This window comes from Triturus cristatus, chromosome 4_1 (genome assembly GCF_964204655.1).
Source record: "Triturus cristatus chromosome 4_1, aTriCri1.1, whole genome shotgun sequence".
Classification (NCBI taxonomy): domain Eukaryota; kingdom Metazoa; phylum Chordata; class Amphibia; order Caudata; family Salamandridae; genus Triturus; species Triturus cristatus.
Window position 1 is genome coordinate 79,711,304 of NC_140585.1, and position 244,430 is coordinate 79,955,733.

At 47.8% G+C, this 244,430-nt stretch overlaps 1 protein-coding gene across 2 annotated transcripts; it reads left to right on the forward strand.

The window, feature by feature from the left end:
* Positions 1 to 111,671: 111,671 nt before the first annotated feature.
* On the forward strand, positions 111,672 to 241,702 carry LOC146839579 (calcium-binding protein 2-like). Of its 2 annotated transcripts, XM_085651647.1 has the most exons (6): positions 111,672 to 112,114; positions 127,008 to 127,038; positions 142,145 to 142,288; positions 154,859 to 154,968; positions 156,710 to 156,857; positions 239,944 to 241,699. In XM_085651647.1, the coding sequence occupies exons 1-6, from the start codon at positions 111,728 to 111,730 to the stop codon at positions 239,970 to 239,972; spliced, it is 849 nt and encodes a 282-aa protein (XP_085507773.1). In that variant the 5' UTR covers positions 111,672 to 111,727; the 3' UTR covers positions 239,973 to 241,699. The 2 variants fall into 2 exon arrangements, with proteins under 2 accessions (XP_085507773.1, XP_085507774.1); XM_085651648.1 differs by lacking the exon at positions 142,145 to 142,288 and having other exon boundaries at positions 239,944 to 241,702.
* The last annotated feature ends 2,728 nt before the right edge of the window (positions 241,703 to 244,430 follow it).

Sequence of the window (244,430 nt, forward strand, 5' to 3'; positions counted from 1 at the left end):
CACGCGCGGTTTAGACATGTGTGCCTCTGTCATACAAACGCAGATAAACAGGCGAGTGAGAGCACAATGTGGAGCATGGTGTCAGGTAGGAAACCGGCGAGAGACAGACCAGCGTGAAAGGGGTCGGGGTGAAGCACACGAGGAAAGTGTATCATGGAGGGGGTTGGGTAGAACCACGCAGGCGAGAGAGAAAGCAACACGGAGCACCGAGGGTAAAAGAGAGGCACACAAGGGAGACAGCTGGAAAACACATGCTCTCTCGTGGAGTGCTTAAGACAAATACAAAAAATTAGTTCCCTGAAAGTAAACAGTGGTAGGACACCAGTAAATTGGCAACCCCTCAGGGGAGGCAGACACAAGGTGGACAGGACAAACCATTGAATAAGAAGCAGACGAATATGAGTAATAGTAAGGCCAACCAATGATAAGCAATGGATGGTCTGCAAGCGCCTCTGAGTTCTTGGTAAGCAGACAATATGCGTTTTGCAACCATAAAGCCAAAGGCAAGATGCAAATCTAGCACATTTCTTCCCCATTTTCCTGATCAGAGATTCCCAATGTGTGGATTGGCAGTTTTTCATCAATTATATGTAAGCCAGTAAGTTGTAAGAGACCCAAGTGTCATAATTTCTCTTTTGGGTGAGTTGCTGTTTTGTCTACCTTATTTTAATACTTGTTTTCATCAAATCCTGTACAGTGCAACCTCTTTTCTTCTGGAGCTTATCTGTTGATCTTTCCCCCTAAGTATGCTCCCCTACTGTGAGAAATTGCCCTCTTTCTGCATGGTTGACCCCACTTTTTGCTGAATTGCTGATGTACTTTGACTGAGTGTGCCCTGGGCTCCTGCTAATGAGGTACCCAAGGCCTATCTTCTTTCCCTAAAACTGCATTGAAGTCTAAACCCAATTGGCATCTCTTGGCACAGGTCAGCCCCTGGTAAATGGTATCACAGGTATCCAGGGCACTGTGATCAGAGAAGGCCTCTAAGGGCTGCAGCACGTACTGTGCCACCCTAAGACATCCTGTACCATTACACTCACACACTTGCCTTTGCAGGCTGCGTGTTTTGGTGCAGACAAAGTGGAGAGTCGACATGGCACACATCTCTGTGTGCCATGCCTGCAACCCACTGCCCTGGCATAGGTCAGTGACCCCTCTAGCTGGGTTCACTCTACCAGCGATTAGGGTATAGGTGCTTGAGCCCTGTACCCCTACAGTGTCTAAGTCCATTTTCAGTAACGTTGCACTAACCCGTCAAGGGTAGTGTCCCTCTTTGAGCACAGCGCTGATGGGTAACAAGGTTACCAAATACTAAATATTGTTACGCCAATGGAGTTTAAATAATGTTGGTTTAATCACAGTTGAGCATACTTTGTGCTTAATTCAATATATCACATGTTGTTTCGAACGATAACAAAGGAAAATCCCCAATGCATTTCGGGTATGACCCTTCGTCAGGAGGAATCCTAAGAAAGAAATAGGAATCAATGTGGCGTACCCCGTAATTAACTGAAAAGCGGTTAGTGGTGTTGTCAATTGGTGTAAAAACGCTAATGAATCGGTGATACGTGAAGGGACAATTAATGTGCGTTAAAAATATAGAACCGAAAAGGTCGTCAAAAATGTCACCAGTGAAAGAAACTAAAACACGTAGCTGTGATACTTTAACTAAATAGTTAAAGATTAAGGATAGACCCAAATGCGCCGATGTGGAATTCTTTTTTTTGTTTTTTTTTTTTTTTTTTGTTTTTGAAACCGTTTATTGCAGTTCGTAAAAGTTACAGGTATGGGCCTACAACCATCCGGCCGGCCGCTAGAATGACAAAAACATATTGCACACATACAGTAAAAGTCTCTAGGCAGTGCAGAGCAGTGAAACAGGAGTAATCAATGGTGCAGGCCACACAGCTCCAAGCCCACAGTACGGTTCCCTTTTCTTGAAACAAAACAACACCAAAAAACCACACCCGCAAGGCAACCCGCGATCCAAAATAACAGCACGTGCTCCATAAGTGGGGGATCCAAACCAGTAGCAGAACTCTGGAGGGGGGAATGGGAATAGATCAGGGACTGGGGGACCGCGCGCCCGCGGCTGAGGGAGGGGGGCCATCTAGGGAGATGGAGCAGGCGAGGCAGCCGGTAGCAGTGGTGGCTCACAAATACCCCCGCGGTAGGCGTTCCAGGGGCCCCAGAGTTTCACCCACGCCCCAGGCTTACCTCTCGCCACATACACCACCTTTTCACGAAACATACACCAATCCATATGCTCTTTCCAGGCCGACACCGCAGGGGGCCTCTGGGATCCCCACAATTGAGCAATGTCGCGCTTGGCTATCATGTATCCCAGAGTCACCCACCGCGTCTGCGGGACCGAATAGTCATTCGGTTCCCATACATTCAGCAAGCATCTCCTCGCTTCAGGCAGCAGCGCAACACGCGTCACCATACGCAGGACCTCATGCACACCACGCCAGAATCGCTCCACCTTCGGGCACTCCCACAGTATATGCATGAAAGTCGCCAACGCACCACAGCCACGCTTACACATTCCGTCACCAGCAAAACCCATACGCAGAAGCCTTGGCCCCGTCACGTAAACCCGGTGAAGGATCTTGAGCTGGACGAAACGAAGGCGAGCCGGGATGGCCACCTCTTTCGGAGAGGCCACCGCGGAAATCCAATCCTCGTCGTCCAGCTCCAGCCCGTCGGCAACCCAAGCCTCGCGGAGATTGGTCAGCAGGCACGATCTATCGTTGATCAGTTTTTTGTATATGAGGGAGATCGTGCTGTCCGGGACATGGCCATCTAAGACTCTGTCCTCCAGGGGGGAAGACTCCGGAATGGATGCGACATCCGGGAAGACGGAGCCCAGCGCATGCCGGACCTGTAGGTACCGAAAGTACTCACTGCCCTGCAGCTGGAACTCCGCCTGCAGCGTCTCAAAAGTTTTGAATCCCCCCCTCGTCCAGAGGTCTCCCACCGTGCTGATTCCGATCGTGTCCCACTTCTCGAAGCCCTTCGACGTCCACAGGGAGCCCAACCTCTCAGACGCGTACAGCGGCGACGCCCGGGTCAAACGGTCCTTCCACCCCAAAGCTGCATTAGCCGCGTGCCAGACACGCACCATGACACGCGTCGGTCCCGTCAAACGGGAGTCGGGCGCGCCCGCGTAGAGCGCTCGCTTGTAATCGCCACCGGGCAGGAGCATCTTATCCATCTCAAATGCCGGGTTCAAGGCGGGCCCGTAAAGGCCATGATTAATTGCAGCTAGTTGGGAGGCCCAGTAATACCGTTTAATGTCAGGGAGGGCGACCCCCCCATCGTACCACGGGAGCGTCAATTTAGCCAGAGCAATGCGCGGCCTCCCGTCCCAGAACAGGCGCCGCTGGAGGCTCTCCACCTCACGGAAATAGCGTGCCGGGACCAAGTCCATAGTATTCTGGAGGGCGTAGAGGAAGCGTGGCAGGGACATCATTTTAAACAAGGCCGCTCGGCCGAGCGGCGAGAGCGGCAGACGCCGCCAGCGCACCACGTCCTCCCTCAAACGCCGGAGGGGGGGTAACAAATTCCGCTCATAGCGGGCCTCCGGGTCAAGAGTGATATAGATACCCAGGTACCGAAAACCTTGTGAGGCAATCTGGATCGGACAGTCCCGTGGTAAGGCCGGAGCCTCCCCGGAAAGCACATATACACAGGATTTCGCCCAGTTGATGACCAGGCCTGAGTTGCGACCGAATGAACGCAAAACATCAACCAGGACGATCAGTGATTTACGCGGGGAGGCGAGATACAGAAGGATATCGTCAGCATAGAGGGACACACGGTCCTCATGCTCGGGGGTCCAGCGGAGACCACGGATAGAAGGGTGCCACCGCAGCCACTCCGCCAGGGGCTCCAGGGCCAGAGCAAACAGGAGAGGCGACAGGGGACAGCCCTGTCGCGTACCCCTCCCCAGCGCGAATGGGGCCGAGACGCGCCCATTCACCACCACCTGCGCCAATGGGCCCGAATATAGCAATTTGACCCAGCTAATGAAACCCGGGCCAACCCCGAATTTTGCCAGCATCGCCCAGATGTATGGCCATTCAAGCGTATCGAACGCCATGGTGGCGTCCAAGGACGCCAAGATGGCCGGCTCCCGCACAAATGGGACACGCGCGAGCACCCCGTGCAAGCGCCGCAAATTGAGCGCCGTGTTGCGGTGCGGTATAAAGCCAGATTGGTCTTGGTGGACCAAATCGCCCACCACGCCAACCAACCTGTTGGCCAACACCTTGGCGAGGATTTTGGGCTCCGCGTTCAAAAGCGAAATCGGCCTATAGGATGTGACCCGTTCACGGGGCCTCCCCTCCTTGTGGATCACCACAATTGTGGCTAGACGCTGGTCCGGCGGGAGGGAACCCCGCGAGTGGGCCGCCAGGAACATCGCGCGCAGGTGGGGCGCCAACACATCCGGGCGTAGCTTGTAGAGCTCGATGGGAATACCATTGGGGCCCATGGCCTTGCCGGATGCAACCGAGCGAATAGCCAAGGCAATTTCGTCCGAGGTGGGAGGGGGGTCTAGCGAATCCCTGTCCTCCACCGTTAGGGAGGGCAGTGCGATGTCCCGAAGCAGGGCATGGGAGTCTGCCTCCGAGCAGGGGGAAACCGGGGAGTAGACTTCGCGGAAATAATCCGCGAAGCAGGAGACAATGGCTTCCGGCTCAGTGACACACGCACCATCAACACTCTCAATCAAAGGCACCACACGGCTCGCTCTCTCCCTCTTATCCAACCACGCAATCAATTTGCCAGCCTTATCACCCACATCATACAATCGCCCCTGCTGCTCTCTACTGAGGCCCCTGGCCGCCTCCGTGACGAGGGCCCGATAGGCCGCCTGCTTTAGGTGTAGAACATGCAACTTGTCGTCTGTTACCCCGCTTCCCAGGGCACCCTCCAGTTCTGCAATCTCGGCCTCTACCCGGGTCACCTCCTCCCGCTCGCGCCGCCGGGCATGGGAGATAAAGGAGAGGGCCTCCCCTCTAAGGACTACCTGGAAAGCCTCCCACAGGGAGATGGCCGAAGAGACCGACCCCACATTCTCATCGAAATATCGCTGTAGGGATTTGATCAAATCGGCACGAATGGTGGGGTCGCGCAAATACCATGCATTGATTGGGGCCACCCTGCCATCCCCCCTCGGGAAGACATCGAGGTGCAACAACAATGGGGAGTGGTCTGAGATACCCCGCGCCAGATGGCGCACCTCCCCCACCCTCCCTGCGTGGGCCGCCGGGACAAGGATGTAATCAAGCCGCGATAGGCTACCATGGGCACCCGAGTGGAAGGTGTACTGTCGCAATGCAGGATGCTTTAATCGCCAGCAATCCACCAGGCCAAGCGTGTCCAGAAGGCCGGGCAGCCACGCCTGTGCCTGGGGGAGGTCCCTAGGGGGATGGCGATCCATAGACCCAGAGGCTACCGCATTAAAATCCCCTCCAACCACCAGCAGGCCACTCGGAAGGTCCAGAAGGAGGCGCCCCAGGTCCGCAAATGTGGTAGCTTGTAACCCAGGCGGGACGTACACTGATATAAAGATAAACACTCTACCCTCCATTCTTCCCACCAGAACCGTGTAGCGTCCCCTCTCATCATGGCGCACCTCATCAATCTCCAACGGGAGCGAGTTCTTGATCATAATACCCACATCCCGCGAGCCCGAGGTGAAGCCAGAATGGGCCGCCAAACGATATCCCCGCCGGTTCATTGCATGAAAGGAGTTACCTATAAGGTGCGTCTCCTGCAGGAAGACAACATCTGGTGAAATACGTTTTAAGTACTGCAGGACCACACCACGCTTAATCCTATCCCCCAGGCCGTTAACATTCCATGACAACACAGCCAAATCCCTACCCCCCATCATACGTCGAAACAATCGGTCGTCCCCCATCGAGCATCCTAAAAACAACAACATAGTAGCGGGTTTGCCCTGCGGTGCAAACAAACAACAGACCCCCCCCACCCCCCGGTCCCAACAAAACTCCCCCCTCCCTGCACCCCTGCATGAGCCCAGACAGCCCCCCCAAAGTGCAGTGTGCCTGTCGCCCCCTAGCTAAAATACTAACTAGTCCCCCAGAGGAGGAGGGAAGCCCCCAACAGACCCCGCACGACCTCCATAGGAGGGAAAAATACGCAATCAATAAATGGTGAAGGAACAACGTCCAGAGCAAGGCCTATGAAGTCACCCCTCAATTCTGCTCCGGCGGGCCCTCCTCGCCAGCCGCGCCCCCCCCCGCCCCCCCGGCCCCGATCTCCAGGCAGAGTGTCCAGCCAGTCCCCAGCCGCCTCGGGCCGGTCGAAGAAGTGCGTGCGACCATCCACCTCTACCCTCAGCTTAGCTGGAAAGAGCATTGAGTACTTGAGGTTCAGGTCCCTCAGGCGACGTTTAACACCAAGAAAGCTCTGCCGCTGCTTCTGGACCGCCGGGGTAAAGTCTGGGTAGAAATGTACCTCCATGTTGTCAACCTTGACCGGTCCCTGTTGTCTGGAGGTCTGGAGGATAGCATCTCTGTCCCGGAAATTAAAAATCCGGGCAATGAGGGGCCGCGGCGGGGCACCAGTCTTAGGTCTGCCCCCGGGGACCCGGTGAGCACGCTCCACCGCAAAAAGCTTACTCAGCCCCCGGGGCTGGAGATGGGTCAGGATCAACTCTTCCACGAAAAGATCCGCCGCCTCCGCCTCTCGTCCCTCCGGCACCCCCACAATACGGACATTATTCCTCCGGGCCCGACCCTCGGAGTCCTCCAGTCGCCGGTCCATCAGGGCGCTCGCCTGGCCAAGCCGGCGCACCTCCTTCTGGAGGGCCACCACGTCTGTCGTGAGGCTCGTCGTGGTGTGGGCCAGGGAGTCGACTCGGTCGTTTGTTTTGGACAAGTCTGCCCTCACAAGGCTCACATCCACCAGGACCGAGTCTATTTTTTGCGCTAAGGTGTCGAAACGCTGGTCCACCGAGGCCTTTATCTCTGCGATGGCGCCCATGACGTCCCGGAGGGTCAGATCCACCGGATGAGCGGATGCCTCCGTCGGGCCCACCGGGGATGTACGCGATGTCTCCGGAGAACCCTTCTGGAGCGTGTAGCGGTCCATACTGTTGGCCTGGTGCGCCGTGCCACGGCGGGTCGTCTTCACCTTCGCCAAGTCGCCATCTTGTTTGGTGGACATGCTGGCTCTTCCACCGTCGTACCAAGCACCCCAAACGGGCCGCTATACCCAGTCACGGGTGCCAGGGGGGGGGCAGGGGCGACCACCGAACCGCGGGTCAACCCACCGCCGGCGGGTCAGCCGGGCTCCTGGACAAAGCCACACCACCACACCCCGCTCCGCAGTCCGACCCCGCTTGAGAGCTAGGAGGGCGCAAAAGCGAAAGTGAAAGTGCGGGGTACGCCAGTCGCCCAGCCCCGTTCGCCGCTGTTATTCACTTTGTCCCCGGATCGCCCCACTACTCCAATCCGGGGGGCCGGCGAGGAGAAGGCCACAACCTTCAATCGATGCTCCCACCGGCGTCCGGGGTCCGATTCGAGCCCAAAAAACGGGTGGCGCCTCAGCTCCGGTTCCCCAACACAGTCCCCTCAACAAGGACAGGATATCGCCAGGATTAATTCAGGAGGTCGCGGAGGTCCTCGGGAGCCTCGCACCTACGCGGCCATCTTGGTTGCGTGCTAGGCTCCTCCCCGATGTGGATTTCTTAATGCTTGTAACAACTCTCAGTCGCGAGAAACGCCGAAAGGTGCTCCGAAGAGATTTTGTGAGTTAAATATAAGTATGCACGGGTAGAAAATATAACCTAAAGTTAAGACAGACCCAAGTTCCAAAGTTACGGCCACTCTAATAACTGGTAAAGAAAGTTACCTTGGTTAGACGTTAGACGGGCATCGACCGAGTGCTCAGGAAGATGCGGAAGAGTGCTGTTGTGTTCACTGATAGGTTATAAACAGTAAGAGCGGACCAAATGCGTGGCGGCCATCTTTGAAAGGGTAAAGTGCTTAAATGAAAACGTGACTATATCCAAAATAACTGTATTCAATGTAGTAGTGTTCAAGGAGGAAACGGGAGAAAAAATATGCAAAGAAACAAAGAAACAAGTATGAATACAAGAGTGTCCCAAAGATAATCGTAACATGTAGACAGAATAGACGGAATACAGGATATTTGAGGTTGTTTAAATAAAGTTGTTTGAATAAGGTAGGAGAAAATAAAAAAAGAGAAAATGAAAAAATGACTGTATTTCGGTATAAAAACGAGAAAAAATGTAGCATTTTAGAAAGAGTGAATTTAAAAAGGGTGAATTTGAAAGGGTGATTAGAAAAGTAGGGATAAATTAATGACAGCGTTTTACTGAGATAGATGGAGTGATAAACAAGCAAAATTCAAAGCAAAATTAAAAGGAGTGTTAAGATGTGAAATAACACAGTAACAGAGAGCTAATCATTGGAACAGGTACATATACGTAACTGGTTCAGATAAAACAACTAAATTCAGTACGATCATTAAGTCCAAAGGGTACCAGGGAGTTCACTCTGTATATCCAGGCTGTTTCTCTTTGAATCAAAAATTTCCTGTTGTCACGTCCTTCTTTTAATGGGACAATTTCACACACTAGAAATCGCAGTTGGCTGACGTTATGCTTGTGTTCATTGAAGTGTACAGCAACAGTGGATTTCAGGTTATTGTTGCGAATGTTGCTCTTATGTTCATTCAACCGTGTTTTTATTTTTCTTTCAGTTTTGCCAATATATGGCAGACCACATGGACATTTTAGCATGTACACTAAGTTCATGGAATCGCAGGTCGCTGAAACAAATAATTTGATGTTGTGGCCCTTTGTTGGATGTTGTATCTTATTGCCCAAAATGATGTTATTGCAGTTTCCGCAATTATGACAAGGTATGGTACCCTTGTATTTTGAAAAAACTTGTGGGGAGTATTTGGGTTTCAATAACTCCATGAAGTTTTTGCTCCTTTCGTAGGCAAATAATGGTTGATCCGAGAAAATCTGGTTGAAGTCAGACTCCAGTTGTAGCAAGGGCCAGTGTTTGAGAACAGCTTTCCTGATGTTATGACTTTCAGTGGAATACTTTGTGACCATAACAATTCTTGAGGAAGATTTAAGTGATGTTTGTTGATTATCCAACAGGGCTTTTCTTTGTGTGTGTGAAGATTTGTCAATTGCTTTTGCAAAAATTTGTAGTGGATAACCTCGTTCTGCGAAACGTTGTTCCATGTCATGTGTTTGTTGTATGAGTTGTTGAGGTTCAGACGTGATTCGTTTTATTCTGAGAATTTGTGAGTATGGAAGGTGGCGTTTAAGTGAAGGCTGATGAAAGCTATTCTGTCTACATGTTACGATTATCTTTGGGACACTCTTGTATTCATACTTGTTTCTTTGTTCCTTTGCATATTTTTTCTCCCGTTTCCTCCTTGAACACTACTACATTGAATACAGTTATTTTGGATATAGTCACGTTTTCATTTAAGCACTTTACCCTTTCAAAGATGGCCGCCACGCATTTGGTCCGCTCTTACTGTTTATAACCTATCAGTGAACACAACAGCACTCTTCCGCATCTTCCTGAGCACTCGGTTGATGCCCGTCTAACGTCTAACCAAGGTAACTTTCTTTACCAGTTATTAGAGTGGCCGTAACTTTGGAACTTGGGTCTGTCTTAACTTTAGGTTATATTTTCCACCCGTGCATACTTATATTTAACTCACAAAATCTCTTCGGAGCACCTTTCGGCGTTTCTCGCGACTGAGAGTTGTTACAAGCATTAAGAAATCCACATCGGCGCATTTGGGTCTATCCTTAATCTTTAACTATTTAGTTAAAGTATCACAGCTACGTGTTTTAGTTTCTTTCACTGTGACATTTTTGACGACCTTTTCGGTTCTATATTTTTAACGCACATTAATTGTCCCTTCACGTATCACCGATTCATTAGCGTTTTTACACCAATTGACAACACCACTAACCGCTTTTCAGTTAATTACGGGGTACGCCACATTGATTCCTATTTCTTTCTTAGGATTCCTCCTGACGAAGGGTCATACCCGAAATGCATTGGGGATTTTCCTTTGTTATCGTTCGAAACAACATGTGATATATTGAATTAAGCACAAAGTATGCTCAACTGTGATTAAACCAACATTATTTAAACTCCATTGGCGTAACAATATTTTGTATTTGGTAACCTTGTTACCCATCAGCGCTGTGCTCAAAGAGGGACACTACCCTTGACGGGTTAGTGCAACGTTACTGTTATCTATCCACCTTGGTTTAGAGGTCGCTCCTCTTCCAGCACGCCATTACCTGTTTGAGAACTGATTACATTTTGGAACAAATCGGAGTGCGTGGTATTCTAATTCATTGATTTTCTACTTCGCTAAACCACTACCACAGCACCCATGGCTTACCAAGACATTACCAATCTAACAGACAAACGAGCCGAGACATTTGCTTTCGGCAATGAAGAAGCTCAAAGGATTTACTCGTTAATAGGAGAAATTGAAGCTACCCCTTCTGGCACAGGTACTATACAAAGTAACATCAAGCAACTTCTTTACCTAATGAAACGTGAAACTAATCAACGCCTTCATGCAAGCACCATGATACAATACCACCGAGCTCAACGCATTCCGAGAGGCCTAAGGATCTCTCTTAAACCGTCACTTTGTAAGAATGATCCAAAATTTGTAGACAGATGGTATGGCATCCTGAACAAGTGTTCTTTGGACCTCATATTGTTGATTATTGAGGAATTATCCAATATTCTTGAAGATCTCAATACGGAAATCACTCAACTCAAAAGTGAATTGTCAACTAAGATGTCTTCAGACGAATTAACCCAGACTCTCATTGACATCAATGAACAACTCGACAAACACAAGCAAGAAGTTAATGAGAGAAAACTCAGAAAGTTTCGACGGGATACCATCGACTACAAACTGGGAGAAGTATATAACTGGGCAGAGGTATACGCTCGGAGACGCCAATTTAAACCACCTTTTAAAACATCTGACACCGACACTTCACCAGTCACTAGCGATTCTGACACCTCCCGTAGCAAACCGAGAAACGTTTCTCGTAAAGAACAACCTCAATCTGATGTAACCACAGATACTGAGATCCCATCTACTTCAGCTTCCACTTCCTTACCTTCTGCGGTTCCTTTTTTAGGGATAAGCCGACCAGATCACGGAGACCCAGGAGGGGCAAGAAAAACCGCAACTACAGTTCCACCATTGGACAAAAGAATGACAAGGAGTCAACGCTAAGAGCTCAAGATAATTTGGTCATTGACATCTCCACAACCACTCTCAATAAAGCTCAGCTACATTTATTACAAAAAGGGTCATCATTTGTTCCAACGTATTCCAGTAACCTCATGGAAGCAGAAGTTAGCTTTTACAAATTCATGCGGAAGCTTAGACTGAGGCATTTTTTTGACAATGTTCTCACGGAACCTACGACTCAACCTGTCAACACCTTAAAAGGTCTTACATCCAAGAGCACTTTTTCAGCTCCTGTGAGTCATAAAATTCTGGACACGTTCGAGACTCTGGTCAAACAAGATTTACAGTCAGCATTCAAATACCGCAAACCCAGACAGCCAAACTTAACATCCAAGGATAAATCTTTGCTCAAACAACTGGCAGATAATCCCAATATCACCTTCCTCAATGCCGACAAAGGGGGTGCACTTGTTGTGATGGACACCAAACATTATACACATAAACTTGATGAACATGTTTTGGACATTAACACTTATTCTAAGCTTGACTACAATCCTACAATGGACATTCTCAAAGTATTGCAGAACATCGTTGATAAAGCGGTCCTATCAGGTACCATTGGAGACACAGAAAGAAAATTCTTAATTTCTAAATTTCCCAAAAGTCCGTCCTTACGGATGTTACCTAAAATACACAAAAATTTATTGGATCCTCCAATGCGACCCATTGTTTCAACCAGAGGTTCTCTTCATGAACCCGTTGGTAAATATTTGGATAGGCACCTTCAACCTCTAGTTCAGTCCATGTCTACTTTTGTTAAAGACACTACTGATTTTCTGAATATCCTGCTCAACTTCTACACCCTATGGGAAACAGACATGTACCTTTGTACGATAGATGTCACTTCCTTGTACACTTCAATTCCCCACGATTTGGGGTTAGAGGCCACGGAACATTTTCTGTTACAATCACAGACACCACATGATTTACAGGTTTTTTTGAGTGAGTTATTACATTTCACATTGTATCACAGTTATTTTTGTCACAACAATCAATTTTTTCTTCAACTCAATGGAACATCAATGGGAAATTGGGCAGCTCCTTGCTATGCCAATTTATTCATGCACAAGTTTGAGTTGGATCACATACTTCACACTGCACCTTGGGAAAGTCATTTGTTATTGTTTGTCCGCTACATTGATGATATTTTCTTGATTTGGAGGGGTCCAAAAACCACATTAACTGAAGCCATTGACAATCTCAACACCATTAACGACAGGTTGAAGTTCACTTCTCATATCAGTGACGTACACATAAACTTTCTAGATGTTTTCATCTATATCACTGATCAACGCATCCAAACAACTCTTTACAGGAAGGAGACTGACAGAAACAATTTGTTACATTATCTCAGCTTTCATCAGCCTTCACTTAAACGCCACCTTCCATACTCACAAATTCTCAGAATAAAACGAATCACGTCTGAACCTCAACAACTCATACAACAAACACATGACATGGAACGACGTTTCGCAGAACGAGGTTATCCACTACAAATTTTTGCAAAAGCAATTGACAAATCTTCACACACACAAAGAAAAGCCCTGTTGGATAATCAACAAACATCACTTAAATCTTCCTCAAGAATTGTTATGGTCACAAAGTATTCCACTGAAAGTCATAACATCAGGAAAGCTGTTCTCAAACACTGGCCCTTGCTACAACTGGAGTCTGACTTCAACCAGATTTTCTCGGATCAACCATTATTTGCCTACGAAAGGAGCAAAAACTTCATGGAGTTATTGAAACCCAAATACTCCCCACAAGTTTTTTCAAAATACAAGGGTACCATACCTTGTCATAATTGCGGAAACTGCAATAACATCATTTTGGGCAATAAGATACAACATCCAACAAAGGGCCACAACATCAAATTATTTGTTTCAGCGACCTACGATTCCATGAACTTAGTGTACATGCTAAAATGTCCATGTGGTCTGCCATATATTGGCAAAACTGAAAGAAAAATAAAAACACGGTTGAATGAACATAAGAGCAACATTCGCAACAATAACCTGAAATCCACTGTTGCTGTACACTTCAATGAACACAAGCATAACGTCAACCAACTGCGATTTCTAGTGTGTGAAATTGTCCCATTAAAAGAAGGACGTGACAACAGGAAATTTTTGATTCAAAGAGAAACAGCCTGGATATACAGAGTGAACTCCCTGGTACCCTTTGGACTTAATGATCGTACTGAATTTAGTTGTTTTATCTGAACCAGTTACGTATATGTACCTGTTCCAATGATTAGCTCTCTGTTACTGTGTTATTTCACATCTTAACACTCCTTTTAATTTTGCTTTGAATTTTGCTTGTTTATCACTCCATCTATCTCAGTAAAACGCTGTCATTAATTTATCCCTACTTTTCTAATCACCCTTTCAAATTCACCCTTTTTAAATTCACTCTTTCTAAAATGCTACATTTTTTCTCGTTTTTATACCGAAATACAGTCATTTTTTCATTTTCTCTTTTTTTATTTTCTCCTACCTTATTCAAACAACTTTATTTAAACAACCTCAACTATCCTGGATTCCGTCTATTCTGTCTACATGTTACGATTATCTTTGGGACACTCTTGTATTCATACTTGTTTCTTTGTTTCTTTGCATATTTTTTCTCCCGTTTCCTCCTTGAACACTACTACATTGAATACAGTTATTTTGGATATAGTCACGTTTTCATTTAAGCACTTTACCCTTTCAAAGATGGCCGCCACGCATTTGGTCCGCTCTTACTGTTTATAACCTATCAGTGAACACAACAGCACTCTTCCGCATCTTCCTGAGCACTCGGTCGATGCCCGTCTAACGTCTAACCAAGGTAACTTTCTTTACCAGTTATTAGAGTGGCCGTAACTTTGGAACTTGGGTCTGTCTTAACTTTAGGTTATATTTTCAACCCGTGCATACTTATATTTAACTCACAAAATCTCTTCGGAGCACCTTTCGGCGTTTCTCGCGACTGAGAGTTGTTACAAGCATTAAGAAATCCACATCGGCGCATTTGGGTCTATCCTTAATCTTTAACTATTTAGTTAAAGTATCACAGCTACGTGTTTTAGTTTCTTTCACTGGTGACATTTTTGACGACCTTTTCGGTTCTATATTTTTAACGCACATTAATTGTCCCTTCACGTATCACGGATTCATTAGCGTTTTTACACCAATTGACAACACCACTAACCGCTTTTCAGTTAATTACGGGGTACGCCACATTGATTCCTATTTCTTTCTTAGGATTCCTCCTGACGAAGGGTCATACCCGAAATGCATTGGGGATTTTCCTTTGTTATCATTCGAAACAACATGTGATATATTGAATTAAGCACAAAGTATGCTCAACTGTGATTAAACCAACATTATTTAAACTCCATTGGCGTAACAATATTTTGTATTTGGTAACCTTGTTACCTATCAGCGCTGTGCTCAAAGAGGGACACTACCCTTGACGGGTTAGTGCAACGTTACTGTTATCTATCCACCTTGGTTTAGAGGTCGCTCCTCTTCCAGCACGCCATTACCTGTTTGAGAACTGATTACATTTTGGAACAAATCGGAGTGCGTGGTATTCTAATTCATTAAGTCCATTTTCAGACATTGTAAGTGCAGTGCTGCCATTAAGAGTATTTAGTGCTGGAAGTTTGTCATTACGAACTCCAAAGCCCCATAATGGTTACACTGAAAACTGAGAAGTTTGGTATCAAACTTCTCAGCATATTAAACCCATACTGATGCCAGTGTGCCAGTAGAGATGCCCCCTGAAAACGAACCCACCCCTAGTGTCAAGGCTGAGTGGTTGCTTTCAGCTGCCACCGCCAGACATGTTTTTGGACCCCTGGGTCGAGGGCCTGGGCTCTCTGGGGCCTGAAACAATGCACATCCTGGGACGAGGTGCCAAGCCTCCTCCCCCAGAATGGGCAGGGTTCACGAAGGGGAAGCTTCAAAGGCTTGCTGCCTTTGTGAGCTTCCCCAGGTCCCTTGCTGCTCTCAGCAACTGGTCCCCACTGGTTCTGACCCCCCACTTTGGACGGGTGAACCGTCGGGAAAAACAAGTGAGGAAAAGAGGTGTGCCCACCTCTGCCAACTCCACCCCTCAGTTGGGGGAGATGAGGTGAAGCACAACACTCAGTCTACGCCATCTTGAAGATGGGGGGACTCAGCCAACCAGGGACAGGCTCATTCCCCCTCCCACTGGAGGGTGACATAATAGGGGGTGTACCCACCCCAGGGAATGTATCAATTGAACCCTGCCTTTTACCTACCTGTAACTTCCCTAAATCTAGTATTTAGGGGCACCCCTAAACCTTTCTTCCTCAGACAAGAAGAAACTACAAGAAGAAGAAGAAGGATCGAACAGCCGTGCAGCAGCTTACAAGAGGAAGACGCCCACTGACTTGGCCCCAGTCCTAACGGCCTGCCTCCCCCTCAAACCTACTCTCGCGAATTCCCGATGTGTCCTGCAGCCAGCAACCTCGAAAACCCTGGAAGATCTGCCTGCCTTCAAGCACAAAGACTTTGTCTCCTGTGAACACCGGATTTGTTCATCTGCAACCTCTGGCTACGGCCGGACAGGCGAATCCGCCCCTCTCTGCACCCGCCGTCCACGGCCCGAAGTCGAGTGGGCAAGCACCGAGAGGAGGTCACCCCGGCGATCCTGAGCCGAGATCCGCCGACACCTGACCTGCCTCAAGCCTTCAACTGATGCCTGCAGCCTAAATCCAGAAGGTCCCCCCAACCGCAACCAGAAGCTGGTAAGAGAATCTGACCCCAAAAGGCACCCTTGCACCCGACGCCCAACGGCCTTGTGTGCCTAACCAACCCCTAACTTCCCAACTTACCTTTCGAAGTGGTGGTCACACCCAGAAGTCCTTCGTCTCCAAGTCTGCAGTGCCTTTGCAAACGGTAGGTTCCTCATTGAAAACAACAGTGCGCCCGACGTCGAAACAGCACGCTGCACCTGGCCGCCCATTTGCCCTGAGCTAAAGTCCAGGAGCTTTTCTCCCACAACCAAGTGGCCTGCTTGCCAGCAGCCACCAACCAGAGGCTCCCTATTCCCCATTGGATAACATTGGGCCTCAGCACTCTGCACCCGGTCGCACTAGTGCCGCTGAGGGTGTAACTAGAGGGCTTCCTTGACCCTGTGGGACCCCTGAGTCTACCCCCAGAACCTCAAATCCCACTACCAAATACTTACCTCAAACCCGATAACACTATTTTCCTCCATAGGATAACATTGACAGTTTTTCTGCGAAAAGTTTCTAAGTGTGGACTTTGAGAAACTTAAGAAATTCTTTAAAATTGCATAATCTAACAAAAATGATTTTACTTACCTGTTTTCAGGAAATGTCCCAGAGTAGTACCTAGGTATACTACTCTGTGTAAGCCTAGTAATCTCAAAAGTTACTTACCTGCTACTTTACTAAAAAGCCTATTTAAGTCTATGTACTACATTTACTAAGTATTGCATTTCTCTGCATCCGTACTGTAAATCAAACCAAAGTCCATATACAAGTATCACTCCAACTGTATTTCAATTGCATTACTACTGTAAAGTATTTATTGCTTACCTGTGCCAGGCTTTCTTGGTTCTAGAAAATAAAATAACTAAAAGAATATTTTTATACAAAAACAATTGGTCTGAAGTTCAGTCTTTAAGTGTGTGAATTCATTTGCTGACTGAGAATGTACAACAAATTCTTAACACTGTCCTTTGATACTGCCTTACTGCTCGCCCACGCTACCACAAATAGAGAGTAAGGTGCTATCTAACTTTACCTCTGCCTACCTTTGGGCTTCCACTGGACTCTGTGCACACTATACCTCACTTTGGTATAGTATATACAGAGCCAGCTTCCTACACTTACCGCATGCATTATCACCCTGTTTGTATCTTCCGCTCTCTCTCTGCACCTCTTGGTTTACTCCTGCAGAGTAATGAGCAACCCTCTGTCAGTCAAACTGCGGACGAGCTTTGTGGTGGCTATTGAGGACATAAACTTACCTTAGCAACTGTCCACGCTTCGGAACCTGATTGCTGCACCAGGTTTCTTTACAAATTGGTGAATTTGTGATCAGAAACCTTCCAATGGCACTGCAAGAGGAAGTAAACTGTTTCCGGACCGAAAAAAAACAAGGATCTTCCTTAAATGAAAATGTCAAACAGTAAATGCTTTGCACTGCATGCTACTACAATGGTGCATCATAGGTCTGGTAACCAGAACTGTCCTTTGCTGGTGCTTAATCCAGGAAGAATTCAGACAAGACATCAACACATTATAGAGACTAAATGTCAGTATTCAGACATTTACAAAAAGAAGATGATCAGAAATGCAGCAAAGGAATAGGAAAGAGAGCTACAGAGAGGATTGAGACCCTCTGGTAAGAGAAAGAAGGCTCGCCTTCGCAGGAATGATGTGTGCAAAAGATCATAAGAGAGAACACAGAAGCAGATTTCAGTACATACAGGGGTGCAGAAGCTAAAGTTCCTAGGAAGATAGTGTGGGCCTTTGGAATTTATGTGGGGCGGACCGGACGGAGGGTTTGAACGGGATGCCATTCTCATTTAGGAGTAACTGGATCCTGAGAAGACGGTAACACAGAGTTTCTTTTAGTGAACCCAAGACTGAGATAAGACACAATATTCTAGACTATTTGAAGTCAGTCAGTCAGTCAAATCACTTTATTCGATGCTTATTTGATAAGATCATAAATGTACAAATGTACAGAATAAAAACATCCATCGTTATACAAAATATTAAAATAAATGGTTAAAATCATCCATTATATACAGAATAAGAGCGTAAAATCATTCTAGGATATTTTGCAATCGCCTGATCTTCCAAGAGAGGGATAAAAAAAGGGATAAAAAAAGACGCAACACAGTAACAGACAAGGTTATCGGGCAATGATGGTAAAAAGAACATTCCTGGGCGACATTGGCTGAAATTATATTTGCGCATGATTGGTAGTATAAATCTTTTACGATGTTCCACATACAATTTACAAAAGAAGAAAAGATACTAACTCGATTGAGTGGACACCCCATAACATGGGCAGGGTGGGAGCTCAGGTAGGGAAAAAATTCCTGATGGATAAGCCAACATACAATCAATCAATCAATCAGAACATTTGTAGAGCACACTACTCACCCGTGAGGGTCTTAAGGCGCTGAGGGGGGGAGGGGTGCTGCTACTGCTCGAATAGCCAGGTCTTGAGAAGCCTCCTGAAGGTTAGTAGGTCCAGGGTCTGCCGTAGGAGGATGGGGAGGGTATTCCAGGTCTTGACGGCGAGGTGGGAGAACGATCTGCCACCGGTGGTTGCTCTTCGGATGCGGAGGATGGTGGCGAGGGCGAGGTCGGCGGAGCGGAGCTGTCGGTTCGGGGTGTAGAAGGTGAGTCGTCTGTTGAGGTATGCCGGTCCGGTGTTGTGGAGCGCCTTGTGTGTGTGGGTGAGGAGCTTGAAGGTGATCCTCTTGTTGACGGGGAGCCAGTGCAGGTTTCTCAGGTGGGCAGTGATGTGGCTGTGATGGAGCAGGGTTTTTCCTTTAAAACTGAATACCTGTTTCATTTTCGCATGTTATAATTAAAAGTACTACTGATTAATTACTAATTATTAAAAGTTTGTCGAGTCTTGTCTAACCAACCTTATTAACAAGAGAATCACACGTGGGAATGCTATTGCATGGCTAAAATAATAAGTGAACTAAGTTGGTGAGCAAACTGACAGAAATAGATGTTGCTTATGTAATGTTATTGTGTTTTGCGCTTATAAATAATATGTGAATTAATGGCTTCTGATGTCGCAAATGGCTAGATAAATACATACACATAAGGGTATTAGCTGGGGAATAACACTGTATAATCATTTCTGTGCAGTAATTCTGTTTTATGTCTATTTTCACTTAAGTTGACTAATGTGGCCTACCAGAAAATGGCTACCACCCGCAGCCTGCATTCGAGTAGATGGAAATTTTGCAAAGAGGCTTCGCGCTGCCTGTGACCTTGCACTTCTGATGGATGTATGTCGTTACAACGCACACTTTTACAATGCATGCACTTACAACGCATTTTTTACAACGCAACATCCACTACAACGCATTCCACTACATCGCATGACACTGCAACGCATTTTTAAAAACTACCTTTACAATGCATTCCATTACATCGCATACTACCTTTACAACGCATACCATTACAACGCATAATATTACATTGCATTTAAGGTAAGTATTGGATAGTATAGGGGTAAAAATTACTATTCTTACTCCAGGGGGTGCAACAGTAGGGTAAGTGTTGGATAGTATAGGGGTAAAAATTACTATTCTTACTCCAGGGGGTGCAACAGTAGGGTAAGTGTTGGATACTATAGGGGTAAAAATTACTATTCTTACTCCAGGGGGTGCAACAGTAGGGTAAGTGTTGGATAGTATAGGGGTAAAAATTATTATTCTTACTCCAGGGGGTGCAACAGTAGGGTAAGTGTTGGATAGTATGGGTGTAAAATTACTATTCTAACTCCAGGGGGTGCAACAGTAGGGTAAGTGTTGGATAGTGTAGGGGTAAAAATTACTATTCTAACTCCAGGGGGTGCAACAGTAGGGTAAGTGTTGGATAGTGTAGGGGTTTTAATGTAATATTATGCGTTGTAATGGTATGCGTTGTAAAGGTAGTATGCGATGTAATGGAATGCGTTGTAAAGGTAGTTTTTAAAAATGCGTTGTAGTGTCATGCGATGTAATGGAATGCGTTGTAGTGGATGTTGCGTTGTAAAAATTGCGTTGTAAGTGTAGTGCGTTGTAATAGTTGTGTTGTAAAGTTGTTCCCCACTTCTGATGAACTGAAAAGCCATGATCATGACGACAAATCCAGGACGGATGCCAAGAGCCCCTGAACATAAAATTTGTTTCGAATACGAATGCTGAACTTATGAACTGATGATCCCACCACTGGGATACAAATTATCTTAAAAAGACATCCGTAGAAGTATCGAATTAGTCATGGACATTCAATTTTTCTTACAAACGAGCTAGATTTTATGACCGTGACCATCTCCTCAAATCAAAAGATACCATTGAAAAAACACAACTGGTATGTATCATGAGACACTCTACCCTGGACCATAAAGTAAAACAAATCATCAATGCTAATTGGCATATTCTTAACAGCAATCCTGAACAGCAAAAATTAGTAAAACCTCTGTTTGCTCATAGACGCAATAAAAATATCAAAGATCTTATTGTCCATTCTAGGTTTGATAAAAAATTATTAAACCCTGCGTTTATTCAGAAATCTATTGATGGTAATGTGCCAATTAAAGGAACAGTTAAATGTTCCTCTTGCAAATCTTGTGATTCTATTCTAAGTGTCAAGTCAAGTCAAGTCATAAAATTTGTATAGCGCACTACATACCCAGAGGGTTTCAAGGCGCTTAGGAAGGGGAGGAGGATTATTTGTCAAATATCCACGTTTTAAGCTGCTTTCTGAACGCTAGGTGGTTCTGGGTGAGGCGAAGGTAAGCGGGGAGTGAGTTCCATGTTTTAGCAGCCAGGTATGAAAAGGATCTGCCTCCCATGGTGGTCTTGTTGATGCGAGGTACAGTGGCGAGGGCTTGGCTGGAAGACCGTAGTTGGCGGGAGGGGGTGTAGAAGGACAGTCGAGAGTTGAGGCAATCTGGTCCGATGTCGTAGAGTGATTTGTGTGCGTGGGTAAGCAGTCGGAAAGTGATCCTCTTATTGACGGGTAGCCAGTGGAGGTCTTTAAGGTGACCAGAGATGTGTTCGTTGCGTGGGATGTCTAATATGAGCCTGGCTGATGCGTTTTGGATTCGTTGGAGTTTCTTCTGGAGTTTTGCGGTAGTACCCGCATAGAGGGTGTTTCCGTAGTCCAGTCGGCTCGTGACCAGAGCGTGGGTGACTGTTTTCCTGGTTTCGGAGGGGATCCAGCGAAATGTTTTCCTGAGCATGCGAAGAATGTTGAAGCAGGAAGAGGATACGGCGCTGACTTGTCTGTTCATTGAGAGTGAAGAATCCAGGATGACGCCAAGGTTCCGTGCGTGGTCTGTCGGGATGGGTGCTTTTCCGAGGGCTTCCGGCCACCAGGAGTCGTCCCATGCAGAGGGGGAAGTACCTAAGATGAGGACTTCTGTTTTGTCTGAGTTCAGTTTCAGACGGCTTTGTTTCATCCATTCGGCAACTTCTTTCATTCCATCGTGTAGGTTAGTTTTGGCGGTGCTGGGGTCATTGGTGAGAGAGAGGATTAGTTGAGTGTCGTCCGCGTAGGAGATGATGTTGAGGTTGTGTTGGCGTGCGATGGCCGCGAGGGGGCTCATGTATACGTTGAAGAGGGTGGGACTGAGTGAGGATCCTTGAGGTACGCCGCAGATGACTTCAGAGGCCTCGGACTTGAATGGAGGAAGGCGGACTCTCTGGGTTCTTCCGGTGAGGAACGAGGTGATCCATTCAAGTGCTTTTCCTTGGATTCCGATGTTATTGAGGCGTTGTAGAAGGGTGCTGTGGCAGACTGTATCGAATGCTGCAGAGAGGTCGAGGAGGATGAGGGCGACTGTGTCTCCATTGTCCAGTAGAGTTCGAATGTCGTCTGTTGCTGCGATGAGGGCGGTCTCAGTGCTGTGTTTTGCTCGGAAGCCAGATTGTGAGGGGTCGAGGGATTTGTTGGCTTCGAGGAAAGCGGCGAGCTGGTTGTTGACGGCTTTCTCGATGACTTTGGCCGGGAATGGAAGAAGCGAGATGGGGCGGTAATTTTTGAGTTCGGTGGGGTCCGCTGTTGGTTTTTTCAGGAGGGCGGTGAGTTCAGCGTGTTTCCAGTCTTCTGGGAAGGTAGCAGAGTTGAAGGAGCAGTTGATGGCGTTTCGGAGGTGCGGTGCTATGACGGAGTCTGCTTTGTTGAAGATGTGGTGAGGGCATGGGTCTGTGGGGGATCCTGAGTGGATGGAATTCATCAGGCGGATGGTGTCATCAGTGGAGATTGGGTTCCAAGCGTTGAGGGTGTTCACGGGGGGAAGATGGTCAGCAGATGGTAGGGTGGGTTGGTTTCCGGGTTGGTTGTCAAAGCTGTTGTGGATGTCTGCAATCTTGTTGTGGAAAAAAGAGGCTAGGGAGTCGCAGAGGGTTTGAGAGGGGGTGATGTCGTTGGAGTTGGCCGAGGGATTGGAAAATTCCTTGACGATGTTGAAAAGTTCCTTGCTGTTGTGGGCGTTGTTGTCAAGTCGATCCTTGAATGCTGTTTTCTTGGCTTTTCGGATCAGTTGGTGGTGAGTGCGGGTGGCGCTTTTGAAGGCGTCCTTGGTGCTGGTGGTTGGGTCTTTTTTCCAGGCCTTTTCAAGGGAGCGGCAGAGTTTCTTGGACTTCTTGAGATCATCGTTGAACCATGAGGCTTTCTTGCTGCCAAGTTTGCTTTGACGTTTTTTCAGTGGAGCTAAGGTGTCGGCGGTGTTGGATAACCATAGGGTGAGGTTGGCGGCGGCTTCGTTGGCGTTAGAAGAGAGGGCTGGGGAGTTTCGAAGGAGCGATGCGGAGATTTGGTCTGTGGTGATTTTGTTCCAGTTTCTTTGCCGGGTAGGTTGGGAGTGGTTGAAGGGTTTCGGCTTGTTGTAGATGAAGTGAACGCAGCTGTGGTCGGTCCAGAGGAGATCCGTAGTGTGGCTGAAGGAGACATGATTGCTGGATGTGAAGATGGGGTCGAGTGTGTGACCTGCGATGTGGGTGGGGGAAGTGACTAGTTGTTTAAGTCCGAGGTTGGCGAGGTTGTCCAAGAGGGTGGTGGTGTTGCGGTCGTTGGTCTTTTCAAGGTGAAAGTTGAGGTCTCCCAGAAGGATGTAATCTTTGGAGGGGAGCGCGTGTGGGGTGATGAAGTCCGTGATGTCTTCACTGAATTTTGCGCGAGGTCCTGGAGGTCTGTAGAGGAGAGTGCCTCTGAGTGTTGTTTTGGGGTCGATGTGGATCTGGAAGTGAAGATGTTCGGAGTTGGCGAGATTGACGTCAGAGCTGGTTGAGATGCGGATAGATTTCTTGTGGACGATAGCGATTCCTCCTCCTGTGTGGCTGGTACGGTCTTTGCGGGTGATCTTATAGTCTTCAGGGATGGCAATGGTGATGTCTGGTGCGGAGGAAGCATTCATCCATGTTTCCGTAAGGAAGGCGATGTCCGGAGAAATGGTGTCTAGTAGATTCCAAAGGTCAATGGCATGCCTGTGGACCGATCGGGTGTTGAGAAGGATGCATTGTAGGTGGTTGGGGTCGGGAATCTGTGGTGTGGTCGTAGCAGAGATGTTGTCGGTACCGATGAATTTGCAGGAGTGGCATGAGAAAGGGCCATGGGTGTGTCCAGGAGCGGCTTGGACGCAGTTGGGGGCGCGACCGGGGTTAAGGGCTAGGAGGGTGGTGGCATCGTAGGTAATGCGGGAGGGCTGGGTAGCGCGAGGGGCAGGGGGTCTGGCGCTGGGCGCGGTCCAGGCGCGGACGGGCGTAGACGGGCTTACCTTTGGCGCACCTTCGGCGTGTACGTAGCGCGTGGACGCTGCGCGTGGGGGCATTGGCCATAAATGGAAACATTTACCCACAATGGGTTCACCATACTGTGGTAAATATTTCGTTACCGGTACTATTTTTTATGCGGTAAAGTCTGTCTAAGAATAACTCAGTAAAATGAGAGGCAGAATCCGTGGTATTAGAGGGTTTAAAAAGGCTTTATTCCTATACAAAGGAACACAATTCGAATTGTGGGCCTTCTATTCCATCACCACGAAAGTTCAGGAAGGAAGGAACATATATTATTGACAGTTAAGCGGTTTTATAGAAAATGCATTACAGTAAAACAGATGCAAGAGGCGTGACAGCTGATAACTCAGATAAACTGTACATACGTAACTAAACATGGGTGTAACTAAAATACGTCATTTAAACATGATGTTACAAGTGGGTGGATCCATAAAAGAATCCTGCAATGTCAGCAGAAATATGTGGCAGAGATGCGCGCGCAGCTGCATGACGTGTGATTGACGTGCAACTAGAGGGTGAAGGAGACTTGACATTTAGCTCTACATGTGGAGACAGAAGTCTGGGGTTATGTCAACCTAATTCCAAATCATATCTAATATCCTATGTTTAAAGAACTGTGTTATCCAAAAGGAAAGGTCTCTTAGGATAGAATCTTATTCTATACTGACTATACTGACTATTAGTGCGTGTACAAGCGTCTAAGTGTCTACACTAGATGCGAGGGGGTAGGAATATTCCATGGTAACGGAGCTATGAATTACTTGCATGAGGACAGCGAGGCCTGGCCCTTTGCACGGGAGCTGGAAATATGTTTACCTAAACTACTAGACAGGAGGAGATAATCTTGAAGGTGAAATACAGTTTTTGGCATGCGACAGGCTGGATCAGGCACCGTTAGCCGCGCAGGGAGTAGGACAAAGTTCATGGTCACGGATGCAGGCTCAGACTGGAGCTTTCAGAGGCAGAAGGCAGGAAAAGGCTTGATGACAGAATTCGGGCCTACTTGCCTGAATCTGTGAAATGTGGAAAGTGAACCACATAAAGTCGGTGGCCTTTCATACTTAGGAATGGAATATCTGACCCATTCATGGCGGATCTGAAAAAGGACATGTTGACGATGGACACACATATATTTGCGTCTTCAGAACTGGAGCAGGAGGGAACATACATGTACTTATAGCATGCACATGGAGCCGTTGGGGTCTACGATAGGGGACATAACTGATCACAAAATTCATATTTCCTCATTCCCTCCTTGTCCCCTTCGGACCCTTAGGAGATATCGATCTTCATCAATCCATCGATCTGTTCATATAGCATCATTTGTTCTTCTTTCTTCTTCCGGGATCTCGAACGAAAACTTGGATGTGGGATACACGAGGTGGCACACAGACCACAAATCGCTGGCCCACATTGTAGACATAAGCAGCAACTGAATAGTATGAGAAAGCCAATACCTAGGAAGGATAGTATTCTCCATCCCCAGGCTGACAGCACGCCCCAGAACCAACCGGACCAAGTCCAGGTGCCTGGACTCTGGTGTATCTGGCTTACAATCTTATGAAGGCGGGTTATGGCTTTATATACTGACGGCGAATTTTCTGGTATGAAAATGCAACAACTTGATCCGATGACCCTACAAGCTCCGCCCCTATCGGCCAGGATGACGTCAAGGACAAGACGATTTTGAAGCACAACAATCCGCATAGCAGACTGCTCTTCTGTTAAATTGCCTAAGGCAGAAATAGTTTCGTTCACTACGGCTTCAAGGGTTCTGGTTAATCTACGTATCAGCTTACTATTTGTGACTGTACCTATATAGGGAAAGAAACCTTTATTGAAATCTGTGTATTTCTCCCATGCTGTTTCAGTGTAATCGACAATTGGGAGATCTCTCTGCCGTCTATTGTGTACTAAATGGGTATTTCTGTGATAATCAGGAGGAGCTAGGAAAACAGGTGGCAGAAGGAATGCTATGTAACAGGTACCATCCCAATCTAAAGGTAGACATATATATGCGGTCTGGCCACATATAAAGTAGGAATGACGAGAAGCTCTAAATGTAGACTTGCCTTGATCACTGAATTTTATTACAGTGGTGCATTTACTATGGCCCATATGTATGGAACCATTCTTTCTTATACATAATTCCCCTTTTACTGGGAATACTGACATGGCGGGCAAGATTGGTGTAGCTTCAGATTCAACGTTCAGGATCATGAGGTTAAGTGTAAAATTACCTAATCCATATACTTCATTTTCTAGATCAGTTCCTGTTCTTTTGGGAAGTCCCTCCTTGTTAGGGTAGCAGACTTTAAGTAAAGCAAGGTTCAGGTTTCCCCATACCCAGTTGTCTTGATAAACTGCGGAATTTGAATCTAGGGTATTAATCAAACTAAACCATGCTCCACAGGAGCCATTGTGTGTGAACGGATAGGGAAAGAGGGGCAAGACTCCCTTATAGTTCTGATAGGGAGGGAGTCGGCCACATATCCAACAATTTGTGGCATTGCTGGTTTGATGGGAATGATGTAACATACTAATAAAAGTGTTGTTGCGCAGCGCAAATCTATAGGACAATTCATGCGGAGGAAATTCGCTAAAAGAATGTTCTGCAGTTATATTATAAGCATGCTTAGGAATAGGGTAATACATGTGCAATAGGATGCTGACAATGATGATTAAAAGACTTAGAAAAAACAAAATTAATAATGTTACTGTACAATGACTACGAAATGATTTACAATACGCTTGCTTCTTGAGCAGCATTTGATTATTTCTTTCTCTATTCCGGTCCAGAGGATACATGTCAGAGACAAATTCAACCGATTCACCTTGGAGAGGACTTAAACAATCAAATTGTCTGACTTACTGGACCTCAATTTTAGTTTATATAGTTCTGAGTTCGATTGCTCAACCAAGGGGAGCTTTGAGTCTGTTTTTGAGGAAATACAGGGTTTAGTCTCTATATTGGATGGTAGTCCATAAAATTTCTTGATATGACTCGAGTGCAACCATCCTTTTCTTCCCTCGATTTTCACGGCTGTCCTGGTGGTAAGTAAAACTAACTTCGGTGACTTCCACCTAGGGTCCAGTTGGGTCTTCCGGTCAAAGTTCCTGACCAGCACCAAGTCCCCAGGAACCACGTCATGGGGCTTCACCTCAGTATTGTCGGGAAAAGCTGCGGATACCTGTGAACGACAAGATTGTAGTGCAGACATCAAGGAAGCCAGGTAATCTGTCAGCATATTACAGTCAACGTCAGTGATTTTACGAGGTATAGGCGTCCCCCACATATTTGGTGGTCTACCGAAGATCACCTCATACGGGGATAGCCCTGTTCGAGAATGTGCTACCATTCTCATGTAAAAGAGCGCAACTGGTAAGGCTACTATCCAATCAACTCCTTTTTCTCTACATATTTTGGACAATCTAATTTTCAGAGTTTGATTATGACGTTCTACGAGACCTGCTGCCTCGGGATGTCGGACACAGTGAAATTTCCATTGATACCCTAACAAAAGGGAAACGTGTTTCATTAGTTCGGATGAGAACGGCTGGCCGTTATCTGAATAGACAACACGTGGTAAACCGTACCGTGGGAAGAATTCTCGAACTAACTGTTTGGCAGTAGTCGGGGCAGTGTAATCTGAAACCGGGTATGCTTCTGTCCAACGGGAAAGAGCACAGACAACTACGAGAACATATTTGAATCCTCGACATCGTTCCATCTGGATATAATCCATCTGGAGGACTTCAAAAGCATGATTAGGAGGTTGAAATCCACCCTGTTCTACGGGGATGCTTTTACCTGGATTAAACTGACAACATATCATACAGGTACGAACTTTTTGTTTAGCTGCGGCTCGCAAGTGTTTGTTAAACCAAATGTGTTGAATGCTGTCTAGCATAGGTTTTTCTCCTAGGTGCGCTGGACTATGTATAGTGTTAATAATGACTTGGACCATTGAGTCGGGAAGAAACCATATAGATTTTTCCTTCGTCATCCATCCCTGATCTGTTTGGATCCCTCCTAATTCAGTCCATTTCTTTATTTCTTCTGGTGTAGCGTGTGTCTGTATGTCAATTACATCAAGGGCGGGATCCTTAACTGTCATGCAATGTGTTGGTGTCGGAACTATTGTCTTTGTCATGTCAGTTGTGTGAGTCTGATTCTGAGCAGTCTGTTTAGCTGTTCTGTCAGCTAGGTCATTACCCTGAGAAATGATATCGGTAACTTTTGTGTGGGCTTTGCATTTCATAATCGATATTGCAGTAGGTAGATGAATCGCGTCTAATAGGGCTTGAATAAGGGGTCCGTGCTGGATGTGGGCACCGTGAGAAGTTAAATAACCTCTCTCTCGCCACAGTACGCCGAAGTCATGGACGACTCCGAAGGCATAACGTGAATCTGTATATATGTTGACCTTTTTGTTTGTGGCTTGAATACAGGCTTGTGTCAGAGCGGTGAGCTCTGCTGCTTGAGCTGACAAAGTGTTAATACAATTTGTTTCAATGACTTCAGTGTCTGTTGTGACTGCGTAAGCGGCCACTAGCTCTCCTGTACTTGTTCTCATACATGACCCATCTACATACAATGTCAAGTCCGGATCTGATAAAGGGATGTCTGTCAAGTCTTGTCTGGGTTTCGTCGTGATAGTAATAACTTCAACACAATCATGTGCCAATGGGTCTGTTCCGCTCACTGGTAACAGTGTGGCAGGATTTAACGTATTACAACGTCTGATTTCTATATGTGGCTGAAACAATGTCAGTTCGTAACCAGTGAGTCTCGCTATAGTCAAGTGTTGTGTCTGTGTGCGGTTCAAGAGAACCTCTACTGCGTGTGGTACTTGTACTGTCAGTTGGTGTCCTAACACTATGGCATCGCTTTGTCTGATTGCTAAAGCTGTTGCTGCCACTGATTTCAGGCATGCAGGAAGAGCCTGAGCTACTGGATCTAATGTACTAGAGAAATAAGCACATGGTTTGTGTGATCCTGCTTGTTCCTGAGTGAGTACTGACAAGGCAGTACCTTCGCGTTCTGTAACGAAGAGTGTAAACTGTTTACTGTAACATGGTGTTGCTAGGACAGGTGCTTGGCATAAAGCTTTCTTTAAGCTTTCAAAGGCGTGTGTATGTTCTTGAGTCCAAGGGAGGACAGTCGATGTGGCTGCCTCCTGTGTTGTCAACTGGATGAGTGATTTTGCTAGAAATGCATATTGAGGGATCCACTGCCTACAGTATGAAGTGAGGCCTATAAAAGCCCGTACCTCCTTTTGTGTCTTGGGTGGTGGCATGTTAGCGATTAACTGGATGCGGTCGGATGTAAGCTGCCTTCCCTCCTTGGACAGCGAGTGCCCAAGGTAAACAACTCGCTGGACACAGAATTGCAGCTTAGAAGGGGACACCTTGTGCCCCTTGTCGGCCAGAAATTTTAGAACCGTAAGTGACGCTGTTTCACATTCATGTTCGCTTCGAGCGGTGATCAGCAGATCATCGACATATTGAAGCAAGGCAGTGTTAACTGGCATATGGATACTGTCAAGTTCTCGTTTCAGGGCTTGGCTATAGATGCTGGGGCTTTCTGTAAATCCTTGAGGTGCGCGTGTGAATTTAAAACTTCGTCCATTTAAACTAAATCCGAATAAATATTGACTTTCCGGATCAATTGGGACACTAAAGAAAGCATTCTTGAGATCAATTACAGTGAAGAACGTTGCTTCTGAGTCAATAGCTGTGAGTAATGAAGAGATATCTGGGACCACGGGGAATTGTGGCACAATACATTTATTTAATTCGCGCAGATCAATAACTAATCGATATACTGGTGGAGCTTTTGGATCCGTTCTTTTAAGAATCGGAATTATCGGAGAATTACATACATTGGAGTCTGTTTCGACAATCACTCCTTGTGTAATGAGCTCGTCAATGATTTGCAGTAAAGCCACTACAGCATCTGGTGGTAACTTGTATTGTCGTATTCGTGGTAGTACTATTCCTGATTTCAGTGTAACTCGATATGGTGTAATGTTCATGCAACCAACATCAGTGGGGCCTTGTGCCCATAAGTGTGTAGGTAAATTCTGCAGTCGGTGATCCATGTCTCTGGATACGTAGTGACCTTTAAAGTCACGTAAAAATAGTCGTACTCCTTCCGGAGAACAACATATTATGGCTCCTAGAGCTTTCAATGTTTTTATACCTAACAAGTTTTCTGGACATGATTTAGTAAGCAATAAATCTGTAGTACGTGTCAATGGACCAATCGTAAGTGGAAGAGGTTGTGTTACATCCTTAATTATAGGTTTTCCTGAGAATCCAAGGGAAATATTCTGTGAGCCTGAGAGGGGTGCCCCTGGAACTTCACTGTGTCTTATAGTTGTTCTGCTTGCCCCTGTATCAAGTAAAAACTTTCTGTCTTCCCCTAATAGTTCACTATGTACATAAGGTCCCTCTTGGTCTACAGGAACCTCAATAAGGGGTAAGCCAACTTCCCTCTCTAGGCTATTTCATGTGTATCGCTGATAATCGGGATAATCTGTTTGTGCATACTGATACATTTGTTGTGTTGTTGCTTGAGTTGTAGCAATAGGCTGCGCTTGTGGTGGTACTACAATCTGTTGTGGAGCTGCCTGTCGCGGAGCTGACCTAGGTTGTGCCTGCTGAGGCGTCTGTTGTTGATTCTGATCCTGTCTAGATGGACGTGGTCTCTCATGTGTTCTACCTGTAGCAATATTATGTTTCAGGACTGGACAATCGTGTATATAATGACCTGGTTGTTTACAATAGTTGCATGTCCCTTTCGCAGGGCCTGCGGAATCACCCTTTTGATGACTATCAGCTGGAACTGACTGTGCAACAAGCATTTTCATTTTCGTATCTTTCATACGTCTTTGTTCGTGTTCTTGTTCTTCTCTAATTCTATTGTGATGATATTGTAACATCTGTAGCATCTGTGATGGGGTATTACCTTGCCAGGTACTTTCGAATTTCAATACTCTATTCTTGACTTGTAGCAGAGAATTTTCAACTAATTTTGTCACAAACAGATGTGGATATGACTCACTACTGGCTTTTATGCCACTATTTATACTAAAACATTTTTCAAATCTGGAATAGAAATCACTAGTGTCTTCATCTGGTTTTTGTTTACAGGCTGAGATTGCACCCCAGTCTTCCTTTTTCGTAGTTAATAAACGTGGCAATACCTGTATTAGTAATCCTGCTAGTGCTGTAGTCTTATCCCCAAGCCCTGCTCCTGCAGCTCGGGCCTTTTCTTCGTTTTCTAATGCTGTCCAATCTATCTTTTGGTCTCCTACCTCCCATTCTTTTTCTTTGAGTTTTTCATAAACACCTGCGGGTAATAGGACTTTTAATATTTTCATAATATCGGGGTAGGTATACTCTCCCATGAGTAACATGTCTTTTATCTCACGGTGGAAACCTGCTGGATCTTTGTCATGACTGGGTACTACTTTCTTCATTTCTAATAATTCCAGTTTAGTTATAGGCGTGTATACAAACACACGTGTGAAATTATCGTCGGCACCTCTGATCGGGTGCACTTCGCGTAACGGGTTCTGTCTATCTATGTGATACATTTTTCTTCCCATTATGGGAACTGAGACGTGTTCTGGGCATACGAAATTTAAATATTGGTTTCGGGATTCTAGTATTTCCTTAATCAAATCAGTACCTGACCCTCTCCATATGTTCGTGAGTAGTTCTGTCAATATGTCAGGTAAGGGTCCTGGATCGGAGTGTTGGCCTTTATATAATATAAGGAGGTGTTGAATCATGTATATACTAGCTAAACGCTGTTCATATGGGTCTAGATTCAGAAACGTGTGTGCAAGTACATCATCATTGTATTCGCCGGGACTGTCAGCCCACTGTACTGCTGACCTGGCTAATTCTTGTTCGTCCATGGAATCTAGCACGTGGTACCCCCTTCGATCTCGGAGTAATTTATCAGCGGCTTGGAATAAGTGTTCAGGGGATTTTGTATTTAGCATAGGGTTTGGAAGATGTCTATTATATTCTGGACGTATTGGACGTATTGGGTCGTTAAAACCTCTGGTATTATTATGGGGTCTTCCTTTACTTACATAAGCTATCGTGTCTACTTGCTCTGATTCTTGCTCCTCCTCCTCTCTGTTTAGATCAGCGGCGTCTACCTCTAATCTTTCTTCGTGTATTCGTTCTACCTCTTTGCGGATCTTTCGGTACATAGCTACTATACATAACTGTTTATCATGTCTTCCTTCTGATATATTCCGACCCCAAGTGACAAGTGTTTGCATTTCTTCCGGATTTACCCCAGGCCGGTCTTGATTTCTAATTACACAGTTTATGAGGAAACGTAACAGTTGTCCCTGTACCTCCGCTTTCTGGTACTCCATGGCTCTGCTAATACTTTCAGGGCCTCGCCCTGACTGGACAAAGTGATATATATTTTCTAAATGTGTATTCATTCCTGGTAACTTCGTTAAATATATTGCAGCTCGTCTAATACGTAATGATGACATCAGCATTTCGTCCCGTTTACCGGGCACAGGATCATATCTACAATCTACTAGAAGTTCCTTAAGCATGTCGGGAGTGGCTAGTTTGGGCGTACGTTGGAGGGCTAAATCTCTAAGGGAAAATTTATTTCCTCTGGGTGGCGTAGAAAAAATGTCTGTCGTACCTCCTGTAGCACCGTCTGGGGTGCTGGACGTGAAAGGATTTGTTGAGGGTGAGACAGCAACCGTCGTTGTGGGAAAAGCTGTAGAAACAGATGTGTTTGTCGGAATGTGTGTCGAAGCGCGTTGTTGCGGAGGTACAGACGAATGTTCTTGGCGATGAGCGTCATCGGCAAGCGGTCTATGTGGTGCGGTATTAGCATACTCGGGAGCTGCGTCATCTAAATAGCGGGAGAGGAAAACATCTTCTGCGGTTCTGGGATGCCCCTTGGGGTGCGCTTTTATCGGAAACAATGGGGGTGGCAAGTCTTTTGGTATTTCCGGAGTAGCCTTAGGTAACCCTTCGGCCAGAAGTGGATACATACCATTCATAAGAGCGTTTCTTTGTCTATCTACTTGTTCTGATTTTACTCGGGTACCTTCCTCAAGTAATAGATTTTCTCGGACTTTATTTGAATTCTCCTTACCTTTCTCTTCCTGTCGGTGTGCTTTTTCTGTACGTCTATATGATTCTTTACGCCATAATTCAATGGCATCTTTCTGTGACTGTCTGGCTTTCTTTTTCCATAATTCTTCTTCTACTCTCGTGATGCAATCTGCATCCCAGGTCCCCGCTGCGGGCCATCTCTGACTCTCTGGTAATTCTTTGGTGTAATCTACCCATAAATCAAGAAATAATACAGCATCTAGGCCATGCTTATGATACATAAAGTATCCTGGAGTATCCCTAGGTGGAATGGGAACAGCTTCTTCGAGTACACCTTTTCTAGTTTTGATCTGTCTTAGTTTCGAAAAGAGCGGCATTTTTAGATCTTGTTTCTAGAACACACTTTATACGAGAAGACACAATAATGAACAGTCATTCATACCACAATATATAGAACGTATTTAAAACATTTAACGCTTAACAGTTTTACGAACAATGATAACTAATAAGAAACTAGTTACTGACATTATACTGACACTGGATAATATTTATTTATATGCACAACATACTATATATACTGCTAAACAGTACAGATACACTGCTAAAACAGTGCAGACCGGATTTGTGTACCCAAACCCGTCTTGACCGGCACAGACTATGTGCACGTTAAATGCCTCCCCGGTAATGGTACTCACCGGGTAGCTCGGAACGGAAGGCCTCGGAACGGAACTTGAAACTGGACCGGACTGGATTCAACTCGACTGGACTCGGAACTTCGGAACCTGGCGGGTCTCTGTATACCTCGGATCTTGCTCTCTCAGCTAGGCTCTGGTCGGGATACTTCGCACTTCTCACCGCCTCGTCTGGGTGTTGATCGCAGCCTCAGTCGTCCCCGCTTGGCCGGAAGGAGACACAGGAAATCCTGCAGATACGCGTTTTTTTTGTCCGTTCAGCTGTGGCAGGAGACCGGGCCTGCAACGCACCGCCGGCGCGTGAGATGAGAAAGTGTCCCTGGTCGGGCGCCAATTTATGTGGTAAATATTTCGTTACCGGTACTATTTTTTATGCGGTAAAGTCTGTCTAAGAATAACTCAGTAAAATGAGAGGCAGAATCCGTGGTATTAGAGGGTTTAAAAAGGCTTTATTCCTATACAAAGGAACACAATTCGAATTGTGGGCCTTCTATTCCATCACCACGAAAGTTCAGGAAGGAAGGAACATATATTATTGACAGTTAAGCGGTTTTATAGAAAATGCATTACAGTAAAACAGATGCAAGAGGCGTGACAGCTGATAACTCAGATAAACTGTACATACGTAACTAAACATGGGTGTAACTAAAATACGTCATTTAAACATGATGTTACAAGTGGGTGGATCCATAAAAGAATCCTGCAATGTCAGCAGAAATATGTGGCAGAGATGCGCGCGCAGCTGCATGACGTGTGATTGACGTGCAACTAGAGGGTGAAGGAGACTTGACATTTAGCTCTACATGTGGAGACAGAAGTCTGGGGTTATGTCAACCTAATTCCAAATCATATCTAATATCCTATGTTTAAAGAACTGTGTTATCCAAAAGGAAAGGTCTCTTAGGATAGAATCTTATTCTATACTGACTATACTGACTATTAGTGCGTGTACAAGCGTCTAAGTGTCTACACTAGATGCGAGGGGGTAGGAATATTCCATGGTAACGGAGCTATGAATTACTTGCATGAGGACAGCGAGGCCTGGCCCTTTGCACGGGAGCTGGAAATATGTTTACCTAAACTACTAGACAGGAGGAGATAATCTTGAAGGTGAAATACAGTTTTTGGCATGCGACAGGCTGGATCAGGCACCGTTAGCCGCGCAGGGAGTAGGACAAAGTTCATGGTCACGGATGCAGGCTCAGACTGGAGCTTTCAGAGGCAGAAGGCAGGAAAAGGCTTGATGACAGAATTCGGGCCTACTTGCCTGAATCTGTGAAATGTGGAAAGTGAACCACATAAAGTCGGTGGCCTTTCATACTTAGGAATGGAATATCTGACCCATTCATGGCGGATCTGAAAAAGGACATGTTGACGATGGACACACATATATTTGCGTCTTCAGAACTGGAGCAGGAGGGAACATACATGTACTTATAGCATGCACATGGAGCCGTTGGGGTCTACGATAGGGGACATAACTGATCACAAAATTCATATTTCCTCAATACAAGCATCAGAAATGTGGAATTGCAGAACTCAAAATATAATTTATTTTATTCTCTGTCCATGTCAACTAGGATATGTTGGCGAAACATCTCGAGCCATTCATACCAGGATTACCGAACATCGTTCTGCTATTAGGACTGCTAAACTCATTGCGCCTTTAGTTAAACATTTCATTGAAATGAATCACAAACCGGAAGATCTCCGTTGGAGAATTCTGGAAAAAATCAGAACCCCCAACAATAAAGGTGGTGAGAAAATACGAAAAAAACGTGAGGTCTTTTGGATTTTTTCACTTAACACTTTTAAAAAGGGATTAAACAATGAAATTCCGTGGGAAAATGCTATTGTATGACGGATTCAGCATTTACCTTGTATGTTAAGATTCAAGGTATAAATATCTTGTTTTACCTTTATTCCTCTTCGTATTTATAAAAATTCATGTATGGACTCCTAAACTGAACTGATCTTGAAGTTAAGGCTTTTACGAGCCATAGCCTTATTCGTAGGTATCTAAAAAGTTGAGTCAATACGGACGCATTGAGTCGAAGAGTCTGTTTTTACATTTGCCTGCTTTTTTGCACCACAACAAAGCAACGAACTATACGTGACCTGTCACTTGATTTGGTTACTAATAAAGTAGGGATAGACAAAGAGAAAAAAAGAAAAAAATAGCTGTCACATGACTTGCCACATGATCAACCAACGAGTATTTAGGAGTGTGGTTAGTTTGTATCTCTCGCTATCTCATTTTCTTCTGTGAGCACGCGAGACGCCGGAGGCCATTTTTCAGCCCCGCGAAAACTAAAATAAGGTAAATTTAGCCCGCTTAAGTTACTCTCTATATTAGATCTAGCATATATAAATAGTAGATTGATTCTATACTTAAAATATGTTTTCTTTAAGTTCCAGAAAAATCATTCGTGGAACCTACCCTTTAAATAGATGACATCGCGATGTGTGCGAAGGTTAGTCAAGTATTCCTTCTAGCTAACTGTTATTCACATGAAGGTTTACTAGTTTGCCTTTTTTGATAATCCCTTTGTTTTTTTCTTTAGAATCCGTTTTTATATCAATTCTCTTTAGGCAATTAAATCACGTGAATCAGCAGATTAATGCTCCGTTGGGACTAATAATTTCCTCTTAACTAGAAGAGTAACAAAAGGTAGTGTTTCTACGCATCCTTTTATGATTTGTATCATCACTATAATTATGATTGATATGAAAGTAAAATATGGTGTTTCCATTCTAGATTCTGTATCAAAGCCTACATAAAAATAAGATTTATCCTTAGACGTATTTGCCAATCCTCTTACCTGTTGAAAGTAAGTTTCATCGGACTAATACAGAATAATATTTAAATTCTTGAATACAATATGGAACACTCTGTTCCATCTATGCTAACATCAGGTGAATCTATATACGGTCAGATATAATATGTTGCATTTTTGTGATTGGTGTATTTTCAGCAATCCTCCATACCAGATACACAACATCGGTTAATGCAAATTTTACTCCAAAAAAGATCGATTTTTGATATTTTAAGTAAGTCCATTTTCACTATACAGTCTGTCTGGTTCTATCTTTCTGTTTTTCATCTCTCTCTTTTGGCTATTTACATTTCTTAAAAGAGAAGAAAACTGCTCTAAATATGTGTAAAGTAGTTTGTTCTAGCATTCTATTATCACAGTACCTATATCATAATATGAATTTTACTGTTTATGTTGGGATCTTGAGAATGTATTCACAATAATGATTTAGAAAAGATATGGATGTAAATATAAACATTAGGCTGTTTTTTGATCATACGTCTTTTATTATTGTAGATACTTTTGTGGCTACTCCTGATGAAGGCTGTCAGGAATCCCCTCCCGCACATGGATTCCCTCCCACGATGCCTCTTCCGTGAACCTGGTGCGCTTGGAGGAGAGCGGACTACAACTCCCAGAATGCCCTCCGGCAACAATTGCCTCATGGAACTCAAGATTTCTGGTTACATAACACCAAGGGTAACGCCTAGTTTTCATGTTATGCAACTCAAGAGTTCTGGTTGCATAACACCAAGGGTAACGCCTAGTTTGCATGTTATGCAACTCAAGAGTTCTGGTTACATAACACCAAGGGTAACGCCTAGTTTTCATGTTATACAACGCCGAGAGTACTACTTAAGGAGAAGATCACTGGGACTCGGCGTCGGATATTCTGATCTTTGCCGGAGTACCTGGTTGAGGTACACGGACCCGTTGGAGAGTGGAGCGGCGGAAGGAACATTCTAAGGAGCGGAGAAGAGGTGCTGGCGTGTGCTTCCTGCCCGTGTCCTGTCCCGTTCTGAGAGCCGTATTCAACGTCATTGGGCACAAGTACCGTTGGTAGAGCCGAAGCTCCCAACGGCCTGACAATTTGGAGAAATCGAGGTTGGTGCGAGCCGAAGCTCCCAACCCTCGTTACTTGGGTGAACACACGCTTAGAGCTAAGACGCTATCCAGGAGGTGTTTCCGCGTCTTAGCCATCGACACTCGTAGGAGAACTGGGATAGGTAGAGCGGCTGCTCCCATCCATTCTCTGCACCACCTTGGGTATCATCACTTAAACCCGGATACAAGAGACGCACACTAGGAGGTGTTCCCAGCGTCTTTGTGTTGTGGCAGTACTCTGTGGGAAACTGGTAGAGCGGCTGTTCCCAGGTGGTAGAGAGCCCGGCCGGGTGACTCCCACGTGCCCCCCGTATATTCCACAACCTTGGAACTACCCTTCACAGCGGTCGAGTGGCATTGTCGGCCACTGCTTAGCACTGTGCCCTCCGTTGGAGCATAACGGGACCGGTGTGCATGCGGAGGACGGTTAGAAGAGCTGTGAATGGGTATCGTACTTTAACTGGTGATTCCAGTACCGGTATTCTTTGTTATCTGTAGTTGTTTATCTGTTTATTAAATCCTCCTTAACCTCCCTTTCTCTGGTCCGTTGTCTGTTTGTCCCAACCCCGAGAAAGCCAGGACGTTACAAAGGCGTTGTGAACGCCGAAACGCGCGCCGATTACGATTATTCATTACAAGCTGCCACTTATTTTATATTGTATTGTATTGTATATTTTTTATTGCTGTTGATCTATTTTTTAATTTATATCGTATGTATTAAATGATATGAAATTCTTTTTTCTTTTTGAAAAAATGAAGAAATGAATAAGATGAAAAAATAAAATTTATTATCTTTGAAACTAAATTGATGTTTTTAGCATTCCTCTCGTTTCCCAACAACAATATTGATAGATGGTCTTGTTAGTACATAGAGACTGCCTAGGAATTTATTTTTACTATACATTCAATTTTTCTATTCATTATTTGGGACAATCAAAGTGTGAGAAAATCTTGCACTGTATTGCAAATGTACCAAGATGACATTATTTCCGCCATTTCATCCGTTCTGAATATTAAAATGTAACATTACAGAATGTAAATTTAGTATAAATATTAGTAGACTAGAGAGGTCTAGCGCCACTTCTTCCCGAACTGATGATCCGAGGTCCCTATGCTGACGGAGAGGACGGAGACTCTACATGACGGCAAGACACTCTGTTTCTTCTACTGAGGACCGGTTCTGACTTAGGATCTGACATTTAGACAGAATAGGTAAATATGAGAGAAATGAATTTGCATTTAATTGGCTTTTCTTACAATTTTAGATAAACAAATAATTCTGTTTGAATCTCTGAGTCGGGTGGTTATTTCTTGTCATGTTTATTGAATTTATTTGTATATTCTTTGAAATGTTTTCGCTAGATTTATCAGCAACTAGTTGATGCCATTGACCTCAAAGTACATGCAGATTGGTTAGGTATCTTGAAAGTGTTTGCCCTTATACATGGCACGGATAAGAGTGGTAGGATGAATGTTGGTGTAATGGGCCCCACCAGCGTGTGATGTGTGTGTGCGTGTGCGACTGTGAGATCACTCCGTCCGTGGAAGTAGAGGGGATTCGGAAACTCCGATCTGCACCAGTTTCTTGGTAGCAGAATGATGGTTAACTATTGTCTTGGTCTGGCGAAATTGCGTGTATATAGGCTTGTTGATTATTGATTGATATTTGTACTAACACTGTATGTTGAAGTCGTGTTGAGTTATATGTATTGTGAACGGCTTCTGGGACGTAGGAAGTCGGTGACAGTTCCGTAGTAGGGCAGAGGGAGTGCTGCTCTCGGAAAAAGGCGGGATTGTTGGCCCTGTATGCAGACAGGGGAAAACGTGTGACAATTGAAGTTGCGCGTCGCATTGTCTGGGTTCGATGAGGTAGCATCGCCGTGTGTTGCCATTAGAAACGTATCTTCTGTGTGAGAGAAGTGTATATGATAGCGAAGGTTATCTGTGAAGTTCTGGTCTTAGGTCTCAGGGATCCGTATGGCATTCCGTTAAAGTTTATCACTAGAAAGGTAATAGGTATTCTCTGAGCTTGTTAGAAGGACAGAGCAGAGGTAAGCACTGCTTTGTTAACGCGTGATATAATTCTGTAGTAGGACGGACTGTTCGCTGTTCTCGGGAAAGACAGAATTCTGTGTGAATGAACTACATTTTCTGTTGTGAAAGTGCGTGAATGAGAAGGCATTCTGGTTAATTGTGAAACTCTTAGGAGCATTCCGGAGAAAACAGTTAATTGGTGCTTGTTAGAAGGGTAAAGTAGAGGGATATGCTACTTTATCAACGGAAGTAATGATTCTGTAGTAAGGCAGAGGTAAGCGCTGCTCTCGGGAAAGGCAGAATTCTCGTGGGAAAGGTCTTTTGCTGTTCTGTGGATAGCGAAGCAGACAATGGAGATGTTTGTATGTTGTAACTAACAGACTCGTAGAAATTGAAACAAAGTCTACCAAGTAGTCTTGTAAAGGAGGGGTAGACGCGAGAGACAGGAGACAGGAGCAGAAGCGACTGCAGCGACTGCTGACGTCAGGGAGACCGCGCTGTGATTGGACAGTGGGTTAGAACAGTGGAAGCACGGTGATTGGTGTGCTAGTGTACGCCGCGCAAGGATTGGAAGACATACAGGGTGACGTAGACGCTCCAGGATTGGTGCGTTGGTGTGAGTCGCGCTGGGATTCGTGAATTGAGTCAGTGACGTAGACACTCCAGGATTGGTGCGTTAGTGTGAGTCGCGCTGCAATTGGACAGGAGATCGTACAGTTGTAGAAAGGACAAACAGCGTGCGGAAAATAAGAAAATGTATTACCACGCTGAGGAAAAGAAAAAGAAATCCTTGTTTAGTAAGGTTAAGACCTGGTTTGACAAGGATAAGGATATTGTGACTAGGGAAGGACAGTTATTGCCCCCGATAAGAACCCCGGCATCCTTGATGGTTGCGAAGTATGGGTATCATACCTGTATTTGGTTAGATAACTGGGTGAAGTATACCAAAGAAGATGGAGTTTTAGCTTTCCCGGTACATGGCTCATTTAATCTGGCCATATTGAGGAACTTACGGGAACGGATGATGAGTCTAGAGCCTCGGCCTAGGCCGACGCAGTTTGAGGCATTGACTGAATGGGAAGATGAAATGCATGAATGAGAAAAGCAGAGGGGTGGGGGTAGTTACAGGTACATGTTTGGGCGAAAGTATGATCGCGAAACCCATCATGACCGGATGAGAAGGTGGCGTGATGCCAGTATGACCGAGGGATTATATCCTGTAAGAACGGCAGAGGAATCAGAAGGGAGAAAGTGTACAGAGAAAGAACATAATATAGAACCCAGGAGATATGGGGCAAATGAGTCTGATGATGATGTCTTAGAGGACATGCTCTATAAAAGACCACCCCCGTATAGACGAGAACCAGAGGTAGGAACAGCAGTGACCCCGATGAGAGACACCCTGCGGATTATTAAGACAGAGGGTATCACCCCTGGGTTGAAAAGCCGTTGTTCTCTGGCGGAAAGAGAAAGAGAGATAGAGAGAGAGAGAGAGAGAGAGATAGAGAGAGAGAAAGAGAGAGAGAGAGAGAGAGAGAGAGAGAAAGAGAGAGAGAGAGAGAGAGAGAGAGAGAGAGAGAGAGAGAGATAGAAAGGGAGAATGAACTTGAGGATGAAAAGACCAGAGAACTAGCAAGAACTACTTTTGAACTGACAGAGAAAATCAGAGAACTGACTAAAAATCTTGAGGCAGTTACAGTGCCTGTGACAATAGGCCCGGTTATGCCGATTTTTGACAAGCAGAGGACGGGTGAAAGTGGTTTGACAGTACCATATGTGGGCAATAGGTTGATTGTTCCTCCGGAGCAGGCAGAAATGAGAGCAGGAGAAACACCGTGGAGAATGGGAGAAAATCAGTGGAGACATACCATATGTGGAGGAGAATTGAGTGTGCAGACTAACTCAAGTTTGAATTCTAGATGTGTGGAATGGAACAGAGGATCAATCTTAGAACCACAAAGAGTGACAGAACCAGGGGGTGCAGAAAAATCTGTAATAACTGCTGAAGATTTGAATGATTGGCTGAAAACTTTGCAGAGGAAAGAAAAAGAATCCCAGGGAATTGATGTAGCTAGGCTGCGTATGGAAATGGAAGAGATGATTGTAGGAACAATCCCTACAGAAACACTGAAAAATTATCAGGAAGGGGAGATCCTCTTCCTGTGCAAAAGCATCACATGGAGAGCAAAGAACATACATGACAAGTTGAAAGGAATAGCCAGTGAATTGGGGATTGACATGGACAAGGTAAAAGCCTTACCGAGTGAATTTTACAGATAAGGACATTGAGAATCTGAACAATGCAGGCCGAACAGGACAGATTAAGGAAATGATTGCTTTGCTGAAGAAATGGGGAGATGTAGAAAGATGGAAAGACAGATGGTACCGAAAGCGAGAGGATGGGGCAGATAGAACTTACTCGACATTTCCTCTGAAAGAAAAGGAGAAAGCAGTGACAGCTTACCCCATGAGGGAGATTCCAGGAGGTGGGTATGTACATGTCCCATGGACCAGACAGGATATATTATCCTTTACAAATGATTTTCCTCGACTAAGGGAGAAGCCCGTCGAGTGGTATAGACAGGTCGACAGATTTGTGAAATTGTCAAAAGTGCTGTAGATTGACCTGAATAGTCTGTTTGATATAATTGTACCAGCAGACTTGTGGGCAGAATGTAAAATAGTCATAGACTGGCCCACTAAGGAATACCCGAGAGATCCAAAGACAGGAGCTCCAGACCCGGAGGTCATGAAGAAGTATGAGCAGGTTATGGCCTTCTTGAAAAATAAGGTACCCCCCAAGGAAACCGATTGGGTTAAAATAGATCGAACACATCAAGAATTGAAAGAATCAGTCCATGCATATTATGAAAGACTAATATTAGCTTTCAAACAGTTTAGTGGAGATGAACATCTGGGTGACAAGGACCTGAGTCATTTTGTATATAGATTTGTGTATGGTTTGTGGCCGGAAATCAGTGAAATGATAAGGCAGCATACCGTAGACTGGCAGAGCAAAAAGATTAATGAGATTCTGAGACATGCAAAATACTTCAGTGATGAGATTGAGGCAAAGCAGAGGAAGCTAAAAGAAAAGGCAATGTGGGCACAGGTGAAAGTTGCAGAAAGACAGGAAGCTCAGTTGGTTAAACAGGCAAATAACCCAGGAAATAAACCCAGGTTTGGTTCAGGAAAAGGCAAAGGAAACATTGAAGAAGCGAAGAAGAAGTTCCCATGCCACAACTGTGGAAAATTAGGGCACTGGAAATCCGAGTGTAAGAATCCACCGTCTACTAATGATGACAATCCATCATTGAATTCACAGGTGCAGAGTGAGGGGTGTGGTCAGCATCGGCAACAGCAGAAGGCTGATAAGCAGCAGAATCAGGTGCCAAAACCACCCTTGCCACAGAGAAGAGGATCCCAGAAATACAGCCAAGAGTCGGGGTTCTACGATGAAGAGCAGGTAATCAAGCCAAAACGCGCAAGGGCTGTTTCACAGTACTGGCTGAAAAATGAGGGAAGCGACTCCGAGGGAGACTTCTGACGGTGCCCTATATAAGCCAGTCCCTCAAGTGCGCAGCGGTGACGCGCAGCGGGGCGCCCTCCCTGCGCCTGAGTCGTGCCAGAGTCCTGCCCGTCTGCGCTCGTCCGCGCCGAGTCAGGGTTAGGCAGGGCTCCGTAGCCTTTCTCCCGGTTGATGTAGTTTTTGTACTTTTCCATATCATGCATACTAGATCTGCTCTGCTTAGTTTTCGTAACGCCTTGCCCTGCACGCATATTCCGCTTCATCCTCTCTCTGGCCCTATTAATTGTCCTAAGTGTGATTTTAGACTTCCATCTCCTGTTCCTATCTCTGCATATAGGAAAGTTCCCTTAGGCTGCCCAGCTGCAATTCCGCCTCCGCTGGTAAAATCTCAGGATCCGTCTATTTTTAAGGTCTGCCATCTTAATGTGAGGTCTCTGGTTAGACATCATCAGGATGTGCATAGTCTACTTACGGACGAAGCCCCTGATGTTTTGTTCATGTCAGAGACATGGTTGCATGATGATGCCTCGGCTGCGGTGAACTTGGCTCTCCCCTCTGAGTATGTGATTTTTACTCATAATCGTAACTCGAGAGGAGGTGGCATTGCGGCCGTTATCAAATCCTGCTACTCATGCGTATGGAAAGCTATGGATATAGCCGGCTGCGAAAGTGCATACTTTCGCATCTGGGTTAATCCCCATTTTACTTTCTCTGGCTTACTTATCTATCGGCCTCCGGGCCCGGACGCCGCTTTCAGGTCAGCCCTTCCTGAAGCTGTCAGTACATTAGCTTTAAGGACTGCTAACTTTAGTATCATTGGCGATTTAAATCTTCATTTTGATACTCCCCTTTCCCCTGCTGTTAGTAGTGCTCTTGCCGATCTGGAAGCTCTCCAGCTATTTCAGCTGGTCAACCATTGTACTCATGTTGGTGGACATATTCTGGACCCTATTTTTACCAATCTATCTGCGGCTAAAGTGCTGCTTCCCAGGCCTATGGCCTGGACTGATCACCATCTTATAGAGCTGCACCTTGTAATTAAGGACCTTCCTCACAGAGTAATTTCATCTATGCCTCTTAGGCGTCCATGGAGAAAGCTGAAATTAGCTGACTTTCATCGGCTTCTTGGTCAATATCCTCTGGGCCCTTTCTTGGATGTTGAGTCAGGATATGACCTGTTTTGCAATTGGCTGACTGGAGCCTTGGACTGCCTGATCCCAATTGCGGAGAGTAAACGCCGTCGTGCTGATCCTAGTCCTTGGTATGACGATTCGCTTCGGCTCCTTAGGAAAGCATGCAAACAAGCTGAAAGAGCCTGGCGTAAGTCTTATCTGCCAGGCATGAAAGCGATCTACCGTGCCAGGACGAAGAAATATCATAGAGCGGTTAACAAAGCTCAGGCTGCCTACTTTTCTCGCGAATTCAACACCAGCACCAATCCTACTAAATTAGTATCTAAGGTGCTTAAGGATCTTACAGCCAGTAGAGCTCCAGCCGCTGAGATCTGTTCTGCCTCGCACTGTGAGGACCTGGCTGCCTTTTTTGTGGAAAAGGTTGAGGCCATTTATCGTTCCTTTTCTGTCCCATCCGTCTCTGTGGGGAAGTTGGAACCCTGCCCAATGACCACTATGTCTTTGTGCTCTTTCCCAGAGCTTTCGATGGAGGAGTTTAATAAAATTGTGGCGAAAGTCAAATCTGGCTCTCCTAGTGATCCTCTTCGGCCTGCCCAATTTAGAGATTCAGCGTTACTTTGTCTTCCTCCCCTGCGTGATCTTGTCAATCTATCTTTGACGTCTGGTTCTGTCCCTGCTAGCTGGAAACAGGCTCAGGTGATGCCTATTTTGAAAAAACCTGCCTTGGATCCATTAAAGCTGGAGAACTATCGCCCTATATCTCTGCTCCCATGGGTCGCAAAACTGACTGAGGTTCATGTTAATGCCATTTTATCTAATCATCTTCATTGCGCGCACATTTTGGATCCCTCACAGAATGGCTTTCGACCCGGCCATAGTACTGAGACTGCGTTGCTCTTTATGGTTGAGCACCTGCGTACTCTGGTCGACTCGGGTCAAACGGCGGCACTGGTGCTTCTCGATCTCAGTGCCGCCTTCGACACCGTCTCCCACGCCATTCTAATACAGCGTCTGGGTGAGGCTGGTGTCGATAACGTGGCACTCTAGTGGTTTCGATCGTTTTTATCTGGTCGCACGTTTAGGGTTGTTACTCCTCCTTTTCAGTCTAAACCCTATCCTATCACTCAGGGTGTGCCGCAAGGGTAAGCTCTGAGCCCCACACTTTTCAATCTCTATGTGCAGCCGCTGGCTGCTGTCGCCAAGCGTTGGAACCTGACTATGGTGTCCTATGCTGACGACACGCAGCTGGCGGTTGCATTAAATGGGGCGTCTGACCTCGAGGCTGCTGAGTTCCGCGAGGGACTGAGCTCAGTGGCCCATTGGATGACAGATAATTGCCTGCAATTGAACGCTAAAAAAACCGAAGTGCTCATTGTCAGCAAGCAGAGTCATCTCTGGGGTGATCATTGGTGGCCACCTGAGCTTGGTTCAACTCCTCTTCCTGTCACCGAGGTTAAGAACCTTGGGATCTGGTTGGACTACAAACTCAGTTTTGCCTGTCATACTAAGAAAACCGCTGCCACGTGTTTTGGGATTCTACGTAGGCTCAGACCCATCTTTAAATTCTTTGATGCACCAACCAGACAGCTTATTGTTCAAGCTACGATTTTGTCTAGGTTGGACTATGCGAGTTCTCTTTTGTTGGGGGCTAATTTGGCCGAACTTTCTAGACTTCAACGCGTTCAAAATGCCGCCGCCAGGGCTCTGGTGGGCTTACCGCGATTTTGCTCGGCCAAAAATACCATTGTCAAACTTCATTGGCTCCCTGTCGCTCAGAGGATTAAGTTTAAATCTCTGTGCCTTGTGTTTAAAATTCTGAAGCACTCTTCTCCTCAGATTCTGGAGCACTTCATTCTGCCTTATGTTCCCTCGCGCTCTTTAAGATCCTTGGGTCTTCACTTGGTCACAGTCCCACGCTTTAAGAGAGCTCGGTCCGGCGGCCGCTCCTTTAGAGTACTTGCTGCCGAGCTCTGGAACTCTCTTCCTGTCCATGTCCGTGCAATTAACAAACTTTTTGCCTTTAGGAAGGCTGTTAAAACCTTCCTTTTTCCTCTGGATTCTTAGTGCTGCTGTGCTCTTGTCTTTGGTATTACTTGTGTCCGGTATTTTGTCCTTTATAGCGCCGGGACGCCCCTTTGCTGGGGCAGCTGTGCGCTTTATAAATCCGGATAACATAACATAACATAACAACTTGCTGCCAAAACAGATTTGGCCGTGTAAACTTTTTTGACCATATCAAGGTTTTAGGCACTTGCAGATGAATACCTATTCTATGCAATGATACCAGCTAGCTACAATGATCGATATTACTCAGCGACCAATAGTACCTGTATGTCCGAAGTCTTGTGAGCAGTAAAACTCTGCTGGAGGTAAAAGAGGGATAGCCCGTCCCGTCCTCACTCGTCCTCGGACGGCCTCAGACGGCCCGCCCTTTGCCCGGGCTTAGCCCGGCGCCGCCCGCACGCGTCCCGCGACGCGGAGAGATGGTCCTTCACTTAAGCGCCTCTGGGCGCGAATATTGCGATCAGCTGGGGAAACGCTGAGCCCTCTGGGAGCTGTAGTCTCCCCCTGCGACGGCCGCGCGATGTCAACCAGCGGCTGCAGGGGAGACACACAGCGTCAGGCACCCAGGGGCGAAGTGGCAGGAGAGAGAGTGATCGTCGTGCTTCCTCAGGCAAGAGCAACTGCTGGATAGAAACCCTGAAGTATCAATTTAGTATCACTAAAGAATTGCAATGAATTTTGGGCCTAAACTGTGCCAGGCAGAAGTTTATGACCATTTTCACAGGTGATCACAAGGTCCCTCAGTGTATCAGTCATAGCCCTTTTGAGTGAAGCACCATGCGGAGAGAGGAAGGCACGACTTGAAAGGCTGTGTAATAAGAACAATGGTTCCTTCAGGTACAGTTGTAAGTCCTTTACACCTTAGTTGAGTAAATATGGCTCCTTAAAAATTAATGTATCTTAGTTTGGCCCCTTTAATCTGAAATGCACTGGATACTGAGTATGACGATGTCAGTGTGCGTGTTTCGTTTTCTCGGCACTCGAACTGTTTTATTTTTTTAAAGACCAGAGTTTAAGTGGTTTGCCCACATTCACGGGATTGTGTGGACTTGTGCAGGAACATGGCTGTGTGCCCGTGTACTGCTCACATTTTTTTTTAAATATAAGCCATCCGTGAATTTCTCCTAATGTCAGTTCTCGACTCCATATCAAGGGGTTTTGTTCCTAGCTTATTTTAATATTTAGTATAAAGATAGATGTTTTTATTCTGTACATTTGTGCTTTTATGATCTTATCAAATAAGCATCGAATAAAGTGATTTGAATCCTTGAAGTCTATTAAAAAGATATTTTTATCATAGCCCTAGTACACATGTGAGAAGATGATGGCTTGAATAACCAGATGATATCCTTCTGGCTGAAGAAAAGGAAGAATTTTCAAAAGATTTTTCCAGAGGTGGAGGCAGGTGGAGGCAGGTGGAGGCCACCTTGTTGACTTAAGCAGTAAAACTGACCAAGGTGACATACCTTAGAAGTGGGAGTTGGAAGCAGCCTCAAAGTAGTAGACCACAACGCATTGGTTGAAAAGATTGGGGCTCAAAGAAGAGTCCTGAGAGGCACTGCAGGATGAATGGGAGGAAGGGAGACTGCCCGTCGGACAGACTCTATCCATCTCCGGGCAGGAAAGATGACCGCCATCTGCTGATGCCTGCACGCGCCATCGGATGATCGACAGTTTCAAGAGCTGCCAATAGATCCACAAGCAAGGACACCAGCATCATCCGAGCCTTGGCTACTATGGCCCAGAGCAGTGACAATGACTGTCTCTGTGCCATGAGCTGAACAGAAACCAGACTGGGCTGAGTCAAGGGTTGCCAATTTCTTCTAGAAATGGAAACAGAGGCAAATTCATAGACTTTGCCTGAATGATATATCTTAAGTGCAGATGTGAGATGCAGGTCATGTTTGTGAGATCAGTACAAGAAGTATTCGTCCCTTTCAACAGAGATATGCTGGTGGCTTGTTTATGACAGGTGGGGAGATGTAGGAACCTATGGGAGATTAAGATTACAGCTGCACACGAAGCAACAGACCTTGGACTTTCTTGAGATTGGTAGTAGGTCAGAGGTCATGAAGGTAAGTCCTTTAGTGATCTTTTCATCAGTCAATAGTGTAAAATTGTCAAAGTATGGATCAGAAAGCATTTGGTGAGAATTTGGTGCCATGGTTCAATCTTGGAACAAAAGAAGATAGATTCCCTCGCTCGTCAAGCTTTGGAGAGGAACACGCTTGTTGTTCGGCAACAGGACCACTAAGCTGAGGGCTTTAGAAATGTCAGGGGCAGAGCAGACCCTTTCACATATATGATATTAAAGGCTAATAGCTGAAAATATCAATTTCAGATAGATTGCCACTGTAGATAAGTATGCATATTTGGCTAAGAGATTCAAGTTTTCGCCTAATTCTGGTCCTTCTTTTGGGTGGTCTTGGCACCAACTTAAGAAGAGAACCAAGGAGGACGAGATCTTTAAATTGTAAGTTTTCAAATGCAGCAGGTCATCGATGGCAGTCAAAAGCCATTGATTAGGCTGTGTGATGCTTACAATAGAAGATAGAATTTGTGGAAGATAAATATGGTTACTACGGTGACGAAGATAATCTAGACCACTGGCAAACACTAGAAGCAGAAGACGGTGGGGATGGGAAATGCTTTGAAAAAACATATTTTCAGTAGACCAGTATAGTAATCATTAAGTCGTGGTCATCTATGTGGTATGACGTCAAAGCATGCACTGTATATTTTAAAATGATCATATTATTGAAATGTTGTTTAGTGTCTAGTACAAAATACGAAGAGTTGTACCTTATGTAAGGGAAATACTCACAATGGTATTCTAGTTAAAATGTGTGTAAAGTTTGCAGTGCATTGTTTGAGTAAAGCAATGTCAAGAACAATCTTTTGATGATAAAAATATTAGTACAGAAGAGAAGAGCTGGAATTTAAATCTGATGACAGTGGGTGGGTTAAACATCATGTTGGTGGTTACAGTTTTGAAGTGGAGGTTGTCGAGTCGACAGGATCGACGCACAACGACAGTAGCACATGACGTGTTAACAACGCAGGAGACATTCCATCTCATATAATCTTTGTGATGCCTCCTCACTATGATGACCTCACCCCCAGAAGCTATTGTCAGATCCTGTCTGTGGATTCCAAGAGCAGCCTGACTGGTTTTCATGGCCTGAGGACTAACCGTGTGAGTGACAAGGACATTTCCTTGCATCTCCAGCTCTCTCTCCTGTCTACCAGCTCTCTGATAGATTCTTTCAAGGTGAGATGAAAATGATCTTCCCTGTCATTAAAGGTTCCTTCTCTGCTGTCCAGCCTACAGTGTTTCCCCAAACAGAGAACTGGCAGCGGTCCAGATCGGATTGGTTTCTTTTGGTCCTAAAATTGGTCCCTGATCCTTTACAGTAAATCTGGCGCAAAAATAGATCTCTGGCCGCAGCCACCCTGTGAGCTTAAGCGCCCTCCATTTCTAGCAGGGTGGCTCAGAGGATTAATGACAGTCTAGGGCAGGGTTCTCCAATGTTGATCCTGAAGTGCCAGATCCATGGCAGATTTTTAGCACATCCACATTTAGATAACCGTAGTTATCATAATAATCTGGCGTGGATCCGGCTCTCCAGGACCAACATTGGAGAACCCTAGTCTAGGGCGTGGACTCGTCCCTTACCTTTGGAAAATATGTGCTCTTCCTCTTTCCCTCAAGAGGCTCAGTCTTGAGCCCACTGATGATGCAAGACCTTGCTGCCTGCCTTGGGAGGACCATGGACAAACTGGTGGCTGAACAGTTATCCACTTATCTGGAAGAACAAAAGACACTCTATCGACGGCAGCTGGAGATGCCTCATCTGGACATCCAGGGCTCCGTCTCTGCCGGGTTAGGCTTAAAGGATGGATGACATCCACCAGCGTGCCATTGAGAGACAGCCCTGGTAAAGAGCTCAGATGCCAATGTTAGTGCTACCAGTGGTACAGACCAGTCTAAAGACGAGCTGGGTACCATCAGCATACATCCAGACCTGGAACTCACCTTCATCCTGGAATTTGACACCTAAACCGTCGAACAGCACCCCGTGCAATCTCCAGACAATTGAAAACTATCTTAGATTCTTCAAGACTAGCAAAACCATCTTATCCTGTTAACCTTTTCCGGCACCCTTTTAGCACATATATTTTTCTCTATTCCCTTAACCCTGTTAGCCTTCTCCATTCAGTACTAGGAATCCTTTTAAGTAGCAGTGCACTGAATCAAATACATTCATAAAATATATGCTGACCTCACTGGTCACTCTTTTGTCTGCACAAATGTGTCTTAGACCCTCTTTTAGCACAGATAGTTTCCTCTACTCCCTTCAGTACTAGGAAGCCTTTTAAGGAGCAGTGCACTTAATCAAATAGATTAATAAAATATTTGCTTATCTCACTGGTCACTTCTTTTCACTAATGTGTCCCAGAGATCACAAGAGGAGCAGTGAAACGGCATTCATTATTTCAAGAGGTCGTTGGACCATGGGCCTGTCTGCATAATATTCACAGCTGCGCTGCACTGTGCAACTCTCGGGTGTATGTAAGGGGTATTTCAATTGCATGAACCTAGTAAAATTGCAGTAGAGCGCTGTATATAGTAAAGGGCAAGAATTGAGTCAACGAGTGATAGAAGAGGCAGCTGGGTTGTAGATGGTTGATGCATTGTGGTGTAGTGTTCTTTAAAGAGGTGCGTCTTCAGTTTTTTCTTAAATTGAAGCAGCATCCGGACGGTCCTAACGGATATGGGGATGTTGTTCTAGATCCTGAGAGGATAGTTGGAAAAGGCCTGCTGCCTTGTTTTTAAATTTTTTTTACTTCTTAGTCTGCAGTCGCATGGTGCCCTGGCAGTGGGTGTGCTGACAACCACCAGAGCTGGTTAGCTAGTGGGCAAGATAAGCGGGGTGGTGGTAGGAATAGCTTCCTAAATGATGCATCTGGTTTTGATGATGGTGCAGGACGGCAAGAGGAGCCAATGGAGTTCCATCAGGGTGGGGGTGATATGATCATATTTCTTCGGGCTCAGTGGGATGTTCTGCATGCAGCACGTAGAAAGCCCGTAAGGATTGCCAGTGTAGAGTCTGGAGTCTCATGAGGCACATGCTTTAAGGCTGGCTGCCCCTTGTGTTCCTGTGGTAGAGGACTGGACATCTGCATCGGCATTCACAACATCGACATCTGCATCCCCGACAAAGCACTGGTATGGATCCGCTCCTTCATCACCAGCCAAACACAGTGAGTTAGACTACCATCATCATCTCAATCTTTATTTCGACACATAGTCATAAAAGTACAGACAATTTAGCTAAAAGTACAATAAGTGGTCCACATACACATACATCACAATGCATATAAAAATTATTTACCTAAACTAAATACCTAAAAATTCAAGCTGTAATTACACAAGATCTTCTCTTCCTCCACATAGACACAAGAAATGAAGATACAGCAAAAACTATAGGAGTAGATAGATCTGTTTTGAAGACCCGATAGGCAGGCATGCATAGAATAAACCCCAAATTCCTACAAACAGGCACTATCCAACATTTCCAATTTTTTTGGTAAGCAGGACAGAAAAATAGTACGTGTAAATCAGTTTTAGATTCTGCATCGCAGCCTGGTCAGTTTTTGGGGGAGAGCGGCATCCATTTGCTAGTGAAAGCTGTTATGGGCAGTGTGCCGTACCTCCACTTTATATATAATTTTCTAGCGAGGTGGGGTCTAATCTCACTCATAGCCTCCTCAAAATGATAAGAATCTTTGAAATTTAAAAAAGCATATGTTAAGATAGAAGATTCAGATTTACGAATAAGGGCTGCTAACTTGGCTTCATAATAGGAGTTAATAAGAAGCTTTCGGGGAACAGTAGAGCATGTTATCAACGGGTCCGACCATAATTGTGGTAGGCCTAATAATCCTAGTTCCTTCTTCACATAGCTAAACCAGGGGTGTCTCCCTACATTTGGTAGGCTCAGAATTTCTGTGAGTTCATTTCTATATACCTGAAGCTCTGGAGTAGTCCAGATCCTCCGCCAAAATAATAGTGGTTTGAGACCAAGAACTACATCAATTGGTCGCAAGCCCAGATCGAGTCTCAGTGGAAGTAAAGGAGTACTTGAGGGGAGGGCAAGCAATTGCCTTAGAAACCTGGTTTCTATGGATGTAATCTCTGAGGAGCATTTAGTCCCCCAGAGTTCACCTCCATAGGCCACTCGACCCCTTGCCTGGGCTTTGTAAATTTCAAGGGGCGGGGCAAGCGGTTTTACAGTTGATGTAGTAAAAAATTTCATAATCCCCCCCAATTGCTTGGAGTAATTTCAGGTGGGCCTTAATTTGATGCGGGGCCCACGACATTGTTTCGTTTAAAGTGAGCCCCAAATACTCAAAGGTATGGACCCTTTCCAAAGCAGTTCCACCTATAAGTGGATTTGAGCGAGTCGTAGTGGATGGGTTAAAAATCATAAATTTTGTTTTAAGGGTGTTGATCGAAACCATTCAGGACTCGCTGTAAACCCATCGGGGATTTAGAGAGTAATAGCGTATCATCTGCGAACATTATCGCTGGTACCCTTTTACCGGCAAGTTTGGGGGCATCATTATTTATAACCTTGTTTAGATGTGAGAAAGCTCCGTTGACATATAAACAAAAAAGGGTTGGAGCCAAAACACACCCCTGTCTGACTCCCTTGTCAACGGAGAATCTAGATGTTAATGCCCCATTCTTCCCACACCTGACTTGCGCAAAGTTGCCCGTATGAAGGCGAATAATCATGTTCAGTAAAGATGCAGGGATACCCAACTGAGATAATACGGACCATAGTTTTGATCTAGGGACCAAGTCAAAGGCCGCACGTAAATCCACAAATACGATATACAAAGAGGCACTCACGACCTTTACAGTTTTCCAATATAACATCATGAGGCGGAAGATTTGGTCCAGAGTTGAGACGTTCTTCCTAAACCCTGCCTGGTAAGGACTCAGGATAGAGAACTCCTCTATCCAGTCCACAAGGTGCTCTAAAATCAGTTTTGCAAAGATCTTTTGAGGAACATCAATAAGGCTTATAGGCCTGTAGTTTGCCGGAAGTAGGGGGAGCCCTTCTTAAAAATCTGAACTATTTCAGCTCCCAACCAAGTACTGGGTATTGCCATACACTTTTGAACTGCATTAAATAGCGCCGTTAAATACGGTGTCCAAATCGTTGGTTCATTTTTAAAAAGATCACCAGGGAGTTTGTCCAAGCCGGGCGCTTTACCGGCTTGAAGACTAGAAATTATATCTAAAACTTCCTGTTCCAAAAAGTCGTCCCCATATTGGATTGGGGGAAGTGTGGTCCTTTTTTCAATACCAGTGGTGGAGGGCACGCTACCATAGAGGGAGGAAAAGTGGGCTTCCCACACACTAGCCGCAATGTTAGGAGCTATAGCCGATGCGGGTTCAGACGAGCCCGCATTGACAATTTGCCAAAATTTGCGGGAGTCTTTTTTATGGAGAGCCTCAATTAAGTTATCCCATTTATCACTATCCCACTCAGAATTTGCATGTTCAACTAATTGCTTGTAGTCCCAGCGTTTTTGTCTAACTAGTGCCTTGTTATTGTTAGATTTGACAAGGAGTTCTGTTTTTGATTTTCTACAAGCAGTATTGTACCAAGTAGGTGTATTGCGGCTCCTACGCTCTTTATCCACTATAGGTTTTAAAACACTGGCCAGAATAGTATTTAGCTCCTGATTTAACTCCTCGAGTTTTTTATAGGTTTCAGAGGTAGGGATATGCAATGGTAGAGAGGCAACAACTTCAAGGACCGGGGTTATCTTTCCATATAATTCAGGTAATAAGGCAGGGTGGTTAACTAATTTTTCCCACCTCAGCCTATGCCTGTTGCTGGATAAATCACAGCCTGTATCGGGGTCGCTGTTTCCAATGTTTGAGTCAGTTAGATTCCCCGGGGACAGAAGCTGGAGAATCAGAGGGTTGTGGTCACTATCTTCCCTTGATTCAACCCTGAAGTCCAGAACCTTATCCCAAGCACGTGTATCAACGAATATGTAATGCAACCTAGACTCTTTGCCAGGTTTGTTATAAGTACACTTGGTGGGGACATCAGATTGGAAGCGACCGTTGCACGCCCTAATTGAGTGTTTTAGAGTTAGGGCCGTAATCTGAACAACAAGAGGCGTCCATGATCTGGGTGGCAAACCCACCACTGGCGGTATTGCCCAATAAGCATCCTCCTCCAGGATATCACCATCTATCAAACCCGGTAACGGCTCAAAGTGACAATTAAAGTCTCCCCCTATTAGAGTAATAAAGCCCTGAGGAATAATATTTAAAAATGCGGAGAGCTCATCAATGGTATTAGACTCCGCTGTAATGTTTACCGGTCTAGAGTAGACATTAATCAAAGGGAGCCTAAGATCATTCGGCCATGCCAAGGTCACACATTGCACATCCAAGGATGAAGTATTCACCACCGTCGCCTGGCATCCCAAATGGGTACGAACCCAAATTGTCAGACCTCCGGATGGTCTGCCCCTCCCCGCCCATCTAGCTGGAATCGAGAAAGAGGCAAAACCACTACGGTGATGTTCGTCCCTTGCCCAAGTTTCTTGGAAAAGACATATGTCGTACTTATCTATAAACAGACCCCAATCTGGGCACATTAGTTTGTTGCCAATGCCAGCTAAGTTCCATGATAAGATTGATAGTGATGCAAGAGTAAGTGAAGCTTCCGGGGTTGGGCCTACAATGTTCGCAGTGACTATGAAGTTTGCATGACCCAAGCTGTTATGAATAGATTTGTCCAAGTCACCTAAGGTTATTTTAGCAAGAGGAGCTCTAGTTACTAAATTCTTGGGAACATCAAAGCCCTCAAAACCACCCTTACTGGCTGATGTAACTCTAGAATTGGTGTAAGAAATGTTATCACTGTCCGTAGGGACAAAGGGCGGGGTACTCGGTGGGTTAGTGTTTAGTCAATCTATTTCACTCAAGCATCTATACCTATTATTGTCCCTAAAATACGGGATAGTGCTTGGGAGAGGATAATTGCTCATAACCCCTCTAGAATGACTTCTCCGGCCCACCCGCGTCCACCCTGATTCCAAGACCTCACCGAGATTCCTAACATATGGTGGGTAAAAAAATGCCAATGGGAGTGTTCGAATCAGAGACTCTTCCTCTAGTTGGGGGCAACCAAGAATAAAAGAAACAGCTCCAGAATCCCTTAGGTTTACAACAACACAGTCTCCGGGGATACTTTTCATAGTCGATCCCAGCCCTGAAACCCTTCGAGCCATTAATATTTCACCCAAATATTTTGGGGGAAGAGGTCTATGCTTATTTAGCCAGCTTACTACTTTGTTCTTTAAAGAAACAAATGATTCATCCTTTGTGTTAGTAAGTTTAGGGACTCCAGCTGGGACAACTACCAGAGTCGCTGCTTCTGGAGGGAGATGTAGTATTTGGCCCTTCTCCGGACCATTGATTTCCTGATTGTCTTGCTCTATGTCCAAGATAGGTTTGTCTGTCACCTCAAGAGTAGGAGGGGGGACAACATGGTTTGTTACTTTACGAACAGCCAATAATTGGGGAGGAGGATTTGCCAGACTTGGGACAGCTGTTATAGAAGAGGGGATGGATGAAAACTCTATCGGTTCAGTGACACCCCTGACTCTTTCTGTAATTTGCGTGGTGTGGAGAAGTTCAGGCCTTGGCATAATGAACTCTTCTATATTTGCCAGCCTGAGATCTATTTGGTCCAGTCTGGCAATAAGAGGGTTCAAAAGAGATTTCAAAAGATCTACAGAAACTTGGATTTGAGTATCGACCCTAACCGATGTGTCATCGCTAATATTCGTAGTATGTGGGTGGACTATTGGAGAGCTCAGAGTAAAAAGGGGAGCCGGTGGAATAATTGGATCATTTAGTATAATGGAGACTGTCTTGTCTTTTACCCCTCGAGAGGTGCCTGTATGGGATAGAACATCAGCCACCCTTAGCTTCTTTTTACCACCCCCAACCTGTACTCCCCGCTTTCTTTTAGAGACAGCCCCCTCTCGAATAGCTCGCGATTGCTTGCTATTAATTTTTGGACCACTATAAAGCCGTTGATTAGGTGCAGAAGGGAGGTTAGGACTGTTAGAAGGGGAGAGGATATCGGTGTTTTTATCATTTTGGCACACTGGGGCCAAGGACATATTTGCCTGTAAACAATCACTAGGAGATATAGACTCTAGCTGCATTTCGTGCCTATCAGGTGTTCTTTTAGCATTATCAATACCATGCGAGAGACGCCTTTCCAGGATAGTAATTTCGTTTGAGATCAAAGAGTTGGCTCTCAGTAAAAAGCAATCCAGAGTCACCGATATTGAGGTGCTAGAAGAAAGAGCTTTACTTCTAGTCTCCCTAGTCGACATATTCTAAATAGGGTGAATAGAGTATCTCTGGGGGAACAGGCTACAAACAGGAGGAGATAAAGTACAATAGACAACCAAGAGATGTGGCCCGGTCCGGTCTTGCACGGTCTATAACGGGCTAAAACGGGCCTGCCCTTGGCCCGGGCTTCGCCCGCGCTGCGTCTCGCGCTGCGTGACTATGGGCACGTTGTAATCTACCTGAGAAAACGGGGTGGAGTCCCAGAGGAAGAGGCAGCAGGTGTGTGTTAGCAGGCTGCTGGTCCTCGCAGTCCTGTGGGCTGACTCCCTGTGCGGCAACAAACGAAGATCCCGAGTGGCACCCGCGAAGCGGGGGCCGTGAGGCGTCTTGTAGTGTCCAGAAGGGAGAGGCGGAGCCCCAGAGGAAGAGGCAGCAGGTGTGTGTTAGCAGGCTGCTGGTCCTCGCAGTCCTGTGGGCTGACTCCCTGTGCGGCAACAAACGAAGATCCCGAGCGGCTCCCGCGAAGCGGGGGCCGTGAGGCGTCTTGTAGTGTCCAGAAGGGAGAGGCGGAGCCCCAGAGGAAGAGGCAGCAGGTGTGTGTTAGCAGGCTGCTGGTCCTCGCAGTCCTGTGGGCTGACTCCCTGTGCGGCAACAAACGAAGATCCCGAGTGGCACCCCACTGTTCCACTCCGAACCCACTGAGATCAGCTGCAGAGTGCCTAAGTGATCTCCTCCCTGAGCCCCACCCCCTTGAACATTTACATGGCCCTTCTTTCAGCCATCATCAGAAGCCACAGACTCAACATCGTCTCCTACGCTGCAGACACCCAAATGATTCTCTCCCTCACCAACAAACCCACAGTCACAGAGTCACTTCCACGACGGGATGAAGGCTGTCGCCACCTGGGTGAAGAACCGCTGCCTCAAGCTCAACTCAGAGAAGACCGAAGTCCTCATCATGGACTCCACCCCCTCCGCCTGGGATGACTCCTGATGACCCGCAGCGCTTGGAACCCCCCACGCGCAGAACCTCAGAATCATCCTGGACTCCTCGCTCACCATGAACCGCCAAATCAACGCCGTCTCATCATCCTGCTTCCACATGCTACGCCTGCTCCGAAAGATCTTCAAGTGGATCCCCACTGAGTCCAGAAAGACGGCCACCCACACACTTATGAGCAGCAGAATCGATTACGGCAATGCACTCTACGCCGGCATCACCCAGAAACTCCTCAAGAAACTGAAGAACATCCAGAATACCTCTGCCAGACTCATCCTCAACATCCCGGCTGCAGCCACATCACCGGCCACCTGCGAGACCTCCACTGGCTCCCAGTCAGCCAAAGAGCCACCTTCAAGCTCCTCACACACACCTACAAAGCTCTACACAACGGGGAAACTGCATACCTTAACCACCGCCTTGCATTCCACACACCCACCAGAGACCCCCGCTCTGGCCACCATCCCATGGATCCACAAGACCATTGGCAGATGAAGATCCGTCTCCTACCTTGTAGCAAAGACCTGGAACACCCTCGCTCTCCACCTCGGGCAATCACCGTCACTGCCTCAATTCAGGATGGACCTCAAGACCTGGCTCTTCGAGTGAACCTAAGCACCTTCAACGGACCCGCAGTTCTCCCCCCCAGCACCTTGAGACCCTTATGGGTGAGTAGTCGCACTCTACAAGCCACCTGATTGATTGACAGATCACTTTAATACAAAGCATTTAAGCAGCATTATCAATGCTGTCACTCAAACCAGGAAGCTATCTCTCAGCACCTGTGCTGGTTTCCAGGCCAAGCACACAACTCCTAAATGTTGCATGCAAATCTGCAGCCGGTCCAGCCATTTAAAGCACTTTATGCAGCATAAGCCCACTTCCATGAACGTGAAATATTGTCAGAAATGGGAAATGAGGCACAGAGAGATGAAAACATCTGCCCAGGATCTGCCCAGGTGTTCACTTTGGGATGCCTAGATGAACCCGTATCTTGGGGAACCAGAGCCAGTCCCTAGATCGGGTCTTCTTGGGCACAGCAGTCTACACCAAGAGAGGTTTTGCCTCCCTCTCAAGGGAGCAAGGGGTGCCGCACCCCCAGGTAAGGTTTCAGACAGAGAATAAGCATCTTAAGGCCTGTTCATTTTTTCTCCTTCTCTCAAAGTTTTTTTTGTTGCTTTTTCAAAGAAAGACTTCGTTTGACAAAGTGTGTTTTATTTTCCTCTTTCTGGCTACAAAATGAGGGGATTTTGTAACGTGAACCCAGTCACACCTGCAGTCATGTGTGAATTGAGAAGTGTAGAGTATGTGGAAGGTTTGCTAACAAACTAGTAAATAAAACCATGTGTTAGCTTTATAAAGTGAACTTTACAAGTGTTTCCAAAGCTCTCAGAAGTACGTGAACTACATGTAAAGCACATTGACTCTGTGCCCAATTTAGACAATCATGTGTTCGTGTGTACATTGAACACACACAGAGGGCCCAATGTAAGGTGCTCGTCGGAGGTCTAGTGCTTCCCAAACTCTACACTCTTTTAGGTGCTAGAAATAAAGCACATTATTGCCTCAGGATAATCTTTGGCTATGGAAATCTGTCTGACACCACTTCTGTCATTTCACATATTTGATGGACCAATCACTGCTGGAGGCCGAGATGGGGCCCAAAAACCACTTGAAACCGAGGAGAGTTTGTGTGTGTGTGTGAACTGGAGTTTGGCTGATGGTCGTCGTGTACTGACCTTTGGCTGGCATTTTGCTGGTGGTGTGTGTGGGCTTGCACTTGGCTAATGGTATGTGTGGACTCACGCTTGATGACGATGTGTGTAGATTGGCGCTTGCCTGGTGGTTTGTGTGGAGTGGCACTTGGCTGGCAGTGTATGTGGACCGGTACTTGGCTGGCGGTGGCATTGGATGGCGCTTGGCTGGTGGTGTGCGTGGATGGTGGTGTGCTTGTACTGACTCTTGGCTGGCAGTGTGGCTTGCAAGGATCCTGCAGCGTTTTCTTACCCAGAATCCCCTGCAAATCTCCAATTTACTTACAAAGTCACATTTTCCTCACATTTCTGTGTGGGTACGTTGTAGGATCACAACGTAGGCACAAATTTCCTACCACCCAGCGTTCCAGTTGGTCTGTGAGAAAAATGATACCTCACTTGTGTGGGTGCCTACTGTAGCATCAGCCTAAAAACATATAAACAAACTGCCCTTCTGGACTCACCTTGGGCCCCCCTCAATCTTTACACATTTTTGGCCCTTCCATGTCATAGGCACTTGGCCCATCCACACAAGTAAGGTATCATTTTTATCGAGAGACTGAGAGGAACTCTGAATGGTATAAAATGTGTACCGTGCAGTGATCCCACAACGTTCCCACACAGATATTCCATACCTCCATGGACTCCCACTGGTGTCTAGTTTTTAGAAATGTCTGGGTTATTTAAGTTCCCTAAATGTCTGCAAGCCAGGGACCAAAAACACAGGTGTCCACATATCTATCACAAAATGACCAGTTTTTTCAAGGGTCTCACCTGCGACTTTGGTCCCGGGCTCAGCAGCCATCTAGGGAGACCTACCAAACCCAGACTTTTCTGAAAACTAGACACCTACAGGAGTCCAGGGCAGTGCGGCTTGCATGGATCTCCCAACATTTTCCTATCCAGCATCCCCTGTAAACCTTAAATTTAGCTAAAAAAATAAGTTTTCCTCACTTCTCTGTGTGGGAAAGATGGAGGATCATCCGACCGCCACAAATTTCCTACCACCCAGCGTTTTCCCCAGTTTCCCTTTAAAAAGGGAATTCACTCAGGTGGGTAGGCCTAGTGCCCATGACAGGAAACACCCCAAAACGTACTGTGGAGACATCATAATGAACTATCACAAAACGACCTGGTTTTGCAAGGGGGGGGGACCTGGGTTTTTGGCCCCGGGCTCAGAGGCCATCTTGGGAAACTACCAATCGCACACATTTCTGAAAACTAGACACCTGGGGGTGTCCAGCGAGGTATTGCTTGCGTGGACCCCGCAATATTTTCCTACCCAGAATCCCCTGCAAACCTCAAATTTAGCTGCAAAAAACCAAATTTTTCTCAAAAACCCAGGTGACCCCGCATACAAAACCAGGTTGTTTTGTGATAGGTAATTTTGAAGTCTCCTCAATACATTTTGGGGCCTTGCCTGTCGCGGGTACTTGGCCCACCCATGCAAGTGAGTTACCATTTATATCAGGAGATGTGGGGGAACGCTGGGTGGTAGGAAATTTGAGTCGGCCGGTGATCCCAAACTTTCCCACACAGAAATTTGACAAAAATATGCTTTTTTCAGCTAAATTTGAGGTTTGCAGGGGATTCTGGGTAGGAAAACGTTGGGGGGTCCATGCAAGCCATACCTCGTTGGACTCCCCCCGGTGTCTAGCTTTCAGAAATTTGTGGGTTCGGTAGTTTCTTAAGATGGCTGCCGAGCACGGGAGCAAAAACCCAGGTGACCCCCCCCCCTTTCAAAACCAGGTTGTTGGTCTGTGACAGATAATTTGGATGTCCCCGCAATACGTTTTGAGCCCTTGCCTGTCACGGGAACTTGGCCCACCCACGCGAGTGAGGTACCATTTTTATTGGGAGACTTTGGGGAATGCGGGGTGCATGGAAGTTTGAGGTTTGCACGGGATTGAACCTGGTGAGACCCACACAAATCACCCCCTCCTGGATTCCCCTGGGTGTCTAGTTTTCAAAAATGTATAGGTTTGCTAGGTTTTCCTAGGTGCCGTTAGAGCTAGGGTTCAAAATCTACAGCTAGGCACTTTGGAAAAAAAGAGTCAGTTTCCAGAGTAAAAACGTGGTGTGTCCACGTTGGATTTTGGGCCGTTTCCTGTCACAGGCACTAGGCCTACCCACACAAGTGAAGTAGCATTTTTATCGGAAGACTTAGGGCAACGCGGGTTGCATCGAATTTTGTGGATCCACCCAGATTCCAGAACTTTCCATCACAGGAATGTGAGGAAAATTTGTTTTTTTTACAAAGTTTGAGGTTTGCAAGGGATTCTGGGTAACAGAACCCGGTGAGAGCCACTCAAGTCACCCCATCCTGGATTCCTATGGGTGTCTAGTTTTCAAAAATGTATAGGTTTGCTAGGTTTCCCAAGGTGTCGGCTGAGCTAGGGTTCAAAATCCACAGCTAGGCACTGTGCAAAAAAGGGTTTGTTTTCACTGTAAAAATGTGGTATGTCCACTATGTGTTTTGGGCCATTTCCTGTCACAGACACTAGACGTACCCACACAAGTTAGATGCCATTTTTGTCGGAAGACTTAGGGGAACTCATAATTGTAGAGCAACTGTTATTACCTATTGACTTTCTATGCATTTCTGCCTTCCTAATGTAAGACAATGTGTACAAAAGAAGTCACTTTGAAAAATGTCCTACAATTCACGAGCTGGTATGGGTAACCACAATTTTGGAGATGTGCAAATAGCTACTGTTTCTAATCTCTATATTTCGTTCCCATTTTGGAAATACATAGGTGTCTTTGATACCTATTTTTCACTCTTTATATTTTACCAAATTAATTGCTATATACCCGGTACACAATGAAAAACCACTGCAAGACGCTTTTCAGTTATTGGCTCTGGGTTCCTCGGGTTCTTGGTGAACCTACAAGTCCTATATATCCCCACAATTAGAGGAGTCCACCTGATGTTATGGTATATTGCTTTCAAGCATTTGTCATACTTAAAAGAAGTTACAGGTGAAAACATTAACACAAATGGCTGTTTTTTTCATCTCATTTTCAATTTTTCTTATATTCAACTGTTAGTTTCCATAAAAAAACCTTGAAGGATCTATGAAAATGACCACTTGCTGAATTCAAAATTATGTCTAATTTTCAGAAATGTATAGCTTTCCATGATCCATTATTGCTTTCACACCCATTTCTACCACTGAGAAGGAGGTTGAAAGCACAAAAAGTAACAAAAATAGACAAAGTCCCAGTAAAATGCCAAAACTGTGTAAAAAATGTAGGTTTTCTGACAAACGTCTGCTTGTCCCTAAAAATTAGGAAGATGATGATTTAAGCACCGCAAACCCTTCATTGATACCATTTGCAGGGGAAAAACCAGACGCCCTCTTTTCCCATTTAAAACAAAAGAATTAGCTGTATTTTGGCAAATTTCAGGGCCCCCTCCAGGGACATACACAAACCCTGGGTATCTTTAAAATCTCCCTGAAGGTTGTAAGAAAGGGGGTCAAATTTGGCGTGGATATCTTATGTGGACAAAAAGTTACAAGGGCCTTAGTGCAAACTACCCCAAAAAGCCAAAAAAAGATTAAGCACAGGGGAGGAAAAGGCCTAGCAGTGAAAGGGTTAATCGACCAACTTGAGTCAATTGGGATCAAAGACAACGCACTCAAGTTTATTGCTTCCTTTTTTGCTGACCGGATTCAAACAATTTCATTTGGCGACTTCACCTCACCAGCCTTCTCACTGCCTTGTGGGGTGCCTCAGGGCTCAACTCTGAGCCCCACACTATTTAACCTCTATGTCACCCCACTTGCAGCATTGAATAAATCTTTGGTTTTTCGATGGTCTCATATGCTGACGACACACAGGTTGTCTGTAACTGGTAATCCGGGAGCCACGGCACTTCTGTTTCGTGACTGCATGCTCCACATCGGGAAGTGGATGAGCAGCAACTGTTCGAAGCTGAACTCCTCAAAGACTGAGGTCTTGGTGTGCAACATTACAGTCCATTAAACACAGTAGGTTTTGTACAGCCGGTATTTTGAACTCACACATTTGAGGGTACTTTTGTATGTGATAATGAAGAAAAAGAAGCACCTGTAAAATAAAATATTTGTCTAAGATCACACAGTTTGGTTAAAGCTGGGAAGCCACGATTAATCCAGGATTCCTGGTTTCACGTTGAACAAATCAGCCACTAAATGTGTATCTATTCGTCTTTACTTTGAACCCAAATGCTAATGCTTTCTTTTGACTTCTTTATGCGTAAGGGTAGAGCGAGGGGGGCAGGCAGAAGCCACATGAAACCTCGGCTCATAAAGGGCGCGAGGTTCCAAGGGGACCTAGGGCTGAACCAGAGCCAGGCTTCAGGCTCGAGCCTGACTCGAGCTTTCAGTGGCTCGCCCGCCTCTAAGTTAAAGAGCGGGGAATTTAAAGTGACATTGAGTCCTGTTTACCTTCTCTTCCTGCCTTCATGACCCCTAAGACCCGGGTTGTAAGAGCAGTGCCAAGGGGCAAGCCAGGAGCTACGGCTTCTACCTCTGGCTACCCCTTATTAACCTCCAAGTTAAAACACAGGTAGGGTCCCTGAGAATACAGAGCCCAACATGTGAGTGCAGCTGGACTGCCTACTGTTCATGAAACTGATGAAAACCGTGCTTTCCAAACAATCATATGCAGACCTGCCCACTCACACGGTGCCACCGTGTGTCACACGATTTCAGCTCCCTTCACACGGTCCCCGGTGAGAGGCTGAAATCACACAGTGGCAGGGAAAACAAGCAGAAAATCACTGTAAATAGTGGGGGCCGGACTGGGAACCCATAGCAGCCTTGCAACAGCCCTTTAACCCCTTCCCCGCTCATGACGGAACCACTCCGTCATGAGCCACGGGTGCCGCTCCGCCCACGCGGCGCTAATTCCCCGCCTGTGCGGGCGATTAGTGCAGTGGGCGGAGTCGTGACGGAACCACTCCGTCATGAGCACAGCTCAACCGTGACTCATGACGGAGTGGCTCCGTCATGAGCACAGCGCCACCGCACCTGCCCCCAAACCCCCCCCCCAGCGCTGCGGCGGAATTCCTGCCGCAGCCAAGGGGTTAAGGAGGGAGGGGCTGCAAGTTTAAAGCACTGCTGCTTTTGTTACCCGGGTGATATTGTAACTCTGCTACACAACCAGCCCGCAGTAACAAAACCAGCCTCCACCACTGTAAAAAACGCCCCCCATCCTTCCAGCCTCCCGGGAAAAGCCCGATGCCCGCTACGGCCAGTCCAGCTCGCGGCAGATGTCCATTAAAAGGTGTGAAAAACGCACCAAGACATCGGGACAGCCTCAACCGCCCTTTGTCATTATTTCTCTGCGAAAGGCGGGTGGGGGGCTTGGTGAGGGCAGGGTGGTTGGGTAGCTCTTGGAAGGATGTCCCACCTCTTCCAAGGCCCTGCCCCCTCCTCACACATCCATTTGTAAGTTGGCAGCTGTTCATATGACTGAAGCTGAAAGGGACTCTCTCTATCTCATGCACCCGCTCCCTGACCTCCCCCCCAACCCCCCCCCCCACAGATGCTTCCAGTGCTCGACCAACATACGTTGTTCCAAAGTGACCTCACATTCCTCTGTCAACAAACGGTTTGTGTGTTGTCTCGGTTGCGTCTCTGTTATGGCGTTTGTCCTTCGGGTTGTCAGGTGGAACTGCCACCGTAAGTAAGGATAGACACTGAAGAAACACTCTCAACCTCTCTAGTATACACCTGGGGAAGGGCGAAACTCGCACCGGCCGGGATATCCGAGCTCTCTGGCTGTCTCAGGGGAGCCGGGAGTCAGCGCTCAGTCAAAGAATGAGTATCATGAGTGACTGAGTTCCCTCCATGGCCCTAAAGCCTTCTCCTGAGGTGGACCGTAATATCTGCTGAGAAAAACACCCGGGTACAAATAATGTTCGCTCCTGGTTTAGGGTGTTTTTTGCACTTGATAGTTAATTTTGTACTAAAACAAATGAGCTGTAAGATGCGCAGCTCAATGGATTTTGCACAGAATTTTGGGCACATCTGAGGCCTGCCGCACAGTTTTGCATGGACCATTCCCTCCAGGTAAGGAGCTGGTGGTCGGTGACATGGGAAGCAGAAATATCTGGCAACTCTGCGCATCGATTTTAAGTGCAGAATGGTGGCATGATACAACACAGCAAAGTAAATCATTCAAAATGGAGACGAAGGAAGCATCTTCGTTTCCAGCTAACAGCTTCTTTTCCTGCCACTACTTGCTGCCGGAAGATCTAGCGCCTAGAACTGGGACTTCCAAGCTGCTGCGTCTGGATACGGAGGGCCTCATTTATGAGAAGTGACGCATCGCTGCGTGAAAACAGCGATGCGTCATTTTACATTGCGACCTCCTTGCGACATGCTGGATGCGTCATATTTACAGTATGACGCATCATGTCGCAATGAGATACATATACGTCCGCATTTCTGATGTATCTGTAGGCGTAAAAATGACGTATTGCTGGAGTGTGTTCCGAAAGTGACGCGACTCCATCAATGGGTCATTTCACATAGGGCAAGCCCCATTTCAAATGTGCCTGCGTCAGTCTTACGCCTGCTGTGAGGCAGGCGTGAGATAATGACGCATTTGCATCCTAGAAGTGGCGCAGTGAAATCTCATAGATTTCACTGCGTCACTTCTACGAGGCTTACTTGTGTCAGAACCCCCCCTCCTGCATGCATTATGCGCAGGGGTTTACAAAGTGACGCATCTACCTAGATGCGTCACTTTGTAAATATGATGCAACATGGCGCATTTTTTACCCTGCTGGTCAATCACAAAAAGTGACGCACCGGTGGCGCAAAAGTGACGCAAGGGCTCATAAATAAGCCACTGAGCACCTACAGGGCTGTGGCTGCCTCGGGTGGCAGGTGGATGGTATTGTTGGGGACGTGATGGCGGTTCCACTGGTTTCACTGGGAGGTGTGATAGTGTTCGGAGAAATACTGGGGTTTTAGGGAGTGAAAACAGGAGATATTGTGTTCCAGGGAGGTTTGCAGATGATGGGCCCGGTTAGAAATGTGATTTCCCATCCATCCTATTAAAAGTGCCATAAGATATTATTCACTTGTAAAAAGGCGAACTAAGTGTCTGCCATAGTTGTGACGATTAACCTGTCTGCCAAACCCTAAATCACGCCCTATGTTGTCGATTACCGGTAAGGTGTTTGTACTATGTCAGAGATGTGTGTGCTGGGTTGTAGTGTTTGCAGTGCTTAATTTGTAAAAGAAAAAGTGCCAGTGCCCAAAACTCTGCTCAGAAGCCCGCAGCTGGTGGTAATACATGTTGGCTCCTCCAATACCGAAGCTGCGCAGTCTTAAATCCACCTCATACCTTTTAATTCACTACCAGACTCTCCCTGCCCCTTTATCTCACTCATGCCGGTTCCTACTTTCTCCCTTAATAACGTTTTTTTCCGTCTTTCTCTTCCTCCCTCTTTCCATTTTGTTTTTTTTGCTCTCTTTTCTTGGTAAACGTCTAGTGCAGAAAAATGAGTTCCAGTTACCCTTACCGCCAACCACCGCCTCAAATTATACACTGGGGCAGGCACGCAATGCCCATTGGGCTCAAAGGGCTTCAGCCCTCCCCGTCGTGTATTTCAGCCCAGCTTAGACAGCTTCCCTGGCACACACACAGCCGCACCCGAGTACTTCACAGGTCTTTAAAAGACCATTTACTTGCTAACGAGGTTTTATTGTGTTTTCACCCCTTCTTAGAGCCCCTGCATCTCCACTCTGCATATTGCCGGAAGAATCAGCCCCCCCCCCATATTTTTAGTAGCCTCCCCCTCAAAATTTGGCTCTAGTTGCGCCTCTGCACTGGGGGCATGTTTACTAATTTATCACGCAACGAAAGGGAGCCAGCAGAAATGGGCCAGATCTACTAAGATATGGTACATGTCTGCTGCCTCATAGCACTGCTGCACTGAGGGCTGCCTAGCGCCAACACTTCCGCCCTTGTACCATGTTGGAAGGGTGCCTGTGTTGCAGGCAGGATTGTTTTTGTGCAGGAAGGAACACCTTCCTGCACAAAAACAATTTGCAAAGACATTTTTCTCTTTCTATGCATGCTGCAGAATGCAGCACACACAGAGAGAGGAAGCAACAAGTAGAAATAAAAAATATCTCCTCATTATGTCTGGTTCATGGAGGCATAGCACTTTGGTGCAATCCCAGGTGCACTGACCTTAGTAAATCTGGGAAAGCGTCATGGGAAGGACTACGCTCTATCCATGAGACTCCTCTTTAACACAAAGTAACGCAAGGCAGTGCATACATTCATTACTTTTTGGGGGAAATCCAGTGCAAAGCCATGTAAATCTGACGTGCATGGCTTTGCAAATTTCAGCTAACGTTTTGCGTTGTGACTGTGCCAAAAAGAGGCCCGATCACGATGCACAATGTTAGTACATCTGGGCCTGGGTGTTTGAGTGGGCTTTGCATGAGTCTGTCTATGGAACTATGTAATTGTAAGTGGTAGCTGATATTGGATAAGCGCCATCGGCTTGGGAAGGCGGGCAGACAGGCATTGGGCGATGGGCTGGTGCTCAAGGGTCACCTGTGGGCTAGTATTTTTAGGACCTCGGTCAACCGGCCCACAGAGTCTTACGGTCTTACACAGCCCCCGCCACGGCACTGTAATGTGTAATATGCAGTGCAGACCCAGAAGTAGTGCCTTTCACTTGACCCCTCCCCATCCTGGCCTCACATTCAGGTCATGGTGAGCCGGGAGGTTGGGAGGGCAGGGAAGGGCCTCGTTGGGGGCCCAGGTGATTTTATGGCTGTTGTGCCTTCCTCAGCCCCCCCCTCCTCACTTTGCCAGAGCAGCAGATGCTGTGTGCTTTTCTTGACCCCTGCCTGGCCATTGTACTGAGGCTATGATGATCTGAGGAGTGGGTGAATAACAGAAGAGGCCTCCCTGGGGCCAGGTGTTCTCACCTCAGCCCCAGTGTCTTTCAGGCCTTGGTGGAGGTGTGTGTGTGTTTCCACTGACCTCGCTTTGAGGACATCTTTTACAAAGAAAAATGAGAGAGGGTTTGGCATTAGGGTCAAAGCTGCCAACTCTGAAACTGAGAAAGTAGGTTTGAATCCCAATGTTGTCTCAACATCCTGTGATTCTGGGCAACTCAATTAATCTCCGAGCCTAAAATAAATATGGATTTGATCTTGTGTCGCTGATGCTCATATGAATCTCTCCATTGTCCTTAGTAACCCTGGGCAGTGTTCGCGGAGTTCCGAAAAAAATCTCTGCAGCGCTACTCGGAGCTCCGCAAGCGGCGAGTGTGATAGAAAAATGCAGTTTGCAGTGATTTGTGGTGCCGGATGCTTGTCCGCCCTGTACAATCATCGCGAACTGCACCATGCACAGCGCAAGTGGGCGCTGCTTTCCTTTCTGCTGCTCGAGTAGATTTTCACTTGAGCTGCAGCTTTCTCAACACGAATGGACAGTTTCTCAACGCGAGCGGTCGCGAGCATACGCGACCACTCACAATGAGAAATCTGACTCCCCCATGTTGAGAAATCTTGCCGGGAGGTTGATTTGCCACGCTCGCGAACTCGATGTTGACGATCGCGAATGAGGAAAAATCTCGCCGGGAGATGGATTTTCCTCGCTCGCCAACATGATGTTGACAAACGCGAGGAAAAAAACTCTGCTCCGCAATGCAGAGCAGAGTTCTTTGGAACTCCACGATCTCCCCATAACGCGGAGTGCGGAAAACTCTGCAAACTCCGTGAACGGAGCAGAGTTCACGCCCAGGGTTAGTCCTTAGGCCGTTTTCATGCTGTTTAAAGGGGATAAAAATCAACTTTGATTTATACATGTTTTAAGATTCTGCAAAGGCCTAAGCATGATAATTAAAGATGACTCTTCATATGAAATTGTTCATATTCCTTTTTACCATGACTTTTCTGCCTTTGTTCAGTCATCGACAATTAAGGCAGCTTTAGAACAAATTGTAAAGTGTGTTTGCGACATACTGATCAGACAAAAAAAAATACTGGCTTTCGGTGATTTTCTTCTTTTGCATACCAGCCAGGACATTAAAATTTCACTTATGCTGGTGAATAAAACAGACAGGTGGCACCCTCAGCCAGATCGGAATTGTGGCGTTGGGCCATTTTATTTCACCTTGCCTGCTCTGCAAAAATACAGTGTTCCTACTTTTTGGGATAAAAGCTTTAAAATGCTTCATTATCAAACATTTCTCTGAAAATGAGTCAAATGAGACAAACCAAATGGTGTTTCATGAAAGGTCATGATCGGGGCATGGGGGCCATTTTTCTGGTTGTGCCCAAACATAGCTGTGATCCCAATCCGACCCTATGTATGAGCATTCTATTATAAAGTGTGTCGACAAGCCATGCTGCTGACCCGGGATAAGGTAGCTGTCTGAATTTTGCAGCCTTTCTTTACCTCTTCTCAGTTCTCTCTTTTTCCTACTTTAATTCTGTTGCTGTGATTATTTTTAAGTAGTTGCTGCTCGAAAATATTCCACTAGAGGGCGCCAGAAGCTTATCCCAGTTTTATCTAGCCCGAACTCGACCCGAAGGTATTGGAGCGCTTTACACGAGCGCTGTTTACCTTACACAAGCACGCATTCTTGGCACGGGGAGACTTAGGTAGGGTGACCAGACGTCCCGGTTTTGCCCGGATAGTTCCATTTTTTGAAGGACTGTCCCGATACTTCCCTCTAAAACAAAGAAATGTCCCGGTTTTACAGAAACGGTCGAAGGGTGAACCTGCCCATTAATCCTCTTAGAAAGGGGGACAGATGTTCACTATTTTAAACACACCTGCTGTGCGGATTCACTGCATTCAGGCAGCACAGAGGGTTTATTGAGGTGTGATTCCGGGCTGCATGTAATGTCGCGATACTGACGTGACACGCACAGGCGTGCGCGTCAGGTCACGTATTTCTAACGCACCAATAAATATGACGTCATGCGTGCACGTAGGCAGAACGGCCACGGCAGCAGTGACGGAGCAAGCCCACCTCCGTGTCCCGAGCATTATTGACCACGTGTAGGGACCCGGGTGCCAGGAGCCCCACAGCGATAGCACCCCAACAACACCACAAAGTGGCGACGAGGGTGGGCGTGCCCTCGCTTCGTCTCCCGCGTCCCGTAGGTGTGGCGGCCGGTGAGCGGTCCTCGCTCGCGGTGCTCGTGCCCCTGCAGCGACGCGCAGCGGTCTCCGTGCCCCCTCCGGTTTCGTGGTGGAGTGGTGGGGGAGTGCGAGCGCATTGGAGCGCTCCCGACTGGCGGCGGAGACGCGTGGGGACGACTGCTGCCTCGGCGCCCCCAGCGCGCTGCTGAACACATGTGCCCCGCCCCTCCTAACTGCCCGTATTGCGGAGCGCTCTCAATCCCCTGCCTCCAAGCCGAGGCTGACGCCTGGAGTGGCGCTGCCTCGCGGTCGCCTGGAATGCTGGTGGACCCCCCTCCTCTGTGCCAGTAAGTGGTGTGGATGGCCCCGATTGCGTGCTGCCTGAGGGGAGAGGTCACGAGGGAAGAGCCCTGAAGATCATCGCATTCCTGCCATACCCGGGGGAGCACCAGGGGGAAGGTCACACCCAGCCTGTGAGGAAGGCCCCGCCACCCACGTGGGAGAGGGACAGAATATCTGTGAGCCATCAAGGTCAAGGGCAGGAGGAGGTCGCGCCTGGCGCAAGCAGCGCACGTGCAACATGGCAAATATCCCGCCAATCGAGCCGTTCTCCGTAGAGGGGTCCCCATCAGCAGTAGCAGCCCGATGGAGAGACTGGGAAGATAGGGTGCGCATTTTCTTTGAGGCCACGAAGGTTCAAAGAGATCAAAAACGCGCAATGATAATCCACCTTGGAGGAAAGGAGATTCACAACATAGTGAAGACGCTTGCGGAAAACACCCCCAAGACGCACACGACGTTGATAGCGGCGCTCAACGAGTACTTCGAACCAATGGCGAACCGCGACTATGAACGTTTCATATTCCGCCAAGCACGCCAATTGCCTGAGGAGTCGCTCGACAAGTTCTACGCTCGTCTCAAAAACCTAGCGGCCACCTGCGGGTTTCGGGATGAGACGGAGGAGATAAGAGGCCAGATAATACAAGGGTGCGCGTCAGTCAAGCTGAGGGAAAGGATCTTGGAGGAATCTGGCAAGCCCCTAACTGACATATTGACAATGGGTCGGACGAAAGAACTATCAAAAGCGCGCGCTGCGCACATGGAAGCAGCCCTACAGGCGCCTGTGAAGACAGAGCCAGTTAACGCGATGGCAGTCAAACCAAAGCAGAGATGGCCCAGAAGAGGACCAGGCCCGGCCGTTCAAGATCAACCCAAGTCCTGCGGGTATTGTGGTGGCTCGCCCCACGCCTCGGCAGAGTGCCCAGCACGAGGGAGGAAGTGCATGGGATGTGGGCGTTTCAACCACTTCGAGAAAGTGTGCCGGTCAAAGAAATTCCGAAAGCCCCGCCAAGCAGTAAACACGGTTGAAGAAGGAGGCCCGGTGGCCAGCGACATGGATGATGATGAGGAGGAAGAGAAGGTGATACGCCGAGTACACATGATAGGCACGGCGGTACGCAGGACTAGGAGGTTGCCGCAATGCAGCGTCAGAGTAGGGTCGCAAGAAGTCACCACGGTAGTAGATACAGGAGCCAGCATCAATATCATGGCCACTGCGATGCACAGATCCTTGCGCCCACAGCCAACACTACACCCATCGACGATAACGGTGTTCGCATATGGACAGGAGGAACCGCTAAAAGTGCGGGGAAAGTTCAGGACTGTGATATCCCATGGAACGCGGTCAATCACGTCAAATATCTATGTTACCGAAGACGGGCAAGGCATGCTCCTGGGCTGCAGAGCGGCAGAAGATCTGGGAGTGGTAACGTTCGCATTTGGGGTACACCAAGAGTCGATACACCACACCTTGGAGGAGTTTGAGGAAATCTTTCACGGAATAGGAAAGTTCCGAGGCAAAGAAGTCCACTTACACATTGACCCCACTGTTCAGCCGATAGCCCTCCGGCATCGCCGCATAGCGTTTCATCTCAGGCCACTGGTGGAAGCCGAGCTGAAGAAGCTAGAGGCGGCGGGAATCATCGAGAAGGTGTCCGGACCGACCCCGTGGGTGTCCCCGATCGTCGTGGCGAGGAAACCTAAACAACCAGGCGCTGTCAGAATATGTGTGGATATGCGGCTCCCCAACGCTGCAATCAAGAGGGAGCGCCATATCACTCCGACCATCGATGACATCGTCGGGGAAATGGCAGGCGCCAAATGGTTCTCAAAGTTGTACTTACGCTCTGGGTATCACCAACTAGTACTGGACGAAGCGTCCCGGAACATCACCACGTTCTACACGCATGTAGGTCTAAGGCGGTATACGCGGTTAAGCTTTGGAGTGTCGAGCGCTGCTGAGGTGTTCCAGAACGTGATACAAGAGCTCATCGCAAGAATCCCCGGAGCGATTAATGTCAGTGATGACATCATGGTGCACGCCACGACCGTGGCGGAACACAATGAGAGGCTGGTGCAGGTGCTACGACGCATACGAGACGCAGGCCTTACACTGCATCGTGAGAAGTGCGAATTTCTGTGTAAGAAGCTCCAGTTCTTCGGCTACACCTTCTCGGCAGACGGCGTCAATCCGATTCCGGACAAGGTAAAGGACATCAAGGAATCGGCCGCTCCCACAAACATCACGGAGGTACGAAGCTTCTTAGGAATGGTGAACTACTGCGGCAGGTTCATCAAGGACCTGGCGAACCTCACGGCGCCACTAAGAGAGCTCACCAAAGAGTCTACCCCCTGGACATGGAACAGCGACCAAGATCGAGTGTTCGAGGAAATCAAACAAGCGCTTTCAGAAGCCACGACGTTGGCATTCTTCGATCCAGCCAAATTGACACTAATTGCTGTCGAGTCGGATTGGGCGCAGTCCTGCTACAAAGGAAGACAAGCACAGAGGAATGGGCCCCGGTGGCATTTGCCAGCCGATCACTCACAGAGATTGAGCAGAGATACTCACAAATAGAAAAAGAGGCAATCGCCATTCATTGGGGGTGTCACCACTTCCACCTGTACGTATACGGAAAACCATTCGTTGTAGCCACGGACCACAAGCCGCTGGTATCCCTATTTGCGGGCACATCCACTAAGCCGCCGCCAAGAATCGAAAAATGGATGTTGCAACTGCAAAATTATAACTGCAAGATCGAGTACCAACCGGGCGCACGGAACCCGGCAGACTACCTATCTCGCCACCCTCGCAAGGCAACTCCACAAGAGATGAAGGAGGCGGCGGAAACAGAAGAGTACGTCCGATGCATCACGGCGCGATCGTGTCCCAGGCCAGTGTCCATGGCCAGCTTGTCGCGTGCCACCAGTGAAGATGAATGCCTGCAAAGGGCGAGAGTGGCGGTCCAAAACAACAGTTGGAACAGGGCCCGAGAGGAGTGGAAAAGCTTGACACCCCGAGCGAAACAAATAATGGATAGCCTGTACAATGTAAGAGACGAACTGACGGAAGACGACGCCGGATGCTTGTTGAGGGGCCACAGACTGGTCATCCCGACGTCCCTAACCCAGAGAGTGGTGGACTTGGCCCACATTGGTCACCAAGGTATGGTCAAGACTAAGTCAAGGCTCCGCACCAAAGTCTGGTTCCCTCTCATGGACGAGTTAGTAGAAGCCACTGTTCGAGAATGCCATGCCTGTCAGGTAACGGGAGAAGTACCCCGGCCAGCCCCTGTTGTGATGGAGCCTCGGCCCAGAAGGCCCTGGTCCAAGATAAGCGTCGATTTTGGCAGCCTGCCGGACGGAAGGCACACTCTGGTTGCCATAGATGATCATTCGAAGTATCCCGAAGTGGAAATACTAACCCAGGAAGTGATCCCGAAACTAGAGAAAATCATGGCGACACATGGCATAGTCAAGGAAATCAGAACCGACAATGGGTCACCATTCCAGAGTCAGGACTTCGCGGCGTACCTGCAGGCTTTAGGAGTTCATCACCGGCGAATCACCCCCCGATGGCCTCAAGCGAACGGAGAGGCTGAACGCTTCATGAGGACACTCAACAAAGTGATAAGGATTGCTCACGAGAAAAGCCAGTCTGTGGAGCTCGCAATCTTTACATTTCTCCGAAGCTATCGCCAGACGCCCCACTCTACCACGGGAGTGGCACCGGCGCATCTGCTGATGGGGCGGGTTGTCACCGACACCATACCACATCACCCAGAGTGGAGGCCCGAAACTCCTAATGACAGTGCCATTGATGAGCACCGACGTGGAGCTTTTGCTCATGTTGATGCCCGACGGCGTGCTGTGACCCCACACCTGGCCCCAGGTGACAGAGTGCTGATTCGAAATCGGATGCCAGGTGGCAAGTTTCGTTTGAACTTTGAACCGCAACCATGGACAGTGGAGAAGGTCATGGGCACGTGCGTGACAGCCAGGAAAGGTGCCGAGAAGATAACAAGGAACATTTCATACTTCAAGAAAATTCCAGTGCCCCCTGGAACGGATGAAAGGCGTCAAGACATTCCCCCGAGGCACACGCCACGAGAGGAGAGATTCTTAGAACTTGCTGAGCGTACGGACCATGCGAGTGGAGGAGCTGATTCCATGAATCATGAAGTGGTCGCACCGCAGCAAGGCCACCAGCCAGAGGTTACGCTACCTGAGGAGGCTGGCGCGCCAGAGGGTGGAGATGGTGGCGCAGATGGTGACTCTGTGAGTAGGGGCCGGGGTGTCGTGCCGGACTGTGGGGGATCGCGATATGACCTGAGGCCGCACCCTGAGCCCTCCCGTCGTTTACGAGACTACGTCAAATAAGACTGTTTTGTTTTCATTTGAGTTGACTAGAGTTGCAAATGTCTAGCGCAGAGCTGATGACTACTGAGGTACCTGTAGTTCGTGTTTAAGATGCAGTCATATGTTTTGGGTTGTTTGTTGTTGTTTTCGCGTGTTGGGGAGGAATGTAATGTCGCGATACTGACGTGACACGCACAGGCGTGCGCGTCAGGTCACGTATTTCTAACGCACCAATAAATATGACGTCATGCGTGCACGTAGGCAGAACGGCCACGGCAGCAGTGACGGAGCAAGCCCACCTCCGTGTCCCGAGCATTATTGACCACGTGTAGGGACCCGGGTGCCAGGAGCCCCACAGCGATAGCACCCCAACAACACCACAGCTGCAGAGCCCACAGGTCAAGGCCGGGCCCACCAGCAGCCGGACCCTGGAGCTCTTCACAGAACAGGGAGGTAATGTGAAAATACAATAAAAAAAAAAATATATATATATAGTCCTATTTCTATGTCTGTGCCCGTCCCGGTTTTTAGTTCTGGTGATCTGGTCACCCTAGATAGACTGAGGGACATATTTATTCCCCTAGAAGCGCCGGGCAATGCAGCAAGTCACCTTGCTGCGCTGTCCTGTGTCACACGGAAAGGGCACGAATGCGCTGTATGTTTCCAATACGGCACATTCCTTTCCTTGTGCTGGTACCATTTTGGCAGCCGTGCATCAATGCAGGGGCCCTTGCACCATTGTGCAGGGGTGCCTCTGTGGCATGCAGGATTCTTTATATGCACGAAGGGGCACCATCCTGCACAAAAACAATCCTGCAAGGCCTTTTCTTCTGGAGCACACATAGAAAGAGGAAACAAGCATTGGCGTAGCCAATAGGTCTCGCTTTTGGGACCTTCTAAGTATTTAGTTATGCAGCACAATATCCTTGCATGGCTAAACACTTATAAGGTCCCAAAGGCGAGACCTATTGGCTATGCCAATGCTTATTCTAGTGGGGGGCTCAGTCAGGCAGACTGTGCAATCATTTCGTGGTACAGCACAATGCTTTTAGAAGAAAGACTCTGAGGACTCTTTGTATGAAGCTGCTAGGTGGCCCCAATGTATAATTCTTATCTGCGAATCACTATGCTCTTCACTACAGATCGGAGTAATAGTCAACGACACATTAAATGTCCTGCATCCATAGCAGTGGTATACTGTTCATCATGCTGTACAGTAGCTAAGGCATAGTTCACTTTGGCTAACAAATGCAATTTGTGCTTACAATTATTACATGTCTCACAAAAGTAGCATTACACTAAAGTTCTCTCTGTTGTGGGCCAGACAGGGGGAGAGTTCAATGTTGAAGGCTCCCTTATAACAGGAGACAGAATGTTCTTGTTAATAACACTGTTAGTGCCATCTGTTTTAAAATCTTCAGACAAAGAAAACATATATTTAAAACAATCCACAATGCCAGATTATTCCCTTGGAAACTTCGAAACACTCGTTCAATTATAGGGGAAACTAACTCTAACCCACTTTCTGGAGCCTGGCGTTCACCCTCCATCGTTGGAATCAGACACATCAGAGTAATCTATGGTTCCTCTAGCTGCAAGAGTAATATTTTACACTAGGTCTTCCATCTTACAAGCAAATAATATCTTTCTGAGGAGGTGCAGTAGAAGTCGTAGCCAAAGAACTGTGTGGATGCAGGGACAGGTTGGCAAGGACATGTCAAAGTCCAGCAGGATGAACGTGTGTACTTGGAGTGTGAATAAAGACATGCAAAGCCAGAGTCAGGCGTTAAGTAGGGGAGGTGTACAAATTAGATAATTGCGACAAGATAGTACCTGCTCTGGTTCTGGTCGCACCTCTGGGATTAAAACGATGCCCGTGTTTGATAAGCCTTAAATATCCTCAACAGTGACTCATACTGTCCCACGAGGGAATGAACTGTAGTCCAAAGACTCAAATGCAAGAATGAGCTCGAGAATTTGTAGGTCTGAACATTTTTATGTAAGTATAAAAAATATATATATTTGCTGCTCTTTAATTACGTTGGTGTTTAAAGCACCCAGGGCGATTTCAGATTCCATCAAACTTTATCAATTCTTTGGGTAATGCAGCACATATTCTCTCCTAAATATTTATACTATGTCTACACGTATTTTATTAGGCTCCCCACTAAACTCAACTAGTATCTGGCTTAGTGAATGAAACATTTAGAACGTCATGTCCTAGAACACAGTGGCGCTGAATCCCAATACTGTCAGACTGTGGCCAAAGAGTTAATTAACATCAATGTGTTTGCTATGTTCTATGTTCCATTACGCTCACATGCTATTAAACGTTTGTTCAAATTACTTACATTCAAGAAAAACGAAAGGTCACTCTGAATTCTATGATTGGCGTAGAATTGGACACAGTGGAAACAAGCATTTGCAATGCAATAGGTCTCGCACTTGCGAGAGTTTGAGTTCTTGGCATTGTAAATGATAATGCCTTTTTTTATGTGTTTTAAAAGCCTGCAATGAGTGCATAAACACACACTTTGTAGTTATAGTAGTAGTTGCTTAAGAGAAGCAAGGTGGTTAGAAACTGTCTGTTTTACTGGCAGCTGCATATTTTGTAAGCAAGGACTATAAGTACAAAGTGCATATTTATATGTGATTGCAGGTTTTTATAAACATAAATAAAAGTTCTTGGTATTTAGAATGCCAATAGGTCAATGTCTCACAAATGCGAGACCTATTGCATTGGAAATGTTTTTTGTGTGTTGTAGGCATTGGGTATTTTGAGATTAACATATGCAGTGCAATTGTTGGCTTTCATGCAGAATGGAGTGTGAAAGGCTGTAAGGAGAGGGAAATAGGGAGCAATGTAGCGGCATAAAGCATAGACAGTAGCTGCGTACAGCAACATTGGGTTTGATGAGCTTTAGAAAGGGCCGTGATGGAGGGAGAAAAGGAGAGAGCGTGCCGTGAACAGGAAAAGCAAACACCAGTGCGCAAGAGTACGTGAGACTAACATGAAGCCATTTCCTACGTGCAACCTGGTATCAAGTTTCCCCAGGAGTCAATAAACTAATATTGCCCACCTAAAAAATATATTAAAAAAAAAAACACCACAACAAAATGGTAAATTACATTTTAATTGTATTTTCTGTGTTCAAAATATTTTACTGAATTTTTATTCAAATACAACTAATTATAGTTCACGCTTGAGCCTGTGGCTTAATAGGTCTTCTATTCTGAAGGGCGTATATGGGGTTTAAACCGGTGAGCGCGGCTGAGAGGGCGCCTCGTGTGATCGCCACACGGGCTGAGTGCAGGCGGTATGTGTTGTGAGTGCGCTGCTGGCGGGGATGGTGCCGCTAGAGGAGGGGGAGGGGTGATTGCCGCCACAGCCTTTCGCCGCCAGCCCTGTCTCCCGGCGGGAGAGGAGCTGCTGCTGCACAAGGGGCCCCGCCGCCGATGGTCATGTGACCCTTTAACGGAACCGGATGGGAGCGGAGCAGTAGCACCGGCAGTAGCTGCCGCCCGCAGTTAGCCGCAAGCACCGGAGCTACGGCAGTATGGAGACCGGAGGGGCGATACGGCGAACACCCTACGCCCCCCAGGTAAGAAGCGCACGATCCCTGGGGGTAAGGCGGCGGCGCGTGCCGCGGCCCCGGTAACGAGACACCATCCCCCGCGGCCCCGGTAACGAGACACCACCCCCCCCCCCGACGCCTTGTCGTCCGGTGGTGGTATAGGGGCATCGTTACCTGGTGCGGGGAGCGTCCGAAACCTGTGGTAAGGGGAAGTGGGGGCTGTTGAGAGATTTTGCCCCCCCGACGCCTTGTCGTCCGGTGGTGGTATAGGGGCCTCGCTACCTGGTGCGGGGAGCATCTGAAACCTGTGGTAAGGGGAAGTGGGGGCTGTTGAGAGATTTTGGGATGGGGGGGGGGTCCTCAACTTTCACAGGGCCTCGGACCAGGCAGAGACCGGTTAATAGGTGTGTAATTGTTGACGGAGGGCGTGTAGTCTCGTGGTTGGAGTAGACAGGCATATCCGAAAGTGAAAATGCATGCTGGCTTGCGAGGGAAGGGGGACAGGAGATGTGCACGCTGCGTGGCTGTAGGCGCGTACACAAACTCAAATCCGCCAAAAGCCTGCGCGTGCACATCTCCTGTCCCCTCTTCCGAGGCAAGTCAGCAACAATAGATCTCGCTTGCGACAGCAGCGCTTCGCGCTGCGTTCGCAGGTGAGACCTAAAAAACAGCCTCCTTCGTCCAGAAATGCCCTGGATTTTGAGCTCTGAACTGGAAAAGTTTCAGATATGGCTTAAAAAATATATATATATCACACAACACCTAAAAACTTCCAACACAAGCATAAAGACAGGGATAGTCTAATGTTACCTCACTGGCATTTGTGTAGCACACGTTATTACGCTGCTAATTCCTCATTCATAGCACTTAAGTGAATCTCATCCTATACAGTTTAATCGTATAAACAAGTCCCTTAAAATATATACATTTTAATCATAAACCTGAAGAGCCCGAGGCCAAGTGTCAGTGTTCTTTACATTATGGTACGTGCAGTACTGGACGTATGACGAGGGCAGCAAAAACACATCTTTCAGAATACAAATAAAAAGATAACTGCGTGAGAATTGGCATCCTATAATGAGCAATCCGACTAGGTGTAGTTGTAGCAGTTATTACGACATTCTACAATCACAACACATCCGACAACTTAATAACTCATGAGCGCTATCAGCCAAAATCTACCTTGCCTGTCGTAAGAGGGATTAAGGAAGGGCGCCACTTCGGAATAGGGTCCGCAGTACAGTGGCGGGCGATGCATGAAGTATTTTAAGGGCGAGAACCAAACTGGCATAACGGTTCTAGTTTCTTGGCCACTGCTTGGTAACAAATTAATACCGGCTTCTCTATTATATGCATGGACTAACGCCTGGTCGAGAAGTACAATGTCCATCTTGGTTTACCTTAGGTTACATCAATATTGGTGGCTTTATCAAACAGTTTTAACATAAAAATAGAAGATGAAAAGTGTCTACAAATCTGCAGCAATACTGCGGTGTCTGGGCAGCCCATCCTGCCTCCTAAACTCTGAGCCCGGCAAGGTCTAACCTTCAAGCACTGCATAAGTGCAGACTCCCTTACTTACTTAGTGTCCTGAAGTGTGCGCCTGACCCCCTCCTCTGGTTCACCTTCCACAATGTAGACCACGGACCGCAGCCACTAAGAGCCTCCCTGAATGACAGACAACCAGCAGAGCAGTCAGCTGATGCCATCATGTGTCGGAAAGGTGTTGCGTGGTCACGTGACATAATCCCGAAAGAATATAGTTTCATTGTTTGAGATTCCATAGAAAGAGAAAAGGTTTTACTGATAAACTCCGATGCAGCTGTAAGCCTCACATTCAAATGAAAGTGACGCGGCCGTGCGGCCATCAAAGTGTTCTGCTTAGCGAGGAAGAGAGGGGGGGCAGGTTGGCGCGGCCCTGAAAGTGACACGGGAACTGCTTAATGAGGAAGAGAGGGGGGCGGGTTGGCACAGAACTGAAAGTGACACGGGAACTGCTTAATGAGGAAGAGAGGGGGGGCGGGTTGGCGCGCCCTGAAAGTGACGCGGGAAAGCGAAAGTGTTCTGCTTAATGAGGAAGACAGTTGTGTGCGCGCACGCGCTGAACTGAAATGTTTGAAAAAACACGCGAGTTGTGACACGATCTGTGGTGGGGGAGGGAATTGAAGCACTAGCAAAGCGGAGAGAGGCACGCAAGGCTTAATGAGCCATGACACAAACCCACATGGCGGCTGCGCACGCGCACACACGCGTGACCGCAAGCTTGAGGCCGGCAAAAGCCTCTGTTAGCAATTTGAAAACCCCCCTTACTAAATGTCTTGCAGGGCAGCGCAAGCGCTGGCTCAGGCGAGACCTAAAAATGAGGAGACATAAAGATATTTCTCCTCATTACTCCTCACCTAGGGAGGCATATTTTTTGGGCACAGCCTCAGGTTTACCAGGTTTGCAAAATCTGGGAATGCGTCAGAAACCATGGGATTTGCTTTGAAAGACCCACACAACAACCAAGGAATGTCTCCCTTATGCAGAGTAATACAACGCAGCAATGTACGCTGTGCTGCATTACTCCATATTTTTTAGGTCATTCAAAGCCACGTGGAGTGCTTTGCGTGGCTTCAAAAACATTACTTTAGGTTTGCGTCGCTCTTCCACCAACCTGCGTGGTGCAGGAGCAATGCAAGCCGGGTCATAAATATGGCCCTAAGTGATTTGCCCAGAATTACTGGATGTTGAGCTGCTGCGAAAACTCACACCTGGTTAATGAGTTTCAAAATCGGCAGCTCTGGTTGTTACGCCACATCCTCTTGACTTGCACTAAAGGACGGGAGTGGAGGGAGGCAATTTCAGGCATGAGAAAACCAAAATAAAGTCATTTGTGCCCTTAAAAACATGGATGTCTCCGTAGCTGCCAAGTTTTCAGAATGCTTATGTGTGACATTTTTATGGTTCCCGTGAGCGTATGACCATCATTTAGATGCTTCTGTTTTAGGTTTGTTATTGCATCTACAGGTATTTTTATTTTTTATTTTACAGAATTTTATATAGCACGAAGTTGACCCGAATCGGGTATCAGAGCTCTTTACATAGCACCAGTTGCATTGCATGAGGACACATTCATTTTTTGTTAGGCACGGGGAGATTAAGTGATTTGCCCAGAATCACAGGATGTTCAGCGTCATTGCGAGACTTGAACCCAGTTCCCCAGATTCGAGGTCGACCGCCCTAGCCAACTCCACTCCCCATGTATAACGCGACAATGAACATATACCAAATCCAATTCAGGCCTGTTGGTGTTGCAACTGCTAGTTAGCAGTACGAGCCTGTGGTTGCAGCTTCTCACGCATCATTGCATTGCTAGCAGGCTGTGGTTTCTCTCTCGGCCAGTGAAGTCAAGGCCGCCCTCTCCCTCGGAGGAGTCCTGGCAGGTGAGGGCAGGCTGGCAGGCTCTGCCACTTTTAAAGTGTGAGGCTCTCACCTCAGGCAGCTCCGTTCGGCGGCTGCCACGGAAGAGACAGAGGAGGCTGGCAGTAAACTGTCTTAGCTAGCGGTTCCAGAGATGTCAGTGCTGGCAGGGATGCAGCAGGTCGTAGGCCAACACCAGACCTGCCAACTCACACAGTGCCACCACATGACATGATACCGGCTTCCATCACACGGTCACCTTGTGAGGAGCCTATATCACACGGTGGCAGGGAAAAGAAGCTGAAAACCACTGTAAATAGTGGACTTCCAGCTCTTTTTCCGAAGCTTTGAACTGTGGAAGACCATCAATGGGTGTGAAAACACTCCAGGACATCGGCACCAGGCTCAGTAGGTGTTTTTCTGTTTTTTTTGTTTTAGAGGAGGGGTTTGGGGGCGGAGTGGGGGCAAAAGTGACTCTTAGGTACTTCTCAGCATGAGGCCTCGCCCCTCCTGATATGATGAGATTTTTGCTCAAGTTGGCAGATTTCCAACACCCCAATTAGCAGCCCCGTCCGCACCGAAGATCCTGCACCCACAGTGTGTCTCAGAGAGGCCGGTGGGGCCGGCAGAGGGAGCACAACCTCTTTTTGTGCACAGGAAAGATACAATGTCTCCTTGTGTGCCCTGCCGCCATGACAACAAGTCCCCCAGGGCCGTGCCGGCAGGCTAAATTCCTTCCCATGCATAGCGGCAGTGTAGAGATTTAGTGCAGATTTTCAGTGCTGCACACAAGGTAATTTTGGAGTGCCTCATGATCCCCAAAGTGTTTTAGGGAGATATATTTGTGTGACCAATGCATTGTAATGCATTGATGCAGACACCAGTATTAAAAAGCATTATTGTAACTCCTGATGCTTGGTACTTGGCAGGGCTGTGTATCCTACCCGAATCAGGTGTATTCCCACCTTGGCATGTATGGTATCGATACATGCTAATAGACTCAATTCAGGTGGAAGACTTCCGGCCCTCCTGTAAGCCAAATGCATGCAGCGGTTTTGGAGTGTAACGTGCCCGCTGTGTAATCCTGTAGTGAATGATATGTAGTCTACTGCAAGTTTGTGTTCAATAAAATGTCCACATCCCCTCTGCCACCTCCAAACCCCTTTCTTCCTCCCAGCAATGTCTCACCCTGTGAAAGAGACCAAGCGCGTCTTCCATCACTGCACGATAGAGCTTAGAGCTCAATTGTTTGTTTGGGCTGCCGAAAGTCATTTGCCTAGTGCCTGACAAGAGGTAGGAACATTAGGAAAGTCAGGAGTGATAGAGAATCCCCATACGCCATACCTGTCCAGTCCACCCGATCCTTCATTTATAGTGTGCAAGTGAAGCCCGAAACAAGGTTCTAAGTATGGGAGGGCTAGCTGCACCTTTCTCTACAGCTAAGTGTGTAAGGTACTGGGCATGGTAAAACCAAAAGTGCAGTGATCCAGAGCAAAAGAGCTCTGGATCAGGTACCTCGAAGCCACCTCCGGTGGAAGGGCAATGTGAGATAGCAGAGCTCTGGATCAGCCTCACAATGCTATCATCCTGAGTCATCCTAGCTCCGCGTCGGGGCTCAAACTGGAGCCTGGCCCACTGATTGTCTGCTTTTTCCCATGATGTAAGTGAGGTGAACAACAGGCAATAAGGGCTCCACCCAGCAGGGCACACAAAGCCTCAACACGGACATGAGTATTTGCAATGTATTCACCAAGCAGATCTGCGCCCTCCAACCACAATAGTGATTTCCCAGGTGTGGTGCTGACCCTCAGTGGGTGCTGGGTTGAAGGCTTCCCTGGCCTGATTTTCAGTGGGTGGTCATGTGTAGTCTCCCCTTGCCCAGGCCTGGTTCAGATTGTCAGTGGGTGCTCGTGTGGAGGTTACCCTTGCCCAGCCATGGTGTCGATGTTCGGTGAGTGTTCTTGTGGAGGCCTACCTGGTCCAGGGGTGGTGCGTACTCGCTAATGCGGCCTAATCCAGATGTTCTACTGGTGCTTGTGTGGGGACCCCCGGGCCTAGTGCTGATATTCGGCAGCTGCTCACATAGAGCACCCACTGGTCCATGCACTGGTGTGCTGCAGAAGCTCATGTGGAGGTACTCCTGGCCAGTCCCTGGTGCTGATGTTTAGTGGGTATTTGTGTTGAGGATCCCCAGGCATGGTGCTGATGTTCAATGGGTGCGTGTGTGGAACACTCTGAAAGAATTACAATGCTTTGCGTAGTGTACTCCCATGTGTTTGCCTTGATGTTTTTGCTAACTAACCAGAGGTAATGTGCCAGTGCTCCTCCTTTCAACATGGTGAAATTGTCATAGTCCTAAATGATATATGTAACTTATATAAAAGTCCCTAATATATGGTACGAAATGTATTCAGGCCCTATAAGATAAATGTCACTCGTGGGCTGCATCAACTATTGAGCCATCCACTGCAGTGTAAAACATGGCTTCAGGCTTGCTATTGTAGCCTGACTGTGGCAGTTCAAACACTGCAATTCAACCTATCAAAAGAATCAATTTTGACACGTAAAAACCTCCCTTTTAAATAGCAATAAATAAACCCTATATAAGCTTTGTATTCCACAAGGCAGGTTGCATGGTATTTAAAAGTTGAACATGTAGAAGCTTGATGTTAACACCCAAAAGCTATTTTTCATTGCAGCATGCCTCGCTGTCCTATGTAGAAAATCAGAGTATAAATTAAAAATGCTAATACCGTATCTTGGGGATGGGACTGGCTAAAAAAATAATTAAAAAACTATTTGAAGTGGTTTTTATTAAAAGTCCAATTCAATGCTAAAATCCGATTTTTAATTAGTATTAAGAAAAAGTAACTTTTAGAAAGTTAGTATTTCCCTGCCTGGTGTTCCTGGAGTCTACATTTTCATTTGCTCTCCCACTTCTGCTAGCCAGTAATCAGCATTTGAATAGGAGTGAAAATGTGTGATGTGCATCCCAGGAGCAAACAATAGGCTTACCTGAATGGGCAGAGATTACTCTCCTTGACCTGTGAGAATATGCAAGTTAGGGCTTGAGCATCCTTTTTGACAAATTACAAAGCAACCCAATTCAAAGCTAAAAAGGAGTGGGATGATAACCACTGGCACGATCTTCTCCTAGCTAGTAACGAGAAGAGTATGACAAAATGTTGGCAGCTAGTGAAATGGGGGAGTGACGGGACACCACACAAACCAATTAATTATGTTCCGTCGGAAGAGTGGGCCCTGTTCTTCACGGCCCAGTTCTCTACTGCTGCTAATAATCTGGATGTATTTAAAATACCCCCCCGCCAATCCCTACCCTATCATTTAGCAACACCGAGGTTGAGGCAGTACTCTCCCTTATTCCAAGAGTTAGGGCCCCCGGCCCCGATTGTGTGCCAGCAGATTTATTTACCCACGATAAGGACAACTGGGTGGTTTATATAACCTTACTTGCCAATTCCATTGCTAGCGGTGTGAGTATCCCTGACACGTGGGCCGATGCACTAATTATCCCGATATATAAAAAGTGAGATCGAGCACTACCTGGCAACTATAGGCCTATTAGCCTCATAGATTCTGTTCATAAAATAGTTGGCAGGTTAGTTCTAAGCCGAATCCAATCGTGGATAGAGGATTCTAAGATACTATCACCTCTGCAGGCAGGGTTCCGCCCCCATACCAGCACAATCGATCAGGTGCTCAGGTTTGTGATGATTTATTGGAGGGTTGTTATCGTAGGTGGGGGCACATTATATGCGGCCTTCATTGATTTAAAGTCCGCCTTCGATTTGGTTCCCTGAAACAAAATGTGGAGAGCCTTCTTAGAACTGGGGATGCCACTGGAACTGCTAGCCATGTTAGTTAAGCTGCATGATTCCAATTACGCTCAGGTTCGATGGGGTACACATGGAGAGGTAACAGATACATTTCCGGTGTTAAAGGGCGTGCGTCAATGTTGCGTTCTCGCTCCTACCCTGTTTTCCTTATTCATTGACCGGGTAGTGCAATACTATTCTACATGTCCCACTGATGCGCCGACTCTGGGGGGCTTGAAATTCCCCCTACTCATGTTCGCGGACGATACCTTGATTTTATCTAAGACTCAATCCGGGTTACAGGTGGCTCTGTCCCGTTTTGAGGAGTTCTGCCACGATCATGAGTTGGCGGTCAACGTGGACAAGACAAAATTCATGGTTCTCCACAAATTTAAAGCTACTAAGGGCAAAGTTCATATGAATGGTGTTGCTTTAGAGCAGACTGAAGTGTTCACCTACCTGGGGATAACGTTAAACAAGAAGTTGAATTGGAAGCCACAGATCGATATCCTTGCCCTGAAGCACACGCAGTTGGCTGGGGCACTCCTAAAAGAACACAGGCTATCACACACCAAACCTATAGCCCCTGCCATCAAAATTTATAACACTCAAGTTATGAGCTCCATTTTATATGGCGCGGAGCTGTGGGGTCACGAGGACATCAGACCCATGGTTACTGCCCAAAATAAATTTATGAGAGCGTTAACGGGTCTGCCACAAACTACTCCATTGCTGCCTGTAGGAACCTGGGGTCACCAGGCCCTATAGGCGGTAGCGTGGCGCGAGCCGGTCGGGCAACCAGAGGGCTATGTGTTAAGCAACCATACACCACACGCTTCTCATGGACTAGAGTCACACACAATAAGGGACGCCACACCGTTTAAATTATGCAAATACTTCAAGTTTATCCAAGTATAGCTGGTCAGATGCAGTTCAGGAAATAACAAGGTAATACATGAATCATAATACCATTGTGACATTACATTCGACACTCTGGGTGATATCTATGCAGTGCTTAACCTTGTTCTAGTGCCGTGCGCGCTTACGTAAAGTCTTTCCCTGAACCGGCCGTCTAACTAAGCGTAATACCTGAAAGGGGACACATTGGGTTCACTTAACATGGCGCCTGTAGAACTGAGCGCTCCTCGTGATCAAGGGCCCCTAGTACTGTGAAGCAAGGCATATAAACATAGCGCTACGCGCAATCAGTTGCATGTGGATACGTTTGCGTAGAACATTTAATACATCGCGTGACTGGTAATCAGTCGCATGTCATTACCTTTGAGCAGAGCATATAACACAGTGCGCTACTCGCATTCCTGGGCATGTGACTACTTTCGAGCAGAGCATATAACACCATGCGCTACTCTCATTCCTTGGCATGTAATTACTTCCGAGCAGAACATGTAACACAGTGCGCTACTCGCATTCCTTGGCATGTAATTACTTTCGAGCAGAGCATCTAACACAATGCGCTACTCGCATTCCTTGGCATATAGTTACTTTCGAGCAGAACATGTAACACAGTGCGCTACTCGCATTCCTTGGCATGTAATTACTTTCGAGCAGAGCATATAACACAATGAGCTACTCGCATTCCTTGGCATATAGTTACTTTCGAGCAGAGCATATAACACAGTGCGCTACTCGCATTCCTTGGCATGTAATTTCTTTCGAGCCGTGCATATAACACATGGGGTTACTCGCCGTCCCGGTCTCTCCGGCTGAGGAAGCAGAGTCGGTGGCGTGAAGCGCCACACGAGAGTAATGTTAGTCAGTACTTTGAACGGCTTCCAGCGGGGAAGATTACTGGACTTGAGGAGCGAGTCCCTATGCTCCGGTGCAGTTCACAGAGCACCGCGCTCAGTAACACAGGAGGGGGGACACGGACAGGATCCCTCGGCGGGGTCTCTCCGTCGCGCAGGCAGGGGAGGGGATTCCCACGGAGGGGACAACCCGGGCCAAGTGCGGTGTGGTTTCCAGACCAGCAGGGGGCGCACCAGGGGGGATCTCGGCCTCCGGGCTTACCTCCGTCTCGGCGTCAGCAGGCGTCCGTCCTCACGACGTTGGGGGAACTCGGCCCCGACCTTGCGCTTCTCCTCACACGGCTGCGACGGCAGCGACGGGGCCCCGGACTTCGCCTGGGCCTCGCGACACAGCAAAGCACTCTCCCAGGCCTCCAGGCCGCGGCGGTGAGCGCGCTGGCTTCGTCGTCGCAGGGGGGGGCTCAAATTAAGGATGGGGGTAAAGTGCTCAGCGGAGCACGCTGCCGGGGGTCCCAGACCAGGGCAGGGAGCGCGGGGGTCACAGCGCTAGTACCTGGTCGATCCCCGGTGACTTGGCAATCGGCTTAGTATTTTGTTCACTAGGGTAGCTTGGACACGCAGTCTCAGCTCTGGCATTCAAGGCTTACAGCTCGCTCTTGTCATGCAGTCTCAGTTCTTAAAGTTAGGTTTCAGTTCTCAGTTGACAGATGAAGTCTTTTGGCGCAGATGTATCTGGCGCCCTTAAGGGGTTCTGTTACAGGGGTAGGGATGGAGAGGGCGACTAGGTCCTTCCTAGTCAGGCTGGCAGAGAGTCTCTGGGTCCTCCTACTACTGGGCAAGATCAGTGGGATTCATAGGGCACCTCACTCACTTAAGAGGCAGTACCTAAATCCTGTCACTCTCAGAGGCATAAGTCCCTGGCTAGGCCCTACCGCCTACACTCCTGGTGGATTCTTCCAGCTCGGCTTCACCCCAATGGCCAACTCACTACAAAAGTTTCCCTCCCACTCTTAAGTAGCCCTAGGTCAGGTGACCTCTAGCCAAGGCGGCAAAAGTAAAACCCCACCTCCCTTCTAGAAGGTTCCAGCTTCTTCCAGGAGCTTCCCCACTCTAACTATGGGACAAAAAGGCGGGCTGGTATCGCAACATTGTTGTGGGTCCCAGCCAGCTCCTGGCAGCTAGGGTGCTACTATGAAAAACGACCACCCTGCAGTAGCAGGGGTCTGTGGCAGCCATCTTGGGAGAAGTAAGCACCTGCACCTTAACACTGCAAAAACGAAACAAATGAGGGAAAAAGGGCCAAGTCCAACATAACCCCCTTCCAGCCGAAAGCCAGGGTAGACCGATCAATGCCTTGATGGTCTTCCCTGCTTGGGGCGAGAAAAGGTGGACGCAGGCCCGCAACGGCAGGAGCACCCGCAAGTTCTCCTCCACTCTGGAACCCAATGGTTCCCTAACAAACCTCCCTGAACCAACGAAACCACCCCACTGGGGCTCCCTAGCTAGTTGTGGCCAGGACCGGCCCCTGGGCCGTCCAGATGTCTCTGGCCCGGGTGATCTCGCGGAGTGGGGGGCAGTAGCCCCAGGCCTGTAGTGCCTGTTGACCACTCCGGTCCTCCTCCTTGCAGTCCTAAACTGCCTCTGGTCCTTCCACCTGGGGTTCACCCGCTTAGGCTGACCAGCCTTCAGGGGCGAGGCTCTCCTCCCCCTAACTCTCCTTCTGGGGTTCCTCACCCTACCCTGCGAGGCACCCTCAGACCACCACTTCCTCCTCAGTCTAGGGCCTTGACCCCTCAACTGATCCCTCAACCTAGGGTCTAAACCCTTAGGCTGAGTCGGTGCCCGAGGCGAGACCTTCCTCCCTCTGCACCCCCTCCCAGAGTTCCGCACCCTCCCACCGGGAGAGGTACCCCTGGAAGTCAATTTCGGGGGGACCCTGTTAGCAGAGGCCCCACCCGCCAGGTCAGGCAACCCCTGAGCCTTGCACCCCAGCACAGGATCTAAACCCTGAAACTGGGCCAACCCCAGAACCTCAGGCGCGCTGGTTACAGTCGCCCTGGGTCCTCCTGACACTAGGGGCTCCCCTGCACTGGATGGCACATCGGGACATCCTAGGCTCCCAACCTGGGGCTCCCTTGCGGAACTCTCCAGGCCCTGAGACTTCGGTTGGGGCAACTCGGGACACCTCCCCGTCTCACGCCTTCCTACAGATAGGTCGTGAGGCCCTACAACCCTCTCTCCCTGGGACCTAGCTGGGCTATCTGCCACTTCTCCCACCTCGCTGGGTTGGGAGATCCCTGCACCACCCCCTTCAGGTTCACACCCCAATGCCTCCTCAGACACCCTGGTGATGTCATCCTGGGGTAAATAAACTTCTAGCTCCTGTGGAGCTTCCGGTATGCTGCCACCAGTGTCCTCACTGGACACACTCATCTGGAGGGCACGCAGCTCCAACTCCTTCATCCGAAGCTCGTGCGCCATCCTCCTCTCCTCCATTGCCCATTTCTTATTCTCCCTTTCTTGTTCCAATCTGGCCCTTTCCCTTTCTTTTTCCTGCTCTAATTTGGCCAGCTCCCATTTTAATTGCCTCTCTTCCCTCCTGTCCTCGTACTCTTGTGGAGACGCGCTCCTCCTGGACCCTGTCCTACTACTGGCCCCAGAACGTCTTCCTGGGGGCACATTCTCAGACATGTCCACATTCAAGATGTCTAGGACTTCCTGGGCGCTCTCCCCCTGAGGTGCCTCTGGCGCTTCCTGTCCCTCATCCCCTCTCCCGTCTGGGTGGGCTTCTACCCATGCCCTAATGGCGGTACGGAGTTCCGGCCCTTTGGCCCTCCGCATCCCAGGCACCCCCAACTCCTGCGCGAACTCCCTTAGTTCCTTCGCTGTGTACCCCTCGAGGTCAGCTAACCGGGATTCCATTCTGGCAGGTGGGGACCTAGACACTAAGGAGAAAATTCCTAGGGTGTAGGCAACAGTCAATAGCTAACCAGGCTTCTTGCACTCTCTACCTGGACAGTGGAACTAATGATCCAGCAACAATGGTTTCTGAGCATTGGAACAAAAAAAATGTAGGATAGGCGTTTAATTGTGGCGCCCTTCGCCTCACGGAAGGGTGCTGTATGGTCACAAGTCCCAAGGATCCCACCGCTGCCACCAATGTAGGAACCTGGGGTCACCAGGCCCTATAGGCGGTAGCGTGGCGCGAGCCGGTCGGGCAACCAGAGGGCTATGTGCTAAGCAACCATACACCACACGCTTCTCATGGACTAGAGTCACACACAATAAGGGACGCCACACCGTTTAAATTATGCAAATACTTCAAGTTTATCCAAGTATAGCTGGTCAGATGCAGTTCAGGAAATAACAAGGTAATACATGAATCATAATACCATTGTGACATTACATTCGACACTCTGGGTGATATCTATGCAGTGCCTAACCTTGTTCTAGCGCCGTGCGCGCTTACGTAAAGTCTTTCCCTGAACCGGCCGTCTAACTAAGCGTAATACCTGAAAGGGGACACATTGGGTTCACTTAACATGGCGCCTGTAGAACTGAGCGCTCCTCGTGATCAAGGGCCCCTAGTACTGTGAAGCAAGGCATATAAACATAGCGCTACGCGCAATCAGTTGCATGTGGATACGTTTGCGTAGAACATTTAATACATCGCGTGACTCGTAATCAGTCGCATGTCATTACCTTTGAGCAGAGCATATAACACAGTGCGCTACTCGCATTCCTGGGCATGTGACTACTTTCGAGCAGAGCATATAACACCATGCGCTACTCTCATTCCTTGGCATGTAATTACTTCCGAGCAGAACATGTAACACAGTGCGCTACTCGCATTCCTTGGCATGCAATTACTTTCGAGCAGAGCATCTAACACAATGCGCTACTCGCATTCCTTGGCATATAGTTACTTTCGAGCAGAACATGTAACACAGTGCGCTACTCGCATTCCTTGGCATGTAATTACTTTCGAGCAGAGCATATAACACAATGCGCTACTCGCATTCCTTGGCATATAGTTACTTTCGAGCAGAGCATATAACACAGTGCGCTACTCGCATTCCTTGGCATGTAATTTCTTTCGAGCCGTGCATATAACACATGGGGTTACTCGCCGTCCCGGTCTCTCCGGCTGAGGAAGCAGAGTCGGTGGCGTGAAGCGCCACACGAGAGTAATGTTAGTCAGTACTTTGAACGGCTTCCAGCGGGGAAGATTACTGGACTTGAGGAGCGAGTCCCTATGCTCCGGTGCAGTTCACAGAGCACCGCGCTCAGTAACACAGGAGGGGGGACACGGACAGGATCCCTCGGCGGGGTCTCTCCGTCGCGCAGGCAGGGGAGGGGATTCCCACGGAGGGGACAACCCGGGCCAAGTGCGGTGTGGTTTCCAGACCAGCAGGGGGCGCACCAGGGGGGATCTCGGCCTCTGGGCTTACCTCCGTCTCGGCGTCAGCAGGCGTCCGTCCTCACGACGTTGGGGGAACTCGGCCCCGACCTTGCGCTTCTCCTCACATGGCTGCGACGGCAGCGACGGGGCCCCGGACTTCGCCTGGGCCTCGCGACACAGCAGAGCACTCTCCCAGGCCTCCAGGCCGCGGCGGTGAGCGCGCTGGCTTCGTCGTCGCAGGGGGGGGCTCAAATTAAGGATGGGGGTAAAGTGCTCAGAGGAGCACGCTGCCGGGGGTCCCAGACCAGGGCAGGGAGCGCGGGGGTCACAGCGCTAGTACCTGGTCGATCCCCGGTGACTTGGCAATCGGCTTAGTATTTTGTTCACTAGGGTAGCTTGGACACGCAGTCTCAGCTCTGGCATTCAAGGCTTACAGCTCGCTCTTGTCATGCAGTCTCAGTTCTTAAAGTTAGGTTTCAGTTCTCAGTTGACAGATGAAGTCTTTTGGCGCAGATGTATCTGGCGCCCTTAAGGGGTTCTGTTACAGGGGTAGGGATGGAGAGGGCGACTAGGTCCTTCCTAGTCAGGGTGGCAGAGAGTCTCTGGGTCCTCCTACTACTGGGCAAGATCAGTGGGATTCATAGGGCACCTCACTCACTTAAGAGGCAGTACTTAAATCCTGTCACTCTCAGAGGCATAAGTCCCTGGCTAGGCCCTACCGCCTACACTCCTGGTGGATTCTTCCAGCTCTGCTTCACCCCAATGGCCAACTCACTACAAAAGTTTCCCTCCCACTCTTAAGTAGCCCTAGGTCAGGTGACCTCTAGCCAAGGCGGCAAAAGTAAAACCCCACCTCCCTTCTAGAAGGTTCCAGCTTCTTCCAGGAGCTTCCCCACTCTAACTATGGGACAAAAAGGCGGGCTGGTATCGCAACATTGTTGTGGGTCCCAGCCAGCTCCTGGCAGCTAGGGTGCTACTATGAAAAACGACCACCCTGCAGTAGCAGGGGTCTGTGGCAGCCATCTTGGGAGAAGTAAGCACCTGCACCTTAACACTGCAAAAACGAAAAAAATGAGGGAAAAAGGGCCAAGTCCAACAGTGCCCTTATTTTTGGATCTGGGATGTCATCACATTGAGGATCTAGTTTGTTTTAGGCCTATAGCCCTCTGGAGAAGGCTATGGGCCACCCCGAGCTCTTACTATATGCTAAAGCCCTTCTGGATTTGAGGGGGGCGGGGACCCTAAGTAAGATCAGATGGCTCCAGTATATAAAAGAAACCTTAATAGAAATGGGATGGGTAATTTGTGGGAAAATCCAGAATCGACCCCCTTCCCCTTAAAAAAAGAGCTTAAGGTTCTCTATATGGATCCGGTGAAGATGAAGCGCTTTTCTTCCATCAAAGGACCTGCCCTGTCCAGGGACTTTTTATTGATAAAGCACGAGCTTGGGTTTGAACCCTGTTGGGATTTTATTTTAAAACCAATGGACAGGAAGCTCTATCACCAGTTCAGGGCAGGTTCATTGCCAATTAGAGCGTTTACCAGTAGATGGCACAAGCCCACAACAGAATTGTGTCCCTCGTGTTTGGTCCAGTCAGAATCCATCCACCATATACTATTTGTTTGCCCGGCCTATCGATCACCAAGGAGGAAATGGCTCAAACCTATCTGTGCTAATCTTGGCACAAGAGCCGCCATTGAGGCCTTGAGAATTCTACAGACAAGTACCCAGGAATCCATTGTTATTGCTATTGCAAAATTCTTGAGTTGGAGTTGGAGTTGGATTTGTCATAAACTACAAATGGTGCAGCATGCAGCGGCCAGACTAGTGCTAGGATGGAAAAGAAGAACCTCAGCCACAAATGCCATGAACACCCTGCACTGGTTGCCTATACACAAAAGGGTGCTCTTTAAAATCTTGCTAATTACTTTCAGGGCAGTTAACAAAACAAGACCCAAATACATCGAAAGCATGTTCCAACGCTACGTTCCCTCCAGGTGTCTAGGTCCCAAGGTGACAATCTCCTGACTATTCCCAAGTTTAGACTTAAAACCAGAGGAGGTAAAGCCCTGGCTGTCTTGGGGTCCAGAGCATGGAACTCACTGCCACCCCCTTTCTGACAAATCTCTACAGAAACAATTTTTAGAAAAACCCTTAAGACTTGGATTTACACCCTATCCGACACAAAATGCAAAAACATGAATTAGCATTTTAACCAAGGATTTACCACAAGAACAATAAGCCATCATGTTCTCTTACACTCTGAAGCGCTAAGATGCTCCCTGGAGTGTAACCCGCGCTATACAAACACTAATTACATTACATTACATTACATGGGTGATTCGGGCTAACAAACTTAAGGCACACTGACTTCACTTGCTTAAAAATGTCTGTGGGATGTAAGGTAGTTTGATTCTGATATATTTTCTTTTGTATAAAGGGGTAGATGCCGTATGGTTTACCCTATTTTATATCCTGCATCTTTCTACAACAATTATTTTATAACACAAGACTAAGATTAATCATGGTTTAATACTTACTTTAATTGTATCATTGTGTCTGCTACATGAATGCTACTTTGCTACGACTCAATCATTTTAACTAAAGAATTCTTTTTTTAACTGCTAAATTTTAATAGATGCAATGTCTTTTATGGTTTTATAATCAAAATAAAGACTTTATGAATGGTACAAAATGTATTCAGGCCCTATAAGATAAATGTCACTCGTGGGCTGCATCAACTATTGAGCCATCCACTGCAGTGTAAAACATGGCTTCAGGCTTGCTATTGTAGCCTGACTGTGGCAGTTCAAACACTGCAATTCAACCTATCAAAAGAATCAATTTTGACACGTAAAAACCTCCCTTTTAAATAGCAATAAATAAACCCTATATAAGCTTTGTATTCCACAAGGCAGGTTGCATGGTATTTAAAAGTTGAACATGTAGAAGCTTGATGTTAACACCCAAAAGCTATTTTTCATTGCAGCATGCCTAGCTGTCCTATGTAGAAAATCAGAGTATAAATTAAAAATGCTAATACCGTATCTTGGGGATGGGACTGGCTAAAAAAATAATTAAAAAACTATTTGAAGTGGTTTTTATTAAAAGTCCAATTCAATGCTAAAATCCGATTTTTAATTAGTATTAAGAAAAAGTAACTTTTAGAAAGTTAGTATTTCCCTGCCTGGTGTTCCTGGAGTCTACATTTTCATTTGCTCTCCCACTTCTGCTAGCCAGTAATCAGCATTTGAATAGGAGTGAAAATGTGTGATGTGCATCCCAGGAGCAAACAATAGGCTTACCTGAATGGGCAGAGATTACTCTCCTTGACCTGTGAGAATATGCAAGTTAGGGCTTGAGCATCCTTTTTGACATTACAGTGTCAAATCTTGCTTGAATGTTGAACCTGCTTCACATGTCTGCTGGGGTTTTACATATACTACTTGGGCACACTTTAAAGGGGTCGAAACAGGATTTCAAAACAATTCTTGTGTAACACTCTCTGGTTGCTGAATGATCTGTTTTGTCCCACAAGACACCTATCCCTGGGTTTTACATATAACACTCAGGGTGCACTTGAAAGGAAGGGAAACAGGATGACTAAAATATTCTTGTGTTTCCGCTGTCTGGCTGCTGGAAAACCTTGCTTTCATCTACTAGACGTCTGTCTCTGGGTTTATTGGGGGTACCATGGCTGCCTCATACCAGGTTTTACTGATAGGTGTTGGAGAACTCTAGGATTACCATAGTACACTCTCCACACACACCTCTAGCCCTCAGAGTCCATGTTTAGTACGGCAGACGTCTTTCACCATCTTGAAAGAGCCCAAAGTGGGTATGGTTGGCCTTGGGAACTTTTACCCCATTGGTTATGGCATACCCAGGAGTCATTCTGACCCACTAGCTCATGCTAGGCATAAATGTGGCATCTCTAGGTACCCTGTTCTGAACACTCCTAGACCTGAAAAAGATAAGAAGAGAACTGAACCTGCTTTCCGCGACCTGAGAAGAGCCCTGGCAGACTGGACCTGTGATCTCTTGTACCAAGGACAAAGAAATGGACTTAAAGCGTCATAAGGCTGACCTCCTGTTAAAGCTATGGGAAACTACCAGCCATAAGTGAACTTTTCCTACAACTGCCCAGCGGCAACTGGACCTGGGCTGGACCCTACTGTTTGGCCTCTTTCTGACACCTTGTGAGACTTTAAATGCACGGGCGGTCAGACGGATCTTCAGATGGGTACTCTTGTGGTGGATACAAACTTAAAGAACTAAAGTCTGAAGCTAAAATCTTTGAATAGAACAAACCTGGTTGGTGTATCCAACCTACGCTCCATTGCAGTCATCATCCAATTGCGTCTTGGTCCTGGTCTATGGTAACCTTTGACTATCCTTGACACTTTATGCTTCTTATTCCTACTTAAAACTTTAGAAAATCATATCCCTAGTTCTCCTTATTGTTTTTTTCATTTTGGTGTGTGTTTATTCTCTTTTACTCTACTTTTCTAATACGGTTTGGGATTTTTATTGTGTTGTACATCGACTTTATTACTGTTTTGGTATTGCATGAATACTTTACACATTCACCTAAGTTAAGCCTGTTCGCTCTGTGCCTTAGCTAACAGCAGGTAGAGCTCAGGTTAATGAAGTGACTTTAAGGGTCCACCATGACAAGGGCTCCCTTGGCCAAGGTCTGGTGCTGTTGTGTAGTGGGTGCTGGTGTCGAGGGACCAAGACGCAGGCCTAGTGCTGCAGACCCTTGCTAGCGCCTGCTGCCTTGTGCTGATGTTTTGCGGGTGCTTGTATGGAGATTCCTAGGCCTAGTGCTGATGTCTGTGGAGATTTCGCAAGCGTGGTAGTGATGTTCGGTGGGTGCTTATGTGGAGGTCACCCTGACCTAGGCTTGGTGCTGATGTTCTGTGAGTGTTCTTGTGGAAGCTTCCTTGATCCGGACCAGTACTTCTGTCCCATCTTCATGTTGAAACTATTGGCCCAGGCCTGGTTCCGATGTTCTGTGAGTACTCATGTTGAACATACCCTCCCGTAGGCTTTGTGGTGATGTTCTGCCTCTTATGGAGACCTCTCTTATTCAGGCCTGGTGCTTATGTCCCACATTTGATGATGTGACCTAATGCTGATGTTTCGCGGGTGCGCTGCTAGAGCACTCATGGGTCCAGAGCTGGTGCTGGGTGCTAGTGTGAGGGCCTCCCCTGGCCTGGTGCTTTAATGCTGTGGGTGTACATATGGCTGCTCGTGGCCCAGACCTGGCTTTGCAATTCCATAGCTGATCATGTGGATGTTCTCCTCTCCCAGGCCCAGTGCTGATGATGTGCTGGGGCTCTTTGGATGCCCCCCAATAACAGACCCCATGCTTGCTCGTGCAGTCTGGTTTCTATGTTCTGCAGGTGCTTGAGTGGAGCACTACATGGAAGAGGTCGAGTACTGATGTTCTGCAGGTATGCATGTGGAGGTTTCCAAAGCATGGTGCTGATGTACAGTGGAAGCTCGTGTGGAGGTTCCCCTGGCCAAGGCCCAATGCTGGTGTTTCCCAGGGCCTCCTGTGGAGGCACCTCTGGACCAGGCCTGGTGCTAATGATCAGTTGGTACTTGTATGGAAGTTTACCCGGTGCGGTCCTGATGTTCTTTGGGTGCTGGTGTGGAGTCTTCCCAGGTGGTATAGAACTTCCCAGGCCTGTGCTCAAGCTCCTTGGATGCTTATGTGGCTTCTCCCTTGCCCATGCCTGGTTCTGATGTCCCATTGGTGCTTTTATGGATGTTCCCCACCTCATGCCTGGTGCTCGTGTTGTGCTGCGGATCTTGGGAGGCCCCTCCCTTCAGTCCAGGCTAGGTGCTGATGGCCCATGCTTATGTATGCTGTCAGGTTTGGTGGGTTCTTGTGTTGAACACTCCATGTCCGATGTCTGGTTCTGTAGGTACGCATGTGGGGATTTCCAAAGTGTGGTGCTGATGTTCAGTGGGTTATGTAGAGGCTCCCCATGCCTGGTGCTCATGTTCTGTGGGTGCTAGTGTAGAGATTTCCTCAAGTGTGATACTTCCTGGATGCTCGTGTAGAGTCCCCCAGGCCTGATGCTGATGTTCCCCGATACTCATACAGAGTCCCTGTAGGAGGCTGGCTTAGAATATGGTGCACACTTATTTAAGTGATGCCCCTTGCACTAATCCAGGCAACCCTTATGATGATGTTAGTGGTCTTTGATAACCATTGAGAGCTCTCAAAGTGGTAGCTGTGGAGAGCAGCCTTCAGGCTTATCTTGAAGGAGTGTTAAGCAGCTTGTTTTACAATTGTAACCTTGGGATGTAATTTAAATGAAAAAGAACCACACAGTGTATATATAAAAATACTTATTACACAACACTCACTAACACATTCGTATATATTTCCGACCCGGAGATATCAACACATAATACACACTAATGCTTTAAATTGCCATAAGGTAAGTAGCACAAAATACAGTGGGCTCCAGAGGGAGACCAAACCATATATTAAGAAAGTGAAATGCGAACTGCAGAAGAGGATGGGACTTAGATCAGAATACCCAGAGGAGCCGGGGACACAAGGAACCACTTACCGTAATTACCCAGGAACCGACGGAGGCTGTGTGTAGAGTGGGAACACAGTCGCGTGACCAATGGAAGTCAATAGAGAAGTTGCAGTTGCAGTTTTTCAGAATAAGGACTCTTCCCAGAGGACCCCGAAGAATTCCCTTGGAGGACAGAAGGTTGGAGCGCCACCGCACCTGAAACCAGGTTACCTACACCGGGGAAGCCAGGTGCATAGGTGTGAAATACGTTGGAAACCTCAGGTGATGCTGAGGAAGACCAGTATAAGTGCACAAGCTGTCCCACATTGGTTATCGGTGCCTAGGTGGTCGGTGTCTTGTGGGCGCACCAACAAGGCTTGGTAGCCGCAACTGGAGTGTAGCGCAAAGAAGGAGCAACTTTTTGACTAGCAATATCCAAGGGACTCATCAACAGCATGAGAGTTGGGAAGCCCACTGACACAGGAGAAGACCCTCAGAAGAAACCCACAGACCAAAGGCACAGGACCTCAAGCAGTCACCAAGAAGGAAGGTCCTCGGTGCAGAGGATGCGGTGCGGACGCTATACATTGCAGGAAGAGATGCTGGAGGCTGCAGCTTCTTGTAGGCCCAAAAAAGCTCTTACCTGAATCTGGGTAGTGGGAGCAACCCAGTCCATTATGGTATGGATTTTGCTCTCTCTCCAATGGCTGAACTTGGCTTCCACCTACAAGGTGTCCCAAGTACATAACCTTACTCTGGCCTATCTGGCACTGCGTGGCTTTGATAGTGAGGCCTGCCTTCTGCAGGGCCTCAAGTACATTTCTGAAGTGGCCCAGGTGATCTTTCCAGGTAGAGATAAAGACTGCAAAATCATCTAGATATATGGTACTATAGGATTCCAGGACAAATACATGGAGATGATGGACGGAGTGCTGAAACTTTTCAGACACTCGCCCCCAGTCACAGATCTGGGTTGAATCCATCATCGTTCTGTAGCTCAATTCGCCACCCCAGTTTAGACCCAGCTACATGCAAATCAGTCTTAACCATGTGCCTCATGGGAACAGCTCAGCCCGAACTGCCAAGCCAGGTTTTCCCTGGACTGGAAAAAAGCATCCTGGGACCGGTTTCGGGGCAACAGTCCAGGGAAACTTGGCCTGGCAGTTCAGGCTGGACTGTTCCCATGGAGGACAAGGTCAAGAAGGATTTGCATATGGCAGGATTTAAACTGGAACGGCATGGTGAGCAAAAAAACGATGGACGTAGGCCCAGATCTCTGTCCTGGGGTTAATGTTTAATATTGTTCAACGTTCTGTCCATCAATTGTTCTTTTTGCATTTGTCACCCCGAATGATACAGGTATGCCCAGACGTGGTTCCTGTGCTCTAAATTGCCACTGGAGTAAAGCTAGCCTGGCTGATGAGTGGTGAAATCCCGAAACCAGTCTTAGGATGCTTGTTTTCCAGTCCAGGGAGAACCTGCCCTGGCAGTTCGGCCTGGACTGTTCCCATGGGGAAAAGGGTCAAGACTGATTTGCATATAGCTGGGTTTAAACTGGAACGGCATGGGGAGCAAAAACACAATGGGCCAGATTCACAGAACTAACTTAAGACAAAATCCTAAACTTACTACCATTTTGGTATTCACAGAAGGCACTTACTCATTTTGGTATTCACAGAAGGCACTTACTCTTTTCGGTATTCACAGAAGTTAGGAGTCCTAAGTTTAGGACTCCTAAATGCCTTCTGTGAATAACGAAAGTCTTAAAATTAGGATTTTTCGCAGTTTAGTAGTAGTATAGTTAGGACTCCTAACTTTAGGACTCCTAAATGCCTTCTGTGAAAACCAGAAGTCTTAAAATTAGGATTTTTTCTCAATTTAGTAGTAGTAAAGTTAGGACTCCTAACTTTAGGACTCCTAAATGCCTTCTGTGAATACCGAAAGCCTTAAAATTAGGATTTTTCTCAGTTTAGTAGTAGTATAGTTAGGACTCCTAACTTTAGGACTACTAAATGCCTTCTCTGAATACCGAAAGTCTTAAAATTAGGATTTTTCTCAATTTAGTAGTAGTAAACTTACGACTCCTAACTTTAGGACTCCTAAATGCTTTCTGTGAATACCGAAAGGCTTAAAATTAGGATTTTTCTGAATTTAGTAGTAGTAAAGTTTGGAGTCCCAACTTTAGGACTCCTAAACTGAGAAAAATCCTAATATTAAGACTTTCGGTATTCACAGAAGGCATTTAGGAGTCCTAAAGTTAGGACTCCTAATTTTTGTGAATACCGAAGTGAGTAAGTGTCTTCTGTGAATACCAAAATGAGTAAGTGCCTTCTGTGAATACGAAAATGGTAGTAAGTTTAGGATTTTGTCTTAAGTTAGTTCTGTGAATCGGGCCCAATGGATTTAGGCCCAGATCTCTGTACTGGAGTGCATGTTTGACATTATTCAAAATTCTGTCTATCAATTGTTCTTTTAGATTTGTCATCCGCAGTGGGACGGGTATGCCTATACGTGGGTCCCGTGCTCTCCATGGCACTGGAGTCAAACTAGCCTGGCGGATGAGGGGAAAACCCTGCAACCGGTCCCAGGATGCTTGTTTACCATTCCAGGGAGAACCTGGCAGTTCGGGCTGTACTGTTTTCATGGGGAACAGAGTCAAGACTGATTTGCATATGGCTGGGTTTAAACTGGAATGGCATGGTGAGCAAAAAAACGACAGACTTAGGCCCAGATCTCTGTACTGGGGTGAATGTATGACATTGTTCAACATTCTGTCCATCAATTGTTCTTTTTGCATTTGTTACCCTGAGTGGGACGGGTATGCCCAGATGTGGGTCCTGTGCTCTCCATGCCACTGGAGTCAAGGTAGCCAGGCTGATGATCAGTGAAACCCCGAAACCGGTCCCAGGATGCTTGTTTTCCAGTGCAGGGAGAACCTGGCCTGGCAGTTTGGTCTGGACTGTTCCCATGGGGTACAGGGTCAAGACTGATTTGCATATGGCTGGGTTTAAACTGGAATGGCATGGGGAGCAAAAAAACTATGGTTCTGTCCATCAATTGTTCTTTTTGTATTTGTCACCCCGAGTGGGAAGGGTATGCACTGACGTGGGTCCCATGCTCTCCATGCCACTGGAGTCAAGCTAGCCTGGCTGATGTGGGGTGAAACCCCGAAACCGGTCTTAGGATGCTTGTTTTCCAGTGCTGGGGAACCTAGCCTGGCAGTTCAGGCTGAACTGTTTCCATTGGGAACAGGGTCAAGACTGATTTGCATATGGATGGGTTTAAACTGGAATGACATGACAACAAATTATGGATTTAGGCCCAGATCTCTGTACTCGGGTGAATGTTTGACATTGTTCAACATTCTGTCCATCAATTGTTCTTTTTACTATAGGCTTCCAGACCTGTCAAGACTTTGTTCACCAGCCTCTGAAATGTGGCAATTGCATTCTTCAAGCCAAATGACATCACAATAAATTGATAATGCCCACTAGGGGTTGAAAGTGCTGTTTTCGGCTTGGCATCCTCAGAGAGTCTGATTTGCCAGTAGCCAGAAGTCAGGTCAAATGTTTTTAGACACTTGGCAAAGGCCAGAGTATCAATCAACTCATCTGCCCTTGGAATTGGATGGACTGCATTGAGGCCTCTGTAGTAAACACAAAACCTCATCTCTCTCTTACTATCTTGGGTGTGAGGTTTGGCACAAGTACCACATGACTAGCCCAAGGTCTAACTGAAGGCTCAATGGCCCCCAAATTCAGCCTCTTTTGGACCTGAGCCCTGATGCAGTCTCTGATATGGCCAGGCTGTCTGTAGATCTTACTCTTCACAGACAGACTGTCACCTGTGTAAACGTGATGGGTACACCAGGTGCTTTGACTGGGTGTCAGAGAGAACAGTCTAGAAAACTGACTTGAGAACCTGTCTGCAATCAGCTTGCTGCTGACCAGTGAGGCTGTCTGCCAAGACTACTCCTTCCACTGATCCATCAACAGGGTCCTGAGAGATGGTCACTTTCTTCCTCCTGTCCTCATCAGTGGCCATAAGCAAGCTCATGTCAGCCCTGTCAATAAAAGGTTTCAGGCAGTTCACATGAAGCATCCTGTGGGGGCTTCTTGGAGTGCCTAGGTCAACCAACTAGGTGACCTCACCTTTTTCCCCAAGTATAGTGTGGGGACCACTCCACTTGTCCTGGAGAGCTGCTGGGGCCACATGCACCAACACTCACACTTTCTGTCCTGGCTGGTAAACAGTCAATACAGCCTTTTGGCCATATCAAGCTTTCTGAAGCTCCTGGTTGACCTCAAGGATTTTGCTGGCCTTCTTAGTGTACTCAGCAGTATGTGAACGCAGGCCAAGGACTTAGTCCACTATGTCATGCTAAGGGGGTTTGAGAGGCTGCTCCCAGCCCTCCTTAACCAGACACAATGGACCCCTAACTAGATATCCAAACATAAGTTAAAATGGGCTGTAGCCCACCCCCTTCTGAGGAACTACTCTGTAGGCAAAGAGAAGGCAGGGTAATAAGACATCCCATTTTCGCCTCAGCTTTTCAAACAGTCCCATTATCATACCCTTTAGGTTGAACCTTTCATCAAGCCCATTGCACTGGGGATGACAGGGTGTGGTAAACTTATAGTTAACACCACACTCCTTCAACATAGCAGTAATGAAGAAAGACATGATGTTTGTACCTCTGTCTGACAAGAACTCCGTAGGAAATCCCACTCTGGAAAAGATTCTCAGAAAGGCCCTAGCCACCACATGAGCTGTAGTGGTCCTAAGTGGAATAACGTCTGGATACCTAGTGGCAGGGTCCATCACAACTACTATGTAAATATGTTCAGATGCTGTTGGAGGGTTTAAGGGACCTATAATGTCTAGCCCTACCTTTTCAAAGGGAACCCCAACCACTGGAAGTGGAATTAAGGGGGCCTTTGTTGTGCCACCTGACTTACCACTGGCTTGGCAGGTGACTCAGGAGCGACAAAACTCCTTGGTATCTTCAGACATGTTGGGCCATTGAAAGTGAGGGACAAGCCTGTCCCAAGTCCTGCTTTGCCCAACATGTCCTGCAAGCGGGATTCCATGTGCCAGGGTTAACAGAAACCCCCTGAATTTCCGAGGTATGATCGACCTCCTGGTGGCACCAGGCTTGGGGTCCCTACTCTCAGAAAATAGGAGCTCATATTTCCAATAGATCCTAATGGGATCCACTGATATTCCCTGCCTCCTCAGCAGCAGCTTGCTGTCTGAGCTTTTCAGGAGAGGGGAGGGTTTTCTGCTCCAGATTCGAGTCTGCTCTCGAAGGTCCCCCTGCCCCCAAGAACTCTGCTGTGCCAGGCCAAAGTTCCTCTGGGACAGTTCCTCCACAGGGGCTGAGGTCATCTCCTTTAGGAGACTGCTCCTCACTGGGGGCCAGAGAGGAGGATACATCATTACCCTTCCTACTCCTTTTCTTGGGAGCTGGCTGGTCCATTCTTCCAGGATCTAGAGCCCCCGGGTTTGGCCTGAGCCCTAGTAACAGCAAAGGCACTGGCAGAGATTCTCATCATCTCAGCATGTGTCTTGAACTCCACTTCAGACCAGGCTTAAGTTACTAAATCATTGCCCAACAGACAATCCACATGTAGGTCTGGGGAAACCACAACTCTCTTAGGGTCAGTTTCCCCTCCCCAGCTGAGATTAACAACTACCAAGGAATCGTCTGTCCTGACATTGCTTGCATTGGTCACTTGCTAAATCTGACAAAGTATGATCTGTTCAGGAGACACAAGTTTCCCTGTCACTTTATTGACACTGGCCCCTGTGGCCCTGTGTGCCATAGCTTCTTGACCATTAATGATTGGCTGTTGCCTGTACTTGCCCAAGTTAGTGGGACTCACAAGTAAAGTGGCAAGTTCCATATCACTGTCACAGACTAGAACAGCCTGAGTGGGTGTCCTGACTAGGCCAGAAACCACTTCAGAGCCCAAGGTTAACCCTACTAATTCCTTGGGGGCACTACTACTTGTCCTGGTGCTAAGGGCATTAGTTGCTTTAGGAGCAGTAGTAGTAGTGTACGTGGTGCCAGTTTCAGAGCTATTGGCATCCCTTGCTCTATGGCCTTTACCCTTACACAGGTAATACCAAGGTTATTTGTTGGAGGAGGAATAGGTTTGGGACCCACCCCTAGAGGAAGATTTTTGGGGACCTTGTGAAGACTCTTTTTTGTCTTTACCTTTCTCCCCACCCTTCTCGTGGGCCTCAGAAGAATCTTGCTTCTTCTGGTCACTGCCACCCTGAGATGCCTGCTTGACCTCGGTGCGGACCCATATGGTTGCCTTCTTTCCCAATTCTTGGGGAGAGGTCAGATCAGAGTTCACCAGGTACTGATGCAGTTGCTGATTTAACATAACATAACATAACACGTGTATTTGTAAAGCGCACGTTCACCACTACGGGTATCTTGGCGCTGAATAACAGATGTTTATTGTTACCCAACTCAATGGTAACAATTATTAAGGATGTACTCCATCATCAATAACTTGTACAGTCCCTCATCGTCATGTACATTACTCCCATGAAGCCAGTCTTCCAGAGCCTGAATAGCACTGTCTACAAAATCTACCCAGAGTAATTTTCTGCATCTTCCTCCCTAACAGTGAGATGTTTGTCTCTACCTTTGTTAGCAAAGAAGAGCCACGGGATAGCTGCCCACTGCTCTTCCCTTGAGGGACCTTCTGAACTTTACAGGTCCTCTCTAAAGCAGTGATCCATTTATGGATATCATCTCCCTGCTGGTAAGGAGGTGCTATCCTTCCCAGGTTCCTAGTGTCAAAGGAGTGTTCCCTGACCTTCGGTTCGCTAGTGCTGCCACCATGGAACTTCTAGGGTCTCTTTATCAAGGGCCAACTGCTCCTTCCTGATCTAGCTTTCTCAAGCTTCAGCAGATGGTACTCCCTTTCTGAGGAGTCCTCCCTCTGGCTAGAGATCGAGGTCCCTATGGAGTGAATAGAAGAGGTTACTTTGACAGAGGACCTAGAACTCACCTGGACTCTTTTCACCCTCCCAAGAAGAATAAAGGAGGACCTACCACGAGGGACTCCCTCTGTACCTTCTGTACTATTCCCTGGGGGATTAGAGTTCACCAGTGAGGGGTCTTCAGACTCCTACTGGTCCTGCTCAGAAGTGAGGTCACTGGGGTGAGACACCCATGACCCTTCTTCTTGAGCCTCACCTAACCCTTCTGGCCTCTCAGGATTCTGGCGTTCACACTGCAGGAGCATATCTAAGAGTTGCTCTGTGTTAGGGTTGCTACCTGTCTTTATCTTCCTAGATGCAGCCAATGTCCTAAGTTTCTGGAACTTAAGACCACTGTATGTGGAGGGCTGGTACGCACTGGCTTCCCCAACTGAAGACAAATTGTCTAGGTGTAGTGTGGTGTTGAACTTACCTGCCCTAGTGAAAACTAAACTTCCAAAGATTTGAGAAAGGTTTGTGCTAGACCCCTAACTGCCAATCCAAAAAGTTCAGTTGAACTTACTTAAATTACAAAAAAGTATTTATATGTGCCTGAGCTAGTGATGGTTTTTCCTGTAACCAACTCCCAGGTTAAATGGTAAAACATTGCAGGCTTAAATCCTAACCGCTGCACATCAGTGTAGGAGGCTGGCTTAGTATTTGTTGCACAATTATTTAAGTGATGCACTTTGCGCTAATTCAGGCAACCCTTATGGTGATTTTAGTGGTCTTTGATAACCGTGGAAAGTTCTCAAAGTGGTATCTGTGGATATCAGCCTTCAGTCTTATTTGAAGGAGTGTTAAGCAGCTTGTTTTACCAGTTTAACCATATAATGTAAGTTAAATGAAAGAAAACCACACACAGTGTATATAAAAATACTTCTATTTATTACACAAGATTCACTAGCACATTGGTATATCTCCTACCTGGAGATATCAACACAAATACACAATAATACTTCAATTGCAATAAGGTAAGTAGCACAAAATACAGTGGTCTCCAGGGGAAGACCAAACCATATACTGAGAAAGTGGAATGCGAACTGCAGAAGAGGACGGGACTTGGACCAGAAGACTCAGAGGAGCCGGGGACACACGGAACCACCCACGGTAAGTACCCAGGAACCCCACGGAGGCTGTGTGCAGACTGGGACCACAGCGGTGTGACCAATGGAAGTCAATGGAGAACTCGTGGTTGCAGTTTTGCAGAAGAAGGACTCTTCCAGAGGACCCAGAAGAATTCCCTTGAAGGATGGAAGGTTGGAGAGCCGCCCCACCAGTGGATGCCCTGGAGACCAGGTTACCTACACCAGGGAACCCAGGTACATAGGGGTGAAGAGACTTCAGAAATCTCCGTAGACGATAATAGAAAACTTAGAGAAAAGTACAGCTGGAGAAGAAGGTGAAGAAGTCCGTTGGAATTCAAGGGTCGATTCTTGAAGTGAAGAACCTGCAAGCAGATGGGACAGAGTCTATGCCACTCCGAGTGACCAGGGGGCACGGAAGAGCAATGTTCACCGATGTCGGACGGTTTTAAAGGGTTGACGGTGACCTTGTCGCTGAAGCTGTGAGGACCAAGCAACGCTGAGGAAGGCCAGGAGCTGTTCTGGAGCTGTCCCACGTAGGGTTGTCAGTGGCAAGCAGGAGCATCAACAGGCCTTGGTAGCTGCAACTGACGTGGAGAGCGAAGAAGGATCAACGTTGGGACCAGCAAGGTCCAAGAAACTCACCAACAGCAGGAGAGTCAGAGCAGGTCCAAAGCAAGCAGGGGAGCACACTGAAGCAAGAGAAGACCCTCAGGGGACCCACAGGCTGAAGGCACAGGAGTCGTAGGAGGAAAAGTGTCTGCAGACGTACAGAGAGAGACTGGAGGAAGAGGTATGACAGCAGCAAAAAAACCCTGTATATGGCTGCGGTCAAGTCTTATCACCGCGCGGTTTGTAGAACCCGGGCTGAATACTACGCTCTGGAGTTTCGCAATAGTGGGAATCCTGTTAAAACCATCTTTAAGGCCCTTAAAGACCTTGTGGCAAGGAAGCCGGCCGGTAACTCCATCAGCTCCAATACTCATTGTGAAGCGCTGGCGGCTTTCTTCCTGGAGAAGGTCCAGACCATATATAGGGCCTTCCCCTCCTCCACTGCACAAACCAGTATGGGGCCTCCCATCCGGTTGGATCAGGTGGTGCTAGACTCTCTCCCCTCTCTCTCTTTGGAGTCTTACACGGCCTTGGCTCTCCGAGTTAAGTCGGGGTCGCCGGACGACCCGCTCAAGCCACCTATGTTCAGAGACCAGGTTTTTGCTCGCCCGGTTTGCGACTTAATCAACACGTCGCTATCATCAGGCCAAGTGCCTTTGAAATGGAAGCATGCGGTAGTAATGCCCATTTTGAAAAAACCATCTCTCGACCCTACAAAATCGGAGAACTACCGCCCGATTTCACTTCTCCCGTGGCCAGCCAAACTCGCGGAGGCGCATGTCAACACCGCCCTCTCTGGTCATCTGTTGCGTGCCAACATTCTGGACGACACCCAGAATGGTTTTCGGGCTGGCCACAGTACGGAGACAGCACTGTTATCTATGGTCGAGCACCTTCGGGTAGTTCTGGATGCAGGTCAAACGGCGGCGCTTGTTTTGTTAGACCTAAGCGCCGCCTTTGACACGGTCTCCCATGACATTCTCCTGCAACGTCTTGAGGAGATAGGGGTGATCGGCACTGCACACCAGTGGTTCCGTTCGTTTCTCAGGGATCGTTCCTTCTGTGTGGCGTCCCCGCCCTACCAGTCCAAATGTCATCGTCTGTCTCTTGGGGTCCCACAGGGTTCCTCACTGAGCCCCACGTTGTTTAACATCTACGTGAGGCCGCTGGCTGAGGTTGTGAAGCTCTGTGGTATGACCATGGTGTCGTACGCAGATGACACCCAGCTAGCGGTCACGATCAGCGGGGACTCGGGGGTGGATGCCCCAAGATTCAGAGAAGGACTCAGGGCGGTGGCTGGTTGGATGACGTCCAACTGTCTCCAACTAAACGCCAAAAAAACGGAGGTGATGATCTTTGGGAAGCGGACGGACCTATGGGGAGATACTTGGTGGCCCTCTGAGTTGGGGCCGACCCCCACTCCGGTTGCGGAGATCAAAAACCTTGGTGTTTGGCTGGACCCTTCCCTCAACTTCGTTGGCCACACCAAAAGGACGGCGGCTTGCTGCTTCGGCATCCTGCGCAATCTGCGCCCTGCCCTTAAATACTTCGATGCCGCAACTCGTCAATTGGTGGTGCAAGCAACGGTTTTGGCACGGCTGGACTATGCCAGCTCCCTTTTTATAGGATTAAACCAGGCTGAGTTAACCCGACTTCAAAGAGTGCAGAACGCTGCGGCCAGAGCGATCATAGGTCTTCCTAGGTTTTGCTCGGCCGGTCAATCTTTGCGAGCCTTGCATTGGTTACCCGTTAGGCAGCGGATCCACTTTAAAGTTTTGTGCCTTTCCTTCAAAATTCTGAAGGGCCTATCACCTCCCTTACTGCACCAACTCTTGCGCCCTTACATCCCGGGCCGCACTCTGCGCTCGCTAGACCAAGAATTAGCGGTAGCCCCTCGGTTCAAACTCAGTCGGGTGGGGGGTCGCTCTTTTAAGGTGCGGGCAGCCGCACTCTGGAACGCTCTCCCTTTGAAACTCCGGACCTTTGGTGACCTGCTCTCCTTCCGCAAGGCCGCTAAAACTCATTTATTTTCTGAGCTTTGTTAAATCCTGCACTCCCCAATTTCTTAATAATTATTTCTGTTCCCCAGTTGTGTTGTGTTCGCCACCTTGTCGGTGCGCCGGGACGCTCCTTCGCTGGAGCAGCCGTGCGCAATACAAATAGCACTAACATAACATAACATAACATAACCTCGAGCAGCTCACCAAAAAGGAAGGCCCACGGTGCAGAGGATGAGGTGACCTTGGCAACGGCAAGTCAACGCAGTGCACAGGGGTTCGGTTCCGGCGGTTTGACGAGAGATACTTGCCTCAAAATTGCAGAGAGGACATGTCAGGTCTCGAGGGAGCTGAAGAACCACCACCTGTTTGCTGGCCCTCGGGAAGTTCATGGGACCACAGGAGCAACAGACCTGTCGGCTTGGTTGCTGTGCCTGCAGATGCAGGGGAGTGACTCCTTCACTCCAATGAGATTACTTGGGGTGGCCTTGATGCCCACAGGTCTGTCAAAGATCCTGGAAGAAGCACAGACACAGACGGTGAAGAAGACTTGCAGAACAGCAAGATCAGGAGCAGCAGGAGTCTTCCTTGATGCAGTCTCGGTCCAAAGCGAAGTCCAAGTGTCCAGATGGTCAAAGAGTGACGTGGTTTCAGTCAAGAGTCTTGACCCATGACGAATCTGAGGACCCACCCACAGATAAGTCCTTAAGTACCTTAATGGAACAACTCAAGGGTACCTCCGAGAGAAGGGGCTGGACAGAGGGGAGGATACTCAACTCTGGGGTTTGTAGGGGTGTCCTGCTCATGCAGGGGCACCCTCACACTTATTACCAAGCACCCTGCCCTCAGGACTGAAGAGCCTGCCATAGGGATGACTTATAGGTTTTAAGTGTAGTGATCTCTATAGGAGAGAGGATGTAGCCTTATGGCTAGAGCGGTCGACCTTGAAGCTGGGGAACCGGGTTCGAGTCTCGGCAACGATGCTGAACATCCTGTGATTCTGGGCAAATCATTTAATCTGCCCGTGCCTAACAAAAATTAATGTGTCCATTTGTACCGAAACTGGTGCTCATGTAAAGCGCTCTGATACCTGTTGTCTCGGGTCTAGTTCGCGCTATATAAAACTCTAAGAAAAAAAAAATATATCAGATATAAGGAAACATATCTGTCTTGAGAGGTGCAAGGAACAACTCACACAGGTTTTAATGGCAGGCCTGTAATCACAGTTTGAGTGGGCTCCCATCTGTGGCACAATAATGGAAGACCCCTGGTGTATCTATGTCCTGGGCAACTTAGTACCATATACTAGGGACTTACAAGGGTACACCAGTAGCCAATTGTGGATGTACATAAGTACTTACCATGGTCAATTTATGGAGGCAGTACAGGGACTGAGGTCCTGATTAGTAGGATCCCAGTCAGACTGGGTCAAAAACAGACTGATATCAAGCAAGAAGTGGGAGTAACCATGAAAGCAGATCCTACTTTCTTACAGTCCCCAGGCCTGACACTGGTGCTCCCCAGATGCTCGAGTGAAGTCCCACAGGCCTGACGCTGATGCCCCCCAAATGCTAATGTGGAGGCCTCCAGGCCTGGCAGTGATGTTCCCTGGATGCTCGTGTGGAGTCCCCCCAGGCCTGACACTGGTGTTCCCCGGATACTTGTGTGGAGTCCCCCCAGGCCTGATGCTTATTCTCCCCAGATGCTCGTGTGGAGGCCTCCAGGCCTGGCGGTGATGTTCCCTGGATGCTCGTGTGGAGTCCCCCAAGCCTGACACTGGTGTTCCCCGGATACTTGTGTGGAGTCCCCCCAGGCCTGATGCTTATGCTCCCCAGATGCTCGTGTCGAGGCCTCCAGGCCTGGCGGTGATGTTCCCTGGATGCTCGTGTGGAGTCCCCCCAGGCCTGATGCTTATGCTCCCCAGATGCTCGTGTGGAGGCCTCCAGGCCTGGCGGTGATGTTCCCTGGATGCTCGTGTGGAGCCTCCCCTGGCCTGACGCTGGTGTTCCGCGGGCCTGCTAATCCCATAATGCGGCTGATCTGTTCACCTTGGTTGCCTCCCATCAGCAGCAGTTTATGCTAAGTGGATTACAGGTCTGAACTCCTTCCTCCACAGGTGACTCTGTCGCTGAAGCAGACCCTGCAGAAGAGCAGCGCCTCGGGTTGCCACCTTTAGTCCTCGCCATGCCGCGCAGCCAGGCCTCCGAGATGCCAGGCAAGGAACCCCGCAAAGCGGACAAGAAGAAGGAGGACGAGGAGGAGAGCCCTCGCAAGAAAGGGGAGAAGAAGGCAGAAGAACATGAAAGCCCCCACAAGAAAGACAAGAAGAAGGCGGAGGAGGGGGGGAAGGAGAAGCGCAAAGGGTCCAAGGCAGAAGAGGTCAAAGAGCCTTTGGAGGAGGAGGAGCATGAGGGAAAAGAACGAAAGGGCTCCCTAGAGCATCACAGTGGTGGGCACCACCACCACCACCACGGACACCACCGTGGCCACGGACGGGGGAAGAGGCACAGCGACGCGCACTCCATCACCACCAAGATGTACTCGCCGTTCCTCAACGCCTTGTTCAGCAAGGTGAGTGGGCGTCTGTACCCCAAAGAAAGCCGTGGTGTGGGGGGCTGAGAACTGAATAAGCCGTGTCACAGAAAATGGCACAGTAGAACCCGATACCGTTGCCGCTAAGCAACCTAGGAGTGCGTCACATGTTTGTGGCTTCATTCTTTACTTTATGCCACTGACTCTGAGAGTGAGTCACCGAAAGACAAAATGGAGGCCGGTTCATAAAAATGGCCGGTTTAATACCGTGGGCTATATTACAGCCCAAACCTAGCCCAAAGCTGCAAGCAGTCGCTGGACTGCTCCAACTCCCCCGATCCTCCGGCTTCAAACCTCCACATGGTCGGTGCCCCCAAAACCCCAGTCTGAGGGTGAGTACAATCCATTCTTTACTCCGTGTGCTGAGTATGGGACCAGGAACCACGCAGGGGCCTGAAGCAAGGCTGAAGGAAGATGGCGGCCAACCGACGTTCAACCAGGGCCCCTGCGGGAGGAGGTAGGGAAGAGGGGACAGGTAGAAATACGGCACGAACCGAGCCATGGAACGGGGCACCAGGGCACAGGAAAGGGTGAAGGGCTGAAGGAAGAGGGCGCGGCACAAAGTCGTGACATTGGCACTTCGCGGTGGGATGGGAGGGGGGGCTGGTGAGTCTGGCGAGCAAAGTGCAATAATGGTGGATCTACGAGGGAGAACGTGAGGTGTGAGGGTGTAGCCATATCCCAGCCAATCAGGAAGGAGCAAACGGGCTCTGCCCTTCAGTGAGGGCTCTCTCCCACGTGCCTCGCTCACTCAAAAATCCTTTACCCTTTCAATGTTTTGCTTCGACCTCTTTCTTTCCAGGCCGCCTTGACTCTGTTTACCAGTTCTCACTTGGTCGCATGGTCCATTTCCTTCTGTTGTTTTGGCATGGAATCCCACATGCCAAGTCCCTGAAACATAGCTACCTATATTTTTTATTCATGTATATACACATATTTTTAATTGCTTTTATCGTATGAGTATGCAGCTCACCAGGAGACACACAAAACGACTCGTGCATATTATTTTAACGCCACCTATACGAATAATATCCAGGTTCATTTTTCAAAGACGCCTCCAATATCTGGGAGCAATCGTTATTTTTGGATTTATATTACTATATTAGTGAAAAGACGTTTATACAAACAAACACCAATCAACAGAGAGGAATTGGGCTGGTTAAAGCTCCCACGCACAGTCCTGTGGGGGAGAGAGAAGGAATGAAACGGGGGACACAACGTGCTAATGACGTGTACCTTTGCCCCCAGGAAGGCACTTGTTGATGTAAGTGCCTTTTCTGGAGGACGCAGGAGGCGGGGAAGCTAATGCCACACGGTTTTGAGTGGGGTCACCAGATGCCCCTTGTCACTGGGACACGCTTTTCAATCCAGGGATTCATGGAAATCAGTTGAGCTGCAATGAACTGAACTGAAACTACACGTCCCAGAATGCATTTTTTTTGTCAATTGAAAGCGCAGCTAAATGTCATATGAGAGTCATAGATCTGGCGAAGGACAGCTGAGGTTTGGAGTTGTGTTGTTATTCGGGTGCCTCCAAACATCTAGGCGGTCCCAGGCTGGTCGGCCAGTTAAACCTGGCCCCTGATTTGAAGGTGGTGCTCACGCTCTGTGCCTACTCTAAAGACTAAAGGGCATATTTACAAGCCCCTATCGTCACTTTTTACGACGTTCCTGTGGTGATAGGGGCTTCGCCTTTTTTTTACAAGGCAACGTTAAACCACAGTGGCTTAACGCTACCTTGTAAATAGGGCCCCTTTCACGCTGCGCTTAGCGTGAAAGGGGCGGGCAATGGGTTTTGCTGTTGGCGTTCCACCGCAACACCCATTGATTCTGCCCCCGCAGCGCCAGAATTAAGACCAGGGAAAACCTGGTCCTATTCGAGCGCACCGAGGAGAAATGCTTCATTTCTCCTTGGTTTTGCTGTTTTCATGTGTTCTGCATTGTGCAGCGCACATAGAAACAGCAAAAAACCATTGATTGTTTATGTGCAGGAAGGTCCCCCTTCCTGCACATTAACAATCAGGGGTTTATTTATGAGCCCCTATGTCCCTTTTATGCCGCAGTTGCATCACTTTTTGTGACGCAGCAACGGCGTAAATAATGCACCATGGTGCGGCATTTTTATGAAGTGATGCATCTAGGGAGATGCGTCACTGCGTCACTGCGTCACTGCGTCACTGAGCTACATTATACCTGCGTCAGGTATAATGTGTGCAGGGTGGGCATTCCCCCACAAGAAAGGGTCATAGGAGTGGCGCAGTCAAATCTATAAGATTTCACTGCGCCACTTCTAGGACGCCAATGCGTCAAAACCTTACGCTTGCCTCAGGCAGGCATAAGAGTGACACAGGCCCTTCCAGCCCCATGTGAAAGGACACATTGCTGGAGTTGCGTTTGTTTTCAAACACACCCCAGCAATGCACCACTTTTGCGCCGTCAGATACGTCAGTAATACAGACATACCTGTCATTCCTTGCAACATGATGCGTCATACAGTAAATATGATGCATCAAGGGTGTCACAAGGATGGCGCACTGAGAAGTGACGCATGGCGGCTTTCACGCAGCGATGCGACACCTCATAAATGAGGCTCCCAATTTAAAAAAAAAATGCATTTTTGCACTTTCTACGTGCGCTGCATTAAGCAGCACACATAGAGTTACAAAATGGCATCTAAAGAATGTTTATGTGCAGGAAGGTGGACCATCCTGCACATAAACACTCTTCCCCTGCACGCAGACACCCTTGCATAGTGGAAGCTTAATGTAGCGACAGCTCAGGGGGAAACGCAGGGTTGCACCATATTGTTGGAAATATGGTGCAGCCCTGCGTTTCTGAAGTGGCGCAGCGCGGAAGGCTAACGGCTCACGCCGCCACTTCCCTTGTAAATATGCCCCTCAGTGTCGCTCCTGCTGTACCCCTGATTTCCAGTGGCGTTACGATACTTAAGGGGGGACCCCATGCTACGCACATAGACAAGAACTCTCAGCGGCCGCCCGTGTACGGTGCTGGAGGGGGCCCCCCTGGAGCTCAGGGCCCCCCGCACCGCGGGGGCTATTGTTACGCCACATTTGAGGTGCAAGTTTATTTCCTCTTTTGGGTCTGGTGGTTCTGCACCGCCTGCTCTGATTTTGGGGTGGCTCGTGCTCTGCGACAAGTCTGTGGACTCCTGTTTCCCCTGCTCTGTGCTCCCCGATTCGGGGTGTGGGTTGTTTCCCCTTATCCTGGGGGCTCAGGACCGCCCTCTCCAGCCCCCTCTAATTTTGGGGTGTTGGTGCTCTGTATCTATTTCGGGCTCCTAAGGCCTCCACTCTCCTGCGCCCCCTAATCTGGGGGTGAGGTTTATTTTCTTCCATCTAGTTTGGGGGCGCGGTACTGCCACAGTTTTTATTTTTTTTGCATATTATATAGCGCGAACTCGACCCGAAGGTATTGGAACGCTTTACATGAGCACCGTATTTACATTACACAGTCAGGCACGGGGAGATCTGGGGGCATATGTATCAAGTTCCGTTTTTGCAATTCTCAAATAGCGATTTTTAGGGAATCGCTATTTGAGAATTGCAAAACGGGATGTAATAAAAAAAATTGCAAATGTTTTGTGATTCCTTGGCATTCCTTAATTGCGATTAGCAAATTGCTAATCACAATTAAGGAAAACCTTCCCATTCAGTCCTATGGGCTAGGAGGCCCATAGGAATGAATGGGAAGACATTCTCATTTTGCGATTCGCAATTTGAGAATCGCAAAATGAGATTGCAATTCCAAGGTGCTAGGCTGTCAAAAGAACACCCTGTTGCACCCCTGAAATATGTATGTATGCACATGTGGCGCACATACATGCCCTAAGGGCATGTCTGCGCGTCACATGGCACTTTGAAAAATGCCCAAAAGTGCATTTTTCAATGAAATCGCAAATTAACACCAATTTGAAGTTGGTGGTAATTTGCGATTTCTTACTGCCAAATTGCAATTTTTCTAGCCTTCATACATTGCATTTAAGGAATCGCAATTTGCGATTCCTTAAATGCAATCGCAAAATAGAGAATCGCAAATTTTGCGATTCTCTAATTTGCGATGCCTTTTGGGATGATACATCCCAAAAGGCCTTTTCCCGTTCACAAACGGGACGATTCTGAGAATCGGCCCGTTTGCGAACGGGAAAAGGGTTTGATACATATGCCCCTAAGTGATTTGCCTACAATCACAGGATGTGGCCGTGACCTTGAGGCTCGAACTCAAGTTTGCACCAAAGTCGGCAGCGCAGCCGACGGACCACATCCTCGCACCACAGTCTTGCTCCCTCTGATTTTAGGTTGACGTCGATGCCCTGAATCTAGTCTGGGACACGAGATGTCGCGTCCCCTGATTTGGGGGCGGGGGAGAGGTGATTGTTCACTAATTGGGGTGCAGGGCCTCACATGAGCCAGAGTTTCTCTGTCTGAGCTGAGACTCTTCTGGGGGGGTAGAGGGAGCTCCGGCCCATCCATCCGCGATTAGAGGCAGAAATAGACACTCATCCTCCTCTCTGCACGTGCGGGCCATTATCCGCCGATAATCCCGTAAGTATGGGCTGCTGGGGTCAGGGCAGGGGTGTGCAGTCTCAGGCGCTCGAACGCACTTGACGTAATATAACCTTCCTCGCGCACACGCACCCGGATATCATTCACACTTATATGTACACACACTTGAATAATTCACTAAACACAGGTGTAGCTGTGGGTGCCCCAGTGTCATGGGTAAGGCGCCCCTCCAGTTTTGGAACACAATGCATTCTGGGACTTGTAGTACTGCTCGTAAATGTGTGAGTAGAGGGCTCAGAAATCACAGGAGGTAAACGTACGTCCCAACAAGACAGGATTGAAAAGGTAAAAATATAGTGAATGAAGCCACTTTGAACCTATGCACGAAAACAAACTGAAGTACACGCACGCACTCATACAAACACCAAGACCGACACATATACACATTTTTTTTTTTTTTTTTTTATTTTTTAAAACAATTTTTATTAGTTTTTCCCAACGTATAACAACATGAAGTCCACATTACATTCAGTATTCATTTGCATAGCCAATAGGTCTCGCTTTTGGGACCTTATAAGTATTTAGTTATGCAACTGTTGCATGGCTAAACACTTATAAGGTCCCAAAGAGGCCAGTGGGAACAATATCAAAGACAGTAAGCTCGCAAACCGACACATATACACATATGGGCAGATTTACAAGTCCCTTGCGCCACTTTTACGTCACTTTTCCCATGTTAAAAATGACGCAAAAGTGGCGCAAGGGGCTTATAAATCTGCACCATAGTGTTGTAGACACATATATTGTACACAAACACACTGATGTAAATACTGAAAGTATAGTCATTCGTGATGACACACAAACACACTCTCATATACAAATTCAGTAATTTCGCATTTCTTTATTCATGATTCATTAAAATCATTACATGTGGGCGCCTGGGTTTAGGCGGTAACCCATAGGTGCAAATTAGCAGTTTGTTAGCAACATGCAGCCGTGAGGGTGTGTGAATATATTGTTGCTTAAAAACTACGTTGCCATTTAAAAGGTAATATATATATTTATATATATATATATATATATATTTTAAATAAGATTAAAAGTAAATCCGCGAGATGTTACGAACAGGTAAGTTGAAAGTGCGTCATTACGTGCTAAGGGGACAAGAAAAAAAGTACCGGAGCAAGATAGTTTATCCCTGTACTGTTATACTCGTGGTACTTAACAAATTAAGTGATGTAATCATGGCCACTGGAATTATGCGATTATGCGGCCTCAGCGTTTTTCGCATAGTTATGGTTTCGCAGCACTTGTCACATGATTCGTCATCTCCTGTATAATCTGCAGATTTTAAACAAAAAATGTTTTGTTTATAATTCAAATGATTCAAAAGTTACTAAAAACTCAATGACTTGTTGCTGCATAGTGGAAGTTCCTTCGCAAAGGTTGACTGGTCACCTTTATGTTACTTATTGCTATATTTAGGTGTTAAACCAGCGCTGGTGAGGTGCAACTTATGCCCAGACAGTGTTAACAAGTGTAACAAGCATTGGCATAGCCAATAGGTCTCGCTTTTGGGACCTTATAAGTGTTTAGCCATGCAACAGTTGCATAACTAAATACTTATAAGGTCCCAAAAGCAAGACCTATTAGCTATGTCAATGCTTGTTTCTGTTTATTACTGCTCTGTAGTAATAGCGGCGCACAGGTGCCACCATTACTACATAGAAGTAATAAACTGGAAGAAAAAAAAATTGGCTCACGGAGAACATCAAAGCGGCCGTGCGGCTGCGAAAGTGAGTCGCGCGCGCCCGCGCACATGCACTGTAGCTCTAGGCTACAGTGGTAGCACTTTTTTGAGCCCTCACAAAAAATCTCGCCAGACCAGCGCATGCGCTGGGTCAGGCGAGACTTAAAAATGAGAAAATAATTAAACAATATCATACAGAATGTGCTGCATTACACCACATAATTTGTCCCTCCCCTGCCGCATAATTCCAGTGGCCCTGCATGTAATGCACAGTTGGCAGTAACCACTTTGTTATGGTTATGCTTCAATTTCTTAACATTTCTTTTTTACTGTATTTAACTTTTGCGCTGTTTGACGAATCAGCAATCACTTGATGCCTCCACCTTGGTTCCTTCATTTCAATTTTCATGCAGCTCTGTGTATTTGGGGTGATCTGAGGTAGCAGTTCCCATTTAATACCCTCAGGCATGTTTGCTCTCCGCCACACCAAAAACTAGTGAAGCGACCTCAACATGGCATGAGGTAGAACTTTACTCAGAATGGGCACTTTCAATGATGTCTAAGAGGCTGAGACCCCTTTCGGACATCAGACCCGGGACCATGGACACCTTATTTACAACTCACCCAACATTAGATTCCTTTCCGAATGACCTACCTTTCCATCTATCCAGCACGCCGGCCAGACTGGCAGTCTAGAGAGGTGAGGAGGGCACTGGCGCATCAGGATGTGTCCAGCATCAGTTGGGAAGAGGAAACACATAACTACAGATGGCCTCACCCTGACCTAAGCTGAAAGGGGCCATGATTGGCAGAGGAGGCCCTCATATGCAGTTCAGTAGGTTCTCACGCAAGTTTCCACCATTCCTGTGTATCCCACATTGGTTTACAGCGTATTGAGGAGCGGCCGACAGAGTGTTATGCCCCACTCAGCTCATCTTGACCCAAATAAGCCCAAACGGATGTAAGTGATTTAATAGAGAAACAATTTGATGGAAAACCATTGCTTAGAACCAATTTCAATTAAACTCTTTAATGGAAATTTGCAGGATGAATGACTTTTACAATTGATAGAAACAAATTTATAGAAAGTCTTTTTCTTTAAATTGACTTTTGCATGTATATTTTTAAGGCATATATGCAATGGCCGCTGGTCTTACTTTTAGAAACATATCTGTCAGACATATTTATTTCAGTGCTTTACTTCATTGGACATTATTTTGGATCATATTTTTTACATTGTCAAAAATTTCTTCTGACGCTTTTAATTCACCAACCCCTCAACACCCGCAAACACCATCCATTCCTGACCCCTTCACAGCCCTTAAACACCGCCCATCCCTGCCCCCTAAAAACCATTCACCATGCATAAACGCAACCGTTCCCTGACCTCCTAAACTCCACCCATCTCTGAACCCTAAAAGCCATTCCTGCCTCTAAACTCCATCTCTGAATCCTAGACGAAATCCTTACCACCTGTAAACACAACCCATCCCTGGTCTCTAAAACCCCCTCACCACCTCTAAACTCCACTCAACCCTAAACCTAACAAGCATTGGCATAGCCAATAGGTCTCGCCTTTGGGACCTTATAAGTGTTTAGCCATGCAACAGTTGCATAACTAAATACTTATAAGGTCCCAAAAGCGAGACCTATTGGCTATGCAAAGCGGCTGCGCGGCTGCGAAAGTGAAAGTGATCGCGATCACGATCAAACATCAAAGCGGTAAAGCGCGTCGTGCACGCCCGCGCCCATGCACTGTGGCTCTAGGCTGGCCTGGTAGCACTTTTTGGAGCCCTCTCAATAAGTTTCGCCAGACTAGCGCATGCGCTGGGTCAGGCAAGACCTAAAAAGTCCTTTCTCCATTTTAACTCCACCCACCCCTCACCACCTTAAACTCCACCCATTCTTGAACCCTTAAACTTTTTCCGCCCGTAAACTCCGCCTATTTCTGACCACTGAGAGGGACACTATGTGTGAGCTCATAACAGAAGGAGGCTGTCAGAAAAGTATGCTGTGAAGGTAGTCATCAGGGTGGTACTGACTGAAAGTCAGGTGGAGCATCCCTGTGAAGGACAACAGCGGGGGTCCAACCTGTCATATGACGATCATCTGATTGGAGATTTGTCTTGGTTTACAGAATGATAAAGGGAGGATGTCTACAAAAGGGAAATATAATAGCTGACCATGATCTTAACACAACATGAGTATTTTTAAAGTGCATGCTGAGGGCCGGCTCTAGGGCGGTGCGACCGGTGCCACCGCACTGGGTGCTGGCTTCCAGGGGGAGCCGTGTTTGCAAGTTTATTGTTATTTGTAATGATTCTGCGCACTTTTCTCACTGCTGATCAGTGGTAAAGTGCAAGTGCTCTCCTGTAGTAAAATGTTTTCTGGATTGGTGTTTCCATGATTGGCCTATTTGATTTATGTGTCAGTCCCTAGTAAAGTGCACTGCGAGTACCAGGGCCCATAAATCAAATGCTGTTGGTGGGCTGCAGCACTGTATTGTGCCACCCACGCAAACAGCCCGTAAAGTGTAACTCTGGCCTGCTATTGCAGAGCCTGTGTGCAGCCTAGGGCTGCCATGTCGACTTAGCAAGTGCACACACTTGCCAGTCCCTAAACCTTCCCATTTCTATATGTTAGTCACCCCTAAGGTAGGCCCAAGGTACCTCCATGGGCAGGGTGCATTGTATGTGAAAGGTAGGGCATGCCCTGGTGTGTGTGGTGTGTCCTGATAGTGAATTACAGCCAATTTCATTTTACACTATTGCAAGGCTACCTGTCCTCATAGGCCAGAAAGGGCAGTTTGATTATGACACCTTATAATCCTAACTGACCAAGGGAACATGGTAGAAATTCAAATTTAGTAAGCCTGAACTCAGAATGATATGCAATAGTAGGGGGACCCCCTCTGAAAGAGTACTTACAAGGTCAGGGAGAAGAGGGGCAAAACATCAATACAAGAAAAGAGAACTTCCCTCAAGACCTAAATTTCTTTTTATCGATTCAACACAAATTCGGAGATGGGCTAAACAACAGCTTTATAAATACAACTGTAGAAACATCAACATCCTTGTTTGTTTTAGCATTTTATTATTTCATTTCTTTTACCAAAATTATTTTTATCATTTCTTTATCCATTTTACACATAAAATCATTATCAACAACACGTATTCATATTCTCACAAAATAATGACATAATCATATACGAACATTAAAAAAACCCAGGTAGAGAGACAATAAAGAACCTTTCAATCCACTTTCATTCGTATATGATTATGTCATTATTTTGTGAGAATATGAATACATGTTGTTGATAATGATTTTATGTGTAAAACGGATAAAGAAATGATAAAAATAATTTTGATAAAAGAAATGAAATAATAAAATGTTAAAACGAACAAGGATGTTGATGTTTCTACAGACGTGGCCCTGAGAGCTGGACACTGTAATCCGAGGGCAGCCAACAGTGTCCTCCAGGCATGCCCCAGAACTGTACATAATACTGCCAATCACACCGCCACAAATTATGTGGCATGGATGCCTAAATACAAGAGAAGGTCAATTATACAGCATAAGGCTGCATTTTCTGTGACAATATTATTACTCTGTTTTGCCATCTAATACTGTCTGGGCAAATGTTTTTACCGCATTGACCCTGGTTCAACACATGAAAACAGCATTCCGCAACTGATAGGTGACCAGTTAACTTTTGCAAAGGGTCTGTTCCTATGCAGCAACAAGTAGGGCCCTTTAAATTAATTTTTGATCTGTTAGAGGTATACAAATATTTTTTCAGAACATGCAAATTATGCAGCAGATGGTGTAATGTGTGGCAAGTAAGGGAAAGATCTACCGTCAGAAACTGGCACAAATATATGGCCTCCAGAACTAAGAACAGAAGTCTAGAACTGCCCTCCAGAACTGGATGCATTGTTCATATGTGAGTATAGAACTGACCACAGTATTCAGACCTGTCAGGTCATTGTATAGAACTGACCACAGTATTCAGACCTGTCGGCTTATTGAATAGAACTGACCACAGTATTCAGACCTGTCAGGTCATTGTATAGAACTGAACACAGTATTCAGACCTGTCGGGTCGTAGTATAGAACTGAACACAGTATTCAGACCTGTCGGGTCATTGCATAGAACTGACCACAGTATTCAGACATCTCAGGTAATTGTATAAAACTCACCACAGTATTCAGACCTGTCGCATTATTGCATAGAACTCACCACAGTATTCAGACCTGTCTGATCACTGCATAGAACTCAACACAGTATTCAGACATCTCAGGTGATTGTATGGAACTGACCACAGTATTCAGACCTGATGGGACGTTGTATGGAACTGACCACAGTATTCAGACCTGTCGGGTCTTTGAATAGAACTGACCACAATATTCAGACCTGCTGGGTTGTTGTATAGAACTGACCACAGTATTCAGACCTGTTGGGTCGTTGTATAGAACTGACCACAGTATTCAGACCTGTTGGGTCATTGTATAGAAGTGACCACAGTATTCAGACCTCTTTGGTCATTGTCTAGAACTGACCACAGTATTTAGGCCTGTCGGGTCATTGTATAGAACTGACCACAGTATTCAGACCTGTTGGGCTGTTGTATAGAACTGACCAAAGTATTCAGACCTGTTGGGTTGTTGTATAGAACTGACCACAATATTCAGACCTGTCGGGGTACTGTATAGAACTGACTACAGTATTCAGACCTGTCGGGGTACTGTATAGAACTGACCACAGTATTTAGACCTGTTGCGTCATTGCATAGAACTGACCACAGTATTCAGACCTGTTGAGTGATTGTATAGAACTGACCACAGTATTCAGACCTGTTGGGTCGTTGTATAGAACTGACCACAGTATTCAGACCTGTTGGGTCGTTGTGTAGAAATGACCACAGTATTTAGACCTGTTGTATAGAACTGACCACAGTATTTAGACCTGTTGGGTCGTGGTATAGAACTGACCTCAGTATTTAGACCTATTGGGTCGTTGTATAGAACTGACCACAGTATTCAGACCTGTTGGGTCGTTGTATAGAACTGACCACAGTATTCAGACCTGTTGGATCGTTGTATAGAGCTGACCACAGTATTCAGTCCTGTTGGGTCATTGTCTAGAACTGACCACAGTATTCAGACCTGTTGGGCTGTTGTATAGAACTGACCACAGTATTCAGACCTGTTGGGTTGTTGTATAGAACTGACCACAATATTCAGACCTGTCGGGGTACTGTACAGAACTGACTACAGTATTCAGACCTGTCGGGGTACTGTATAGAACTGACCACAGTATTTAGACCTGTTGCGTCATCGCATAGAACTGACCACAGTATTCAGACCTGTTGAGTGATTGTATAGAACTGACCACAGTATTCAGACCTGTTGGGCTGTTGTATAGAACTGACCACAGTATTCAGACCTGTTGGGTTGTTGTATAGAACTGACTACAGTATTCAGACCTGTCGGGGTACTGTATAGAACTGACCACAGTATTTAGACCTGTTGCGTCATTGCATAGAACTGACCACAGTATTCAGACCTGTTGAGTGATTGTATAGAAGTGACCACAGTATTCAGACCTGTTGGGTCGTTGTATAGAACTGACCACAGTCTTCACACCTGTTGGGTCGTTGTATAGAACTGACCACAGTATTCAGACCTGTTGGGTCGTTGTATAGAACTGACCACAGTATTCAGACCTTTTGGGTCGTAGTATAGAACTGACCACAGTATTCAGAACTGTCGGGTCGTAGTATAGAACTGACCACAGTATTCAGACCTGTTGGGTCGTTGTGTAGAACTGACCACAGTATTTAGACCTGTTGTATAGAACTGACCACAGTATTTAGACCTGTTGGGTCGTTGTATAGAACTGACCTCAGTATTTAGACCTATTGGGTCGTTGTATAGAACTGACCACAGTATTCAGACCTGTTGGGTCGTTGTATAGAACTGACCACAGTATTCAGACCTGTTGGGTCGTTGTATAGAGCTGACCACGGTATTGAGTCCTGTTGGGTCATTGTCTAGAACTGACCACAGTATTTAGGCCTGTCGGGTCATTGTATAGAACTGACCATAGTATTCAGACCTGTTGGGCTGTTGTATAGAACTGACCACAGTATTCAGACCTGTTGGGTTGTTGTATAGAACTGACCACAATATTCAGACCTGTCGGGGTACTGTATAGAACTGACCACAGTATTTAGACCTGTTGCGTCATTGCATAGAACTGACCACAGTATTCAGACCTGTTGAGTGATTGTATAGAGCTGACCACAGTATTCAGTCCTGTTGGGTCATTGTCTAGAACTGACCACAGTATTTAGGCCTGTCGGGTCATTGTATAGAACTGACCACAGTATTCAGACCTGTTGGGCTGTTGTATAGAACTGACCACAGTATTCAGACCTGTTGGGTTGTTGTATAGAACTGACCACAATATTCAGACCTGTCGGGGTACTGTATAGAACTGACCACAGTATTTAGACCTGTTGCGTCATTGCATAGAACTGACCACAGTATTCAGACATGTTGAGTGATTGTATAGAGCTGACCACAGTATTCAGTCCTGTTGGGTCATTGTCTAGAACTGACCACAGTATTTAGGCCTGTCGGGTCATTGTATAGAACTGACCACAGTATTCAGACCTGTTGGGCTGTTGTATAGAACTGACCACAGTATTCAGACCTGTCGCGTTTTTGCATAGAACTCACCACAGTATTCAGACCTGTCTGATCACTGCATAGAACTCAACACAGTATTCAGACATCTCAGGTGATTGTATGGAACTGACCACAGTATTCAGACCTGATGGGACGTTGTATGGAACTGACCACAGTATTCAGACCTGTCGGGTCTTTGAATAGAACTGACCACAATATTCAGACCTGCTGGGTTGTTGTATAGAACTGACCACAGTATTCAGACCTGTTGGATCATTGTATAGAAGTGACCACAGTATTCAGACCTGTTGCGTCATTGTATAGAACTGACCACAGTATTCAGACCTGTTGGGTCGTTGTATAGAACTGACCACAGTATTCAGACCTGTTTGGTCGTAGTATAGAACTGACCACAGTATTCAGAACTGTCGGTTCGTAGTATAGAACTGACCACAGTATTCAGACCTGTTGGGTCGTTGTATAGAACTGACCACAGTATTTAGACCTGTTGTATAGAACTGACCACAGTATTTAGACCTGTTGGGTCGTTGTATGGAACTGACCACAGTATTCAGAACTGTCGGGTCGTAGTATAGAACTGACCACAGTATTCAGACCTGTTGGGTCGTTGTATAGAACTGACCACAGTATTTAGACCTGTTGTATAGAACTGACCACAGTATTCAGACCTGTTGGGTCGTTGGATAGAACTGAACACAGTATTCAGACCTATCAGGTGATTGCATAGATCTGAACACAGTATTCAGACCTGCTGGATTGTTGCATAGATCTGAACACAGTATTCAGACCTGTCGGGTCATTGGCAGCTTGGCAGAGCAACGCCCCACCATGAGTCAGTGGTGTTTGAATCCACCAAACTTGCAGATCTGCCAGCCCATTTAGAGGCTGAGAGCCAACTGGGTTTCTGTCGGAACCCTCTGACCTGACTGCGTGTCTGCCGCGGGCTGTCAGGTCACAGTGATGGTTTCCTCACCTTATTTAGGGTGGGCCGACAGATTTCCCTACCAAGACTGGAACAAAACCACAGAGAGCACCCCCAAATACAAAGTTAAGGTAAGGGAAAGGGAGAGGAAAACTAAATACAACAAAATTCCCTTTCTATTGTGTATATATATATATATATATATATAAGGAGTGAGAGATCCATTGTAATATTTGATGAGAAGTTGTATATAATGACGGATTTATGGTGCATTTTCACAGTTTGATCAAATAAATTATGAGAAATGAAAGAAATTTAATTGAATTGAGTGAATGGGGCAAGCTTATATATATGTGATGAACTCCGTCTAGAAGGAATACAGGTGAGCAGGAATTTGTGGTTGTATTTAGTTCCCTGCCAAGACCACCTTGCAAACATGGCAGTCCGGACAGGGATATTACTCAATAGACCCCATGTGCAGAGGGAAAACTCTCTGTGGTCATGGCCAGTGATGGTCTGTTTTGGAAGAGCAGACTCCGACTTTGGAAGTTTATTCTTGAAAAACAAAATAGCCTGCTCAGCAGGTGCAGCAAGCATCTTTTCATAAGAACAACCACCACACTGCTGGTTGTTCGGAAGGCATAGAGGCCTGTAAGGTACAGGAGACCCATGATTGCGGCCGGCAGTCCTTCCGCAGAGGGAAGCTCCGCCCTGGCCTCTGTTGACCTGGCGGCATGGCAAGCTGACCACCAGGGTCAGAATGATGCTGCTAGCCTACAAATGGTACACAGAGATGTCACTCGTTTGGTGTGTCATGCTTCTTCCTCCACACCCCTTTGTGTTTTCCCCAGTCCACGCTCCTTTCCCAGTTGTCGATTTGTCCCCCTCTAGGAGTGTGCCATAATCCTTTATACTCTGAATAAAGCCCACCTTCTCTCTGTCATTTCCTTTCTGCTGCTGTAGGAGCGGGAGTTGGCCCCAGAAGAGATGGACGGTAAGTCTCTGGCACTTGAACTTTCACCCTTTACCCTGACCCTTGGAAATGAGTTATATGGTATTGTATGGCACTGAAACATTCATATAGTGCGTACTGCCCCTATGTGTGGTGATGAAGCACTTGCCTACATGGGTAGCACACTACACTGTGTACAATGCGTGTTTGGAAGTGTGTTGTCTTTGTTTTGGTCCTATGTGTTTCCATGTCATGCATGATGAGTACTGACGTGTGATTAGTGTGTTATGGGGCACAGCGCTTAGCAATGTGACATATGAAGAAGTGTGGGGGAGAGGCCCCCAGGTTGTAGTTTTCAAGAAGCTGGGTTGTCTAGTCGAAGATATTTTGTTTAATGTTTATGGTCCTGTGCATAGGTTGGAGGTAGAAATGGTGGAGAGGTTTGTTGGGATGGGCTTTGTTGAGACCGTCCCATTTCTGATTGTTAATGTGAGATGTCAAGAAGTGGTCATAGTCTGTGGCTCGTTGGGACCTGCAGTCCTAGGCTAAAACAAATTCCTCCATTGCCCAGTGGCACGTGCTTGATCTCGTCAGTAATTCCATGGTGGTTCAGCTGGTGATGGGTGGTTGATTGCTGTGGGGTGGCAGGCTACTGGGTGATGGACATGACCCATAGCAGTTTTGTCTTATGTGAGTGTAGAAGTGTCAAGCATTATAAGTGGATTATGAGGCAGCTTTATAATTAGATTGACTGCCGGATCACTGAATTATGCTGTTATTGTGGCCCAGGATGATCATATACACGCGTGGCCAGTACACAACGCAGAGATCAGAGCGTCGTTCAAAAAGATAGACGTTTAAGAGAGAAAAACGACTGAGAAGTGATACAAAACTTTAATTTTCAGGAATTAAATGCAGCCTTTTGTTCGGGTGACCGAAGGCCTGTTAGAGTGTGTAACATGCAGGATGCATGGCTCTGCCTGAGGGGAGCATTAACAGTGCAACACAAGCGTATACACAAGGGCGAAGCTTCAAGGGGTGGAGTTTGGGGTGTTTCTTGTGATAAATATTTGGGTGCAGGGGTTTTCAGTCGGGTATGGTGAGGTGTCTGTCAGATTTTACCAGCAATTTTAACATACACACAGACAAAAACTCATACACACACTCTCTGTTTTGAAAGTCCTACAACACTTCAGTTATTTTACAAAAAATTATGTTTTCCCTCACTTTGTATTCCTACCAATCCACACACCTCTCCCTTTCCACTACCCCTTAAGCCCCTCTCATGCACCCTGCTTATTGCATAATGTATTTTAACATTATATGACAGCGTGATTGTTGGAAAATCTGAAGCTCAAGGGCCCCTCTCAATCTTATTGAACAACTACGCCCCTGCGCACACAGCAGTCCAAGCACTTCTGTTGCCGGAGGTCTCTAGCAGTGCGGCAGAGCCACGCACATCAATTCAGGGAGTGTGTAGAGGATTTGTGTGGGGAGAGTCTGGGTTCTAAGGATGTAACTTAACTAGATTCACCAATCCATAGGATGTGGATGAGACCCAGTGTCAGACGTCCCGCTTCGCGCAAAGTGGAGTTGGCCGGCGTACCCGCCTCCCGCACGTTTAAGACACTGGACTTCCAATTATCTTTTTTATACACGTTCTATTGACACGTCCCACGGCACATCCGCCTTTTACCAACCAACATCTCTTCTAGATTCTTTTGCTCGCCAGGCTTCAAGTCACCCCCTCAAGTCCAGTCTTCAACCAATTTTGCTTCTCCAATAGTCTATATTTCATGCTCAGCGAGCTCTACTGAGGTTTTACTCGCCCTTGTGCCTCCACCTAAGAGGCCCCCACACCTTCCACTGTATCACTACAGCCGGTTCTTATCCTTTTGTTGGCTGCGTGATTTCACGTCCATTTAAATACTGACTCACAGCCCTGAAGAGTCACAGGATAATTCCCTTGTGTGACGAAACACGTGTCGGCTGGTTGTTTCTTTTTGTTGTTGCTTAAATAAATACTTTTGAAAGACTACTCTGGTGTCGACCACTAGAATTGTGACTATACGAGACATTTCTACCAGTATGACATCCTCATAACGTGTGCCCGGGACTTTGTTCACATTTCTGGTGTTAGTTTCACAACTCACACAATTACGGGGGTTACTGGGTATTTCCCCCGACCTGGTGGCACTGTCCTCACTCTCAACACCACACACACACTCTGCATATCAGCCAGAGCACCATGCTTCCTCTTTAAAAACCCTACATCCATTAGAGCTCCCATATGGTGCCCCCTCTTTGCAGCTTTCCTCTTCCTTGGTCCATTTCTGTAAGACCCAAAGCAACACTTGAACAGCTCGTGCGCCCTTGGCCTGTCACCCCGCTGGGTCCCAGTGCCATCCCCTCTTCAGCACCAATGATACCTACAGCCCTGCCAAGCAGGTTGTCTCCTCTGCCCACTCCACAGGGCCATCACTCCTAGGCCTAGGACCCAAAACAGGCGTTCTGCCCTTTTGCGTAAAAGAATAGCTGCACATCCCACCTCCCTGTTGCTTGGGCCCTGTTTCTTGCCTATTCTGGGCCCGCTCTTTGACACTATCCATTGATTGCCCTCCTTTCTCTTTTCTCCGGGGCCATTACTCAGAAGCCCCAGGGGTCCGTGGGATCAGGGCTCTACATCTAGGTGCAACACAGCTAGCCTCCTCCCTGCCAGCTTCTTGTCTCGCCTGAAAGGACATGTGCATGTAAACGGAGGTCTGAGTGGGCGGAGTCCATAGGGACGAAGGGCCACTTTTATATTTTACCAAAACAGTACTCTTACTTTAAAAAAAATAAGAAAATCCCTAAACAGTTAATGCAAAGGAAGGAGAGCTAAAGAGGAAAAACATCTCCTCACTAGGATGCCCACTCCTGAAAGAAATAAAAAAGTGTGCAATTAGTTAGCCTCCAAGAATAAAGTCTGCTTAAGAGCCAGAACAGGCTTCTATAGATGGAGTCACTTGAAGCTTCATGGGATAAATGTTTATCCTTTTTGAGGGGCAATGTAACCGTGTTATCAGCTGAGTTCTGGAGTGCGTCCTTTTAATGGACACTCATAGAAATGCTTGAATTAGGTACGGTTTGATTACATACTACTTAAATATATATCTTGAAAGCACTCGTTTTATCGTAAACCCTACATTATTTTGCAGCAGCCTATTAAAATAAGGACTTACATATTCAAAGTGCTTTCTTTCACAAGCTGGTACCTCGTAGCACTACAAATAGACACGTCACGATTCCCCGCTGCCCCAGCTAGGATTCAATTCTGTGGCTCATTAACCATCTGAGGTTCCATAACGCGAAGGAGAACATTTCCCATAGTTTAACTTGCATTTATTTTTCATTTTAGGCCTGGGCGTTATTTTCTAAGAAAGTAAAAATATAACAAAATACTTGTTTATGTTGTTCTTTTTAGCCACAGCGTCTCTGACTGCGTCACTGCACTCACTGTCCGAAGGCGCGCGGGATTGCAGTCCCACCCGTCTATGTGCGCTTCCAGTGCTCCTTGTAAATGGAGACAGCCTGGAACTGTGGCAAATAAACAAGGCCCTGCTTCCAGGCCATGTTTAACTACAGGTACTCGCAGAGGCCTTTGGGCCCCCACCAGGAATACAGCCTTCGACCCCCCGTGGAGCGCAGCCCACTGCTTGAAGCCTTCTTGTCAATGGCGTCTGCCTGAGGGGATCTCTAACAGCGTAACACACCTGTGTAAGGGGATCTCTAATAGTGTAAAGCACCTGTGTAAGGGGATCTCTAACAGCGTAACACACCTGTGTAAGGGGATCTCTAACAGTGTAACACACCTGTGTAAGGGGGTCTCTAACAGTGTAACACACCTGTGTAAGGGGATCTCTAACAGTGTAACACACCTGTGTAAGGGGATCTCTAACAGCGTAACACACCTGTGTAAGGTGATCTCTAACAGTGTAACACACCTGTGTAAGGGGATCTCTAACAGCGTAACACACCTGTGTAAGGGGGTCTCTAACAGTGTAACGCACCTGTGTAACAGGATCTCTAACAGTGTAACGCACCTGTGTAAAGGGATCTCTAACAGTGTAACACACCTGTGTAAGGGGCTCTCTAACAGTGTAACACACCTGTGTAAGGGGATTTCTAACAGTGTAACGCACCTGTGTAAGGGGATCTCTAACAGCGTAACACACCTGTGTAAGGGGATCTCTAACAGCGTAACACACCTGTGCAAGGGGGTCTCTAACAGTGTAACACACCTGTGTAAGGGGATCTCTAACAGCGTAACACACCTGTGTAAGGGGATCTCTAACAGTGTAACGCAGCTGTGTAAGTTACGTTGTTATGTTATGTTAGGGTAGCTTATATAGCGCATGGCTACCCCAGCAACGGCGTGTCCCAGCGCTTGCAGACGGGCCAGATACGCAGCGACCAAGCCAGGAGTGAGAAGAACCACAGAGAACCGGGCCTAAAGATTGGCAAATAGCCTAGTCTTAATTCTCTGTTTTTAAGAAGAATGCTTCCACATCTAGACTGACTGAAGGAGATATAGCATCTAGCAGTGGCCTCGAATATTTGAGCAGCGTAACAGTGTAACGCACCTGTGTAAGGGGGTCTCTAACAGTGTAACACACCTGTGTATGGGGCTCTCTAACAGTGTAATGCACCTGTGTAAGGGGATCTGTAACAGTGTAACGCACCTGTGTAAGGGGGTCTCTAACAGTGTAACACACCTGTGTATGGGGCTCTCTAACAGTGTAACGCACCTGTGTAAAGGGATCTCTAACAGTGTAACGCACCTGTGTAAGGGGGTATCTAACAGTGTAACGCACCTGTGTAAGGGGGTCTCTCACAGTGTAACGCAGCTGTGGAAGGGGGTCTCTCACAGTGTAACGCAGCTGTGTAAGGGGGTCTCTCACAGTGTAACGCACCTGTGTAAGGGGGTCTCTAACAGTGTAACGCACCTGTGTAAGGGGGTATCTAACAGTGTAACGCACCTGTGTTAGGGGGTATCTAACAGTGTAACCCACCTGTGTAAGGGGGTCTCTAACAGTGTAACGCACCTGTGTAAGGGGGTCTCTCACAGTGTAACGCACCTGTGTAAGGGGGTCTCTAACAGTGCAATGCATCTGTGTAAGGGGATCACTCTGTGTAACACACCTGTGTAAGGGGATCTCTAACAGTGTAACGCAGCTGTGTAAGGGGATCTCTAACAGTGTAACGCACCTGTGTAAGGGGATCTCTCAGTGTAACACACCTGTGTAAGGGGATCTCTAACAGTGTAACACACCTGTGTAAGGGGCTCCCTAACAGAGTAACGCACCTGTGTAAGGGGTCTCTCACAGTGTAACGCAGCTGTGTAAGGGGGTCTCTCACAGTGTAACGCACCTGTGTAAGGGGGTCTCTAACAGTGTAACGCACTTGTGTAAGGGGGTATCTAACAGTGTAACGCACCTGTGTAAGGGGGTATGTAACAGTGTAACCCACCTGTGTAAGGGGGTCCCTAACAGTGTAACGCACCTGTGTAAGGGTGTATCTAACAGTGTAACGCACCTGTGTATGGGGATCTCTAACAGTGTAACGCACCTGTGTAAGGGGGTCTCTCACAGTGTAACGCACCTGTGTAAGGGGGTCTCTAACAGTGTAACGCACCTGTGTAAGGGGGTCTCTCACAGTGTAACGCACCTGTGTAAGGGGGTCTCTAACAGTGTAACGCACCTGGTTAAGGGGATCTCTAACAGTGTAACGCACCTGTGTAAGGGGCTCTCTAACAGTGTAACGCACCTGTGTAAGGGGATCTCTAACAGTGTAACACACCTGTGTAAGGGGATCTCTAACAGTGTAAAGCACCTGTGTAAGGGGATCTCTAACAGTGTAACACACCTGTGTAAGGGGATCTCTAACAGTGTACAGCACCTGTGTAAGGGGATCTCTAACAGTATAATGCACCTGTGTAAGGAGGTCTCTAACAGTGTAACACACCTTTGTAAGGGGGTCTCTAACAGTGTAACACACCTGTGTAAGGGGATCTCTAAGAGTATAATGCACCTGTGTAAGGGGGTCTCTAACAGTGTAACACACATGTGTAAGGGGGTCTCTAACAGTGTAACACACCTGTGTCAGGGGATCTCTAACAGTGTAACGCACCTGTGTAAGGGGATCTCTAACAGTGTAACACACCTGTGTAAGGGGGTCGCTAACAGTGTATAACACCTGTGTAAGGGAATCCCTAACAGTGTAACGCACCTGTGTAAGGGGATCCCTATCAGTGTAACGCACCTGTGTAAGGGGATCTCTAACAGTGTAAGGCACCTGTGTAATGGGGTCCCTAACAGTGTAACGCACCTGTGTACGGGGGTCTCTAACAGTGTAACACATGTGTAAGGGGGTCCCTAACAGTGTAACGCACCTGTGTAAGGGGGTCTCTAACAGTGTAACGCACCCACATCTCTTCATTGACGGGTTCTCCCTGAGGGGCCCTTTAACAGTAACACACCCGCATCCCTCCATCTATGGGGTGTGCCTAAGGGGATCTCTAACAGTGTAACACATCTGTGTAAGGGGATCTCTCAGTGTAACACACCTGTGTAAGGGGGTCTCTTACAGTGTAACGCACCTGTGTAAGGGGATCTCTAACAGTGTAACGCACCTGTGTAAGGGGATCTCTCAGTGTAACGCACCTGTGTAAGGGGGTCTCTAACAGTGTAACAAACCTTTTTAAGGGGATCTTTCAGTGTAACACACCTGTGTAAGGGGATCTCTAACAGTGTAACACACCTGCTACGATTAACTGAATTCACAATATAAACAATTGTTTTTGGGAACATATATTACTGTACAGTAAAAATCATCTCTTTACCCCGTAGAGGAAAATAATTATTGCCCAATCTCTCACCTGCCAATGCTAGCGAAAAGTCTTGAAAAACACATATACTAACATTTCGTAATTTTTCAATAAAAACAAAACTCTTGATGAAACTCAACATGGTTTAGAACACATGACAGTGCTGGAACGGCGCTGGTTGCTGCCACAGAGGAGATAAGGTCCATGATGGCCAATTGGGGAGAGCTGCGTCATTCCTTTAGATCTGTCCGCAGCTTTCGACACCGTGAGTCGTGTGCTCCCTTTAGAGCGTTTATCCAATATAGGGTTACGCGGCTCTGCATTGAATCTCCTCCAGTCTTTCCTGATGAATCCAGAGCAGCCGTTCTCTCTTGGGGAATTCAGATAAAAACCCTTCTCACACCTTGCGGGGTTCCACCAGGGTCGTCACTGAGCCCCACACTTTTTAATGTTTGTGTAGCCCCATTAGCCAAATTGATTCAATCTTTGGTTTTTCAACAATTTGATACGCTGACGACATTCAGAATATTGTGTCCATTTCTAGCAATGGGCAGGGCCGTTTCTAGGTGTTTTGCCGCCCTAGGTGAGAATTGAAAAATGCCGCCCCCTCCCTTTTACTACCATCACTCGCTCCCCCTGTCATCCAGGCTAGAAGACTTAAGGCATTAGATATTCCCAAACTCATGTTTTTTGACGCCCCCCCCCCCCATTTTGCCGCCCTAGGCGGCCGCCTAGTCTTGCCTAATGGTAGAAACGGCCCTAGCAATGGGCAGGACGTGTCCCACCGCTTCAACAGTTGCGTGGGCGAGGGCAGATGGATGACATGTAAGCGTTCGAAGCTGGGCTCGGGGAAAGCGGAGTCCTTCTATTTGGAAAATACCTCATTTTAGAACCCGTCCTGGCGGCCCCGTCTCTTGGCCCTCGTCCCACTCCGGTCTCCAAAGTGAAGAACCTGGGAGTGGTCTTTGACGTTGATCTTTCATTTAGAGATCAGATCAGATAAATAAACTTACCTCTGCCGGTTCCTTCATCTGAAAACTATGAGAACACGCGGCACTTAAAACACTTCACGGGATAGACCACGAGTATTTGAGGAAACACGATCACCTGGTGCCCCCCAGAGAGAGCTCGGCTGCATTGAAGACAGCTTCCATACCAAGAGGCGAGGGGGTTAGTTTATTCCACATGTAAATAGCAGAATAAACTCCCTCTGGAGCTGGAGAACCAACCGAATCTTACTCGTTTTAGAAAACTGCTCAAGTCCTGGCTTTTCTCAATCCGTCTGACCCCTTGGGTGCTTTATATCCGATGCATGTCAGCGCCTAGAAGCCCTCGGGCATTTGTGCGCTCAATAAATATTATCCATAACAATACAGGTGAACCCTCTTAAGCAGCCTTAGCAGACTGGCGGATTAACTTAATAATGCCCATGTTTCAAAACAAGGGACGGCAGGTGACATGTTGTTATTTGCATAACTCTAAGCTGTTAACCCCTTCAGTGCCACGCCCTTTCCCCCTCCTGTGCAGGGCGTTGCATTAGTGGGTGGGGTTCATGACGAGATAGTCTCGTCATGGGCACAGCGCAACCGTGCTCCATGACGAGACTATCTCGTCATGGGCACTGAAGAGGTTAAGCTGTTCCACCAGGACTTCAGCGTGTGATTTGCACGTTACGCAGAATCTCTGTGACAAACACAGAGCTGTCTTACAAAGAAAACAAAACATTGACCTACACGTGATATGCAATGCTCGACAGTAGGTGCATTAACCCTCTAAGCTGAGTGACCGTAGGTTCCGCATGGATCTCCGCTGCAAGAGCATTAACCACCGAAGTGGCCGGACCGGTGTCCTACCCTGAGATGAGCCGGAAACACAAAGATCTCTGACGCAGGGTCTGAAAGGGAAGTCTGGTGGTGACCAATGGAAGTAACTTCACGAACACATCTCTTGGAGGCAAGAGTTTGTGAAAAGAATAAATATGTGTTGACACACTGAGGGGTGTCTGTCAGTGATTCTACTCCTGAGTCACCCCCTACAGACGCCACCTCTTTCTGCCCCAGAACCACCCCTTCCCCTCCATGTATGTGTCTCTGAATACACACCCCAGACCCAAGCAGAAGCCCTGCCCAGGGACAGCAGCCGAGGGCTTGTCAAGGGTCTTTGCCAAGGGTGGAGTGCGACACTATTTATGAAACCGGTATTAACAAAAGTGGAACACATTTGTAATCAAGCAACTCTAGACTTTTTAAGACATGCTGTCTGGGTGATCACTGAGGGGTAGGAAATCCCACTATGTGAGCTTGAGCAACGTGTGTGGTAAGGTTTGAGAAATCCCAGTGTTCATTCACTATCAAAAAGATAAAAAGTGACACATCCCTTCTCTTCTCTCCACAAAGTGCGATTGGTCCAGCTACGGTGCATGCAATGAGATAACAGCATTCACAGTTTGCCCAGAGCTGCTTGCTACTGCCGCCTAGTTATTGTGTACAGAGCCAACACACAGCCACAAAACCAACCCACACAGAGCCACAATACCAGCCCACACAGAGCCACAAAACCAGCCCACACACTGCCACAAAACCAGCCCACACAGAGCCACAAAACCAGCCCACACAGAGCCACAAAACCAGCCCACACAGAGCCACAAAACCAGCCCACACACTGCCACAAAACCAGCCCATACACTGCCACAAAACCAGCCCACACAGAGTCACAAAACCGGCCCACACAGAGCCAAAAACCAGCCCACACAGAGCCACAAAACCAGCCCACACACTGCCACAAAACCAACCCATACAGAGCCACAAAACCAGCCCATACAGAGCCACAAAACCAGCCCACACAGAGCCACAAAACCAGCCCACACAGAGCCACAAAACCAGCCAATACAGAGCCACAAACCCAGCCCACACACAGCCACAAAACCAGTCCACACACAGCCACAAAACCAGTCCACATGCTGCCACAAAACCAGCCCACGCAAAACCACAAAAGCAGCCCACACAGAGCCACAAAACCAGTCCACACACAGCCACTAAACCAGTCCACACACAGCCACAAAAGCAGCCCACACACAGCCTCAAAACCAGCCCCCACAGAGCCACAAAACCAGCCCACACACAGCCACAAAACCAGCTCTCACACTCACCTGTCAGACTGCCCATCTGGCACTGCCAAATGGTCCTATAGGCCAGTCTGACCATGGGCCTTGCGAGGGGTCCCCAGCTTGCCCAGTGAGAACAGCGCCTGTCCCAGTCCTCATCACCCCACCAGGGCCTTCTACCCTAATATTTCAGGAGCGCAGTGTAAGGAAGTGGGTCTCTGTTGCAGTAACCCCCCCCACTTTTTGCCTGATAACTGATGCACTTTTCCTTGTTGTGCCCTGGGCTCCTGCCAATCAGGTGCCCAGAGCCTGTGTTCCTTCCCTAAAAACTGCCTAACAGCCAAAACCCAATTGGCATCTCGTCACATGTCAGCTCCTGGTAGATGGTACCCTAGGTACCCAGGGCCTTATGACCAGAGAAGGTCTCTAAGGGCAGCAGAACTTATTGTGCCACCCTTAGAGGCCCTGTACCCTGACACACACACACTGCCTTTGCAGGCTGAGTGACCTGGTGCAGAACAAAGCAAAGAGTCAACATGGCACACACCCCTGTGTGCCATGGCCACAACACACACTGCCAGGGCATACCTCAGTCACCCCTCTAGCTGGGTGACCTATGCCAGTGGTGTGGGCACATATGCATGAGCCCTGTGCCCCTACAGTACCCAGGTCCATTCCTGAGCACTGTAAGTGCAGTGCTGCCATTAAGAGTATATGGTGCTGGGAGGTCATCAACACGAACTCCACAGCACCATGATGGCTGCACTGAAGACTGAGAAATTTGGTATCCAACTTCTCAGCACTGTAAACCCACACGGATGCCAGTCTGGGATTTACTGTAAGATGCATGACCGAGGGCATCTTAGAGATGCCCCCTGAACCTAAATTACAATCCACTTCTTGTCTGAGGGGCTGCCTAGGCTGCCACACAGCAGACATGTTGCTGGACCCCTGGGTAGAGAGCCATCCGCTCTCTTGGGCCTGCAACAATGCACATCCTGGGCGAGGTGCTAGATCTCCTCCCCCAAGATGGGCAGGGGAAGCTTCAAAGGTATGCCGCCTTTGTGAGCTTCTCCAGGCCACTTGCTGTACTCAGCAACTGGCTCCCTCCGGTTCTGACCCCCTCTCTGGTGGGAAGATCGGCGGGATAGCTAAGTGAGGAAAGGGGGTGTGCCAACCTCTGCCAACCCCACCCCTCAGGTGGAGGAGGCGAGGTGAAGCACATCCCCGGGCTCTCGCCATCTTGAAGATGGGGAGCCCTGCCCAATCAGGATTAGGCTACTGCCCCCCTCCCACAGGAGAGTGGCAGGATAGGGGGTGTACCTACCCCAGGGCAGGGACCAATTGGTCCCTGTTCTTTACCTACCTGTAACGCCCCTAAATCTAGTATTTAGGGGCACCCTGAACCTTCCTTCCTTAGATCCAGATTCAGAAACAGCAAAGAAGATCGAGAAGAAAGAAGACCTGCCGTGCCGCTGCTAACAAGAGGAAGACACCAACTGCTTTGGCCCCAGCCCTACCGGCCTGTCGACCCTCGAACCTGCTCCTGCTAAATCCCGGCATCTCCCGTTGCCAGCAACCTCACAAACCCCGGAGGACCTGGCTCCCTTGTGACTCTGAGCATCAGGGACTCCCACGAGCAGTGGCTCTGCTCAAAGCAAGTAACTGACCCCTGGCATCAGCCAGGAACCGCAAACTCTGCACACTCTGCACCCGGCAAGCCTGGCCTGTGCTGGAGTGGACCAAGACCACGAGGACGTCCCGCCGGCAACTGTGACCCCGAATCCGGCACCCAAGGACCCACCTCGACGCTCCTGACGACGCCTGCAGCCTCAGAACCAGGGACCCCCCCCCCCCAACCGCGATCAACAGAGGGTAAGATTTCCTGACACCAAAAGGCACCCCTGCACCTGGCGCCCTGCGGCCCCCTGTGCCCTACTCCTGGGTACCTACCTATCCTCCAACTACCCAACTTACCTCTCGAAGTGGTGGTCGCACCGGAAGAATCTTCGTCCTGGAGCTTGCATCCTTTGTTCGTTCTTGAGCTTCTCCATTGCAATCCATTGAGCGCCCGACGGCTCAAAAGCACCCTGCATGCACCCAGACACCCAAGTGCCCTTGGCTGCGCAACCTCTACTCCTACCTACTTCCCCATTTGCCCTGAGCAAGTGACCAGAAGCCCAGCTCCCACAGCCGCGTGGCCTGCTAGTCAGCAGCCACCAACCAAGAGCCCCCTGCCTTCCTTAGGATAACATTGGGCCTAACTCACTCTGCACCCGGCTGCCCCTGTGCCGCTGAGGGTGTAACAACTGTACTTACCTGACCGTGGGAGACCCCTGAGTCTATGCCCAGCACCTTAACTCTGCCAGTCGAGTACTTGCCCAAAAGCCGATAACTCACTTTTCTGCCATAGGGTAACATTGACTAGTTTCACTTGGAAATTCTTCTAAGTGTGGAGTTTATAAACTTTAAAATATTCACCTAAAATCAACCGAGTAACGAAAACGAAAATACTCACCTGCTATCAGGAGAGATTCCAGTGCTGGACCTTGGTGCTCAGCACTGACCCTGAAAAGTAATCACAACCATACTTACCGCTAACTCAATTTTCTTCCATAGGAAACCATTGACTGTTTTTCTGTGAAATTTCTTCTGTGTCGATTTTTGCAAACTACAAATATTCTTTAAAAATCGTACCGACTGTGAAAACGTAATTACTTACCTGTTTTAGATAGATGTCTAGGAGCCCAGCACTGGATTACAAAAGTAACAAGAACATACTTTACCTGCAACTTGAAATTCCTTCCATAGGATAACATTGCCTGGTATTTGCTGAAAAAGTTTCTAATTGTCGATTTTGCAAACTTAGAAATATTCGTTAAAAATCGCCTGTATAACCTAAACGCATTCTCTCAACTGCTTACAGGTGGTATATTAGTGCTGGATCCAGGATCCAACACTGAGCTAGAAAAAGTAACAATAACCCCACTTACTTGCTAAGTGAATTTCCTCCCATAGGAAAACATTGGTGATTTTATTAGAAAAAGTTTCAAAGTGTCAACTTTTAAAATACCAAAATATTGCTTAAAAATCACAACAGTAACTAAAACGTATTTACTCACCTGTTTCGAGGAACTGTCTGAATCCAGGATCCAGTCCTGGAGTTAGAAAAGTAATCCTTAAAGTAACTAATTGCATTTAACTTGAAATTCCCATTGAGCTCAATGTATTATTGTGTTTGAAATTGTGTTGCCTATTGCAACCACTGTAACTATTATATTCAAAAGTCTATTGCCTATTGAAAAGTACTTATCCAAAGCATCTCAATCTGAGAAAGTATATTGTGATACCTATTGTTGGTTCTAAAATAAAACAACTACATATTTTTATACAAAAACCATTGGCCTAGAGTTCAGTTATTGAGTGTGTGAGACCATTTGCTGACTGAGTGTGTGCAACAAATGCTTTACACTGTCCTCTGATACTGCCTTACTGCTCGACCAATCTACCACTTTAGAGAGTAAGGTTAGCTCTAACTCTGCCAAACCTCTGGGGACTGTGGACTCTGTGCACACTGTACCTATTAGGGAACAGTATATACAGAGCCACTTTCCTACAAGCGGTGCATTCAGTCTTTCTTTGTGGTCTAAGGCGCTCTATTCTGACTGGCCGCGTGGCACTGTCTGTGGTTTAAGGCACCCCAGAGTAGTTACATACTTGACATGTTGTGACCAGAAAGAGGTTGAATTTATCAGGATTCAAAACTGCTAATTCGCAAGCCCTTTTTCGAATTAGTTTAGTCTTCACATGCACCCAGCCAGTACCAATAAATTAATCTCTCATTAGGCGCTCCCCTGTTTCCAGAAAGTTAGTCAAGCGATGTGAAACCGAGTCTTTATATCTCTTATAAGTTACCTCATATTAGGGTCTACCAACTTATGAAGGTCTGAGGTGATCAACACTCCCAGGTAGGCAGGAGCTCTGGGCATAAAGTCTTTGTTGACTTTATACTCCAAGATTGAAATCCACCTATTTAGGCCACACCTCTGGGGTGGAGATGCCCAGATCCGCTGTGTGCCCGGTGATGCCATCCTCAGATGAAGGACTGTCCTTGAGCCTTCTCGGGCTACAGATGGAAGGGAAGGACTCCATCGTCTTCTGGCCTCCTCCGCACCAGGGCTCTGGGTACATATCCAAGGATGCAGGATCTGGGGCGACGCGGTCTCGTCCCGCGATGTATGTAGATCTTCTGGTGCCTCATAACCGATGAAACCTCTGGCAGAGAGTTTAAAGTGAAGAACTTTCATGACTCTAATAAATGATGTCCTATCCCAAAGTTTCCTAATCCGGACCATAGCAATAATCCCTTCACCGTGTCCACCCCTGTGCAGCATGCCTTGTTCTTAGGGCCAGTTGTTTTACTCCGCATTGCCACAAACATCAAACCCCTGTTAAACCCTGCGTGAGGTCCATCATATGTCTACCTGAAATACATCCTTTTTGATCTATTTTATTAAAGTTGAAAAGACAGTGCCAAACCTGGTCCGCGCGACTTCAGAGAGAGCCCAACCCCCACAGTCATACGTGAAATCTGACTCCAGTCACTGCACAGGACGGGGTCTTTGCCAGGCTTTGATATGAGCATCTCCAGGGCTTCTCCCCACCTCTGTGGGTGTTGGCATCATGTAGGAGGGAGTTAAGCAAGTCTACAAGAGGATCCAAGGTTACGGTTTGCCAGAAGCACTTCCGGTCCCCAGATCTCACTTTGTTTTAAGGTCCCAGTGGCCTCAGCTGGTTCTGATTGCCTGATGGGTTCTTCCAAAATTACCTACATGTCTGCATCCGATCCAGTTACATTGGACTGGACAGTTTCTAAGTGTAACAACATAACTGCTCCCACCGTTGGTCTTTCATTTCCAGGACAAAATCTTTCTACTCTGCTGATTAGTATATTGAATACATCAGGGGTTGTGACATCACGTGACCTTTAACCTAACAACACCATCACAGCACATGACCCGGCATGAAAGGGGTCCATGCGATCCATGGATGAGCTTTGATCACCAGCCCCCCCTTCGCCCACCCAACAGTTTGAGTGAATGGTACAAGCAGCAGCAGGTGGTCTGTTTTTGGTATTGACTGAACCCTAATGCACGTGCTCTCTCGTCTTCACCCCTCAGAGCTCCTAGAAGCCTTCAAGGAGTTCGACACGGACCGCGACGGATACATCAGCTACAAGGACCTGGGCGAGTGCATGCGGACCATGGGCTACATGCCCACCGAGATGGAACTGATCGAGATCTCCCAGCACATCAAGATGAGGAGTGAGTGTGGGTGCGACGGGGAGTGAGCGTGGGTGCGATGAGCAGTGAGTGTGGGTGCGAAGAGGAGTGAGTGTAGGTGCCATGAGGAGTGAGTGTGGGTGCGATGAGCAGTGAGTGTGGGTGCGACAAGGAGTGAGTGTGGGTGCGATGACGAGTGAGCGTGGGTGCGATGAGCAGTGAGTGTGGGTGCGATGAGCAGTGAGTGTGGGTGCGATGAGGAGTGAGCGTGGGTGCGATGAGGAGTGAGTGTGGGTGCGAAGAGGAGTGAGTGTGGGTGCAATGAGGAGTGAGCATGGGTGCGACGAGGAGTGAGCGTGGGTGCGACAAGGAGTGAGTGTGGGTGCGATGAGGAGTGAGCGTGGGTGCGATGAGGAGTGAGCGTGGGTGCGATGGGGAGTGAGTGTGGGTGCGATGGGGAGTGAGTGTGGGTGCAATGAGGAGTGAGCATGGGTACGACGAGGAGTGAGCGTGGGTGCGACACGGAGTGAGTGTGGGTGCGATGACGAGTGAGTGTGGGTGCGATGAGGAGTGAGCGTGGGTGCGATGGGGAGTGAGCGTGTGTGCAATGAGGAGTGAGCGTGGGTGCGATGAGGAGTGAGCGTGGGTGCGATGAGAAGTGAGCGTGGGTGCGATGGGGAGTGAGCGTGGGTGCGATGGGGAGTGAGCGTGGGTGCGATGGGGAGTGAGCGTGGGTGCGATGACGAGTGAGCGTGGGTGCGATGAGGAGTGAGCGTGGGTGCGATGAGGAGTGAGTGTGGGTGCAACGAGGAGTGAGCGTGGGTGCGACGGGGAGTGAGCGTGGGTGCGATGAGGAGTGAGCGTGGGTGCGATGAGGAGTGAGTGTGGGTGCGATGAGGAGTGAGCGTGGGTGTGATGAGGAGTGAGCGTGGGTGCGATGAGGAGTGAGCATGGGTGCGATGAGGAGTGAGCGTGGGTGCGATGAGGAGTGAGCGTGGGTGCGATGAGGAGTGAGTGTGGGTGCGATGGGGAGTGAGCATGGGTGCGATGGGGAGTGAGCGTGGGTGCGATGAGGAGTGAGCGTGGGTGCGATGAGGAGTGAATGTGGGTGTGACGGGGAGTGAGCGTGGGTGCGATGAGCAGTGAGTATGGGTGCGATGAGGAGTGAGTGTTGGTGCGATGAGGAGTGAGTGTAGGTGCCATGAGGAGTGAGTGTGGGTGCGATGAGCAGTGAGTGTGGGTGCGATGAGGAGTGAGTGTTGGTGCGATGAGGAGTGAGTGTGGGTGCGATGAGGAGTGAGTGTTGGTGCGATGAGGAGTGAGTGTGGGTGCAATGAGGAGTGAGCGTGGGTGCGACAAGGAGTGAGTGTGGGTGCGATGAGGAGTGAGTGTGGGTGCGATGGGGAGTGAGGGTGCGATGGGGAGTGAGTGTGGGTGCGATGAGGAATGAGGGTGCGATGAGGAGTGAGCGTGGGTGCGATGAGGAGTGAGCGTGGGTGCGATGAGGAGTGAGCGTGGGTGCGATGGGGAGTGAGCGTGGGGGTGATGAGGAGTGAGCGTGGGTGCGATGAGCAGTGAGTGTGGGTGCGATGAGGAGTGAGTGTTGGTGCGATGAGGAGTGAGTGTGGGTGCGATGAGCAGTGAGTGTGGGTGCGATGAGGAGTGAGTGTTGGTGCGATGAGGAGTGAGTGTGGGTGCGATGAGGAGTGAGTGTGGGTGCGATGAGTAGTGAGTGTGGATGCGATGAGGAGTGAGCATGGGTGCGATGAGGAGTGAGCGTGGGTGCGATTGGGAGTGAGCGTGGGTGCAATGGGGAGTGAGCGTGGGTGCGATGAGGAGTGAGCGTGGGTGCGATGGGGAGTGAGCGTGGGTGCGATGAGGAGTGAGCGTGGGTGCGATGAGAAGTGAGCGTGGGTGCGATGAGGAGTGAGCGTGGGTGCGATGAGGAGTGAGCGTGGGTGCGATGAGGAGTGAGCGTGGGTGCGATGAGGAGTGAGTGTGGGTGCGATGAGGAGTGAGCGTGGGTGCGATGAGGAGTGAGCGTGGGTGCGATGAGGAGTGAGTGTGGGTGCGATGATGAGTGAGCATGGGTGCGATGAGGAGTGAGCGTGGGTGTGATGGGGAGTGAGCGTGGGTGCGATGAGGAGTGAGCATGGGTGCGATGAGGAGTGAGCGTGGGTGCGATGAGGAGTGAGTGTGGGTGCGATGAGGAGTGAGTGTGGGTGCGACGGGGAGTGAGCGTGGGTGCGATGAGCAGTGAGTGTGGGTGCGATGAGGAGTGAGTGTTGGTGCGATGAGGAGTGAGTGTAGGTGCCATGAGGAGTGAGTGTGGGTGCGATGAGCAGTGAGTGTGGGTGCGATGAGGAGTGAGTGTTGGTGCGATGAGGAGTGAGTGTGAGTGCGATGAGGAGTGAGTGTTGGTGCGATGAGGAGTGAGTGTGGGTGCGACAAGGAGTGAGTGTGGGTGCGATGAGGAGTGAGTGTGGGTGCGATGGGGAGTGAGAGTGCGATGGGGAGTGAGTGTGGGTGCGATGAGGAATGAGGGTGCGATGAGGAGTGAGCGTGGGTGCGATGAGGAGTGAGCGTGGGTGCGATGAGGAGTGAGCATGGGTGCGATGAGGAGTGAGCGTGGGTGCGATGAGGAGTGAGTGTTGGTGCGATGAGGAGTGAGTGTGGGTGCGATGAGGAGTGAGCGTGGGTGCGATGAGGCGTGAGCGTGGGTGCGATGAGGAGTGAGCGTGGGTGCGATAAGGAGTGAGCGTGGGTGCGATGGGGAGGGAGTGTGGGTGCGATGTGGAATGAGGGTGCGATAAGGAGTGAGCGTGGGTGCGATGGGGAGTGAGTGTGGGTGCGATGAGGAATGAGGGCGCGATGAGGAGTGAGCGTGGGGGCGATGAGGAGTGAGCGTGGGGGCAATGAGGAGTGAGTGTGGGTGCGACGAGGAGTGAGTGTGGGTGCAACAAGGAGTGAGTGTGGGTGCGGCGGGGAGTGAGTGTGGGTGCGATGAGGAATGAGGGTGCGATGAGGAGTGAGCGTGGGTGCGATGAGGAGTGAGCGTGGGTGCAATGAGGAGTGAGGGTGGGTTCTGGTGCCAGAGTGGAGCGAATGCTGAGGCTGCCATGGACAGGACCCCTGAGACACAGCTCTATACATGAAATGACATAAACAGGACCCTGAGGCACAGCTCTGTCCATGACAAGGCATTAACAGGACCCCTGATGCACAGCTCTATCCATGACATGGCATAACAAGCATTGGCATAGCCAATAGGTCTCGCCTTTGGGACCTCATAAGTGTTTAGCCATGCAACAGTTGCATAGCTAAATACTTATAAGGTCCCAAAACCGAGACCTATTGGCTATGCAAAGCGGCCGTGAAAGTGAAAGTGATCGCGATCACGATCACACATCAAAGCGGCCGCAAAAGTGAAAGTAATCGCGGTAAAGCGCACATGCACTGTAGCTCTAGGATGGCCTGGTAGCACTTTTTGTAGAGCCCTCTCAATAAGTCTCGCCAGACCAGCGCATGTGCTGGGTCATGCGAGACCTAAAAAGGACCCTTGAGGCGCAGCTCTATCCATCACATGGCATAAACAGGACTCCTGAGGTGCAGCTCTATTCATGACATGGCATAAACAGGGCCCCTGAGGCGTACCTCTATCCATGACATGGCATAAACATGACCCCTGAGGCGCAGCTCTATTCATGACATGGCATCAACAGGACCCCTGAGGCGCAGCTCTATTCATGACATGGTATAAACAGGGCCCCTGAGGTGCAGCTTTATCCATGACATGGCATAAAAAGGATGTGGGAGCCGGCCTCGTGGCGTGGTCCTGTTTCCCCGCGCTAAGCCGCACGAGGTCCCATGCACATCGGGGCTCCTCCATCTTGGATTGCACGTCACTCCACGTGACCACCTGTATGAACCTGCTCTACCCGGCCTCGGTCCCAGCGAGGCCCGACATCGAGACGCCAACCCCTGGCTCGGGGGATACCACGTGAGCCCTTCCCACTCTCGGCGGAGGGCAGTATCGATGGGACCCCCTACCGTCTCTCCACACCTGGGTGTGATCACCCCACAGCTCTCTGGGGCCTGGCGCCTCTCCTGCTGGGCGTCTGGCCGCCCCCTACCCGTCCTCTCCGCCCCCTCCGGGCGCACGGGTCCGGGCATCAAAGGGCTCCCGTCCTATATCTGGGGCGACCCGACAACAGGGCAGTAGTTGTATCCTGGAGTCGAGAGCCCTGCTGATCGGATCGCGGCTGACCCCACGAAGAAGACTCACCCGGAACCACCCCTCGAGCCCTGCTGACGACGTCGCGGCTCCACCGTGCTTAAAGACCTTCACGAACCCTTGGGGCCCTGCTGACGCTGTCGCGGCCCGACCTTGTTGAACCTTACCACCGGAGCCCAGCTGACCTCGTCGCGGCTCGACCGAAGCGGACCTACCACCAGAGCCCTGCTGACCGTGTCGCGGCTCGACTTAAGCGGAACTACCATCCGAGCCCAGCTGACGACGTCGCGGCTCTCCACGTCCGAGCCGCTCTGAGACCAGCATCCAAGGTCTGGCGCAGAGCCCTCCCATGCCTGGCTGGCACTAAGACTGTCCCGCTACCCTATCCTCTTGAACGAACACTGAGACTCTGACAGGATCCCTTGATCCCTCTGTAAATATTGCCCGTATTACTGCTGATAAAGAATCTAATCTCGCAACTACTATTGAGTCCTGTGTGGTGGTGTTACTGGGCCTAGTACGATCATAGGAGAAAGACCTCCCCGAGGAGGCTTCTCAGCGGCGCTCGACTATAACTTTGCGGTAGGAAGGTGCCGGAATAGTCTCCCCGACTATCCGGCGGGCCTCCCTCCAACATTTGGTGGCCAGCGGCGGGATCCGAGCAAACGCAATCGTACAAGCAAGTAACGCAACCACTACCTGACCAGACGAGAAGAGAAAAAGGGAACCATGGATGGCCAAGAAGCAACCATGACCGCAACCTTCCAGTTGCAGAAACTGGAGGAATACACCCACAAGGAACTCAAACAATTCTGCAAAGACAAAGGGATCCCATCCACAGGATTGGGCACCAAGGAGGAAATGCAGAAAGCCCTGAAAGCCTGGGCAGAACCCGAGACCCCTCCACCCCGAGCCGAAGGGACCTCGGCCCGGGACGGAAACCTGCCGACCACGGCCCCGACAAACGGGGAGCGAACCATCCCAGACACCAGCCTTTCCCCCGAAGAGATACGAGAACGGGAAAGGGCCCGGACACACGAACTGGATCTTGCCCGACTCCGGCTGGACGGTGAGCTCCTACTGGCGGAGAAAAAGATAGCCCTGGAGCAACTACGACTACAAGAAGAAATCGAGGAGAAGAAAAGGCATCGGGAGCTAGAGGGGAGACGGCTAACCCTCGAGCACGAGAGGAGCCTTAAAGAACTTGAACTAAAAGCTAAAACCGGGGAGACCAGCAACCCCGGAGCCCGGGACGCTCTGCCCCCGACCGAGCCAAAGGTTCACATCCCCAAGGATGTCATCAAGGAGTACTATAAAAATGACGACATCCAGCAATGGTTCCGAGCGTACGAAGTCGCCATGACCTCCCATCGGGTACCCTGGAAGGATTGGGGCGCCGGCCTATGGGGGAGGTTCCTCAGCGAGGGACGGGATACCCTGCTGCAACTCCCCGACGCAGTGATGACCTCGTACGACCACATGAAGGAAGCCCTACTCACCCGCTACGGACTGTCGGCCGAGATGTACCGGCAACGCTTCCGGGACTGCAAGAAGATCCCCGGTACCACATGGGTCGAATACGTGGACTTCTTCAGCCGAGCGTTGGAGGGATGGATCAAAGGGAGCAAGGTCACCTCATATAACGAACTATTCGACCTCATTGTCTGGGAGCACCTCGCCAACAACTGCTTTGTGGAACTAAGGCAACACCTCCTGGACAGTAAACTGACCGAGCCCCGGAAGCTCGCCGCCGAAGCGGACCGATGGGTCAACACCCGGGTCCCCCGGAACCCCGTGGGGGACTACCAACGGAGCACCACGGGACCTCCCAGCCAGCGAGGCGGAGGAGGGGGGTCCCACCGCAGTCGAGAATTCCCAGCCGGGCCGCCCAGAAGTCCGCCACGAGGGCAAGCAACCAACCCCGCTTCCCCGACCCAGGGCCGAAGAGGGACCCCTATCGCTCGGTCTGGACCACGACCGACAGTAACCTGCTTCGGATGCCAACAGACCGGCCATTATGCAAGTGACCCGGCTTGCCCCATGAACCGACGGAACGGGACCACGGGGCCACCTCCCCGACAAATTGCCGCCGCAGCCCTGGGGGAGGGAGAGGACGAGGAGGAGAACCACGACGACGGGTCCCCCGAGGGGGAACCAGCCGCCATGTCGCTTGTATGCCTAGGCTCCCGAGAAATGGTGCCCCGCGCCACCATCCCAAGCAACACCCAGAAGTACCAACAGTGGGTCACCATCAATGGGCGACGGGCCGAGGCCTTCCGGGACACTGGGGCCAGTGTGACCGCTGTCCGCTGCCATCTGGTGACCCCCGAACAGATCCTACCACATGTCCTCTGCCCTGTCCGGACCGCCGACAACACCGAGAGCATGTGCCGGATGGCCCGAATCCCCTTCGAGTGGGGAGGAGTGTCCGGCACCCTAAAAGTGACTGTCCGCGACGACGCCCCGGTGGACTGCCTCCTGGGGAACGACCTAGAGAGCTCCCCCTGGGCCCAGGTGGAGCGCCGAGAGCATCTGGGGATGCTAGGACTACCCGAGTGGGCCTGCGCCACCACTCGGTCCATGACCGTCCAGCCAGCTGTGGCCCCGGCCCCCGACAAACCGGCGGGCCCCGAACCATCCACCTCCTCCAGCCCGGAGGAACCTGACGAGGAGGCCGGGCCCTCCGAACTTTCTTCCAACGAGGCCGCCCCCCTCAGCGAGATCCCCGAGCTGGCCCAGTGGCGCCACGACGGGGGCCCCACCCATGAACAATTCCAGCAAGAACAGAAGGGCTGCCCGTCCCTCGAGGGGGCCCGACAGCAGGCGGCCACCCAGGCTGCGGGGGACCCCTCGGGAACCCACTGGGTCTATTGGGACAATGACTTATTGTATTGCGAGCAGAAAGTCGCCGAACTAGGGGCCAGCCGGGTGCTGGTGGTCCCCCTCCGATTTCGAGAATTCCTCTTGAACCTGGCACATGACGTGCCCCTCGCCGGACATCTCGGGCGGGACAAGACGTACAGCCGCCTCGTGACCCATTTCTATTGGCCCCGAATGAGACGAGACGTGGACCAGCACTGCCGGTCCTGCCCGACCTGCCAAGCTAGCGGGAAGACTGGGGGACGCGTGAAAGCCCCCCTGCAATCATTTCCAGCCGTCCACACCCCGTTCGAACGAGTGGGGATAGACATCGTGGGGCCCCTCGACCCCCGGACCGCCCTGGGCCACCGCTTCATCCTGGTACTGGTCGACCACGCCACCCGGTACCCAGAAGCTGTTCCCCTCCGGACTGTGACCGCTCCAGTGGTGGGCCGGGCCCTGATGGGCATCTTCTCCAGGGTGGGGTTCCCCCGAGAAGTGGTGAGCGACAGGGGGACGAACTTTATCTCGAAGTACATGAGATCCCTCTGGCAACAATGTGGGGTCACCTATAAATTCACCACCCCTTACCACCCCCAGGGGAACGGACTGGTCGAGCGGTTCAACCGAACCCTGAAGGGGATGATCAAGGGCCTGGAAGAGCCCCTCAGGAGGAGATGGGATGTCCTGTTGCCCTGCCTCCTGTTCGCCTACCGGGAGGTACCTCAGAAGTCCCTGGGCTTCAGCCCCTTCGAACTGTTATATGGGCACCCCGTCCGAGGGCCCCTCAGCCTGGTCAAGGAGGGTTGGGAGGCGAACGTCCAGAGTGCCCCGCCCGACGTCTACCGGTACCTCCTGACCTTGCGGAACCAGACTCGAAAGTTCCGTGCCCTGGCAGAAGCCAACCTTGAAGCCAGCCAAGAAGATATGAAACGCTGGTATGACGAGAATGCCTCAGCCGTCGAGTTTGAGCCGGGCCAGCAAGTCTGGGTCATGTCACCCGTGGACCCCTGCGCCCTGCAGGACAAGTGGACCGGGCCCTTCAAGATAGTTGAAAGGAAGAGCCCCGTCACGTACCTGGTCGATATGGAGTCTCCGAGGAACCCCCTCAGGGTCCTGCACGCCAACCGGCTCAAGCCCCATTTTGCCCGAACTGAACTAAGCTTACTACTGGCTACCGACGATGGGGGTGAAAGTGACTCCGAGCCCCTACCAGACCTCCTGGGGTCCTCGAGCCAAGACGGCTCCTTGGAGGGCGTCCACCTCTCCGCCACCCTGACACCAGAACAGCGCCATGATTGCCAGAAGCTACTGCAACCCTTCGCTGCCCTCTTTTCTCTCACGCCCGGGGTAACCCCCTGGTGCGTCCACGACGTGGACACGGGGGATAGCCCCCCTGTACGACACCGCGCTTATAGAGTGCCTGACAGAGTCAGGGCCTGCATCAAGATCGAGGTCGCCAAGATGCTCGCCCTCGGAGTCATCGAGCCTTCCGACAGCCCGTGGGCCAGCCCGGTAGTCTTGGTGCCAAAGGCTGCCGCCCCCGGCACGGCCCCCGAACTCAGATTCTGTGTCGACTACCGGGGCCTGAACGCAGTTACCAAGACCGATGCCCACCCTTTGCCACGAGCCGATGAGCTGATTGATCGCTTAGGGGCCGCCCGCTACCTAAGCACCTTTGATCTCACTGCTGGGTACTGGAAGATCAAGCTCACTCCCGGCGCACAAGAACGATCAGCTTTCTCTACCCCCGACGGCCACTACCACTTCCGGGTGATGCCCTTCGGCATGAAGAACGCCCCAGCGACCTTTCAGAGGCTGGTAAATAAGGTCCTGGCCGGTCTCGAAGCCTTCAGCGCGGCCTACCTCGATGACATTGCTGTCTTCAGCGACCACTGGGCCGCGCACCTAGGACACCTTGGGGAAGTCCTGGCCGCTCTCCAAAGAGCCGGCCTCACAATTAAGGCCAGCAAGTGCCAGATCGGTCAAGGATCTGTGACCTATCTGGGCCATCAGGTGGGGAGTGGCCAGGTGGCCCCCCTCCGGTTAAAAGTGGACGCCATCCAGGCGTGGGAGCCCCCCGCCACCCAAACCGCTGTCCGGGCATTCCTGGGCCTCACAGGCTACTACCGACGCTTCATAAAGGATTACGGCAGCATTGTGGGCCCCCTTACGGAACTCACTTCAAAGAAACAACCCAAGGCGGTGCACTGGACGCCCCGCTGCCAGACCGCGTTTGATACTCTCAAGGCAGCCATGTGCGCTGCCCCTGTGCTACAGGCCCCCGACTACAGCAAGGAATTTGTAGTCCAGACCGATCCCTCGGAGTACGGGGTCGGGGCAGTCCTCTCCCAGCTGGACGCCAAGGGCCTCGACCGACCGGTGGCCTTTATCAGCCGCCGACTGCTGCCGCGAGAACAGAGGTGGAGCACCATCGAGCGGGAGGCCTTCGCTGTGGTATGGGCTCTCAAGAAGCTCCGGCCCTACCTTTTCGGTACCCACTTCAGGGTCCAGACTGACCACCGGCCCTTGCGGTGGCTCATGCAAATGCGGGGCGAGAACCCCAAGCTGTTACGCTGGTCCATCTCGCTACAAGGGATGGACTTCACTGTTGAACACCGGCCCGGCAACGACCACGCCAATGCTGACGGCCTGTCCCGATTCTCGGCGAGGAGAACCCCCAAGAAGATGGGTGACTCTCCCTGTCTTCAGCTGGGGGGGACGCGTGTGGGAGCCGGCCTCGTGGCGTGGTCCTGTTTCCCCGCGCTAAGCCGCACGAGGTCCCATGCACATCGGGGCTCCTCCATCTTGGATTGCACGTCACTCCACGTGACCACCTGTATGACCCTGCTCTACCCGGCCTCGGTCCCAGCGAGGCCCGACATCGAGACGCCAACCCCTGGCTCGGGGGATACCACGTGAGCCCTTCCCACTCTCGGCGGAGGGCAGTATCGATGGGACCCCCTACCGTCTCTCCACACCTGGGTGTGATCACCCCACAGCTCTCTGGGGCCTGGCGCCTCTCCTGCTGGGCGTCTGGCCGCCCCCTACCCGTCCTCTCCGCCCCCTCCGGGCGCACGGGTCCGGGCATCAAAGGGCTCCCGTCCTATATCTGGGGCGACCCGACAACAGGGCAGTAGTTGTATCCTGGAGTCGAGAGCCCTGCTGATCGGATCGCGGCTGACCCCACGAAGAAGACTCACCCGGAACCACCCCTCGAGCCCTGCTGACGACGTCGCGGCTCCACCGTGCTTAAAGACCTTCACGAACCCTTGGGGCCCTGCTGACGCTGTCGCGGCCCGACCTTGTTGAACCTTACCACCGGAGCCCAGCTGACCTCGTCGCGGCTCGACCGAAGCGGACCTACCACCAGAGCCCTGCTGACCGTGTCGCGGCTCGACCTAAGCGGAACTACCATCCGAGCCCAGCTGATGACGTCGCGGCTCTCCACGTCCGAGCCGCTCTGAGACCAGCATCCAAGGTCTGGTGCAGAGCCCTCCCGTGCCTGGCTGGCACTAAGACTGTCCCGCTACCCTATCCTCTTGAACGAACACTGAGACTCTGACAGGATCCCTCGATCCCTCTGTAAATATTGCCCGTATTACTGCTGATAAAGAATCTAATCTCGCAACTACTATTGAGTCCTGTGTGGTGGTGTTACTGGGCCTAGTACGATCATAGGAGAAAGACCTCCCCGAGGAGGCTTCTCAGCGGCGCTCGGCTATAACTTTGCGGTAGGAAGGTGCCGGAATAGTCTCCCCGACTACCCGGCGGGCCTCCCTCCAACAAAGGACCCCTGAGGCGCAGGTCTATTCATGACATGGCATAAACAGGGCCCCTGAGGCACAGCTCTATCCATGACATGGCATACACAGGACCCCTGAGGCGCAGCTCTATTCATGACATGGCATAAACAGGGCCCCTGAGGCAGAGCTCTATCCAAGACATGGGATAAACAGGACCCCAGAGGCACAGCTCTATCCATGACATGGCATAAACAGGACCCCTGAGGCACAGCTCTATTCATGACATGGCATAAACAGGGCCCCTGAGGCGCAGCTCTATAAATGACATGGCATAAACAGGACCCCTGAGGCGCAGCTCTATCCATGACAAGGCATAAACAGGACCCCTGAGACGCAGCTTTATTCATGACATGGCATAAACCCGACCCCTGAGGAGCAGCTCTATCCATGGCATGGCATAAACAGGACCCCTGAGGCGCAGGTCTATTCATGACATGGTATAAACAGGGCCCCTGAGGCACAGCTCTATCCATGACTTGGCATAAACAAGGTCACTGAGGCACAGCTCTATCCATGACATGGCATAAACAAGGTCTCTGAGGCACAGCTCTATCCATGACATGGCATAAACAGGACCCTCTGGAGCACAGATCTATCCATGACTTGGCATAAACAGGACCCTCTGGAGCACAGCTCTATTGGTGACATGGCATAAATAGGACCCCTGTGGCACAGCTCTATCCATGACATGGCATAAATAGGACTCCTGGGATGCAGCTCTTTCCATGACATGGCATAAACAGGACCCCTGAGGCGCAGCTCTATTCATGACATGGCATAAACAGCGCCCCTGAGGCACAGCTCTATCCATGACATGGCATAAACAGGACCCTCTGGAGCACAGCTCTATCCATGACTTGGCATAAACAGGACCCCTGAGGCACAGCTCTATTTATGACATGGCATAAACAGGACACCTGAGGCACAGCTCTGCCAATGATTGATATATACAGGAGCAGTTGGATCACAGCTCGCACATCCATCAGAGCTCCTTGGTGAAGTTTTTGGCAGCCCACGTGGGAGTCAGAGGTTGAGGTTTGTTTTTCAAGGAATGAATCTGTTGAATGCTTTTGACAGACATGCCTTACATTTCGGAGTGGCCTTTGCCGAGCAGCCCAAGTCTCAGCTGCAAAACTAGAGCTGGCCTCAATAGTTTCCATAGTGCAGTCTTCTCGAGCACAAGCTTGTTATTCTGGGATGTAGCAGCATTTCTGTACCGTGATGTTGAATGGATTCATATAAAAACATAATGTCTAAGGTGGCACTCGCACATTTTATGAGGCCTTGTCTTCTCTCTATGTCTATAATTTTTTATGTCTGAATGTAAAATACACTCCCCACCTGAACTAAACATTGTATATACACCGTTTTTCACTTTAAGTAGCGTTCTCTTGTCTATTGGTCTCTCTAAGGTGCTCTGGCGCCCCCCTGTGGCACATTTTGTGAAAGACAAAACCGCAAAAAATAACAAGCTGTCACGCGCCTCTCCTTCTAACCTTCCTGTTAATAGGGTATGTACAGAGCCGCGGTGCCTGGTTTTGGTGTAGTGTCGTGGTAACTCAAAATATAAAAATAAAGACATTAATAAATGAATATTTCACTTTAGTTTAAGACCTCCATTGACATTTTACACAAACTGAGTCTGGCTCTGCTCATCCTCCTAATGTCAAAGGTTAGTCTTAACTCCCCCTCTGCCTCTCGTGTCCTCCGCAGTGGGCGGCCGCGTGGACTTCGAGGACTTTGTGGAGCTGATAGGACCGAAGATGCTGGCCGAGACGGCGCACATGGTGGGCGTGCGCGAGCTGAAGATTGCCTTCAAGCAGGTACTTACCGCAGCTCGTGGGCGTGTGTGGAGGGGGGAGGGGGTAGTTACATCTGGGGAAGGCAGACCGAGACAGAGAAGGAGAATAGGCAGACTCAGCGGGTGCAGTGATCTGTGCCATCACGCCCAGGGTCACCCCCCATGGAAAAGATGCCACATGTGTAAAGGCAGTATGGCGCCTCCTGCTGGCAGCACGTAAGGCAGCCACTTGGAATTGCCTTGTGCTGGGAGGAGGTGCAGAGTGAGCCGAGGAGCTGGCCTGAGGCTTAGATCTGACGTCCAGCAGACCAACCAGTGCCCGTGTTCACATGCAGACAGGGTTCAAGCGGCTCTGACTAGTGGCCCCACATTGACGTCACTGCAGCGGGTCAGGACTCATCCAGGGCCTGTAAAGAAATGATCACTACACCCCCATCTTGATGGAACTCCATTGGCTCCCACTGCCGGCTGACCACATCTTCAGCTCCAGCAGCATCCTTTGCAAGCTGCCACGACCAGCATCCGCACATATCTGACTGACAAGTTTCTCATCCCAAGTGGCTCTCAGCACACCATCAGAATGGAGGCAAAGAAGTGCAAAAAAGAAGGACAGAAGCCTTCGCCATCAATGCATCCAGGATGCAGAACAACATCTCTGTATCTGTCAGGGCTGCCCACACCTGCTCCATTGCACCTCCTTAAGAACACGACCTCAATGCAGTAACAGCTGCCCTCTCCCCCCAGAACCGAGCTGCCGCTCCAATCACGCGTTAACTGTATCTTTGGCTGTACAGTGCTCCACTGTCTCTTGGCTATGCTTGCGCTGTACAAATACCACATGCACACACATGTAAGCTAAAGAGGCAAATGTTACATAAAAGAGCAAATTCATAAAAGGATAAAAAGAAGGCTGTGAGAAGGAAAAAGAAGGAACGAGGAATCGACAATAGAAATGAATGAGGTGAGAAAGGAAGACAAGCGACATTTATTATAAGATGTAAACTATAATAACCATAACACTTTATAAAACTCACTGAAATTCACAACAAAGAGAAACTGAAAACAGGAACCATAAATATGTCTGACCTATTGTCCTACATTTACAGACTGAGATCGAAAGAAAGGGAGAAACAAGCAGACAGCAAAAGACATTGATAGAGGAGAACTGGAAAAGAGGTTCATGAAAGGGGTGATCGAACAAGGGGTGTCCATTGTAGGTCCAGGAAGGCTAGTTGCATGCCAGATTTACATACCAATCAATGGTTAACAGAATAAGTTCAATTGCTAAATTGTTGAAACTGCTGATAGGGTGGCTCAGTGAGTGAAATGCTGAGTGGTAGCACCTGCTCCATACTGCTAGTCATGAATTTAAATTCTGGCATGGCCAATTCTAACCTCCATCCTTCTAAGGTTCGCAAATTCAGCACCACAAAATGAGGTAATAGTAATACCTATTATTTGGATAATAGGAACAGAAGAAACACTGTTGTTCAGTTATTTATTTAGATGAATTGTATATACATGTATGTAATCTGGATAATCTGAAAGAATTGTCATGGATTTGATTCCCATGGGCCTACACTGGACAATCCCTAAGAAGGTAAAGAGGGAGATGAGGGAGAGAGATGATGGAGAAGGGGATGGAAATGAGAAGATTATTGTGTGGGAGAGAGAGTGATCGGTGGTAAGGATCAGGAAGGGAGGCCGTCCACTCTAGGACTCCAAGCTCTACGTGGGCCGTCATATGTCCGTGTTTCCCGCAGTTCGACATCGATGGTGACGGAGAGATCAGCACGCTGGAGCTGCAGGGCGCCACGCAAGCCTTCCTCGGGGAGCAGCTCAAGCTGAAGGAAGTGGAGGAGATGATCCAGGACGTAGACCTCAATGGAGATGGCCATGTGGACTTCGATGGTGAGAGCACAAGCGCCCAGTGCATAGGCGAAGCCACGGTAACAAACAAGCACGCACTCGCTCTCTGTGGATCCCACGTAAAGATATGGGACCAGGTGTACTAAGCAGGTTTATAGTCGCATATGCTCTGATTCTGCATTTGTGACCATGGAAATACTTTTTCAGATCTACTAATCCCATTTTAGGAGATTACAATGTTTTTCTGACTCCTGAAATGGGGCTGAGAATGCATACCGATTTGGTATTGGAAAGGGTGCTTTGTAGGCGTCCCCTCCAATTACCCAATCAGTAGGCTGTCAATGATTGACGACTGAAATCCAATCGCAAAACATTGAAAAGTTACCGAGATCTCAAAGGAGGTGGCGACCTTTTCCCCTCTGAGAAAGTAGCCAAACGTTTGTTGAAGACTTAGCAGTGGTCTACTGCCTACTTTTCAACAAATGTTCACCAAAAAGAAACCTTTGTAAAAAAAAAAATGCCATCACATACATGGTCAGCTGGCCACAGCAGGCCACCATTCCTGTGTTGGCCTCCAATAAGAGTTAGTGACAATTTACAACCTACCTCGTTAATATCCATGGGGTAGGTCGGATTAAGTCCATCTACGATTCTGATTTTTAAGAAACGATCTATTACTACAAAGGACTGCTCTTAAAGATCTTTATTGGACCCAAGGTATTGGAGGCTGGAATGATCTAAAGGGGTGTTGCAATGCGTCTAATACCAGGATTGTATTTAGTGTATGCATTTGTTTTTAATCTATTTATTAATGCATATGTGTACTTGTCAATTTAAATCTGCAATTTAAATTATTATTTATAACCAATTTATGAAATGGATTGATTAATCAATCCTTTTTTTCTTGAAAATAATGAAATTATTTTTTAAATAAATAAGATATTGGTTGCAATTTGTGACCTCTACTATATGACCAAATGGCCACGCATCTGGCCATAGTCTGCAAAAATATTATTTGGCTTTGCAAAAACATAGAACGACAAAAACGTCAATTTACCAAAATACATCCACACAAAAATTTCATCCAACATTCAGCCAAATGCTCTTGTCACAAATATTAAGACTGAGCAAATGTGCTATTAAAACCCAAGTGCTACCACACTCGGTGGCAAATGCTTTCTTGTGGGATAGGGTGCAGGCTGAATTTTTTCTTGGAAATAAATATGTACGGTTGGGATTTTTCTTTCTTGCTTTTCCTTGAAAGTCTTAAAATTAGGATTTTTCTCAATTTAGTAGTAGTAAAGTTAGGACTCCTAACTTTAGCACTCCTAAATGCCTTCTGTGAATACCGAAAGCCTTAAAATTAGGATTTTTCTCAGTTTAGTAGTAGTAAAGTTAGGACTCCTAGCTTTAGGACTCCTAAATGCCTTCTGTGAATACCGAAAGCCTTAAAATTAGGATTTTTCTCAGTTTAGTAGTAGTAAAGTTAGGAGTCCTAACTTTAGGACTCCTAAACTTAGAAAAATCCTAATTTTAAGACTTTCAGTATTCACAGAAGGTATTTAGGAGTCCAAAAGTTAGGACTCCTAACTTCTGTGAATACCGAAATGAGTAAGTGTCTTCTGTGAATACCAAAATGAGTACGTGCCTTCTGTGAATACCAAAATGGTAGTAAGTTTAGGATTTTGTCCTAAGTTATTTCTGTGAATCGGGCCCCTCATGTGCACAGGAACACCCACCAATCATAACACATCCGGATGGGAACGGGAAATTCTTGTTACCTCGACTGCATGGATTTTAAACAGGGGGGCCCAGTGGACGCCCTCCCCAGCAAGGGTCCAAGGACCTAGGAACTTTCAAGTTCAAATGGAAAGTGTCTGCAAATCATCCATAAATATAATATGCAAACTGTGTCAAGGCCACAGTATTCTGCTGTTGCCTCCCATCAGTTCATACGGCACAAGGTACCAATTTAAAATGTCTTCATATTTCTGCAATACATTTTTGTTAATAATATATGGGTGACAACACATGCGATCACCTCTTAGGTAGATGAGACGACACCTGACAGATTTCAAATGTCCGCAGTCTTTCTCCAAGGTAGGTTTCTACACATAACAAGCTCCATACAGCACAGTCCCACCACCCTCATCTTGAATGTACCTCCTAGAACCTCACATACATAAAATTAAGCCCGCCATCCTTACGATTTTCAAGTTATTGACAGACCTAGGATATAGCGAGACAAAAAACTCAAATATTACGTGGAAAAACCTGAAGAACGGTTGGAGTCCTGGCCCAATGGGATATCCCAAAGGATTTAATAAAGTTCATCTTGAGTGACCCGAATATCAAATGTGAACAAGACGTAGATATACTTTACAAAAGAACAATAGATAAAGCAACAATATTTGAATATGCAATCCACAAGTATTTTATCGCAAATCTATCTACCCTAAAATGTATCTAAATGCAAAACATATTGTTGACATTAAATAAGGTTTTATTTGTAAATCATTTCCTGACTATAAGCTCCATCATCCCTATGAAACTATTATAAAAACATATGTAGCCTTTCTTCGTTGTGCTGGCCACTGGGCATCTCAATCTTAAATCGGTCTTACATTTTGATCTCCTCTTCGTTCGTTCTGATGCTAAGTTAATAAACAAACTGCTCGAAGAAGGGCCTGGTGATGATGCTTTAAAAATGAAAGAGCTACTGCATAATTCACATTTGACCTTTCATGGCTTGGATATGCTTGAAAGCCCATATGTTTAGGGGATTTATCGTACTTCCAATATAGTCAAATTCAAATTAGCTTTATTCGATTTAAAAATAAATAAATCATAAAAGCACAATTAAAATACACAATCAATTATGTTACAGCATAAACTCAATGTATACATAATAAACAAATAAGTGTTACATAGTTTTTATCTTTACATTGTATTCCTTTTCCCTAATTACACTTTTTAAAAATAAGGCGATACCCCTCATAGTCATTCCATTTTCCAGAGATTGTAGCTTCAAGTAAGCTATTCTACATTGTCTTGAACCCATACTTTTCAGGATTGGTATTAAGAACCTTTTCCTGGGTATAGTGTATAAAATTTACAAAATAGGATGGTATGCATAGTAGATTGGTTTGAGATGTCATCACACGGGCAAGGAAGTAGATTTCCTCGACCAATCATTAACTCCTGGAAAGGTAATCAATCTATGGAAGGTCCCAAAACGAGAGCGAGTTAAAAGCATGCGATCGAAGCTTCCCTGCGCTTGAGCCAGATAAGGTTGTGTGCCTGGACATATTAACATCATTTGGTTGTCCATGACAGTTCTTTTTTCTCTTTCTTTGAGACATCTCTTATTCTCTATGTGGGTCAGACATTCTATTTTTAAAGTCTTTCTTGAAGTAGATACCATACTCTCCGGTGCCTCAAAAAATTCAGGGTGACCAATTTCATTAGCCATTTCTTTAATATAACCAAGCCGGGGTATGGTAGCAGCCCTGTCAAGTTTTAAACAATCCATGATGACATCGCGATTAAAACTGGTCTCATTTGAAACCTAGACCTTGTCCCAAAGTAAAATGGGGTTAATTCTAATCATATCAGTAATAAAAGGCAAACCAAGTTCAGAGTGACAGATAAAGTTAGCAGTTGAGCTTGGTACTGCTAACAAGTAATGCATAAATGCATTCTCACAATGTTGTAGATATTGCACATCCGCAAATCCCCATATGCCTGCCCCGTACATAGCTGTTGAAAGGCATTTGGATTTGTAGATAGCTAATAACTCAGGGACAGGTCTGCAACCTCATTTCCTGGCGAAATTGATCACCGCACCTATAGCTCTAGAAAACATTAATTTTCTTTCCTGAATAGCAGCAGACCAAACCCTGTACGATCAAAATTTATCCCCAAATAGGAGAATTTATCAGTGCATTTGATTTTTTTATTATTAATAAAAATATCAATTTTTTTTGTCATTTTTTCCCCACATTTCATTGTATAAGTCTTACTGATATACACATTTAGACCCCTTTCTTGCATACAATTAACAAAGTTAGTAACAGTTGCAACCCTATTTGCGTCCGCGTCATTATGACCGTGTCTTCAGCTAGAGTAAACTTGGAACTGGAGTATTTTTAATAATAGGATAGTCCTGGCGGTGTTCAATCAAATATTGGCCAAGACTATTCATATATCATGAGAAAAGAAATGGAGCAAGTACACAGCCTTGCCTCACTCCTTTTCTCATTGGAAATTTAGCTGAACCCTCCCCCTGCCTCCCAAAACGCACCCTAGCCCCTGCATCCCTATACAATTCCCTTATAAATAAAAGTAAAGGTGGGTCAACTCCCATCCCTGTAAGAACACTCCATAGCTTTTCATGTTTTTCGCAGTCAAATGCAGAACTATGGTGTACGAATGACAAAAAAAGTTTTCCCTCCTTCGCTAGTGTGTATTTGCTTATAATCAGGCTTAAATTCAGTCCTTGCTCGATTGTGCTGAGACCCGCTCGGAACCCATATTGCAGATTGGATAGGACTCCTGTCTCATCCGCCCATAATTGTAACTTGTTTAAAATTACCCTCCCTACCACTTTCAGGAGGGAGTTTAGCAGGGAAATTGGACGATAGCACATTGGTTCATTTCTGTCTCCCTTTTTAAATGTAGGGATCACTATTGTGTCGGACCATGAAGGAATAAAACCGTGTCGGCAGCATCTGACTAAACCATTAGTTAAAAGTGGGGCCCACAGCTCGATGTTGGTTTTGTACACATCCACAGGAACGCCATCCGGCCCGGTTGCTTTACCCGCTGCACTCTCGTTTATTGAAGAAGAGAAACAAGGGAACCCTACTCACTTGGAGCCTGGGCAGTAAATCTAGAAAGAAAACAATGGCTCCTATGGAAAAATCTTTTAACAACTATTTGATACAAACAGGCACAATGGCAATATAAAAGGTTCAGATTGATGTCAGAAAGAAACTTTGCTATACATATCAGACAAAACAATGCATGATAATATTCTTTTATATTTTTAAATAAGCAACAGATAAACAGTGTATAAATACACAATTAATTACAATAACAAACTTAACAATTCATCATATAAAAAAGATCATAAAAAGGTGTCCCAGTGAGAAAGTGATTGAACCTAAACTAAAAGTGACATTTACTGTGACATATATACAAGGTTTCAATTATTAAACATAAGAGCGACCATCTGGAATAAAGCAATATAATTCACAACACTTCTTAGTCATAGGTGTTGTATAATGATTCGCCCTTGTCTATTGTCGACGACGTTTCAACCCTATATGGGATGTAGGGTCTCTTCAGGACCTTAAGATGTAGGGACACCTAAAAGGGGAATGGAATAATACCATCAAAACCAGGTACTTAGTAGAAAGATGGTATGAGCCAAAACTACTAGTTAGGGTGTACCTGAATGGTTGGATGCACCGCCTGATGCGGAAAGATTAGTGACACCGTGAGTCTAGTGAAATAAAAGGAACTCACAGGGTACCCGTCCAGGTGCTGTAAAAAGAATACATATACAGGTATCAATATTGAAAAAAGGGGAAGAAAAGGCTTGCCTGAGTGCCGAGATGATGGTTGCAGAAGCAGAAATAACTTACCCCTTATGAGGGTGATGTCAGGCAGTGAGATCGGGGAACTATTGTGGAGTCTCCGTTGTGTTCATAGATGTAAATAATCGGATGTAGTAAACCAAGGAGCGTGTGGTAGCGCTCTGTTGGCGGGGAAGTTGGAGGACTTTGTATAGTAAAAGTACCCAAAATGCATGATAGTGCCTCTTATTACGCACCTATTTGGTTATACGCTGAAAGAAAATACAACCAAACATTACTATAGGGTATTAAATTATACCTTTATGGAGTGGTGTGTAAGTTATAGGTACGGTCAATACCTGTCATACGGTGATTATGTAGACTCGAGTGCCCGCTGGTGAGTAGAACAGAAGAGCGTCCGTCTCTCTGCGTGGTACGATGACAGTGAGCAATGGCAGGGATGCGGTATTTCAAAGTGAGTCGCTGCCAGAATGCAATGCGACAGACCAAACTAAGGAGCGCAAAACAAGGATCCAATCAACGTATCTGCGTGCCGTAACTAAGCAACCGGATACGTTGCAGAAAGTCTGCGTGTCACCCAGAAGCGGGGATGTAAATTGGAATAGTTATGTGTAGAGTGCCAGTATAATCGCAAATAACCATCGATAGGCACTATGAAGTGTCTACCCATTGGCAATAGTAAGAACATGATGGACCCGTCTTAGTATTCGATTCTGCACTGGGGTTTTCCACCCCCATTGCAAATGGCACTATGTCCTTGGGACTAGTTTCAATCTCGCCTACAAGATCATTAATGTTTTATTAGTGTCCACACCCTCAATTAAATGGTCTAAATTCCAGCTACGGTCTTTTCCAGTGCTAAAGGAAACCCTTTGGCCACAAGTCTGATCTTGTGTGGTATCACTAAGGGATAGAAGGTTTTCCGGTCTACTTTGACCATCCCCTCTCGTATGCTTTACACTCGGTCAATCTATATCTTCAAGTCTGGTTAGCAGATCGAAGCGATTATGCAGCGGGACATTACAAGAGCTCATTGTGTCAGCAGAAAAGTCCCTTACTTGGGTTTTAAAGTGGTTCATAGCTGGTGGTGATAGAAAAAGCCTAGGGGTAAGACATTAATTTCAGTATGATTAATATGTACATTCCCTACCCTTGTAAAAATGGCATGAACTAACCAAGGGTCACTAAGAGTCAAAACAATACAATCGCCCTGAAAGGTTTTACGACCAATTCCCACCCAGGTGACCCGTCTAACCATTTTTAATTTTGCAAAAAGTGCACCTGTAAGACCAGTTTTTTCCGCCTAGCCAAGAAAGAGTTTTATTTCGAAGAGCCCCCCACGTTTCATGCGCTGATGTATGCGGGGAAGGAACATTGGCTGGGATCACTATCTATGGTGCAACAGCAGGTGGTAAATCAAGGTGGTAATATCCTACATTCTATGAGGATTCCGTGCTCCCAGTTGAATGTCCCCCTATTCTACTGTTTACTCCTTTCTTATCTATTATAGACTTGTTAGTGTCAACTTGCGGCTTATTATGGGAGGGTGTTGGTCTATGTGTAGCCGGTTTTGCCGTGCTTAACATGGAGTTTAACACCGGGGTTCTACGCGAGCAGTGCTGAGAGAAGGATTCCCTGCGTGTAGTATTGAAAGCGAACTGAGAGGATGGCTAATATTAGATTGTACATTCTCATCACCAGTGGTAGCCCTGTTATCACCTCTTAGGCGTCCCTCTATAACATCCACTCTTTCTATTATTTTCCCCAGAGCACCAACCACATAATTATACAAATCATCAATTTTCCTTGTAATTTTACCAATTTCGGAAGTTTGGCCCTCAATTCGCATATTCACAGTGGGTCTCCCTAAACCAACAGACCTTCTACCTTCACCCATCTTTAACTGTTTACCAACATTTTTCTTTTTCTTACTTGAGTTCACAGGATGGTTTTGACCTTGTACACCCTCATATGACTCTGGGTTTTTCTAACGTTTCGAGGGCGGTTGAGGATCATACTCTGGGTCACTCAGATATATATGTGCTCTGCTATCTCCTGTATGCGCCCATTCTGAGCGGCCTGAGCAGCTTGCTCATCAACTACTACGATAGAAGATATATTAGGAGAGCTAACTCGGGTATTACTTGCAGCCAGCGGGCCCCTCCTGCCTTGAGTAAGGGTCTCTTCAACTGAGTGTATTTGTTCCTCAATAGCCCCCATAGCACCAGTCTGATAGGTCATCAGGGATTGTTGTGCTCCCGCTCCTGGGATAATGGTAGATATAGTGCCTGCCTTCCTTTTACCCATAGTTATCCTATGTTCCAGCAAACAAAAGAAGACAAAGTCCCGAATACAGAACAGTAAGAAGGAAATGTCAATTCAACCTTAGGGAGGTGGCCCGGCCCGGCCCGGCCTCTTGCGGTCGATGACGGGCTAAGACGGGCCCGGGCACGCCCCACACACGTCCCACACTGCGGGATGCGCAGGCGTCCTTTGTGACTCTTTGACTCTGCTTCCCAGCTGTCGGTGGTCAAACGGCTCTTCCCACTCCGGTCACAGCTCCTCACGCTCCATTCGAGCCAGGGAGTTCAGCAAAGTTCTGCGCAAAATCGCGGCAAGGTTAAGGGCAAGGGAGAACGTGCAGTCAGCTAGAAGCAGGGTTTTCCAAATGAAAGAAACAAACAGACGCGTCCCCAATATAGTCTATTTTTTGCATGGGGGACAAATAAGGACATCTATGACATATTCTGACAGACATTTTAGAAAAGCTAACAGTATTTATGGAACAGCACAAAATATACTCTGCTACTCCAGCAATCCTTTCCTGATGGCCTATGTCTGAAGCGGATGGTTCTTGCAAAGATATCTCGTAAGAAATCTGTGGTGTGTCTCCCAAACCAGATCATGTAATCTGCTGAGCACATTGAAGGAATCTGCGGTGTGTCTCCCAAGCCAGATCATGTAATCTGCTGAGCACATTGAAGGAATCTGCGGTGTGTCTCCCAAGCCAGATCATGTAATCTGCTGAGCACATTGAAGGAATCTGCGGTGTGTCTCCCAAGCCAGATCATGTAATCTGCTGAGCACATTGAAGGAATCTGTGGTGTGTCTCCCAAACCAGATCATTTAATCTGCTGAGCACATTCAAGGAATCTGTGGTTTGTCTCTCAAGCCAGATCGTGTAATCTGCTGAGCACATTGAAGGAATCTGCGGTGTGTCTCCCAAGCCAGATCATGTAATCTGCTGAGCACATTGAAGGAATCTGTGGTGTGTCTCCCAGGCCAGATCATGTAATCTGCTGAGCACACTGAAGGAATCTGTGGTGTGTCTCCCAAGCCCGATCATGTAATCTGCTGAGCACATTCAAGGAATCTGCGGTGTGTCTCCCAAGCCAGATCATTTAATCTGCTGAGCACATAGAAGGAATCTGTGGTGTGTCTCCCAGGCCAGATCATGTAATCTGCTGAGCACACTGAAGGAATCTGCGGTGTGTCTCCCAAGCCAGATCATGTAATCTGCTGAGCACATTGAAGGAATCTGCGGTGTGTCTCCAAGCCAGATCATGTAATCTGCTGAGCACATAGAAGGAATCTGCGGTGTGTCTCCCAAGCCAGATCATGTAATCTGCTGAGCACAGTGAAGGAATCTGCGGTGTGTCTCCCAAGACAGATCATGTAATCTGCTGAGCACATTGAAGGAATCTGCGGTGTGTCTCCCAAGCCAGATCATGTAATCTGCTGAGCACATTGAAGGAATCTGCGGTGTGTCTCCAAGCCAGATCATGTAATCTGCTGAGCACATAGAAGGAATCTGCGGTGTGTCTCCCAAGCCAGATCATGTAATCTGCTGAGCACAGTGAAGGAATCTGCGGTGTGTCTCCCAAGACAGATCATGTAATCTGCTGAGCACATAGAAGGAATCTGCGGTGTGTCTCCCAAGCCAGATCATGTAATCTGCTGAGCACAGTGAAGGAATCTGCGGTGTGTCTCCCAAGCCAGATCATGTAATCTGCTGAGCACATTGAAGGAATCTGTGGTGTGTCTCCCAAACCAGATCATTTAATCTGCTGAGCACATTCAAGGAATCTGTGGTTTGTCTCTCAAGCCAGATCGTGTAATCTGCTGAGCACATTGAAGGAATCTGTGGTTTGTCTCCCAAACCAGATCATGTAATCTGCTGAGCACATTGAAGGAATCTGCGGTGTGTCTCCCAAGCCAGATCATGTAATCTGCTGAGCACATTGAAGGAATCTGTGGTGTGTCTCCCAGGCCAGATCATGTAATCTGCTGAGCACACTGAAGGAATCTGTGGTGTGTCTCCCAAGCCCGATCATGTAATCTGCTGAGCACATTGAAGGAATCTGCGGTGTGTCTCCCAAGCCAGATCATTTAATCTGCTGAGCACATAGAAGGAATCTGTGGTGTGTCTCCCAGGCCAGATCATGTAATCTGCTGAGCACACTGAAGGAATCTGCGGTGTGTCTCCCAAGCCAGATCATGTAATCTGCTGAGCACATTGAAGGAATCTGCGGTGTGTCTCCAAGCCAGATCATGTAATCTGCTGAGCACATAGAAGGAATCTGCGGTGTGTCTCCCAAGCCAGATCATGTAATCTGCTGAGCACAGTGAAGGAATCTGCGGTGTGTCTCCCAAGACAGATCATGTAATCTGCTGAGCACATTGAAGGAATCTGCGGTGTGTCTCCCAAGCCAGATCATGTAATCTGCTGAGCACATTGAAGGAATCTGCGGTGTGTCTCCAAGCCAGATCATGTAATCTGCTGAGCACATAGAAGGAATCTGCGGTGTGTCTCCCAAGCCAGATCATGTAATCTGCTGAGCACAGTGAAGGAATCTGCGGTGTGTCTCCCAAGACAGATCATGTAATCTGCTGAGCACATAGAAGGAATCTGCGGTGTGTCTCCCAAGCCAGATCATGTAATCTGCTGAGCACAGTGAAGGAATCTGCGGTGTGTCTCCCAAGCCAGATCATGTAATCTGCTGAGCACACTGAAGGAATCTGTGGTGTGTCTCCCAAGCCAGATCATGTAATCTGCTGAGCACATTGAAGGAATCTGTGGTGTGTCTCCCAAGCCCGATCATGTAATCTGCTGAGCACATTGAAGGAATCTGCGGTGTGTCTCCCAAACCAGATCATTTAATCTGCTGAGCACATTCAAGGAATCTGTGGTTTGTCTCTCAAGCCAGATCGTGTAATCTGCTGAGCACATTGAAGGAATCTGTGGTGTGTCTCCCAAGCCAGATCATTTAATCTGCTGAGCACATTGAAGGAATCTGCGGTGTGTCTCCCAAGCCAGATCATGTAATCTGCTGAGCACATTGAAGGAATCTGCGGTGTGTCTCCCAAGCCCGATCATTTAATCTGCTGAGCACATTCAAGGAATCTGTGGTTTGTCTCTCAAGCCAGATCGTGTAATCTGCTGAGCACATTGAAGGAATCTGTGGTTTGTCTCCCAAACCAGATCATGTAATCTGCTGAGCACATTGAAGGAATCTGTGGTTTGTCTCCCAAGCCAGATCATGTAATCTGCTGAGCACACTGAAGGAATCTGTGGTGTGTCTCCCAAGCCAGATCATGTAATCTGCTGAGCACATTGAAGGAATCTGCGGTGTGTCTCCCAAGCCAGATCATGTAATCTGCTGAGCACATTGAAGGAATCTGCGGTGTGTCTCCCAAGCCAGATCATGTAATCTGCTGAGCACATTGAAGGAATCTGTGGTTTGTCTCCCAAGCCAGATCATGTAATCTGCTGAGCACATTGAAGGAATCTGCCCTGTGTCTCCCAAGCCAGATCGTGTAATCTGCTGAGCACATTGAAGGAATCTGCGGTGTGTCTCCCAAGCCAGATCGTGTAATCTGCTGAGCACATTGAAGGAATCTGCGGTGTGTCTCCCAAGCCAGATCATGTAATCTGCTGAGCACATTGAAGGAATCTGCGGTGTGTCTCCCAAGCCAGATCATGTAATCTGCTGAGCACATTGAAGGAATCTGTGGTTTGTCTCCCAAGCCAGATCATGTAATCTGCTGAGCACACTGAAGGAATCTGTGGTGTGTCTCCCAAGCCAGATCATGTAATCTGCTGAGCACATTGAAGGAATCTGCGGTGTGTCTCCCAAGCCAGATCATGTAATCTGCTGAGAACATTGAAGGAATCTGTGGTTTGTCTCTCAAGCCAGATCGTGTAATCTGCTGAGCACATTGAAGGAATCTGCGGTGTGTCTCCCAAGCCAGATCATGTAATCTGCTGAGCACATTGAAGGAATCTGCGGTGTGTCTCCCAAGCCAGATCATGTAATCTGCTGAGCACATTGAAGGAATCTGTGGTTTGTCTCCCAAGCCAGATCATGTAATCTGCTGAGCACACTGAAGGAATCTGTGGTGTGTCTCCCAAGCCAGATCATGTAATCTGCTGAGCACATAGAAGGAATCTGCGGTGTGTCTCCCAAGACAGATCATGTAATCTGCTGAGCACACTGAAGGAATCTGTGGTTTGTCTCCCAAGCCAGATCATGTAATCTGCTGAGCACATTGAAGGAATCTGCGGTGTGTCTCCCAAGCCAGATCATGTAATCTGCTGAGCACATTGAAGGAATCTGTGGTGTGTCTCCCAGGCCAGATCATGTAATCTGCTGAGCACACTGAAGGAATCTGTGGTGTGTCTCCCAAGCCCGATCATGTAATCTGCTGAGCACATTGAAGGAATCTGCGGTGTGTCTCCCAAGCCAGATCATTTAATCTGCTGAGCACATTGAAGGAATCTGTGGTGTGTCTCCCAGGCCAGATCATGTAATCTGCTGAGCACACTGAAGGAATCTGTGGTGTGTCTCCCAAGACAGATCATGTAATCTGCTGAGCACATAGAAGGAATCTGCGGTGTGTCTCCCAAGACAGATCATGTAATCTGCTGAGCACATTGAAGGAATCTGCGGTGTGTCTCCCAAGCCAGATCATGTAATCTGTTGAGCACATTGAAGGAATCTGCGGTGTGTCTCCAAGCCAGATCATGTAATCTGCTGAGCACATAGAAGGAATCTGCGGTGTGTCTCCCAAGCCAGATCATGTAATCTGCTGAGCACAGTGAAGGAATCTGCGGTGTGTCTCCCAAGACAGATCATGTAATCTGCTGAGCACATAGAAGGAATCTGCGGTGTGTCTCCCAAGCCAGATCATGTAATCTGCTGAGCACAGTGAAGGAATCTGCGGTGTGTCTCCCAAGCCAGATCATGTAATCTGCTGAGCACACTGAAGGAATCTGTGGTGTGTCTCCCAAGCCAGATCATGTAATCTGCTGAGCACATTGAACGAATCTGTGGTGTGTCTCCCAAGCCCGATCATGTAATCTGCTGAGCACATTGAAGGAATCTGCGGTGTGTCTCCCAAACCAGATCATTTAATCTGCTGAGCACATTCAAGGAATCTGTGGTTTGTCTCTCAAGCCAGATCGTGTAATCTGCTGAGCACATTGAAGGAATCTGTGGTTTGTCTCCCAAGCCAGATCATTTAAGCTGCTGAGCACATTCAAGGAATCTGTGGTTTGTCTCTCAAGCCAGATCGTGTAATCTGCTGAGCACATTGAAGGAATCTGTGGTGTGTCTCCCAAGCCAGATCATTTAATCTGCTGAGCACATTGAAGGAATCTGCGGTGTGTCTCCCAAGCCAGATCATGTAATCTGCTGAGCACATTGAAGGAATCTGCGGTGTGTCTCCCAAGCCCGATCATTTAATCTGCTGAGCACATTCAAGGAATCTGTGGTTTGTCTCTCAAGCCAGATCGTGTAATCTGCTGAGCAAATTGAAGGAATCTGTGGTTTGTCTCCCAAACCAGATCATGTAATCTGCTGAGCACATTGAAGGAATCTGTGGTTTGTCTCCCAAGCCAGATCATGTAATCTGCTGAGCACATTGAAGGAATCTGTGGTGTGTCTCCCAAGCCAGATCATGTAATCTGCTGAGCACATTGAAGGAATATGTGGTGTTTCTCCCAGGCCAGATGATGTAATCTGCTGAGCACATTGAAGGAATCTGTGGTTTGTCTCCCTCGCCAGATCATGTAATCTGCTGAGCACATTGAAGGAATCTGCGGTGTGTCTCCCAAGCCAGATCATTTAATCTGCTGAGCACATTCAAGGAATCTGTGGTTTGTCTCTCAAGCCAGATCGTGTAATCTGCTGAGCACATTGAAGAAATCTGTGGTGTGTCTCCCAAGCCAGATCATGTAATCTGCTGAGCACATTGAAGGAATCTGCGGTGTGTCTCCCAAGACAGATCATGTAATCTGCTGAGCACATTGAAGCAATCTGCGGTGTGTCTCCCAAGCCAGATCATGTAATCTGCTGAGCACATTGAAGGAATCTGCGGTGTGTCTCCCAAACCAGATGATGTAATCTGCTGAGCACATTGAAGGAATCTGTGGTGTGTCTCCCAAGCCAGATCATGTAATCTGCTGAGCACATTGAAGGAATCTGTGGTGTGTCTCCCAAGCCAGATCATTTAATCTGCTGAGCACATTCAAGGAATCTGTGGTTTGTCTCTCAAGCCAGATCGTGTAATCTGCTGAGCACATTGAAGGAATCTGTGGTTTGTCTCCCAAGCCAGATCATGTAATCTGCTGAGCACATTGAAGGAATCTGTGGTTTGTCTCCCAAGCCAGCTCATGTAATCTGCTGAGCACATTGAAGGAATCTGTGGTTTGTCTCCCAAGCCAGATCATGTAATCTGCTGAGCACACTGAAGGAATCTGTGGTGTGTCTCCCAAGCCAGATCATGTAATCTGCTGAGCACATTGAAGGAATCTGCGGTGTGTCTCCCAAGCCAGATCATGTAATCTGCTGAGCACATTGAAGGAATCTGCGGTGTGTCTCCCAAACCAGATCATGTAATCTGCTGAGCACATTGAAGGAATCTGTGGTTTGTCTCCCAAGCCAGATCATGTAATCTGCTGAGCACATTGAAGGAATCTGCGGTGTGTCTCCCAAGCCAGATCATGTAATCTGCTGAGCACATTGAAGGAATCTGCGGTGTGTCTCCCAAGCCAGATCGTGTAATCTGCTGAGCACATTGAAGGAATCTGCGGTGTGTCTCCCAAGCCAGATCATGTAATCTGCTGAGCACATTGAAGGAATCTGCGGTGTGTCTCCCAAGCCAGATCATGTAATCTGCTGAGCACATTGAAGGAATCTGTGGTTTGTCTCCCAAGCCAGATCATGTAATCTGCTGAGCACACTGAAGGAATCTGTGGTGTGTCTCCCAAGCCAGATCATGTAATCTGCTGAGCACATTGAAGGAATCTGCGGTGTGTCTCCCAAGCCAGATCATGTAATCTGCTGAGCACATTGAAGGAATCTGTGGTTTGTCTCTCAAGCCAGATCGTGTAATCTGCTGAGCACATTGAAGGAATCTGCGGTGTGTCTCCCAAGCCAGATCATGTAATCTGCTGAGCACATTGAAGGAATCTGCGGTGTGTCTCCCAAGCCAGATCATGTAATCTGCTGAGCACATTGAAGGAATCTGTGGTTTGTCTCCCAAGCCAGATCATGTAATCTGCTGAGCACACTGAAGGAATCTGTGGTGTGTCTCCCAAGCCAGATCATGTAATCTGCTGAGCACATTGAAGGAATCTGCGGTGTGTCTCCCAAGCCAGATCATGTAATCTGCTGAGCACATTGAAGGAATCTGTGGTGTGTCTCCCAGGCCAGATCATGTAATCTGCTGAGCACACTGAAGGAATCTGCGGTGTGTCTCCCAAGCCAGATCATGTAATCTGCTGAGCACATTGAAGGAATCTGTGGTGTGTCTCCCAAGCCAGATCATGTAATCTGCTGAGCACATTGAAGGAATATGTGGTGTGTCTCCCAGGCCAGATGATGTAATCTGCTGAGCACATTGAAGGAATCTGTGGTTTGTCTCCCTCGCCAGATCATGTAATCTGCTGAGCACATTGAAGGAATCTGCGGTGTGTCTCCCAAGCCAGATCATTTAATCTGCTGAGCACATTCAAGGAATCTGTGGTTTGTCTCTCAAGCCAGATCGTGTAATCTGCTGAGCACATTGAAGAGATCTGTGGTGTGTCTCCCAAGCCAGATCATGTAATCTGCTGAGCACATTGAAGGAATCTGCGGTGTGTCTCCCAAGACAGATCATGTAATCTGCTGAGCACATTGAAGCAATCTGCGGTGTGTCTCCCAAGCCAGATCATGTAATCTGCTGAGCACATTGAAGGAATCTGCGGTGTGTCTCCCAAACCAGATGATGTAATCTGCTGAGCACATTGAAGGAATCTGTGGTGTGTCTCCCAAGCCAGATCATGTAATCTGCTGAGCACATTGAAGGAATCTGTGGTGTGTCTCCCAAGCCAGATCATTTAATCTGCTGAGCACATTCAAGGAATCTGTGGTTTGTCTCTCAAGCCAGATCGTGTAATCTGCTGAGCACATTGAAGGAATCTGTGGTTTGTCTCCCAAGCCAGATCATGTAATCTTCTGAGCACATTGAAGGAATCTGTGGTTTGTCTCCCAAGCCAGCTCATGTAATCTGCTGAGCACATTGAAGGAATCTGTGGTTTGTCTCCCAAGCCAGATCATGTAATCTGCTGAGCAACCTGAAGGAATCTGTGGTGTGTCTCCCAAGCCAGATCATGTAATCTGCTGAGCACATTGAAGGAATCTGCGGTGTGTCTCCCAAGCCAGATCATGTAATCTGCTGAGCACATTGAAGGAATCTGTGGTGTGTCTCCCAAGCCAGATCATGTAATCTGCTGAGCACATTGAAGGAATCTGTGGTTTGTCTCCCAAGCCAGATCATGTAATCTGCTGAGCACATTGAAGGAATCTGCAGTGTGTCTCCCAAGCCAGATCATGTAATCTGCTGAGCACATTGAAGTAATCTGTGGTGTGTCTCCCAAGCCAGATCGTGTAATCTGCTGAGCACATTGAAGGAATCTGCGGTGTGTCTCCCAAGCCAGATCATGTAATCTGCTGAGCACATTGAAGGAATCTGCGGTGTGTCTCCCAAGCCAGATCATGTAATCTGCTGAGCACATTGAAGGAATCTGTGGTTTGTCTCCCAAGCCAGATCATGTAATCTGCTGAGCACACTGAAGGAATCTGTGGTGTGTCTCCCAAGCCAGATCATGTAATCTGCTGAGCACATTGAAGGAATCTGCGGTGTGTCTCCCAAGCCAGATCATGTAATCTGCTGAGCACATTGAAGGAATCTGTGGTTTGTCTCTCAAGCCAGATCGTGTAATCTGCTGAGCACATTGAAGGAATATGCGGTGTGTCTCCCAAGCCAGATCATGTAATCTGCTGAGCACATTGAAGGAATCTGCGGTGTGTCTCCCAAGACAGATCATGTAATCTGCTGAGCACACTGAAGGAATCTGTGGTTTGTCTCCCAAGCCAGATCATGTAATCTGCTGAGCACATTGAAGGAATCTGCGGTGTGTCTCCCAAGCCAGATCATGTAATCTGCTGAGCACATTGAAGGAATCTGTGGTGTGTCTCCCAGGCCAGATCATGTAATCTGCTGAGCACACTGAAGGAATCTGTGGTGTGTCTCCCAAGCCCGATCATGTAATCTGCTGAGCACATTGAAGGAATCTGCGGTGTGTCTCCCAAGCCAGATCATTTAATCTGCTGAGCACATTGAAGGAATCTGTGGTGTGTCTCCCAGGCCAGATCATGTAATCTGCTGAGCACACTGAAGGAATCTGTGGTGTGTCTCCCAAGACAGATCATGTAATCTGCTGAGCACATAGAAGGAATCTGCGGTGTGTCTCCCAAGACAGATCATGTAATCTGCTGAGCACATTGAAGGAATCTGCGGTGTGTCTCCCAAGCCAGATCATGTAATCTGCTGAGCACATTGAAGGAATCTGCGGTGTGTCTCCAAGCCAGATCATGTAATCTGCTGAGCACATAGAAGGAATCTGCGGTGTGTCTCCCAAGCCAGATCATGTAATCTGCTGAGCACAGTGAAGGAATCTGCGGTGTGTCTCCCAAAACAGATCATGTAATCTGCTGAGCACATTGAAGGAATCTGCGGTGTGTCTCCCAAGCCAGATCATGTAATCTGCTGAGCACATTGAAGGAATCTGCGGTGTGTCTCCAAGCCAGATCATGTAATCTGCTGAGCACATAGAAGGAATCTGCGGTGTGTCTCCCAAGCCAGATCATGTAATCTGCTGAGCACAGTGAAGGAATCTGCGGTGTGTCTCCCAAGACAGATCATGTAATCTGCTGAGCACATAGAAGGAATCTGCGGTGTGTCTCCCAAGCCAGATCATGTAATCTGCTGAGCACAGTGAAGGAATCTGCGGTGTGTCTCCCAAGCCAGATCATGTAATCTGCTGAGCACACTGAAGGAATCTGTGGTGTGTCTCCCAAGCCAGATCATGTAATCTGCTGAGCACATTGAAGGAATCTGTGGTGTGTCTCCCAAGCCCGATCATGTAATCTGCTGAGCACATTGAAGGAATCTGCGGTGTGTCTCCCAAGCCAGATCATTTAATCTGCTGAGCACATTCAAGGAATCTGTGGTTTGTCTCTCAAGCCAGATCGTGTAATCTGCTGAGCACATTGAAGGAATCTGTGGTGTGTCTCCCAAGCCAGATCATTTAATCTGCTGAGCACATTGAAGGAATCTGCGGTGTGTCTCCCAAGCCAGATCATGTAATCTGCTGAGCACATTGAAGGAATCTGCGGTGTGTCTCCCAAGCCTGATCATTTAATCTGCTGAGCACATTCAAGGAATCTGTGGTTTGTCTCTCAAGCCAGATCGTGTAATCTGCTGAGCACATTGAAGGAATCTGTGGTTTGTCTCCCAAACCAGATCATGTAATCTGCTGAGCACATTGAAGGAATCTGTGGTTTGTCTCCCAAGCCAGATCATGTAATCTGCTGAGCACACTGAAGGAATCTGTGGTGTGTCTCCCAAGCCAGATCATGTAATCTGCTGAGCACATTGAAGGAATCTGCGGTGTGTCTCCCAAGCCAGATCGTGTAATCTGCTGAGCACATTGAAGGAATCTGCGGTGTGTCTCCCAAGCCAGATCGTGTAATCTGCTGAGCACATTGAAGGAATCTGCGGTGTGTCTCCCAAGCCAGATCATGTAATCTGCTGAGCACATTGAAGGAATCTGTGGTTTGTCTCCCAAGCCAGATCATGTAATCTGCTGAGCACACTGAAGGAATCTGTGGTGTGTCTCCCAAGCCAGATCATGTAATCTGCTGAGCACATAGAAGGAATCTGCGGTGTGTCTCCCAAGACAGATCATGTAATCTGCTGAGCACACTGAAGGAATCTGTGGTTTGTCTCCCAAGCCAGATCATGTAATCTGCTGAGCACATTGAAGGAATCTGCGGTGTGTCTCCCAAGCCAGATCATGTAATCTGCTGAGCACATTGAAGGAATCTGTGGTGTGTCTCCCAGGCCAGATCATGTAATCTGCTGAGCACACTGAAGGAATCTGTGGTGTGTCTCCCAAGCCCGATCATGTAATCTGCTGAGCACATTGAAGGAATCTGCGGTGTGTCTCCCAAGCCAGATCATTTAATCTGCTGAGCACATTGAAGGAATCTGTGGTGTGTCTCCCAGGCCAGATCATGTAATCTGCTGAGCACACTGAAGGAATCTGTGGTGTGTCTCCCAAGACAGATCATGTAATCTGCTGAGCACATTGAAGGAATCTGCGGTGTGTCTCCCAAGCCAGATCATGTAATCTGCTGAGCACATTGAAGGAATCTGTGGTGTGTCTCCCAGGCCAGATCATGTAATCTGCTGAGCACACTGAAGGAATCTGTGGTGTGTCTCCCAAGCCCGATCATGTAATCTGCTGAGCACATTGAAGGAATCTGCGGTGTGTCTCCCAAGCCAGATCATTTAATCTGCTGAGCACATTGAAGGAATCTGTGGTGTGTCTCCCAGGCCAGATCATGTAATCTGCTGAGCACACTGAAGGAATCTGTGGTGTGTCTCCCAAGACAGATCATGTAATCTGCTGAGCACATAGAAGGAATCTGCGGTGTGTCTCCCAAGACAGATCATGTAATCTGCTGAGCACATTGAAGGAATCTGCGGTGTGTCTCCCAAGCCAGATCATGTAATCTGCTGAGCACATTGAAGGAATCTGCGGTGTGTCTCCAAGCCAGATCATGTAATCTGCTGAGCACATAGAAGGAATCTGCGGTGTGTCTCCCAAGCCAGATCATGTAATCTGCTGAGCACAGTGAAGGAATCTGCGGTGTGTCTCCCAAGACAGATCATGTAATCTGCTGAGCACAATAAAGGAATCTGCGGTGTGTCTCCCAAGCCAGATCATGTAATCTGCTGAGCACATTGAAGGAATCTGCGGTGTGTCTCCAAGCCAGATCATGTAATCTGCTGAGCACATAGAAGGAATCTGCGGTGTGTCTCCCAAGCCAGATCATGTAATCTGCTGAGCACTGTGAAGGAATCTGCGGTGTGTCTCCCAAGACAGATCATGTAATCTGCTGAGCACATAGAAGGAATCTGCGGTGTGTCTCCCAAGCCAGATCATGTAATCTGCTGAGCACAGTGAAGGAATCTGCGGTGTGTCTCCCAAGCCAGATCATGTAATCTGCTGAGCACACTGAAGGAATCTGTGGTGTGTCTCCCAAGCCAGATCATGTAATCTGCTGAGCACATTGAAGGAATCTGTGGTGTGTCTCCCAAGCCCGATCATGTAATATGCTGAGCACATTGAAGGAATCTGCGGTGTGTCTCCCAAGCCAGATCATTTAATCTGCTGAGCACATTCAAGGAATCTGTGGTTTGTCTCTCAAGCCAGATCGTGTAATCTGCTGAGCACATTGAAGGAATCTGTGGTGTGTCTCCCAAGCCAGATCATTTAATCTGCTGAGCACATTGAAGGAATCTGCGGTGTGTCTCCCAAGCCAGATCATGTAATCTGCTGAGCACATTGAAGGAATCTGCGGTGTGTCTCCCAAGCCCGATCATTTAATCTGCTGAGCACATTCAAGGAATCTGTGGTTTGTCTCTCAAGCCAGATCGTGTAATCTGCTGAGCACATTGAAGGAATCTGTGGTTTGTCTCCCAAACCAGATCATGTAATCTGCTGAGCACATTGAAGGAATCTGTGGTTTGTCTCCCAAGCCAGATCATGTAATCTGCTGAGCACACTGAAGGAATCTGTGGTGTGTCTCCCAAGCCAGATCATGTAATCTGCTGAGCACATTGAAGGAATCTGCGGTGTGTCTCCCAAGCCAGATCGTGTAATCTGCTGAGCACATTGAAGGAATCTGCGGTGTGTCTCCCAAGCCAGATCGTGTAATCTGCTGAGCACATTGAAGGAATCTGCGGTGTGTCTCCCAAGCCAGATCATGTAATCTGCTGAGCACATTGAAGGAATCTGTGGTTTGTCTCCCAAGCCAGATCATGTAATCTGCTGAGCACACTGAAGGAATCTGTGGTGTGTCTCCCAAGCCAGATCATGTAATCTGCTGAGCACATTGAAGGAATCTGCGGTGTGTCTCCCAAGCCAGATCATGTAATCTGCTGAGAACATTGAAGGAATCTGTGGTTTGTCTCTCAAGCCAGATCGTGTAATCTGCTGAGCACATTGAAGGAATCTGCGGTGTGTCTCCCAAGCCAGATCATGTAATCTGCTGAGCACATTGAAGGAATCTGCGGTGTGTCTCCCAAGCCAGATCATGTAATCTGCTGAGCACATTGAAGGAATCTGTGGTTTGTCTCCCAAGCCAGATCATGTAATCTGCTGAGCACACTGAAGGAATCTGTGGTGTGTCTCCCAAGCCAGATCATGTAATCTGCTGAGCACATAGAAGGAATCTGCGGTGTGTCTCCCAAGACAGATCATGTAATCTGCTGAGCACACTGAAGGAATCTGTGGTTTGTCTCCCAAGCCAGATCATGTAATCTGCTGAGCACATTGAAGGAATCTGCGGTGTGTCTCCCAAGCCAGATCATGTAATCTGCTGAGCACATTGAAGGAATCTGTGGTGTGTCTCCCAGGCCAGATCATGTAATCTGCTGAGCACACTGAAGGAATCTGTGGTGTGTCTCCCAAGCCCGATCATGTAATCTGCTGAGCACATTGAAGGAATCTGCGGTGTGTCTCCCAAGCCAGATCATTTAATCTGCTGAGCACATTGAAGGAATCTGTGGTGTGTCTCCCAGGCCAGATCATGTAATCTGCTGAGCACACTGAAGGAATCTGTGGTGTGTCTCCCAAGACAGATCATGTAATCTGCTGAGCACATAGAAGGAATCTGCGGTGTGTCTCCCAAGACAGATCATGTAATCTGCTGAGCACATTGAAGGAATCTGCGGTGTGTCTCCCAAGCCAGATCATGTAATCTGCTGAGCACATTGAAGGAATCTGCGGTGTGTCTCCAAGCCAGATCATGTAATCTGCTGAGCACATAGAAGGAATCTGCGGTGTGTCTCCCAAGCCAGATCATGTAATCTGCTGAGCACAGTGAAGGAATCTGCGGTGTGTCTCCCAAGACAGATCATGTAATCTGCTGAGCACATAGAAGGAATCTGCGGTGTGTCTCCCAAGCCAGATCATGTAATCTGCTGAGCACAGTGAAGGAATCTGCGGTGTGTCTCCCAAGCCAGATCATGTAATCTGCTGAGCACACTGAAGGAATCTGTGGTGTGTCTCCCAAGCCAGATCATGTAATCTGCTGAGCACATTGAACGAATCTGTGGTGTGTCTCCCAAGCCCGATCATGTAATCTGCTGAGCACATTGAAGGAATCTGCGGTGTGTCTCCCAAACCAGATCATTTAATCTGCTGAGCACATTCAAGGAATCTGTGGTTTGTCTCTCAAGCCAGATCGTGTAATCTGCTGAGCACATTGAAGGAATCTGTGGTTTGTCTCCCAAGCCAGATCATTTAAGCTGCTGAGCACATTCAAGGAATCTGTGGTTTGTCTCTCAAGCCAGATCGTGTAATCTGCTGAGCACATTGAAGGAATCTGTGGTGTGTCTCCCAAGCCAGATCATTTAATCTGCTGAGCACATTCAAGGAATCTGTGGTTTGTCTCTCAAGCCAGATCGTGTAATCTGCTGAGCACATTGAAGGAATCTGTGGTTTGTCTCCCAAGCCAGATCATGTAATCTTCTGAGCACATTGAAGGAATCTGTGGTTTGTCTCCCAAGCCAGCTCATGTAATCTGCTGAGCACATTGAAGGAATCTGTGGTTTGTCTCCCAAGCCAGATCATGTAATCTGCTGAGCAACCTGAAGGAATCTGTGGTGTGTCTCCCAAGCCAGATCATGTAATCTGCTGAGCACATTGAAGGAATCTGCGGTGTGTCTCCCAAGCCAGATCATGTAATCTGCTGAGCACATTGAAGGAATCTGTGGTGTGTCTCCCAAGCCAGATCATGTAATCTGCTGAGCACATTGAAGGAATCTGTGGTTTGTCTCCCAAGCCAGATCATGTAATCTGCTGAGCACATTGAAGGAATCTGCAGTGTGTCTCCCAAGCCAGATCATGTAATCTGCTGAGCACATTGAAGTAATCTGTGGTGTGTCTCCCAAGCCAGATCGTGTAATCTGCTGAGCACATTGAAGGAATCTGCGGTGTGTCTCCCAAGCCAGATCATGTAATCTGCTGAGCACATTGAAGGAATCTGCGGTGTGTCTCCCAAGCCAGATCATGTAATCTGCTGAGCACATTGAAGGAATCTGTGGTTTGTCTCCCAAGCCAGATCATGTAATCTGCTGAGCACACTGAAGGAATCTGTGGTGTGTCTCCCAAGCCAGATCATGTAATCTGCTGAGCACATTGAAGGAATCTGCGGTGTGTCTCCCAAGCCAGATCATGTAATCTGCTGAGCACATTGAAGGAATCTGTGGTTTGTCTCTCAAGCCAGATCGTGTAATCTGCTGAGCACATTGAAGGAATCTGCGGTGTGTCTCCCAAGCCAGATCATGTAATCTGCTGAGCACATTGAAGGAATCTGCGGTGTGTCTCCCAAGACAGATCATGTAATCTGCTGAGCACACTGAAGGAATCTGTGGTTTGTCTCCCAAGCCAGATCATGTAATCTGCTGAGCACATTGAAGGAATCTGCGGTGTGTCTCCCAAGCCAGATCATGTAATCTGCTGAGCACATTGAAGGAATCTGTGGTGTGTCTCCCAGGCCAGATCATGTAATCTGCTGAGCACACTGAAGGAATCTGTGGTGTGTCTCCCAAGCCCGATCATGTAATCTGCTGAGCACATTGAAGGAATCTGCGGTGTGTCTCCCAAGCCAGATCATTTAATCTGCTGAGCACATTGAAGGAATCTGTGGTGTGTCTCCCAGGCCAGATCATGTAATCTGCTGAGCACACTGAAGGAATCTGTGGTGTGTCTCCCAAGACAGATCATGTAATCTGCTGAGCACATAGAAGGAATCTGCGGTGTGTCTCCCAAGACAGATCATGTAATCTGCTGAGCACATTGAAGGAATCTGCGGTGTGTCTCCCAAGCCAGATCATGTAATCTGCTGAGCACATTGAAGGAATCTGCGGTGTGTCTCCAAGCCAGATCATGTAATCTGCTGAGCACATAGAAGGAATCTGCGGTGTGTCTCCCAAGCCAGATCATGTAATCTGCTGAGCACAGTGAAGGAATCTGCGGTGTGTCTCCCAAAACAGATCATGTAATCTGCTGAGCACATTGAAGGAATCTGCGGTGTGTCTCCCAAGCCAGATCATGTAATCTGCTGAGCACATTGAAGGAATCTGCGGTGTGTCTCCAAGCCAGATCATGTAATCTGCTGAGCACATAGAAGGAATCTGCGGTGTGTCTCCCAAGCCAGATCATGTAATCTGCTGAGCACAGTGAAGGAATCTGCGGTGTGTCTCCCAAGACAGATCATGTAATCTGCTGAGCACATAGAAGGAATCTGCGGTGTGTCTCCCAAGCCAGATCATGTAATCTGCTGAGCACAGTGAAGGAATCTGCGGTGTGTCTCCCAAGCCAGATCATGTAATCTGCTGAGCACACTGAAGGAATCTGTGGTGTGTCTCCCAAGCCAGATCATGTAATCTGCTGAGCACATTGAAGGAATCTGTGGTGTGTCTCCCAAGCCCGATCATGTAATCTGCTGAGCACATTGAAGGAATCTGCGGTGTGTCTCCCAAGCCAGATCATTTAATCTGCTGAGCACATTCAAGGAATCTGTGGTTTGTCTCTCAAGCCAGATCGTGTAATCTGCTGAGCACATTGAAGGAATCTGTGGTGTGTCTCCCAAGCCAGATCATTTAATCTGCTGAGCACATTGAAGGAATCTGCGGTGTGTCTCCCAAGCCAGATCATGTAATCTGCTGAGCACATTGAAGGAATCTGCGGTGTGTCTCCCAAGCCCGATCATTTAATCTGCTGAGCACATTCAAGGAATCTGTGGTTTGTCTCTCAAGCCAGATCGTGTAATCTGCTGAGCACATTGAAGGAATCTGTGGTTTGTCTCCCAAACCAGATCATGTAATCTGCTGAGCACATTGAAGGAATCTGTGGTTTGTCTCCCAAGCCAGATCATGTAATCTGCTGAGCACACTGAAGGAATCTGTGGTGTGTCTCCCAAGCCAGATCATGTAATCTGCTGAGCACATTGAAGGAATCTGCGGTGTGTCTCCCAAGCCAGATCGTGTAATCTGCTGAGCACATTGAAGGAATCTGCGGTGTGTCTCCCAAGCCAGATCGTGTAATCTGCTGAGCACATTGAAGGAATCTGCGGTGTGTCTCCCAAGCCAGATCATGTAATCTGCTGAGCACATTGAAGGAATCTGTGGTTTGTCTCCCAAGCCAGATCATGTAATCTGCTGAGCACACTGAAGGAATCTGTGGTGTGTCTCCCAAGCCAGATCATGTAATCTGCTGAGCACATAGAAGGAATCTGCGGTGTGTCTCCCAAGACAGATCATGTAATCTGCTGAGCACACTGAAGGAATCTGTGGTTTGTCTCCCAAGCCAGATCATGTAATCTGCTGAGCACATTGAAGGAATCTGCGGTGTGTCTCCCAAGCCAGATCATGTAATCTGCTGAGCACATTGAAGGAATCTGTGGTGTGTCTCCCAGGCCAGATCATGTAATCTGCTGAGCACACTGAAGGAATCTGTGGTGTGTCTCCCAAGCCCGATCATGTAATCTGCTGAGCACATTGAAGGAATCTGCGGTGTGTCTCCCAAGCCAGATCATTTAATCTGCTGAGCACATTGAAGGAATCTGTGGTGTGTCTCCCAGGCCAGATCATGTAATCTGCTGAGCACACTGAAGGAATCTGTGGTGTGTCTCCCAAGACAGATCATGTAATCTGCTGAGCACATTGAAGGAATCTGCGGTGTGTCTCCCAAGCCAGATCATGTAATCTGCTGAGCACATTGAAGGAATCTGTGGTGTGTCTCCCAGGCCAGATCATGTAATCTGCTGAGCACACTGAAGGAATCTGTGGTGTGTCTCCCAAGCCCGATCATGTAATCTGCTGAGCACATTGAAGGAATCTGCGGTGTGTCTCCCAAGCCAGATCATTTAATCTGCTGAGCACATTGAAGGAATCTGTGGTGTGTCTCCCAGGCCAGATCATGTAATCTGCTGAGCACACTGAAGGAATCTGTGGTGTGTCTCCCAAGACAGATCATGTAATCTGCTGAGCACATAGAAGGAATCTGCGGTGTGTCTCCCAAGACAGATCATGTAATCTGCTGAGCACATTGAAGGAATCTGCGGTGTGTCTCCCAAGCCAGATCATGTAATCTGCTGAGCACATTGAAGGAATCTGCGGTGTGTCTCCAAACCAGATCATGTAATCTGCTGAGCACATAGAAGGAATCTGCGGTGTGTCTCCCAAGCCAGATCATGTAATCTGCTGAGCACAGTGAAGGAATCTGCGGTGTGTCTCCCAAGACAGATCATGTAATCTGCTGAGCACATTGAAGGAATCTGCGGTGTGTCTCCCAAGCCAGATCATGTAATCTGCTGAGCACATTGAAGGAATCTGCGGTGTGTCTCCAAGCCAGATCATGTAATCTGCTGAGCACATAGAAGGAATCTGCGGTGTGTCTCCCAAGCCAGATCATGTAATCTGCTGAGCACAGTGAAGGAATCTGCGGTGTGTCTCCCAAGACAGATCATGTAATCTGCTGAGCACATAGAAGGAATCTGCGGTGTGTCTCCCAAGCCAGATCATGTAATCTGCTGAGCACAGTGAAGGAATCTGCGGTGTGTCTCCCAAGCCAGATCATGTAATCTGCTGAGCACACTGAAGGAATCTGTGGTGTGTCTCCCAAGCCCGATCATGTAATATGCTGAGCACATTGAAGGAATCTGCGGTGTGTCTCCCAAGCCAGATCATTTAATCTGCTGAGCACATTCAAGGAATCTGTGGTTTGTCTCTCAAGCCAGATCGTGTAATCTGCTGAGCACATTGAAGGAATCTGTGGTGTGTCTCCCAAGCCAGATCATTTAATCTGCTGAGCACATTGAAGGAATCTGCGGTGTGTCTCCCAAGCCAGATCATGTAATCTGCTGAGCACATTGAAGGAATCTGCGGTGTGTCTCCCAAGCCCGATCATTTAATCTGCTGAGCACATTCAAGGAATCTGTGGTTTGTCTCTCAAGCCAGATCGTGTAATCTGCTGAGCACATTGAAGGAATCTGTGGTTTGTCTCCCAAACCAGATCATGTAATCTGCTGAGCACATTGAAGGAATCTGTGGTTTGTCTCCCAAGCCAGATCATGTAATCTGCTGAGCACACTGAAGGAATCTGTGGTGTGTCTCCCAAGCCAGATCATGTAATCTGCTGAGCACATTGAAGGAATCTGCGGTGTGTCTCCCAAGCCAGATCGTGTAATCTGCTGAGCACATTGAAGGAATCTGCGGTGTGTCTCCCAAGCCAGATCGTGTAATCTGCTGAGCACATTGAAGGAATCTGCGGTGTGTCTCCCAAGCCAGATCATGTAATCTGCTGAGCACATTGAAGGAATCTGTGGTTTGTCTCCCAAGCCAGATCATGTAATCTGCTGAGCACACTGAAGGAATCTGTGGTGTGTCTCCCAAGCCAGATCATGTAATCTGCTGAGCACATTGAAGGAATCTGCGGTGTGTCTCCCAAGCCAGATCATGTAATCTGCTGAGAACATTGAAGGAATCTGTGGTTTGTCTCTCAAGCCAGATCGTGTAATCTGCTGAGCACATTGAAGGAATCTGCGGTGTGTCTCCCAAGCCAGATCATGTAATCTGCTGAGCACATTGAAGGAATCTGCGGTGTGTCTCCCAAGCCAGATCATGTAATCTGCTGAGCACATTGAAGGAATCTGTGGTTTGTCTCCCAAGCCAGATCATGTAATCTGCTGAGCACACTGAAGGAATCTGTGGTGTGTCTCCCAAGCCAGATCATGTAATCTGCTGAGCACATAGAAGGAATCTGCGGTGTGTCTCCCAAGACAGATCATGTAATCTGCTGAGCACACTGAAGGAATCTGTGGTTTGTCTCCCAAGCCAGATCATGTAATCTGCTGAGCACATTGAAGGAATCTGCGGTGTGTCTCCCAAGCCAGATCATGTAATCTGCTGAGCACATTGAAGGAATCTGTGGTGTGTCTCCCAGGCCAGATCATGTAATCTGCTGAGCACACTGAAGGAATCTGTGGTGTGTCTCCCAAGCCCGATCATGTAATCTGCTGAGCACATTGAAGGAATCTGCGGTGTGTCTCCCAAGCCAGATCATTTAATCTGCTGAGCACATTGAAGGAATCTGTGGTGTGTCTCCCAGGCCAGATCATGTAATCTGCTGAGCACACTGAAGGAATCTGTGGTGTGTCTCCCAAGACAGATCATGTAATCTGCTGAGCACATAGAAGGAATCTGCGGTGTGTCTCCCAAGACAGATCATGTAATCTGCTGAGCACATTGAAGGAATCTGCGGTGTGTCTCCCAAGCCAGATCATGTAATCTGCTGAGCACATTGAAGGAATCTGCGGTGTGTCTCCAAGCCAGATCATGTAATCTGCTGAGCACATAGAAGGAATCTGCGGTGTGTCTCCCAAGCCAGATCATGTAATCTGCTGAGCACAGTGAAGGAATCTGCGGTGTGTCTCCCAAGACAGATCATGTAATCTGCTGAGCACATAGAAGGAATCTGCGGTGTGTCTCCCAAGCCAGATCATGTAATCTGCTGAGCACAGTGAAGGAATCTGCGGTGTGTCTCCCAAGCCAGATCATGTAATCTGCTGAGCACACTGAAGGAATCTGTGGTGTGTCTCCCAAGCCAGATCATGTAATCTGCTGAGCACATTGAACGAATCTGTGGTGTGTCTCCCAAGCCCGATCATGTAATCTGCTGAGCACATTGAAGGAATCTGCGGTGTGTCTCCCAAACCAGATCATTTAATCTGCTGAGCACATTCAAGGAATCTGTGGTTTGTCTCTCAAGCCAGATCGTGTAATCTGCTGAGCACATTGAAGGAATCTGTGGTTTGTCTCCCAAGCCAGATCATTTAAGCTGCTGAGCACATTCAAGGAATCTGTGGTTTGTCTCTCAAGCCAGATCGTGTAATCTGCTGAGCACATTGAAGGAATCTGTGGTGTGTCTCCCAAGCCAGATCATTTAATCTGCTGAGCACATTGAAGGAATCTGCGGTGTGTCTCCCAAGCCAGATCATGTAATCTGCTGAGCACATTGAAGGAATCTGCGGTGTGTCTCCCAAGCCCGATCATTTAATCTGCTGAGCACATTCAAGGAATCTGTGGTTTGTCTCTCAAGCCAGATCGTGTAATCTGCTGAGCACATTGAAGGAATCTGTGGTTTGTCTCCCAAACCAGATCATGTAATCTGCTGAGCACATTGAAGGAATCTGTGGTTTGTCTCCCAAGCCAGATCATGTAATCTGCTGAGCACATTGAAGGAATCTGTGGTGTGTCTCCCAAGCCAGATCATGTAATCTGCTGAGCACATTGAAGGAATATGTGGTGTGTCTCCCAGGCCAGATGATGTAATCTGCTGAGCACATTGAAGGAATCTGCGGTGTGTCTCCCAAGCCAGATCATGTAATCTGCTGAGCACATTGAAGGAATCGGTGGTTTGTCTCCCAAGCCAGATCATGTAATCTGCTGAGCACACTGAAGGAATCTGTGGTGTGTCTCCCAAGCCAGATCATGTAATCTGCTGAGCACATTGAAGGAATCTGCGGTGTGTCTCCCAAGCCAGATCATGTAATCTGCTGAGAACATTGAAGGAATCTGTGGTTTGTCTCTCAAGCCAGATCGTGTAATCTGCTGAGCACATTGAAGGAATCTGCGGTGTGTCTCCCAAGCCAGATCATGTAATCTGCTGAGCACATTGAAGGAATCTGCGGTGTGTCTCCCAAGCCAGATCATGTAATCTGCTGAGCACATTGAAGGAATCTGTGGTTTGTCTCCCAAGCCAGATCATGTAATCTGCTGAGCACACTGAAGGAATCTGTGGTGTGTCTCCCAAGCCAGATCATGTAATCTGCTGAGCACATAGAAGGAATCTGCGGTGTGTCTCCCAAGACAGATCATGTAATCTGCTGAGCACACTGAAGGAATCTGTGGTTTGTCTCCCAAGCCAGATCATGTAATCTGCTGAGCACATTGAAGGAATCTGCGGTGTGTCTCCCAAGCCAGATCATGTAATCTGCTGAGCACATTGAAGGAATCTGTGGTGTGTCTCCCAGGCCAGATCATGTAATCTGCTGAGCACACTGAAGGAATCTGTGGTGTGTCTCCCAAGCCCGATCATGTAATCTGCTGAGCACATTGAAGGAATCTGCGGTGTGTCTCCCAAGCCAGATCATTTAATCTGCTGAGCACATTGAAGGAATCTGTGGTGTGTCTCCCAGGCCAGATCATGTAATCTGCTGAGCACACTGAAGGAATCTGTGGTGTGTCTCCCAAGACAGATCATGTAATCTGCTGAGCACATAGAAGGAATCTGCGGTGTGTCTCCCAAGACAGATCATGTAATCTGCTGAGCACATTGAAGGAATCTGCGGTGTGTCTCCCAAGCCAGATCATGTAATCTGCTGAGCACATTGAAGGAATCTGCGGTGTGTCTCCAAGCCAGATCATGTAATCTGCTGAGCACATAGAAGGAATCTGCGGTGTGTCTCCCAAGCCAGATCATGTAATCTGCTGAGCACAGTGAAGGAATCTGCGGTGTGTCTCCCAAGACAGATCATGTAATCTGCTGAGCACATAGAAGGAATCTGCGGTGTGTCTCCCAAGCCAGATCATGTAATCTGCTGAGCACAGTGAAGGAATCTGCGGTGTGTCTCCCAAGCCAGATCATGTAATCTGCTGAGCACACTGAAGGAATCTGTGGTGTGTCTCCCAAGCCAGATCATGTAATCTGCTGAGCACATTGAACGAATCTGTGGTGTGTCTCCCAAGCCCGATCATGTAATCTGCTGAGCACATTGAAGGAATCTGCGGTGTGTCTCCCAAACCAGATCATTTAATCTGCTGAGCACATTCAAGGAATCTGTGGTTTGTCTCTCAAGCCAGATCGTGTAATCTGCTGAGCACATTGAAGGAATCTGTGGTTTGTCTCCCAAGCCAGATCATTTAAGCTGCTGAGCACATTCAAGGAATCTGTGGTTTGTCTCTCAAGCCAGATCGTGTAATCTGCTGAGCACATTGAAGGAATCTGTGGTGTGTCTCCCAAGCCAGATCATTTAATCTGCTGAGCACATTGAAGGAATCTGCGGTGTGTCTCCCAAGCCAGATCAAGTAATCAGCTGAGCACATTGAAGGAATCTGCGGTGTGTCTCCCAAGCCCGATCATTTAATCTGCTGAGCACATTCAAGGAATCTGTGGTTTGTCTCTCAAGCCAGATCGTGTAATCTGCTGAGCACATTGAAGGAATCTGTGGTTTGTCTCCCAAACCAGATCATGTAATCTGCTGAGCACATTGAAGGAATCTGTGGTTTGTCTCCCAAGCCAGATCATGTAATCTGCTGAGCACATTGAAGGAATCTGTGGTGTGTCTCCCAAGCCAGATCATGTAATCTGCTGAGCACATTGAAGGAATATGTGGTGTGTCTCCCAGGCCAGATGATGTAATCTGCTGAGCACATTGAAGGAATCTGTGGTTTGTCTCCCTCGCCAGATCATGTAATCTGCTGAGCACATTGAAGGAATCTGCGGTGTGTCTCCCAAGCCAGATCATTTAATCTGCTGAGCACATTCAAGGAATCTGTGGTTTGTCTCTCAAGCCAGATCGTGTAATCTGCTGAGCACATTGAAGAAATCTGTGGTGTGTCTCCCAAGCCAGATCATGTAATCTGCTGAGCACATTGAAGGAATCTGCGGTGTGTCTCCCAAGACAGATCATGTAATCTGCTGAGCACATTGAAGCAATCTGCGGTGTGTCTCCCAAGCCAGATCATGTAATCTGCTGAGCACATTGAAGGAATCTGCGGTGTGTCTCCCAAACCAGATGATGTAATCTGCTGAGCACATTGAAGGAATCTGTGGTGTGTCTCCCAAGCCAGATCATGTAATCTGCTGAGCACATTGAAGGAATCTGTGGTGTGTCTCCCAAGCCAGATCATTTAATCTGCTGAGCACATTCAAGAAATCTGTGGTTTGTCTCTCAAGCCAGATCGTGTAATCTGCTGAGCACATTGAAGGAATCTGTGGTTTGTCTCCCAAGCCAGATCATGTAATCTGCTGAGCACATTGAAGGAATCTGTGGTTTGTCTCCCAAGCCAGCTCATGTAATCTGCTGAGCACATTGAAGGAATCTGTGGTTTGTCTCCCAAGCCAGATCATGTAATCTGCTGAGCACACTGAAGGAATCTGTGGTGTGTCTCCCAAGCCAGATCATGTAATCTGCTGAGCACATTGAAGGAATCTGCGGTGTGTCTCCCAAGCCAGATCATGTAATCTGCTGAGCACATTGAAGGAATCTGCGGTGTGTCTCCCAAGCCAGATCATGTAATCTGCTGAGCACATTGAAGGAATCTGTGGTTTGTCTCCCAAGCCAGATCATGTAATCTGCTGAGCACATTGAAGGAATCTGCGGTGTGTCTCCCAAGCCAGATCATGTAATCTGCTGAGCACATTGAAGGAATCTGCGGTGTGTCTCCCAAGCCAGATCGTGTAATCTGCTGAGCACATTGAAGGAATCTGCGGTGTGTCTCCCAAGCCAGATCATGTAATCTGCTGAGCACATTGAAGGAATCTGCGGTGTGTCTCCCAAGCCAGATCATGTAATCTGCTGAGCACATTGAAGGAATCTGTGGTTTGTCTCCCAAGCCAGATCATGTAATCTGCTGAGCACACTGAAGGAATCTGTGGTGTGTCTCCCAAGCCAGATCATGTAATCTGCTGAGCACATTGAAGGAATCTGCGGTGTGTCTCCCAAGCCAGATCATGTAATCTGCTGAGCACATTGAAGGAATCTGTGGTTTGTCTCTCAAGCCAGATCGTGTAATCTGCTGAGCACATTGAAGGAATCTGCGGTGTGTCTCCCAAGCCAGATCATGTAATCTGCTGAGCACATTGAAGGAATCTGCGGTGTGTCTCCCAAGCCAGATCATGTAATCTGCTGAGCACATTGAAGGAATCTGTGGTTTGTCTCCCAAGCCAGATCATGTAATCTGCTGAGCACACTGAAGGAATCTGTGGTGTGTCTCCCAAGCCAGATCATGTAATCTGCTGAGCACATTGAAGGAATCTGCGGTGTGTCTCCCAAGCCAGATCATGTAATCTGCTGAGCACATTGAAGGAATCTGCGGTGTGTCTCCCAGGCCAGATCATGTAATCTGCTGAGCACACTGAAGGAATCTGCGGTGTGTCTCCCAAGCCAGATCATGTAATCTGCTGAGCACATTGAAGGAATCTGTGGTGTGTCTCCCAAGCCAGATCATGTAATCTGCTGAGCACATTGAAGGAATATGTGGTGTGTCTCCCAGGCCAGATGATGTAATCTGCTGAGCACATTGAAGGAATCTGTGGTTTGTCTCCCTCGCCAGATCATGTAATCTGCTGAGCACATTGAAGGAATCTGCGGTGTGTCTCCCAAGCCAGATCATTTAATCTGCTGAGCACATTCAAGGAATCTGTGGTTTGTCTCTCAAGCCAGATCGTGTAATCTGCTGAGCACATTGAAGAAATCTGTGGTGTGTCTCCCAAGCCAGATCATGTAATCTGCTGAGCACATTGAAGGAATCTGCGGTGTGTCTCCCAAGACAGATCATGTAATCTGCTGAGCACATTGAAGCAATCTGCGGTGTGTCTCCCAAGCCAGATCATGTAATCTGCTGAGCACATTGAAGGAATCTGCGGTGTGTCTCCCAAACCAGATGATGTAATCTGCTGAGCACATTGAAGGAATCTGTGGTGTGTCTCCCAAGCCAGATCATGTAATCTGCTGAGCACATTGAAGGAATCTGTGGTGTGTCTCCCAAGACAGATCATTTAATCTGCTGAGCACATTCAAGGAATCTGTGGTTTGTCTCTCAAGCCAGATCGTGTAATCTGCTGAGCACATTGAAGGAATCTGTGGTTTGTCTCCCAAGCCAGATCATGTAATCTTCTGAGCACATTGAAGGAATCTGTGGTTTGTCTCCCAAGCCAGCTCATGTAATCTGCTGAGCACATTGAAGGAATCTGTGGTTTGTCTTCCAAGCCAGATCATGTAATCTGCTGAGCAACATGAAGGAATCTGTGGTGTGTCTCCCAAGCCAGATCATGTAATCTGCTGAGCACATTGAAGGAATCTGCCGTGTGTCTCCCAAGCCAGATCATGTAATCTGCTGAGCACATTGAAGGAATCTGCGGTGTGTCTCCCAAGCCAGATCATGTAATCTGCTGAGCACATTGAAGGAATCTGTGGTTTGTCTCCCAAGCCAGATCATGTAATCTGCTGAGCACATTGAAGGAATCTGCGGTGTGTCTCCCAAGCCAGATCATGTAATCTGCTGAGCACATTGAAGGAATCTGCGGTGTGTCTCCCAAGCCAGATCGTGTAATCTGCTGAGCACATTGAAGGAATCTGCGGTGTGTCTCCCAAGCCAGATCATGTAATCTGCTGAGCACATTGAAGGAATCTGCGGTGTGTCTCCCAAGCCAGATCATGTAATCTGCTGAGCACATTGAAGGAATCTGTGGTTTATCTCCCAAGCCAGATCATGTAATCTGCTGAGCACACTGAAGGAATCTGTGGTGTGTCTCCCAAGCCAGATCATGTAATCTGCTGAGCACATTGAAGGAATCTGCGGTGTGTCTCCCAAGCCAGATCATGTAATCTGCTGAGCACATTGAAGGGATCTGTGGTTTGTCTCTCAAGCCAGATCGTGTAATCTGCTGAGCACATTGAAGGAATCTGCGGTGTGTCTCCCAAGCCAGATCATGTAATCTGCTGAGCACATTGAAGGAATCTGCGGTGTGTCTCCCAAGCCAGATCATGTAATCTGCTGAGCACATTGAAGGAATCTGTGGTTTGTCTCCCAAGCCAGATCATGTAATCTGCTGAGCACACTGAAGGAATCTGTGGTGTGTCTCCCAAGCCAGATCATGTAATCTGCTGAGCACATAGAAGGAATCTGCGGTGTGTCTCCCAAGACAGATCATGTAATCTGCTGAGCACACTGAAGGAATCTGTGGTTTGTCTCCCAAGCCGGATCATGTAATCTGCTGAGCACATTGAAGGAATCTGCGGTGTGTCTCCCAAGCCAGATCATGTAATCTGCTGAGCACATTGAAGGAATCTGTGGTGTGTCTCCCAGGCCAGATCATGTAATCTGCTGAGCACACTGAAGGAATCTGTGGTGTGTCTCCCAAGCCCGATCATGTAATCTGCTGAGCACATTGAAGGAATCTGCGGTGTGTCTCCCAAGCCAGATCATTTAATCTGCTGAGCACATTGAAGGAATCTGTGGTGTGTCTCCCAGGCCAGATCATGTAATCTGCTGAGCACATAGAAGGAATCTGCGGTGTGTCTCCCAAGACAGATCATGTAATCTGCTGAGCACATTGAAGGAATCTGCGGTGTGTCTCCCAAGCCAGATCATGTAATCTGCTGAGCACATTGAAGGAATCTGCGGTGTGTCTCCAAGCCAGATCATGTAATCTGCTGAGCACATAGAAGGAATCTGCGGTGTGTCTCCCAAGCCAGATCATGTAATCTGCTGAGCACAGTGAAGGAATCTGTGGTGTGTCTCCCAAGACAGATCATGTAATCTGCTGAGCACATAGAAGGAATCTGCGGTGTGTCTCCCAAGACAGATCATGTAATCTGCTGAGCACATAGAAGGAATCTGCGGTGTGTCTCCCAAGACAGATCATGTAATCTGCTGAGCACATTGAAGGAATCTGCGGTGTGTCTCCCAAGCCAGATCATGTAATCTGCTGAGCACATTGAAGGAATCTGCGGTGTGTCTCCAAGCCAGATCATGTAATCTGCTGAGCACATAGAAGGAATCTGCGGTGTGTCTCCCAAGCCAGATCATGTAATCTGCTGAGCACAGTGAAGGAATCTGCGGTGTGTCTCCCAAGACAGATCATGTAATCTGCTGAGCACATAGAAGGAATCTGCGGTGTGTCTCCCAAGCCAGATCATGTAATCTGCTGAGCACAGTGAAGGAATCTGCGGTGTGTCTCCCAAGCCAGATCATGTAATCTGCTGAGCACACTGAAGGAATCTGTGGTGTGTCTCCCAAGCCAGATCATGTAATCTGCTGAGCACATTGAACGAATCTGTGGTGTGTCTCCCAAGCCCGATCATGTAATCTGCTGAGCACATTGAAGGAATCTGCGGTGTGTCTCCCAAACCAGATCATTTAATCTGCTGAGCACATTCAAGGAATCTGTGGTTTGTCTCTCAAGCCAGATCGTGTAATCTGCTGAGCACATTGAAGGAATCTGTGGTTTGTCTCCCAAGCCAGATCATTTAAGCTGCTGAGCACATTCAAGGAATCTGTGGTTTGTCTCTCAAGCCAGATCGTGTAATCTGCTGAGCACATTGAAGGAATCTGTGGTGTGTCTCCCAAGCCAGATCATTTAATCTGCTGAGCACATTGAAGGAATCTGTGGTTTGTCTCTCAAGCCAGATCGTGTAATCTGCTGAGCACATTGAAGGAATCTGTGGTTTGTCTCCCAAGCCAGATCATGTAATCTTCTGAGCACATTGAAGGAATCTGTGGTTTGTCTCCCAAGCCAGCTCATGTAATCTGCTGAGCACATTGAAGGAATCTGTGGTTTGTCTCCCAAGCCAGATCATGTAATCTGCTGAGCAACCTGAAGGAATCTGTGGTGTGTCTCCCAAGCCAGATCATGTAATCTGCTGAGCACATTGAAGGAATCTGCGGTGTGTCTCCCAAGCCAGATCATGTAATCTGCTGAGCACATTGAAGGAATCTGTGGTGTGTCTCCCAAGCCAGATCATGTAATCTGCTGAGCACATTGAAGGAATCTGTGGTTTGTCTCCCAAGCCAGATCATGTAATCTGCTGAGCACATTGAAGGAATCTGCAGTGTGTCTCCCAAGCCAGATCATGTAATCTGCTGAGCACATTGAAGGAATCTGTGGTGTGTCTCCCAAGCCAGATCATGTAATCTGCTGAGCACATTGAAGGAATCTGTGGTTTGTCTCCCAAGCCAGATCATGTAATCTGCTGAGCACATTGAAGGAATCTGCAGTGTGTCTCCCAAGCCAGATCATGTAATCTGCTGAGCACATTGAAGTAATCTGTGGTGTGTCTCCCAAGCCAGATCGTGTAATCTGCTGAGCACATTGAAGGAATCTGCGGTGTGTCTCCCAAGCCAGATCATGTAATCTGCTGAGCACATTGAAGGAATCTGCGGTGTGTCTCCCAAGCCAGATCATGTAATCTGCTGAGCACATTGAAGGAATCTGTGGTTTGTCTCCCAAGCCAGATCATGTAATCTGCTGAGCACACTGAAGGAATCTGTGGTGTGTCTCCCAAGCCAGATCATGTAATCTGCTGAGCACATTGAAGGAATCTGCGGTGTGTCTCCCAAGCCAGATCATGTAATCTGCTGAGCACATTGAAGGAATCTGTGGTTTGTCTCTCAAGCCAGATCGTGTAATCTGCTGAGCACATTGAAGGAATCTGCGGTGTGTCTCCCAAGCCAGATCATGTAATCTGCTGAGCACATTGAAGGAATCTGCGGTGTGTCTCCCAAGACAGATCATGTAATCTGCTGAGCACACTGAAGGAATCTGTGGTTTGTCTCCCAAGCCAGATCATGTAATCTGCTGAGCACATTGAAGGAATCTGCGGTGTGTCTCCCAAGCCAGATCATGTAATCTGCTGAGCACATTGAAGGAATCTGTGGTGTGTCTCCCAGGCCAGATCATGTAATCTGCTGAGCACACTGAAGGAATCTGTGGTGTGTCTCCCAAGCCCGATCATGTAATCTGCTGAGCACATTGAAGGAATCTGCGGTGTGTCTCCCAAGCCAGATCATTTAATCTGCTGAGCACATTGAAGGAATCTGTGGTGTGTCTCCCAGGCCAGATCATGTAATCTGCTGAGCACACTGAAGGAATCTGTGGTGTGTCTCCCAAGACAGATCATGTAATCTGCTGAGCACATAGAAGGAATCTGCGGTGTGTCTCCCAAGACAGATCATGTAATCTGCTGAGCACATTGAAGGAATCTGCGGTGTGTCTCCCAAGCCAGATCATGTAATCTGCTGAGCACATTGAAGGAATCTGCGGTGTGTCTCCAAGCCAGATCATGTAATCTGCTGAGCACATAGAAGGAATCTGCGGTGTGTCTCCCAAGCCAGATCATGTAATCTGCTGAGCACAGTGAAGGAATCTGCGGTGTGTCTCCCAAAACAGATCATGTAATCTGCTGAGCACATTGAAGGAATCTGCGGTGTGTCTCCCAAGCCAGATCATGTAATCTGCTGAGCACATTGAAGGAATCTGCGGTGTGTCTCCAAGCCAGATCATGTAATCTGCTGAGCACATAGAAGGAATCTGCGGTGTGTCTCCCAAGCCAGATCATGTAATCTGCTGAGCACAGTGAAGGAATCTGCGGTGTGTCTCCCAAGACAGATCATGTAATCTGCTGAGCACATAGAAGGAATCTGCGGTGTGTCTCCCAAGCCAGATCATGTAATCTGCTGAGCACAGTGAAGGAATCTGCGGTGTGTCTCCCAAGCCAGATCATGTAATCTGCTGAGCACACTGAAGGAATCTGTGGTGTGTCTCCCAAGCCAGATCATGTAATCTGCTGAGCACATTGAAGGAATCTGTGGTGTGTCTCCCAAGCCCGATCATGTAATCTGCTGAGCACATTGAAGGAATCTGCGGTGTGTCTCCCAAGCCAGATCATTTAATCTGCTGAGCACATTCAAGGAATCTGTGGTTTGTCTCTCAAGCCAGATCGTGTAATCTGCTGAGCACATTGAAGGAATCTGTGGTGTGTCTCCCAAGCCAGATCATTTAATCTGCTGAGCACATTGAAGGAATCTGCGGTGTGTCTCCCAAGCCAGATCATGTAATCTGCTGAGCACATTGAAGGAATCTGCGGTGTGTCTCCCAAGCCCGATCATTTAATCTGCTGAGCACATTCAAGGAATCTGTGGTTTGTCTCTCAAGCCAGATCGTGTAATCTGCTGAGCACATTGAAGGAATCTGTGGTTTGTCTCCCAAACCAGATCATGTAATCTGCTGAGCACATTGAAGGAATCTGTGGTTTGTCTCCCAAGCCAGATCATGTAATCTGCTGAGCACACTGAAGGAATCTGTGGTGTGTCTCCCAAGCCAGATCATGTAATCTGCTGAGCACATTGAAGGAATCTGCGGTGTGTCTCCCAAGCCAGATCGTGTAATCTGCTGAGCACATTGAAGGAATCTGCGGTGTGTCTACCAAGCCAGATCGTGTAATCTGCTGAGCACATTGAAGGAATCTGCGGTGTGTCTCCCAAGCCAGATCATGTAATCTGCTGAGCACATTGAAGGAATCTGTGGTTTGTCTCCCAAGCCAGATCATGTAATCTGCTGAGCACACTGAAGGAATCTGTGGTGTGTCTCCCAAGCCAGATCATGTAATCTGCTGAGCACATAGAAGGAATCTGCGGTGTGTCTCCCAAGACAGATCATGTAATCTGCTGAGCACACTGAAGGAATCTGTGGTTTGTCTCCCAAGCCAGATCATGTAATCTGCTGAGCACATTGAAGGAATCTGCGGTGTGTCTCCCAAGCCAGATCATGTAATCTGCTGAGCACATTGAAGGAATCTGTGGTGTGTCTCCCAGGCCAGATCATGTAATCTGCTGAGCACACTGAAGGAATCTGTGGTGTGTCTCCCAAGCCCGATCATGTAATCTGCTGAGCACATTGAAGGAATCTGCGGTGTGTCTCCCAAGCCAGATCATTTAATCTGCTGAGCACATTGAAGGAATCTGTGGTGTGTCTCCCAGGCCAGATCATGTAATCTGCTGAGCACACTGAAGGAATCTGTGGTGTGTCTCCCAAGACAGATCATGTAATCTGCTGAGCACATTGAAGGAATCTGCGGTGTGTCTCCCAAGCCAGATCATGTAATCTGCTGAGCACATTGAAGGAATCTGTGGTGTGTCTCCCAGGCCAGATCATGTAATCTGCTGAGCACACTGAAGGAATCTGTGGTGTGTCTCCCAAGCCCGATCATGTAATCTGCTGAGCACATTGAAGGAATCTGCGGTGTGTCTCCCAAGCCAGATCATTTAATCTGCTGAGCACATTGAAGGAATCTGTGGTGTGTCTCCCAGGCCAGATCATGTAATCTGCTGAGCACACTGAAGGAATCTGTGGTGTGTCTCCCAAGACAGATCATGTAATCTGCTGAGCACATAGAAGGAATCTGCGGTGTGTCTCCCAAGACAGATCATGTAATCTGCTGAGCACATTGAAGGAATCTGCGGTGTGTCTCCCAAGCCAGATCATGTAATCTGCTGAGCACATTGAAGGAATCTGCGGTGTGTCTCCAAGCCAGATCATGTAATCTGCTGAGCACATAGAAGGAATCTGCGGTGTGTCTCCCAAGCCAGATCATGTAATCTGCTGAGCACAGTGAAGGAATCTGCGGTGTGTCTCCCAAGACAGATCATGTAATCTGCTGAGCACATTGAAGGAATCTGCGGTGTGTCTCCCAAGCCAGATCATGTAATCTGCTGAGCACATTGAAGGAATCTGCGGTGTGTCTCCAAGCCAGATCATGTAATCTGCTGAGCACATAGAAGGAATCTGCGGTGTGTCTCCCAAGCCAGATCATGTAATCTGCTGAGCACAGTGAAGGAATCTGCGGTGTGTCTCCCAAGACAGATCATGTAATCTGCTGAGCACATAGAAGGAATCTGCGGTGTGTCTCCCAAGCCAGATCATGTAATCTGCTGAGCACAGTGAAGGAATCTGCGGTGTGTCTCCCAAGCCAGATCATGTAATCTGCTGAGCACACTGAAGGAATCTGTGGTGTGTCTCCCAAGCCAGATCATGTAATCTGCTGAGCACATTGAAGGAATCTGTGGTGTGTCTCCCAAGCCCGATCATGTAATATGCTGAGCACATTGAAGGAATCTGCGGTGTGTCTCCCAAGCCAGATCATTTAATCTGCTGAGCACATTCAAGGAATCTGTGGTTTGTCTCTCAAGCCAGATCGTGTAATCTGCTGAGCACATTGAAGGAATCTGTGGTGTGTCTCCCAAGCCAGATCATTTAATCTGCTGAGCACATTGAAGGAATCTGCGGTGTGTCTCCCAAGCCAGATCATGTAATCTGCTGAGCACATTGAAGGAATCTGCGGTGTGTCTCCCAAGCCCGATCATTTAATCTGCTGAGCACATTCAAGGAATCTGTGGTTTGTCTCTCAAGCCAGATCGTGTAATCTGCTGAGCACATTGAAGGAATCTGTGGTTTGTCTCCCAAACCAGATCATGTAATCTGCTGAGCACATTGAAGGAATCTGTGGTTTGTCTCCCAAGCCAGATCATGTAATCTGCTGAGCACACTGAAGGAATCTGTGGTGTGTCTCCCAAGCCAGATCATGTAATCTGCTGAGCACATTGAAGGAATCTGCGGTGTGTCTCCCAAGCCAGATCGTGTAATCTGCTGAGCACATTGAAGGAATCTGCGGTGTGTCTCCCAAGCCAGATCGTGTAATCTGCTGAGCACATTGAAGGAATCTGCGGTGTGTCTCCCAAGCCAGATCATGTAATCTGCTGAGCACATTGAAGGAATCTGTGGTTTGTCTCCCAAGCCAGATCATGTAATCTGCTGAGCACACTGAAGGAATCTGTGGTGTGTCTCCCAAGCCAGATCATGTAATCTGCTGAGCACATAGAAGGAATCTGCGGTGTGTCTCCCAAGACAGATCATGTAATCTGCTGAGCACACTGAAGGAATCTGTGGTTTGTCTCCCAAGCCAGATCATGTAATCTGCTGAGCACATTGAAGGAATCTGCGGTGTGTCTCCCAAGCCAGATCATGTAATCTGCTGAGCACATTGAAGGAATCTGTGGTGTGTCTCCCAGGCCAGATCATGTAATCTGCTGAGCACACTGAAGGAATCTGTGGTGTGTCTCCCAAGCCCGATCATGTAATCTGCTGAGCACATTGAAGGAATCTGCGGTGTGTCTCCCAAGCCAGATCATTTAATCTGCTGAGCACATTGAAGGAATCTGTGGTGTGTCTCCCAGGCCAGATCATGTAATCTGCTGAGCACACTGAAGGAATCTGTGGTGTGTCTCCCAAGACAGATCATGTAATCTGCTGAGCACATAGAAGGAATCTGCGGTGTGTCTCCCAAGACAGATCATGTAATCTGCTGAGCACATTGAAGGAATCTGCGGTGTGTCTCCCAAGCCAGATCATGTAATCTGCTGAGCACATTGAAGGAATCTGCGGTGTGTCTCCAAGCCAGATCATGTAATCTGCTGAGCACATAGAAGGAATCTGCGGTGTGTCTCCCAAGCCAGATCATGTAATCTGCTGAGCACAGTGAAGGAATCTGCGGTGTGTCTCCCAAGACAGATCATGTAATCTGCTGAGCACATAGAAGGAATCTGCGGTGTGTCTCCCAAGCCAGATCATGTAATCTGCTGAGCACAGTGAAGGAATCTGCGGTGTGTCTCCCAAGCCAGATCATGTAATCTGCTGAGCACACTGAAGGAATCTGTGGTGTGTCTCCCAAGCCAGATCATGTAATCTGCTGAGCACATTGAACGAATCTGTGGTGTGTCTCCCAAGCCCGATCATGTAATCTGCTGAGCACATTGAAGGAATCTGCGGTGTGTCTCCCAAACCAGATCATTTAATCTGCTGAGCACATTCAAGGAATCTGTGGTTTGTCTCTCAAGCCAGATCGTGTAATCTGCTGAGCACATTGAAGGAATCTGTGGTTTGTCTCCCAAGCCAGATCATTTAAGCTGCTGAGCACATTCAAGGAATCTGTGGTTTGTCTCTCAAGCCAGATCGTGTAATCTGCTGAGCACATTGAAGGAATCTGTGGTGTGTCTCCCAAGCCAGATCATTTAATCTGCTGAGCACATTGAAGGAATCTGCGGTGTGTCTCCCAAGCCAGATCATGTAATCTGCTGAGCACATTGAAGGAATCTGCGGTGTGTCTCCCAAGCCCGATCATTTAATCTGCTGAGCACATTCAAGGAATCTGTGGTTTGTCTCTCAAGCCAGATCGTGTAATCTGCTGAGCACATTGAAGGAATCTGTGGTTTGTCTCCCAAACCAGATCATGTAATCTGCTGAGCACATTGAAGGAATCTGTGGTTTGTCTCCCAAGCCAGATCATGTAATCTGCTGAGCACATTGAAGGAATCTGTGGTGTGTCTCCCAAGCCAGATCATGTAATCTGCTGAGCACATTGAAGGAATATGTGGTGTGTCTCCCAGGCCAGATGATGTAATCTGCTGAGCACATTGAAGGAATCTGCGGTGTGTCTCCCAAGCCAGATCATGTAATCTGCTGAGCACATTGAAGGAATCGGTGGTTTGTCTCCCAAGCCAGATCATGTAATCTGCTGAGCACACTGAAGGAATCTGTGGTGTGTCTCCCAAGCCAGATCATGTAATCTGCTGAGCACATTGAAGGAATCTGCGGTGTGTCTCCCAAGCCAGATCATGTAATCTGCTGAGAACATTGAAGGAATCTGTGGTTTGTCTCTCAAGCCAGATCGTGTAATCTGCTGAGCACATTGAAGGAATCTGCGGTGTGTCTCCCAAGCCAGATCATGTAATCTGCTGAGCACATTGAAGGAATCTGCGGTGTGTCTCCCAAGCCAGATCATGTAATCTGCTGAGCACATTGAAGGAATCTGTGGTTTGTCTCCCAAGCCAGATCATGTAATCTGCTGAGCACACTGAAGGAATCTGTGGTGTGTCTCCCAAGCCAGATCATGTAATCTGCTGAGCACATAGAAGGAATCTGCGGTGTGTCTCCCAAGACAGATCATGTAATCTGCTGAGCACACTGAAGGAATCTGTGGTTTGTCTCCCAAGCCAGATCATGTAATCTGCTGAGCACATTGAAGGAATCTGCGGTGTGTCTCCCAAGCCAGATCATGTAATCTGCTGAGCACATTGAAGGAATCTGTGGTGTGTCTCCCAGGCCAGATCATGTAATCTGCTGAGCACACTGAAGGAATCTGTGGTGTGTCTCCCAAGCCCGATCATGTAATCTGCTGAGCACATTGAAGGAATCTGCGGTGTGTCTCCCAAGCCAGATCATTTAATCTGCTGAGCACATTGAAGGAATCTGTGGTGTGTCTCCCAGGCCAGATCATGTAATCTGCTGAGCACACTGAAGGAATCTGTGGTGTGTCTCCCAAGACAGATCATGTAATCTGCTGAGCACATAGAAGGAATCTGCGGTGTGTCTCCCAAGACAGATCATGTAATCTGCTGAGCACATTGAAGGAATCTGCGGTGTGTCTCCCAAGCCAGATCATGTAATCTGCTGAGCACATTGAAGGAATCTGCGGTGTGTCTCCAAGCCAGATCATGTAATCTGCTGAGCACATAGAAGGAATCTGCGGTGTGTCTCCCAAGCCAGATCATGTAATCTGCTGAGCACAGTGAAGGAATCTGCGGTGTGTCTCCCAAGACAGATCATGTAATCTGCTGAGCACATAGAAGGAATCTGCGGTGTGTCTCCCAAGCCAGATCATGTAATCTGCTGAGCACAGTGAAGGAATCTGCGGTGTGTCTCCCAAGCCAGATCATGTAATCTGCTGAGCACACTGAAGGAATCTGTGGTGTGTCTCCCAAGCCAGATCATGTAATCTGCTGAGCACATTGAACGAATCTGTGGTGTGTCTCCCAAGCCCGATCATGTAATCTGCTGAGCACATTGAAGGAATCTGCGGTGTGTCTCCCAAACCAGATCATTTAATCTGCTGAGCACATTCAAGGAATCTGTGGTTTGTCTCTCAAGCCAGATCGTGTAATCTGCTGAGCACATTGAAGGAATCTGTGGTTTGTCTCCCAAGCCAGATCATTTAAGCTGCTGAGCACATTCAAGGAATCTGTGGTTTGTCTCTCAAGCCAGATCGTGTAATCTGCTGAGCACATTGAAGGAATCTGTGGTGTGTCTCCCAAGCCAGATCATTTAATCTGCTGAGCACATTGAAGGAATCTGCGGTGTGTCTCCCAAGCCAGATCAAGTAATCAGCTGAGCACATTGAAGGAATCTGCGGTGTGTCTCCCAAGCCCGATCATTTAATCTGCTGAGCACATTCAAGGAATCTGTGGTTTGTCTCTCAAGCCAGATCGTGTAATCTGCTGAGCACATTGAAGGAATCTGTGGTTTGTCTCCCAAACCAGATCATGTAATCTGCTGAGCACATTGAAGGAATCTGTGGTTTGTCTCCCAAGCCAGATCATGTAATCTGCTGAGCACATTGAAGGAATCTGTGGTGTGTCTCCCAAGCCAGATCATGTAATCTGCTGAGCACATTGAAGGAATATGTGGTGTGTCTCCCAGGCCAGATGATGTAATCTGCTGAGCACATTGAAGGAATCTGTGGTTTGTCTCCCTCGCCAGATCATGTAATCTGCTGAGCACATTGAAGGAATCTGCGGTGTGTCTCCCAAGCCAGATCATTTAATCTGCTGAGCACATTCAAGGAATCTGTGGTTTGTCTCTCAAGCCAGATCGTGTAATCTGCTGAGCACATTAAAGAAATCTGTGGTGTGTCTCCCAAGCCAGATCATGTAATCTGCTGAGCACATTGAAGGAATCTGCGGTGTGTCTCCCAAGACAGATCATGTAATCTGCTGAGCACATTGAAGCAATCTGCGGTGTGTCTCCCAAGCCAGATCATGTAATCTGCTGAGCACATTGAAGGAATCTGCGGTGTGTCTCCCAAACCAGATGATGTAATCTGCTGAGCACATTGAAGGAATCTGTGGTGTGTCTCCCAAGCCAGATCATGTAATCTGCTGAGCACATTGAAGGAATCTGTGGTGTGTCTCCCAAGCCAGATCATTTAATCTGCTGAGCACATTCAAGAAATCTGTGGTTTGTCTCTCAAGCCAGATCGTGTAATCTGCTGAGCACATTGAAGGAATCTGTGGTTTGTCTCCCAAGCCAGATCATGTAATCTGCTGAGCACATTGAAGGAATCTGTGGTTTGTCTCCCAAGCCAGCTCATGTAATCTGCTGAGCACATTGAAGGAATCTGTGGTTTGTCTCCCAAGCCAGATCATGTAATCTGCTGAGCACACTGAAGGAATCTGTGGTGTGTCTCCCAAGCCAGATCATGTAATCTGCTGAGCACATTGAAGGAATCTGCGGTGTGTCTCCCAAGCCAGATCATGTAATCTGCTGAGCACATTGAAGGAATCTGCGGTGTGTCTCCCAAGCCAGATCATGTAATCTGCTGAGCACATTGAAGGAATCTGTGGTTTGTCTCCCAAGCCAGATCATGTAATCTGCTGAGCACATTGAAGGAATCTGCGGTGTGTCTCCCAAGCCAGATCATGTAATCTGCTGAGCAATTTGAAGGAATCTGCGGTGTGTCTCCCAAGCCAGATCGTGTAATCTGCTGAGCACATTGAAGGAATCTGCGGTGTGTCTCCCAAGCCAGATCATGTAATCTGCTGAGCACATTGAAGGAATCTGCGGTGTGTCTCCCAAGCCAGATCATGTAATCTGCTGAGCACATTGAAGGAATCTGTGGTTTGTCTCCCAAGCCAGATCATGTAATCTGCTGAGCACACTGAAGGAATCTGTGGTGTGTCTCCCAAGCCAGATCATGTAATCTGCTGAGCACATTGAAGGAATCTGCGGTGTGTCTCCCAAGCCAGATCATGTAATCTGCTGAGCACATTGAAGGAATCTGTGGTTTGTCTCTCAAGCCAGATCGTGTAATCTGCTGAGCACATTGAAGGAATCTGCGGTGTGTCTCCCAAGCCAGATCATGTAATCTGCTGAGCACATTGAAGGAATCTGCGGTGTGTCTCCCAAGCCAGATCATGTAATCTGCTGAGCACATTGAAGGAATCTGTGGTTTGTCTCCCAAGCCAGATCATGTAATCTGCTGAGCACACTGAAGGAATCTGTGGTGTGTCTCCCAAGCCAGATCATGTAATCTGCTGAGCACATTGAAGGAATCTGCGGTGTGTCTCCCAAGCCAGATCATGTAATCTGCTGAGCACATTGAAGGAATCTGCGGTGTGTCTCCCAGGCCAGATCATGTAATCTGCTGAGCACACTGAAGGAATCTGCGGTGTGTCTCCCAAGCCAGATCATGTAATCTGCTGAGCACATTGAAGGAATCTGTGGTGTGTCTCCCAAGCCAGATCATGTAATCTGCTGAGCACATTGAAGGAATATGTGGTGTGTCTCCCAGGCCAGATGATGTAATCTGCTGAGCACATTGAAGGAATCTGTGGTTTGTCTCCCTCGCCAGATCATGTAATCTGCTGAGCACATTGAAGGAATCTGCGGTGTGTCTCCCAAGCCAGATCATTTAATCTGCTGAGCACATTCAAGGAATCTGTGGTTTGTCTCTCAAGCCAGATCGTGTAATCTGCTGAGCACATTGAAGAAATCTGTGGTGTGTCTCCCAAGCCAGATCATGTAATCTGCTGAGCACATTGAAGGAATCTGCGGTGTGTCTCCCAAGACAGATCATGTAATCTGCTGAGCACATTGAAGCAATCTGCGGTGTGTCTCCCAAGCCAGATCATGTAATCTGCTGAGCACATTGAAGGAATCTGCGGTGTGTCTCCCAAACCAGATGATGTAATCTGCTGAGCACATTGAAGGAATCTGTGGTGTGTCTCCCAAGCCAGATCATGTAATCTGCTGAGCACATTGAAGGAATCTGTGGTGTGTCTCCCAAGACAGATCATTTAATCTGCTGAGCACATTCAAGGAATCTGTGGTTTGTCTCTCAAGCCAGATCGTGTAATCTGCTGAGCACATTGAAGGAATCTGTGGTTTGTCTCCCAAGCCAGATCATGTAATCTTCTGAGCACATTGAAGGAATCTGTGGTTTGTCTCCCAAGCCAGCTCATGTAATCTGCTGAGCACATTGAAGGAATCTGTGGTTTGTCTTCCAAGCCAGATCATGTAATCTGCTGAGCAACATGAAGGAATCTGTGGTGTGTCTCCCAAGCCAGATCATGTAATCTGCTGAGCACATTGAAGGAATCTGCCGTGTGTCTCCCAAGCCAGATCATGTAATCTGCTGAGCACATTGAAGGAATCTGCGGTGTGTCTCCCAAGCCAGATCATGTAATCTGCTGAGCACATTGAAGGAATCTGTGGTTTGTCTCCCAAGCCAGATCATGTAATCTGCTGAGCACATTGAAGGAATCTGCGGTGTGTCTCCCAAGCCAGATCATGTAATCTGCTGAGCACATTGAAGGAATCTGCGGTGTGTCTCCCAAGCCAGATCGTGTAATCTGCTGAGCACATTGAAGGAATCTGCGGTGTGTCTCCCAAGCCAGATCATGTAATCTGCTGAGCACATTGAAGGAATCTGCGGTGTGTCTCCCAAGCCAGATCATGTAATCTGCTGAGCACATTGAAGGAATCTGTGGTTTATCTCCCAAGCCAGATCATGTAATCTGCTGAGCACACTGAAGGAATCTGTGGTGTGTCTCCCAAGCCAGATCATGTAATCTGCTGAGCACATTGAAGGAATCTGCGGTGTGTCTCCCAAGCCAGATCATGTAATCTGCTGAGCACATTGAAGGAATCTGTGGTTTGTCTCTCAAGCCAGATCGTGTAATCTGCTGAGCACATTGAAGGAATCTGCGGTGTGTCTCCCAAGCCAGATCATGTAATCTGCTGAGCACATTGAAGGAATCTGCGGTGTGTCTCCCAAGCCAGATCATGTAATCTGCTGAGCACATTGAAGGAATCTGTGGTTTGTCTCCCAAGCCAGATCATGTAATCTGCTGAGCACACTGAAGGAATCTGTGGTGTGTCTCCCAAGCCAGATCATGTAATCTGCTGAGCACATAGAAGGAATCTGCGGTGTGTCTCCCAAGACAGATCATGTAATCTGCTGAGCACACTGAAGGAATCTGTGGTTTGTCTCCCAAGCCGGATCATGTAATCTGCTGAGCACATTGAAGGAATCTGCGGTGTGTCTCCCAAGCCAGATCATGTAATCTGCTGAGCACATTGAAGGAATCTGTGGTGTGTCTCCCAGGCCAGATCATGTAATCTGCTGAGCACACTGAAGGAATCTGTGGTGTGTCTCCCAAGCCCGATCATGTAATCTGCTGAGCACATTGAAGGAATCTGCGGTGTGTCTCCCAAGCCAGATCATTTAATCTGCTGAGCACATTGAAGGAATCTGTGGTGTGTCTCCCAGGCCAGATCATGTAATCTGCTGAGCACATAGAAGGAATCTGCGGTGTGTCTCCCAAGACAGATCATGTAATCTGCTGAGAACATTGAAGGAATCTGCGGTGTGTCTCCCAAGCCAGATCATGTAATCTGCTGAGCACATTGAAGGAATCTGCGGTGTGTCTCCAAGCCAGATCATGTAATCTGCTGAGCACATAGAAGGAATCTGCGGTGTGTCTCCCAAGCCAGATCATGTAATCTGCTGAGCACAGTGAAGGAATCTGTGGTGTGTCTCCCAAGACAGATCATGTAATCTGCTGAGCACATAGAAGGAATCTGCGGTGTGTCTCCCAAGCCAGATCATGTAATCTGCTGAGCACAGTGAAGGAATCTGCGGTGTGTCTCCCAAGCCAGATCATGTAATCTGCTGAGCACACTGAAGGAATCTGTGGTGTGTCTCCCAAGCCAGATCATGTAATCTGCTGAGCACATTGAAGGAATCTGTGGTGTGTCTCCCAAGCCTGATCATGTAATCTGCTGAGCACATTGAAGGAATCTGCGGTGTGTCTCCCAAACCAGATCATTTAATCTGCTGAGCACATTCAAGGAATCTGTGGTTTGTCTCTCAAGCCAGATCGTGTAATCTGCTGAGCACATTGAAGGAATCTGTGGTTTGTCTCCCAAGCCAGATCATTTAATCTGCTGAGCACATTCAAGTAATCTGTGGTTTGTCTCTCAAGCCAGATCGTGTAATCTGCTGAGCACATTGAAGGAATCTGTGGTGTGTCTCCCAAGCCAGATCATTTAATCTGCTGAGCACATTGAAGGAATCTGCGGTGTGTCTCCCAAGCCAGATCATGTAATCTGCTGAGCACATTGAAGGAATCTGCGGTGTGTCTCCCAAGCCCGATCATTTAATCTGCTGAGCACATTCAAGGAATCTGTGGATTGTCTCTCAAGCCAGATCGTGTAATCTGCTGAGCACATTGAAGGAATCTGTGGTTTGTCTCCCAAGCCAGATCATGTAATCTGCTGAGCACATTGAAGGAATCTGTGGTGTGTCTCCCAAGCCAGATCATGTAATCTGCTGAGCACATTGAAGGAATATGTGGTGTGTCTCCCAGGCCAGATGATGTAATCTGCTGAGCACATTGAAGGAATCTGTGGTTTGTCTCCCTCGCCAGATCATGTAATCTGCTGAGCACATTGAAGGAATCTGCGGTGTGTCTCCCAAGCCAGATCATTTAATCTGCTGAGCACATTCAAGGAATCTGTGGTTTGTCTCTCAAGCCAGATAGTGTAATCTGCTGAGCACATTGAAGAAATCTGTGGTGTGTCTCCCAAGCCAGATCATGTAATCTGCTGAGCACATTGAAGGAATCTGCGGTGTGTCTCCCAAGACAGATCATGTAATCTGCTGAGCACATTGAAGCAATCTGCGGTGTGTCTCCCAAGCCAGATCATGTAATCTGCTGAGCACATTGAAGGAATCTGCGGTGTGTCTCCCAAGCCAGATCATGTAATCTGCTGAGCACATTGAAGGAATCTGTGGTGTGTCTCCCAAGCCAGATCGTGTAATCTGCTGAGCACATTGAAGGAATCTGCGGTGTGTCTCCCAAGCCAGATCATGTAATCTGCTGAGCACATTGAAGGAATCTGCGGTGTGTCTCCCAAGACAGATCATGTAATCTGCTGAGCACATTGAAGCAATCTGCGGTGTGTCTCCCAAGCCAGATCATTTAATCTGCTGAGCACATTCAAGGAATCTGTGGTTTGTCTCTCAAGCCAGATCGTGTAATCTGCTGAGCACATTGAAGAAATCTGTGGTGTGTCTCCCAAGCCAGATCATGTAATCTGCTGAGCACATTGAAGGAATCTGCGGTGTTTCTCCCAAGACAGATCATGTAATCTGCTGAGCACATTGAAGCAATCTGCGGTGTGTCTCCCAAGCCAGATCATGTAATCTGCTGAGCACATTGAAGGAATCTGCGGTGTGTCTCTCAAACCAGATTATGTAATCTGCTGAGCACATTGAAGGAATCTGTGGTGTGTCTCCCAAGCCAGATCATGTAATCTGCTGAGCACATTGAAGGAATCTGCGGTGTGTCTCCCAAGCCAGATCATTTAATCTGCTGAGCACATTCAAGGAATCTGTGGTTTGTCTCTCAAGCCAGATCGTGTAATCTGCTGAGCACATTGAAGGAATCTGCGGTGTGTCTCCCAAGCCAGATCATGTAATCTGCTGAGCACATTGAAGGAATCTGCGGTGTGTCTCCCAAGCCAGATCATGTAATCTGCTGAGCACATTGAAGGAATCTGCGGTGTGTCTCCCAAGCCAGATCATGTAATCTGCTGAGCACACTGAAGGAATCTGTGGTGTGTCTCCCAAGCCAGATCATGTAATCTGCTGAGCACACTGAAGGAATCTGTGGTGTGTCTCCCAAGCCAGATCATTTAATCTGCTGAGCACATTGAAGGAATCTGTGGTGTGTCTCCCAAGCCAGATCATGTAATCTGCTGAGCACATTGAAGGAATCTGCGGTGTGTCTCCCAAACCAGATCATGTAATCTGCTGAGCACATTGAAGGAATCTACAGTGTGTCTCCCAAGCCAGATCATTTAATCTGCTGAGCACATTGAAGGAATCTGTGGTTTGTCTCCCAAGCCAGATCATGTAATCTGCTGAGCACATTGAAGGAATCTGCGGTGTGTCTCCCAAGCCAGATCATGTAATCTGCTGAGCACATTGAAGGAATCTGTGGTGTGTCTCCCAAGCCAGATCGTGTAATCTGCTGAGCACATTGAAGGAATCTGCGGTGTGTCTCCCAAGCCAGATCATGTAATCTGCTGAGCACATTGAAGGAATCTGCGGTGTGTCTCCCAAGACAGATCATGTAATCTGCTGAGCACATTGAAGCAATCTGCAGTGTGTCTCCCAAGCCAGATCATTTAATCTGCTGAGCACATTCAAGGAATCTGTGGTTTGTCTCTCAAGCCAGATCGTGTAATCTGCTGAGCACATTGAAGAAATCTGTGGTGTGTCTCCCAAGCCAGATCATGTAATCTGCTGAGCACATTGAAGGAATCTGCGGTGTGTCTCCCAAGCCAGATCATGTAATCTGCTGAGCACATTGAAGGAATCTGCGGTGTGTCTCCCAAACCAGATGATGTAATCTGCTGAGCACATTGAAGGAATCTGTGGTGTGTCTCCCAAGCCAGATCATGTAATCTGCTGAGCACATTGAAGGAATCTGCGGTGTGTCTCCCAAGCCAGATCATTTAATCTGCTGAGCACATTCAAGGAATCTGTGGTTTGTCTCTCAAGCCAGATCGTGTAATCTGCTGAGCACATTGAAGGAATCTGTGGTTTGTCTCCCAAGCCAGATCATGTAATCTGCTGAGCACATTGAAGGAATCTGTGGTTTGTCTCCCAAGCCAGCTCATGTAATCTGCTGAGCACATTGAAGGAATCTGTGGTTTGTCTCCCAAGCCAGATCATGTAATCTGCTGAGCACACTGAAGGAATCTGTGGTGTGTCTCCCAAGCCAGATCATGTAATCTGCTGAGCACATTGAAGGAATCTGCGGTGTGTCTCCCAAGCCAGATCATGTAATCTGCTGAGCACATTGAAGGAATCTGCGGTGTGTCTCCCAAGCCAGATCATGTAATCTGCTGAGCACATTGAAGGAATCTGTGGTTTGTCTCCCAAGCCAGATCATGTAATCTGCTGAGCACATTGAAGGAATCTGCGGTGTGTCTCACAAGCCAGATCATGTAATCTGCTGAGCACATTGAAGGAATCTGCGGTGTGTCTCCCAAGCCACATCGTGTAATCTGCTGAGCACATTGAAGGAATCTGCGGTGTGTCTCCCAAGCCAGATCATGTAATCTGCTGAGCACATTGAAGGAATCTGCGGCGTGTCTCCCAAGCCAGATCATGTAATCTGCTGAGCACATTGAAGGAATCTGTGGTTTGTCTCCCAAGCCAGATCATGTAATCTGCTGAGCACACTGAAGGAATCTGTGGTGTGTCTCCCAAGCCAGATCATGTAATCTGCTGAGCACATTGAAGGAATCTGCGGTGTGTCTCCCAAGCCAGATCATGTAATCTGCTGAGCACATTGAAGGAATCTGTGGTTTGTCTCTCAAGCCAGATCGTGTAATCTGCTGAGCACATTGAAGGAATCTGCGGTGTGTCTCCCAAGCCAGATCATGTAATCTGCTGAGCACATTGAAGGAATCTGCGGTGTGTCTCCCAAGCCAGATCATGTAATCTGCTGAGCACACTGAAGGAATCTGTGGTTTGTCTCCCAAGCCAGATCATGTAATCTGCTGAGCACACTGAAGGAATCTGTGGTGTGTCTCCCAAGCCAGATCATGTAATCTGCTGAGCACATTGAAGGAATCTGTGGTGTGTCTCCCAGGCCAGATCATGTAATCTGCTGAGCACACTGAAGGAATCTGCGGTGTGTCTCCCAAGCCAGATCATGTAATCTGCTGAGCACATTGAAGGAATCTGTGGTGTGTCTCCCAAGCCAGATCATGTAATCTGCTGAGCACATTGAAGGAATATGTGGTGTGTCTCCCAGGCCAGATGATGTAATCTGCTGAGCACATTGAAGGAATCTGTGGTTTGTCTCCCTCGCCAGATCATGTAATCTGCTGAGCACATTGAAGGAATCTGCGGTGTGTCTCCCAAGCCAGATCATTTAATCTGCTGAGCACATTCAAGGAATCTGTGGTTTGTCTCTCAAGCCAGATCGTGTAATCTGCTGAGCACATTGAAGAAATCTGTGGTGTGTCTCCCAAGCCAGATCATGTAATCTGCTGAGCACATTGAAGGAATCTGCGGTGTGTCTCCCAAGACAGATCATGTAATCTGCTGAGCACATTGAAGCAATCTGCGGTGTGTCTCCCAAGCCAGATCATGTAATCTGCTGAGCACATTGAAGGAATCTGCGGTGTGTCTCCCAAACCAGATGATGTAATCTGCTGAGCACATTGAAGGAATCTGTGGTGTGTCTCCCAAGCCAGATCATGTAATCTGCTGAGCACATTGAAGGAATCTGTGGTGTATCTCCCAAGCCAGATCATTTAATCTGCTGAGCACATTCAAGGAATCTGTGGTTTGTCTCTCAAGCCAGATCGTGTAATCTGCTGAGCACATTGTAGGAATATGTGGTGTGTCTCCCAGGCCAGATGATGTAATCTGCTGAGCACATTGAAGGAATATGTGGTGTGTCTCCCAGGCCAGATGATGTAATCTGCTGAGCACATTGAAGGAATCTGTGGTTTGTCTCCCTCGCCAGATCATGTAATCTGCTGAGCACATTGAAGGAATCTGCGGTGTGTCTCCCAAGCCAGATCATTTAATCTGCTGAGCACATTCAAGGAATCTGTGGTTTGTCTCTCAAGCCAGATCGTGTAATCTGCTGAGCACATTGAAGAAATCTGTGGTGTGTCTCCCAAGCCAGATCATGTAATCTGCTGAGCACATTGAAGGAATCTGCGGTGTGTCTCCCAAGACAGATCATGTAATCTGCTGAGCACATTGAAGCAATCTGCGGTGTGTCTCCCAAGCCAGATCATGTAATCTGCTGAGCACATTGAAGGAATCTGCGGTGTGTCTCCCAAACCAGATGATGTAATCTGCTGAGCACATTGAAGGAATCTGTGGTGTGTCTCCCAAGCCAGATCATGTAATCTGCTGAGCACATTGAAGGAATCTGTGGTGTGTCTCCCAAGCCAGATCATTTAATCTGCTGAGCACATTCAAGGAATCTGTGGTTTGTCTCTCAAGCCAGATCGTGTAATCTGCTGAGCACATTGAAGGAATCTGTGGTTTGTCTCCCAAGCCAGATCATGTAATCTTCTGAGCACATTGAAGGAATCTGTGGTTTGTCTCCCAAGCCAGCTCATGTAATCTGCTGAGCACATTGAAGGAATCTGTGGTTTGCCTCCCAAGCCAGATCATGTAATCTGCTGAGCAACCTGAAGGAATCTGTGGTGTGTCTCCCAAGCCAGATCATGTAATCTGCTGAGCACATTGAAGGAATCTGCGGTGTGTCTCCCAAGCCAGATCATGTAATCTGCTGAGCACATTGAAGGAATCTGCGGTGTGTCTCCCAAGCCAGATCATGTAATCTGCTGAGCACATTGAAGGAATCTGTGGTTTGTCTCCCAAGCCAGATCATGTAATCTGCTGAGCACATTGAAGGAATCTGCGGTGTGTCTCCCAAGCCAGATCATGTAATCTGCTGAGCACATTGAAGGAATCTGCGGTGTGTCTCCCAAGCCAGATCATGTAATCTGCTGAGCACATTGAAGGAATCTGTGGTTTGTCTCTCAAGCCAGATCGTGTAATCTGCTGAGCACATTGAAGGAATCTGCGGTGTGTCTCCCAAGCCAGATCATGTAATCTGCTGAGCACATTGAAGGAATCTGCGGTGTGTCTCCCAAGCCAGATCATGTAATCTGCTGAGCACATTGAAGGAATCTGTGGTTTGTCTCCCAAGCCAGATCATGTAATCTGCTGAGCACACTGAAGGAATCTGTGGTGTGTCTCCCAAGCCAGATCATGTAATCTGCTGAGCACATAGAAGGAATCTGCGGTGTGTCTCCCAAGACAGATCATGTAATCTGCTGAGCACACTGAAGGAATCTGTGGTTTGTCTCCCAAGCCAGATCATGTAATCTGCTGAGCACATTGAAGGAATCTGCGGTGTGTCTCCCAAGCCAGATCATGTAATCTGCTGAGCACATTGAAGGAATCTGTGGTGTGTCTCCCAGGCCAGATCATGTAATCTGCTGAGCACACTGAAGGAATCTGTGGTGTGTCTCCCAAGCCCGATCATGTAATCTGCTGAGCACATTGAAGGAATCTGCGGTGTGTCTCCCAAGCCAGATCATTTAATCTGCTGAGCACATTGAAGGAATCTGTGGTGTGTCTCCCAGGCCAGATCATGTAATCTGCTGAGCACATAGAAGGAATCTGCGGTGTGTCTCCCAAGCCAGATCATTTAATCTGCTGAGCACATTCAAGGAATCTGTGGTTTGTCTCTCAAGCCAGATCGTGTAATCTGCTGAGCACATTGAAGGAATCTGCGGTGTGTCTCCCAAGCCAGATCATGTAATCTGCTGAGCACATTGAAGGAATCTGCGGTGTGTCTCCCAAGCCAGATCATGTAATCTGCTGAGCACATTGAAGGAATCTGCGGTGTGTCTCCCAAGCCAGATCATGTAATCTGCTGAGCACACTGAAGGAATCTGTGGTGTGTCTCCCAAGCCAGATCATGTAATCTGCTGAGCACACTGAAGGAATCTGTGGTGTGTCTCCCAAGCCAGATCATTTAATCTGCTGAGCACATTGAAGGAATCTGTGGTGTGTCTCCCAAACCAGATCATGTAATCTGCTGAGCACATTGAAGGAATCTGCGGTGTGTCTCCCAAACCAGATCATGTAATCTGCTGAGCACATTGAAGGAATCTACAGTGTGTCTCCCAAGCCAGATCATTTAATCTGCTGAGCACATTGAAGGAATCTGTGGTTTGTCTCCCAAGCCAGATCATGTAATCTGCTGAGCACATTGAAGGAATCTGCGGTGTGTCTCCCAAGCCAGATCATGTAATCTGCTGAGCACATTGAAGGAATCTGTGGTGTGTCTCCCAAGCCAGATCGTGTAATCTGCTGAGCACATTGAAGGAATCTGCGGTGTGTCTCCCAAGCCAGATCATGTAATCTGCTGAGCACATTGAAGGAATCTGCGGTGTGTCTCCCAAGACAGATCATGTAATCTGCTGAGCACATTGAAGCAATCTGCAGTGTGTCTCCCAAGCCAGATCATTTAATCTGCTGAGCACATTCAAGGAATCTGTGGTTTGTCTCTCAAGCCAGATCGTGTAATCTGCTGAGCACATTGAAGAAATCTGTGGTGTGTCTCCCAAGCCAGATCATGTAATCTGCTGAGCACATTGAAGGAATCTGCGGTGTGTCTCCCAAACCAGATGATGTAATCTGCTGAGCACATTGAAGGAATCTGTGGTGTGTCTCCCAAGCCAGATCATGTAATCTGCTGAGCACATTGAAGGAATCTGCGGTGTGTCTCCCAAGCCAGATCATTTAATCTGCTGAGCACATTCAAGGAATCTGTGGTTTGTCTCTCAAGCCAGATCGTGTAATCTGCTGAGCACATTGAAGGAATCTGTGGTTTGTCTCCCAAGCCAGATCATGTAATCTGCTGAGCACATTGAAGGAATCTGTGGTTTGTCTCCCAAGCCAGCTCATGTAATCTGCTGAGCACATTGAAGGAATCTGTGGTTTGTCTCCCAAGCCAGATCATGTAATCTGCTGAGCACACTGAAGGAATCTGTGGTGTGTCTCCCAAGCCAGATCATGTAATCTGCTGAGCACATTGAAGGAATCTGCGGTGTGTCTCCCAAGCCAGATCATGTAATCTGCTGAGCACATTGAAGGAATCTGCGGTGTGTCTCCCAAGCCAGATCATGTAATCTGCTGAGCACATTGAAGGAATCTGTGGTTTGTCTCCCAAGCCAGATCATGTAATCTGCTGAGCACATTGAAGGAATCTGCGGTGTGTCTCCCAAGCCAGATCATGTAATCTGCTGAGCACATTGAAGGAATCTGCGGTGTGTCTCCCAAGCCACATCGTGTAATCTGCTGAGCACATTGAAGGAATCTGCGGTGTGTCTCCCAAGCCAGATCATGTAATCTGCTGAGCACATTGAAGGAATCTGCGGCGTGTCTCCCAAGCCAGATCATGTAATCTGCTGAGCACATTGAAGGAATCTGTGGTTTGTCTCCCAAGCCAGATCATGTAATCTGCTGAGCACACTGAAGGAATCTGTGGTGTGTCTCCCAAGCCAGATCATGTAATCTGCTGAGCACATTGAAGGAATCTGCGGTGTGTCTCCCAAGCCAGATCATGTAATCTGCTGAGCACATTGAAGGAATCTGTGGTTTGTCTCTCAAGCCAGATCGTGTAATCTGCTGAGCACATTGAAGGAATCTGCGGTGTGTCTCCCAAGCCAGATCATGTAATCTGCTGAGCACATTGAAGGAATCTGCGGTGTGTCTCCCAAGCCAGATCATGTAATCTGCTGAGCACATTGAAGGAATCTGTGGTTTGTCTCCCAAGCCAGATCATGTAATCTGCTGAGCACACTGAAGGAATCTGTGGTGTGTCTCCCAAGCCAGATCATGTAATCTGCTGAGCACATTGAAGGAATCTGCGGTGTGTCTCCCAAGCCAGATCATGTAATCTGCTGAGCACATTGAAGGAATCTGTGGTGTGTCTCCCAGGCCAGATCATGTAATCTGCTGAGCACACTGAAGGAATCTGCGGTGTGTCTCCCAAGCCAGATCATGTAATCTGCTGAGCACATTGAAGGAATCTGTGGTGTGTCTCCCAAGCCAGATCATGTAATCTGCTGAGCACATTGAAGGAATATGTGGTGTGTCTCCCAGGCCAGATGATGTAATCTGCTGAGCACATTGAAGGAATCTGTGGTTTGTCTCCCTCGCCAGATCATGTAATCTGCTGAGCACATTGAAGGAATCTGCGGTGTGTCTCCCAAGCCAGATCATTTAATCTGCTGAGCACATTCAAGGAATCTGTGGTTTGTCTCTCAAGCCAGATCGTGTAATCTGCTGAGCACATTGAAGAAATCTGTGGTGTGTCTCCCAAGCCAGATCATGTAATCTGCTGAGCACATTGAAGGAATCTGCGGTGTGTCTCCCAAGACAGATCATGTAATCTGCTGAGCACATTGAAGCAATCTGCGGTGTGTCTCCCAAGCCAGATCATGTAATCTGCTGAGCACATTGAAGGAATCTGCGGTGTGTCTCCCAAACCAGATGATGTAATCTGCTGAGCACATTGAAGGAATCTGTGGTGTGTCTCCCAAGCCAGATCATGTAATCTGCTGAGCACATTGAAGGAATCTGTGGTGTGTCTCCCAAGCCAGATCATTTAATCTGCTGAGCACATTCAAGGAATCTGTGGTTTGTCTCTCAAGCCAGATCGTGTAATCTGCTGAGCACATTGAAGGAATCTGTGGTTTGTCTCCCAAGCCAGATCATGTAATCTTCTGAGCACATTGAAGGAATCTGTGGTTTGTCTCCCAAACCAGCTCATGTAATCTGCTGAGCACATTGAAGGAATCTGTGGTTTGTCTCCCAAGCCAGATCATGTAATCTGCTGAGCAACCTGAAGGAATCTGTGGTGTGTCTCCCAAGCCAGATCATGTAATCTGCTGAGCACATTGAAGGAATCTGCGGTGTGTCTCCCAAGCCAGATCATGTAATCTGCTGAGCACATTGAAGGAATCTGCGGTGTGTCTCCCAAGCCAGATCATGTAATCTGCTGAGCACATTGAAGGAATCTGTGGTTTGTCTCCCAAGCCAGATCATGTAATCTGCTGAGCACATTGAAGGAATCTGCGGTGTGTCTCCCAAGCCAGATCATGTAATCTGCTGAGCACATTGAAGGAATCTGCGGTGTGTCTCCAAAGCCAGATCGTGGAATCTGCTGAGCACATTGAAGGAATCTGTGGTGTGTCTCCCAAGCCAGATCATGTAATCTGCTGAGCACATTGAAGGAATCTGCGGTGTGTCTCCCAAGCCAGATCATGTAATCTGCTGAGCACATTGAAGGAATCTGTGGTTTGTCTCCCAAGCCAGATCATGTAATCTGCTGAGCACACTGAAGGAATCTGTGGTGTGTCTCCCAAGCCAGATCATGTAATCTGCTGAGCACATTGAAGGAATCTGCGGTGTGTCTCCCAAGCCAGATCATGTAATCTGCTGAGCACATTGAAGGAATCTGTGGTTTGTCTCTCAAGCCAGATCGTTTAATCTGCTGAGCACATTGAAGGAATCTGCGGTGTGTCTCCCAAGCCAGATCATGTAATCTGCTGAGCACATTGAAGGAATCTGCGGTGTGTCTCCCAAGCCAGATCATGTAATCTGCTGAGCACATTGAAGGAATCTGTGGTTTGTCTCCCAAGCCAGATCATGTAATCTGCTGAGCACATTGAAGGAATCTGCGGTGTGTCTCCCAAGCCAGATCATGTAATCTGCTGAGCACATTGAAGGAATCTGCGGTGTGTCTCCCAAGCCAGATCGTGGAATCTGCTGAGCACATTGAAGGAATCTGCGGTGTGTCTCCCAAGCCAGATCATGTAATCTGCTGAGCACATTGAAGGAATCTGCGGTGTGTCTCCCAAGCCAGATCATGTAATCTGCTGAGCACATTGAAGGAATCTGTGGTTTGTCTCCCAAGCCAGATCATGTAATCTGCTGAGCACACTGAAGGAATCTGTGGTGTGTCTCCCAAGCCAGATCATGTAATCTGCTGAGCACATTGAAGGAATCTGCGGTGTGTCTCCCAAGCCAGATCATGTAATCTGCTGAGCACATTGAAGGAATCTGTGGTTTGTCTCTCAAGCCAGATCGTGTAATCTGCTGAGCACATTGAAGGAATCTGCGGTGTGTCTCCCAAGCCAGATCATGTAATCTGCTGAGCACATTGAAGGAATCTGCGGTGTGTCTCCCAAGCCAGATCATGTAATCTGCTGAGCACATTGAAGGAATCTGTGGTTTGTCTCCCAAGCCAGATCATGTAATCTGCTGAGCACACTGAAGGAATCTGTGGTGTGTCTCCCAAGCCAGATCATGTAATCTGCTGAGCACATAGAAGGAATCTGCGGTGTGTCTCCCAAGACAGATCATGTAATCTGCTGAGCACACTGAAGGAATCTGTGGTTTGTCTCCCAAGCCAGATCATGTAATCTGCTGAGCACATTGAAGGAATCTGTGGTGTGTCTCCCAAGCCAGATCATGTAATCTGCTGAGCACATTGAAGGAATCTGTGGTGTGTCTCCCAGGCCAGATCATGTAATCTGCTGAGCACACTGAAGGAATCTGTGGTGTGTCTCCCAAGCCCGATCATGTAATCTGCTGAGCACATTGAAGGAATCTGCGGTGTGTCTCCCAAGCCAGATCATTTAATCTGCTGAGCACATTGAAGGAATCTGTGGTGTGTCTCCCAGGCCAGATCATGTAATCTGCTGAGCACATAGAAGGAATCTGCGGTGTGTCTCCCAAGACAGATCATGTAATCTGCTGAGCACATTGAAGGAATCTGCGGTGTGTCTCCCAAGCCAGATCATGTAATCTGCTGAGCACATTGAAGGAATCTGGGGTGTGTCTCCAAGCCAGATCATGTAATCTGCTGAGCACATAGAAGGAATCTGCGGTGTGTCTCCCAAGCCAGATCATGTAATCTGCTGAGCACAGTGAAGGAATCTGTGGTGTGTCTCCCAAGACAGATCATGTAATCTGCTGAGCACATAGAAGGAATCTGCGGTGTGTCTCCCAAGCCAGATCATGTAATCTGCTGAGCACAGTGAAGGAATCTGCGGTGTGTCTCCCAAGCCAGATCATGTAATCTGCTGAGCACACTGAAGGAATCTGTGGTGTGTCTCCCAAGCCAGATCATGTAATCTGCTGAGCACATTGAAGGAATCTGTGGTGTGTCTCCCAAGCCTGATCATGTAATCTGCTGAGCACATTGAAGGAATCTGCGGTGTGTCTCCCAAACCAGATCATTTAATCTGCTGAGCACATTGAAGGAATCTGTGGTTTGTCTCTCAAGCCAGATCGTGTAATCTGCTGAGCACATTGGAGGAATCTGTGGTTTGTCTCCCAAGCCAGATCATTTAATCTGCTGAGCACATTCAAGGAATCTGTGGTTTGTCTCTCAAGCCAGATCGTGTAATCTGCTGAGCACATTGAAGGAATCTGTGGTGTGTCTCCCAAGCCAGATCATTTAATCTGCTGAGCACATTGAAGGAATCTGCGGTGTGTCTCCCAAGCCAGATCATGTAATCTGCTGAGCACATTGAAGGAATCTGCGGTGTGTCTCCCAAGCCCGATCATTTAATCTGCTGAGCACATTCAAGGAATCTGTGGTTTGTCTCTCAAGCCAGATCGTGTAATCTGCTGAGCACATTGAAGGAATCTGTGGTTTGTCTCCCAAGCCAGATCATGTAATCTGCTGAGCACATTGAAGGAATCTGTGGTGTGTCTCCCAAGCCAGATCATGTAATCTGCTGAGCACATTGAAGGAATATGTGGTGTGTCTCCCAGGCCAGATGATGTAATCTGCTGAGCACATTGAAGGAATCTGTGGTTTGTCTCCCTCGCCAGATCATGTAATCTGCTGAGCACATTGAAGGAATCTGCGGTGTGTCTCCCAAGCCAGATCATTTAATCTGCTGAGCACATTCAAGGAATCTGTGGTTTGTCTCTCAAGCCAGATCGTGTAATCTGCTGAGCACATTGAAGAAATCTGTGGTGTGTCTCCCAAGCCAGATCATGTAATCTGCTGAGCACATTGAAGGAATCTGCGGTGTGTCTCCCAAGACAGATCATGTAATCTGCTGAGCACATTGAAGCAATCTGCGGTGTGTCTCCCAAGCCAGATCATGTAATCTGCTGAGCACATTGAAGGAATCTGCGGTGTGTCTCCCAAGCCAGATCATGTAATCTGCTGAGCACATTGAAGGAATCTGTGGTGTGTCTCCCAAGACAGATCGTGTAATCTGCTGAGCACATTGAAGGAATCTGCGGTGTGTCTCCCAAGCCAGATCATGTAATCTGCTGAGCACATTGAAGGAATCTGCGGTGTGTCTCCCAAGACAGATCATGTAATCTGCTGAGCACATTGAAGCAATCTGCGGTGTGTCTCCCAAGCCAGATCATTTAATCTGCTGAGCACATTCAAGGAATCTGTGGTTTGTCTCTCAAGCCAGATCGTGTAATCTGCTGAGCACATTGAAGAAATCTGTGGTGTGTCTCCCAAGCCAGATCATGTAATCTGCTGAGCACATTGAAGGAATCTGCGGTGTGTCTCCCAAGACAGATCATGTAATCTGCTGAGCACATTGAAGCAATCTGCGGTGTGTCTCCCAAGCCAGATCATGTAATCTGCTGAGCACATTGAAGGAATCTGCGGTGTGTCTCCCAAACCAGATTATGTAATCTGCTGAGCACATTGAAGGAATCTGTGGTGTGTCTCCCAAGCCAGATCATGTAATCTGCTGAGCACATTGAAGGAATCTGCGGTGTGTCTCCCAAGCCAGATCATTTAATCTGCTGAGCACATTCAAGGAATCTGTGGTTTGTCTCTCAAGCCAGATCGTGTAATCTGCTGAGCACATTGAAGGAATCTGCGGTGTGTCTCCCAAGCCAGATCATGTAATCTGCTGAGCACATTGAAGGAATCTGCGGTGTGTCTCCCAAGCCAGATCATGTAATCTGCTGAGCACATTGAAGGAATCTGCGGTGTGTCTCCCAAGCCAGATCATGTAATCTGCTGAGCACACTGAAGGAATCTGTGGTGTGTCTCCCAAGCCAGATCATGTAATCTGCTGAGCACACTGAAGGAATCTGTGGTGTGTCTCCCAAGCCAGATCATTTAATCTGCTGAGCACATTGAAGGAATCTGTGGTGTGTCTCCCAAGCCAGATCATGTAATCTGCTGAGCACATTGAAGGAATCTGCGGTGTGTCTCCCAAACCAGATCATGTAATCTGCTGAGCACATTGAAGGAATCTACGGTGTGTCTCCCAAGCCAGATCATTTAATCTGCTGAGCACATTGAAGGAATCTGTGGTTTGTCTCCCAAGCCAGATCATGTAATCTGCTGAGCACATTGAAGGAATCTGCGGTGTGTCTCCCAAGCCAGATCATGTAATCTGCTGAGCACATTGAAGGAATCTGTGGTGTGTCTCCCAAGCCAGATCGTGTAATCTGCTGAGCACATTGAAGGAATCTGCGGTGTGTCTCCCAAGCCAGATCATGTAATCTGCTGAGCACATTGAAGGAATCTGCGGTGTGTCTCCCAAGACAGATCATGTAATCTGCTGAGCACATTGAAGCAATCTGCGGTGTGTCTCCCAAGCCAGATCATTTAATCTGCTGAGCACATTCAAGGAATCTGTGGTTTGTCTCTCAAGCCAGATCGTGTAATCTGCTGAGCACATTGAAGAAATCTGTGGTGTGTCTCCCAAGCCAGATCATGTAATCTGCTGAGCACATTGAAGGAATCTGCGGTGTGTCTCCCAAGCCAGATCATGTAATCTGCTAAGCACATTGAAGGAATCTGCGGTGTGTCTCCCAAACCAGATGATGTAATCTGCTGAGCACATTGAAGGAATCTGTGGTGTGTCTCCCAAGCCAGATCATGTAATCTGCTGAGCACATTGAAGGAATCTGCGGTGTGTCTCCCAAGCCAGATCATTTAATCTGCTGAGCACATTCAAGGAATCTGTGGTTTGTCTCTCAAGCCAGATCGTGTAATCTGCTGAGCACATTGAAGGAATCTGCGGTGTGTCTCCCAAGCCAGATCATGTAATCTGCTGAGCACATTGAAGGAATCTGCGGTGTGTCTCCCAAGCCAGATCATGTAATCTGCTGAGCACATTGAAGGAATCTGCGGTGTGTCTCCCAAGCCAGATCATGTAATCTGCTGAGCACACTGAAGGAATCTGTGGTGTGTCTCCCAAGCCAGATCATGTAATCTGCTGAGCACACTGAAGGAATCTGTGGTGTGTCTCCCAAGCCAGATCATTTAATCTGCTGAGCACATTGAAGGAATCTGTGGTGTGTCTCCCAAGCCAGATCATGTAATCTGCTGAGCACATTGAAGGAATCTGCGGTGTGTCTCCCAAACCAGATCATGTAATCTGCTGAGCACATTGAAGGAATCTACAGTGTGTCTCCCAAGCCAGATCATTTAATCTGCTGAGCACATTGAAGGAATCTGTGGTTTGTCTCCCAAGCCAGATCATGTAATCTGCTGAGCACACTGAAGGAATCTGTGGTGTGTCTCCCAAGCCAGATCGTGTAATCTGCTGAGCACATTGAAGGAATCTGCGGTGTGTCTCCCAAGCCAGATCATGTAATCTGCTGAGCACATTGAAGGAATCTGCGGTGTGTCTCCCAAGCCAGATCATTTAATCTGCTGAGCACATTGAAGGAATCTGTGGTGTGTCTCCCAAGCCAGATCATGTAATCTGCTGAGCACATTCAATAGTCCTTATTAGCTAAATTTTATTAAGTCAGCCTAAACTTGGTAAAATTTGTCTTCCGGATGGATAACGGTTGTTGTCGATGATTTACCTGTTTTTAGTAAGAAACAGAGTGTAAGAACCCCAGGAATGTATGTTCACTTGGCAGCATCCTTTGGAAACTATATATCAGGGGTCTGTAATTACTGCAAGAGACCCAAACATTGCCCTTGTCAGTGGATGAGGAGTACTTTGGGGAGAAAATTCTATTTTCCTGGAGAGTTATATGTCAAAGTATTGAGTGCAGAAACAGCGTCTCACCAAAATATCATGAGAATATATTAAAAGCCCAAAAATGGAGAAGGTAAGCGCATACCACCTCAAGCTCTCAAACACCCGGCACTGTACCTGGGGCCAGCAATCAAACTTTACAGATGGCAAAATGAGGAACAAGGGTACAGTGCCAGGGCCTTGTGACTCTACTTGGGAGAGAAAGTGCGCAACTGCAACAGAAAGATACTGACTCTGAGGGGGTGCCAGGAATTTCATGGGGCCTTGGTCCCAAACATCATGCCAAGTCCTACATGTTCCATGGGCCTGTTTATAAGATTATACCAGCATAGGCAAAGCCAATAGGTCTTTGCTGTCAAGGCATCACCAGGCCTCTTGGCTTTGCCTATGCTTTTTGCTGATGCAGTTGTGCATCTGCAAACATAAAAATACTTGTCTGATGTGGTGGAACAGCATCAGTAAAAATAAAATAAAAAGCCACTGCAGGGTTATGTCTTCTGCATACTTATGTATCATTACGTATGTATGCATGCAGCAATCATAACACGATGCCCCTTTTTTAAATTACATTTAATTAACTGTTCCAAATAATGGGCACCAATCGTGGAGCAGTACATTTAAACTATATATATATATATATATATATATGCAGATGTAACGCTCCCAATTGAGGGTCTCACACTTCGTGTTATATTACCGTTTTATTTTTTATATATATATATATATATGTAGTAAGGTGTGGGGAAAGGAGGCAGCAGGCAAATTCAGGGGAGAAAAGCAACAGGGAGAGCATGGGGATGCAGAGGTTTGAGAGGGCAAACAGCAAACGAGGGAGAAAACGGAAAAAACACATCCACTCCCATGGAGTACTAATAAAAAAAGAAAAAAGATAGAAAGTTGATCCCTAAATGTAAGCAGTGGAAGAATACATTCATCCAATCTAAAGGCTGTTGAAGAAGCTATTTTCCAGGAAAGGACAAACACAAGAAGAGGATGGAAAGGAAGCAAAGCCACAGAATAACAAGCAAGCAAGTGAGATTGACAAGAAAGCCACCCAATGACAAGCAATAGGCTGAAGCCAATCCTCAACGCCAAATATGTGGATGAAGCAGAAGACTCTTTTCAGGTATGAAGTTTAATTAAAAAGTGAGAGAAGGAGAAGTGTAGCTCACTGGTTAGAGGAGGCATACCCTGAAGCAGAGATCAGACCCGGGACCTGGGTTCGATTCCCGACGCGGCAGGGTCCAGAGCCCAATCGTCCATGGACTCGATAATTCTCGCTTCGGTGCCCACTCTAAGCACGAGTTCACACTATGCAGCTCTGGGCAACAAGCCTGCTTAATCTCCACAACGGCCCCCCCGCGGCGGGATGCCTGGCTTTCACCTTGGGGATGCCCAGTACGGGTTATCTTACAGGGAAAAACCAGGACGGGTTCCCAATGCAAGCGCCAAGATGCCCGTAGGGTGATAGCTGCGCTCTATAAGTACATCAATCAATCAATCAATCAGAGGCAACTTAACAACCACCCGACAGCTCTGTGCCTCAAGCATGAATGCCTCGAAAACACCCCCCACCATCCTACATCCTATCCTATAAATAGAATGTCCACTCTGCACAATTCTACCAGTTCTACTCGGCCTACCACACAAAGCCCCCCGCTAGTGTTAGTATTGTCCACAATAGGTCTTCGACAACAGGCAGTTACGAAGCTATCTGCAGGCGAGACCTAATGATGCTCTATTCGCCATCAGAATTTGACCACCCCAAGAGAAAGAAGGACATTTCCTAAGGCATGTGACGTACTCAGCACCGTCCTTATTAATTCATTGCCCGACATTAACAACTCTAGTTTTTCAGCATAGTGAGATGAGAAAAGTGGAGCAGTTTTGTGCCAGAAACGCGGTATATCTGCGCAAAACTAACTAAAGGAAAACGCGTGACTGTGTAACGTCCTGGCTTTCTCGGGGTTGGGACAAACAGACGACGGACCAGAGAAATGGAGGTTTAAGGATGATTTAATAAACAGATAAGCAACTACAGACAACAAAGAATACCGGTACTGGAATCACCAGTTAAAGTACGATACCCATTCACAGCTCGTCTAACCGTCCTCCGCATGCACACCGGACCCGGTATGCTCCAACGGAGGGCACAGTGCTAAGCAGTGGCCGACAATGCCACTCGACCGCTGTGAAGGGTAGTTCCAAGGTTGTGGAATCTACGGGGGGCACGTGGGAGTCACCCGGCCGGGCTCTCTACCACCTGGGAACAGCCGCTCTACCAGTATCCCCCAGAGTGCTGCCACAACACAAAGACGCTGGGAACACCTCCTAGTGTGCGTCTCTTGTATCCGGGTTTAAGTGATGATACCCAAGGTGGCGCAGAGAATGGATGGGAGCAGCCGCTCTACCTATCCCAGTTCTCCTACGAGTGTCGATGGCTAAGACGCGGAAACACCTCCTGGATAGCGTCTTAGCTCTAAGCGTGTGTTTACCCAAGGAATAGGGTTGGGAGCTTCGGCTCGCACCAACCTCGTTTTCTCCAAATTGTCAGGCCGTTGGGAGCTTCGGCTCTACCAACGGGACTTGTGCCCAATGACGTTGAATACGGCTCTCAGAACGGGACAGGACACGGGCAGGAAGCACACGCCAGCACCTCTCCTCCGCTCCTTAGAATGTTCCTTCCGCAGCTCAACTCACCAACGGGTCCGTGTACCTCAACCAGGTACTCCGGCAAAGATCAGAATATCCGACGCCGAGTCCCAGTGATCTTCTCCTTAAGTAGTACTCTCGGCGTTGTATAACCATGACTTTTGAGTTGCATAACAGGAAAACTAGGCGTTACCCTTGGTGTTATGTAAACAGAACTCTTGAGTTGCATAACATGAAAACTAGGCGTTCCCCTTGGTGTTATGCAACCAGAACTCTTGAGTTGCATAACATGAAAACTAGGCGTTTCCCTTGGTGTTATGTAACCAGAACTCTTGAGTGGCAAAAGGCAATTGTTGCCGGAGGGAATTCTGGGAGTTGTAGTCCGCTCTCCTCCAAGCGCACCAGGTTCACGGAAGTGGCATCGTGGGAGGGAATCCATGTGCGGGAGGGGATTCCCTTGCTCTACAAAACAACGTAGATATTGTTTGAGCGACTGGTTCAGGCGCTCCGTCTGACCGTCCGTCTGCGGGTGATAACTCGTGGACATGGCAGACTTGACGTGTAACGCCGAACACCAAGTTTTCCAGAAGTGCGACGTGAACTGAGACCCCCTGTCCGACACGATCACGTTGGGTAGGCCATGTAGTCTCACTACATTCTTCAATAACAACGACGCCAGCTCTCCTGCCGAAGGTACCTGTTTGCAAGCGAGGAAGTGCCCCATCTTCGTGAGATAGTCCACCACCACCAGTATGGCCGTCTTTCCTTGATCCTTTGGTAGCCCGACAATGAAGTCTAAGGATATGTTTTCCCAGGGTTTGGTCGGTGTAGGAAGGGGTTGGAGGAGTCCTTGCGATCTTCTGTGGTCCGATTTCATGGATGCGCAAACGGTACATGATGAACACCAATTCCGGACGTCTGTTCTCATGGTAGACCACCAGAACTGCCGTCCTAGGCTCGCTACCGTCTTTTCGACACCCAGATGGCCGGCACAGGGAGACACGTGGCACCAGGTGAAGGCCTGTTTTCGAAGCCTAGGCGTGGGTAACAACATACATCGTCCTTTCACCGGAATCCCGTCCTTCATCTGCCACTCCTTGTGACTGCGAAGCCACCTCCGCCACATGAAGGTATGGGTCCCCTTCTGGACCCCCCTGAGGAACGTCTGTGGTTGAATCACCCCTATCACAACTCCTGGAGGGATGATGGAATGTTCGGCAACCGGCTGCGGATCCCTGCCATTCGATTGCCTCGAAAGCGCGTCCGCTTTCCTGTTCTCCGTACCGGGTCGGTATGTGATGTGGAAATTGAAACCGGAGTAAAAGATCATCCACCTCATTTGACGAGGAGACAAATGCCGCGCCGCCGTCAGAAACTGGAGGTTTCTGTGGTCCGTATACACTGTAACCACGTGTCTGGCCCCCATTAACAAATGCCTCCACTCAGCAAATGCGTCCTTTATTGCGAGTAGTTCCTTCTCCGCAATATGGTAATTGCGTTCTGCGTCGTTCAATTTACGAGACATGTACGCCACAGGATGGAGCAAACCCGACACCTCATTCCTCTGAGATAGAATGGCACCCAGCGCCACATCAGAGGCGTCCGCTTCTACCACATAGGGTAATTCCGGATTCGAGTGAGCTAGCACCGGGGCGGTGCTGAAGGCCTTCTTGAGGGCCACAAATGCTTTTTGTGCTTCCGGTCCCCACACGAACTCCTGAGACTTCCTTAGTAGTTGCGTGATCGGGGCAACCAAGCCAGAAAACCCCTCAATAAAACGCCTATAAAAGTTGGCGAAGCCTATGAAGCTCTGGACTTCCTTTACTCCTCGGGGCACCGGCCACTCCTCCACCACTCTGATCTTGCGTTCCGCCATCTCCTGTCCGTTGGGGCTCAGCATCACCCCAAGGAATTCCACTGTTGTGACGTGGAAGTCACATTTGCTGAGTTTGCAGTATAGCATGTTTTCCCTCAGTTTTTTGAGAACCGCGGATACGTGCTGTACGTGTTCTTCCTCTGAGTTGGAGTAGATGAGTATGTCGTCTATGTAAACGACCACGTAGATATCCAATACCTCCCGGAACACCTCATTGAGGAAGTATTGGAAGGCGGCAGGGGCATTGCATAGTCCGAACGGCATGACGAGGTACTCAAAGAGCCCGAACCTGGTCTTAAAGGCGGTTTTCCATTCGTCGCCGTCCCTCATGCGCACAAGATGGTATGCCCCCTTGAGATCAAGCTTTGTGTATATTTGGGCCTTTTTTACCTGTTCCAGGAGAACGCTTATGAGAGGCAGGGGGTACCGTTTTTTTATGGTTATCGCGTTCAAGGCCCTAAAGTCCACGCAGGCCCTCAATTCGCCATTCGCTTTTGGAATGAAAAAGAGAGGCGATGCGGCAGGGGATTTCGACGGCCTGATGAACCCCAGCCCTAGTAACTTATCCAAATATCCCCGTAGATGTACGTTTTCGGGTTCTGTGAGCGCATACAGTCTGCCGCTGGGAACGCTAGCCCCCGGAACCAGGTCGATTTGGCAGTCGAACGGTCTATGTGGAGGGAGCACCTCCGCTCGGATTTCATCGAAGACGTCCCCGAAACTGTGATACACTCTGGGCAGCTTTACGTCCTTTTCTGCTGCCGTGGCGACCGTGTGACCTTCGCCTACCTCACCTTCGTGGGGGTCCTGCTGCATGCCGCACCATTGTTCACAAAACGGGGAAGTCATCTCAATGTGATGCGTAGGCCAATTCACCGTTGGGTTATGTTTTTGGAGCCAGGGTAGACCCAATATGACCCCGTACTGCGGGGCTCTGATTATGCTAAAATCGATACGTTCATTATGCAGTTTTCCGAACCTCACCGGTATTTCTCCTGTGTGCTGTCCGATAGGTCCGGTCACCAGACTTCTCCCATCCACTGCATACACCTCCTCTGGTATCTGTTTGGGAAGGAGAGTGAGACCCAGTCTCCGTGCTTCATTGTAGTCCATGAACATGCCCGTGGCTCCTGAATCAATCATGGCTACCACAGGTATCCACTGGTCCTGCACTCCTACGTGTAAGGTAATAAACAAATGTCTTCGCCCTTTTTGATTCGGGCTCAACATGGAAGGGATGTGGGTGTGACTCCAAGATGCCCCTTCCCTAGACCCGGAGTCCCTCAGTTTTCCGCCGGTGCGTCCACCACTGCTGTCACCGTTTTGTTCGCTCGGTATCGTGAGGTTTTTGACTTGGCTGGACACTCGCGTACATAGTGCCCCTTTTTCCCGCAGTAAAGGCAAAGGCCTTGCTTGCGGCGTGATTCTTTTTCAGTGGCTGTAAGGCTCGCCCTTATAGCTCCTATGTCCATGGGTTCCGTCCTGGTGGAGGAGTTGGTCTCAGGGCCAACCATCGAAACATACGATGGCAGCGCTTTCCCTTTCCTCTTGTGATCGCCCTTTCTTTCGTTCAATCTATGGTCCAGCCGTAGCACCAGGTTGATCAAGCCTTCACATGTCTTGGGTTGGGGGTCGATTTGTGCTACCACATCTTTGAGCTCTTCGCTCAAGCCCTGGTGAAACAGCGCGGTTTGTTTGGCTATGGGCCACTTGGTTTCGGCCACTAACCTTCGAAAAGCATTAAGGTACTGCACCAGATCATTGTTGCCTTGCCTCAGCTCCAACATCTCTCGATCGGCAGTATACGAGTCCGCCCTTCGATCAAACACCTTCAAGAATTCCTCGCGGAAGGCTCCCCAATCACATAGGATAGGGTCGTCCCTGCTCACCAGTGGGACTGCCCATTGCGCCGCGTTCCCAGCAAGATACGAGATCAGAAAGGCCACTCTGGCTTGGCTGGTAGGAAAGGCCTTTGGTTTGCAGGACAGATGCAGTGCTACTTGAGTGAGGAATACCTGCACTGTGTTGGGGTCTCCGCTGTACCTCTCTGGTGTCGCCAAAGGAATGGCTACGGGCATCTCTACCACAACCGCAGGAGCCGTGGCCGTGTGAGAGGCACCTGCCTGTAGCGGATCGTTCTGCCGAGCGTCCATTCTAGCCTTAACGTCTGCTGTTTCCTGTCTGGAAGCGGTGAGCTCGATTTGCATCGCGGCTAAGACGGCCAACACATCCTCAATCGTGGCCATGTCGTTCGCCCAACCAGGAGATAGTTATGGAAGAGGTCGGATATTATGTAACGTCCTGGCTTTCTCGGGGTTGGGACAAACAGACGACGGACCAGAGAAATGGAGGTTTAAGGATGATTTAATAAACAGATAAACAACTACAGACAACAAAGAATACCGGTACTGGAATCACCAGTTAAAGTACGATACCCATTCACAGCTCGTCTAACCGTCCTCCGCATGCACACCGGACCCGGTATGCTCCAACGGAGGGCACAGTGCTAAGCAGTGGCCGACAATGCCACTCGACCGCTGTGAAGGGTAGTTCCAAGGTTGTGGAATCTACGGGGGGCACGTGGGAGTCACCCGGCCGGGCTCTCTACCACCTGGGAACAGCCGCTCTACCAGTATCCCCCAGAGTGCTGCCACAACACAAAGACGCTGGGAATACCTCCTAGTGTGCGTCTCTTGTATCCGGGTTTAAGTGATGATACCCAAGGTGGCGCAGAGAATGGATGGGAGCAGCCGCTCTACCTATCCCAGTTCTCCTACGAGTGTCGATGGCTAAGACGCGGAAACACCTCCTGGATAGCGTCTTAGCTCTAAGCGTGTGTTTACCCAAGGAACGAGGGTTGGGAGCTTCGGCTCGCACCAACCTCGTTTTCTCCAAATTGTCAGGCCGTTGGGAGCTTCGGCTCTACCAACGGGACTTGTGCCCAATGACGTTGAATACGGCTCTCAGAACGGGACAGGACACGGGCAGGAAGCACACGCCAGCACCTCTCCTCCGCTCCTTAGAATGTTCCTTCCGCCGCTCAACTCACCAACGGGTCCGTGTACCTCAACCAGGTACTCCGGCAAAGATCAGAATATCCGACGCCGAGTCCCAGTGATCTTCTCCTTAAGTAGTACTCTCGGCGTTGTATAACCATGACTTTTGAGTTGCATAACAGGAAAACTAGGCGTTACCCTTGGTGTTATGTAACCAGAACTCTTGAGTTGCATAACATGAAAACTAGGCGTTCCCCTTGGTGTTATGCAACCAGAACTCTTGAGTTGCATAACATGAAAACTAGGCGTTTCCCTTGGTGTTATGTAACCAGAACTCTTGAGTGGCAAAAGGCAATTGTTGCCGGAGGGAATTCTGGGAGTTGTAGTCCGCTCTCCTCCAAGCGCACCAGGTTCACGGAAGTGGCATCGTGGGAGGGAATCCATGTGCGGGAGGGGATTCCTGACAGACTGACACCGGAATCTTTTTCCGTATTGGAGTGTGGCTGCATCCTGCTTTGCCTCGAATGGGCCGCTGTTGAGTGGAAGAGTATGAATGTGAAAGCAAGTCTTTGCACCACAGGCTTTACGTCACCCACAGTTATAAACTATCAAGATTGCCAACAACATGTCGTCATGACTATCAGGAGGCCCATTATCGTGATATTCACTGTCATCGAGCCCAGGTCCTTCGCCAACAGCAGTTTGGATTCTGTGACTTAAGGTTGTACATTTTCCAGCTATATGGACTGGTGAGGCTGCAATCTCAGCAGGAGGGGCTGTGATATCAGCTGGTGGGCCTGCAATCTCAGCAGGTGAGGCTTCAATCTCAGTAGGTGGGGTTGCAATTTCAGCAGGTGGGCCTGCAATCTCAGCAGGTGAGGCTTCAATCTCAGTAGGTGGGGCTGCAATTTCAGCAGGTGGGGCTGCAATCTCAGCAGGTGGGGCTGCAATCTCAGCAGGTGGGCCTGAAATCCCAGCAGGTGGGGCTGCAATCTCTGCAATCTCAGCAGGTGGGCCTGCAATCTCAGCAGGTGGGGCTGCAATCTCAGCATGTGGGGCTGCAGTCTCAGTAGGAGGGGCTGCAATCTCAGTGGATGTTGTGTTCTTGGCTAATATTCAAGGAACAGTGGGCCTCGTACGTTTTGAGGTAGGCACGCACCTAAACCAGGTGTCTGCTTGTGCCTTAAACAAAGTAAGTAACTTCTTTGTATTACTAAAGCTGCAGATGGGGTGTGCACGGTGAGGGAGTTCCTGTTCAACTGGACGTGGGTGTAAATCACCAGGTCTGTCTACCTGAACGCACACGTCTCTTATTCAAACATGAATCGGTCGCCAGCCCTTTGAGCACAGGTGAAATGGTACACGTGCCAGCGTATGCTTCATTTGTGTTTATTGGGTACTCCAGATATGAAAGACACCCAGATATGAAAGACACAGTATAAATGCCTGTGCTGGAAACATGGTGCACAAAATGCTGATCGTGCAGGCCCCTACTGAAGTCAGTGGCCCCGGTGGCCCTTGTGCCTGGCTTGGGGGGCTTTTCATGGCAGTTTTATTGTTTCCTCATTTGCACCTCTAAGGCCTGCAGGGTGGTGGGGGGGAGTGAACTCCAAGCTGATGCAAGGAGTGAGACCTGAAAACCCCGGACTGTAAACAGAGAAGCTGCTCCAACCATTTTGCTGGCTAGGCATTGCAGAGAGGTGTGGCGCAGCGGTCAGAGCGGCTGACTCTGGATCGCGGGGCTCACGGTTCAGTCCCTGGTGCCGGCGGCAGCTCAACTCCGCCTCATGTGGCTCTGGGCAATAGCTCACTTAATCTCCCCGACGGCTCCCAGCGCCTGAATACCCCTAGGGGTCATAAGCCACACTGGACAAATCTGGAATGATTAAATCTAGAGTTATTTCTAAAGTTTCAAATGCTTTACATTCTGATACAGGATTATTATACACCATGCGATTTGAGAACACACAAAGGGGATGTGTGCTCCTGGAGAGAATGTGGGTTTCATGAGCCCACTGTCCTGTAGTGTAGTGAGAGATATTTTAGAGATGTGTGGGGTCACAAACAGAGCAACACCAGCCTCTTGAATCCGGAAAAATGTATCAGGCATGGATGTTAGCACAACATCGTGCCCTCCAGACTCCAAAACAGAGTTTCATATGTTTTTTAGAGCTTTAACACCCAGACCAAGGGATATAAATGCCTTGTTTTGATTGAGTTTGATGACCTTCCATGGAACAATCAGTTGATAAATGGTTTGGAGTCTGTTGTGTGGTTCTCAAGGAGCTTCAAGAGCCTGGAGCGATGGAGGCGGGGGTTTCAGTGGAGAAGCAGCCAGGACTGCGGGAACTGGCAAACACATGTGTTATAATTTGTCACGTAGTACATTCCATCCACCTCCCTCCTACCCTGTATACTGGTAACGCTTAGAATGTTGACATGAAGGCAGCCTTGGAATGTTGACAGGCTGCCTTCAAGCAGAGGGTGCAGTTAACCTTTGACTGAATAAAGAAATCTACACTTACCTGAGTAAAGAACTTACTTCATTTTGGCCACGAGGGAAACTGTGGCTGTGACAGGGACTGCACCCTCCCCTGTGAAGATTTCGACTTGCTGGCGATTTATGGATTTGGGATGTCCAATGACGACGGGAGTCTTCTTTAAGCGGATTTACCTGTGTCATCTCTTGCGGTGAGGTGTTAAGGACAGTGGGGGTGTCTGGTCTTAAATTTAGACACCGATTCCTTGTACCCCGAGTCTCTACCAGGGCATAACATCAGTCACCTGGAGAGTGGGGAATGAGGCTGTGAGGCGTAGACCACCCTGGAACTTGCCGTAAATAATTTTCGAAGGGAAGACTTCTCGAGGTGTCGATCCGAATTCAGCTGGAGCGGGGGCTTCGTGATCCCTAGTGGTCATACTTATGGTGTGAACCTACGTAAGGGTTTGGAGTGGCCGGAAGCTCACAGTGTGCTTTACCCCCGGAAGACATTGAAGGTTGTGTTTTACCAGCTTTGGGGTTTGTTTCCTTTGGTAGGCGTATCCGCAGCAATTCTGCTTTACCTGGTGTTATCGGCTTCACACACGCCGCTACTGAAGTGGGGCTGTCGACAGGCTGAGTGCGCCGATCCTGGTCCAGGCGACCTTGCGTTATTGAGGCGGCGCACTGCAGAAGCGCGTTGCGTGAGGGGGCCTCGGAGTGTGAAAGGCTGCTTCTTATCGGCGGAGAATCTTTGGTGAAAGGCACTGAACTGTTTCCCGTGGACAACGTAATGTGAGGAACACTTTCGTTCTCGTTAGGAACTCACCTGGAAAAGGGGTTAAAGTAGGTTTCCTCGGAGGCTCGTTTTTTATTCACCGATTGTGCAGTCACAGAAAGCGTTTGTCATAACCTCACCAGAGGAACTTTGGGAGATTGACAACAAACAATGAAATAGGACTGGATTTTGATGGGAGGTAGAGAGTGAAAGAGAAAACAGGTTCCACAGGGGTTACACGGTGGTTGGTGTATGTTTAAAGTATCCGGGGTAGGAACGTTTTGCGAAGGTGTAAGAAAATTAGCATATTCAATTTTATGCAGCTTCACTCTTAATCATCACATGCTATTGTGTTCTACAGTCCCTGCCTCCGTGTAGGTAAGCAGCTGTCTATCTAGGGAATTGTAAGTAGTTCAGCAATTGTCACAATCCCCACCATGGCAGGGGCAGGAATGAGTCAACCGCCTCCATTTCTAAATGAGTTAGGGGAACCGGAAATTCCATGGAAAAGATGGGAAGGAATTTTCAAGTCTTATCTGATAGCCTTAGGGGGCGGGAATTTTTTTAACATAAGGAAGCAACATATACTGTTACATAATTTGGGAATACATGGTAGGAAAGTTTTTAAAGACATAACAGGAAGACTTGTGGATGATGAATTTTGTGACGATGATGAAAGTGTTGATGTCTATGAATATACCTTACGTAAGCTAGAGGCGCATTTCAAGGTTAAAATAAATGTAGTCCTGGAAAGGCACAAATTCTTCAAAAGAATTCAAAAGAAAGAGGAGAAGGTGTCTTCGTACATTGCTGTGTTGAGGGGTATGGCAGCCACCTGTGAGTTTGGGGCGCTTACGGACTCTCTTATTAGAGACCAATTGGTAAGATGCACAAACGAGGAGAAGGTTCAGGAGGAATTGCTTACAAGAAATCCAGATTTGGAGGAAGCCATTAGTATAGCAAAAGGTCTGGAGCATACAGCGCTATGTATGAGAGAAATGAAAGTTTCAGAAATAGCCAAAGAAAAGTCTGTATCTAAAGATTCTTTGAGTGCGGAGGCAGTCTGTAAAGTGGAGAATAGGAACAAAGAGTTCTCTAGCAATAAAGTGGAAGGCCTGAAGTGTTTTAGATGTGGAAACCACAATCACTTAGCTAACAATTGGCGTTGCCCAGCCAGAAATGTTATATGTAGGAAGTGCAACAAAAAAGGACATTTCTCTAAAGTGTGCAATGTTAGTAGTAACAAAGTTCATGTGGTTGAATACAAGGAGGTTGATGAAGGGGAGGAAAAAAGTTTTATCTTTCAGATAGAGGATGAGTGCAAGGATGAAAACACACAGTATCCCACATGTGAGATTAGTCTGGACGGGGAAAAGTTTAAGGTGTATGCAGACTCGTGCTCTCCTTTTACCCTAGTAGATAAGAACATGTTCTATGAGAAGTTTTCTAAACACAACCTCAAACTAGAGACAGCGGATATCGCTCCCTCGGGTTACAATAGAGTGCCCATTCCGTTGGAAGGAATGGTAAGAATGAGAATATCTTTCAAAGACAGGCACACAGTGGGGAAAGTTTACGTATCCAGGGAGGGCTCTAGTTTATTAGGGTGGAAACACCAGAAGGAATTGGGAATTAAACTCCACCCCAATAACCAGGAGCAGGTTCTTCTTATTGATCCCCCGGTGGTGGGGTCTAATTTGGTATGGGCGAGTGCCTAACAATGGGCTGTACGTCTCTGTGGTCCGCTATCCTTAGCGTTTTAGGTATAACTTTTATATATTTTTCTCAACTAGCAGTATTGTTATGCTCTCGTTTGGGCTAACACTTGTTTCAATATACCTCGGTCTTCTTTTTAAGTATGCAAGATTGGGTGGCGAAGTGTTCTTGACTGTTACAGCTTACGTGTGCGTGTATGATGTCTATACTTAAACAAAACGTTTTCTTTTTGTCTTTCATGGAACTTTACTTCGGTGCCTATCTTGTTCTCTTACTATCGGAACAATACAGATTGAACTGTTCTGGAAAACTATTGTCTTGGGATTACTAATCATTTTTTACGTTTGTCTACCGGCCTTTCATCACATTTCGGTAAGGACATTGAGTATTGATGTTGTATGTGCGTTTCTTAGCGACTTTGTGATTTTACGTGCACATTCTTCTTTTTTAATACCTTGATTATTACTACTCTAATCACATTTCAGACAACTCCGGCCAAAGAAACTTCAAAAACAGGAAGTTTTTATTGTCAGCATATTCTACTATATAGATGACACGCTAGCTTGTAAAGGTCAGTAACTGTGGACTGACTAGAGATCAGTATTCTTTAACTTGAAATTTCTGTAGTCCTATCAATTTTGGGCATTATTTATGTTTCTCTTTACGATTCTTAGATTTTATACGTCGTGAACTCTCTGCATTGTTGTGACTGAATATCTTTGCGCCACCCAGTTTGACAGATTGATTCTTTGGTAAGCGATATTTCTAAACTGATATAGTTCTGTTTCTCGGTCTCACTTGGAGTACTCTCTCTTACACTGGTGTATTCCTGTTTCTTACCCACACTATTTTCGGTGACAAGGCATTCTGGGCTTCATTGCTCAAAACTTTTAAACTCACTCTGACTTTTCCGTTTCACGTCATTATATTATTCTTTATTAGTAGGTCCTTGGCTTGACTAACATCTAAATCATGGTGTGTTGCTCACCTCTCTATTTTTCTTTAGAATAGGAACATTTTTGTTTGTCGACTACACATGTTTTTATTATCAATAAATCTGATATGACCTTTTGTATGATCTCCAACAGCCTTGAAGAAGCCCATGTTTGGGCGAAACGCGTTGGCTGTGAATGTGACAACATCAATGAAATAAAGAAAAAATTTGAAAATCTTATAAGTCCTGTGTGGATTACACAATCTGTTTAGTATCACACTGTATTAGATAATTCGCTCTTGTGTTGCCTCTCATACCTTTGTGTTCATCCTTAGGGTCTAATTTGGTAAATTAATTTCCTGAAGTGTTTAATGAAAATGTGGGGGTACTTAAAAACTACATGCATAAAATAGAGCTCAAGGTGGGAGCCACACCAGTGGTGCACAAAACACGTTCGATCCCCTTATTGATGAGAGAACCTTTAAGAATGGAATTGGAAAAATTGGTCAAACAAGGGGTCATACAGGAGATTGAATGTTCAGCATGGCTGGCGCCCATTGTCATAACGAGTAAGGATGGGGGGAAGAGCATTAGGCTATGTGTGGACCTAAGGGCATTGAACGCCAACATTGTCGTGGACAGGCATCCTTTACCTAGGATACATGAGATGTTGAGCACGTTGCAAGGCGCTAAGTTTTTTAGTGTACTCGACCTCTCATCGGCCTACCACCAAATTAAACTCCATCCCGATTCTCAACCATTGACGGCTTTCACCACCCCATTTAGCAACTACAAATTTTTAAGAATGCCATTTGGGCTGGCGTCAGCGGCTTCAGCGTTTCAAAGAGCAATGCAGCATGTGTTAAGAAATTGTCCTAAATCGATGTGTTTTCAGGACGACATTTTGATTTATGGTTCGAGTGACAGTGAACATAATTTGAATGCTGAGAGAGTACTCAAAAGGTTAAGGGATGTAGGGTTCACCACGAAAGAGAGCAAATGTAAAGTGGGTGTAACCTCAGTTGACTATCTAGGGCACACCATTTCGGAGGAGGGGATAAAGCCTAAAATTGATCTGGTTGAAACAGTGAGGAGAGCACCTACTCCATCATGCAAAGAAGAAGTTCTCTCGTTTTTGGGCTTAGCTGAATATATGGCTAAATTCATTAAGAACTTTGCGATGTTAGTACATCCCCTCAGAGAAATCTTTAAAAAAGACACGCCATTTGTTTGGGAGGAAATTCAGGAACAGGCTTTTGAAAACATAAAGGAGTCAATTGTGTCAGCACCATTTATAGGCAACTTTGATGTAAAAAAGGACACTATTATTACTACGGATGCAAGTTGCAAAGGAATAGGAGCCATGCTTTCACAAAGGATTGGTAGCGAGGTGAAAGTAGTTGCTTTTGCTTCAAGGTCTTTGTCTGGGGCTGAGTCTAATTACTCTACAATAGAGAAGGAGGCGTTGGCGGTGTATTGGGCAATTAAACATTTCAGTTTCTATGTGTGGAGTTTGCCATTCGAGGTGTGCACTGACGATAAACCTTTAGTCTTCTTGTTTGGCAATAAGGTCTTAGAAAACATGACTCCCCGCATTGCTAAATGGGTTCTAGGTTTGCAAGGCTACAATTTCAGGACAATATATGTTCCGGGCCAACAGAACAAAGTAGCTGATTTTTTATCAAGGTCCCCAGCGGAAAGACAAGAGGAAGAAGTCATGGGCAGGGAGGGTGTCCTGGAAGTTAAACTCCCAGCTATGACAAAAGAACAGTGGGACTATCACATGGAACAGGACAGTACCCTTAGCAAGGTTAAAACATGGGTTATTAAAGGGTGGCCCAATAGATGCAAAGTCCTACCAGAGGGCATTCAACCTTATTGGAATGTACGGAATGAACTGTCTATAGTAGGAAAGTATCTCCTCAAGTCAGGCAGAATAGTTCCTCCAGAGGGGTTAAGAAGACAGATCATTGACCTTACCCATGAGGGGCACCTGGGCAGGAGCCTATGCAAGGCAAGATTGAGATCTGAATATTGGTTCCCGGGTATGGATGTAAGTATGGAAGAGAAGGTGAAGGATTGTTATGCGTGTGGGGTAAGTGATAAATCAAGATGTATCAGGCGATCCCCACTTATTCCTGTTGAGATCCCAAGGGCTACATGGGACAAATTAGGATTTGACATCACTGGCCCCATAAGGGCTAAGGGACCACAGCAATGGTACATCTTAGTGCTTATAGACTATTACTCTAATTGGATCACCCACAAATTTGTGAACAATATCAACACCAAATCGTTGATAGAATTTTTGAGCGAAGTGTTTTCGAAGGAGGGCATACCCTCCACCTTGATCGCAGACAATGGTGTTCAATTGGTGTCGGAGGAGATGAGGGCGTTTCTGAAGGACATGTCCATAAAGCACATACGTACCCCATTGTACTGTCCCAAGGCCAATGGCAAAGTAGAGAGGGCTAATTGAATGTTGAAGGAGTGCATCCAACTAGCGGTCAAATCAGGGGCTGCTATCGAAGTGGCGCTGAGAGACATGCTTTGGTCCTACCACACTACACCCAGCCTCTCCACGGGGCATACACCATTTGAACTGTTGAGAGGGAGGAAGCCAGGTTCAAAATTGTCACCAAACTGGATGATTCCCAAGGATCCTATGGTGATCAATCAGGAAGAAATCAGTAAGAAAATTGACTCAAGACAAAAGAGGTACAAAGAGTGGTATGACAGAAAATGGGGTGCAAAGGAAAGACCTTTCAGCAAGGGGCAAAGCGTATATATCAGGAAACCAGTGAGTTTAGGTGGCAAAGATGACAGGTACTATTCCCCGGAGAAAATAAGAGAGGTTAAAAGAAATGTTGTCATCTTGGAAGATGGGAAAAAATGGAGCATGGATCGGGTGGCCATAGGCCCGAGGGAGATAGACCAAGAGGGGGATAGCAGGTCTCAAGTCCAGAGTTCCAGAGCAGTTGAGGCTCAAGAGGGAAGGGGACTGAGACAACGTAATCCCCCAAGTTGGCACAAAGATTTTAAAATGGTTTGAACATGTGTTAAAGCATAAGTCTTCTTTGCTTGTTATCTATCCAGGGGGTTCCACTCACAAGGCAACTTATGCCACTGCCTTATGTAAAACCCTCAAACGTTTTGTATATTACTGTTGCTCTTCTTTAGGGTGGAAGATGTGTTATAATTTGTCACGTGGTACATTCCATCCACCCCCCCTCCTACCCTGTATACTGGTAACGCTTAGAATGTTGACATGAAGGCAGCCTTGGAATGTTGACAGGCTGCCTTCACCAGGTGTACTGTTTGCCAGCAAGCAGAGGGTGCAGTTAACCTTTGACTGAATAAAGAAATCTACACTTACCTGAGTAAAGAACTTACTTCACATGCCCTCTCGGGGAGTGCATAACTGAAAGGAAAACAGTTCCTTAAAAAGAGAGCAGTGGGAGGATACAATTCAGCCTGATAAAGGGACGGTGAAGAGGCTATGCTCCATGGGAGGGACAAAGGTGGTGGGCTGCTAAAAGGAAATAAAGTCAGCGAATAGAATGCAAGCAAATGGGAGTTACAAAACACAGAGCCAATGGTAATCAGTGGGAGGAATGCATTGCAAGGTCAGCTTTCAACATGTCCCCAAAATGTCTTTACAACTGCACAGCTGCGCTGTCTGCTAGGCTTCGACTTAAAAATGTGCTCAGTGGAAAGAAAACACATGCCAGCTACAGGGTCTGGTGCCACCTAGTGGTTATAGCTGCCATGACGAAACAGGGCAGGCTTGGCTCAGCGTTGCCTTCCGAATAGGAGCTTTCTACACCCCTTTCTTGTGCAGCTGAATAGTGCCTTCATGTCTCCTTTTCACCTTTTCTCTCTTCTTTCCTAGAGTTCGTCATGATGCTGTCTTCCAGATGACACCGACTGGGCCCCGGGATCTGCTCCTGTCACCCCGGCTTGTCTCAGTCCCTCCCCGGTGGCCCAGAATGGCTCGTGAGACAGAGCCTGTGTTACCTGTCATTGCATGTGATGGACTTCTCAGCACTGAGGCCGGACATGTCCGCTGGGGTCATCACATCCGAGTGATGGAGCAGAAGAGCCACCTGGAATAACGATCGATCACCTCCAAGGACCACGAACATGGACCCAACAAGGGAGGAAGGCCAAATGCGGATGCCAGAGAGATGTGAAATGTGCATTTCATTTCCCTCTACTTTTCCAGAAACGTAGCAAGGATGCCGCGGGCCCTGGTGCAAGCAAGGAAAATGCCCTGTGACTGCTGCTGGGATAGTAAAATACAGCAATTATCAGGGCTCAATGGGCCCCGGTGCAACTGCACCTTCTGCGTCAGTGGTAGCTACGCCTCTGCCCTTTCCTGATCGCTTTCATTCCCCGCAGCACCCCTGACCATTAGAAGACTGTCTGACCATCCGGGGCCTAGCTACCAATGGTGCAGCAGGTGCAGTGTCACAAGGGACCAGAGGTCTGAGGGGCCCATCTCTTGCTGTCCCACAACAGCTTTCATGAAAGTAAATGATACTAGGTCTTGGGCACTGTCAAAATGATTGCGTGTGTGCCAGTGTATCAGTCACGGACACTGAAACAAGGTGTTGAAAGCAAACAATGTGAAACATAAGTAGTTGGACACAGAGGCTAAGGTATGACCAGGGCCACTGGAATTATGTGATTCTGCGGCTGTGGTCTTTTTTTGCATAATTATGTATTTGCCATATACTCCATCATTTGCTGCATAATTTACAGATTTTACCCAAAAATTGTTTCTAGCTCAAACAAATCGAAAGTTACTGAAAACGCAGCGAGAAGGCCCTCTTCAAAAGTTGACTGTCAGCTTTCGATTGCCTATTACTCTATTTAAGTGGTAAACTATTATTAATGAGGGGGAACCTTTTCACAGACATTGTTAACGTGTAAGAAAAAAAAGACAAAATAATGCAGTAATACTGTCACAAAATGTGCCACAGTACTCCACATAATTTGCCTTTTCTTGCCCCATAATTTACTCAACTCTTCCGCATAATTTGATGCACCTCGTCACATAATTCCTGTGGCCCTGGGTATGACTGATTTACCAACAATGCTTGGCCTTTTGTGAGCCGAAGGTCTCTGTGTAAGGTCGCGTGCAGGAGGTGAGGGTTTGGCTCGGTTACCTTGCATGGCTCGTTGTCATGCGCACGAGTAACCCATGGGTGCTTCTGCGCTGTTCGGGACATGTTTGTTTCTGTCCTAGAGTGGAGGTTGTGACAACCTACACAGCCTGTGCCATTCAGTGGCTATATTGGGTTCTATGCAGCGTTTGTTATAGTCAATAAGTGTGAAACAGTAATAAATGCAAGATAAGAAATATAAAGCGCTTTCGTACCACTGGTGAAATGCAGACCAAGAAGCGCTAAGTACAAACTTGAAAAGTGTATTGGCTTTGAATTATCACCAGTTTTTAAATTAAAAAGGAAATATGCTTATATTGTGGCTATACCATAAGCAACTATAGAGTTACACACAATTGTGTTGGTTTCCGTGGCTGCGGAAGGGGGCATGTCTTGAAACTGTGGCGAAATGTAACTTTGTATTAACAACACTGTCATGGACTTATTGTCATTAAAGATCTAACATTGACTTGGGCTCCTTCTTGGCAGCAAGAGTGTAGACTTCTGACTCCAGCGGGGACTCTCTGTGGGATGCCCCCGCGTGTCTTCAGCAGTGTTTGCCTCCATCTTCTTGTCCTCTCACTGTCCCCTCTCGTGCTCCCTCCCCAGACTCCTACCTTCTCTTCCACCCTCCACAACACCTCTCGTGCTTAGTCTTTCTACCTCTCGGTCAGACACCAAAGACAAAAGTTGAGCGTTTCCACAAAACAAGTGCTTTCCCTCCACGCAGCTTTGATCAGTTTGTTTATTCATCCAGCTGCCTGAGCTTGAACTTTCAGGGGCACACACATGACATTGGAATGGTAGTAAAGTCTCTTAGATAAGTAGATAATGTATAGTGGTTTTCTCTGGCAGCGGCACTGAAGGCTGGAGGGCAGGCATTACCCTTCATGGATTTTTAGGTCTGGCTAGACAGTGCAACTGTCACCTGACCTTTTAATCAGCACCAACATTATTCTACAGTTCTTTGCTTCCGCACAAATACTTATACATCCCCATGCTATTTACTTATAATGCCTCACATTACCATGCAACTTTACTTTAAAGGCAGGCTTATTGGCCTTGCCAATGCTTGTTCTCTCTTCTTATCCCTATTTTCCATCTGTCGCCACCCGGAGCTTTGAATTGACAGTGTGGTGGCCTACAGCACTATATGAATAAGCATTGTAACATACACAATGGCAAAAGGTAGTAGTGGAGTGTTCAACGCACCTCTTACAATAAGTACAAAGAATATTCAGAAAGTAACAAACTTGGTGCTGTTGGCGCTGTTGTGGTACACAGCATCCTACTAGCAAGGATGCTGACGCCACATCGGGTCTAAAGCTCCTCCGTGTGGACATGATATGTCAAGTACCGAGCACTCAACAGGTCGTCCAACAGAAAACAGTTTGAGGCCTTCACAATACTTGATGTTCGATCAACACTGTGTCAACAATTGAAGACAGAGCCAGATGATTGTGGTGTGTAAACGTGTATTTGAAAACAATAAAAAAGACAGCAGACACGTGTTTCGTCACGAGGTGACTTCTTCAAGGCTGCAAAGACAATGTCTTGGTCTGAAGTTGCAAAGTTCAAACAATATATTAACTCGTTGGACCGAAAAGTGATTAGTTCAGAAGATACTCCCAAATCCTGGAGTTCACAGAAGACTGGATGTGTCCTAAGTGATTGGTTTTTCACCGATGAAAGTAATAACTGTGGGTCCGATAAGGGGCCAAGGTATTGCGTATGTTTAGTTTGCCATTTAGGTGTATTTTGTGTGACAATAGTTTTTAATATAGTCAGCAAAGACCACATGTTCTAAGACCAAGTGAAAATAGCAGCGGTCCAGACGAAAACCGTAAGCATGTAGAGCCGTACGTGGCAAGATGTGAAAATATGTCACACCATTACCCTCATAAGTAAACACGAGGTCCTAGTAGTTTTTTTTCCAACAAGTAGTTGATAAGAAACCATGATATGTTCCTGATGTGTCTCGTGGACCGCGGTTAGGTTTGGCATCCATGAATTATGCATTATGCAGCACACATAGAAATCGCCATTAGTGATTGTTTGTGTGCAGGAAGGTTTCCCTTCCTGCACATAAACAATCATTTAAAAATGATGAGTTGTAACTTCTATGTGTGCTGACAAAGCAGCACACATAGAAGTTACAAATCGCAATTATGGATTGTTTATTTGCAGGAAGGGACACCTTCCTGCACATGAACAATCATTCCCTGCAACACAGACACCCCCCTTGCACTATGGTGCAAGGGGGCCCACGTTGGCGCTGGGGGAAATGCAGGGGTGTGCCACATTTTGTGAATACTCCACATCCCTGCATTTTTAAACTGACAAAATGTGGCGTTAGCAATTTTGGACCTACCCCGCGCGCCACCAGTTTATTGTAAATATGCCCCTTAAGAACTGAACCAGGAGTACTCTTTTCATCAAGTTCATCACGATGAAATGACTTGTTTGTATACGGTGTTCAATATAACCGACAGGGGCGTAGCTCCAGTGAGATTCGGGGGGAGCGGGAGTGAATCAGAAATTTTCAGACTAGAAAACAGTACGCTGAAGGGTGGAGAAATGACAAGGTTTGGGAAACACTTAGGACTTTAAGTGGGCCGGGTCTCATCGGTGCTAAGCACCGGCAGTTTTTTAAAGGGGGGCTCGAAACGGGTCTCTATCGGGCTCTGTTTTGTGCCCTGGCCCAGGCAGTCCGTTTTTTCCGGACTGCAGTGACAGCAGGCACATCCTGTGCGCATGCTCACACTGATCACTTCTCTCTAGTGGAGAAGTTGCGGCATGACGTCATGCCAGGTGAGCCTTGTAGGGGAAGGGAAATCCTTTAGAGAGCCATATTCTCTCTGGATTTCCCTTCTCTTTTTGAAACTCAAGAGCAACAACATTGTCGTGGTGTTACCAGGGCTTTAAGTGAAAGCTTTTTCAATATTATATCCAAGCCATAGGTGCTGCTTATTTATCTTATGCAACTAACAACCATTGACAAAGCCAATAGTCCTGACTTCTTGTAGGTATGATGATACTTGTATCATATATCTGGATGCAATGTCAGAAAGAGCAAAACGCAAGTCTGGCGGCACACTATGCTAAGCACTGATTTTTAGCTTATTTGTTTTACGCCACGCCCTTAATTACATTGACCACGCCCCTCTGAGAGCCCCCCCCCCCCCCACAGTTTTTCCATCCCACTGAAAGC

Bases quoted from the DNA above. Each gene is read 5' to 3' on its own strand.
- LOC146839579 (XM_085651647.1), top strand. From the start codon at position 111,728: ATGCCGCGCAGCCAGGCCTCCGAGATGCCAGGCAAGGAACCCCGCAAA. The intron at 112,115-127,007 runs GTGAGTGGGCGT...CTGCTGCTGTAG, and splicing joins TCAACGCCTTGTTCAGCAAG to GAGCGGGAGTTGGCCCCAGA. The intron at 154,969-156,709 runs GTACTTACCGCA...TGTTTCCCGCAG, and splicing joins TGAAGATTGCCTTCAAGCAG to TTCGACATCGATGGTGACGG.